This window comes from Bacillus rossius, chromosome 3 (assembly GCF_032445375.1).
Source record: "Bacillus rossius redtenbacheri isolate Brsri chromosome 3, Brsri_v3, whole genome shotgun sequence".
Classification (NCBI taxonomy): Eukaryota; Metazoa; Arthropoda; class Insecta; order Phasmatodea; family Bacillidae; genus Bacillus; species Bacillus rossius.
The window spans coordinates 108,632,950-108,921,307 of NC_086332.1; positions in this window are offsets into that span (position 1 = coordinate 108,632,950).

Below are 288,358 nucleotides of genomic sequence, written 5' to 3' on the forward strand. Positions count from 1 at the left end.
TCTTATCTGGATCCATGACCAAGTTCCCTTCAGAAATTATGAAACCTAAAAATTTAACATGGCCTTTAGCTAAGTCAATTTTGTTTGGATTGACGGTTAAGTGTGCGGTCCTTAAGCGCTCTAAAACCTCCTTGAGGTGCAGTAAGTGCTCCTCAAACGTCGCGCTATAAATAACAATGTCGTCAATATAATTAAAGACGAATTTGAACTTTAGGTCACTGAGCACATGGTCAAGCACACGGCTCAGTGCCTGACTTCCAAACGACACGCCCATAGGCACGCGATTATATTCGAAGTGCCCCCAGGGAGTCGAAAAGGCTGTGTACTTACGAGAGGCAGGATCCATCAAACATTGATGAAAACTGGCATTGAGATCAAGAACTGAGTAAAATTTAGCTTTCCCTAAATGCTGTAGCGCGCTTTCAACAGTAGGGAGAGGGAAAATGTCATCCACTAACTTTTCATTTAGGGGCCTATAATTATGCACCATCCTAAACTCAGAGGTTTTTTTTTTTAAACCAAAAATGTGGGAGTACTGTAATCCGAGGTAGACGGCGATATAACCCCGGCATTCAACAACCTGTTAATAATTTCTCTCATTGCCTGCAACTTAGGAGGCGACACTTTGTGATACTTAGATCTGACAGGCGTTTCGTCCTTCAAGTAAAGGCGATACGGAAGCACATCGCATCTACCTATGGCCTTAGTGATTACGTCTGGATACAACGTTATCAACTCCGCTAAAGCTTTCTCCCTATCACTAACAGTGGGCTCGTGACAAGCCATGACAATCGGCTTTACGTTCTCAGAGGTAAGCAATACCCTTAAGTTGGGGGCAAATCCAAAGCGTAACTCACACGCACACGCGTCGAAGACGCAGCGGGTGCCGCCCAGGAAATCTAAACCCAATATCAAATCATAAGAGAGACCAGGCACCACAGTAAATACCCAATCCCAAGACAAACCCGCGATTTTCAAGTGTAAGACGACCGACTTAGAGGTACTCAAAACTTCCCCGTTGGCGGTGAAAACCTTAGCTTCAAAGTTGTGAGAGACTTTACTCGCTAAATACGGGGACCGGATACACAAACGATCAAACAGGCTATCGCTAATAAGCGAACAAGTAGCCCCGGAGTCCACCAAGGCGGAGAAAGACTGTCCTTGAATCAAAGTTTCCACAAAATGTAAAAAATATTTAGACTTGGATTTGCGAAACTTCCGACGGAGACGACCAAGTTTCCGGCCCGTCAAGGTCAGTTTCCCGGACAATCCCGGCGGTAATGCCCGATTCCCTTGCACCTAAAGCATTTACGCCTATGGAGATCCACACGAGTGCTAGAGCAAGCTGCGGTTAAATGTCCAAACGCGCAGCAGTTGGCACACCTGCCGTGGGAGTGCGTGACGTCAGTGGCATTAGACGGCCCGGCGACCTGGCTGGCGCGCGGTGCATCATCAGGCGCACGTCGCTCGGTGCTACCAGTGTGACCTAGCACTACAAAACAAAATGGTGGACGCTTTGAACTATAAAAAAAGAAGGTGATCTATGAATTTACAAATGACCAATGGGTGGGAATTCCGCATGAAATTTCTGCGTGGTAATGAGCCTACTCTCTACTTCACGGCCCCAATGACGTAATTCCTCTATTGTAGTTGGGGCTTTAAGCATAGCTGAGTGCTGAAGGCACAGAGGTGAGATGTTTTCTAATATAATGTCTACCACTTCAGCCTCAAGCAGAGTCAATTCTAACACTTCAACGTAAGACAAAACTGAGTTTATAAATGTTACAACTGACTCGTTAGGAAACTGAAACCTGTAAACTAAATCTCTTTTACAGGTGTCAAGGACTCGTGGAGGACAAACTAGACGTAGAACTTGTGACTTAAAATCTGAAAAGGTAGACCTATTGCGAATCGCGTTCGTTAACAATTCCTGATAGTGGCTTCCGCACTTACTAAGCAGAGCCTTTAAAAAGTCAGTTTCAGAAACAAGATTAAGCTCGTTGATCCTATGTGCTTCTAACAGAAATGTCAAAGCCGCCTTGGGCTCGGCATCGTCCGAGGAAGGCAGAGATTTCAAAGTTGAAAAAAAAAGTTTCAAATTAAACGGCGAGCTCACGCTAACGGGAGCGGGCAGAGGAGAGTCCGCACTCGCCGCGTCCCATGACGTCCGGACGAACTTTACGAGCCTGGCGCGCAAGTCCGCCACGGTCTCGGAAGGCTCGTAGACAAGGCAGTTGTCCTCAAAGTGCTGCAGCAGCTCGCTCTTAGAACATTTATACACCCAGCCCACGGACGGAGCAGCCATGATGGTAGTGATACTGTAACAGGGAACAACACAGCACAGAAGCTACGCTAGCAGAGTAGCGCAGTTTATTTGCAGCCCCTTGGGATACGGAATTCGCAAGAGACTACAAACTTGGTGTATAACACCTCACGTTAATGCGAAGTTCCTAGCTGGATAGGAAATGAGTAGCTACACTGTGGAGGAAACCCTTACGTGGTATGAGAGAAAAACAAATAAATATAACCAAAATAGCAAAACCATTTATAGTTTAGTAAACTCTATACGTACTCGAACAAGCAATTAACAATAAACTGATTAGATACGTAATACAATAATGATCAATTTACATACGCCAAATATACAACAAAAAAACCCGTTAAGACACATGCAATCCCGGGTCTAGTTCAAAGCAATTCACCACGACCAAGGTAAAAGGACTAAACGCCCCAAAAAACTGCGCACCCGACTAAGCGCGCAAGCCCAACAAATTCAGTTACAAACAATGACTCTCAAAAATTCCAGCATTGACATACAAACCGAGACAAAGTACAAGATACACGATGGATTATTACTCTACCAAACCTGACAGTACTTCATTCGACGCGGCGGACTAGAGATTGCATGGCCGTACACGCGTATTATTCACCGTGGTCGTCGTTGCAGAAGGTTATAAGCTGGCTAGCATAATTCCAAATTATTAAAGGTTATGATCCTTTAGACATGAGTTCTCAACCCCGCTACACCAGCACGTTTATTTCCCAAAGTGAATTTAAGTAAAGTTCTGTCAGACGTGCCCGAACGAAAATTTAACAGATACAAATTTACAAAACATTATGACGACCAAAAGCAATGAAGTGATTAAATCTGACAGAACGGCAACAACAATACTTGTTGTTTCTACTAAAACTCAGTTGAAAAGAAGAGGCTCCAATGAGCTCTGCGAGCCCTTAAATAATAGAGCCTAACACGATTGCGCATGCGCGGAGGGGAAATTAAGGGGAAACGGCGCACCGCACACCAGACACATGAGAATTCAGCTGTAAAAAATTATAGGCGAGAGGGAGGGGGTAGGAGAGGAGTATAATGACGTGAGGAGAGGGGTGGAAGGAAGGCGCATGTACGAACTCTGAAGAAACACCCGCTTCAGCCTTATCTGCAGACAATGCAAACACTATGATAGGATCCAACAAAGGGGTATTCTCATTTTACAATGCCAAACACCCTTCCATAATTCTTCAGCACTTTTCTTGCCATTTAATTCATTTTGCAGCACAGAAGGTTTCTACCTAGCTCAGTATAAACATTGAACAATTTTTGGTTCAGGTGTTCTATTTTTTTGGACAAAAGTAGTAAGAGACAGAACATCTTGGAATTGCAACAAGAACTCGGAGGGAATAGACCACATAAAATTTTAAAATGTGTAAACACCAGGTGGCTTTCACTTCTAGAAAGTGTCATAAGAGTTTTGGAACAGTGGGTGCCTCTCAAACTGTTATTTTGTGAACCAGACAGTATACTTACTGCTGCCACTTCTCTGTTTGAGAGCATCAAGTCACTGATAAAAAATCCTTTAACCAAACTCTACTGTCTGTTTCTTGAAAACAATGTTCCTGTTTTCAATGCTGTTAATGTTTTTTTACAAGAGGCTCCTGCCATTCACATCCAAAGACGTAAATTGCAAGGTCTTCTTAGAGATTTACTGATCAGATTTGTTAAGCCAACAGCTTTGCTGTTAGGCTCCACATCAATCACTGATGTTAACTTTAAGAAGAGGAAATTCCATAAAGATGATACCGATTAAGTTATTGGCACCAAGTGTAGAGCAGAATTAAAAGCTTCAACAAGCCAGTCTGATAGCCAGACATTTTCTTCTTCTGTGCGGGCCTTTTATATTTCATCAAGTAGTTACATTTTGGACAAATTTCCTTTACATGATGAGTCTCTGCAGCATGTTGAAGTGTGTGATATTTCATTCAGAACAACTGCATCAAATTCCTCTGTTCTGTATTTTGTTGAGAGATTTCCAAGACCTATAAATGTTTCAGAATTGGATATTCTGGAACAAGAATTTGTTGAGTATCAATGTGATAGTTTCTCAAGTGATATCCTAGAGGAAAAAAGAATGGATGTTGTCTGGTACAAAATCTCAAATATTAAAAATGAAAGTGGCCAACCAAAGTACAAAACTCTCCCTAAAATTATGTTAGCCCTGTTGACAGTCCCACACAGCAACGCATCAACAGAAAGAATATTCAGTAATGTCCGCCGCAATCAAACTGAATTTAGAGCGTCCCTATCAACTTCTACTTTAGGCGCTCTGATGGTAGAGAAAGTGAAAAGTAAATCGTACAGTGAGGTGTGCTACAAAAAAAAATTCACCAATAAGGAACTCGAAGAAGCTAAGCATGCTACTGGGAACTTTCTTACCAGTCGCAGTGATATGTAGAAAGGTATAGATGTGTCCGATTTCTGTTTTAACATAGCCTTGTGATTATGTATTAAGCTCAAGTTTTATTTTTTCATGTTTATTCCTGAAAATGTATTTTATAATTTTGTGAATGCATTAGTGTATGTGGACAATTTTGAATGTTTGCAATCAACTTGGGGATGAAATTTTGCCGCTTCTGATTTACGCATATTTTATTTGCATTACTGTGATTACTGATGGGTGTGTTCAGAGGTTGGCAGCACTGATATATATATATATATATATATATATATATATATATATATATATATATATATATATATATATATATATATATATATATATATAAAATAACAGAAGAAGAGCAAAACTTATTTAAATTTTTTTTAATGTCTTAACACCAAATAACTTAACATATCTAGCACTATATCAATACACAACAAACATTAAATAACTATAAAAAACTGTTAATTTAAAAAATTAAACTATATATAAGAAAATAATGGTATTTTATAATCTTTCTATTGAATGTGATGCCAGTACTATAAAACATTTTGGCCGACAGCGAAAAGCTGGGTGGCACTCTATTGTAATTTAAATATAACTGTCTTTGGACGTTATGTCATCTTCTAGTACTATAAAAACAACATGGTGGTCTATGAATTAAAAAAAATGTACTGTTACTACATAAAAATGATGGCGGTCTCTCTTTGAACTTAACTGTGACCTAGCACTACAAAACAAAATGGTGGACGCTTTGAACTATAAAAAAAGAAGGTGATCTATGAATTTACACTAGTACTATAAAATAACGGTCTTTGTGCGACCTACTACTGTAGCGGTCTTACAGGTGTTTTTTAATGTATAAAACATTTTATTTTATATATATTTATTATATAAATATATCTAGCATAATGGTATTTTAAGTGATGTCATTAATATAATTATCTCTGAACTAAAATTATATATCAAATATGGTGTAGGGGGTATTATTATTATTGGCGCACTGTGCATGGAGTCCCAGCAGACGACAACTAGATGGCAGTTGACTGTGGCGTGGTCTCTGTGGCGAGAGTTGGTATTAAAGATGGCGGCTTATATCATAGCAAGTACTTGGAAGTGGAGCACTTCTGTGAGTGTATGGCAGCTTATATCATACCTAGTACTGAAGCTTATTTTCCATATTTCTTTCTTTACTCTTCAACTGACGGCCTGGTCTAGCGGCTAAGGTAGCTGCTTTCCGCCCACCCCAAGCAATCACCTGTTGCTAGGAAACAAAATGGCCACCTCTATACTGAGAATAACATAGCCTCCTACCCCCTCCACCCTCTTGGGGGTCCCCTTCCCCCTGGGATAGGAATAGCATAGCCTCTTCCCCTACCCCCCTTTTAAGGGGCCTATCCTTAACACAGTGATCTTACCACCCCTATCCCCCCTCTCCATAGATGTACCTGACCATATTGCTTTCCTGGCACAAGCTCATTATTACTGTAAATGATTGTTTTAAAGAGATTCTCACATCCTGTATGTTGATTTTCTCTTGCTGATGGTTCCGAAATGAGAAGCTGTTAACACTTTTCTTCTCTGTTCTATCCATTCACCACTGTGTCGCTGCATAACCGTAAGACGTTCCAGTGATTTTCTCTCTTCATTGGTCTTTCCCAAGCTCTTAAGGAACTCTAACTTCTTTCTCGTAGTCTTCACCAGAGATATCTGGCCTTTGGGCATTTGATCCATAATCCTGATCATTTGCCTTTTTTTTCTTATTTTAGTAAATAGAGAGCGCGATACTTTAGGGTTTGTGTCTCGTCTTTTCTTTACAGTCTCAAATTTCTTTTCCTTTTCAGTTGGGCTCTATTGCAGAATATGCCAGGATTTCTACGAAGTATGCTTTTATGAAGGGCATAATGTGCCACACCTGTGTTATGTTGCACAATTGCTGCTGTACATCTAACTTTGTAACTATTGGAGAGTGAAAAATTGATCCTTTTTCCGCCAACAAAGTTGGAAACTATGCTGTTATACTGCTCAACAGCATTACTGTCTACATCTTGTAAGCGGCTAGAAGTATTGTGACTTAGATATCTGGCAGCCACTTCAAGTTTTTCCATCAGGCCATATTTGTCTAGTTCAGGAACTTGATTGATCTTATTTTGTTTATTTTCGCTTGTGAAAAAATATTTGTGTTCCTTACATAATGTGTGCTCACCAAAGACATGTCGAGGTCCATTTAAAATATCTTTCCTCAGTTGATCTACTTTTTCATTCCATTGCAAATCTTCAGATTTTCTGTATTGCACCGCCTTCGTAACTGCAGCCCTTAGTCTAATAATACTATCCTCAACGACTTTCCTTAGCCTCCCATCTCGTAGCCCCTATCTGTTATCCTGGCTAGTAGGATTCAGCGAGTACGACAAGCTCTCACGCGAACACCAATAATGCCTTGAGAATTATATCTGTAACTATATCACTTTAATACACACTATGACAGCTGATAGATAAGACTAATTCCGTTTTGTATTTTTATACTATAGCTTAAAAGAAATTACACAGGCAAGATTTAAATATGAGCTTTTTCACAATTTTCACATTTTTTTTCTTTTTATTTAAAAAAAACCCATAGGTAATCCCACATTGTTTACTTCCTCAGATATGTGCATACACATGCAAGCTGATTCTCACTAAAAAGCTCTAAGTCCGCGGGCCTCTTAACAAATAGATGTATGGCAAAGATTTCAGTTTTGTGTATAACCAGTTTTAAGACACAGTAATTTACAATAAAATAATGTAAACATCAACGCAAGTTACTCTCCAAATGAACAAAGTTGTCCGATTAAATGTTAAACGTCAAAGCTAAACTCATCCGCTTAAATGTTGCAACGTGCGCGCCGGCTCCTCCCCTTCCCTCGTTCCCCTTAAATCCCCCTCCTGCCATCCCTTCTGACGTCTGCGTGACGTAGGCACCTCCTTCCAGGCCTACTGAATGCAATACTAGTGCCATCTAGATTTTTTATATATAGGGCTGTTATTCATTTGCCCGTTCTGTTGTGTTCCGGGAGCGATCGCCGTGAGGGGTGCTTCGGCGTTGCGCCATGTTACGCATGGCTAGGATGTGCATTCTGGTCGGTGTCTTATATTTTAGATAGTTTAGTAGTTTGCCTTCTGCGTTCATGTTTGCCATTCTTTTTCTTTTGGACTCGTAAAGTAATGCTTGCTGGACACAGACTCTATTTCATAATTATCTGGTTTGCATTGTCAGTGTGTTTTACCTAAATTGCATTATTTGGCTTTCCTTAGTTATTTTTTTATGTTCTCTTCGAGGCCATGTGTTTTGTTAAGGTTAAATTTTTCCGGCCTTCTTGTTTGCCTTCGAGTTTCTCTTGCTTCTGACCCACCTTGTTTCCGTTGGGGCGTATGCCGTTTTCTCCTCCTGTACCTCTCACGTCTGGACAGACAGCATTCTCTCAGAATTTCTTGTATGGATTTTAAATAATGATAGCTCATAAATTGTATACTGACTATTTGTATTGATCACGTGTATTTACGTAAATTTTTTTGTACTTAACATTTGCTCCCTCTTTATTTGCAGTTTACTTGTCATGTGTTGTCCCTCCATATTCATATGGGGCTTGAGTTAAATAATTATAAAGTTGTGTATTTCTGCCACAATATTTACACCTTTTCTTTAGGTTTTTTTTGGCTTAACTTTTTCACAACACGTCTGGCACTCTACCTGACCCTATTACTAGATCCAATGCCTTTTTTTGTCATTTGTCTATTTGTTAACGTAATTGAGGTAAAGTGAAGTGGACCCCTACCCCTTCACGATACTTCAATGTCATGAAACAGGTGAGCATGAAAATGTTCTGCATTTCATAGTGTAAAGTGGGAGTACAAATTTGATACTATAAATATTTCTTTAAGAAATAAAATCGTACAGTTTTGGTACTTACTACACCAGAAAGTAAATTATAGTTGTTTCCATAAGATCTCTTTCCCGAGGCAGCATCAGCTATAACTGTGAGTAATGAAATGCCATCATCTCCTATGTGACCTTTCTTGGCCTCTTCAATTTCTTCCTTAACAGCTGTTTCATTTCAGCTTGCGCAGCCTTCACCCAATAATCCTCCAAATTGTCATGATATTTTTTTTAATGTGTTTGATGTCATATATGGGATATCCATTGTAGTCATCATTTCTTCTAGCTGAGACTGTCCTCCGCCAGTACTTATTGGTGCTGACACAGCAGCAGTGTTTACATCCATGGACGTAGAGCTCCGTTTTATTTTCGTCCAAACGGTGGATTTAAAATCGCACATTTGGCATTTCAATACTATTCCCGAATTCAGGCCTTCTCTTTTCTCAGAAATGGGAATCATATTTTTCAATGAACAATGAAAGGAAATGTGATCAACTGTTGGAAAAGGAAGCCAATATCACAATACATCTACCTTTGAAGGAATATGCACATTTCTGAATACTCGTGGTTTCAACATCATTTATGTTTCTGGAAAAAAGAAAAGGACACCATATATGGGCAATGATAAATGTGTACTGCGAAGTGCAATAGAAAAAAATATATTTATATGGTTGCTATTAAAAAAAAAAAACAGAATGCTGGTACAATGTGTAATAATTCATATACTTGAAGTAGGTGGGGGCCTACTAGGGGTGGGGGGGGGGGAGGTCAGAACCTGGCATGGACTGGGGTATACGTGAATGGAATAGATCAGGTATGCAAGGTAAATGGTTTCAGGTACACAGACATTTTATTCATAATCAAAATTAATTCAAAATAACATTACGTTAACATCGCTGATAATTTTAAGTTTAAACAATGCAAGGCTGAATACATAAAGTGAGAACAATTTCTGACAAAGCGAGTTAATTGACAATTATATGGGTAAGCCGGCTACACAGTAAGCGATCCAATTAACGATCGTCAAAACGAGACAATGCGCAGTTAACTCGAAACACGAGCATTGCCATGAATGAAGTTATATTACAAAATTAAATTACCAAACTACTGCAAAGTGCAGGTACAAGAAAGAATGACGTTACATTATTCTTTAAAAAACTTTAACAAACAAATACGTGCGACGACGTCTCAGGGGGAGACAGTTACAAACAGAAAAACGGAAGCGAAGGTGAAGTTAAATTTAAAGCAATAATCCAAACAATTTTTGGTGGTGGCTGCCGAAAAGGAATATAGACAGAACAAATTTAAGAATAAATGATTCTACATTAGGGTGAGGGCCACCGCCTCACTGACGACTCAAACCAACTTACATTTCTCCTCTGAGGTCGCACACGCACGAAATTTAACTAAAAGCTCTCGGACTACATGCTAGTAGAATTACAACAGATCAGCTATTGCTGACAAACAAGCCTGACAATGTCAACCAGTAGAAGAAGGCTCTCAACATGGTTGCAGCTTAATTTATAAACTCGCGCCGCAGCGCGCGCATGCGCCTATAATCAAAAGGGTGGGGGAACGAGTACACATTGAAGAAACACTTGGCGGGCTTGTGGGGGGTGGGGGGGGGGGGAAGGGGGAGAAGGAGGAGGGGAGCGGAGTGCTGGAGGCCCGCGATGACGCGCGCCGTTTGAAAGTAGCAGACCTAACCGCTACATACTTCACAAGTTTAAGGACAGTTAACATAACTGAAACCGGAATATAGATATATTTTTTTTACTTTGCGTAAAATGGCAAAGTTCCAGTAAAATAATATTAGATCCAATGAAAAATAAAATTGGAAAGACTTCTGAGAGGCAGTTAAAATACACAATTTTGTTAAGGCATTGCATAAATGCTAGATTGCATGTTATACCAAAGTATGCACAACACAGTGCAACTGGTTTCCCCTTGTCAATACTAACACAACACATTTTATAACTGTCGGCAAGTACGTTTAATTTCAGGAATATACAGAGTCAGGTAGGGACAGTTTTCAAATGTTGATTTCATCAGACCTAAACTTACCGTGAACCGTCTACACTGTATAACAATAAATTTAGTAAAAAAATTTTTTATACTTTTTTGTTTAAAATTTTGAAACTAGCAGGCAAGAATTTTATGGTGACAATACACATTATTTACAACAAATTTTACAAGTAATTTGTGTGTGGTCTACCAGCATCATATATACTGTCAAATTGTCGAATAAAAAAAAAAATATATATTTTTTTTTTAATATTTGGCTATAATTTATTTGTAAAATCGAAAGAATCTGTGTAATTATATACATTTTTTGAAGTAGCTAATACCGCCATAGATCAGTCTAAATTACCTAATTTAAGTTAGTTTGTATTATGAGTACCGTATTGGTCCGAATTTAAGGCAAACATTTTTACCATAGACAACAGAGGTTATTATAGATCAGACACTGTAATGTTAACAGCTGGAACCTTGTTTGCAGCTTTTAGTGGCCGAGCCCAGAACTAACCTCAGTGGCGGGAGTTTTTAAATGTTTAGTGCTAGAGTATGCTATATTACATTTATATCTGTAATAATATTTATTAAATTAAATTTTTTATTTTAAATATAAATTGTTAAGATAAAATTTATTACATATTCCTGTAATATTATTGTTGCAATGTATAATTTATACAGCCACAACATATTACTTCTGACATGAAGATGAATACTTGATTATTAAGAATATTGTAACAGGAGTACATAAATGTGTAAGCAGTAGGTAGCAGACTTTTTAATGTGCCATAACACAAAAATTTAGAAAGCTGTCTTGGTACATGTAATATACTATATGCTTTCACATTAATAGGAATGAAGAGTATATTGTTAAAATCGGTATATATACCTAGATAGTAATGGGCAATAATTTATCAATAGATATTCTTGATAAAATTAATTTATCAATAGATGGTAAGAAGTGCTCTCTTGAACTTCAAACAACTACAAACAAAACAAGTAATTCATACATTATTTTAGAATGAGATCTCTTGGTCACTGGAAAGGATGATTGGTAAGTGGGGGGAGTGTCTGGATTGGTGAAGAAAACCACTTTGGCTTAGCAAGGAGTAAGGTCAAACTGTAGAAAAACAAAGCAAAACAATCCCAAACATACTCATAAAATGAAAAATATGGAGATGTAAGTATTACACAAACAACAATAAAAAAAAAGCACTAATTTGAGCACATCATTTACTGATTATTTTTAATAATGTGCATGCTAATACAATGAAAAGCCTAACTAAGCTTTGTAGGCGAGAAGGGAGGCCAGAACCTGGCATGGACTGGGGTATACGTGAATGGAGCAGATCAGGTATGCAAGGTAAATGGTTTCAGGTACACAGACATTTTATTCAAATTCAAATTCAAATCAAAACATTACGTTAACATTACTGATAATGTTAAGTGAAAACAAGGCAAGGCTAAATACATAAATTGGGAACAATGATTTCGACAAAACGTGCTTGTTAACATCAATAAATTTCAAAGGTAAGCCGGCTACACCGTAAGCGATCCAAACAACAGACCATCAAAAGGGGACAATGCGCAGTTGACTCGAAACAAAACCATTGCCAAGTATGAAGTTAAGTTCACATCAATAAGAATTACAAAACTACTGCAAAGTGCAGGTACGAAAAACAAGAAGCGCTTATTGTAGTTGGGTGTCCCTGTCATCTGATTAATTTGGCAGCGGAGAAGGCAGCTGCTGGCCTCCCTTGTAATGTCCATGACATTTTGATAGATGTCTATTACTGTCTTGAAAAAAGTTCAAGAAGAAAAGAAAAACTGCAGAAATTTCAGACGTTGCATAACAAAGAAGCACGAAAGATTCTTAAACACGTGTGCACTAGGTGGTTGTCTCTTGGAAAAGGTCTTTTTGTTTTGTGGATCAGTGGGATCCTTTATTAAGTGTTTTTAAAGATGAGGTTACTGTTCAGAAGAGTGATTTATCTCTTCAAACATATAAAATTCCTAAACAAAGTACTAGTGTTGCACCCAAAATCCCCACGTCTTCAACACAAGTTTCGCCATTTCTAGTTGCCACTTCCAGCAAAACAGAAGCTCTATGCAGTTCTGATGTAAGGAAGCTTGATAATGAGAAGGAAATTAAGTCCAAATCAACTGAAGCTTCAAGATCAAAATCTGGCCTGTGTGCAAAAAAATGTGAAACACAAGACATTTCGACTTCATTTGGAAAGAAAAGAAAGTTGGATTCAGACAAGGAAAGTTTGACTCATTCTTTACCAGGTAATGCTAAGCAGAGCTTAAAAAACATAAATTCAAATATCACAAGTGAAGAAAAAATATTTATGTTTTTATCCTCACCATTGAACAAAGCCATATGTTATTTTTTGCTTCATGTGACACCTTCTTTTGATAAAGTAAATGTCATTTTGCAGTCAGCGACTCCTCAAATACATGTTGCCAGGAAATTACTTTGTGGACTTCTTCAGGAACTTTTATCCAAATTTGTCAAACCAGTAGCAATCAAGAAAAAACAATTTCATCAAGTGAAGTATCACTTGCCTGAAAACCAGCTAGAAAATTCAGAAATAGTAGTTGGTTGTCAAACTTCAAGGGTTGTTGACATGTTGAGTGAAGCTGACAAAATTGTTTTTTTCACTTCAGTTAAAAAGTATTTGATAATTGCCTGTGACTATATGTTACATAAGTTTCCTCTAAACGAAGAAGTGTTGCAAAAAGCAGAAGTTATAGATGTTGACAGGATTGAAAGGGCTTCATTTTCTGACATAAAATTTTTCCTGGAAAAATTTTCCTTTATATTGCCTGTAAAAGAAAATGAGAGTAATGACTGTGCAATTGATGAGCTACAAAAACAATTTATTTCACTTCAGCTAGAAGATGTATCTTCCATCATAAACAAGGAAGACAGAATTGATGCAAAGTGGGTTAAATTAAGTTCTGTTGTGGGTGCTGATGGACTGCCAAAATATGACAGATTAGCAAAAGTAATGCTCTCAGTATTGAGTGTTCCTCACAGCAATGCTGAGTGTGAGCGGGTATTCAGTCTCGTGACCAAGAACAGAACTAAGTTCAGACCTCAGCTTTCAGACAAATCTCTAGAAAGTTTGCTGGTTATGAAATGCAACAAATCAGGTGTTTGTTATGAACAGAAATTTTCTGATGACTTTTTACAGAAATCGAAGAAAGCTACTGCAGCTTCTCTGAAGTAGCAGTGGTTTTATCCAGTTTTTTAAAGTGGTATTGTGAGTGTGTGCTACTTTTATGGACTCTTAGGAAATTTAAAACTCTAAATATGTGTTTAAAATTGTTTGACTTTAACTAAGAATCCACTTAATATTCAACCAAACACCATTATAAGTTTTAACACTTCTGGGAAATTAAGGTAAGTGTGACTTGAGTTTTATATCTTAGTATGTTTAAGTTTTAACTTGTCACAGTTCCTTTTTCTTTTTTTTTCCAGAATATTTATTTATTTGAATGCACATATTTTGTATGCCATTAAGATGGTGCTCAACAGGTCATGATGCCATAAAAGTTTTGATAACATCTCTATAAGGACATCAGTTTTTACAGATACTTGTTCCAAAACTCCCGCGAGCATTTTATGCACTTTTTAATCATTTTTGCTTATTGTAAAATTTGAGAATTTTAAAAGTTGGCAAGTCTGGTATACAACACCCTATTCCTCAACATATGGCAAGGCTTTACCGGCACTCAAATCCTTCCGGATTTGAACACACAAAGGATCCTCCTGTTGACATTGATCAATACTAAGAAATGATTCCAGAAATACTTTACAAACGGCTGCACACATCGGCTGTGTTTCATCCGCAGACGTAACACGAGTCGCAAATTCATCAGGCGAAAACATTCGCGAAAGCGCATCTGCCACAATGTTGTCACTACCCTTAATATGATGCAGTTTGAATTTGAAGCGGGACAGTCTTAACACCCAGCGCCCTAGTTTACCGAGCTGGTTCGGATGGTTAAACAGCCAACTGAGCGCTTGATTGTCCGTGAACAGATCGAATTCGTGACAATCAAGATAAGACGCGAATTTCTCGACGCCAAACAGACATGCTAAAGCTTCCTTCTCGTAGGTACCCAGACGTCGTTAGTCAGTAAGAGTTCTACTGGCATAGGCAATAGGGCGCAACCTATTGTTTTCAATATGCCCCAATACAGCACCTACCGTGATGCTTGACGCATCTACCTGGAGGGCGAACCTGCGTTGAAAGTCAAGAAGAACCAAGACAGGGGGAGAAGAGATCAAGGCCTTAAGACCGTCAAAGGCCTTCCGTTGAGCGTCGCCCCACTCAAAAACAACATTCTTTTTACGCAACCTATTAAGTGGACCACATACCGTGGCGTAATCGGGGATGAAACGAGCATAATATCCCGTCATGCCGAGAAATCTCTGAACTCCTCTGACATTCCTAGGAGGAGGGAAGTTTACAATGGGGGAAACTTTATTCGGGATCTATTATGAGTTTGCCTTGCGAAATAATGTAACCTAAAAATTTTACATACTCTTTTCCCAGATGAATTTTTTCCGTATTAACTGTCAAGTTTGCGGCTCTATGAGACGATCAAACACCTGACACAAATGTTGCTTGTGCTGTTCCAGGTTATCTCTGTAGACGATAATATTGTCAATGTAATTAAAGACTGATTGAAATTGTAAGTCGCTTAGAATATGATCTAGCACTCGGCTCATCGCCTGGCTACCAAAAAACACACCCATAGGCACACGATTAAACTGAAATTGCCCCCACGGGGTGGAAAATGCAATATATTTAGACAATCCGGATGCAACAAACATTGGTGGAAACTAGCATTTAAATCAATGACGGAAAATATTGCGGCATTCCCTAGATGTTGAAGGGCGCTCTCTACGGTTGGCAACTCGTAGCTGTCCTCCTTAATTTTATCATTCAGTTCCTTGTAATTGTGTACCAGCCGAAATTCCCCCGCTTCCTTTTTAGGGACTAAAAAGGAAGGCGAACTGAAATCGGAAACAGACGGAGCAATAACTCCTGCTTCTAGGAGTCGATCGATAATGTTTTTCAACTTTTGCAATTTGGGAGGAGAAATTTTATGTCCTTTAGCCCTAACAGGAGTCGTCTCCTTTAAATAAAATTTATAGGGCATGACGCCACACCTGCCTATCCGGTTGGAAATTACGTCAGAATACCTGTTCATGACGTCAGCAATGACCGCATCCCTACTTATGATGTCAGCAATGACTGCGTCCCTACTTATGATGTCAGACTTGTCGGCGCACGACATGACGATAGGAGCGGAGTCCTGATGAATAATTTTAATTTTACGTGTAGGATGAAAACCAAAAACCAGTTCCTGGTTAGCGACGTCTAAAAAACATCGCGTCTACCCCAGAAAATCTAAACCTAGAATAAGCGGGTGACATAACCCGGGAATAACATTAAAGTGCCAGTTCCAAAAGAAACCCGCAATCTTAACGTGCATTTCAACTTTTACGTCTGACGTAACAATCACGCCGTTGGCGACACAAATTTTCACGTCATAGCCGGTACATACACGGCTTAACAAATGCGGATGTTTGTTGCAGCATGCATCGAACAATTCGGAACTAATCAAAGAACGAGTAGCGCCGGAATATTATTTCCAAACAGACAAACGTGTAAAAATTTATTGTACAAGTAATGAGCGGCTTTCCTCAAGCGACGACCGTGGCGACCACTCGCTCGCCCGGTCAGGGCCCGTTTCCCGGACATTGATTTCTGTAATGCCCAGTGCGCTTACAAGGAAAACATTTTCGCTGCTCGCGGCTCACAGCGGGCTGTGTGCACTCAGACACCGCGTGGCCGTAAGTACAGCAGTTGGCACACCTGGGACGGTTAGAGGACGGGCCGGCGGCAAAACTCACCCCGACAGAGGGATCACTTACTTTAGCCGCGCACTCAACGTGTCGCGTTGCGCGCACCGCGCGAGCGGGTACGGCGTTGGCTTGAGACGTAAACTGAACATTAGGAGAATTGAATTTAGAATTAGAATTAGAAACAGGAACAAAACTGCCTGGAGTGGGCTTGGAGTGAAAATCCTCGTGATATTTTTGACAGCTAGCAATCTATTCTCCACTTCTGAGCTCCACTTACGGAGAGCACTCAGACTGGAAGGAGGGCTAAGCATGGCGCTATGCTGTAACACCAGCGGAGACATGTTGCTGACAATAGTTTGCGTTAATTCCGCCTCAGGGAGGTTCAACTCCAGTACCTACAAGTATGTAGCAGTGAAAGCGAAAGTAGCGAGACGAATATAGTTGTCTTTCGCACAGGCAATGCTGTTTAGATAGGACGGATATATTCGTCCTTAGCACACACAGGACACAATTTACGTACGAATATATTCGTCCTTAGCACACACAGGACACAATTTACGTACGAATATATTCGTCCTTAGCACACACAGGACACAATTTACGTACGAATATATTCGCCTGTAGCAGTGAAAGGGTTAACAGTACAATTTATAACCTTCTATTAATAACACATAATTACTGAACCATAGTCGTTCCTATCAGGGATACTGTCGTTAATAAATCAACCGTGCTGTCGGCCATTTCCTAGAGCTTATTCTTAACTTCATTTGTCTCGTGATTCATATGTGCCTTTTCCTTGTTACCAGCTGTTTCAGACTAATTTATCCCAAGTTACGTGACGGTTTACTTTAAATTAATACCTGGGACAAATCCCTGTCTATAATTGACGGAGTATTTCTCATTTGAATTCTATTAATTAAATTGACCAGGTTAAGCTTATTAATGATGTCAACTTAGTGATTGTTAAAGTGAGTATGTTTTAGTTTTGAAATGGGAGAGAGAGATACCTACTGTTACATGTTACATGGGCCTAAGGCCGTTATGCTGCTGTCTAGTGTTAAACCATCGTTGCATCGTGGCTGGTCACTCACCAATCGTGTCGTCTCAGCGGCGGAGTAGCGTGGCTTCCAACTGACTCTGTGACTCTCCCTTCTCGAATAAATTCTCCCGGTATAAGAAGCCCCTCCGGACCCTGTTTGCGTCTGTTGTTAATAACATAAACAGTTCCGCTTCGGCACCGCTTCTGACGTCATTACACACACCCCCTCCTTCCCTGTTCTGTGCTTATGACCAAGTTTCGCTGTGACCAAGGTCGCGCCAGCAGCAAACAAACCTGTTTGTTTCTGCGGCCGTGTTATGCTATTGTCGCAAACATTGTTTCCGCAACTCTTGCTTATCCTGTTCTTCAATGTTTCCTGCTGTGTTTGTCATTTCCTCCTCGTGTCCCTCTGGTTCTGATCGTCTGGCTAGTTATTCTTTATTATATAAAAAAAAATAGCTTTCACTTTGTATCTACAGTATTTTAGGCCGTTACAATATATATATATATACACATATACTATCCTCAAAAATCAACACACAATAATTTTTACAAAGTATTAAATTCTATACTCAGAAAAATTGCCTAAAAAAAAATATTTAAATATAACTAATGTGTTACATTTACAATGAATTGAAATAGAACAAATTATGAACACACCAAAAATTAATTCCACTTAAAAAAAAAAAAAAAGGAAATGTAATTTTCATAAAAAATAAATAAAAAAAAACAATCATTTATCCATTTCACCACACACCAAATCCCTGACACGTATCACAAATCCTTAGTAAGGACACTTGAGCATTAGCATATAATGTAGAATGTAGCTTTTTATTTCAATCAAAAACAAATATCTTTATGTACGGCTACAGTCTCTTATCAACATTAATTAAAACCTAAATATTTCTTTACATGACCTTACAAAATTTCAACAGGCTTATTATTATTGTATGCAGCTGAACATGTAACATTACTAACATTACCGTTATAATTACTTCTTTCGTATCTCATTAACAAAAAAATAATGCCATTATTACATTAAAATCACTTACAACTTAAAAGAAAAAATATTTTTTTCTGTATGTGCAATGAACATGGGTAAAAACAAACATGCACAGTCCACAGTCGTCAACATCCGTCCATTACACAATATATGTATTAGCAAAACAATGCATAACTGCCAGTATTGTATCCAACAAAATCATTTTTAAAGTTAATATGCTAGTAAGTAGGCAATTAATTATCAAATTTTAAAAATGAATTAAAGTTGATTAAATGAAAAAAGTTCCCACAAAATGTACTATATCAACAAACCTAAGATACATAACTACCTGCCTACTTCTTTTTTTTTCAGTTTCATAATTTTTTTGAAGGCCCGTTTCTTGATAGGGTCACTGAAATTGCTAACACCAGGGTTACATTTAGCAACATTTTTTCCACCAAGAATTATGTTCACGTTCCTGCACCATACATTCACTAACATGCGCACAGGTTATGACATTTGCTGTTCATGAAATCTAAGTCACTATTGTCCTCAATTATACTTGCTAAACATTTTGTTACCCCATTAACATGCCACAACTTAGGCAAAAACTTTGCAAGTACAAGGCACACTTGACGAAATATGCGAGAGAACCGTGTCCTTGGGTAATACATTGCATTTTTATAATAGGATCTAGTGTAAATGAATACATTATCTTTAGACTCATCAGATGAAGACAAGTTAGCACAGCAAGTCTTGCAGCCATGTGTTTCCTTAATAATTTGTTTAACAAGGTAGCCTGCAATATATGCACGTACACTATTTGAAATGAAACTGTGTTTCGAAGCAGGGACAGATTCCCCAGTCTGAGATGCAATTACGTTGGTATTCATCAGTTCTTCCATCACTGTGGCTGATTGAGGTGTATGCATGTAAGAGTTGTCAGACTGGTTCATATCCGACAAAAGATTCTTCAATGTATACAATACACTCTCTGCAGAATCCTCTTCACAGTTAGCAAGTACAGAGTGAGGGGATGTAAGGTTGTTGACTACAAGGATTTTAAAAGAAGAAATAAAGGCTGAACAGGTTGGGTTGTTATTGAGACATCCATGACTTCTGATGGAACAAAAAAAAATTTCTATCGGATCTTGATTAAAGTTTCTCGGACACAGAAACTTGAATCCAACTTCTCCCACAAATACTTAAATGCCTGAAGAATCCAAATCCAGTTTTTAACTGACGGAGGAACACTTGTGGTGGTTTTTATTACATCGTGGAATCTCATTGACCTGAAAACAGAAACAGTTTCTTCCCAAAACTCCACATGGGGTGAATTACATGTAACAGCACATCTCAATATTTTACCTCCTTGATACTTTACACAACCACCATTTACACTATCAAAAACTTTATCCATAAATAAAATAAAATCAGCAGTATCTTTGGCCTCTTTGTTCAATTGTGTTGGATAGATCTGATCCTGGGCCAGTCTTCTCATCAATGCTGAAAGCCTCTGGCTAAACACCTGAGCACTACATGAAACCTTCATTTTCTTTAATTTGTTTGGAATAACATGTTGATCCGTTAGTTTCAGACACATGCGAATGTCAAGGTTGTAAAACTGGATTATATGCTTCCATGAACCCCTCTGTTCCCCATCTTTCCATTTGAACACTACATCTCTTTGCAGCAAGTTATTCCTAACCCCTTTCAAAAGGTGTGAAGCATCATAGAATTGAACAATTTCTTCACCATCTACCAGAAAGCCAAAATACCTGTTTGCAATAGAATTTTTCACACAGTGTTGTTGAGTTTTCTCCAACAAATAGTTAATTGCAGCCTGATTTGTAGCACCTTGGTCGTATACCTTAGAAACAACATTAAGCCCAATTTCCTGATCACTACGAATTACATCTGTAATCAATGATGCAAGCATGTGTGTTTTTGTCGAACTTTTACTAAAGACAAATGCAACAGGTTGCTTCCATTTCCTATAAATCCCTCTAAGCATGAACACTAATACATGATCAGCAAAGGAAGCTTCTCGAGAACCCTTACTAAAATCTTGAAAACCAGTGATGATATTATTTTCACTTGGTAGTCGAGACATGCTTCAATACTCATCTCATCGAACACAAGGCAACAATATTTCTCAAGCTTTGACAATTTGCGAACAGGGTTCTGCAAATTGTCCATGAAGGCTTGATTCACACCTGGTTGAAATGGAATTGTTCCAAGCAAACGAGTCAATGTTTTTCTGGAAGGCAGAGAACAAATTCTTGAGAGGAGCCTGGGAGCCTTACCACTCTGTTTGAATAATGACAGAGCGAGAACTTTATCATCCAATGAAAATCATTTTGCATGTGGTTTCAACTTCTGAGTTTTTACCTGTGACATAATAAATTTGTAAGTGACCTCATCTACGTGATTTACAAGTTCGGCTAAGTTTTCAGGAGAATAGGTTGCAGCCATTTTGAGTCTTTTACGAAATGAGCAGTTCTTCTTTGTTAGCTTCCTAGCTTGTCTTTTCAACTATAGTGCTGCCATTTATAACAAGCTTGCCTTTGGTGTCAAATCTGCCTGTTTTGTTACTTGAACTGCCTTAAGAAGACCGGTGTGTGAACTCTGCATCCCTGAAATAAATACAAGAAATCCCACAACACACATAAATTAATGTTTAGAATGCAAAAATATGTATCTAACATTGTCATTCAATAGCACATGCACAAGTTTACTATCAGCTGTGTGAACAAAATAGCAATTGTCATTGGTGATCAGGTTTCTTAGCCCCTTCTTGTGTATGCAAGAATTGCAAGTTTTCTGTTTCATGTTTATAATAGTGAACATTAATGACTAGCGAAAAGGCCATATTATATTCCAAGGTGTGATATAAAGACAGCTAGGGTACTAATAACATTAAAATAGTTGTGTATTCTCAGACTGAAAACACACAGGACGACACATTTTTTTAATTATTTAGGATGTTTTTGCCAATCACATAGCTTCTTCAGGCCTTGTGTTATCATTATTTAAATTTTGTTTCCCTGCCATCTTGTGCCCATCCTTTGTGTTTCATCACTACGTATACTTTTCTCCTACCTGCCATTATTTTTTTTTAAATAATATTATTATTATTCACTTCCTCAAACAGTCTATACCAATACTAACCTAACATTCTATTCAAAGTCTATTTAACATTTTCATTTAAAGGAATATGACTTCCTCTTATAAAGCATTGATAATATATATGACCCTAACATGAAACTATACAGGATGAATCAAAATTCTTGTTACAACGCTTGAAGGTGAAAGCTCTTATTATTTGCAACCATTTTTGCCAATAAACATGTTGCCGGAAACGTGTAGTTAAGCCCCTGTAGCCCCAGAAAGAGTCAGCGTAGGCAACCCGTTGTAGAGTGTTATGTTGTGGATGTGCGGTTGTTTGAGTAGAGAAATAACCTTTATAATCGTGGCACAGATTTTAAATTCACTCTGAAATCAATCACAGCTTCAGCTTTGTTTCACAACATTAAAATTGTTGCATACGTTTTAACAACGTGACAACCTAAAGCAACAGCTCAAATACACGCTCACCTTGAGCGACACAGAGAAGGCAACGGCGAATCATTTTTCACTGATAGGCTGGAGCATGTGTGGAGTCGACCTTATTATTTCGAACGCTTCAATGATTCACTGTGTAAGCTCTTCTACCGTTTCTACTGGCGTAGCATAGATAAGCCCTTTTACGTAACCCCACAGAAAGAAATCTAACGGGGTTAGGTCCGGTGACCTTGGCGGCCATGCGACAGGGCCCGCTCGTCCAATCCAGCGGTTTGGAAATGTTTGGTTTAAATACTCTCGCAGTTGCAGGGGAAAAAAAGGTGGTGCCCCATCATGTTGGTACCACATCACACGTCGGACATGCAATGGAACCTCTTCAAAAAGACCTGGTAGTTCGTTCTGAAGGAAGTGAAGGTATCCGGCGCCGGTAAGTCGTGGCGGAAGAAAAAAAAGGCCCGATGAGTATGCCGTCAACAATACCAGCCCACACATTAACTGAAAAACGTTCCTGGCGAGCTGTAACACACGTTGCATGCGGATTGACATCATTCCAAACATGACTGTTGTGCGAATTGAGAATAGCGTCTTGAGTGAACTTTGGCTTCATCGCTGAATAAATCCGCTAACTCTGGGCTCCTCAATACTCTTTGAATGTACCAACGAGAAAAGTTCATGCGAAGAGGATAGTCCACCGGACCCATGTGTTGCACTTTTTGAAGGTGGTACGGGTACAAGAGTTGCTCATGAAGAACTCACCAAACAGCCATTTTGTCAGTGTCCATATCGGAACCTTCTGCCCTTGTGGTTGTATCCGGACTCTCCTCAAATCTCTGAAGTACATCTTCTTCAAAACTGGGAGTACGAACCCTGCGTGGAGCACCAGCATTTGGTCTTGTGACGGCACATGTACTAGTATCACGCATTCGCTGAGTAAGTCTTGCAAACATGGTGTGAGCTGGAATCCTACGACCCGGATATCGTTTTTCGTAGAGACGACGGGTGGCTCGTCCATTTTGTCTTGCTTCCCCGTAAACAAGCAGCATGTCCGTGTACTCACTAAACGTGTACTCCATTGAGCTCCACTAAAACGTCGCCCTTTTCAGAACCACAGCGAAAGAAATGACACCACGAGTTTGCTTGTACGACAGAACAGTCAATGACAGACCACCAGTGATATCAAAACACACTGCGACACTGCGATGTCACGCTGCGCAGTGCTATGGTACGGCACGAACGGAAGAAAAGAGGTGAGGGCGCCACCAACGGAAGTAAAAAGGGGCGGGGATCACCAGTCGACATCGTACAGTCCTCTCGAGCGCTGCCCGGCGTCGTAAACACGTAATTCACCACAGCATCGTCTGTCTCGCACAAAGCCCAACGGGTTACCTATGCTGACTCTTTCTGGGGCTACAGGGTCTTAACTACGCGTTTCCAGCAACATGTTTATTGGCAAAAATGGTTGCAAATAATAAGAGCTTTCTACCCTCAAGCGTTGTAACATGAATTTTGATATACTCTGTATATTTTTTTTGCCCTTATTTGTGGCAAAGTTAAGGCTTTCGCCTTTTCTTACACTAAACTACATTTTTTGTATAATGGTAAAACTTCCAAAATAGTACATCTTTAACTAACACTACAATTACTATGAAAAAAAAAAAACATTGAAGTTACACCTTAGAAATAATTCAGGCATGTGACAAGAATAGTTTTATAACAAAAATTTCCATTGGCTCCCCCATCCTCGGCGAGTAAATTTTTAATAAATACAATCGGTAGATTATCTGGCCCCACTTTTTGAGAGGAAATGCAGTTTATAACCCAAGCTACATCATGCAATGAAACTTCATATAAGAAAACATCTGTCAAAATGCTAATGTTATTCTGGCTGAGTACACTAAAAAATACTAGCTATATCTTTGTTACTTCTTTTTAAGCCAACCCCATTTGATTTCAGATTCTGCAGTTCATGTGTTTTAATTAGCATGAATAACACTTGACATCTTCCCTGTTGGTGACAGTGAACGTACAGGAGTATTCAAGTGGACACTGTTTTTTCCAATTTTCCCATCACCGGTGGTGCTTGAATTTGTGGCAGTTGCTGTAGTGTTGATGGAACTACCATCAATCACAGGCACTCCAACTGTGGTGTCAAGAAGTAATGAAGATGAAGGCTTTGTGTTGTCAACAGATGCGGTGTCACTATGAGCACCTGCATAAGAAATATGAAACAACTTATTTTGACATAGTTCATTCAAAACTCCACTGAAAAATTATAACCATAAATCACACAACATAATTACTTAATAAAAGCTTACACTAAAACTATTATCTTTGAAAGATTTGTGCAATTTGTCTTTTGGTTTTTGTAGTTTTCTTCTACAGAAATACATGTGCTTAGCAATGGCGTATGTCCAAAAGCTTACATCAAGTTATACCAAAACTGTTTATCATGATTGTATTTATCTATTTTTACAAATTGAGCTTTATAAAGAGACTATCTTGTTCTACATTAAGTTAGACCATATTATACTGGTATGTAAAATGAATTAATAAATGGAATGAATAGATACGCTTAATCTGTCAAAATTATGTAAAGGAATTAATGTGGAAATAAGAAATAAAAATTTCCTACATTTTACCCCAATAACAAAAAAAGATATCTATTGCAAAATGAAAAAAATAAAATTTCTTATGGTCTAGATGAAATTCCAACCTTATCATTAAAACAATGTTCTCAATCTTTTAAATGAGTCGTTTATTTCAGAAACCACCTAAGCGACAAAAATTCCAAAAATGTTGTTTTTTGTTGGTACTGTTCACTTTGGAGGTGAATACATTGTTTAGTGCAGAAATAACCTATGTTCCATATCACGGATGCTATTTGGCAGCCTTGAAAAGAATCCGTTTATTTCAGAAATAACCCAAGCGCCGTCGCATAGGTTCTTTCTGCGTTAGATTTCACTCGCGACGGTTGGCGGTCTTCACGACACGTGTTACGTGTTCCGTGGCTCGCTGTTTTGTTTGTAGTTTGTATCGAAGGTTACCGTTTGTAGTTTGTATCGAAGGTTACCGACATCCAAACATTGAGTGGATAATATTATTTTTCGTGCGTTTTCGGTGAAAAATAAGGTGTTATTTTGTGGTTTATCATACATTATTATAGTTCTTAAGCCATGTCTGATAGTTTGGATGATGAACCTTATCCCAAGCGTAGGCGTAGAGTTGTGCACGAAGAAAAATACCAACGGAACATTATTCGGAATGCTAGGCTCAAAGGATTGCAGTACGTCTCGTACAAAGGAAAAGAAGTTCCCAGCAAAGCCCATATGAATGATGTAAACTGTAAGTGCCATTTGAAACTTACGAATGAAATAATACGAGAACAATGGGAAACATTTTACTCTTTGGAAAGTAAAAACACCCAAGACATGTACCTCCAAGCTTTAATGGAGGTTATGCCTGTGAAACGTAGACGCAAAAACCGCAGCCCTAATGAAAATAATGAGCAAGCTTAAGAAAACCCTGACGTGCCTACTGGTGACTTGGCAAACCAAAAATCCCATTCATACAAGTATAACTTGAAAGTAAATGGTGTTCTTACTCAAGTTTGTAGAGGTGTTTTCTTGAAAGTGTTTTAAATTTCTGGCAATAGAGTCAAAAGAATAAATAAATGTTCTGTCCTTCACAAAAGCCCTTTAGATATGAGGGGAAAATCTAGAAGTATAAACGCACTTCCAGGTAACGTTTGTGTGAGAATACAGCAGCACATTGAGAATTTGATGTCAAGGAAACCCATTATGGGGGAAAACCTAAAAAATATCTTGATGCTAGGCTTGATGTCGCAAAAATGCATGCAATGTTTATTTTAGACAACCCTGATCTAAAAAATAAAGTAAAGTATAGTTTCTACAACAAATACTACAAAGAGAACTTTGCCTACTGTTTTGGAAGGCCACAAGTTGATGTGTGTTCAACTTGCGAAAGACTGTCGGCCAAACTGAAAGACAGGGGTTTAAGTGACAATGCTAAAAGAAATGTAGCTACTGAAAAAATGGTACACTCAAGGCGAGCAAAGAAGTTTTACAAAGCTATGGATGAGGCAAGCAAAAACAAAGATGACGACACTGTCGCACTAGCCTTCGACTATATGCAAAACTTACCCTTGCCACACATACCTGTACAGGAGGTTTTTTTTTATGAGGCAGCTCTGGGTAAATGTGTTTTCTTTACACGATTTGAAAACTTATGCTTCCAAACTGTATGTCTATCATGAGGGCGAAGCAAACAAAGTCCCAGACGAAGTATGTTCAATGCTACTGAACTATTTCAATGACAGTCCAGTTAACGTGAAGCATCTCATACTGTTTTGTGATGGCCCATCAGGCCAAAATAAGAATCATACAGTTGTGCATTTTTTACTAAACCTCTGTGACTCAGGACGGTTTGAAACAATAACTCACAACTTCCCTGTACGTGGCCACTCATTTTCCCCATGTGACAGAGATTTTGGAAGCATAAAGCGTCTCTTGAGAAAGACGGACAGGATTTATTCTCCTGATGAATATGCAGAGCTCATGCTAAAAGCTAGTAAGTGTGGCCGATTTACTGTATATCACCTCACATCAGACGATGTTCTCAGTTTCAAAAAGTAGTGGCCCAAATCATATAAGAAAATTACAAATTCGGATGAAACTTCAGGCAGGAACGTACCCAAAAAAAATAAGCAGCCATTCAAAGTATCCAAGTACAAGCAGTTTCTCTACAACAAGGATACTACGGGAAAATTGGTCGCAAGCGAATACATTGGAGGAATAGCAACATCTACCTTCACATTGCTAAAAACTGCCAACTCTTCCGGAACTACCAACAGAGAAAGCTTATCCTTTGGGGAAAGTATGTTTAGTTTTATTTTACTAAGGTCATTTTAAACGTTTATATTTTTACTTTTAGCTAAACATTTTTGTAGGACATACCTAACAAATTTTAAAATTTATCGGATTTTGCACAGTGAGATTTATGTTTTTAGGTCCCAATCAACCAAAAAAAGATTGATGATATTAAAAAGTTGATGGAGTACACTGTTGGATATGAAGCCTTCTACGACACCATAATCCAATGGCCAAACACTGACCACGAGTTGCCAGAAGACATGCCAGAAGCTGAATAGACCAGATCTGTAGCGTGTAGTCTACTAGTACGAGTATTTTCTGTTTAATGCCTAATAAAAACACTCTTGTTTATACTTAAGTGTGTCTGTTACTTACCTTTGATACCAAAACAGGTAAAAATTAATCGTTTGACTTAATTTCAATATTATTTTTTAAAAAATAACTTTGGATTACACTAATTTATTGCAGAAACCACCTAAGTGAAACATTTTCAAAAATTTATGACTCAAAAACTTGAAGGAAAAAAAATTTAACAAAATAGATTATTCCAATAGCATGTCCTTGATTTGGTAAAAAAATTATTTGAAGGAGACTAGATCTATACTTAAGTTGCAAAACAGTTTTTTTTAGTTTTCCGAAAGTTGTAAAAAGCGCACTTAGGTGGTTTCTGAAATAAACTATTCAAATGTCCTTTGACATATATATTTAATTAATGTTTACCTGAAGGTATCTTTCCAGATAGACTTTAATGGACCAAAATTATACCTATATCTAAAATAAGTTTAACTATAGATATGAATAACTATAGCACTTTTATCATCCTTCTCAAAAATATTTGAAAAAATAATCTCTAACCAACTTACATTATTTTTAGATCAGAACATTATATCTGAAAATCAATATGAGTTACATAAATGGAAATATACACAACAAGCAGTTTACAAATTTATATGCAATATTATAAAAGCTATTAATGAAAAAAATATAATGGGAATATTTGTGACTCATCAATAGCTTTGAACGTGTGAATCATTATTACACACTGCTAAAAAGAACTTGAGGGTTATGGTATAAAAGGTATACCTCTAATATTGTGACGAAAAAAGGTACATACACAAACGCCATATCTAAACCATTGGCTATCTCAAGGATCAGTTTTAGGTCCAAAATTATTTATAATTTTTATAAATGATCTTCCACCATTAGTAAATAATGGAGAAGCTATCATGTTTGCTGATATTACTAAAATACATTTAGCAACAGCAGGCAATAAATCTGAACTAATAAATAAAGTAGATTCTAAACTAAAGGAAACTAATAATAGGTTTAAAGAAAATAAACTAGTCTTAAATTTATGGAAATCTATATTATGCTACAACTTACAAGTGTAAGTAGTAGTGCTAGTTGACATGAATTTGCCCTGGTAAATGGTAAAACAAATTAGCATGACTGATTATGTTAAGTTTTTAGGGCTACAGATAGATAAACATCTGAATTGGCATACATATGAATGCAATATACAAACAAATGTGCTCAATGTGTTATGTTTTACACACTATTAAGGAAATCTGTTCTCTAGAAGTTGTAATGGCGTTATACTTTTCCAATGTACAGTCTATATTAAAATATGGGATTTTATTTTGGGGAATTTTTTCATTGTCAATTAAAAACATCTTTACTAGCTAAACTATTTTTTTAATCACTTTGTTGCATTTTCATGTATTATCAATGCTCCTCCCTTCATATGCAAATTGGTTGACAAACATCATTTGTAATAAATTAAATAAGAAATATATGTCATGCTACACATTCTTTGAAGTTACTTACAAAACACCTATAAAAATTTCATCACTTAAAATGTGCAGTGTTAGGCTTCTACAATGTGCCTGGAAACAGGAAAGAATTCGCCTCACTTGGCTAAATCCTGCAACACAGACAAAATCATATTTAAAAAGTGTCATAATTTAGCATCATTAAATTTAAGTTAGGTGTAAATGGTTGACGCTAATGGTAAGAAATGGTTTAGTTTAGCATGAATCACTAAAGCAAGTGCAGATTGCTGGCGAACTCCAACTGGATAGCTATAATTTTTATTATAATTGTATTTAGGACTATGTATGTGTACAGGTTGATAAACTGTGCGGGAGACTGTAGGTTGCCGAGAGATAGGTTAACTAAAGGACTGTACATTACAGGAGCAGAAGGGCCAATAGTGGTAAGATCCAGAGGGTCTAGAGGAACAGTGCGGGGAAGGCACTCCATACTGGTGAGGATGGTGGGGTAGTAGAATATGCTAAAGGAGGAGATAGTTGCAGTTAATGGGGTAGGGTGGTTTAGGAGAGTATTAGAGAGAGAAGAGATATAGTTTGACCAGTGAGCTTGCCACAGGATGGTTACCCAATTGCAGACGTAATACATTATTATATATAATGTGGCCTAAAATGTTTATACATATATTGTGAGTTCTATTCCTTATAACTGCAGTTCATAAAATAAGACCTACAGAAAAACAATAAATTCAAACCTAAGTGACATCACCAAGTATTGGTGTTTGTAGTATGGCTGGTACATCTTTCTAGGCTGGTCTGCAATGAAAATGGCAAAAGTTGTAGCTCGTAGTTTGTAATAGCAGTCACAATGTGGTTCACAGTCGTAAGGGGGCAGTCGGAAAATTTGGATAAAATTTTACTGTCCCGCAAATATATAATATCAACAGCTTTTTTATGTTGTTACGATCGCGGGGTACTACTTATGTCACTTACAATTATCTTCTAAAATGGCAAATAATCAAATGCACTTAAAAATTATGTTGCTTCCCCAGTCACTCGTTTTCACGCACTGCACACCTTGCTGGGCCGCACCTCTGGCGGGACTCCGTCTCCGCACTCCGCCGCCGCCGACGCCGACGCACTTCCCTTCGCCGAGGATCCGCCTCGCTCAGAATTCGTTCGGGCCTCCGTGCCCGCGACACTATCGCCTGGAACTGAACTCTCTGTCCTGAGACCTTCTTCTAAGGTCTTCGCCACTCTGCCGCACCCGTGGCATTATCGGCCCGAAATCTCCGCCGCGGGAAAGCTCCTGCCTGAACTCTCACTCACTTAACTCCACTCCTCCTCGGCTGGCGTCCTGGGCACACATATATATAGGCCCAGACACCTTCCAGAACTCCCGAGCGCGGCTGGGGCCAGTCGTGTTATTCCGCACCATCCCGACAGCAGAAATCTCTGGAAACACGTGTCGGTGGCTCGCGTAACTCCACAGCTGTCAGGTTTCGGATGTCAAACTAACAGCGCCGCACGGGGAGTAGTGAGAAGGAGGGGGGGAAAGCGACAATCCTTGTTATCTTCCAGGCGCGCACGGTGCATCTCATGTTGTGGCAGTCGCCAGCCAGTTCTGCACCTTTACGTGTCCCGGCCTTGCTCACGTTCGTAACAATATTTTACATTTTAAAATTCAGCTATTTCAATACTGGTATGTTGGTGATATATATTCAGGAAATAACTTATGAAACTCATTGTTACTGAATATTACTTTCACTTCTGATTTTTGATGGCGAATACAACTAATCACTATGACATTAACGACTGTTGAGTATCCAAGGAGATCACTTAATCCTCAGGACACGATCATGTAAATATTGATGCTGTGGTACATGATGCTTGCTGTTGTGATTTAGCACGGTTTGTTAGGTTAGTACAGCTGCATTAAATATACTTGAATAACATGCCATCATAATGAAGTTATCTCCTCGGATACGCAATACGGAACTTTTGCCATAAATTCAATTACTTACCTTGTAAAAAAAACAATGGTAAGGAATAGATTTTTAACCGATTTGTCCTCGGACTTTATAAAATGTCTTTCATAAACAACGTATTTTCTGTAAACATCCATCTGTATCTTATTTCTTAGACAGTCATTGCTGATTCTACACAGCCACTCATTAAAAACAAGCTCTTCGTACACCGGGAAACGGTGCCTTGGCAATGTCTTACCAACGCATCCCGGGACACAACATGTCTTTTTACGTTTCATAATTACGATAAACACTTGACTTTACACAACAAATGAACATAAAATAAGTTCGGTTATTTCTCCACGGAACCTCCACTACATTCTGAAAATGAAAAAAATAAATATTTGGGACGGACAATGAACACAATCACACAAACAAAACAAGTTAAGTTTTTACTACATCATGTACCTTACAAAAAAATTCCAATCTTCAACACATTCCCAAATTAAAACATTGGAACATGCAATCTCAATTAAGCCCGATATATAAAATTAAGTTACAATTTACTTAATCATGACGAATGCCATTATTTCCAATTTCATCAACGTTGTTGGTTTGTTTTCTTTTTTTATTGACCCGGCGCTACTCAAACACTTCGGTGGCTGAGCCCACCAACTAAACTGTGTGCCCACCTAGCCCATTTTAACCCCTTGTTGCCTACATGTGTTTATTTACAAAAATGTGTGCCAAATGTGAGTTTATTAGTTTTTACATAGTAAAAATAACAAATACTAAAATATTTAAATACAGTAAACTCCCGGTATACCGCGCCCTGATAGATCGCGGAATCGGGTATATCGCGGGTCAAACCATGTCCCCCAATCAGAAATGAATAATAATAATAATAACAGTAGAACCTCGTTAATTTGTGATGGTCGGGACCGAGATAATCACGAATTACAGAATTTCACGGACTAGCGATTAAAAGCCCGGAAGGTCTTGTCAAGCTTCTCAGACACCGGCGTGCAGCTGGGTTAAGGCCAAGGTCATGTGACGTAACATCTACCGAGGCTTACTGCGCCTTGGCAGCAGATGGATAAAAAATAGTAAACTCTCCATTATTCGTGTTAATTGGGACCCGCCGATGCCTGGATAATTAAAATCCTGTAAAAAAAAAAGTAATAAACCCGGATAAACCATTCACGGTAAGGGCCGTCTTCGAATTAGTCTCGGCTTAAAAAAATACGGCACTGCCTAGCCATTAGTTCACGGTCATTTACAACAGCCGAAAGGAGAAAGATAAGATTGTGCTGGCCTTGCACCCCTTCCCCCCCCCCCCTTCTCTTCCTACAGCCGAATGCCAGCCAGACAGGTCACTCGCCAGGCGCCTGCCGTGCGGTGGCGGGTGGAAACAAACAAAGGGAGACGGGAAGCAGAAGTCAGGACATCCCCCTCAAGTTTAAAGAGTGACAAATGTGACAGCTGAAAAGGGGGGGGGGGGGGGGGGGGGGCGATACAAAGGGTCGGTACAAACAGCGTTGTAGAGTTTGGAGACCCACGCGATGGCTTGTAGTGTTTGCCGGCCGCCGGCCAGCGTGACGTTAATTTTAAGCGCTGACAATTTTTACTTCTCTTTTTTTTCTGCACTTTTAAATCGTCCCGGATTATCCGATTCCCGAATTAGCGCGTCACGGATTAACGAGTTTCTACTGTAATAATAATGGAATAAATGGTTGACAGCCGATTAGGATAATTTTGCGTTGTAACTCACAAACTAAGCATCGGGCAGAAAAAAGCCTAGGCGTAGAAAATGTCCGCAGTGAAATTCTAAACAAGATATCTCCGTACATTATTCCTCTATCTTGTAGTGTTTTCAAATTATGGTCCAATCCAGCCCAGTGTTATTTTCTGAAACACTAGTTCTTAACATTTTTTTTTTAACCCACAAATAAAGCATCGGACAGGGGACCCGATAAAGCCCACCTTCCAGCGACATTATCCAGCGTGACTCGGCTGGCGATTGATTTTGGATAGGTTTGGTTGACGGCAAACGCTGGGAGGGGAGAGGCGAGCCGAGAATAAGCGACCAAGACACCCGGGTAGACGGGAGGAGTGGAATATAAGCGCCAGTGATGAGAGGGGCGATTAAGCCGAAAGGGGGGAAGTCTGGTGACCTTGAGTAGTTCACTCATTTCCGTCGGCACACTTCTCGTGGTCACGTGTGTTGACAAGCAGAGACATATAAATGTTTTGTTATAACTTGAACCTACAGACGTAATATTATTCGTTGTATTATACACGTTCATCTTTTTACTTTGGTATAATGTTTTAACATTAAATAGTAAAGTAAATCAGCTAGCGTATTTTTAATCTTTGCCGAGGAATTCCCAGTGGTCCAATACTTACGTGAACCATACTGTACCACTTTTGCCGTGAGGTAGTAAACAAGCCCTGGAAATGTTTATGTGTAGCGGCCTCCCGACCTTTAACCAGAGGCTGGGGAATATAACACTTGCCGATCCGAGCCACACACACTCAGCAACTCGACACAGCGTTTGATGGAATAAGTAAAGACAACGTTTAACAGACTTTTTAATACGGCGCCACTGATTGCGCTAAAATTATTTTGGCGCAATTTTTGTATCCCACATGTGACCATTTATAATTTACTGTAAGCATGGATAACAAAGTTTAACCACTTTACACGATAGACGATTCTTTATTTTATATTGTACGAATGCTAGAATCGTTTTTCACGTATCTGCTGCATACTTCTGCAAAATACACGCTATCTGTAAGTACGTAAATCTAGAATTTTTATTTTGTCAATCAAACTCGGTACTTTGCGATTCATATTCGGTTTGAAGTATTACTATGGCCTTTCTATTTAGAAGACTTTGACCACAGAATCGTGTGTAACCGCACACACTGCACTTACTTTGTTACGGACACTCAGACGAAGCAGATACTGTGGCTGACATCATAGAGTAAATAAAGTACTGCTGACACCACGAGACTGGCAGCAGCTTGTGTGCCGCACGTGTGTATGGCGGCGTGTGGCGCGCTCGTAGGTCGTGCGACAAACTGTGCGCGGCATGCGGAAAAAAAAAATTAGTGAAAACTGCAGATGCAAAGTCCGCACAAAGGCGGGCCGTCTATACTGTGCGTGCTTGCCGACATATTAGAACACAGGCGGTGTTTTATGCCTTTTGACCTTGGTCACATCGAAACATCGCGGTTATGCAACAACGCGGGTAAAAGTTATGTCCCCCGACAACCGCGTTAAATAGGGAGTGTACTGTATTTCATATACATTTTCATTAAAAAATTTTAATGGTACTTTTGAGTACCATTAGGCTCTTACGAAGTAAATTTAGTAAATGAAAACATAACCTCTGCAAATGTCAATAATAACAAATTATATCAATTTTATAGCAGTACATGACAAGAAAATAAGCAATATAACCAAATAAATTATATAAAACATTTGTGGTAACCATTATTGTGCTCGTAAGTTCAATACAATTACACAAACCAAACAAATAATCAAGTAAGGTGGTACAACAAACAAATAATCAAGTAAAACAAATATGCAGTACACTACAGGCAATAAAAAAAATTAAAATCTGAAATTGTTACGCATACAGTATTACAAATCTTGATCGCAACACAAGGAAGGTACGATAGGCAAAATGTCAAGCACAACTTCTTTTCCTTTTTACACAGCTACAGAATGAAATTCTGCCAAATAGTTCTTGTTTTCATTACAACATAAAAATATATTGCAATAAGAGCATTTTGAATGTGGCCTTCACTGAACTTTTTTGGCACTACAACATGCACAGCGCCCTTGCTCCTTTACAAACTTTGGCCAGTGGATTCCTCTGTTGCCTTCCCAGACGTCCTTTGACTCAGAAAAGCCTTTTGCTCTTCTTTTGGAAGAAGCGTAATCAGATGCTCTTCTTTTCTGTGCACGGACACCGCTGGACGATGCCTTGGGGACAGGTAGAGTCTTGTACGCCATTAGGCCAGACGAGACCGATTGCCTGAACTCGAGCACTGAAAACGTTCTCAAATGTGTCACAGTATATGACGTATGCATTTACAAACATCATATCTAACAGGCCCCAAAATATACGGTGCCACCATTTTTTCGATTTTTTGTCCAATCCGTAAACAACCCGGAGTTGATCTGCATGGTCCACGCCTCCCATAAAGCGGTTGTAGTCCACTATTGCTAGCAGGCATGGCACTTAAACTTTGCTTCCGTTCTTCTGCCTTCTTCAGATGGTTCCTATTTCTGAGCCATGGTAGTTTGATGCCACCAAAACAATTTTCGTGTCTTTCCATTTGTAGACCTCAACACCTGATTGGGAAATAAGGTAATCACTATTACCCCTTTGCATTCCTTTATTCCCTTTCAGAGCAGGCAAATCTTTCCTATTGACTCTTAGTGTGCCACAAGCAAGAGTGTTTTCCACTTTCAACTTTTCCAGCAATGGAAGAGAAGTGAAGTAATTATCATAAAAGATAATTTTGTTCTTCCTCCAATCTTCTTTTGTCAGGTTCAGGACAACTTTTTCTCCAAGGCCCCACACTGCAAATTCTTCTTTGAGGACCTCATCTTTTCCCTGGTAAATACTAAATTTTGAAATGTGGCCATTCTGATCTGCTAGGCACCAATTTTGTACCCCCGCTTGATGGTTTTTTTTGGATTGTACTGCTTCATAGTGTTGTGACCTCTGAATTGTCGTTTACATGAAGGTTGCTAAGAATTTGGTCAAATCTGTTACGGCTCATTGTGTCTTTCACAACCTGTACCCCAAGATCGCTCTTCTCTGACCAATAATGTCGCCAGCTTGGTAGTCAGTGATAACCCATAAAGAAATTTTTGCCAATGAAAGCCAGTAGCTCATTTTCTTTCAAATTTAGAGTTTTGTCTTTCTGAACAGCGTACAAATTACTTTGGTATGTAATTTGCTCGAAAATACCTCCACTAACAGTCAAAAAGATGTCTGTGGCTGTCGCACAATTTTCAATTTTACATTTGACAACACTGGTGTGGATGTTGTTGCTTGTCCTTTCTTCCATCGCCTCTGAAGTTCGGGAGAATTTCTACCATTGTTGCTTGTTGATGTAGTGTCACAATCTTGCTGGTTGTCTGCATCACAGTCGCATGTAGGAACATTTCCGTATTCTGTCGAAAAAGGTATAAGAAAATTTATGCCAATGAAAGCAACGTGATTACAAACACATTATTTTTCGTTAAACACCGAATTTTGATGACGTTGTGACGGTATATACCGTTGTGACGGTATATACCACAACGTTTGAGTACGAGCACACATTTAAGGCGGTATTTATCGCAACGTAGCTTCGTTATATTCCACAAGTATTGCTGTTGGTAAAACGAAACGACAAAGGTATGTGATATCATTATTATTTAAAATAAGTTCCTTTTGGTATCTGAAAACAAAATTATAGTGGCACAATATAATTTTAAACAGAGTCGAGAATGATATAAAGCCGTAAAATTAAACATAAAACACTAATGTAAGGTTATAGTTATTGTGATTATTTTTATCACGTGAACGTTAACGCCATTTCTGTTTATTGGGTTAGCACATGGAGATTATTTTTAATGCATAGTTATTCAGAAATAAAATTGTGTTTATATTTTAAACAAATAAGGTTAAAAACTATAAACAAATTAGAATGCAGTCACATAGTTAACACGCTAATTATAACCTAAAATTAAATACCATTTACAAGCACAATAAAAAGTTAAAATAGGCGGGTAAACTATATTATTTATTATGTATTTTCCCAACCTGCATATTTGTTGATTCTGTGGGCATGTTGATTGAAATTGAAAATTGTTTATTTATATATTTAATTAAAGAAATACCATATCATGTAGCCCAAGTTTATCCCTTGATCATGATGGCATGATTCTGTGTTTCATGATACTTGCTGTTTTAAGTAAGTACAGTAAACTCTCCATTATCCGTGTTAATTGGGACCTTCCAATGCCCGGATAATTGTATGCCCATAAAAAAACCCGGATAATCCGTTTCACCACTTAAAAATGGTGTATTTACTGGCAAAAGAGTGTCTCTTCAGTAGAATTCTATGAGTACAAGCAAAGGCTTTGTATACCGTGTCCCAGCTTATTGGATCGTAAACAATACTGGCACTGTGTTGCCGCCATCCTTCTGTCCCCTTTATTGCTACGGGAGGGAGAGCGGTGACAGTCCCAACTCAGCATCTCCCTCCACCCTTTTAACGACCTATTATCCGGGGTCACTACAAAATAAGTGTCTGAACCACAGCACAATATTATACACCTTTTTTTTCCCCTTCCAGCTATTGCATTTTATTTTTCTACCTTTTTCGTGGCAAGATATTGTTTCTTGTTAATTCCGCCTATTAAAATTAGGATGCACTTTACAGTCATAACTACGAGTATGGGATACTACGAGACCTTCGAAGTTACGACAGTTTTGAAACGCACCGTCAGTTTGACTACGTAAATAGTAATCCTAAACTAATCTGGTTATTACGAGTGCTTCCTTGTTGGCTCTTTCGTAAGAAAGAGTGATTTAAATGGCATCTTCAAACAAGGAAAAAAAAGGTTCACGTAGTAAACAAAGGCTGCAAAGCGAGAGAGGGCCGTGGCTATGCTGGCGCCGGGGCTGTGGACCATGACTCGCAGCTAGCTGTCGAGAAAGAATGAAGGCTGTTGTGGGGTGGGGGTGTGGGGGGAGGAAGGGGTGTCTGGTAGCGAACAACATGCTCCCTTTATCTCTGTCTCTCTCTCTCTCTCTCGCTCATTGGTTTCAAGAAGCCCTCCCCCTCCCATTGTGTTACTGGCTGCTTCGGCCGGTAGAGGGGAAATTCCTAACCCCCCCCCCCCCCCATGTGTGTGTACGTGTGTACGAGAGCCATTTTTTTTGTGCGTGTGTGAGACCTCGTTGCGTGCGTGTGCGTGGCAAAAAAAAAACACAAGCACTCTTCTTGTGTAGCTTCACAGGTTTTAATGATGCAATATTCCAATAGCGTCTGAGCTTTCTCACAAAATTTCATTTGTCTAGTTGTGTGGAGGAACCAGGGATACCGCTGCTATGTTGAGATGCGTCACACAAAGAATTCACTTTTATTAATATAATATCATTAAAGTTGTGAACATTACTGTGATAATTAAAACACATTTGTGTGTCAAATTTACGTATGTGTTTGGTTTGAAGATAAATAAAAATCCCTCACAATAAACTTATATGCGGCATGACCACCAGCAGTTAAGCCAGGTCAGGTGTTATCTTAGCATACAGCGCAGTGCTTAATGCTTTACACGAGTTTCAAGAAATTTTTAATAGGTAACAGATATTAACTTTGCAGGTTTAACTTACCATACTGTAAACTTAACATATTCATGCTGCATACAATTAAAGATGGTGTTAAGTTGCATGCAAACACTGTCCTTTGAACAATTATAATCCAACAAACACGGTTTGTAAACACTGTCAAATGATAAACACACCTTTTTTTTTTAATGAATGAAGTTTTTAATAATGGCACACAATCTTCAATATCTCAAATTTCATCTGATGATATACAAGCACTCATTCCTAACGAAATTGTGAAGTCTACATAACAAGAGACACCTGGAAATCACTTAACCAGTTCAATAAAACAATAACACTCAATACAAAAAATCTTCAAACAAAGCAGTTAACATTTGTTGGCATTAATCATCTATGTGAAAAAGTCATTTATTTTCATCTGTTTGGATGCATGACACATCTTATTCACAGCATTTTTGAGCCTCCTCAGGGTCAAAATATCAACATATTCCAACCCTTTTTGGCTTACGTAGTCCAACAATTTTTCTAAGCAGATTGCAGCTTCATTGTGGCTAATTAGTGAGATCTGGGATTCGGGCTCGTCACATTCCAGGGAATTTTTGTCAATGTTCACTTGCTGTACTATTTCCGAATCATTAAACCGTTGAAAACCTGGCTCATGTGCATCAACAGTTAGCCACTCATCTAAATTATCTTTGCCAACATCTTCGCAGCCTGCAACTCCTTTAATCATATCTGACAGATTTACAGTTATACCGTATTCATCTTCATGGAAGCCCTTGAAGTCTGCAGTGTCTTGGGGAAGGATCTTGTTCCACATATGTTGCAAGGTGGTTATTTTTATCTTACTCCAAGCGCCAGAAATGCCGTGGATAGCGTCCAACACTTTTAACGACTTCCAGAAACTGATAACATTGGGCCCTTCCTCAACAAGTTGTTTTACGATATTAGTCCGGTAGTGTTGTTTAACTGCTGCGATTATGCCTTGGTCAAGAGGTTGAATAAGGGAGGTTACACAAGGGGGTAAATATTTGACAAAAATGCTGCCATCCTCTGAAACGAGTTCAGTAGCACATGGATGGCATGGTGCATTGTCCAAAATTAACACTGCTTTCATAGGTAACCCCTCCTTCTGTAAAAAATTCCGTACCTCAGGAACAAAATTTGTTTCAAAACAATATTTTAAAATCTCTGTTCATCCACGCACCTTTCTGGTTTGTATAGTGCACAGGTAAATGACTCACTCGTTTCAAAGCTCGTGGATGTTTAGATTTACCAATAACAAGAGGCTTTAATTTGTGATTGGCACTTGCATTTGCACAAAAACAGCACAGAAAGTCTGTCTTTGCTAGCTTTATATCCCGGAGCACGAACTTCATCTCGCATTGCGAGAATTCTCGTTGGTAGACCTTTCCAGTACAGACCTGTTTCATTAGCATTGTATATTTTCTAAAGCGAAAATCCCTCGTTGTCTATGAAATTGCAGAACTCTGTACAAAATTGTTGTGCTGCTTCATTGTTGGCACTTAACTTTTCTCCTTGTACTGCAAGCTCCATTATGCCATACAGCTGCTTGAATCTTGTCAGCCACCCTGAAGAACCACAGAATACTCCCTCTATGCCAAGAAGTTCATAAACATTTTTGCTTGTTCGATGCACATGCTACCTGTCATAGGAATACCTTCTGCTCTCTTTTGTCTAAACCTAACATACAAAGCATTGTCAACATCTGTGTGGGTAGATGTTTTCATGCTTTTACATTTAGAAGGCCCTGCCACACTGTCTGATCTCCTAGCAAACTGCAAAAGTTTTTCTTCACTTTTATTAATGTCTCGCATGGCTTGGATTCCAATTTCATATTCCTGTGCTAATTTCGCGGCATTTCTCCTTTTTTTAACCTGTCTACAACTTCTAACTTCTCTGCTATTGTCAGCACTTTACGTTTCCTTTTACTAGAAATGATTACAAAAACAAATGTGCCTGGAAGAACTGATGTAAATAACTGCGTGAAAAATGCCTCTTCCAGCCGTCAGGAGTGTGGGAAGGTAAAAGACGTAGAGGGACCTTTTTTTTTTTCAGCGTGGTGGGGCGCTGTGAAAAGAACGCTTGAAAAGAAAATGAACAGAAGGGGGTGGGGGGTAGTTGAATTGGAAGCAGCAGTCAAGGCATTCCTTTTTGGTTTAAAGTGTGACAAATTGACGGGTGAAGGTGGCGGGGGAACAAGGTTCTGAAGGGTCAGGTAAATAGCTTTCTGACACTGCAGTAAAAAAAAAAAAAAGCGCAGCGCAGTCACGGCATAGCTACACCCGTCATTTTTTTTACAATTTCATAAAAAAATCAAGCACGGATAACCCGAAAACCGGATAATCCAGGCCCGGATAATCCAGGCCCGGATAATCGAGAGTTTACTGTCCATCGAAAGATTCTGCAAAAAGAAATTGTGATGTAACAATGAAATATGATATTAAGTTTAATAAGAAAATAATCAACTTGTGACCATCATTCATTGTTAGGGCTTATATCACAATTTTCGAGTATGTTAAGGATCCTTAGATGTATTAAATTATTACAGCAAGCATCATGTACCACAGGATCAAAATGTACCTATAGGATCACGGTATCAACTTGGATGCTCAATAGAAAACTTTAACATATCAGAAGGAGAAAATTTATTATGCTAGAAACAAATAGCCTACCTTAGATTACTCAGTATTTGTAGCTACCCAATGTTAGATAAGTATTAGAGGTAAAAGTTCCATATTGCGTATCCAAGTTGATCCATTGATCTTGAAGGCATGATCATGTACATTTTGATCCTGTAATATGTTACGCTTGTTATTACACTGAACATAATAAAAAAACTTGTAATACAGTAGAGAACCCTTCAACCGGAATCATTGGGGGGAGGTCTATTCCGGTTATGGGAAAATTCCGGTTAAGGGGAGTTGCGGTAGGGCCGGCCTCCGGGCCGGTTGAATGACCTTCATTCAAGCAAGCTGGCAGGCACGTGTTTCTTATCACTGTGGGTGGGTGCATGCGTGAGCGAAGAGGACGATGAAGAGGGTTCGGGGGAGGAAATAGGACTATAGCTGCAGTGTTGTGTTACTTCTGTTGTATTGACGTGCTAGTGATTCACACTTCCTGGGGAGTGTATAGTCACTGCCACGCACAGTTTACATTTCACATACACAAGAATAACACTTTAAGCATCTCATTTAAAAACACAGAGATAGAGAAATACAAGTAAATTTAGACTGTTTAACTATATATTAAAGTATAAATATGTCCATAATACATATTTGTACACTAAATTATTGTATACAAACTGAAAGCATCACACGTTGGAAGTAAATGTTACTCGCTATCACGTGTGTCAGGGTGTATAGTGGGAGTCGGTGTACATACTCTCGGGCCGGCCGGAATTTTCGTATACTTGACATAGTGAAACAATAAAACTACATATAGCATAAACATCTTTATAGTAATTCACGTACAACGTGAAAACCAGCGGTGTACTTACGCAATGCGCGGGAAAGACTGGCTATAATTAGCTCTCTGACAGACGTGCGCGCGCGCGCCTACAAGACATGTACAGTCAGGCAAAAGCAAAAACGCCTCGTTCCAGTGCGGAGATGTTTTGTAGTTATAAAATTTTTTGGAAAATTAGTTCCGGATATCGGGAGTTCCATTTGTGGGAATTACGGTTGAGGGGTGCTCTACTGTATTGCAAATAATAATGATGGTAAGTTGAATACAAAATATACATTACTTTTTATTCAACTCAGTATAATTATCTGGTATTTCAGAAATTTTTTTTGTCCAGGGTCTTTTGAAATACTAAATTAAAACAGCAATCATCATGTACCACAACGATAAATATGTACAGGATCATGTCGTCAGGATCAACTAGGATACGCGTTGCAGAACTTTTACCGTAATTGATATATTTTATGTAAAACTGTTATAGAGGTGTAACATTAGGTACCTAAATAATTGCAATGCTGTAGTAAGACATTAGTCTAACTTGTGTTCATTCATCTATATGTTAGAACTATAAGTTAAGTGTGTTACTGTAACAAGTTTAATTTTTAACAAGTGGGGTTGATTCATGAAACAAAAAAATTGATGAAAACTTTATTTTTGAAGTCCTCTCCTTAAACATGATGATTAAACTAAATAATACTGCAAGCTATTAAGTATTTGACTTTTATAATAGTTGGGTTAGGTTCACAATGTTAAAAATACTACAAAATAACGCTAATTGTTGGTTATGTTAGATAAGCTACATTTTTAATTGAAGTGAGGTAGTAGTTGACCGCTTAAGAGAAAAATTTCCTTGTAGCTGCTATATATTAATAACTATTAGCTACCGACTGAGACTTATTAGCTTAAATGTATTACTATACTTCCGTCTAGCACACATTTCATCAATATTTTGAAATAAATTAATTTTCTATTTAATGTGGCTTTATTCTGAAATCAATGATTTGTGTTAATAATTGATCATCTGCAAAAGTCTAATCACTAGTAGTTGACCATATTCTCGAAATAAAGTGATGGCAATAATACAACTTAATTAATATTTTAATGCAATAAGATATTCTATAAAATTCTTAAGACACACATCATATTAGCTGTAAGTGTAAGATACATAAACATAAATCATTACATTAAGTAAGTCACTCAAATATTACACACGATGAGCGCACAAGATTTTTTTCTGTTGCCACAAATACATGAATTTAATTTTGTTGTTATATCACATAGAAATTAAATGTCAGAGAGTTAGGTGGATCCCTAAGTAAACACAGTCTTACAATTTAAAAAATACTGAGTAAGTATTCATTTCTGGATTAAGGTACGAACCGCGATGGGTACACAACTTTAGACGTTTAATTTTACGTTTTATCTGTTGGCTCTTATGACTAAGCTTATCTTCCTTGACAGGCCACCGGTAAGTAGAAATACCACTCTGAACCATGGTAGCAATCTCAAAGACATCATCAATGACTTCCATTATTTTCCCTGAGTAATATTTCCCCTCATACTCCACTATTACAAAATCATCCTTTTCAATGGTACTTGGCTCATCTTCATTATAGGAATCTTCATTCCAGTCTGAACCTTCACCATCGCTGTCATCAGGAATAGAAATTGATGACTGTATCAGAATCTTCATAACAGGTTTATTTTTATTTTCTCTTCGTTGTGTTTAATTTTTTCTTCTTCCTTTCTTTCCCTTTCAGCTGCTCTTAATCTTGTTTCAAAGTACTTTTGTTCAAGTTCCCCTGACACTATTGCAGGTAGTATTTCTTTTGGTTTTTTCTTGCCAACAAGAGAACAGAATAAGTATTTCTTAAATGGAGATGGTATGTTTGACAATACCGGTCTTAGTGTTGTGTCAGAATCTTCATTGTCTTCAGATAGAGAAGCCAGTACAATTGATGGCCCTGAGATACTAGGATAATTGTGTTCTTTAACCTCATAAGATTTTACATTTGTTGGTTTTGGTACAGCAGCATCTTGATAATCTTCTACCCTAGGTGTTACATTTGGTTTACTTGTGTTCGCATGATCTTAACGTGTGGTTGACACTACATTTAACGGTGCTAAGATGCTGTGATCATCATTGTGTTCTGCGGCCATTGGCAAATGGACGCTTTTAGAGGGTTGCTGTATCACAGAATCATCAAGACCTGGAATAGAGACATTATCGTTGCTGCCAGTTATGAGTGTGTCTGTTAGAGAAGATTCTTCAAATGTTACACTTGTAGATATATCTATTGATCTGGAGATAGTTTCATTATCAAGCTCAAGCTTCTGAAGTTCTGCTTTCTTCCACAGCAAAAAAGTGAACGGTCAGCAGGATTTCCTTTCCAGTCATCTGCAGACTGTTCAAACAATTCTCTTTTTTCCATACCTATACTGTCATTTATAAATCTAAATCCCTGCTTGACATATTCAAAATGTCCATGAAGTCTGTCATTCTGCACTGTGCTCCTTTTCCTTACGATACAATTATTTCCTGGAACGCTGGGGATAGATGGATCCCATGGAAAGAGTTCACTTTTTTGAAAACCATTAGCCAACACTGAATGAGTAAGTAACATTCTTATCTACCACTTCTTTCAGTAGTTTAGCAAAATCCTTTTTTTTTTTTTCAAGATAGAGTCTTCTAAATGGCTCACACGCCACTTTTGAACATGTTGCTTCCAGTTTTCTTTTAGCATACGGAAAACACCCTCATCCATGGGCTGAAGAATATGTGTTGCATTAGCGTACAGAGCCACTAGAATACAGTCAAACCTCTATCTATCGTTTTTCAGGGGATCAACAAAAAAATTCAGTAGATGCGGACATTCAATAGATGTGGACTTAACTCTAAGAATTTTTAAAAAATAATATTTCAACCTCAAAATTAGTGTCAGAAATATATCAGTTACTTGTTATTAAAGTTAAATCAGTTGAAAATAAATAAAAATGGAAGTATTTTACTTAATTAGATTTACACTTTCAAAAAAAAAACATACGCACAATAAATCTACATGGAAATTAAAGTCTTTTTCAATATCCTGAAGTCTGAAATATGTTTACTCATGTCATCAAATGTAGAGCTGTACTGAAGAAGCCGATTTTGCCAATATTTAGTTGAATTGGCATTATTGCCGACTTCCGATATGCTTGTTAATTTTCGGCCGATATTACTGAAAAACAAAAGAGACTGCCATAACCTAAAAATCCACGAACACCCTTTTCACTTTTCGTAGTAGTACTGCATTCTTTCAGATAGCATTATTTCTTCGCAACATGTGCGAAACGTACATATAAACATTTAACATCCTTTTTTTCAATAATGTTCTTTAATTTTAATATTCCATAAATAAATACATTACCGTCACGGTAAATATACATCTCGGTTTTTACGGTAACTGTAGTGCAAATGTGGTAGCTATCGTGCTTCTGTAGTAATTATGGTATCGACAAAGAATCTTTAGTTCTTTTTATGGTAATTATCTTAGGATAACAATTGGGTTTGTACTGTAGTTATGGTACATCATCCATATTTCTTCGTAAGTTGTTGTTCATTTGTCTTTTCTTCATATTTATGTGCTCCATTACTTGGCTGCAGATTTAAGGTGATTTTTACTACTGTATACTATCATTACTGTTTTTATGACGGTTTCTTTCTAAGAAATGGTTATTTCTGCAAAATCTTTATGGTTAAACGATCATCTATTGTAATTTATAGTGACGGGACCACATATTTTGTACGATCAATGCGGACAAAACGATAATTCGAACATCGGTACAAGCGGACGTTTTTAACCTTAGTTGTATGGCAATTTTGCCGGGACCGTAGAAAGTATACGATAAACACGGACAATCGATACATGCGAGTTCGATAGATAGAGGTTTGACTGTAATTCCATTTTGATCGCAAAACTGACTTGTGTGCAAACTCAAATGTGAAACATGTCCATCTACAAATAATATAACAGGGAGTGTTATATTATTATCTTTTAGCCAAGGGTGGAATAAGTTTGCTAGGTATTCGTAAAACAATTCAGACTGCATCCAACCTGAATCACTTTTCCCAATTGCCCAGTCTGAAGGAAAGTTAAGTGTTATTTCTGGAGGCAAACGTTCATATTTGTACACCACTAAAGGAGTTATACCTCTACCGCTGGCACTGCCCGTAAGAAGCACTGTGAGACACTCTTTGTCATCAGAATTAACTTGTTGATATATGGTCTTATCGCCTTTACGTGCAAGTACTTTATTACCCTTCGAGTTAAGGAAAAATGCACTCTCGTCGCAATTGAAAATTCGTGAAGGCTCGAGTAGTACATACTTGGAAAAGATTGTTTCTTTTCAAGTACTCCTCCACTTCTGCAAACCAGCCTAAAATATTTTCCTGTGTTACTGAAGCACGAGATACTGTTAGGTTCTGACATATGCGTTGAGATATATTATTATTTCTCCGCAAAAAACTCTGGATCCAAGTTCTCCCTGGACGATTTTCAGGAAAAGGGTTGGTTCTTTTTAGGTCAATAATCATACGCTGAACACTATCGTGCAGTTGCTTGACGGTTATGGAGCACCCAGTTAGCTAGAATGGTTTCCTCTTCATGACTTAATATAGTTTTGGGTCACATTTTTCTTCCAATGGGTGATTTACCTTCTACTTTATATTTCAGAGTAATCCTTGGCACACCATACTTCTTAGCTGCTGTGCGGACAGGTGTTTTGTTAATTCTTACATCATTTATGGCTTCCCTCATCGCCTCTTCTGTGAAATGACGAAAACTGCCTTTTATGGGTGGCATTCTAGATTTGTAATGATATATACAAAACATTTGTTTAGAAGTTGACACACCAATGTTCTGGTAGTTGACCACCTGGTAATCTATTGGTAAAACCTAACTCATTGTGTTAATAACAGTATTAAATGTTGTGTAAATATACAAAACAAATGGGACAATATTGATATCTTTAAACAAAAAAAGGAATAACTTAGTAATTGACCACCTTGGTCAATTACTGAAAATTTTCTCATTTGTGTTTTATTATTTGACCACCCCCTAGCAATATTATGGTGAACAATAAACAAACAGCAAACTACATAAATTCAATATAAAACATTACTATGTCAAGTGAGTACTATGAAAAATGTTATTAAAAGGAACTAGCAAATTCCCTAACAAAGTTTCAGAAATAAGATGACATAACCACACACCAACATTGACTGTCCACCATCTTACTTCCAAATGTAAACAAGTAAGAAGCACAATTATTATAGTTCTCCAGGTAGATGGCAAGAGTGTAGTTTTCTGCAATTGTTTTAATATTTACACTAAAGTAAACCTTATTTCAACAATTTTTATCCAAAATGGTCAATTAATGACACATGGTCAACTTCTGTGTTAAAATGAATTCAAATTTAGCGCCATCTATTGTATCGATTTCCCGTTTATGTTTATTAATATTAAATTGATGGTTTTTATTTTGTGTTGATAGAAAGAAACTGTTATCGTTTTGACTATGGAAATAACAAGAGCATGTATGTGTATAAGTATAAAATAAAATTGTGATTTATTACGAAAAGTTATCAGGTTATGGGCCCAGAGTGCTAAAATATAAATTTTTGATCCACTGAATGTAAAAGTTGTGCTTCGTGACAATTTGATCAGACTTAATAAGTTTTTTTTAAGATGTCGTCGAGTTTGATTAAACCTTTCACAAAGGAGAACTACGATACTTGGGCAATTAAAATTGAAGCTGTGATGGTTAAAAATGGAAATGAAATGTACGTAAATGGAAGAAAGCCAAGACCAGAACCAGTTGAAGGTAAGGACGCTTCATTACGAGACGTTGAAAAGTGGAAGGATGATGATGCTAAAATGAAATCAGATCTAATAATTGCAATAGATCCCAGTTTATTACGTATGGTAAAAGGTTCAAAAACTTCAAAACAAGTTTAGGATAAGTTAAAGTCAGAATATTCTTCCACAGGACCAGTAAAAAGGGCAAGTTTATTCAAACATGTAACTTCATACAAAATAATGGAAAATGATGATTTCCACACACAACTGATGGAGTTTTTTGATATAATTGCAAAACTGTCAGCTATGGGTGTTGAGATGCACAATGATTTACAATCAACGTTACTTCTAAACGCACTACCACCAAGTTTTAAAATGTTTAGATGTGCAATGTAGTCTCAAAACGAATTGCCAATACCGGATATTCTTCGAGAAAAATTTATTGAAAGGTATGAAGCTAACAATCAACGAGATACAGACGATTCTGAGGTTATGTGGGTAAGGAAAAATCAGAAAAGTTTCAAGCAATATCGAGGAAGTCCACGTAGATACAATAGTGATTTTAATGGGCCTTTCAAATACAACTGTTTTAAATGTAATAAAATAGGGCATAAGGCAATTTATTGTCCCAGAAAATTAAGTGATGATGGTCAAGAATACTCGTCAAAAGTTGAATCGCAAGTTGAAGATGTGTTCCAAATCAAAGAGAAAATTACTGAGGAATCTTTACATACGAAGATTACATCAAGCGATGATCAATGGTGTCTAGATAGTGGTTGCACGTCTCACATGTGTTATAATGAAGGAGCGTTTCTAAATATGATATCAACAAATGGAAATGTTTTGTTAGCTAGCAGTGCGGAGACTGAAATTTTTTAAAAGGAACTGCGCAAGTTACTACTACGGATGGGAAAGTAAACAGGTCGGTAAAACTAAATGATACACTGTTAGTAAAAGAATTGAGAACAAATCTGTTATCTGTTGCGAGAATCACAGATCACGAAAATACAGTCACTTTTCACAAAACTGGTGCAACTGTTTTGGGGAAAGATGGTAAGGTAAAACTGTTAGCACAAAGAGTTGGATATCTATACTATGTTTGCGGTAGTAGAGAACAAACAAATGTTGCAAGTGATATATCCGCTAGTTTGAAGTTATGGTATCATCGTCTTGGTCATTTGAATGAAGAAGATTTGTTAAAGATTACGCGAAAAGGATTAGCTATTGGTATCAAGCTAAATGGAGAAAAGCAGTTGGGGTCATGCAAGGTATGTTTACGAGGAAAAATGATCGCCTTGCCATTTCCCAAGAAATCTGAGAAATGTATAAAAATATTGAAATTAATACATACTGACGTCTGGGGACCATCAAGAACAGAGTCATTAGGACACGCTAGGTTTTTTGTCACATTCATTGACGACAGTACTCGTTGGTGTGAAGTTCAATTTATTAGAAATAAAAGTGATGTTTTTAGAGTTTTTAAGGAATACATAGTTCGTGTTGAAACAGAAACTGGTCGTAAAATAAAATGTTTGATGTCAGACAACGGTAAAAAATATTGCAATAAGGATTTGATGCTTTCTTAAAGAAAAATGGTATTCGTCGACGTCTGACAGTTTCTTATACACCACAACAAAATGGAATGGCAGAATGAAAAAATAGAACATTAGTTGAAATGGCATGATGTCTTTTGATAAGTTCTGGATTAGGTAATGAATTTTGGGCTGAAGCAGTATCTACTTCAAATTATTTGAGAAACAGTTGCCCAACATCTAGTTTAGTCAGTCATTCTCTATTTGAAGCTTGGAACAAAGAAGTGCCAGACTTGTGTAACTTAAAAGTGTTTGGCGCAAAAACATTTGTTTTGGAAAAAGGATTACGAAAATCAAAATTTGATTCACAATCACAAGAAGGTGTGCTGGTAGGTTATTCTGAAGAATCGAAAGGCTACCGAGTATGGATTCCATTTGAAAGGAAAGTTGTTGTAGCAAGAGATGTACGAATACTGGAAAACCAATTTTTGAATGAAGAAAAGGGAAGTAAACCCATTGAGAGAAATAAAGATGTTTTTGAATGTGTACATATGCAAAATAAAATTCAGGAAGAAAATGAAGAAATACGAAATGAGCTAATAAATAAAAACGAACAGGCACAAAATGAAATTTTGCAGCCAATTTTGCATAAAATGCCCGGAAGACCACGATTGGAGAGATTAGGTAAGCGAGGAAGACCGCATAAAATTTATAACACTTTACCAACAGCAAAAGTAAATGAAGATCAAGAAGAATATAAAAATTATAACCATACTGGAACGCAAGGAGTTCTGAGTGATGATGAAATATTTGTTGACGGTGCAGAAAATGAAATTGTCATAATCAAAGAAGCAAACTTTGTTAACAAAACACTGAAAGAAGCTATGACTGGAAACAAAGCAGCTGAATTGATGAAAGCTATCTCTGAAGAAATTCGAGGTTTGATAAAATATAATACTTGGGAAATAGTTGAACGTCCTAAACATAGAGCAGTTATAACATGTAAAATTGTTCTTAAAAGTAAATTAAAGCCTGATGGAACACTTGAGCGAAGAAAAGCAAGATTTGTAGCTCGTGGTTTTACGCAGCGACAAGGGATTGATTTTACTTATACATTTGCTCCTGTAGCAAGATTAGATTCTGTTAGACTATTGATGGCACTGGCTGCTCGTGAAAAACTGCCAGTTTTTCAATTGGACATTGTCGTAGCTTATTTAAATGGAAGTTTAGAAGAAGAAATATTTATGGAACCCCCAGAATACATTCAAGAAGCTTTACAAGAAATAATTAAAAATGATGGTATAAACAGCAAAATAGGAAAAGAAGCTCAAAAAATGCTCCTGACACTAGCACAAGGACATAAAGTTTGTAAGTTAAGGAAAGCGTTATATGGTCTTCGACAAGCTGGTCGTCAGTGGCATAAAAGATTAAGTGAGTGAGTGAGTGATATTGTGGGGGCGCGTCGGCAGCTAAGGCCATTAGCACCCACAGATTTGTATATCGTAAGCAGAACAAAGAACGACAGTTAAAATTGCCCCACAGGGGAAATGACAACGACCAGGTAAACAAATAAAAACTGGTAAAAAGTCCTCGCAGGGGAATAAACAACATTCAAATAAAAACAGTTAAAAAGTCCCACCAGGGGAAAGACGATCAAATACAAAAGGCTAAAAAGTCCCGTCAGGGGGAGTAACAACGACCAAGTAAAAGGTTAAAAAAAGTCACCACAATGAAATAGCTCGATAAAATAAAACCAGTTAAAAGACCCCACAGGGGAAATGTCAACAAACACGTCAAAACAGAGTAACCTATCCCACAGGAGAAAAGCAACAATCAAGCAGACGCAATTAAAAACAGAGATATAGCTACACAAGCAGTATATTCAGAATAAAAGGTGACTAGAAGTAAAATTACATGGACATCACAACACATTATAAAGGCCCACCGCCCAATGGTGAGCTCCCCTCACCGAGCAATCCTGAAAGCGTAACAGGAAGGTTAAAAGTAGAGCGGACCTGGTGATAATGCGGGCACTCCAGAAGGATGTGGCGTACAGTCAGGGGAATGCCGCAGTGGTCACACTCAGGCGGTGGTTCCCCCTGCAGTAGGTACCGGTGAGCAGTAGCGGCCGGTGATGTTAAATTATGGGTGTTCACACACTTATACATACACACATGCTAACACATATGCACTCATAAAGAAAAAAAAAGACCTCCTACCTTACTGCGTACTAGAAGCTTGTTTTGGTGTCAGATTATCTGTGTTGGTGCGGCACCGTAGCAGTTACTGCTTATCTTGGAGTAGTGAAAGATATATTTCGTTTATTACACAAACTCATGTCTGTAATTGTAGCCCGAATCAACACAACGAAGCTTATTGAGCAGACTAGTTGTTTTTTAAGAGATTTTAAATTGTAATTCAAAATGGTAGATCGCTGATCAAGCCTCACATAAATAATAATAAATTATGTTTGAAGTTCTTGATTTTTCAAATTTGTGGCTGGGCTTAAGCTTATCAAAGTGTTGTGCCTGAAAGAAATGTGAAGCTAAAAAATGTGATTTTACAAACTTTAATGCTACAAAGGTATTGCATCATTATTTATTTGTAAAAAAAAAATCCATTCTTCTGGTTTTCAGCTGAGCAAACTTGTTGGTGACTCTATGATTAAAATCATGCATGCTTTTTATTAGTCTTTTTTCTATTGACAACAGCAGTAAGTCTTTCTTCTGACATAGTGTTCCTAAATTTTTAATTGTTAACTTATCCTTGTAGTAAGTTTTCTGTTCGCTAAAATTGTTTGTACGGAATTCATTATGGCGATTTTTTAAAAATTGTACATGTTTGCTATACGCGCTAAATAACACAGTCACATTTTCACAGTTAAAGTCTTACAACAAAGGGAAACTTTATAAAATAGGTACCTTAGAAAAATGTTGTCCTGCGTAAGGCACAGAAAAATATTTTACAAACGCACAGTCACACTAATTATTTAAAGATATTTACGCTTGCATTGAACCACACGCAACTATTTGTTTCTACTGGACGTAAAAAACTGAAAACGAAAAGTTTGTTTGGTTAGGGGTGATAGTATTGGAGTGGACAATCCTGGCATCTACCGGGCTGATTCATAAGTTATGTCTTACTTCTCTGATCAGTGCTGCTGTGCGTGCTGAAATTTGGAACTACATCAATGAAACGCCAGGACAATCACGAGCACACTAGAGCCGTGCACTCGTCCAGTGTTAAATGTCCCGTAGGAGGTGACGTAATTCCTTCGTGCGCATGCGCAAAAGGACCGAGGCAGGCATGCAGGCAGCGCGTTTCGTGCACAGATCCATTGTGAACACTACAGCGTTGCCGTATCGCCGCAATCGAAAAAATAAAAACAGACGTCCGTGACAGATCCAAACAAAGCTTCGAGTGTTACTCTGGTAGCTGCCACTGGTAAAAGTAGATAAAAAGGAACTTTTAACTCTACAAAATAAATAAACTGGGTGTGCATGTGCACTTGTGCTCTTTAATACCGGCCGCTACTGCCGGTGAGTAAGGCAGGTGTGGCCTATTCGCAGTCTGGTCATGATCGTGTCCTCCCTACGAGTGAGACGATCGGCGAAGCAATGGCGGCGTGGTGTCTGGCAGATGGAGCGGATCTTGTTGTTCAGAGGGAGGGAATGCCACTCCCTCTGCCAGGCAGTCCAAACAAGGTTGCAAGGTATTGGACTTATTTCGGCCGCAAGCGAAACTTGCTTATATTACAACATGAGTGAAGGTCAGTATACGATTTTAGTTGTCTACGTTGACGATATTTTGTACATATCAAAGAATGAAAAATAGCTAAATGAAATTAAAACTGGTCTGGCAAAAGAATTCGAAGTAAAAGATTTAGGATTAGCACGACACTGTTTAGGAGTTGAAATTAATCAAGAAAATGGTGAAATTATATTGAGTCAACAAAAATATATAAACAATCTTTTGAAAAAATTTAACGTGGAAGAATGTAATCCTGTAAACACTCCCTGTGAATATCAAGCAAATTTACCAGATGGAAATTCAAATCGAAAAGGGAGTGAAGAAAAACCATTCAGACAATTAATTGCATCATTGATGTGTTTGGCAATCACTACTCGTCCGGACATTACATTTATTGTATATAGATTATCGCAGTTCAATGAAAAGTACCAAAATATTCATTGGTCAGGAGCTAAACGTGTATTACGTTATTTACGAGGTACCCAAAATTATGGCCTAGCATTTAAGAAGAACTCATATGGGATTCAAGCATATTCTGACGCAGATCATGCAAATGATATCTTCGATAGAATTTCATACACAGGATATGTATTTACATTAAGTGGAGCTGCAATATCATGGCGTTCGAAGAAACAGAAATCAGTTGCATTTTCGTACACTGAAGCTGAATATGTAGCCGTGTCAGAAACATCTCGCGAAGCTTTGTATTTACGAAATTTAATGTTGGAATTGAACTTGATTGATTTATCAAAAATAGATCTCGGAACAGACAACAGAGGTGCGAAATACATTGCAGAAAATGAAAATGCTACTTGTCACTCACGCACTAAACACATTGCTACAAGATACCATTTTGTGGGTCAATTGTTGAAAAATGATGAACTAAGTTTGAAATATATACCAACAGAAAAAATGCCTGCTGATGCTCTCACAAAGCCACTTCCAGGACCTGCACATCATCGTCATGCAGAAGCAATGGGATTAAAAGTCTGTAGAGATGCAAAAATTTGAGAGGGGCGTGTTAAAATGAATTCAAATTTAGCACCATCCATTGTATCGATTTCCCGTTTATGTTTGTTAATGTAAAATTGACGGTTTTTATTTTGTGTTGATAGAAAGAAACTGTTATCGTTTTGTCTATGGAAATAACAAGAACATGTATGTGTATAAGTATAAAATAAAATTGTGATTAATTACGAAAAGTTATCATACTGCCTCACTTACCTTATTTATGTTTGATTAAACCTTTTAAACCATTCTCACTGTTTCACAGTATTTCTAATGCATCTAACTTAATCACATGTTAAAATGGTGAACTAACTGCTGGTAGACTACTGGAAGTAAATTGCATGCCCATTTTGAGAATGCTTGGAAAACATGTCAGGAAGTAAGAAAATGCCCTTTAATTGGTTTTATCTGCTCCCCTAGAATTGCACTGTCTTTACAACAATGTACTTGATGTATGTAAAATATTTCAGGTTCTGTATAATGGCCCTTGCTGCATTCTTGGTTGCTGTTGAATTGGAGGAGGAAGAACGGAATGAGTTAGGAAGGGAGCGGAGATTCTTAAGGGACCATCTAAATCCCTTTGAATTGTCAGAGGATTAGTTCAGAGTCTATTTCAGATTATCGCCTGAGGTGGCATGAGATGTATGCAACATTCTGCATCCATTTCTCCATCAGAGAAACAACACTGGACCGTCAGTTGAGATGCAGGTAAACATTGTTATTTTTCTCATTACTTTACAATGTGGAGGTAATACTTATTTTGTGGTGCAATTTATGTAGACCAACAATATTTCCTTAAAGGTAAAGATATTTTCACTAAACATAAGGGTTTATTATGCCACTAGAAATTTCATAGTTAATATTTTGTATCATTTATACCTGTCTGTTACTATCAGTTACTAATTAAACTATAAAATTGTTTGATTTTTATTCATGAGGCAACAATGTCACAGGAGAATAGAGCAAGACATTGCAGCTGCATTTAACATATTGATAAACATTATGCTATACTTACAAAACTCATATGTTAAAATTAATTGTAATATGAAGGTTTACGATGTAATTGCTGTGGCTCAAATCTCTTCAATATATAAAATAATTTGTTCATAAAATCAGTGTTACATACTTTCCTTTTACAGTTATCTGGCTGTATGATTCTAAAAGCATGAATAATGCACTGTAGAAGTCATTAGGGAACTTATAAACAGCATTATTGAATACTTAAAACAAAAAGATAAGTTACAATTTTGTAATTTCAATGATGTTGATAGTGGTAAAGATAAAAGTAAATTTTTTTCCCCGGTATTTATATTAATTAGGCAATGTGATTAAATTGAAACCCAAACTTTAAATGCTAGTATTGATTTTTTTAAATTTAATTGGAAATTTTTTTTGGACAGGCCATGTAGCATAGGTAACTAATAATAAAACAATTAAAGGGTTTACTATAGTAATAATTTGTTTATAATTTTTCAGGTCCTGACTTCCCTAAGATTCTTCGCCAATGGAAGTGACCAAAGATCCATTGGGCAAGACCTTCCTTTGTCTGTGTCACAATCTTCTGTGACAAACTGCATAAAGAGAGTAGTTAATGCTCTACTGGCCTACTTTCTTCATGATTGGATTAAGTTTCTAGCCAGTGCAAAAGAATGAGAAGCCTTCAAGACTGGGTTTAGAGGGGTGGTCGGCTGCATCGATTGTACCCACATTGCAATCAGAAAGCCTTCACAACATCAAGAAACGTTTGTCAACCACAAGGGTTTCCACTCGTTGAATGTGCAAGTGGTGTGTGACGAGAAGCTCAAAATACTGGCCATTTAATCTCGATATTCTGGCAGTACTAACTATAATTTAATTTTCAGGTACTCTGCTGTCAGAAGAGCAATGCTGGAAAAATACAATGAAGGGGACAGAACGTCGTGGCTTCTAGGTGATTCAGGGTATGGCCTAGAACCATGGTTAATGACACCTATCCTAGGTGCACTTTCTGAATCACCAGAAGCTCAATATACTGACTCACATTGTAGAGCCTGTAATTGTGTGGAGCGACTGTTTGGTGTTATGAAGAACACTTGGTGCTGTCTGCTCAGGTACAGGACTCTGCAATATGAGCCCGTTGAGGCAGCCAAAATAGTAATGGCTTGTGCTATACTGCACAATATCAGGCTGACATGCAATGAACCTGCTCCTCAAGATGATAATGTTGAAGACGTGCTACCAGCTAATGAAATTGCAAATGTGCATTAAAACCTGTTGGGCAGAGCAGATTTTCGCTACCAGGATGCCCAGCACATTAGAAACCTTCTTGTCTGCCAACAGCATGGTCACCACTAACTTGGAACAGGCAAGGGGGCCTGCCATTACAATTAAAACTCCCCATGAGAAACGACGTATGGCCACCTCCACGTGGTGTTTCTTGGGTAATGCTAAGAGCCATGCATTTCATTATATTTTATCATTTTGGGGTGTGTGTGTGTGCGTGTGTGTGTGTGTGTGCGTGTGTGTGTGTGTGTGTGTGTGTAGCTTTATTTCGTTCACTGGCTCCTGCTTTCTTTAAAGCTGTATTATTTATATATATATATATATATATATATATATATATATATATATTTATATATGTGTATATATATATATATATAGACACACACACAAACACCCTTATCATTGAATGGTGTAATTATTCATAATAATTGTCAAATTAAGTTTTACAACCTGTAAAAATTTCCCTTGAATGCTAAATATAACGCAGACTTCTGTATTGATTGAAGTATGGTACATCAGCAAGTGTTTCATATAACATTAATAATACATGACAAACGTTGGAGATGAGGTACTATGTAGAAAATGATTTTATAGGAAATACATTTTAATGTTGCTTTTCTGACAAGTTTAAATCAAATGAAATAAAAAAGATTAAATAGCAAATATTAAGACTTCTGGTATAACAAACAGTAAAAGCTTGATTATTTTAATTCGTAGGTTCAAGTCATGCAATATATTTATTTATATGTTTGATTTTAAAATTACTCTATGAAGATCCTAGATATTTTTAAAACTGTTTCTCATATCACAAACAATAGTAATGCAAGACACAAAATGTAATTTAACATTTGGAACTTGTTAGTGAACAAAAGCAATGATTGTCACATACAGAACATTAACGGACACAACTGTTTCGTAAACTTGTGAAAAAAGGGTATGCAATAATGATTTAGCACAAGACTTTAAGACAAATCATATGAGAATTTAGAAGTGGAAGCACCTATTTTAAAAATGTTGTAAATGCATAAAGTCAAATATTCAAGATAAAAAAAAATAATTTGAGTCTTTTGAAGGAAATATTTTTTGTACTGTTTAAAAAAGTTGATTGTTTTTTGGTCTTTAACATGGTACTAAATCAAAAATGGGTAGATACAATTTTCGATTTTCTTAATCTGAACATTTATTGACTTAAACTAAACATGAAAATGTAAGCAAAGTCATTTTTAAAATTTAAATGTAGAGTATATCTGCATGAATTGTGTGCTGGGGATCTTTAAGGTTTCACGAGGATATGAGGAATGAACAGAAACGAGGTGTGATTCCGTCTGAATATAATTACTGCATACTTAGGAAACTTATAACAGATATTAAAAGATATTAACATACAATATCAATTACGTACTTAAAGAGCTCTCAGGTATATTCAGAAAGAAAAAAAAATATGGGCCGGGCCTAAATTAGATTATAAAAAGGTTTCATTAAAAAAATACATAAACCAATAAAAAAATACAAATATGCATAAACCATCCCAGTATATATTCTTAAAGTCCAGAAGTGATGTTTATATGATTCACTACTTCGAACGTCGTAATATAAAGAATGTTCCAAAAAAAAGGTTTATAAATACTGTAGCACCGGAGGTCGGTGCTTCGCTTCCCGGAGACCAGTAGTCAACATGGTGCCAAGGCGCCTGTTTGTTGAAGAGGAAGAGTGTGAAAATGCCAATTCGGCGTCCAGCTCTTGAACCCTGTCTGTGAACAGTCAGAATCAAACATGATCAAAACAAGTACACAGACAGTTAGCAAACTGGGCAGAAAATGCCCGCAAAAGGTAATGGGAGGTTGGGGAATGTCGCGGATAGTAACTCACCAGACAGGGAAGTTGGCTTCTAGTTTCTGATGCATTGCCAGTCCGGATCTGGAGCTCGCGAATACGCAGCAGGCGTGGACGTTTCCATCATTAAAAAAAAAAAATTATTTTAAAGGAAAAAACTATTATTCATTGTACTATACAGATGGACTAAACCACTTAAAGAAATTTACAGGGATAGCATCCCTTATCTAATCGACTACATCGTCGGTAGCGGCCGGATGGAAGTCTTGTAGTGCGTCTCGTCGATCCGCTGGTAATCTCAAACAGTCCGTCTGCAATCGCGACGCGAAGTGTCTGCGGAAGAGCCGCGTCTGGTAATTAAAAGTAAATGTTCAATCAAAAGTGGATGGGGAGACTGGGGCGTCCGGACCGAAAGGTTCTGAAGTTCCCCGAGTGGGAATCACAAAAAAAAACTCTGACTTCAATGTCTTGAAGATGGTAGCACTGGCCGATTTTAGCGCTACCTGTTGAGGGGTGTCTGAAATAAAAAAGAATTGACTCGCCCAAGACGTCTGCTATAGCCTGGGGCTAATGGCGCAGTCAGGGGCTGCTCTCTAGCGGCCTACAGGGGAAGGTAGCTGGGAGGTTAGCAAAGTTGCCACCAGATATCGCGGGTGTCAGCTCCATGAGCTGGCGACAAGAGAAGAAGTTACTATTTCCGCCGCTAGATGTCATGTGTGGTCCATCTTTGCACATATTTTTTCTGTGGCAAATCGTCCTTGAAGTCGGCCAACGCTTGGCGGGGCTCACGTCAGGCGAATGATCCTGGGCCAAATTCTGAGAACTGAGAGGGAGCTGGGAAGGGTAAGGGGGGACAAAAATGCAACGATGCTGGGAACGAGCGTCCTAGCCGTGACTTTCTAGGAGAGAACCTAAGACGTATGCGTGACGGGAAAGGCTATGGTAAGCTCGTCTCTGAGAAATGGTAACAACTTGTCCAGAGCTGTTGTATGCAGTTTTGGTCATGCAGGGAAATAATTTTACAGGCCCCGGACGTGACTGCTAGCGGGAGAAATGACAAACGGGCTGCCAACGATGTCTTATATTTGCAAAAGATAAGATAGGTCCCTGAGAAAAGGTGCTCAGGCTACCGGCACAAAGTTTAACTACGTAGAGTACACCAGCCTAACAAAGTGTCACCCTTTTGTAACGAAATTATATACAAAATAACATTTCCAGAAATAATTTAAAATTATAATAACAATTAAAAAGAACCTAATACATATTTATGTTATTAATGTTTGTGAACTAAATATTCATAAATATAAATACCTGCAAATAAACCTTTCAGTTTTGATGGAAATAAAAAAAAAATCATGATTACCCCACCAGATCCAGATGTTCCCACCGATGAAGATTCAGGGGATGAAGATGAAGGTGGCATATTAGATAATTTGAATCCAAGACAACTGTCAGCTGATGAAAGAGAGGACGAATCAAATGTGTTTCATCACTTGCCACCCTCTGCAAAAAGAACATGGATTCATGGAAATATGGAATCCTCTCTAAAACCATTTCCTGATGTGAGTAGTAGCAAATACCAAGATTTCTCAATTGTGGAGTTATTTGAGTTATTCTTTGATGACGATCTTGTTGAATACTTAGTTCAAGAATCAAATAAATATGCAATATTTAAAAACAATGAAAATCCACACATTACTAAAGATGAACTGAAGTTTTTTCTAGGTATTTTGATCCTTGGTGGCTATAACAGTGTTCCAAATAAGAGACTCTACTGGGAAAATCGCAAGGACACACGACATGTGTTTATTTGTAATGCCATCAGAAGGAATAGGTTTGAACATATACTCAGGTTCCTTCATTGTGCTGATAGCAATAAAATGAATGTAAATGATAAACTGGAAAATTAGGCCTTTATTGGAAAATATAAGGAAAAAATGTTTACAGCACTACATTTCGCAGCAAGACCTATCATATGATGAATGTATGGTCAAGTATTACGGCAAACATTCTTGTAAACAGTTTATTAGAGGGAAGCCAATACGTTTTGGATATAAGGTATGGTCACTCTGTTCGAATGATGGTTATCTTGTAAATTTCAACATTTATCAAGGTAAATCTCCCAATGCAAACAATTTGTATGAAAATAATTTTGGCAAGTCAGCTGCCCCTCTAATACAAATGATTGATGACTTTAGTGAAGGAGTGAGGTTATTGCCTTACCATTTCTATTTCAATAATTTATTTACAGGACTTGATCTACTAGCATTTCTGAGAGAAAAGGATATGGTGGTACAGGCACAATTAGGGAAAATAGGATCCCTAAATCGTACCCTATAGCATCAAAAAACATTCTTATGAAAGAGAATAGTGGCTACCATGAAGCCTCAATTGTCAAAGAAGATGGTGTTCTAGTTTCAAAATAGGTTGACAACTCAGTTGTAGCTATAGCATCAAATTGTCTTGGTGTCGAACCACAGTCAGGTGTACAGCGGTATTCTCAGAAAGAAAAGCGAATATACAAGTGCACCGGCCTCATTTGATTAGTGAATATAATCGAAAAATGGGTGGTGTAGATCGAATGGACCAAAACATTGCCATGTACAGAGTGAATATTCGGAACAAAAAGTGGTACTGGCCTCTCCTGTCATGGTGTCTTGATGTGTGTGTTCACAATGCCTGGCAACTGGCACGACGGTGTGGAAAAAAAATTTCTCAACTAGAGTTCAGCGTGAGATTGTATTGGTATATTAAACTAAATATGCCAATCCATCAAAAGGTTTTGGAAGACCATCTCTGTGATTCGCTTCATCAGGAAAGTGTAGAACAACTAACGACATCCGTTTTGATGGCATCAACCACCTGGTGAAATAAATTCAGAAGAAAAGAAGATGTGCTGGTGATGGTTGCCTAAAAAAAATCTTCTGCTGTGCATACCCAGTGTAGTAAATGTGGTGTTGGCTTGTGTTTGGACTGCTTCGAATATTACCATACAGCGCGTAAATAAATCTCAAAATGAACAATTTGGGGTTATGGCTTTGTGTTCTTACATGAAACATGTTTTTTTGGAAAATATGAACCTACTTATTAAATTTATTTTTACAAATAATTAATTTAAATTACAGCCAGGAATGGTAAACATAATTTTAAAAAATATATTGTGTATAACATAAAAAAAAGTGTGTTATTAAATAATGAGGTAAAAATGACTATGTAAATGCTAGTGTGTCCATATGGACACAGCATGGTGTAAACAATCTAGGAGAAACCAATTTTAAATATCATTAATTTATAATGGTTGTGTGTATTTATTAAAAGCAATATAATAGAAAAAAAAATATTTAAATGAAACATTTAATCTGGGCAGTTAACAATGAAATAAACTTTAAATTTAGTATAGCAGAATAGTATTTTTATTTATATCATAGTGCATATAAAAAAAAATGGTAACAAAAAGTGGTTACTATTTGCACTGGTGAATGAAATTACGAAGTTTGGTTTCTGTAGCTGTTTGATGCAACATAAAATCTGATATATTTTTTTATTCTGATAATTATTTTTTTATTCTGATAATTATTTTTTTATTGGCTACGTAACTGCTGCAGAGAGCTTACTTGCATGCTGAGAAAAAGTTAAAATCGAAACATGGTAATTTTTTAAGTTGAGCTTATTGGAAACGTATTTCATAGGCTAGTTTTCCAGAAATGTTCTATTGTCATTCAAACTGTTATTTCATAACAATTATTATGACTTTTGTTTGAAAATTAATTAAAAGATTTGGACTGCATCTAACCAAGGTAACAGTGAACACAAACTTATCGCTAGATCTCTGGGCAAATGTCTAGACATTTCCTAATGAATTCTCATTTGATTAATATGATTACAAATAATAAATTAACAGTTTTACTAAGACAACTAAAAGAATATGATCATATTTTGATTTTAAAATTACCTGAATTAAGCAAGAAAATAAACTTTATAAATTGACGTGAATTAAAAAAGAAAGATTACCTATTTTAAATTTAACAGTGGTCCCCTATGAACTCATCAATGCTGGCTTCCATTTACTTGTTACTCCTAAATTATTCACCCATGCTATTGGAGAATGAGGTTCATTCAACTAAAGACATACAGTTTAACATATGCTTCATGAGTTTTACATTGAGTTTAATTTAAATAAAAGTTTTATTCTGAAGAGATGGGAGAGGGGTATTTGAAGCTTATTGTACTGTTTTATCTTAACAGCCTATAAGATTCCTTCAATTTTTGAACATCCAAGGGGAATTTTAAAGTCTTTAATTATATGATGGTTTTTAAGAAGAAGAAAAAGTACAGTAGTATCTCAGTACTAAGTACTTACAGGGACCTCAAGTTTTTGTACTTAGTACTGAAAGTACTTAGTACTGAAACATACATACATGTCATCTTTACAAAGAGAAAAAAAATATATATAAATTAAAAAAATAGCGATATTATAAGATACATTATTTTATGGCCAACATCTGACTTCATTTATTTTTAAAAAAAATCTGTTATTTCAGTTTGTTTTCGAGCTTGAATGATGCTCTGTTGAAAATAATGTTCTATCTCATAGAAAGATTTCCTGATCCCTTCTGGAACTTTTTCGTGTTTAGAGATAAATTTGTTCAGTTTTTCTAAGCTCTGAATACCTTCTTTAGCTGTCACAGGCGGATCCTCAGAGTCAGAATCATCATCTGATTCGACTTTTGATGACTGTGATTGAATAAATTCACTAACGATGTCACTGTCAGTCAACACTGGTGTTGTTTCTGTTTCATTATCCACAGAGACATAGTCTGTGAATGAAACAGCATCATACTGCATGGAGGTTGATTGACATACTTAAGGGGTCAATGTCATTGCTTTCGCATGTTGGTTCTGTAGTATGGCTTGCATCCTGGTCTGATGAAGTTGCAGTGAGCTCATCAGTGTTACAGTTCACAATGCCAGACTTTCTCCTGCAGTTGGCAATAGTTTCTGGCTGAACATTCCCCCATCCACCAGTAATCATCTCAATTGCCTGACGAACATTGTTGTTGGTGTGCACTTTCAACGTAATGTTGATGAGCAACCTCTCAACAACACGTTTTCGAAAATGTACTTTGGCATTCTGAATAATGCCTTGGTCAAGGGGCTGTAACCGAGATGTGCAGTTCGGTGGCAAAAACATCAGTTTAACATTTTCCAGTTGAAGATCAACAGTGTGTGCTGCACAGTTGTCTTCTAACAAAAGAATTATTCTTTCCTCTTTCTTCATGAGCCAGTTTGAGAACAGTTCTCTTGTCATCCATGCACGGGTGTTGCTTGCATAATCAGCAGGAAGACAAGAAACTCCCTTGAAACACCTGGGAGACTTGTGTTTACCAATAATAAATGGCCTCAATTTTTTTTTTCCTGTGGCATTGCAACAAAACAACACAAATATCCTTTCCTTTGCTTTTTTCCCTCCAGTGCATTTTTCACCCCTATATGCCATTGTCCTGTTCGGCAAAAGCTTGTAAAAAAATGCATTTTCATCAGCATTGAAAATATTGTCTACTGAGTATGATTTAAAAATACTCTCCAACTTTTCTTCTTTCCAGTAGTTTGCTGCCTCTGAGTCCTCCCCACAAACATCCTTCCATGATATAGGCCGGTATTACACTATCATAGTTAATATGACATAGAAGTGTAATGAAATATAGATGATCAAACATATTACAGTGTAATGACTGAATATTGATCACAGATAGACTATTATCAGATGTCTATGATAATATGTTCTCTCAGGGAGAACATATTATCATATTTTATACAAATATGGCGTCAGGGAAGTTTACATGGACAGTTCCTGCAACTAAATTTCTGATTTCCGAGTATGAATCAAATGAAATGCTTTACAACTGCAAACACCCTGATTATAAAAACAGTAACAAGCGTGTTGTGTTGCAGGGTCAAATTGCTGAGGCTGTTAGCAGTATTGCATAAGGTTGTACTACTATGGATGTAAGGAAAAAAATTAATGGATTACAATGTCAATACCTAGCAGAAAAAATGAAGGTAAGAAAAACTAATACGATCAATTTAGAATACCTAATGAAAATTTTATATTATGACATGTTAGTATATTGCATGGTCTCACTGACATGTACAGCAACATAACCTCAAATATTGACATAAACAAAAGGCTATCCCACTATAAAGGTTATGGTAACTGTTAAGCTCATAAAATATAGCGGACGAGCGTTCAGACTGAGCGGACGTATTTCGGGCGCGCTCTTCGGTTTCGATGTTTTGAAGCGATTAACTCCGTGTTAAACTTTTTTATTTAGTGCTCAGGATCATTAATCATTAATTCCTCAATACTAGACCAATCGGAATTCGCGGGTTTTGATCTATCAAGTAACGATGTATCTACATCAGTACTAGACAGTGACGTCTGTGCGACCATGTTTCGGTCACCTCCTAAAAAAACACCGGTAAAACCTGTGTTCACTCTGGAACTACCATCGAATGACTCCCTCACTTCTGAAAGTATCAACAGGAACACGGTGAACATGGAAGATCTGCTTAAAATAATGAATACGGTATGTGTAAAAATCGAACAGTTAAAAAATGAGAACTGTATACTGAAAACCCTGCTTATGGATTCCAGAGCGGAAACAGCAGAAATCAGGCAGGAACTAATTAATATTAAGAAAAACTATTCTCCGACATTCATCCTGAATCTTCATACAGCCAGGCCCTCAAGAAGCCTTTCATCGCCAAGCCAGCTGACCGCGCGATTCCACAGAACCGCGCCGGTAATAGCAGCCTGTCCTCTGACATACATTCCACTCAGCGCGACAGCACAAAGGAAAATAACAAATGTGACGACACAGATGGTTTTACGCTGGTACAGCACACACGTAAAGCCAAGTCAACAAGCCATCCGGAAATGAAGCGTGAACTGGTCATGAAAAAAACACCCATGAAAGTGGGCATTAGAAATATATCCTCGTTAAAAATGATTCCCAAACCTATTTATAAAAAAACGAAGGCACTTTTTATATCTAGGTTTGATCCGACCGTGCAAGAACAAGACATCATTGATTACATATCTAATGAACTGAACTTATCCCAAGTTAAAGTAACTAAACTCAAAACTAAATTCAACTCCTACGCATCTTTCCACATCTCCGTGCTGGAAGAGGACTATTCTAGAATAAATAACATTGTATTTTGGCCAAACAGCTGCTTGTTAAGCCCCTTCTACGGCAAACTACATCATGATCAAATTCTAAACAACAACTCTGCATCTGAAGAACCCATCATCAGGCCTAGTGCATCCACTTCCACATCCACCTCTACTTCTATTTCCGCATCCACATCTACTTCAATCTTGGTGCCTGGAGGAGCATCTTAATCTCCACCTGTGAAACAGTTTCTTGAAGAATATTCAGTTGCGTATCAAAATGTGAGAGGTTTACGAACCAAATCTATTGAATTTCAGGAAAACCTAATTAGTTCACATTTTGATATTATTTGTTTAACAGAAACATGGTTTAACAAAAATAATATAAACTCTCACTATTTTACAGACCGTTATTTAGTTTTTAGAGACGATAGAAACTCACAACTGACAATGAAGAATAGAGGCGGAGGTGTCTTATCTGCCATCAATAAGCATAAATTCTTATCAGTGCATCCTTTGTATGATTACGTTTTCCCCGGCATCGAAGCTGTCTGGTTAAAAATAAAACTAACACCTACGAAATCATTAATACTTGGTACTATCTACTTACCTCCAGATATCACACCTAATATTTACCGGAATTATTTTGAAGCCTTGGAAGATAAACTGCTAGTCTGTTGTGATGATATATTGATTCTTGGTGATTTTAATGTGCCTGGCATTGACTAATCTAATTCTAATCCTGATAACATTATACACTCACATGTCAAATCTAAAGCCAGTTACCTACTGAATTTCACATCCAGTCTTGGTTTATCACAATTTAATTGTACCCAACCAGCTATAAATCTCTTAGATCTGTGTCTTTCTAATCTTCCTCATTGTTTGGTATCACATTCTGCTGATATCCTTATCAAAGAAGATATATTCCATCCCACTTTAAATATTGACATCATGTTAGAAACATGTCACAATAATATTAATCCCTCTTCTTTGTTCAGAAATTACAAAAAAAAGAATTATCTTGGTCTTTACAACTCTATTAATGACTGTGACTGGTCATACTTTTATAGTTCTACTGATGTTAATGATCTCGTGGATCAACTAACAACTTGTATTTCTGAAAAAATTGATACTTATATACCTCTTTCTATTAAAATAAAATCTAAATATCCCCTTTGGTTTTCCAACGAATTAATAAGTGCTCTTAAATCTAAAAAACATTTCCACAAGTTGTACAAAAGAAATAATAATCTATTCTACTATGCAAAGTTCTCTCATTTTAGAAAATCTGTGAAATCTCTAATTAAACGCGACAAAATCCACTGGACTCAATCGACAAACAACAATATCAAGAAAAGCCCTAAAAGTTTCTGGAGATATGTTAAATTAATGAAAGATGGTTATTATGAACAACTTTCTCTTAAAGTAAATGGGGATATATCAAATGATCCGAATGTGGTAACGAATGTGTTTGCTCAGTATTTCTCTAGTGTAGGGTAGACCGGGGGAAATCGGGTCAATTTTTTTGAAATTCCTAAATAAGTATAAAACCAATATTAATTTACCATAAAATATTCTAAGGTAATGTCAGTCATACATTTATGTACATATTTACATACAAACATTAGCCAATCTTCCTTACGAATTGACATTAAACTTGATAAAAGGAAAATGAAATGTTTTGACCCGATTTGGACAGAAGTGGGGTAAATCGGATCACAAGTGGGGCAAATCGGGTCAACAGATTTTCTTTACTGTTTTGACAGACACATTCCACATACAAACTGTTTACACTGAAAAGCATTGACACAGCGCTCATGGTACCACATTTTGCAAGACAGGCACTGAATCCAATCTCCAGCAGTGCAGCTTCTGATATCTTTGTATGCAATTTTGCACATGTTGCAGAGAACATCTTCCTCATTATCCTGGCCTTCTTCCGAAATTTCCAACTCGGATGTGTTTTTAGTTTTTGTTCACTTCTTCGTCTTCAGAGGTTCAATTTTGCTTTGCTTTGAACTTAATTTAACACCTGCTTCTTTCTTTTCAATTTCCTGGATTCCAACAATGTGCGATTCTCTTTTAACAGTAGCCTTAGAGAAGCAACAGTTTTTCGTTCACCTATATTCTCTTTGGTGTTAATTTTTCCGGTGTTGGTAACAGGCCTCTCACTTCTTCTGTGGTGCTCCTTCCACTTACACATTTGGCAGTGAACTCGTGATTCTATATTTACATGGATAATATTTTTATTATTTTAACATGTCCTAAACTTCAATATTATTATAAGTACTTACTAATTTTAACTAAAGTTGAAGTCATGTGCCTTAAATTCATTTTTTCCACTTATTTAGAATAGGCCTTAACTTAAAAATTGAGAAAGAAGAATAAAGTGCTTCACAATATATAGCAAATATATGAAGCAACCCGATTTCCCCACTGTATGCAGTGACTCGTTTTACCCCAACGGCAGCGACCCGAGTTACCCCATTTCACACTTTAAAAAAAAAGAAAAATATTATAAATTCTGTCAAACATATAGAGCTTCAGTAATGCAGAAGAATGTTAATTGGGTACATATTTTCGTACTCCATTACTTAAACTACAATACTATTTCGAAATGCGAACGTAAAGGCTTACGTAACACAAAATAAAACTTACATTGTTAAGAATTTTCCACTTCAGGACTGCACAGGTTCGGGTTCATGTCGCACAGACTACCAGAATGTTGTCACAGGCGATATTCGCCTTGTAGTGGACGGTTGTATAGAAAGATAGCAGCACTCTTCGGTAGGTTCCGTAGACTCCAGTTCATTCTTTCGCCGCAAGATAGCAAATCTTGTTATGATGACCCGGTTTACCCCGTGACCCGATTTCCCCCGGTCTACCCTATATGTAACCCCAAATACTTCTCCCCCAATAACTACATCGGTCATGTCTGTTGAGACTATAGCTGTGCCTAAAATTTCTGAAAGTCTAATACTTTGGGCAATTAAGGACTTAAAATCAACTAAATCCACAGGTCCTGATGGCATTCCCAATTTTATTCTTAAAGGCTGTGCCCATCTTTTAGTACCTCTACTTTATCAAATTTTTAACACCAGTCTGAAAACGAATATATTTCCCAATAATTGGAAAATAGCAAAAATGATTCCTATTCATAAAAATGGTTTAAAATTAGACGTCTCAAACTACAGGCCAATATCGTTACTTAATGGGTTCTCCAAAATTTTTGAAAAAATTATAGCTAAATTTTTAAATTTTCAACTTAGTAATACTCTCACCAATAATCAACATGGTTTCAGGTCTGGTATGTCTACTACCACTAATCTTCTTACCTTTCTTAATCCTGTATATACAGTAGAACCCCGATTATCCGTGTTAATGAAGGGGACGAGTGAGTCGGATAATCGAAAATCGCGGTTAACCGAGTCATGCTTGCCTCAAAGGTCATTAGCCCACAGACAGCCATCTGTGGATATTCGGAGATTACATATATACACATGCTTTGTGTGCGTGTGCGTTGTTGACATAGAAGCGGACTGCTTAGTGCTGGGCAGCAGTGGTTTTTAAGTCTTGCGTGTGCGGAGACGTGGGCACGCGAGTCGTTGTTGCACCGAGGTGTGTGGCTAGCCGCCCGCCAGTCCGAGGGCCCAAGACAGCTGATAGCTGCCAAGGTCACGCATTCTTTTCATCGCCCATAAGCGACGCTGCCACACTTCGCTCATTGCTCTGTTGTCAGTAACACCATCGGGCTGGTTATTGTTTTACAGAATGACTGCCTTCAAAATTCTTTTCAAGATAAGATTTTTCATACCAGTGCATTGAGACTTGATTTGATGGTTTTGAAACGGTGTCTCTGTCTCATATAATTCACGGTGTTTTTATCCCCCTTTATTTATATGAATTTAAAATGTTAGATTTTTTATTTTTAGTTTGCTGAACGTGGAATTAGTGCAAAAACGGCCTATTATGACTTAGTGTTGCAGATGGGTCGGAAATCTTATAACGACCACCTCTCTATAACGACCCTAATCTCGGGAACAGTGAGGGGTCGTTATATCTATTCTCCGTTCACTCTTAGCTGAGTTTTGAAATAAACAAACACCGTCGTATCACTGTGCCGCGTCAGCAAGTGATAGGCTGAATTTATCTTGCGTGCCAAGCACTAGTTGCAACACACACGCTTCCGTACAGTCGGTGCTCATAAAATAACGGAGAAGTAATATAACAGGAAAATGGTTCTTCTGTCAAGCCTAGTTTTTTTAAAAAAATTATGTCTGCTGTGATAAAATTACGCCACTTAATGCTACACCCTCCGACCTTTTCTGTTGAAACCATTCAAACAAACAAATGTCCAAGCTGCTAAATGTGGATTCGTTCATTGTCTTGCGTTTATTTAATCCACTTGAAGTGTCAGCCTTTAAAAAAAACTGAAGGATTTTTTCACTATTTTTTATGATGTCACGCACTGTTGTGTTACCGACATTAAACTCAGTCGCAAGTTTGCAATCGTTTCTCCACTCTAAAATCTTTCTATAATTTTTGTTTTGCTGTCGATGGACAGTACCACTCGCTTTCTTATTTGTTCATTTGATGACATGATGAAATGTTGCGCTCAACACTTCCGCACAACACAACGGTATAATACGTCGGAATGCAGATCACTGTTACAATACAAAAAATTATCACCACCTTCACGCTTCAACAACGTACACTAATGGACTGTCTCCATGCGCCGGGTAATCTCTGAGGCACGGCTCCGTGTTGCGCGCGGGAGTGTACAGTCTGGTCATGCGGACGTGGAATCGCGCACCAGTGTATAATCTATTCACGTAACATGGAACACAAAAATATTATGTACATACGTATGTATGTACTAGTTTTTTTTTTTAAACTTTCTGTGTATATAAACATAACTGAGTCAAAGTACTTTGACCAACATACATTTTGCAAAGTAATTTAACATTTACATACATTTTGAATCATTGGTTATATGTAACTAAAAAATTGGACTTGATGGACATAAATCGCGGTTAATCCGCGAATCGGATGATCGAGTCGCGGATAATCGGGGTTCTACTGTAATATAGTTACAAATAGGGGTCAGGCCGATCCCTGTTACTTCGACTTGGCTAAAGCCTTTGATACTGTAAACCATTCCTTACTTCTTATTAAATTATCCCATTTTGGTCTCTGTGGAAACTATATCAATTGGTTCTCAAGCTACCTATCCAACAGAAGTTTTTTTGTATCGATCAACAATCATAGATCTTCTCAGTATAATGCGTGTTCTGGTGTTCCCCAGGGAGGTACTCTTTCACCTCTTCTCTTTAATATATTTATTAATGACATTACACAAGTACTTTGCTACTCTACTGGAATTCTTTTTGCTGATGACCTAAAAATTTATAAAATTATTTATTCCTTAGAGGATTGTGAATTATTACAAGAAGATATTATTAAAGTTAATAATTGGTGTCTAAGAAACGTGGTCAAACTCAACAAAGATAAAACCAAGGTTATATCGTTCACTAGGAAATACCATCCGATTAAATATTCATACAAATTAGCGAATTCTATCATCTCTCAAGCCCACTACACAAAGGATCTCGGTATCATCCTTGATTCAAAACTATATTTCCATAAACATGTAGATTACATATATTCCTATGCACGAAGAACTCTAGCGCTTATAAAATTTATTACTTCTTATGCAACCAACTCAGACTCACTTATCTCTCTTTACATGGTACTTATAAGATCAAAATTAGAATATGGCTCTGTTATCTGGAATGGTATCAACTTAACAGATACTGAAAAAATCGAAAGTATTCAAAATAAAGTTATAGATTTAATTATTACAAGGAACCTCCCACGCCCCAATTGGACACCTCTGGTAGACCGTAGGGCCTATCTTGATGCTCTTTTTGTTCATAATTGTTACATTCATAAATTCAGATGCCCTTATCTTCTTGAAAATACTGCCTTAAGAATTCCTCAATTCAATTCCCGCTTACGCTCTACTCTGTGTACTCTTATTACTAATAATGATATTATTTATAGACTTATAACAAATTACAATAATATATATTTTAATTCCAACAGTGTTTAAATATATATATTCTGATTTATGTCTGTCATAGCTACATTATTTTTCCTTCAATATCTCTTAACATTTAATAATTTGATTTTACCTGTATTAATTATGTTTGTATTTGTTTTTTATTTTTGTTAATGACCTAGTTGTTATTGTTCTTATTTCTATATATCTTTGATTGTCTTGTTTATGTATTTGTGTTTCTGTGTTGTTATAAGCTTTTTTTTTTGTTTTCTGTATTTTGTATTTTTTTTTTTTTTTTTTTGTTTTTTTTCGTGCCCACCATAAAAGTGTTTTAGCTGTCGGTGGGCATGTCACAAATACAAATAAATAAAAAATAAATAAAAAAATAAAAATATAACTATTTATAGTATTACACATGTCTCTCGCTAAATAAATACAACATTAAGTTCAAATACAAGTAAAAACATATTAATAAACAATCCATAAAAACCAAAGCTTGTATTACCACTTAAGTTATTGAACTGTTTGCTGTCTGTTACAGATAACAAAAAGTGTTTCAAGTGGTGCTGATGCAGACACAATATACAAACCGACTGCATATTGGTATCCCATGCTAAAACTTTTAGACACTACGACAACAGCGGATGAATCAAGTTCAAACACAGACGTCCAGGAAAGCGAGTCTTTAATTGACGAAGATGAAGAAAATGTAAGTTTACAAAGCATCTAGCTACTTCTGAAAAAACCACATTATTGATGGTGGAATAATTTATTTATTTATTTATTTATTTAAAATTGTGACATGTCTACCAACAGCTAAGGCCATAGTGGTAGACACCATACATATATACAAAGAGGTTACAAAGACACATGGACAAACAAATACAAACTGGACAACAATAAAAAAATAATAATAAAAAAAACATAAAGAAACATAAATATATAATACAAATATCACGGAAACTAAAATACAATGAAGTCAAAAAATATAATAAAATATTAGAAGTTAGATAAGATGTTCTTGAGGCAAATTTTTTTGTTGGTTTGATCAAAATGATTAACAAGTTTGTTGTAATTAGAAATCAATCTATATAATAGATCATTCCTTTTATTGAAATTACATAAAAAAGGTGGTTTGCGACAATTAAAGGAAGAAATTTTAATACCGGTTGATTCTAGGACATAAGGACAATTAAGGTAATTATAATAACAATTATGAATAAATAGAGCATCAAGAACATTTCTTCTATCCTTAAGTGAACCTAGAAGACTATTTAAGTTGATTGAACTATTGGTTTTTTGTATTATATAGTGGCCGAGTTTCATTTGAATTTTGTCCAGTTTCCCAATGTCAGTTAAATTTAAATTATTCCAAATAATAGAGCCATATTCAAGTTTAGATCTGATTAAAGACATAAATAAGGATAATATTGAATCAATATTAGCAGAATGAAAGGTGATGTACTTGATGAGACCAAGAATTCTATTAGAGTGACAAATAAGTGAATCAGTATGTAAATGAAAGAATAATTTGGAATCCAAAAGTACGCCAAGATCTTTAACATGTTTAGTTTTTAGTATGGGAGAATTGTCAAGGTTGTACCTATAACAGATAGGATAGTATTTTCTAGTAAATGATATAATGGTAGTTTTATCTTTATTAAGCTGTACCAAATTTGTGTTGCACCAATTTGCCACTGCAGAGATATCGGATTGAAGAAGATAGCAATCATGATAAGAAGATATTTTGTGATATATCTTTAAATCATCAGCGAATAGAGTCGCAGTAGAGTAATTAAGTTGATGAATGATGTCATTAATGAAAATATTAAATAATAGGGGAGAAAGGGAACCACCTTGAGGAACACCAGAAGGTGCAGTATATAGAGTTGATTTTATATTCTTTATTGCAACAAAGAAATTTCTGTTTGTTAAATAGCTAATTAGCCAAATTATATATTTGTCACTTAGTCCAAAAGAAGAGCATTTAGAAAGAAGAATTTGATGATTTACAGTATCAAAAGCTTTGGCCAAGTCAAAGTAGCAAGCATCAACTTGACCACGAGTGATAACTTCAGAGTAAATTGGATTTAAGAACGAGACTAAATTCGTTGTGGTGGTTTTTCAAATTCTAAAACCATGTTGAGCCTCAGTGAAACAAGTTTTTAGATTAAAATTAAGATGTTTACATATAATTTTATCGAAAATTTTAGCAAACCCATTCAATAGTGAGATTGGTCTATAGTTAGAAACATCAAGCTTGTTACCCTTCTTATGGATAGGAATAACCTTGGCAGTTTTCCATTTAGTGGGATAAATACCACTAGAGATACTAATATTAAAAATATGTTGAAGAATAGGTGCAAGAATAAATGCACAACCTTTAATTATAAAATTGGGAATATCGTCAGGACCAGTTGAGAGAGAGGACTTTAAGGATTTTATACTCCAAAGAACAAGACTTTCAGAAATGAGTAACATGGGTATGAAATGGTTATTTGAGGAGAAGGTAGATGAATAATTAATTTTGGTAGGAGTTAAATAGACACTAGCAAAATAGTATGCAAAGCAGTTGGCCATCAGCAAAGAATCATTAGTTACAGAGTCATTAATTTTAAGTGATAATTGTTGATCATAGCCTTTCCTCATAATCCTAACATAATTCCAGAATTTTTTTGGGTTATGTTTAATTTTATTATTTATATTTTCTAACCAATATTTTTTGTCTCTAATTGACAGTTTTTTTACCTCTTTCCTAAAATGTGCAAACATTGAATAGTAATGAGGGTTCAAATTTCTTTTATATAATTTATGATAATGTTTTTTTAATTTTAATAATTTTATGAGTTGTTTAGAATACCAAAAGGGAAACCTGGATTTACAATTTACAGAAGTCGGAATATACCTATTCATGAGTTCATGCATAATGGATGTTAAGTGATCCACCATAGTATTTACGTCATAAGTATTATTATAAATAACAGACCAATCATGATTTTTCAATGCAGTGATTAGGCCAAGATAATCACCCTTTTTATAATTTAAAAACAAAGCAGAATCACTTTGAACATTAGATACTATTTCCAATTTGAAGTTTACAGAAAGTGCTGGATGATAAACATCTTCTTTAACAAGATAATCAAGAGCGTTATTTATAGTACATAGATCTAAGTTAGTGAAAGAAAGATCCAGAGACGAGTAGGAGGTTGAGTATAGTTAAACTGATTCAAACCCAAAGTGGTTACAAAACTGATTAACGCAAATGCTTTAGATTTTATAGAATTTTGAGTAATATTTGAAGTGTGAAAGTGAGACCAATCAACTCCAGGTACATTAAAATCTCCTAAGAGTAAAATGTCATCATGGAAATTTTTAAATTTTTCCTCCAGATGTGTAAAATAAAGAGCATAAGTTTCTGGAGTAATTTGAGGTGGTAAATAAATATTACCAAGTGTTAAATATTTTTTACGATTGGTTCTAATTTTAATCCAAATGGCTTCTATTCCCAAATGGTCGTATTCATGAGTAATAAATACATTTTTGAATTTATTTTTATTTACTGCAATTAAAACACCACCTCCTCTATTCATTAGTGTTAAAGAAGGGTCTCTATCGGTTCTAAATACGTGATAAGAATCATTAAAATAGTGCGAGTTTATAGACGTTGCCGTAAACCAGGTTTCGGTGAGACAAATGATATCATAGTTTGTATGTAAAATATTATTTGAAAATTCAATTGCTTTAGTCCTGAGTCCTCTCACATTTTGGTAGAAGATTACCCACTCTTTGGGAGAAACAGCCACAAATAAAGATTTATGGAGCTCCTCCGGGCTCCTGGGAAGGATTAGACGCAGATAAGGTCAACTCAGACATAAGTGTAGGCGTCGAAGCAGACGCCGACGCAGATGTAATCTCAGGATTGCCGTTGGCCCGTCCAGAAGCAGACGTAGATCCATTATTAGTGATTTGTTCAGGATGCAGTTTCCCGTAAAAAGGACTGATCAGGCATCCACTGGGCCAGAAAACAATGTTATTTATTCTCACAAAGTCTTCTTCAAGCACAGAGATATGAAATGATGAGTAAGTGTTAAATTTGGTACGTAGTTTAACGACTTTAACGTGAGAGAGATTCAGTTCATTAGTAATATACTCTACTATCTCATGTTCCTGAACAGAGGGGTCAAATCGTGTCACAAATAATGCTTTTGTTTTCCTTGGAACCAATTTGCTAACTGTCTTTAGAGTAGGGATATTTCTGATGCCTACTTGCATGGGCGGTTTTTTGCGATCATGGTCACGTTTTTCTTCTGAATTCACAATGTTCTTGGCTTTCCGTCCGTATTGCACCGTAGTGAAACCATCTTCACTGGGTTGTTGGTTAATGATATTATTACTGTTCTTGGCGAAGCGCTTTTCATGCTGATTCGTATGTGGGTCACGGGACGGAGTACCGTTACCCGAGACACCAGCTGTTGCGACACTAGCTGTTGCGACACTTTCACTTTCCGTGTTCTTGTTGTTTGAGGACTTAAGCAAAGCTTGACTATACGATTTCACCTTGTCCAAGCACGGTAATAAACTTTTAATATGAAGTAGTTCCTGTTTGATTTCCGCCGTTTCATTACGCGAGTCTATTAGTAAAGTTTTAAGAACTTCATTTTCACTTCGTAGATCGTCAATCCTCTTTACTAAATCATTGAAATTAGGAGCTTCGGTACTATCTAAAATTTTCAGCCTTGTAATTCCAAACGTCGTTTCTTCCAGAGAATCGGTAGAGGCAGATCCAGATCCAGTAGTTACAGATGCCGATTTCCTAATGGGTGACCTAAACATTTTAGAATGGGATTTTACATTTGTTTCACAAAAGGAAGCATCACACACTGATGAGGGAAACCCCAAAAAATCTGATTGATTGCTCACTGACAAATTAATGATGAATAAATCGCGGCGAACATGCAACACACAAAAGGCCGGCGGAGCGTAGAAGTCTATTGGGTAGCACACATATTTTTCAAATAATAGTCTTCCATGTAGGTCTTCTTTAAATATGTTGTTAAAATGCATAGTTAGCAACTACCCTATACAGCAATTATAAAAAAAGGAAAATACACAAACTATCAAGCCCCAAGTAATGGTGGTTTCAAATAAAAGTAAAAAAAAAACATATTTGTACCTAAAGGTACTGCAGGAAAAACTGCAGACTTGTTCCAAATTATGGCTTGATGCTAAAGGCATCGCTATGAAGATATTAGGTTATCTTCACTTTACTTGCTAAGTGCTGAGTATGTGATGTATGCATTTAATATCTTTTTTAATACTTTGTGACTACACGTGTAACAGATCACCTTAAAAACTACTTAAAAATACAAAATCTTTACATATCGATAGTAATGGTTTTTCATGTATTTTAACTGATGTAGTTGTCTTGCCATGGGACCTTCCCTACACTATTGTAAAATGTTTTAAATGCATTATGCACTTCTCGACCATGCCATACATGGCCAACACTTGTTTGTGATTGTACAGGTGGCATGTCTTAATGGTCTTCATGATTAAATAGTTCAGAAAATTTACAGCCATCTACCTGTACAGTGTTAATGTCTGTTCCTGTGTACAACTGCTTTCTCTGTTCACTCAACATGTTATGTAGTGTGCAAGCTGCCAGTACAACAGATGTCACTTTGTCGGGTGAAATATTAATTGTGGTTAAGAATATTTTTAATTGAGTAGCCAAAAAACCAAAACTACTTTCTACCAGCCTTCTTCCACGAGACAATCTGTAATTAAACACCTTTTCCTCTCTTGTGATATTCTTCAATGGGTATGGCTTCATAACATTATGACTTAAGGGAAAGCATCATCGGCAAGTACAACATATGGTAATACAGCATTTTTATTGGGCAGTTTCTTATCTTGTGGAATATTTAAAATAGATCTGTTGTTGAGGCATGGCCTCAATGCACTTTTGGCATAGACTCCAATCACCAACTCTACCATTAGTGCCCACATCAACATATGTGTATTTATAATTAGCATCAGCTAGAGCAAACAGTACTATGCTATTAAAATGTTTATAATTAAAATAAAATAATCCAATAAAGTGAGGGCAGTTAATTTGTATGTGTTTTCCATCCATTGCACCAATTGTGTTGAATACATTCCATTTCACCTCAAACTCCTTTGCAATATTTTCCCACTCATCTGTTGAATCAGGGACCTGAAACAAAATATAAATATGTTTTATCTGTTGCAGATTCCTGAAATAAACATACTGAATCAAGGTCATGATGTATTATCGCCTACACCATCAACATTGTGTATTCATATTCCAAAAAAACCAAAATGTTGAACAGTTGTTTCCATTCTATTGCAGGCATCAGCCACGATGAAGGAGATGTCAAACATTGTAACTAGAAACTGTAACAATACAATTGAAAGCGATGAATGTGTTACATTTGGAAATTTTGTTCTTTGCGAACTGCGAGGTATTCTACGAGCAAGCAATGATTGTTTATTTAGACAAGTGAAACACAAAATTCAGACTGTATTTAATGGAGACTTGGGATACAATTGATGCTCAGCTAATGACACCTGTCGATACTGTACCCAGTGGTCCTTCATCAGAAGTTAGCCAATGGTCTACAACAACGGAACAAAGTGATATACAGCTTGCATTTCATGGAAATTCTGGAACCATTACTCATGCCGCCGCATCTTTACCAGCTGATGCCATTCTTACTGCATTATACAATGCATATATTATTGATGACAGTCATTAAGCTTTTGACAACATCAGATGAACTAGTATTTTCTTTTTAACTTGTTATATGATTCTTTCATTACTTTACATTGTACCTGGTTGCAATAAAGATTGCTTTTACCTTTAAAAAGTCATCCTTCATTGACTGATATATAGCCTCGCATGTTTCTGGAATGATTTTATTAAGAGTGCATTGTGGTATTCGGTTGCTATACTGCAAACTTGAATAACTTTTACCAGTTGCTAAGAATCAAATTGTTACCATCAGTCGCTCTTCCACACTTATACTGTTTTTCATGTGTGTATTTTGTTTCTTGATAAATGGAGACAATTTCATCACCACAAAATTAAATGTTTCCTCATCCATTCTTTAGTAGTTCACGTAATGACACAATGTTCACTTTGAAGTTCTTTCAGTAATTGGGCATGTGTGCCTAATCGGCTACGTCTTGCAATCGAAGGCTTAACCAACAAACGTTTCTTCCTCTTTTTAGTTTGTTGCTTCTTTATCAATAAACATATTGTTATTATTGCAGTAACGCAAAACTGCTGTTCATCCATTTTGTAAACTTTACCGTAAAACGGGGTGAACTGATAAAGTTTCAAAATTTGAAATGCAATGTAGCATGTAATTGAATCGGTCATTTGAGAAATGTCATGAGTCCAAAAAACTAGTATTGAAATAATCAAGAAAAACCTTCTAGTTTCTTAAAGACTCAAATTAAAAATATATACAGCTTGCTTTTTAAGTTGAATAAAAATGTTAGCTGTGTTTTAATACCGTAACTTCCCTAAAAAAGGCAATATATTTATTTAAGAATAAATAAAGTTAATGGACTGATGACGTTTCTCAAATGAATATCTAATTATTAAGCTGAAATAATGATTTGGATGACATTACACCCTGAAAATACTAACTTTAATAACATAAACATAAAAAAGGTCTTGTATTATTATACAGACATCATTTTAAGATGTAAAACACCTTGTATTATTATACTGACATTATTTTAACATGAAAAATACGTTTCCATGTTTTCCTTTTGAAATACATGCGGAGTCATTTTTAGTTCTCTTGTTTTAGCTTGTAAGTTTATCATTTCACGCATCGTCTGTTGCTCCTGTTGCTGTTGGCCATTCCAAAATTTCTTGATAAAAACCTGAATGTTCATTAGGGATTTATTTGATGAGTTTTGTGATATCTTTAGGCTTCTTGATGTGGATTGGATTTTTGACTGGGTCCAAATACTCTTTTACAATAGAAAGAGAGGGAACAGTTTTATGGTGTGGTTTTAACAAACAAAATGTGTATTTTACCAGTCCATTAATAAATTTATAGCAAACCACTTCGCCAGGATATGAATACTGAAAACTCAACCATGTTATATTCTGAAATAGCTAGGAATACTTTACTGAGCACTCCTTTACCTAACGAATCAGTCGAGAGAGGCGTCTTCTTATAATACTCAGGCCAACAGTCTATGAAATTCAGAACTGAATCAGTTGTAAGCATATGCACTGAAAGTCTACCACTCTTACTAGCCTGCAAAATTAGATCACTATTCTCCTGTGGTGATTAAACCCTTTTGGAATGCCTGATTTTGCGCTTGATGACACCAAAGTCCCTGTCACATGGAAGATATGAGTGGCTTTGAACAGGGAAGCAATGCCTGATAAGATCAAATTGTCCCTTTCCAGAAAGTGTTGCCCAAAATTGCATCATTGTATGGTTTCGATTTTGCCCGGCACATCCATCAGAAAAGACGAACTGCTTACGCACACTTTTAGGAACATTATTGAGAATGTAGTCATACAACATGCTGCACACTTCATTGGGACCCTTCTTGGCGATACCTTCGTGGTATACATAACACTTTGCAGTACCATCCTTTAGATTATAGACACAAGATACAATTACCCATAGCTGCCGGTAGTAAAAAACTTCTTGGACAGGTAAGTGTGGAAGCGGCAAGTTTTGCATAAAATCAAAACAGATACCGAACACATCTTCTTGTTCTCGACACTCCTTCTCCACTTCTGGTATTGTAGTGTAGAACTTTTTGGCACGCCGTTTGTGTACCAACAATTCAGCTGCAGCCGCACGCTTAAGCTGGTTTTACACTATGCAATTCTCTTCTCACACAGCTCCTTGCAATTATTGCATGCAATCTCTCATTTACACAGCGCAAATTCCCCATGCAATAAACATGCAATCTGTTTTGTTCCCGCCACATTTCTGTACAAATGGATAATCAAAGGCACAAGGCACTTTGTGCACTGGCAATGATGAAAATGTTATCTGATGAAGATGAAAATGCTTGTGAACCACCTACAAAACGAAGATTGTGGACGAGGAAATGGATTGCAAGAAGAAATCTTGGACGTGTTGCAAGAAGAAATCTTGGACGTGGAGGAATCACAATGCTCCAAAAAGAACTTAGGTATGCTATCTGACCTGGAACAGGTGGGGTATGTGCTACCCATTTAACATAATTAAACAATAGGCATAACATGTACACTGCTTATGACATGTACAACTATTTTCACTGCACTAAACTAACCTAACAAATACTAATAATGTTCTCCACCTGAATTGCGATGTTTCAGAAAATTGAGATCGTTTTGGTTAATATTTACACAGGTTTGAAGACCCAGATGCATTCAAAAATTTCTGTAGGATGGACATGAAAAACTTTCAGTTTCTTTTGGATAAAGTGAGGCCACATATTCAGAAGAAAAATACAGTTATGAGGAAAAGTATCCAGCCAAATGTCAGGTACATTTACAGTCTGTCTACCCACAACCTTCCTCTTGTAAATGCATATGAAATATTTGTTTATGAACTGGCCAAGGAAATGACCATTATTTGCTTTGTAAGAATTTCTTAAGGAGCCATTAAAGTAATGTTTTAATACTTACACCACATTTAAATAATAATGATATGCATTCTTTAAATGCATATTTTCAATATTAAAGTAATTTATGAATATTAAATTCAAGAAATACGCATGAAAAATCACATACAACCAGACATGGTGAAATGTGGATTACAGGGATTGACAGTGACATGTTAAACTTTCCTTTGTACTCTACAGGGATAGCAATAACAAAACGTGTAGAACATGTTACAAACTGTCAAAAGTTAATTTATACTCACAGTCTCTTGAAATTTTTCAATATGTTAAGGAATGTCCACTAAACCATTGTTGTAACAACACTTTGATTATTGCAGGCTAGCGGTTACCCTGAGATACGTCGCAACTGGGTGTACATACACAGAGCTAATGTATTTGTCGAGGATTCCTGTGTGTACATTATCCCTGACTATCCCAGAAACCTTGGAAGCAATATATAACACACTGAGCGGTGACTTTATAAGATTTCCCAAACATGTTGAAGAATGGGAAATAATAGCTAAAGAATTTCTCTCCCTGTGGAACTTCCCACACTGCTTGGGTGCCATGGATGGCAAGCACATTTAATTCCAGCCACCAAGAAACATTGGATCATATTATTTTAATTACAAAGGTTCTCATAGTATAGTACTGCTGGCATTGTGTGATGCCAAATGTAGATTTCTATATGTAGATGTGGGGGTGAATGGGCGTGTTAATGATGCTGGGGTATTTGCAAACAGTTATATTGGTAATGCCCTAAGCAACAATAAATTGAACTCACCTGCAGCAAGACCATTGCCAGGCGGTAGTGCAGATGTACCATATGTAATAGTTGCGGATGATGCTTTCCCACTGTCACCCAACATCATGAAGCCTTTTTCCAAGCGTGGGCTATCTCATGAAAAAAGAGTTTTCAACTACAGACTGAGCCGAGCCAGGAGAATAGTTGAAAATACATTTGGCATTTTGGTACAGCGTTTTAGAATTTTCATGACAAAAATTATTCTTCCCGTGGAAAAAGTTCAACTCATTACCATTGCATGTTGTGCCCTACATAATTTTCTAAGGACAGCAAAGTTGAATGACAACCAAATTGAGAATGGACCAGAGCAGACTGTTGATGTGCCTGTGAATGCTACATTGGGAAATTTAATGGCACAACAAGGAGGAAATCATTCAAGTGCAAGAAGCAGGGAAATCAGAGATGATTTCATGCATTATTTCAATGGCGTGGAAAGAGTGGAGTGGTAGGAAGAAAGGGTGAAAATGGGAAACTTTTAAACAAATATTTTATAAGTCTTTACTATGTTAGGTCATATATGAGAAAATAAAATGTTAAAAATCATCTTTGCTATATTTTACATATTGCCACAGATTTTAATGCTGTAAATAAGTAGCGGCACTGAAACAATTATCTTGGGTGACACCATACATTAAAACCAATGTTAAAAGTCTGTGATAAAATGTGAAACATGATGAGGAAGGTTTTCAAAGCGTTACGTTTATTGTGAACGACCTATTTTTTAGCCTCTTTGTTGAGGTAAAATTAGTATATAATAAAGACTCAAAATATTGTTTATTTATTCGTAATGTAATGTTGGTTTGTAAGAAATGCTTGCTAATATGTGACAAGGCATTAGTCTAAAACTTTATAATCCTGTGGAAAAAAACAACACTTAACATTAATCTATGTATGTTCATGTGTTTTTTAATAATATTACTATACATGTTGTGTATCTGCAATCCCTGCTAGAATTATAAAACTGATATCGCACAATATTGTAAATAATAATAAAATTGACATTTTCAAGTATTTTTATTGTTATATATAAATGGTACGATTCTATTTTGGTTAGCAAAGAGAGAATTAAAGTAGAAACAATTGGAAACAAAGTGTACATATTCACCACATATCATTTGTTAACTATTATAAAACTAACGCAAAGTGCAGTAATGATTTTGACATTGCAACAAACTAGACAAAAAGTTTAATAACAATTAAATGCACTGAAAAACAACACACACATTAACTTAACATCTTTTAAAGTTGCAAATGTTTTCTTCATTGACATCATTGGCCTGGCCTTCCAAGGCAATAGACATTATTTGTTTTTTTAATTGCACCACAATTGCTTTGTTTCTTATTTCGTCTAAAATATCCGCAATCACAAGGCCAAATCATTGATTTGCTGTCTGAGGTGGAGGGCTTTGGGGAGAAGGTGACTGAAGGCTGTCTGCAATCAATTTGTAGACACGCTCTGTGCAGGCGGGATCTGCTGTGGTAGCATCTTGCCGCCTCCTTTTCGCCCTGTCGGTTCCCTTATCATAAGATGAAGGCGAGGGTGTGGAACTCTGATATGCTTGGTGGCCAGTAATTCCCCATTTATTGGTGAAACTGTACATTCTACATGCTGAAATATAGATAACAAATAGGCTAACTAATCATTTGTACATTATGAATATGAATGGTGTCATATGAGAACTTAAGTACAAATTATTGGCTTGTAACGAAATCACTGAAAATTAACTTACTTCACCAACTGTCTCTTCTCCGATAGTGACATCCATATTATTTTAAACAAATTGGGTTGTCTCTGACAACTCTGTTTCGACCACATTTAGAAATGGAAGAGGGCATTGAGTCTGTGACTGGCTTCTTCCCTCAGTGGTCTGACTAGACATAGCATGTGAGGAAATGGATGATGGCTGAAGTAAATCTTGTGAGTTGTGTGCCAAGGCTGAGAAGGCTCTGGGATTCAGCCTGTATTGGTGTTGAGACACTAGCCCTCGTTATGATGTGTGGAGCAAGGAACATCATTTGACTGTAATAGAATAGGGTAGGCTTATATACCTGCAAAAACATACCATATAATTGATCAATTACTATATTATTGTGTGACACATGCTAATTGTATATTTTTATCTTCAATTATGCTATGAACTAAATATATTAACAGACATTTCAATATTTTAAATTAAACTTGTGCAGTACAAAGTTTTTACTTAACAGTAAATGCAAACATTACCTAAATATGTACAGTACAACAATATTATATTATAATCCCTTAGAGCAATTTAGGAATGTTGTTGATAATTTAAAAATTTATATTAACTTTGCAATTTCATAACTTGAAAAAACCTATGAAAAAAATATACCATTGATTCATTGTTTTGAAAATATTATTGGTCTACTTTAAAGGGACTTGCATTAAAAGGTATGCCTTTCAACAGCTCATAATGTTAAATGTATTTTATATAGGCTAAAACAACAAAAACATTACACTCAACAACGAATTAACACTGAATTTGTGTATATATCGATACGATTTACCTCATCTCTTCCAACTCCGCTTTTTTCGGACTTCTTTCTCTTCGTGTGTTCGTTCGTGAAGCACGATCGCAGATTTCTAAACTTGTTTTTAACATCTTCTGTGGTCGTGTTTACACGTAATACTGACACAGACGTGGCCACAGCTTGTATTGCTTTCTCACGCAAATGTTTGTTATGGTAATTTGGCAATTTTGTGTTGTACAGAACTGGATATTTTTGATATTCATCCAAGAGCCACAAATCGGGTGTCCATTCCATGTTTGTAAAGTGCTTGTTTTTGTTTATATTTACAACTACGCACGTAAATTTACTACAGAGAACGACCAATCACAGTGCTTGTTCTGCGCAACTTGCATCAAAATATAGAGCATGATCTATTCTCAGATATTGCGCCGTAGCTTGCATCGCGTGTGAAATTCCGAGAATTTTTTGTGTGAGCTGCAATGCAATACTAGCAGATTGCATGGAAATTGCGTGCATATTGCATAGTGTAAAACCAGCTTTAGCATTGTCATTGAGGCAACTACTCTTCAATTTGGTACTCAGCTCTTCACATTGGGAACAATAGGAGATTTGGCTAGGTATTATGATGTAAGTTTTCAGAATGGATAAATTAGTATATTTTTAGGGGGAGTGGTGTAGAGTGTTTAATGGATGTTTTCATAATTGCTGTATTTTCCCAGTGAATGCTCAGGCAAGATTGGGGTGGATGGCCAGTGGCAATGGAGGTTACTACCATGGGTGCAGTCATTATACAGGATGGCCACTCTCCGGGAAAACCGGGAAAACCGGGATTTATCAGGGAAATCACGTTGATCGGGAATTATCAGGGAAATGTCAGGGAATTTTTTTAATAACCGGGAATTTTTTGTGTCATGTATATTTCCGCAGAGCTGCCAACCATTACGGATTTTCCGTAATTATTACGAATTTAACACAATATTACGGAATTACGGAACATCGCTGGTTTATTACGGAAACGAGGTTTTGTGCTGCTGGGTAACGAAAAAAAATTCTGTTTCTGGTGTGCGTGTTTCGTGAACGCAGTTCGAATACATCACGTGGTTGCGCAGATAACGGAACTGATAAATTTGCGCATGTACTGTCGAAATAAGTAGATTAATTGTTGTGTTTTGTAATAGAAATGGTACGGTATTACGTCCGTTGTACGATACAACTAGTACATATTCTCGGTCTTTTCGTTTGTTAGCTACTTACATCACGATAATTTTTGTACGGTACTTTGGCTAACCTGTCTTGTGTTATTTACTTTCTTGAAAGCCATTTTTTTCATCAAAGTGTGTTTGTCGTGTGTACAGACGTGAAACCTGTTTATGTTGTTCGATAGTGTTGTGTTCTTCAGTGCCGGTTGTAGAAATGAAGCGTGTGACAGAACAGTGTGTATCTGGGGCAAAAAAAAAAAAACGTTATTCTTCAGAACTTTCGACCAAACTATATAAAAGAATGGCCATGCTTGTCATCTTCAAATGTTTTGGAACGCCACGCTTTTTGTAATGTATGCACGTGTGACTTTTCGATTGCGCATGGTGGAAGGGATGACTGAGGACGGCATATTGAATCAAAGAAACATGCAGAACATTTTAAAGCCGTGACGAGCAATAAATCTCTATCGTCGTTTTTCGCTACATCTGAAGAAACGAAAGTAACACGCAGAGTTATTGTTTACAAGATTTTTGGTAGAACACAATTTACCGATAGCAGTAGCCGATCATTCGGGTAATTTTTATAGAGCTATGTTTCCGGACTCAAAAATTGCACAGAAATACAGCTGTGCGAGAGCAAAAACATCTGCCTTAGTGGAGTATATGGCTGGTGAAAATAAATTGAAACTGTTGAATCTTTAGTAAGTGGACCATTTGCTTTAGCTACAGATGGGAGTACTGATTGTAATGCAGTGAAGATTTATCCATTAGTTGTTTCATTTTTAAATCAAACACAAGGTAAAATTTGCACTGTACTGTTATCCCTTGTTGAGAGTACTAAGACTAAGAATATTTCACAACTAGAAATGTTACACTTCAAAAATGAATTAAAGAACAGTTATCAAAAGTTGCGTGAAAAAATGTTTGAGCGCTCGCCACTTAAATACCCCATTACATAAAACAAAACACAGTCTACATGTCATTGAACGGGATGCTATAATGTAAAGTGACATATTTAAAATGTATTTGTTATTTAACGAACTTCTGTATGTATATAATGAAGAAAATACAGCAGGGTGCTAAAATATGAGTAATCTCTTTCTATAATATTATATTTTTTTTCATCAAAAGTATGTTTTTTTTTGTAATTGTAATTTTCAGGGAAATTTGGAATTTTTAATCAGGGAAATCGGGAAAAATCAGGGAATATTTTTGGTGACTGTGAGTGGCCACCATGTTATAAAACACTTTCATGTATTCTGCTATTCATGGTAAAATGACCACTGTTTTCATTCTCTTTTAGCCATCCTTCAGTTTGCTATATACAACATGTATGCGTAACTAAAAACTGGCATTTGTATTTCAAAACAATGAACATCTAAGGTTGCATTTTTTTTTACGAGTGATCACCTTACCATAATGGCCTCATCGAAAAAATACTGTGTACTTACCCACAGTTTACACCAATCTCTCTTGCTGTAACTATATCACCTTTGCTGTTTGTATATTCGACACCCTTCAACCGTGCCTTTTTGATCACTTCACTTTTGTACAAACACTTATTAATAACACCTTTCTTCCGTTTTCTGGTCGACATACCCACACTATCACTTTCATTACCACCAGAGTCTGCCATTTTGTGAATAAAACTGATTTTGTTTCTCTCTATTCTGCTGCTGATATCTTGTGATGGGAAAGACAAACACATTATTTTGCCTATTGGTTTTCAGAGGAGAAACGTCACAAGTCCAGGACTCGTCGTTCAGAAGAGAAATGTCACAAGTCCAGGACTCGTGACGTTTCTCAATTCACTAAAAAATTCTACTGCGCCTAGCACCGAGGATATATCATGGACTAATCCACTTTCTTGCTGGAATGCTCGGCCTTCTCATTCTGTTTACTTTGTTTGCCATAACTCATTTTCCATAAAAATGGACTCATGACGTTTCTCAAATGACCAATTCAATTTTATTCCCTAGTGATTTAGTACTACATAATATTTCAGATGACTCCTTTAAGTAATATCTCATGTAATTAATTTTTAAATTTTATTTCCCATTTTAAGTTTTTTTTAATAAAAACTGCATGTATCAGTTCACCCCAGCAATGTGGCTGAACTGATACAAGGTATAAATTTCAATGCATATCTATTTTTAAGGCTGTTAGGGTGAACTAAGGCACATTTTAAGTTTAAAAAATGTTTAATTTATGCATGGGTAAAATTGTTTGTACATAAAACATGCAACTATGACATCATAAATTTATGCACTGTAACACAAATGGATTTTAAAACATAATTTATTTACAAAATTAACAATCATAATTCATTTGCGTGAATTGAATGTTAATATACGCTAAAATTTTACTTTATATCCTTTCAGTTTTCATTAAATAAACACTGTTAGAATATTGAAGACATCCATAATGGAGAACAACAGACTGTGGAAGATGACGTAGCACATCATGAGGGTAGACTACACTACATTCCTTGATTTCAGGCCAAATGAAAATATCATTGTGGCACCTGTAAGATTTAAAAAAACTCACTTCTACTGTCCTTGAACTCCCATCACTATTTTATACTATATTAGTCACTTGTGCTGCATAGAGTTGCTCCTTTCTTGTAATTTGGTCCTTCAGTTGCACAACCATAAAATCACCCAAGATTAAGGTCTGATAGTTAAATGGAACTTCTGGTTCTGTTTCCATTTCTTCATTTCCCTCCTTGGAATTAGAGACATGGCTGGTATCAGGATCTATGTTTTCATTACTACTTAAATCACAGAAACTGGATGAAATTTCAGACCTCCCTGATGTTGATTCATCCTCACCAACATTCTGGACTGCTTCAACTTACAGTTTGTCTTTTCGACAAGTTCTTGGTCTTGGTTTCTGTTTTCCATATTGTAATTCTCTCAATAAACATAACACACTGTCATTCATGCTCTCTTTTACAGAATTTTCATCGACTCCTTTGGTTTTTGATGCAAATTCTTACATTTTCTATATTCATTTTGTCTATTCCATATTTTTCTGATGCCTCTCGGTATGTAAGATTCCCATTGTGGATCTCATTAACTGCTTTGTTTAAGTCATCTATTCTAATAACTTTCATTGGTTTTGTGCCTTGAGGCCTTTTGTAATATCTAGGCATCTTTTTTGGCCCTGAAAATATAAATGCAATGACATTTTAATCAATTTTAAGTTGACAGGGTGAACTGATACATTTATCACTTCACCCCAGTTCAGACATGAAATGTTAAAATAATTAAATATTATTTAGTATTTTTTAATATAAAAATAACAATAATCAGACATTAACATAAAATATATGGCTTACCTATTTACGTAAGTCCGGATCAATCAATGCACTGGAACCTACTTTGGAAAAGACCTTCAAAATATGTTTACTCAAACCTCAAAAGCCAAGTATCGATATTAAACAATAAAAATGGTGGGAAATGTCAGCTGAATCAGCTGATAGCATGGATGATGAGGATTAAAAAAATATAAGTGTGACCAATATTCAACCTATTTGTATTTATGTAAAGACATATTAAACAAATAAATGTATTTTGTCTCACATCACCCCAGTGTCAGTTCACCCCGTTTTACGGTATCACATATATGATCATATTGTCACGTGCACCTAGCCGGTGCCACCGCCATTTCTGTCACGATCCACTTTCAGAGGGGGGAGAGAATCGTAGCTCTTTACATAGAAACAACTCGCTTGGCATCAACTAGTCTTAACTTCATAAAATACTTTACTGTACCTAGGATCATAGGTTCGTCATCCCGTACAGGATGTCTGGTGAGAGCTGAACTAAGGAGATTTTGCAAAATAACATAATACTTAATTAAAATTATTTTATTCTTAAAGTCAAATACTCAACATCATTTTAAAGAACATTTAAATAGCGGGATTACAATTTAAAACAATAATCTCTTTACTTCCTTAACGATTGAACGACCTTACAAGAGAGAGAATGAGAGAACTTCACTAAACACTTCCCTAGTCCTTCCGAATACCTCAAATCATAATTAATACTTAAAATTAAAACAAAGATAAGTCCATACTCACATTTTCCGAAAAGCCTTTCTTGATTGATTACTTTAAAAAAAATAACGTAGGGGCCTCTCCTGCCCTTGAAATCCCGAACGAACATTACATTTTAAAAACTATGACGCGTGACCCCTGACGAGGGCCATAGCCTCCGCCCGAAAGCTTGACGACTACATTATGACCTAACTTAAATTAAACGACTCGTGGCCTCTGGCGTCGACCATAGCTTCCGCCCGAAAGCTTGAATTCCTACATCACGAACGAACTAACAACTCGTGACCACAGGTGAGACGCATAGCCTCCGCCTGAGTGAGCCTGAATTCCTACATCACGAACGAACTAACAACTCGTGACCACAGGTGAGACGCATAGCCTCCGCCTGAGTGAGCCCCGAGTCACCACTCACTTGCGCTTAAATTCGCGCGCCCTGCCGCGCCTACCATAACAAAAGCTCGTTATTGAAGTCAAATTTACTAAACAACTAACTAGAACATCTGGGAAGACTACCCCCCCTCTACCCCAATGTGCAGGCCACACCGCGCGGCTTGTTACGACAGCGCGCCCCAGTAACTGCGGCCCGTGGCTGCGCCAGCGCGCGGCCAAACAAACAAACCAAATTCTGCAAGCCCGCAGCGCTCCGCGCCGGCCCCGTGCCCCAATTACATGGTCACGCCACTTGCGCTGACGAGTGAACAGAGCAGCCAGCCCAGAGTCCCGTCAGTAAAGTCCCTAAATTTGATTTCAACAACCCTGCAAAATTTCAACCCGCGACATAACCCTCCCCTTACAGAGCTCGAGCCCCATCGAGCTACCTCAAAATTACAAATTGTCTTTTTCCATTAAACCATAACTATAAATTCCTCATTTCACAAAAATAATAATTTTCTTAGTTCCTTGCTGTCTGAACATACATCTAGATTCTGCATAAGATTTATTTTAAAACAACAAGTATTCATAAAATTAAATGTAAAACTTTTATCTGGTTTGTTCTCACAGGAACCTTCAGAGGCTCGAGTTCTCAATTCTAAAAAAATTGTTCTGTTAGTGAAGCTCTCTTTACAAATTAAATTACTGTTCTTAGTTTCTCAGTATTCGTTAAACAATGTGCAAATTCTTGATAATTATTATTATTATTTTTTTTTCGGTTTCCGTTTATTACCATACTTCTTTCGTTCTTCAAAAAAAATTAAGTGTCCTTACAGTGTTTCAATTAATTAAACTCTTATCTCGTGAAGGTTGGTGCAACTCCTCGAAGTCAGTGTTGTCGAGAAGAGTAGCTCCCTGGGCTGGCCATCAGCAAACACCACTCAACTCCAACAGCTACTGGACTGGCTTCCAGGGCAGCTCACAACTTCTCCCCACATCTGCTTCGGAGTTGTGCCATCCTCATCACGAACAGATTACAATTCTGAAACATCATCAACAGGCATTACCATCACGCCTGACAAATACAAAACTAACTACTAAACTGCAATCGATGGGCAAGGATGCAAACACACAAAAAAATAAAATTAATTAATTCAACTGCTAACATAAAGTATCCCACCCTTAGCATAATCTAATCAGGCAAATAATTTGATAGGAAAAACTTAAGGAAGGGAAACATGACCTCCAATGATTTTCCCTAACTCTTGAGTCTTGATCTTCTCTATACAGCAAATAGTCCCCACGAAGTAACTGGGTTGAAGGTCAGTTCACATGACCCACCCATAACCTCTTCTACTCTTCTTTTCTTCTGGGGGCAACCACAATGCCCACCAATCTCTCTCCATGGTGCCGAACCAGCTATCCCATGAGAGTAAACAACGTAGTCAATAGAAGCGCAGAGGGGAAACACCAATCTCTGGCTTGTCGAGTCATAAAACTGCTTTATCTTCTTCTTCTTCTGAGTAAAAATATCTGACTAACCTTGCTTCTATTCTTCCAAACAGTAAAAGTTCATCAGGTATCTTCATGAAAGAAACATTCTAACTAATAATTCTTCATTTTTCTTCTTCTTTATTTCTGTTAGTTGTAATAGAAGGCCATGTTAGGGAGGTTATAGGGAAAAAGAGTGGCCAATTCCCACCCCATCACCCACCTAGATCATGACTAATTAACTTTTAAACTTTCTATTTCAAACAAATAAAAAAAAAACATTTTTTTTTTTATTCAAACTTTTAAACTATAATTACTTTTACTTCATAACCTCAAAAGCTAATCAATAATTCTAAATGAAATTGTGATTTACTGCATCCTTGTTCCATCCGATCTGTTTGTTTATAACCTTTCTTGTAAAGTATAAAATTTTCAAACATTACTAATTCAAAAAAAAATTAAATTCTGGTGTCCTTTGAGTTACAATTAACTTTACTATTTCTTAGCTTGAAATAATTTAAGTTTTCAGAACTATTTCATTGTCTAATTCACAACACTTAAAAATCAACTCAAAACAACAAATCATCAAAATCAATAAGATCATCTGACCTACCTATCAGTACTGTGAACTTGAACTGTTCGTACACATTTATAATAAGCTATTGTATTTAAATTCCAACCTAAATAAGGTTTAAAAAAAACTACTAATCCCTCTGTAAATTAAGAAAATTAACTTTAAAAATTAAACTTAAGGTATTAGTTCTTTTTGACAGCTACCACAACTCACTAGTTCCATTACATTACTATAACCTAAAAAGTTCTGTAAATAATGTTTATAACAAAAAAAAACTCCAGTTACTGTCTTCCATAAAAAAAAATAAAACTTTACATGACCTTATTAATCTCCACTTGTAAGTCCATGGCTGCCAGCTTTCTCTTCTCTTGAATCTTCAGTCTTGGCTCTTGTTTCAGTGATCTTGTATCTTGTCTCTCGAACTCTTGTCATCTTGTAAACTGGACTGCTGCTCAGCTCATCTTAAGGAATCTGTAACAGTTTCAAAAATACATGTTAATTTAAATTACATAATTCCTGTTCTTTGGTCCTAAAAAAAAAATTGTATTATTAGTACACATTACCCTGAAACAACATTATTATTCATTGTTTATTACTTAAAAAAAATGCTTTACCATAAAATCCTTTTTTGTTCTTTTCATTAGGCCTATTTATTTTCCTTCTTCTTAATTAAATTCTGCTTCAAATGTTAATCCTAACTTAAGACCTACCATCTATTTATTATTCATTACCTACATTATTTATGTTACCCTAAAATTCCCATAAGTTTCTAATACTTCCTATCAAAGACATTCTCTCTAAAAAAAATTTACTTGTGACTCTTAACTTAACAAACTTAAAAAAAACTTTTACACTAGACTTAACTTATTATTCATTCTTAGTTACTAAATTTCTATATGTAAACTTTAGTACTTACAAACAAAAACTGCCTATTTCTCTCTACCTCTTAATCTCTTTCAATTATTACAATAATAATGTTACCTTGCATCTTTAAACTTTCTTCTTTTCAATTAAATTAGACATCTCATAACAATAAAAATTCTGCCTATACTCTTCTTATGGGTGTACAAACCAACAACAAAATTTCAAATTCTCAAGTTTCCTTATATTTAAATTATGCAATACAAATAACCTCTGTGGTGCCTGTACCCTTTTAGGCCTACCACCTTCTCCTCTCACAGCATGACAACTCTTATTCCTCGGGGTCTGTATTCACTGTTCCAAATCAAATATCTCAAATAAATTAAAAACAAATTTATTATTTTAAGAAAACAAAAATTTACATTGAATTTACTATGGAGCCTGGAAATCTTAATGTCTCACAGCAGCTAACATGACTAAATCCCATGGAACCCCAGGTTTACATAACCTGTGCCCAAAAATTTAAGCATACCAGGCTTTCTCTGCACTGGTTTTACAGCATCACACACTATTTAGGGCCCCTGATCTGCCATCAGTCCCAAGGAGTTTTCCCACAACCCCTCTCTACACAAGCGCCTACCGCATTCCTCTCAATTGGCTATCGGTTTTACGGCATTCTTTTGAGATCCGACCATCAAGTTAGGGCTAATCGAACACTAAACCTCCATACTTCCAAACTAATGTAAATCAATTAAATTTTCTCTGTAAATTCTAAAAATCAAAAAAAATTATTCCAACATGCCAAAGAAACTTCCAAAAAAAATTCATAATCTTATCTTCAAACCATTAAAATAAAAATAAATAGATTACTCTGTTTTCTCCTTAATAACTGTAAACTGTCAACAAATATCATGTCGTAAATTTTAACTATGCTTACTGACTCTTAATCAAAAAATCTCATTTGTCCTAATTAATAAACAACCGATTTCCTTAAAATCTCACTGTATCTCTCACACTCAAACTTCACTGGCTGAATATCTCAATAAATTCAAAAACAATTATCTAAACTCTTAAAGAAACTCCTCCCCAATTATTCAAACTTACTTCACATTATTTTATTTCATTACTTAAAACACCTTACTCAAAAAAAATTAATTAATTATCTAGCTATCTTCCATTATTATTTATTTACCGAACAAAACTTTCTCCTAAATTAATTTAGTAAAATTCAATTTCACATTAGGCAAGTACACTAACTCTCTACAGCAATGTTTCTCATTTCCCTCCTTCCTAACTGAATCCAATCTTACTTAACCTCCAGGGAATTTACCTCACAAAATAACCAAAAATTTCACTGTAGTGCCTATCTGCTATAGGCCCACTACACAGGGGGCTCTCACCCCACCAACAAACTTCATTGAAATGGTACCCTATCCCATACAGGATAGCCACTTCGGTACTACCATGGGGAACTCCTGCCCCAAACTACTCACAACTCTCAGGATTCTCCTGACCCTTAATTCCGTAGTCAGCCCATCTCCTATGGTCTGCGCTACAATTCCCTTTCTTCCCAGGGACACAACACCTCACCTTAGGGTCCCTCGCCCTAAAGAAAACATTAATTTTGTCTCTCTGTTCTTTTGGAGTAAATTCCCTCTACACACAAAATCTAGCCTTCCCAGTTTTCTTAATGCTTATCGATTTTATAGTGTACCTCCTTAATAATGTTTACAAATCCCAAAAAAATATTTTTAAAACCGAGGTAGGATTTAACTAACAAAACATAAACAACTTACAACGAAACACTTCTAGCCTATACATCATACCATTCTTAAAATAAATTACTTACATACTGAAAGTTCCTCTTCTCCTAAAACACACTTAAATTTAAATTTATTTAACCAATAGTCTATTTTCTTATCGCTAAGTTACCGTACAGCTGATCAAAACAAGGTCACGGCCTGTCCACGTCTCCGTATGAGCCCGTGACGTCACCGAATTCCATCAGGTGCGCCAACCCTCGCTTGCGGTTCCTCCGTTCTCCGCTAGGTCTCAGCACCTCCCCGTCACGTGTTCATTCTGCCACGTCCACTGACGTGTCGTTCTGAAACAACTCTCAACATTTTTCTAATTAAAACAAAACATCACTATAAATTCTATAACTCTCTTTTACATAAACTCTCGTTTTCTCTTTAATTCCTTTCTAACGTTTATCCTTCCCTCGACTGATTTAATTCGTACGTCTCGTCTCCTACGCGCACGACAACAAAACAAACTTCACTTGAAAATAATTCCTATTTACGACAAAAAATTTTTATTTTAAATTATAATTCTCTTAACCTACAATCTTAAAATGAACTTCAATTAAATTAAACCACTTGCATTATCTCTAATAAGCATTTAACTTATAACGTATTCTCCTCACGTAATAATCCCCGATATAAATCTACAATAAATTCAACGACTTAAAACAACTTATCACTATAAACTTTATCCTTACAAGTATACTCAAATAATCATCTGTTACGTCAAAAAAAAAATCTCAAAGACTTCCTCCACTATAGACTAAAATTCCGTAATCCTCTCCTCAAGTAAACTCTTAATAACCTGCTATCAGAAGCTGAAACTAACTTAATAATAAACATAAAAATCTACCTCTCTCTCTCTCCAGAAATAGAACCTACCCGGCGCCTCCACCATTTCTGTCACGTGCACCTAGCCGGTGCCACCGCCATTTCTGTCACGATCCACTTTCAGAGGGGGGAGAGAATCGTAGCTCTTTACATAGAAACAACTCGCTTGGCATCAACTAGTCTTAACTTCATAAAATACTTTACTGTACCTAGGATCATAGGTTCGTCATCCCGTACAGGATGTCTGGTGAGAGCTGAACTAAGGAGATTTTGCAAAATAACATAATACTTAATTAAAATTATTTTATTCTTAAAGTCAAATACTCAACATCATTTTAAAGAACATTTAAATAGCGGGATTACAATTTAAAACAATAATCTCTTTACTTCCTTAACGATTGAACGACCTTACAAGAGAGAGAATGAGAGAACTTCACTAAACACTTCCCTAGTCCTTCCGAATACCTCAAATCATAATTAATACTTAAAATTAAAACAAAGATAAGTCCATACTCACATTTTCCGAAAAGCCTTTCTTGATCGATTACTTTAAAAAAAATAACGTAGGGGCCTCTCCTGCCCTTGAAATCCCGAACGAACATTACATTTTAAAAACTATGACGCGTGACCCCTGACGAGGGCCATAGCCTCCGCCCGAAAGCTTGACGACTACATTATGACCTAACTTAAATTAAACGACTCGTGGCCTCTGGCGTCGACCATAGCTTCCGCCCGAAAGCTTGAATTCCTACATCACGAACGAACTAACAACTCGTGACCACAGGTGAGACGCATAGCCTCCGCCTGAGTGAGCCTGAATTCCTACATCACGAACGAACTAACAACTCGTGACCACAGGTGAGACGCATAGCCTCCGCCTGAGTGAGCCCCGAGTCACCACTCACTTGCGCTTAAATTCGCGCGCCCTGCCGCGCCTACCATAACAAAAGCTCGTTATTGAAGTCAAATTTACTAAACAACTAACTAGAACATCTGGGAAGACTACCCCCCCTCTACCCCAATGTGCAGGCCACACCGCGCGGCTTGTTACGACAGCGCGCCCCAGTAACTGCGGCCCGTGGCTGCGCCAGCGCGCGGCCAAACAAACAAACCAAATTCTGCAAGCCCGCAGCGCTCCGCGCCGGCCCCGTGCCCCAATTACATGGTCACGCCACTTGCGCTGACGAGTGAACAGAGCAGCCAGCCCAGAGTCCCGTCAGTAAAGTCCCTAAATTTGATTTCAACAACCCTGCAAAATTTCAACCCGCGACAATATGTGTGATGTAGTGTAATACTGGCTGGTGGAACCTATTATCATATTTCCTTTCTTCATATATATAATCACATGTCTATGTCACATAACTATGATAGTGTAATACCGGCCATACCATGTCGTTCCCGAAACCGGTGCAACCACCCCGAACTGGTTTGGAAGTCTTGAATGTCCATAAGCAATGCAAACTGTTTTGCTTTAGCTTGCAACATTGGGCCAGTTACTGGAACATTATTTGATCGTACTTCCCCTCAACCATTTGTTCAAGGCATCTTCCAAACCTTGATGATCGCCAGAACGAAGCCTTTTGCCGTCACAACCAAACAAAGATTCTTCATACATCTTTTCAATCTTTGCCCGGTCTTTTACAATGGTACTAACAGTCGTCGCCGCAATGTCATATGTCTTCGCAACTGCGACTTGCTTTTTCCCCTTGTCTAGTTCTCTGAGTATTTCCACTTTTTCCTTAAGCGTGAATTGCTTTTGTTTCTTTCTAGCTCCAGGATCACTCATTTTGTAGCACAAATACAATGCGGTGTCTAAATAACGTAACCTGAAAATAAACTCAACAATAACAATAAACAATCCCGGCACAGACGTCAAACAGTATATTAGCGTAACACTTTTGTCTAAATAATTAATACTTCTCTCAAACTTCTGTGTTTCAATGTATCGAATGGTGTTGTGTTGCACACGTCGCATACTACGTACGGTATAATCTATGGTAGTGCGCGCAACTGTTTGTAACTTTGTTTTGCTGGAAGGGATGGGCAGTACGGTTCATTCCAGTGAGTGTTTTGGAACCAATTCGTTCTTCAAAGTGAACCAGTTCTTTTAAATGGTTCAGTGGTTCATTAAAAAAGTCTCGTACAACTCGAAGGAATCGCTCGTTTTCTCTTGATATTCGGATTCGGCACTCGCCTCACCAAGACGGTTCTTTCTCATGCTCAATGCTCAAGTCTTTCTTTTCTCATCTTCCTCTGTACTGTACTGACTCATCGATTCCGGCTGTTGTTGTTTGAAAATTGAAATGACTGTCGTTATGGTTTGACTTAGTAAAATTAATTTTAATTTTATGCAAAAAACATTGCTTTCAACAGCATGGAGAAAAAGTTCAGTATTTCATAAGAGAAACATTGAGGAAAGGTTTTAGAAAATTTAAAAAACTCCAAAAGGCTTACAACATATCGTAAGCACAGTAATTAAAAAAATATATATTATAACCATTTAAATTTACAATGAAACTCTGGAAAAAAAAATTGTTGATATCAATTCTGCAGTGTTAAAATTTTTGTTATACATCTTAAACTGAAATGCTATCTCTACAGCCTCTAAATAAAAGAAATAACATTATCACACATTATTACTCTGCTATTGGTGACAAATTGTAAACAGAAAACAAAAATCTCTCGACATCAATTCTTACAAGTAACAAAACAAACAAGCTGTATTTACATTGAGTTGCTATTTTAAAGTATCATTATGTACTCAGTAACGCAGTAGTATACAACACACATCACACCAATTCAATGTTGCTGTTAATAAGCAGCATTTGGCTAAGTTTTTTTGGATGTAAGTCTAGAACGCTTTTCCTCGAAAATCTGACCAGCCTTTGAAAATATTTTTTCACAGGGCACAGAAGTAGCAGGAATGCAAAATCTTTTAAGTACCAGTTTGTACAGATTTGGATTAACTGATTTTCTACTTTCCCACCAAGTCAAAGGATCTTGTGTCCTAGCAGCATGGAATTCAGCTAAATATTTATCAGTCTCCACGATTGCTGCAGCAGAGGGGTTTTGAGTCCCTTGTAGTTGACTAATTGATGCAACTAATTCGTCCCAGACAGAGAATGTAGATGATGACTGCACATTAGGTATGGCTGCCCTTGTTTCCAATTGTAGTGCTTGTTCGGTAGCAGAAGGTTTTATTTTCTGTATAATTCCTTGATAAGTTGCTTGATATTTCTTTTCATCTCCAAAGCCTTGTTTCTTAAACCTCGGATACAGAAAAATCGCCTGAGCCATTAACTCATTCTCTTCTATCCCCCCAAACCTTTTGGCCAAATCCACTATTAATCTTTTTCCTAACTGCTTTATCTGGGTGGAGGGGGGGGGGGGGGGGCAGATCTCTTTTTTCTAGAAACTGGCTCAGTTTTCTTGTCATTATTCTGAAAAGAACAGAAGTTTTTGACAAGGAAACATTCTTTTCTGAAGAGATTACTGTCGTAACTTCATTAAATACCCTCAGTACATTTACTGCATTCTTAATTAGGGTCTAGTGCTCTGGTGGCAAGTTGTCTTTATATTCCAGCAAAGCCAAAGCTGAAATGATGGGTTCTTTGTTGCAAAAAACCGATCCAACATGTCGAAGGTGGAGTTCCACCTGGTAGGAACATCCTGCTTCAGTTTTAAGCTATCTTTATTTAGTTTCTGTTGCATCTCTTGAAGTTTTGCCACAGCAAAGCTGCTTTGCTTGAAATATTGTACTAAGGTTTTGGTTTTCTCAACAATGTCTCCAATACTTGAACTTACAGCAGCCTGTACGACCAAGTTTAGAGAATGTGCAAAACAAGGTATCTGCGTCATGTTTAAGTTGTTGACAGCAGCTTTGATGTTGGCTGCATTGTCTGTCACCACAGCACAGATTTTCCATGCCATGTCGAACTTCATCAGCACTGATTCAATCCAACTGGAAATATTGGCTGCAGTATGCCTGTCACTGAATTCTGAACACTCTAACAAATTAGCTTTCAGTTTCGTGTCTTTGTTGATGTAGTGAGCCATTAGGGCATAAAAACTAACATTTCTAATTTTTGTCCACCCATCGCATGTCAAACAGATGGCTGGTGCACAAATTACCGGAGCCTTCACTTTGGTCAAAACTTCACCATGCACAGAAGTTAACAAAGAATTTGATAGTGTTTTGCGACTTGGTAGATTATAGTTCGGGCAGAGAAGCTTGACAAATTTTCTAAATTCACTATCTTGTACAACAGAAAATGGGTAGTATTCTTTACACACCATTTTTAAAAGTTGGATATCAATAGCCCAACTTTTGTTTATTGGCAATGGCCTAACAATGTCAACAAATCTGCTAATTGAATGCTGTGAAACTGATGTGTAAGGATAAGGAGGCCTAGATGTACGGCTGTCTTGGGACGAAAATTCAGATCTAGCAGAATTTGATACTGAATCAGGTACAAGTGAGATATCAAGGACACCTAAAGCATTACTCTAAAAATATCAAGACGCACATAACACTTTCGAAAAGGGGGGGGGGGGGGGAGGGAGGGAGATGTTTGTAGAATTAGCTTCCTCCTTAAAAGGGTTAAAAGGATATTATAGTAAAAAAGATTTCTGGGGTAATGAACAATTAAAATGCTAGGTCCAGATCCCCAGTGCCTCCTCCCCTTCTTCCCAGAAGTCAAAAATTGATCCACCACTGCCTGTAACTAGCAGTTTTGCCAATAATTATTTCAGTAAATTCAGAGTATAATTTTTTTCCAGTCTAAACAAGTAAATTTCTTTTGAAATCATTGTTTTATGGCTTGGGGTTGTGTTGTTTCAAATTAATTGTAAGATGCAGTGCCTCGTTTCTGTTTACGTGATGCATTGTCTTTCCTTAATCTGTGAATTATGCTTTCAATATTGTGGATGCAGCAGTAAAGTGAAAAAATTTGCCTGTGAACAGTGATCGTTTAACATCTATAATTGAAACTTACACAAGCTGTTTTTTTTTTTATTTTGCAGGAGGCAATGCACCTAAAGAGTTCCGTAACAGGAAGAGTTATTTTTCAGTAAATGTCCAAACTGTTAGTGATGCTAAACTAAATGTTAGAGACATCGTTGCAAGATGGCCAGGTTCTGTGCACGACTCAACTATTTTTAACAATTCCACATTGAAGGCACGTTTTATGAGAGGTGACTATGGGAATGGGGTTTTGCTGGGTGATTCTGGCTATGCTCCTACCCAATTTCTTTTGCCACCTTTCCGCAACCCAGTAACAGAAGAGCATAACCTCTTCAATAAATCATTAATTAGGACAAGAAACACAGTTGAAAGGCAATGTGGTTTAATGAAGAGAATATTTCCAGTATTGTCTCTTGGAATACGATTGCATTTAGAAACTGTTGAAGCAGTTATAGTTGCATGTGCCATTGCGCTACAGAAAGGTGAAGAACCACCTCAAGACCCAGAACTGGAAGACAGGGTGAATGCTGCCATCAATGATGGTGTAATTCCTGTGGAAAACCAAGGTGTACAGGGACAAGATGCAATGAGAGAAACGTTTATAAATTATTTCAGAAATGTATGATCACTTACTAAAAATTCAACCTAATAAAACTGTATAGTCTTGTACCTAGTTGACACAAAAACATGAAAATACAATAGAAATTGACCGAAAAATAAATTAAAATAACTTTTTCCAAGAAATGCAACTGGCAAGTGAAAAAGTCATTCTATAGACTTTACACTACAACTAATAGGTAGATAAAAAAATAATAATAATATGGTAGAACATAAGGATTTTTCACACTCAATAACAAAATGTTATATTTATACAGCTGTTTTGGTAATTTCAAGCTCTTCTTTTTTACATTTAAGTTTTAATATCTACAGATTTACATCATTAATTTCCTGCTCTCATTTTTCTCTAGCAGCGAGGATAAACAGTTGCTTCTTGTGAATTTCCTGCTCTCTTGATTCTCTGGCAGCGATGATAGCCAATTGCTTTTCATGAAACTCATCTTCACGGCTGTCTCTGGCAGACATTTCTAGGTGATGGCAAGGTCCTTTCTTTCTGTGGCCCATGAGCTTAATGTTTTGCTATTAATACTTTTCTTCGGGCTGCTTGGATTCAATATTGGTCACCTCTTTTTATAAAACTGTATGCTGCCCTTTCTGTAAAATAAATATTACATACATTGTTATTCCATTGTATGACCTAACCACCATACAAACAGAGTATAATAATCAGTCATAAAAACAGTGTTATAATCAGTAATTAATAAAATATATATTTAAGCTTTGAAAATAATTAAGGACATGAGAGTTAGGAATGCTACATAACGATAGTCTTAATTATTTTTCATCCTCTTAGTGTATGTCTCTTTTGATGTACATGTCATAATGGAAGAAACAAAAAATAGCAAATAAATAATTATGAATTAAAACATTTCCAAAGCCTGTCTGCAACACCACACCAAATTAGTTGAACATAATGTTGACAATCTGAGTAGGAAACTTGGGGTTATTATAAGCAATGTTTTTAAATTTGCTGTTTGTGTTATGCACTAAAAATGATTACGAGAAGCTTAAAACATGAAGTTTTTTTGGTATGTTTACAATATTTTAGATTTTACAGTAACTGTTTACAAAAAAAAAGTATATTTAATAGTGATGTACCCATTGCTTGAGTCTAAGGAATTGTGGAGATGTTTTTGTTTACGGATATCTCTTGATAACATAATTTGGCAGGTATGCTTCTATTTACCCATTACATGTAATGTAATAAATAATTCGAAAAAAAAATTTATTTTCAGCTTTGTTCCCATTTACAAAAAAAAATCATTTTGTTTTAAATGATATAAATGTGGTTATTCTACAAATTTAACTTGATATATTATTTATTTCATTATGTTTCCATGAAAAATGGAAAGGAAAAAAGTAATGACTATACAAAAAAAATTTCTACATTCATGTGATAATTATAATGTTTGCAGTTTTATATTTTTGGTGTTTTTTTGTAAACCATTTAAGCTAACTAGCTGAATATTTACGGGACATGCAATTAAAACAACAAATTATCTATTTACCCTTCCAATGAAATATAACTGGGAGGTAGAAACTTAAAACCTCACTTCCAATTACCTTATTTGGTGTATTAAAATAAATTACTTACACACATAAACCTATTTTTTGTAGGCAGGACAACCAAACTAAAAATGTGTGCCTTAAAATTCATACTGCCCAGATTATAAAAACCATTAAAAACAATTAAAAGTTCGTAATATATATAATTAATATCGACAATTACATTTTTTCCCCCTACAAAAATCACTCCCAATTATTCCTGTTCCCTACTTGTTTTGTGCATTGTTTTGATTGGTTAACTTCCAATTATTCCTGTTCCCTACTTGTTTTGTGCATTGTTTTGATTGGTTAATCCAACACAACTTTGAATATACTGTGATTTGTTGTGTGGTTAATGACTGGTAGAAGATGGTGCTGGTAACTAGAGATGGACAAATCTACTATTTGTCATCAGAGTCGTGTCATGTGAATAAATAATTTATTTATAACTATTAATCATACCTATTTATAATTTCTTTTAAATTTAATATTTTATTCCCACTGGATTTTAGAAAAATCAGTGTATAAGAGAGCATTTGAAGGGAAGGAAAATAAGTAAAATAACTTAAATATGATAAAATATTTATAATAGCTTAAAATGCATTATTATTGTTTAAAAATATTTTCACCCTACAATTTTTCTAGATGGTATTTTTAAAGGAGATCCTTGTTTGAAGTGTTTGCTAGTTTGCTATACTTTAATATACTACGGTACCTGCCAGATGCATACCCTTTGTGCCGAACAGCAATACTATGGCTTGTTGTGTAGTATAAATGTTTTTTTTTTTAATATTAAAATATTTATTTTAAATTATTTGTCAGCTGAGTCACAAATCTCACGGAAGAAGCATTTTATTTTTTTAGGCATTTAATTATATGAAATTAACCGTAGTTAAGGAAAACTGCAAATATTAAATGAGATGGCACTTGGAAAGATTGGCAAAATAAATGGTATGTACGCTTCATCCTGTTTATAAAAACTAACTTTACTTAAAAAATTCTCTGTGTTACACAGTGATGTCTAAAGTGTTTGCTATTGTCACAACTGATACTCTGCACATCCCTGGAATTCATTGTAAAACATTTGTGTTACTAAATATTTACCTTGCAAAGCAGCCATTATTACAGGATGCTTCGGGTGTTTCAGCATTCCTGGGGAATATTTGTCCCAACTAGGTTGGCTGTCTATAAAACAGAGCACAGAACATTTCTTATTAATTGGGTTGTGTGCACAGAGGCATGTCAAAAAATTCCAACAAAAACATGTCAATACACATAAACCAGCATGTTCGTAATTATATTAGATTTTTTTTGTACACTAGCTAAGGGACCTAATGTTTATAGATCATTAAAATACACGTTGATACTCCAACAACATTTTATAAGATTATGTAAAACTATAATGAGTTACAGTCTAGTACAATAGACACATTGTGCAATTGTGTCTGCTGAGTTAATTTATAGTCATGCTGTTAACAGTATCAGCTTGTAATATTGGTACCCTACACATTTTATTACAGTTGCTCTATTCAATTGTTTATTAGATAAAGAACAAATGTTGAAAACACCCAAAAATTAACTCTTCTGTCCTGTTCACATATTTTTTTTTGGTGATTAATACTGATGGAATACATGCCACCTTCATTGTAAGAAATATACTCTTTTGACATCAATTCCAGTGACTTAATATGTTATTAATTGATATTCACATGAAAAATAAACCATGTATTAAACACCATTTAACCACATGTTCAAATGACTGTTGAAGGTAGCCTATATATATATATATACATACACACACACATACATACATAGAGTGATGCAATTAAGTTAACTATAGACATTTAACTATTAAAAAAAAAATGTTATACCGTTAACTAAATCCACATTTCTTAACTTACTTAGAACAAGGTCATCCTCCATGTCTGTTGTCAATGTTTTGTCAGCCACAGAGTAAGCAGCAGACATCAATAGAGTGTAAAGAAAAACCATGATTTCTGATTTACAGCATGTACTCAAGCTTAATAAACCTAATTAAATAAACAATTTTTTTTTACAGCAATTCACACACAGCCTCATGAAAATACAGCCTTTCAGCTTTAATATTAGATATTACTAAACTTTTTTTTAATTGCTTTAAAATTGATATTCTGGTTAAACTAGGCAACAGCTTAAGTGAAAAATTTTTGCATCGAGATAATAAAATCATTATTTTGTACGTTCTCTATGCAGTAAGAAGAATAATTGCATTATTTGAACAAGAATAAAATTTTTCAACTTGACTACATTGACACTATTTCATATTCAGATAAGGAAAATATGTTGTTTTACATCCTATTTGATATGTTCATTACAAGAAGCCAGCTTTAATTAAAGTTACTCAATATTTTGTTTGATAATAATAACTTCTGTGGGTACACAACTTGCAATGATGCTCCACTGAACTATTTAATATTTTGTACAAACTATAATTAGAACAGCTGGACACAAATTTACGTACTCCTTTTAGGTTACAGTACTTTATAAATTTTTTAAATTTGCCTTACTTTAAACAGCTCATAAACACTTTCTGAATAGTCAAATTGTTTAATATAAAATCAGCCTAACTTATCATTTGGCTCTGTCCCATCAAAGGTCTCCACCACTGTTTCACACAATCCTATGCTTCCATCTAGCATGTCTTTTGATGTGTAGGTATGATCTGCCTCTTCGGAATGTATAAATGATGGCAGTGCTAAAACAGCATAAGTATGTAGCATGTTAATCCAAGCTGGATCATAGTTGATCAAAACAAAAAGGCCAACCAATAGACATTCTCATGAATTTGATTCAAGACATGTACACTATATTTGATACTTCCCTTATACACATTACACAATGCTTTATATTATAATAGACCTAATAGTAAAGTGGGTAATCAATTGCAATTATATTGATAGATAGACAGACAGATAATTTACACTCGCAGTTTGGCCTTCACCTGGTGCTAAGGAGTCCTACCCCTTCCATTCCCCCCTTTCGCACATTTTATATCATTGTAGTAAATAAAGTACACTAATCAGCATTTTCATTCGTAATTAATATACAAAAAAATTATGCATGCATCAAATACATTAGTCATCATTAGGAAATAAGGGCTTTAAAATGTAAACAACTTACACAGCTCATCACAAATCATAGGCACTTTTCATGCCAATGCCAGACATCAGCAATAACTGTCGAAGAAGCTCTTCTCTTTCTTTGGCAAGCTCTTTCCTGGCTGATTTTTTTCAGAGACTCAAATTTTTGCCGAAGCTGATCCGTAGTCCTGTGATCAATGGAGCCTGCATTAAATTCTTCCACAATTTGTTCCCATGTTTTGTTCTGAAAAATTATGAAAGCAAAGGATAAATAATTGATATACCTAAATTAACAATTACTTATTTACTTCACACACACAGATGCTCTTTATATAATACCTTTTCACGCCACATGACCGCATCAGTTTTCTTGTTTTCAACGATTTTGCTGTATTTCAGCACAATCTCTGATAGTCTCATATTACCTTCCATTGAAAAATTGCAGCGTCTTCCTTTTTTTGTTGCAGCCGTCATAATTAATACAAAAATGAAACCTACGTCAGTGAAATGAAAATCGACAACTATTTTGCCGAAACAGGGTCTATATTATTTGATTATGAAATAAATTTATGAAAGAAATAAGTGTTCTGTAGCAAAAATGTGTTATCCCTATTTATTTATTTGTATGCAATAACTTCGCTAGTTTTGGCTTAATATATAACCTAACAAAATACACGAGTAAAGTTGAAAACACACTGTTTTGAATCTTAAATTTTAATGTTTTGGTTTAATGTCGAAGTAGTTTTTGTTTAATTTAATTATATATCTGTTACAAGATAAAGTTCACGGCATATTTCTTTTCTGCAGCTGTAAACATTACGATTCACAATACAAAGAAACAGCTGACTAACATTCTACCAGAAAAAAAAGTCTTGCAACAAAAGTTACCAAATTCTGGTTTATTTCATTACAAACACACCCATTATTACACCACACGCTTCGTCAGGTTCCGGTTAGCCAACCGCAGGCTAAGGGCCGTATGCACAGAAAAATCTAGTGGCCGTGACCACTAGATTTGACGAGAAATCCCCTCTAGGCTTAACAATTTGTATGTTCAGTCAAATCGAGTGGCAGTGCCCACTAACTTTCTAGTGAAGGAATCTAGTGGCCGAGAGGCCACACTAGATTGAATCTAGTGGCCGGACTAGTGGAGCGTTTTTGCAAGATGGCGGTAGTCATGCAGGTATTTGATAGAGATTTCAATGAGTTTTTTGTGTATGTGAGGGATAATCCACATGTACCTGCACCTAGGAGGTATTTGAGGGATGTGGATAATCCAACAGAATTTTACACCGACGATGAGTTTTTCAAACATTGTTATACTTTTCTTCAAGTGTGTCCATTTTCATTTAGTGGTAAACTTAGTACAATGTTCTTTTTTTTAGATTGTCTGCTATGATGTCTACCGTAAGCAGAATCGTGAAGGTAAGATAACTTAATTGTGTTCAATGACTAGATCATTTCGTAATTGTGTGTTGCAATATGAAATATGAAGCTGGATGTTGCTTAACAAGTTCCCTTTAATTTTTTAACAATACAGCAGTGAATTATGGCTAGCAGCGAGTGACCTGCAACTACACAAACATTAAAACCAATAATAGTGACAAATATGCTTCTGCTTTTAAAATACAATTTTGCCACATTTTATTATTTGCTCACTCTAGTGTAACTATCTTTACCAGCAATAATCATAATTATTATAATTAGGGATGGATCGGGTCGGTTCTTCGGTTCCCCAGTTCCCCGGTTCTAGGCCCCTGTACCGGAACCGTTTTTGGGTACTGAAAAGACCGGTCTTTTAAGTATTTTCACTACACTTCAAATTTAAAGCACAACCGTTCGGCATAATTATTGTTAAGACGTGTTACAATGATTTATTTAATGGTGTTTTCAATTACGTATAATCGTATAAATAATAAATACAAAATAAAACATTCCGCATACCTAAAACAGACGTTACCGCACGTACATACCTCAGGCGTGACTCGTTGCGCTTAAAAAAAATTGATGCAATCACAGCCATAACTATGTTCTATATTATATTTAGTGCCGGGATAACTTTATTCTGTATGTAAATGTAGCACAATACAGATAAGTGGAAAATTTTCCGAAATTTCCGTCTTGTTCATATTGTTATTTTCATTTATTTACGGTAATATGCCGCGGCTGCGCTGCCATGTTTTTGTGAACATAGTGACCAACTTGCCATGGAATACACAACTTATCATACGATTTAACTTATAAATGGTAAACGTTATTTTACCATTCCAGAACTAAACCATATGGTTTTAAATGTATGTGAAAATTAAACACCCTTTTAGATGTTACTTTAACATGATACTTATTTTACCGTAATTTATAAACACATGTGACCAATAATACCGGGAGGTTGGTACACAGCCAGAACTTCGACGTAGTGATGCGAAGAGTCGGTGTTTTAAAGAATCGAGTATTACGTGTAGTCCAAGTACTCGAGATAATATTATAGAATAAGAAGCGATGGCGAGAGTTCAGATTTTTTCGAATAGTTCCGGACCGTTCCAGTTCCGAAAACTTTCCACTTTGCTAATATTTTAAATTATAAAAATTAGAATATGAAATGTAAATGAAATGGAACGTAGAAAATTATCCTCGAGGACGTAAAATGTTCTGGCTCGAGTGCTATTATTATGCACGACTGCATGAGTCACTTAGAGATTAAGACGTGAAATGTTCTTTACTTTTTTTTTTCTCTAGGCAGGTTAATCTTTCCGATACAACTTTTCATGACGTACGTACGTTGCGATATCATAAAATATGAGTGAGTATAACATTATAATCAAACTTATCTAGACGTAAATTTAGCATCAAAGGATATTTTATTATATTTTTCACTTATCATGATCACAATAATACTCACATTAAACATTTTCGATCGCCTACTCAAATAATTGAAACAAAAATAATTTGTTAATAAGACATTTTCAAAGTAAGGTACAATAAAATCTAAATCAGAAAACCATTTGTCGTATTCAAACAAAAATTAAAATAACTCTAGAATTTTGAAGTCTCAGATAGGTAAAATGTTCATAATCACAAAATGTACAAATACTTTTACAGCAAAAGGTAATTTTAAAACTTGTTATGTAACATTACTGGCTGAACGAAAACAATACATACATTTTACATTACAGGACTGAGGACAGACACCTTTAAGTAGTTTATCTCTATATGGTAAAAGAAATAAAACTATTTTACTTTGGCATGTAAGTAGCTGTTCAAAAATAAAATTTTATCAATTTTCTTTGGGTCCAGTCTATTATGACGTAAGTTGCAAAGTAAACCAGCTTTTGAAAACACTCTTTCGGATGGCACCGAAGTTGCTGGTACACACAGATATTTGAGTACCATCTTGTAAAACCCAGGGTAAATTTGTTTTCTTTCTTCCCAGAACTGAAATGAATTCGATTTCCTGTTCACATAAGGAAGTTCAGTATATTGTTTCACTTTGACAATCGCAGAAGAAGTAGGAGTTGTTGTGCTGACACGGTCATGAACTTTCTTATCAAAGTGATCCCATACGCCTTGACCCTCAGTGTGTGAACCGGTAGTAGAAGCAACCGACTCGCCCACTTTGAGCGAGTTTTCGTTGTTGAATTCTTCATGTGTAATTAATTCTTGTGTAACAAACCGTTGTGCATTATCTGCATTTGTATCATTGCCAAAGGCTGCCTTCATGAACCGTTGGTCAATGAATGTACATTTGCATGCAGTTTTGTTGCTTTCAAAACCGCCTAGTCTTCTGTCTACCATTTCTACCAGTGATTTTTTATAATTTCTTGCAGTCTCAATATGGGGTGAGGTGTTTCTTAGAGACATCAGAAGTCTACTTATAAGAGGTATTACACTTGACAATGTGGGATACTGTGCCCCAGAAATGATCACTGTCAGCTGTTCCAGTGGTTTCAAAATATCTAAAAATTCGTTAAGCTCGTTCCACTGATATGAATTAAAATTATCTGGAGGAGATGGAAGTGCCATTAAGGCTACAGATAATAGAACTTTGTTTTTTTCCAAACCATAAAACACTAAATACAAAGAATTCCATCTCGTCGATACGTCTTGCTTGAGTTTTAGCACTTCCAAATTCATCTGTTCCTGTATTTCACGTAGTTTATACGCAGCTACATTGCTTCGCTTGAAATAAGAAACAATAGCACGGCACTTCTCAATTAAAATGGACAGTAGCTCATTATCTTTTAAACTGTCCATGACTGCTAAATTTACTTTATGGGCTATGCATGGATGATTACGCAACTTCAGACACTACACTACAGCTTTTTTAACATTTGCAGCATTGTCTGTAACTATTGTTACGACTTTCTCAAAAACTCCCCAGTTACTCAAGGCATTTTTAATCGCTGCTGCGATATTTTCCGCAGTATTAATGCTTTCTTCACACTCGCATGTGGTTAAAGTTTCTAATTTTCCTACTTTAATGTAGTGTGCTGTAACTGTCATAAAGCTTTTGCTACTGTCGGACGACCACATGTCAGTAGTACTGCCACATACTCTATTCCTTCAGCTTGTCCAATGTGGCAGCACGAGATACAGAGTATCGCTCAGAAATAAATATTTCTGACAAGGTTTTTCTTGACGGGAGCTCGTAATTATGATTCAGAGCGAACGTAAATTTTCTGAAGCCAATATTCTCAATAATTTGAAGTGGAAGAAAATCAAAACAAATCATGTCCACTAAAGCATTATTAATTACCTCAGAATTTCGCTCAATCACATTTTTTGTTACAAATTTCATTTGTAATTGTCTTTCGAGGAGGTGGTGCAACATCACTTGGATGCAGCGACTGATTACTTACTTCACAGATGTCTCTTGAGGTAGTTGGACAAACAGCCTGCTCCAACAATGGTTCTGTTTCTTCGCCGTAACTTCTAGTCGAAACAGGCGAACAGTTCTTTCTGAATGGCAAGCGATTTTCAATCGAAATCGAAGTAGTATTGAGAGTGTGGACGTTTTTTAAATGTTTGATTAAATTTGTAGTGTTTCCAAAGTCTTTCAATGTCTTTTTACATTGTTTACACTGCACTGTTTTGTCTGTGGTATTTCTTACATAAACCTCCCACGCTGTTGAAGTTTGCTTACCTTTTGCTGTCATCATTAATTTACAACACAAATATAATTAAAATTAAGGCCGCATTACACTACACATTGACCACCAACTCGCACAAAGGTCATTCCATGTCAGTTCATCCAAAAATTTGGTGAAATGAAACCCATCACCTCAGAATTCACCAAAAAAATTTATGTGTAAAGTTTTTGTACTTGTAAGAAATGAAACAAACTCTTAAATAAATATCTGAAATGGTTTAAAAGTTAAGGCCTGTCAAAGTAAGGCATGAATATCATGTGTTCTACTTTGACACTCCAGATATACAAATGTACAAGAATGTTAAAATATCAATATAACTTTTATAAAACATGCTATAAGCATATATTTTTTTTAGCTCAAGAAACATATATTAACATAAATGATAAAAAAAAATAAAATGAGGTTAACCAAAAATATAAAACCTTGGATATAAACCAATGAAATGTCATTTTTCTTTTATGAAAATAACACATTTGAAATTACCTCATATAAGAAGAAGCAGATGTGAAACCCAATCCCAATTTTGTTTACAGGATGTCAAGATAGTACTCTTTGAATATACAAAGTATTATTTGGCTGTCTTATTTCTTCCATAACTATGATGCGCTATTAGTCCAGTAGCATAAATAAAAAATATGGAATTAACATAACCATTAACTTTACTTTAGAATAATCTATCATTAAGCACTTATTATAAACACACGTTTAGTGTTCATGATTAGCATCTTTGAATGAAAGGCATTTAGCTTCACAGATGTCCATGTCACTTCCAGAAAAAACGTAATTTCTGGCAGAACTTGTAGTTGTCGGAGCATCTAATACATGTAATACATGTGGAAGTCGAACATTGCACTCATCGATGCGCAAGGGCCAGAAAAATGAACTTGATAGACCATTTTGAATGAATGAATTGCACTAAAACATCACCTTCTTCTTCACTAATACTTTGTACAGTACCAACATACCACTTTTGATCATAGATGCAAGCGACATAACAATGTATTCGTAGTTGTTGCTGAATTTGTAATTGCTGTTCAAAGTCAAATATCAGAGAAAAGTGGTCTTCTAGACTTGTTCTTTTAGCACTAATTTTATTCTGAGATAAAGGAATAAAGTTATGAAAACTCCTTGTACCAGGTATAGTTTTTCCTCTAGAAAAACGCTGCTCACACCTTGGGCATAAAATTTGCAATTATTAGTTCTGGAAGAAAATGAAAGTTAACATTAGCAATATATTTGCAGCAGAACTCATAAAACACCACATGCTGTGATCAGTTGTTCATTGAGAGGGCGTTGAAGACTAGCTCTTCCTATGATACGCCTAACGGTGCCACCTATTCCATCACATGATGACTTCCCGTGACTGGTTGAGAAAAAAAGACCATGTTGCAGAGAGTCCAAAATCACTTTAATGAAAGCATAAATTTAAAAAGTTTTTAAAATTTTTATATTGACCTGCACAGCCATCAGTGAAATAATGCAGCAGTGTTACATCTGGTATATTCATTTTTATAAAATTAACTATGCCTTCTTGGATTTTTTACACCATACAAACATCATGACAGAGATCATCAGATATAAAACAGTGACTTGAAACACTAATAGTTTGTGAAGCAGAACTTTTGTAGTAAATGACAACAGGGTGAAGTGTACAAGCACAATGAGTTCAATGATAATCTTGTACCTTGTCTTGAATTACGTAAGAATAATTTTCACTGAAGTCCATTAGAAATATTGCTGTTTCAGACTGTAATGTTGATTTAAGTTTTGACAAATATTTAGACTGTGCTTTTGTCACATATGAATGTGGTATCAGCTTCTCTATTTTATTCACTATGAGCTCAGTTAAATCACCTGCACTACAAGACATTTTTTCAGCTCAGTACGGTCTACTGATATCCACTGATAAAACTCTTATCTCATTATCAGGATCATATTCTTCAAATTTTTCTTCCAAGATAACTTTCAAAATACTTGCATCTGGACAGCTTTCACAATGTCTTAACATTCACTTTCCATTTTCTGTACTGCATACCACCATATTGATAAGGTCATGATATGACTCTTCCAGTTGTATAGCGCTGATTAGCAGTTGGACGTTCTGATGTATAGTACAAACACATACCGAATGTGTTCCAGAAGAACCTGCCAAAACACAATATTTGGGCCTTAAAGAACAAAACTTGGAGAACCCAACCTTAATGCATGGATATTTGTGTTTAAATTGCTGATACAATTCTTTCAAATTGCATAGTACAAGTCTTTTTTGTACATGCTCATTTTTTCTCACACTCACTTTGTCTTTCATGCCTGGCAATAACCTGGAATATTCATCATCCTCATAAAATTCAGTAACTAGTTTAACTGTATCAGGGGAGAGTGTTTTTCCATTCCTTGGATCCGGCTGTGCAAATATCCCTCCTTCTTCTCGAAGCTTTCTTGACTGTCGCACTACATATTCAGATACCTTAAATTCTTGGGATACTTTGTATTTTCTTGTTTCTGTTTACTTGTGGTACTTTTTGCTTAATCAAGGTAATTAATTCATCATACTGTACAGCTTTTTGTTTCCATTCCATAGTTGATTGCACATCATCACTATCATTTGAGGAGTCTTGTGATGAAATAGCTAGTATCTTCGATATTTTGCATTTGAGAGCTGAATTAGCAGCTTTTAATTTTCTTTTGGCATATACTGGCTTCCGATGAGATGACAAACTGTGAACTTTTATAGGAGACAAACCTAACTCACTTAAGCTTTTATTTACTTCTTTGCTAGACTTTTCAATATCTACACAATTGCTCACTGATGCAATACCTTCTGACTCGTCAGTTGAATTGTCAGCAATATCCATGACTGTTTTTCTGCACTGAGGGCATAACTTTTGACCTGGACACACATTAACATTTTTCATTTTTAACTGGTGAATATGGTTATAAGTGACTTTACGCAAAGATTTTTTCACACAAATGTTATGTTTTTGAAATGGGTTTTGCAACATGATACTTGATAACCTTCATACTTATTCAAGTAATAATATTTGTGATGAAAACAAAGACTTTGTAGATTTTGCAAAGACACATCTGCTCTCCAACATACCAGTTCCTTGTCATTTTCTGATAGCTCTTCTAAGTTTGAAAATCCCTGTTGTTTGACATAACTTGTTTTATGACATTCCAAATCATGTAATTGGCCTACACTACACTTTTCAATATTTCCATCCATTTCAATGCATGTTACTTAAGCAAATTTATAACAGTAACAAATTGCATGCCAATAATGACTAGCACAAAAATAGACCTACATACAGGTATACTAACTGACTCATGCTTTTATTTACTTGCTGAGAAAACTGCAATTTTCACCCAATCAAATTATCTTATGTCACTGCTTTTAAGAATTTTTAACTATCCTTAAAAAACTAATAAAAAAATACGGAAAACCAAACATTTAATTTCAAAGTTTAAACAATATACTAAGTATGCTGCATTGGTTTCCCTCCAAAAAAAAATTGTAAACATTTCCTCTGTTTAGGATACAAAAAAAAATTGGTTAAAATCATGCTAAAAATTGAAATTATGTGTACAGTATTGAGAAAAAAACATTTATTTGTATGAAAATAAAGAAAAAATATCTGTTATTACCTTACACATTATCACAAAATAGTTTTGCCAGTGTGCTGAGTTGCAGTGTTTGTCAATTTTAGGTTATGTTAACTTTGGAAAAGCCCACCTACTATAAATTATAACAATATAAAACTTAATTTTTTTTGTACTAATCAAGGAATGATTCACCACAATCCCGACCTGACAGTATTCTGAATATGCTGTGTTAAAAAAAATTTCCAAGCCATTTGTGCATATACACTTGTAATGAAAATTTTACACCTTGATTAGTAGCCTATAGTTATCTTATCAGTCAAAAAGCCATTGTTCACCTTTCATAACTTTGTTTGTATACACTTAGTGGTATCTTTTAAACAAAAAACATATTTGATAATATCACTGCCTTTGGGTATTACTGCTTATTTATGCGACTAACGTAAAATTTCGTTCAATGAAATATTGATATTTTTTTTATATAATGAACATAGCATTATACCTTAGAGATAAAAATTTGATGTTCATGGGGCCATTAGTTAAACAGTTGTGAATTTTTTGCTTACGATCTGTTGTCATCAGTATCATCATCTTTGTGACAAATATGGGAATTTTAACAATCTTTAACAATTTTTTTCTCTAAATCTACTTGGCCTAGGGAGAAAATATTTGGCATAAATTAATAACTTAGATTTAGTAGCAAGTACAAAAAATTCCATTAAAATCTGAGATGGTAGGTGCCATGACCTGGATGAACTGACATGGAATGACCCACAAGCAAACAAGTTAAACTACTTTTTAATCGCCAGGAGCGATAACAGATAACATAAGTTCACTGCAACAAAAAAAAATACTATTTTTTGGCGGTGTCATATTGTTGGTGTTCATTGGCCAGAACACATAAACACACCGCCCACCCCCGATGAAACATTGTCAGCCGGTTCGGTTACGTACGTCCTGCAGGATGTGTTTGCTCTCCATCATTTTCTTTGTGTCGCTATCTATCTCTCTCGGTCGCAAACACCCAGACCTGCGTAATTTAATAGTTCTTTTTTATTTTGATCTTCGATGTGTCAATTACGAACTACACAGTGCAGAACAGGAAGCAGACATATCTCATTTGCTCGCTAGTTATTTAGGAAATTCGTGAACTGCATGACAAGCAGGATACAGCGCAAAACAGTTCACACTTACATAGTTTGTTTTCATTTTCATTCTTTCTCGTGACAAACGTAGATAAATAAATGTCCATGTCAATAAGGAAATGTGTTGTTTGTTGGCGTGCGAATAGTTTAAAGTATGTCTGCCAAAATTTTGAAATTAGGAAGTACGAAATTGTGTTACCTGTATTACAATAATATAATAATACTTCAATTCTTAAAATTACACCAAAACTTCAGTTATTGTAAAATATTGGATAATTATATTCTTTTCCATTATTCTAATTTCATGTTTTACACTGTCACAAAAATTGCTTGGTTGTATTCTAAGTATAATAATTTATATATAACATGTAATTATATATATGTACATATATTTATCTGTGATACTGCTTTTATTATGTTAATAATATATACATTTTGTTGGGAAATTATAGATAGTGTCTCAATGAGGATGAGTGCGCAGTTGCTGCTGGCCGGGTGAAACCTTCGTATGTGCTCGTAATCAAGTACTCGGATCGTCGAGTACCTGTATCCTGCAGTCCCAGATAATGCGCGAGTCTGGGTGCGCAGTAGCTAGGCAACTTCTCCGCGTGTACTCTTGGATCGAGTACCTGCAGAATCGAGTCCGCTGCCATCGCTATCCGAGTCACTCGAGTACCATAAAGAATCTAGTCTTCCACCGAGACTACTTCGACATTTTGTTTTGGCTACTGTCATGGTTAAGGCGATAAATAATTAGTGTTATTTGCACGTAAATTAATAAAGGAAGTAATATTTTCAGCTTTGTGCATGAGGAGTTTGTTTTGTTGCAATAATGTCGTCTGTGTGGGAACATTTTGTTCTTGATGCAGATGAGAAGTTGGCTATATGCGAACATTGTATAAAATACTACCGATGAGACAGTAAATTTTTTTTTTCTCTTCTTAAAAATTGATTATCCTCACAACCAATGAGACAGGAACCGGAACCAGAGAAGAACCAAACCGAATTCCAAGAACCGAAATGAAACCGGAACCTAAAAAAATAACAGAACCGACTCATCCCTAATTATAAATATAAACATATTGTTTAACTATGAACTTAATCTCTACTATTGTGTGCTTCTTGGCTGATTGCCTCTAGCTTGTCATGCTCTGAAAGGCTAATTTGTGTAACTTGGGTATTGTACGAGGCAGCAAGCGGAAAAAACAATTTTTGTATGCTCTTACACTTAAGAAGCAGATTAGCACAAATTTGCAGTAGTACAAATTTGCAATAGTAGTTAAGATTTCCTTCAATCCAAGAAGTAAAAATAGTAATGTTACAAAAACATGCAACATTTCACAACGTATTACAAGGCTGAAATTTCAATATAAAATGTATAGACATTGGGAATTAAAATATGACACGTTCGTTTTTGTACCTTTGAGTCAATTTTTGAGAGATCTTACCGTATGTTATATTACATTAGTTACATGTAAAATACTATAAAATAAGGTGAATGGTTTGTTAGGCTAGGTTAATACCAGTACCAACCATTTTCAAGATTGTACAAATTTTCAAAGAATATTCTATAACAGCAATTATTGATTTTATGTACACATTCTTACACAATAACAAATAAGCTTGCATTAAGGCATCATTTAGTAAAGTAAACATCCATTAATAAAATTAAACAGTTTCATGTAAAAAATCTTATTTCATTTCCCACCTTTTCAACTGTTTTCAGCCTGTTTTCGTATTAGCAATTTGTTTTTTATCAATGTATTTTAGTTTCAAAATGCTGACATAAGTAATTTATTAACATTTACTTACAAACTTTGAAGTACGGCATGAAGAAAAAGCTTAAAACTATATACAGAGCTTGTAATTTGGTGTGCCTACGTTTATTCACAACGAATACAAATAATTGTTTGCAAGTTTTGAAATTCAATCAGTTTCATAGCATGTTAACATAAAAGTTGTGATGCACTCGTGCCAAACATGTGCATTATAGGCACCCTTTTTTTTTTTTAATTTTAAAATAATGTGAGTTTTTTTTTTAAATTTTTTTTACTTATATTTTTGCTTCCTGCTATTTTATTCAGCCCAGTGTACAGCCGGGCCAATTATTTTTCAGTGTGTTTTTCTCTCCTCCCCCACCCACCCACCCCCTAACCCAACAACAACAACCGGTTCACAGCTTCCCCAATGCTATGTTGCAACTTGGAGTGCTGCTTGAAGCGCCCTGGTCCCATAACCCCCGCTTGCTGTCATGTACTAAGTCTTGTTACACGAAGCCATTTCGTGACCAAACAAGGCAAGCAGACATTCAGCCCCTGGTGACTTCCCGAAGTTTTGCTATCAGCAAGCTTGGACAACCAGCCTGGTCGAATTCTCGGTGCGACAGACACGTCGCGGTGTTTCGTCGCCTCGGTTCTCACGAACCTTGCAGAATTTCCCCCGCCCTCACCAAGTCCCCTCGTCCAGAACCCAGGCCAGGTCAGTCACCGGTCATAACCTCCCCCCCTCCACTCTGATCCATGGAGGTCATAACCCACAGCCGCTCTCACACTCTCGTCTGCACACCCTGCTGGCGACGAGAGGAATTAAGATGCGCCAGACTGCTAAAAGACGTATCCGCGATCCATCTAGCGGAAGTGAGAGACACTAACCCCTCCCTACCATCCTGGCTGCCCACCTGAGCGCAGCACGGTCGCGCCCATAAGACCTATGTTCAAGCTGAATCGACCCTCGACCTGACCGCTCGCCTGGCGAGTTGAATTCCCCACTTCTCCGTCCACAGCGCGCTGGCCAAGGATGCCAACTTAGAGTGTCTATGGTGACAAGCGCCAATGAATACCGAAGGCTACCCCCTCCCCCCCCTCTTTCAAGGGAGACTTGGCCTTTTAATTTAGCACCCCAACCGCGCACCGAGGTCTCTTTTCTTAGGGCAGCCAACTGCGAACGTCTCCGGTCAGCGACACTCCTGACTTACGCGACAATTAGAAGACCACCATTCCGACTTTCTTCGTAACCATCATGGTTTGCTAAGCCAACCGTGTGCTACCGCGTCGGTCTACGAGGCGGCAGCCAGGCAGCTGAATTCTCCCCGCAGTGGTGAGTTGTTTTTATGCTTTACCCCATTTCCACCCATCCCGGTGGCGAATTCCGCCACCCTACATAACACCTGCATCCTAGGTAATTCGTACCGAATGGCCTTTGTTGCAGTGTGGGTTCGAGAGCACCCCTGGAAACCAGTTCTTTCTAGAACATCCCAAATCAAGATTTTGGCACAGCAGTTTCACAACACCCGGTGAAACGCCTTCCTCATTTTACTATCTCTCTCTTCTCATTGTCTGCGGGTCACTATGCTTGACCGCCAACATATAAATATCAAGTCTACCTAAGAGGCCGGTATTACACTATCATAGTTATATGACATAGAAGTGTGATGAAATATAGATGATCAAACATACTACAGTGTAATGACTGAACATTGATCACAGATTGACTATTATCATATTTTATATTATAATATAATATATATAATATATATAATATAATATATATATGTATTATATTATATATATTATATATCATATATATTATATTTTAAACCAATATGGCATCAGGGAAGTTTAAATGGACAGTTCCTCCACCTAAATTTCTGATTTCAGAGTATGCAGCAAATTAAATGATTTACAACTGCAAACACCCTGATTATAAAAACAGGAACAAGCGTGTTTGTACTACTATGGATGTGAGGAAAAAAATTATTGGATTACGATGTCAATACTTAGCAGAAAAAATGAAGGTAAGAAAAACAAATACGATTAATTTAGAATACCTAATGAAAATTTTATATTATGACATGTTAGTATATTGCATGGTCTCTATGACTTGTACAGCAACATAACCTCAAATATTGACATAAACAAAAGGCTATCCCACTATAAAGGTTATGGTAACTGTTTAGCTCATAAAATATAGCAATATAACTATTTACAGTATTATACATGTCTCTCGCTAAATAAATACAACATTAAGTTCAAATACAAGTAAAAACATATTAATAAACAATCTATAAAAACCAAAGCTTGTATTACCACTTAAGTTATTGAACTGTTTGCTGTCTGTTACAGATAACAAAAAGTGTTTCAAGTGGTGCTGATGCAGACACAATATACAAACCGACTGCATATTGGTATCCCATGCTAAAACTTTTAGACACTACGACAACAGCGGATGAATCAAGTTCAAACACAGACGTCCAGGAAAGCGAGTCTTTAATTGACGAAGATGAAGAAAATGTAAGTTTACAAAACACGGTAATTGTGACATCTAGCTACTTCTGACAAAACCACATTATTGATGGTGGGATAATGTAGAAGCCTATTGGGTAGCACACATATTTTTCAAATAATAGTCTTCCATGTAGGTCTTCTTTAAATATGTTGTTAAAATGCATAGTTAGCAATTACCCTATTCAGCAATTATAAAAAAGGAAAATACACAAACTATCAAGCCCCAAGTAATGGTGGTTTAAAATAAAAGTAAAAAAAACAACATATTTGTACCTAAAGGTACTGCAGGAAAAACTGCAGACTTGTTCCAAATTATGGCTTGATGCTAAAGGCATCGCTATGAAGATATTAGGTTATCTTCACTTTACTTGCTAAGTGCTGATTATGTGATGTATGCATTTAATATCTTTTTTAATACTTTGTGACTACACGTGTAACAGATCACCTTAAAAACTACTTAAAAATACAAAATCTTAACACATCGATAGTAATGGTTTTTCATGTATTTTAACTGATGTAGTTGTCTTGCCATGGGACCTTCCCTACACTATTGTAAAATGTTTTAAATGCATTATGCACTTCTCGACCATGCCGTACATGGCCAACACTTGTTTGTGATTGTACAGATGGCATGTCTTGATGGTCTTCATGATTAAATAGTTCAGAAAATTTACAGCCATCTACCTGTACAGTGTTAATGTCTGTTCCTGTGTACAACTGCATTCTCTGTTCACTCAACATGTTATGTAGTGTGCAAGCTGCCAGTACAACTGATGTCACTTTGTCGGGTGAAATATTAATTGTGGTTAAGAATATTTTGAATTGAGTAGCCAAAATTCCAAAACTACTTTCTACCAGCCTTCTTCCATGAGACAATCTGTAATTAAACACCTTTTCCTCTCTTGTGATATTCTTCAATGGGTATGGCTTCATAACATTATGACTTAAAGGGAAAGCATCATCGGCAAGTACAACATATGGTAATACAGCATTTGTATTGGGCAGTTTCTTATCTTGTGAAATATTTAAAATAGATCTGTCATTGAGGCATTGCCTCAATGCACTTTTAGCATAGACTCCAGCATCACCAACTCTACCATTAGTGCCCACATCAACATATGTGAATTTATAATAAGCATCAGCGAGAGCAAACAGTACTATGCTATTAAAATGTTTATAATTAAAATAAAATAATCCAATAAAGTGAGGGCAGTTAATTTGTATGTGTTTTCCATCCATTGCACCAATTGTGTTGAATACATTCCATTTCACCTCAAACTCCTTTGCAATATTTTCCCACTCATCTGTTGAATCAGGGACCTGAAACAAAATATAAATATGTTTTATCTGTTACAGATTCCTGAAGTAAACATACTGAATCAAGGTCATGATGTATTATCGCCTACACCATCAACATCGTGTTCTCATATTCCCAAAAAACCAAAATGTGGAACAGTTGATTCCATTCTATTGCAAGCATCAGCCAGGTATTTTACGAGCAAGCAATGATTGTGTATTTAGACAAGTGAAACACAAAATTCAGACTGTATTTAATGGAGACTTGGGATACAATTGATGCTCAGCTAATGACACCTGTCTAATGACACCTGTCTATTCTGTACCCAGTGGTCCTTCATCAGAAGCTAGCCAATGGTCTACAACAACGGAACAAAGTGATATACAGCTTGCATTTCATGGAAATTCTGGAACCATTACTCATGCCGCCTCATCTTTACCAGCAGATGCCATTCGTACTGCATTATACAATGCAAATATTATTGATGACAGTCATTAGGCTTTTAACAACATCAGATAAACTAGTATTTTATTTTTAAGTTGTTATATGATTCTTTCATTACTTTACATTGTACCTGGTTGTAATAAAGATTGCTTTTATCTTTATAAAGTCATCCTTTTTTGACTGATGTATAGCCTCGCATGTCTCTGGATTGATTTAAGTAAGAGTGCATTGTGGTATTCGTGTGCTATACTGCAAACTTGAATAACTTTCACCAGTTGCTAAGAATCAAATTGTTACCATCAGTCGCTCTTCCACACTTATACTGCTTCTCATGTGTGTATTTTGTTTCTTGATAAATGGAGACAATGTCACTGGCCAGCACTTATTCTACAGCACGGCTGCGCTCTGCCATTCGCTCTCGCGTCACACAACTACTACCTCCCTACCTAATTCTTTCCTGCCTTTTTAATTAGCAGCACTTTCTAATCCAACATGGCGGACACCATTGGCTCCACCCACAATCACAATTAAATATTACACAGTTCAGCCAAGTTCCTCATACTGGTTGCAAAACACATCTAGATATATTAACCAACTTTGGACTGCTCACCTATGACAATTAAACATTATGATAAACCACAAAGATTAAAGTTACGTGCGGATGAAGAAATAGTCCCGCGGAGGTATCTGTAACCGACAGCAAAATGGAACAGTGTTCATCGCCCATAATGTTCTAGAACGAAAGTGGGCCGCCAATGCAACTTCTGGCAATACATTCACGTGAGAGCAAAAAGGCACCATCTCCACAGTTACATTATTATTAAAATAAGGGAGGTTAACTAGAACAAAAAAAACTTGTTAAATATAAAATGAATCAAAACGGTTATCAGACATTAATCAGCGATCACAATGGTACCTAAATAGTCCGTGATATTTAGTATTTAAAATTATATTAAATTTAATTACAATAGGAATTTGAAATTTAACTGTACCAGCACCATTTTCCATGTTACTGACGGTTACCTCATAGAACCAAACACATGTTACACCAGGTTAACATCCTTTTCCATAATTATTAAATTATTAAGTGACAGACATTGAAGCATATAAAATTATGTTTCTTGTTCACAAATTAAGGGATTACAATATAAAACACATGAGATGCAGGCCTTTCTGTGACCACTTCACATGTGCCCACATATGATGCAGGAATGCTGCTTGAAAAATAGTCATGATCAACAGTGTGACATGACTCTGCCACTGTTTCTGACATTTTACATGTATTCTCTGTGAAGATCATGTCAGAGTCACCAGTGTTGCTAAGGAAATGTTGAACACCAGCGAGTGCCACCTCCAATTCTGGGTCCGTTTCAGTTTCCTGAACAAACGGACCTCCCCCAGTTGACATGCGCTGCCTGGTGTTTGTGGCCACAATTCGTTTTCTTTTGGCTTTCTCATTCTCCCAGCATTTCTTAAGCTGAGGACCAGCTCGCTGAAACAAAACATAATACTACTCGGTAATAATAAGTAGTAAATCCCTTCAGAAGAAAAAGAAACAAGAGTAACCATCTTTAGTTAATAGTAGATACAGATGCACTAAAAACACAAATTATTTTTAAAACATGATGGGAGTTTATAATTAAAAGTATAAAATTGAAGCCGATTGGAGACAAGTCCAGTCGACTACAACTAACATAGACAAAAGCTTTGGGGGGGGGGGGGGGGGGTTACACTAAAACCCAACGACAGTGGGAAGCGGTGCAAAGCAAAAATATAAAGCTTTAGAAAAAATACCAAAAATAGAAATTTATTCATGCAAGTTTATAAAAATTTATAAAAATTTACAGTTTATAAAACAGCTTATAATTCTCATTGGGGCAAATTCTAATGCGCTCCCGCGGGATGCGAAATAAACACAATCATTCACACAAATACAACAAGGTAAGCAGGAGTAAAGCGAACATGGTGGCAAAGCGCTGTAAAGTAGCAGAACAAGTAATATGGGCCGCTAGGCGAAAAAACTGAAGGCAGAATCAAGAGAGAACTTATAATACGGTTTGACAAGAAGTGTCCAATGCCATCGTGGCATGCCCATATACAGCCGCGGAAATGTTACAACATGCTACGGGCAGTACTCGGCGTGAGCAAAACAAACCCAAATCAAATGACCTGAAGGGTCCAACATTGGTGGCGATTACATTTAACAGGGCAGCAATAAAAAAAATGAAGGCGCGGCCACGACGCGCAAGCAAGAACAATACCTAAATACAGACGTTAATTTTTACAGCCGAGTACATACCGGAACGCAGAGCCACCGCTGCAGTGACAGCCTTCCAGTCCAGAGACCGAACGACTGCGAGGAGTACGCTAGGGGCCAGGCAATATATAGGACATGTAAACACTCCAACAGAGAGCGCTGGTGAGGCGGCGGGGAAGAGAGCAAGAGGGGGGGTAGGAAGGGGAAGTTCGTGATGGAGGGGAAAGGAGTAGTGGGGAGGGGAAAGGAGGGGAAGGAATGCTGTACAGTGCCGAAAAACAGAGCAACTGCTTCAAAATTATCCATGCATAATTTTAATGCTCACATGTGTTGTACATTGATAATTGCATAAATCATAGCAAGCCTTATGTACATACTTGCATCAGCTCATAAATTTTATTTTAATGTTAGTGCTTTTCTGGGGGAAAATATTAACAGAAATTGGTGGATTTAAATGTTCTAATGCTTACCCACCCTTTAAAAACAAACTTAAAGCTACTACTTCTCTCAAAGCCACACTTTTCTGAGTTTAAAGTGCCAAAAACTTCTACCCGTCTCTTATAATTACTTAAGAAAAAAAACATTAACTGAGATAAACAACACATAAAAGGTGGTGCTTTGATAACCTTATGAAATAAGCTTTCACAATTCAAACCTGAGCAATAAAGACTTTAGTTAACATGTAAAAGAATAAATTCAAGTCCACTTCAAATGATACTACCTTTAGTAACAAATTAAACATGTTTTAACAAATAAATAAAAAATGTTTAGGTTCGGTTGGTTAGGTTAGCTACATAATAAAAATTAAATTTAAATAATTTTCAATGAAGAGGAAGTATCTTTTTCAATATGCACACGTGATAAACTTTTTTTTTAACATATCTTTGAAACTTCGCCGAACGAATTGAAACACTTAACGATGTCTTCCCACGCCTTCTTCTTTGAGACAATTGTTGAATAATCTGATTTCTTTTTCTCCACAATACTTGAAAATTCCTCAACTAGAGAGAACAAGATTGTTTTCTCACCAGCGGAAAACCTATCACCAAGCCTCTTAACAGCACAAACTGTTTCCATTTCCATCGTAATAATAAAGCTAGGTTATTGAAACATATGAAATCAGAAACAAACAACCAATGCTTCCATACTGGAAATGAGCGACGTCATAGTTTTAGATTATTCCTATTGGTCGAACTTGATGTTTCTTTGATGTCATTGCATTCGTTTAAACTCGGCAAACTTCGTTATCTAGTGGCCTCTCGTACTAGATACAATTAATCCCGACCAGGCTGACACCAGAATGTTTAAAACATACGGAATCTAGTGGTAGTGGTAGTGGCCACTAGATTTCTAGTCGATTCTGTGCATACGGCCAATAGTCAGGAAACTGGATTTTTAAACATTACGGAAGGAAATTTGTTTTATTTTAATTTTGACTACACCGAAATAAATAAGTGGTATTTTAATGGTGTAACAGGGCTTCAACAACTACATTTACATTTTAAAACAAAAATACATATTCACCAAATTTTATGTGGGAGAAAAAACTCCCCAAATATATAAAATTCCTTCTGTTAACGTTCTGCAAAGTATTTATTTATGTGAGGTAGACAAACAGGTTCTATTGAATTAAGTAAAATAATTATCCTATTTTACATTAAAAGTGAACACATTATCATTAACTTATTCATTATTAAAAGATATCTTTTCTGATTTTTAAAAATCTGTTACAGAAGAAAATTTTCTGTTACACAAGGAAAATTTATGTTATGGAAGGACTATTTTCTTTTGTGAAAAAAGAAATTGAAACCAAGAACTTGTTCCAGTTTAGTTGGCAATACTTGAAATGTAATACATTATATCTTTGTTTTCCCGCCAATTTATTTTTCCCTCACTTTTATTCTACAGGAAGCCATTGTTTACATTCTGTAGGTACTTGAGTTTTTAAACTTAATGATATTTAAATTAATGTATAAAATGGTATTCTAAAAAAAAATTGCTAAATCAACTGCTCAGAGAGTATAAGAGTATAGAGAAAGAAGAAAACTGAATCCATTACTTGTTGAAGAAGACAGAAAGAAAGATAGAGAACGCAAGTCCAAATTGAGGTTAGAATTAACACATACTGGAAGAATTGAAAAACTTAGAAAATATGAAAGACTTCAGAAAAAAAAAGCACAAGGTTAGAAGACCAACTGAACAACAACAAAAGGCAGAGGTGAAAAACGAAATCTCTCCTTCAGCATTAGGCAAAGCTACATCACGAGTTAAGAGAGCTTTTCCTCATTCACCAAGCAAAACAGTCTGTAAATTCCAAAAAAATTTTCAGACTTGCTGTTTTTAACTACCTCCTTCTGTTATTATTACATTACGTACCTGCAGTTAGTGTTTTCGTGGCATAACAATTTTTAATACAAAAGTACCAAACTCACTAATAAATAAGACATTCCGTGAAACAAGATAAAAAAAATTATGAAATTTTAAAAAAAAACTTCCAGAGTATATTAACACATTAACAGCCAAGCGTCTGAAATGTGTTTACTTGTACCGTGCATCGCGTTTGCGACGATCGTGCATGACTGCATTCGTCGACTCATCGTTTGCCCAAGGATCGAGTTATCTAAGTTGCTATGTGGTACGGCAATAGCTGATGTTTCGACCTATCGATTCCAGCATTCCGCGTTTCAATTGCTGGCTAACAACAAAAACAAAGGCGTATCGAAAGTGAGTTATTTTTTCTCAGTTGAGTAAGATGGCGTCTGCGAACAAGCGGAGGTTTCGCAGCCGCGTAAAATTGTAAGAAACGAATATTTTTGATAGTTCGGGCGAGGAAAATGACGAGACGGATATTAGTAGTAATATTTCAGACGTTGATTACGTTAGAGAGTCTGAAAGTTCATCGGAATCGTCAAAATGTGAAAGTGATGTTCCCGGTACGTCAAGTACCACGCAAGTCACGAAAAAAAGTAAACAAGTTAAAAAAAATTTTTCAAAAATCAGCTCCACATCAGATAATTGTACTAAAACAGATAAACTTCCCGTGAACCTCCCATTCACAAGCGTGAGTGGTGTAAAAATCACTCCTCCAGAGCCCCTAAATAATGGCAACTTTCCCTCTCCGAGACCTTTTGATTACCTCAAACTGTTTTTCACGGACGAGTTGATTGAGTTGTTTGTCACGCAAAAAATTAATATTATCAACAGCAGTTTCTTGTGAAGGACACCATAACCTCTAATTCTTCTTTCAAAAACTGGACACCAGTGGCAGTTATTGGGCCTCTTGTTGTTGATGGGCCAAGTCAAAAAACCAAAAATAACAGACTACTGGACTACGAGGGAAATTTACCATTCACCATTTTTTGGGAAAATAATGAGTAGGAATAGGTTTCTACAACTTTTGAAATTTCTGCACTTCTGTGACAACAGTAATGCAGATTCATCCAATAAACTCACCAAAATTCAACCTATGATTGATTTGTTTGCAGACAAATTTTTCTCAGTATACACACCCAAGAAAATGCTCTCACTTGATGAGGGCATGATTCCTTGGAGAGGTCGAGCCAAGTTTTGAGTTTTCATGCCAAACAAACCCGACAAGTATGGCATAAAACTCTGTATTTTGTGCGAGGCTGACAGTGGGTATTGTTACTCATTTTCAGTATATTCAGGTGATGGCAAAACTATTCCTGAAATAGTGATTGACCTGTTGGGAGACCTGAAAGGCAAAGTTTATTGTCTCTTCATGGACAATAATTACAGTAGTGTAGGTCTGAGTAAAAATCTTTTGGGTGTCAACACAAACACATGTGGAACACTTTATCCCAAAGATTGTTTTTTGTGGTTTATGAGAAACTGGCGAACTTCAAGACATACAATATTGTTCTTCTAACTTTAACTGTTGTCCCTAACAACAGAAGTTAATGATAGCTTCCATTATTGTATTTTTTACACATAATTTTAAGAGCACATTTTTGTGGTTTCAAAAAAAAATTTTGAAAAACTATTTATATCTTTTTAAATAATTTTTGAATTATTTTGAAAACATTACCATCTTATTGCTCATTCATTATATTTGCTGTTAGAATCATTAAACTTTCTTATGCCTAAAACAAAAAAATTACTTCACACTGCATAAATGGCAAATAATACTCTGGAAATGCTGGTACACAGGAGCAAATGTTTTAAAAAATGATTTGGTAAGTAATGTGTTAATAAGCGTGATTAATACCCATTTTCGGGTTTTATGTTTACATTTTTATCTTTGGCCACTTCAATGAAGTAGGCTTATTACCTATTTTGAAAGTTATTTTATCAATAAAAAATAATAATTTTGTAATGTTCATACTTTTTGTTGCCATTATTCTAATCACAGGAAACTATGACCAACTAGAATCATGCGGCTCCATCCTCTCAACTGCTTTTTCATATTTATGAATATTGGTAAATGATGGCCAGTATGCCGACTTCTTGTCATCAGACAGCCACTTCGTTGCAATCAATTGCAGTCCATCACTGAACTCTACCACTGAATAGTTGTCCATTGCTGCAGAAAATAATATGGTGACAAAATTGTAAAACTGATACAGTCTCTTCTTTTAACAATATTTAGATAATACATTAAGTCTGTCAAGGGTAGGGGCTTTTTTGAAAACTGTAAAATACAATTGTAAAAAAAGTGCATTCAATAATATTGTAAAGGGGCGTTTCAAAATTCGAAAAGAAAAAAAAATCACTCCTATTACGTATCCCCCTTACTTGAGTTTATTATGCATCCTGCCTGTTGGTTTTGTTTTAGGGATGACTTTTTTTTCTTCAAAATAAGTTAAATTATAGATCTTTCAAAACCAATAACAGGCACGAAGCATAAAGATCTAACAGTGGGAGGAATAGGGGTTATGAAAAAAAAATTCTACTTTCAAAACACCACTTTAGGCTATTAAGCATGATGAGTACTAACAAATGCACATATTTTCAAATAATTTTTACATGTATCAAAAAAAGCCCCTACTATTGACATTTACAACACAGGACAAAATGCATAGGCCTAAATGGTAAATGTTAAGTTTAACAGCTTTATATATATATTTTTTTAAATATTTTTTTCTAGGCCTTACAAATATTGCTTGTTATGGCAAAGTTACCCACATTTGCGTGAACATAGTTAGTTGAGGTAAGGCACTTGTGTGCTGTATATTTTATACTAAAGTTGTCAATTAAAGCAAATTATATATTTTTTTATTTTGAAAATTCATTTTTCTCAATTTTGTGACAACTAGTCATATATGCCATTTGTTAATAAAAAAAATACTACAGTGTTGTTTACACTTGAGTGCTAACCTCATAGTGTTGCAATTCATGTGTGATTGAATTGGGCCCAACAAATGATCTTTAAAAATAGTAAATGTGATTTCCCTTCTCCCTCTTACATCTCCATCCAGTGGCAGATTTAGAGGGGGGTACAGTGGCACCTGCTCCCCCCCCCCAGCCCCCTGAAAAGGTTAAAATATGCTCTGGGTAATTCTACTTCTCTTTGCTTGATTAACAGACGTGTGGACGTGTGAATCTCGCTTAATACTATCTCGCCATAGGTTTGGCAACTGTGATCAATAAACAAAACAACCGGAATGGCAACATTCTCAGCGCGGAACTAATTTCTTGTTACTTAAATCACGTCTTTACTCTCTAATAGAAGTTTACTGATTCATGCAAAAGTAAAAGACACTTTATAAATGCATTAAAAGAGTCAAAAGAATAAAATCCCGGTTTCATAAAAAATATAGGTTTTACCGGGAATTCACTACACAAAATAAATTCACGGCTTAATCCCAGTTTCCCTGTATTCCCGGTTGGGTGGCCATGCTCGATCATCGTTTCAGTCTCTGTCATTTAGGAGGTTATTCTCAGTCCCAATGTCATCTGGAGATGATCCATGGATCATTTTCCATTGAGTTAGTCCAAAGTTACTCCTGATTAGCAATGTGACAACTGTAACGTATTCAGAGTTATTTTTAAGCCTGGACTATAGGTGGTACGAGGATCATCCATGTTCCCTGTTGCCACACACACTGCGCATGCGCAATGAGCTTTTTTCCGTTCCAAATGTTTACGATTTTCGCAGCGCGGTAGGAAAACAAACTTACTGGAATGGATACTGTTACCAGAAATAGGTTTGAAAATGTCATGTCTAATTTGTATATATTGTACATAGTTTATTTTTTATGCATTTTCAGTTATTTACTTGTGTGTTTCTATCCAGAAATACAAACCCTTATGTACTGTGACGAGGGTGGCGAGCGACCGGGAAAACCGGGATAGGTCAGGAAATTTTTGTGATGCCTGGAAAAGTCAGGGAATAATATTAAAAAACGTAAATCCATAACTTACTAAACAGACATTTCTACATTTCTGCAGTGGTGTAGTAAGGCGTACCAATTTCTTGTTATACATACCAGTTTTATGTTCCATATTTATTTTTACCAGGATAATTTTGTTGTGTAAAGGTGCCACGGCATACCAGTGTTTTGTCCCAATTAAATGGTTTTTCTGGCACGTACTACGATTTACTTTCAAGCATCCAATGCCAGTGTTGCCAGACCAGTGGTTTCCTTTGTGGATGTGTTGTGATGTTGTTTTAGTTCCCACTGTGATAAAAGCCACTCAGCCGGTGGTTTATCTTGTCTGCTGTTTGTTAAATTCCATAACTTTTTTTAATGAATTTTAGTTAGTCTACTGTAGTGTTTCAAGCCATTTTGGAGGCAAATGTAGTTACATAATGAGAATGTGAGATATGAATGCGCGGGCAGACCTGGCAACACTGGGTTCTTTGCTCATTTGTCTTTGTCCGTTCTTGCGCCACTTTGGGCTGTGTTTGTGTTACGTTGTTTACTTTTATATGTTGCGGTAATAATATTTCCTTGGCTTATGCAAGTGTATCATTCAAGATAAATTCATAGACTTAAATTTTATTATATCTACGGCACCACCTAAAGGACGAACATGGCGTAAACTTTTCTGTTGTGTACTGTGTAGTGACAATTGTGTCATTTGTGTGATCAGAAATTACGGTGAAGCGTGACCTGTGTTTTAGAAAATTGTCAAGAATATAAAAAATGTCTTGATAGTGGGCATTTCCTGTGTGTTTAATTTCTACGGCTCTAGTGCTCTAAAAAAATAATGGCAGGTAGGAAAAAAACTTTATTTAGGTCGGATTGTTTAGCTGATCCTACCTTAAAATGGATCGCTAGAGTTCCAAAAGACAATAATTTAGCAAGGTGCAATTGGTGTAATGTTAATTTTTCTTTAAGCAACATGGGCCGCCATGCTGTTACAAGTCACATGGAAGGAAAAAAAACACTTGAAATGGGCTGAAAGTTAAAACTGTGTGAACGTTAATGCTTTTTTCAAGTCTGTACCTTGTGAAACTAAAGCTGTGTCGTTACTTCCATCGACATCTTCAGTCTCGGAGCATTCAGCTGGTGGGGAAATAGCATATGTACAAACATCTGTGAAGAAAGAGCAGCCATATGGACCTCAGTGTTTGAACCAGTCTGTGGTAAAGTCATTCAGTGTAATTAGACCATTTATGCTAAATGATGAAGTCACGTAAGCTGAAATATTGTGGTGTATTCAGTGTGTGATGACACACAGATCTTTGCGTGCAGCTGGGCGTGATGTACTTCTTTTTCGTACAATGTTTCCAGATAGTACCATAGCAAGGAAACTTCAGTTGCAGAGAGATAAGGTAGGTTATTATATCACATTTGGTCTAGCATCATATTTCAGGGATGAAATCAGTAAAATGCTGAAAGGACAAAAAGTCGTAATAAGTTTTGATGAATCTCTAAACAAAGTTTCGCAAAAGCAACAGATGGACATAACTGTACGATTTTGGGAATTAGAGTGTGATGGTGTAGTGACCAGGTATTACACATCTGTTTTCTTAGGCCAATCAACTGCATTTCACTTACTAAATGCTTTCAAATGTGGTATCAAGTCTTTCTCTCCATGACATTGTTCATATTTCCATGGACGGGCCCAATGTCAACTGGAAGTTCTTGCGAGAACTCAAAAATGACATTAAATCTAGTTGTGAAGAGCATGCCCCAGAAATATTAGAACTAGGCAGTTGTGGTTTGCATACTGTAAACTGTGCATTCAAGGCAGGTATAGTTAGTACAGACTGGAAAATAATAGAATTTCTTCGAGCTTTGTATAATCTTTTCAAAGACGTGCCTGCCAGACGAGCTTTGTATACTTCAGTTACATCATCAGAAGTATTTCCCAAAAAGTTTTGTGCCATCAGATGGGTGGAAAATAGTTCAGTTGCACATCGAGCTCTTGAAATCCTTCCCAACATCATACTGTTTGTGAAAGAGATGCAGAAAGACAAGAAACTTTTGCCACTTTGCAGGAGCACATTGTTAAGAGTGAGATACTGAAAAGTTCTCCTTTCATGCATAAAATTGATTTGAGTAAAGTGGCAAATTTCCATACTGCTAAATCTATGTCTCTTCCATTTAGCGTACTCTATGAACTAAAAAAAGTGAAGACTGCTTCAGAGCTCGATGTTTTGAGATTCCGTGAGTTTGTAGGCAGTGCATATGCAAGTTTGTAACTAAGCTTGTAGAACGTTCGCCATTAGCATACAAGCTTACAAGAGCTGTGTCATGTTTTGACCCAAACATTGCATCTAATGTAGAGCTGGGAAGCAAGAGATTGGCCATACTTCTTACTGTGCTGACTGACAATAAATGGGTGAACATATCTGTGGCAGACAAAGCTTTGCGTGAGTATAAGAGCACATGCTCGCAGCCAAATGTTCAGGATAGCTTAAAAAAATATTCACGGAAATCTCTACGTGTTGACCATTTCTGGAGAAACCTTTTTAAAGAATGCACCGAGTCTGACAATGTTGCCCAAGTGATGAAACTTGTAATGATCATCTCGCATGGCAATGCAAACCCTGAAAGAGGATTCTCTGTAAACTCTGAGAGTTTGTTGCCAAACATGAAAGAAGAAAGTTTAGTGGCCAGAAGGTGTGTGTATGATGCAGTAACTTGTTCAGGTGGTATAGAAAAAAACTTATTCACTGTTCGTAATGCATATTCAATATTCAGAGAAGCAATTGCATTGAGAAAGGAGGAGGAAGCAGGAAAGAAAGAAGAAGCAGCTAGGAAAAGAAGAGCTGAAAGAGAAAAAGTCAAATCATTGAAGATGCACACAGGCAGTCGCAACTATTCATGAAGAAATTAAAACAATGAAGTGATTAATATTGCTGTGGGAATCAAAACTTTTAAAATTCAGAAATTTTATTTTGTGGATTTGTGACACTTTGAAAACTGCATTTTACAAGTGAACAATGGATTGTCACCATTGAAAATTTCTTTGTGTTAAATGCTTAAGACTTTGCTATTCAAATAATTAAGATATGATATGAGTGTGCAACATGAAGCTGTTGGTAGGTAAGCAGTGTTCATATTCACATAAAAAGTTTGTAGAGATTGTAATTTTTTTTTTTTTTTTTAATTCAGGGAGAAGCTGTAGCTTACCTGGAGAAGTCAAGGAAATTTTTGTAGAGGTTTTACTAGCCACCCTGGTGACGCCACTTATCCATTTACATGCTAGATTTATAGCCATGCGGTTTTTTTCCTGCCTATGTTTCACATTGTTAGCTGTAAATAATGGTTATGTTATTTCAGAACTGAGAAAAAAGCTGAGTACAGCTGGCCTTACAGTAGACGAGATTCTGTCAGCTCTAGAATGTGGTGACATATCAGAAATAGAGGACCTGTTGAGCGACGACGAGAATGAAAATAAGGGAATGTTTTCTCTGGCATCTCATGCCTATCGCAGACGAGAAGGGGCAGCTTCTCTAGATGCTGTTGATGAAGACCAGGCTGCTGAGGAAGAAATAAACATAACTAATCATGCGATGCAGGAAGCTAATACAGCACATTCATCTCTAACACATGATAGCTTACCTTTCATTGCGAAGGAGAACATCATTTGGAAACCTAGAGGCATTCTCTTTGTCATTCCCCCAATGAATTTTGATGCGAGCCACACATATGAAGAGTTGCTAACACCCTTAGAGTATGTTCTCTGCTATGTTACAGACAAAATGTTTGAAACTATGGCAAAGTGTACTAATATCTATGCTCATCAAAGTAATTGTACACATTTTCAGTGCTGTGATGCAGCTGAAATAAAAAAATTTGTTGGGCTCCACATTATGATGGGATGTTTAGGTCTTCCAAGAAAAAGATTGTATTGGGATGCAGCTATGGATATTCCATTATTTAGTACCATGACCATCAACAGATTCTTCAAGTTGCGCTCCAATTTACATTGTGTAGTCAACTTAGAAAAGAAAGAGAGCAATATGGACCATTTCTAGAAGATACGGCCACGTGTAAATACAATTCGTAAAAGATGTCTTGAACTTGAACTCGGAACTCCAACATCAGCTTGCTATTGATGAGCAAATGGCTCCTTTTAAAGGAAAACTAAATGTTCTGCAGTATGTCATAGGAAAACCTAACCCATGGGGAGTGAAGATATTTGTGTTATCTGGCAGGAGTGGACTCTGTTATGATTTTTTACTGTATCAAGGATCAACCACAGAAATTGATCCAGTGTTATCTTCTAAATTTGGCCTAGCAGCATCTGTTGTTTTGCATCTAACTCAAATAATAGATACACTAAGCCATCAATTATTCTTTGGTAACTATTTTTCTTCCTACAATCTTCTGAACTGTCTGAAATCTAGAGGCATTTGGGCTGCATGTACCACGAGAGTTAATAGATTTGCAGCTCCCCCTCTAATGTGTGACTTTGAAATGAAGAAGAAAGAAAAAGGATACTCAGAAGAAATGCTAAGTGAAGATGGCGTTGTGATGACCAAATGGCACTCATGGTACTCATGGCTTCTAACTTTGTTGGGAAGGGAGCTATGGATAAAGTGTGCAGATCGGATAAAAAGAATATATGTTTACATACCAAGACCTGAAGTTATCAGACTCTATAATAATTCAATGGGGGGTGTTGATAAACTTGATTTCTTAATTAGCCTCTACAGAATCAGCACTCGTTGCAAGAAATGGACCATGAAGTTGATCTAGCTATGACAAATGCCCAGCTTGAGTATGTCACATCTGCAAAACAGGACCATGTACCTGTCAAAGAAATAATGGACTTTCTGCAATTTAGGCTCAGAGTATCGGAAGCGCTAGTGAAATGTGGAACCAAAAAAAAACTGTCGTAAAAGGGGAAGGCCCAGCAGCAGTTCGCCCTTTTCAGCAAGCTGCAGAGATCAAAAAGAAGCGCATGAGAGAATCACGACCAATCCCAGAAGTTCAACATAATCAATGTGGACATTTTCCTGAATATTCAACAAAAAAAGAAGCAGGTCGCTGCAAGAAGATTGGGTGCATGAAGAAAACATTTTGGAAGTGTTCCAAATGTGACGTGTTCCTGTGCTTACAGAAAGAACGTAACTTTTTTATGTTGTTCCATCAGTAATATTCTATATATGTGTTCTACTTCTTCAAGAAATACTCAATTGGAATTGCAATTTATAACAATAGTATGTTTTTGTAACTTTTTATTTCAGGACCTTAAATCAGAAAATGGGACTTACTGTGATAATGTCCACCCCAATGGACAATACATAATCTATTAGAGTAATTTTTTCCATCATGATGGGCATGCTATAACAGACAAATTATTATTGTGGTATTTTTTGTAAAAATATATTTTATATCTTATTACTTTACTATTAAAAAAATACCCTCACAAATTTTTTGTATGTCTTTTTGTAAAATACTGACTGAAAGGGTTAATAGTCTGCAACCATTTCGCTAGGGTGTCTGGTGTATGATGAAACATACCAGGGAACAGTGTGTTATTTGTTGGACATACCTGTTAGTATGCTACAGATTGTCTGGTGCATTCCAATGTTAATTTTTTTTTTTTTTCAGTAACAAAGAAAGAGTGCATGCCTTCACATACTACATCAGGCCTACTGCACAAATGGTATCATCACATATGGTTGTGCTCATTGCATGGATTTGTTATAATGGGTTGACGTCAGCTGGGGCTTCGCCCCACGAGCCTCATCATCCTCCGTTCCCTGTCCCACACCTTTCCTACACGGCATTTGTACCGTGACGTACGTAGTCGTGTGAGCATTTGAATTGCGCGCCACGAACTACCGCAAGAGGGCGCTTAGCTGCAGTGCGCCGCACCCCTAAATGTATTTAATAATTATTGTAACCTTTTCTTTTCGCCCCTAAAATAGTGCATGACGATTCAGTAAGTGAGTGTCTTTTGTTTTATTAATATACTATTTTTTGGTAATAAAGTACTTGCAAGCAGGGCCACGGCACTCCCTAGCGGGCAACGCCGGAACTAACATATAACTTTATTCAAACTAATTTACCACATCAGTAATTATTACAGACGGTCTGGTCGTGGATGTGTATATGCTAATTTTATAAAGAGTTCATGTTATTTTCTATAATAACCCGGGGCACGCAATAGCTAGGAGGTTAACGGTAATTGTGTTGGGCGTGAAGGGCACCATGTTTCCTGCCGCGAGCCCTTGTCTCACCCTAGTCTCCTTCTTCAGCCGGCCGAGAGCGGACGTCTCTGCAGACACCCCGGGGATATCACCGTTGTCTCACCAATAAGTAGTTCTGTTAATCTAAATAATTAAGTTAATCTAAATAATTTAAATCGTTTTCTTTTCATGGTCGGTGAGGCTGTTTAATTAGTAATTTTGATACTCTCAGGAGTTTTTTTAACCACTTGTGTTTTACGTAAAGATTTGAGGCGACCACGTGTGTGGTCCGCCTTCTCAACTAAACCGTTTCATGCCTCGGGCATTTTTAACAGTGTAAAGGAAGGACTGTATGAGGACGTTTAATGTAGAAGTAAATAAAACCAACTTAATTGAGTCACGTGTCTTTGTGTTCGGGGGGGCCACGTGGATCCTTAACCCAGTCAGCGGCGTGTGGGATGCCCTAAGAGCCCACTGCGGTTATGTAGAAGTGTGCCCGACGCTGAGAGCGGGCTCGGTTAGAGACAGGTGCTGGATTAGATATCAGGAGGGCTAATATCCCGCCGCACACGGGCCACGTAACACCCTGAGTAAGAGCATCAGTCCGGGTCCATGTGCCCACTCACGTGGTGGCGCCCACTATTAACGTAACTAGTCCAAAACACAACACCGGTACGCCCTCAGGGTATTACTTACAGAACATTGAAAAATAAACAAATCCTAATCATTTAAATTCACATGCATTTCAATGTAAAATAGCATGATCATTAATCAATTATTATCTGTATTGTTTACTAATGGCTCATCTTTAATGTTCCAAATTGCACATGAAAGTGGAATTTTTGTTTTCTTCATGATGTATAATTGATATATTTTATATATATAAATATAAATTATATATTATCATGCAGTCCAGTAATGAGCAAGAGTTATAACCTACCTGTATTCATAAATTTAAAACAAGTTACAATTTAAATGGAAGTATGACAATTTCCCCTTTTAAATTGTTACTTAAACTACATGCTTACAACACAAACACCAAGTTATCTACTAAACACTAAAATAAAATGTTTGCTTGCAGAAACAGAAGCGTCAGAAAGTTATGACGCCATTCGAAGAAGAGATGCTGGCTCTTAACAAGAGGAAATATGACTTGGAAATTGAAAATATGATTGAGTTGCATACCCTGGAGGTGGAAAAACAAAGCCTAGAAATTGATAATATTCGCTTAAAAACAAGATAATACTTAAAGATTTACAAGAATAATATAATTACTGTACATTTACAACATCAGTTTGTATATTATGTTTGTTTAATTCTGTTTATTATGATAGTCTGGTGCCTGATATAAATATTAACTGTATTTTATTTTGTTGTCATTGTGTATAATATGTCTTGCATGTTCAATGAGCATAGTGTTTTCACTTCTGTAATCGCCGGGATATATGGGGTGGGCCAATGACGAAAACATTCACAGTGCCGAAAGATTTGTCAGTGTATCATCGGGAACAATAAATAAGACGGAGATTTTTTACCTTAATGTTTCTGATGCTGAAGACAAAATAATGACTTGCAAAAACTACAATGTGTGTGTTGATTAGTTACTTAGACACGTGCTGAACACACATTTAGAACTTAACCAAAGAAAGAAGCAAAAGCACAGTAGACTCTACAGCAAATTCCTTCCACATATAAACAAGTTTCAACTAGCAATTCGATGAAAGAAAATGCCATGTGAGTTGAAAGCATTCAGGTTTTGTGCTATGTTATTCAAGTTGCTAATGTTTTACTGTCGGCCAGGCATCCCATATGAACGAAAAGTCTATTGCCATTATTGTACACTTCTTGCAACAAATAAATAATACCATTTTTATTTGAACATTTTTATTTAGAGTTATTGCCATCTACATTGCTTTCATGATATAGACAACTCCCAATGATGAGCAGTAACATGTAAATTTTTCGGAACTCATGTTTGGTGAATGATCTGTTACTATCAACTTATAACATTATTGTGATACTCGTTAACAAAAATTAAAAAATTCTGATACATCTTCAAAGAAGGTCCCACACAATGTGTAAATATTTTGTCTGTCCATTTTCTCAACTTCACTGAATGCACTGTATTAGCCTGCAAAGTTCAACTCGATGAATTGCCTTCTAAAGACATGTCCACGGACATTTTTTGCTGCATCTGGCTGTTCTGGCTGAGACAGTCCGTGAAAATCATCTCCGCCCTCTGAAAAATGAACATGCATAACACTGAAGAGAGTAGGGATTTAATTATTGATGTTGGGCCCCTAATTCAATGTGTAATGGTTTTCTTCAGAAATAAACAAATGCTTATGATTCACGTTTTCAGTAATTGCTCAATCCAACTTAATACAATCACTTAATCCTGGTTAATTTGCTTCAACTTACCAGACATGTGGGTGTTAAAAAAACATGTGATAATAAGTGTTGTGTGAAACATAAACAAAATATTCAAGTATGAATTTGATTTATCAGATGTATATGTAAAATATTCCAAAGGTTTAGAATTCAATGTTAGGTACTAGTATAACATAGAAATATGTATTCTAATGATTCTCTTACCACAAAGGAACAATAAAAGTTGTAATATTTTATAATCAGAATGTTGTATTCTCAATTATCTCAAGTAAAGAACATTTCAACTGAATTATTAAAATAGATCAATTAATATATGTGCTAGATCAGTGGTATCTTTATAAGTTAACATTTTAAATTAAATTACATAAATTTAATAAAATTAAACTGTAAACAAGGAGATGGTTTACAACACAATAATCAAAATAGTATAACCATAAACATAAAATTAAGTCTCGTACTATACCTTCATCATTCTCATTTCACAACAGTGAAAGGTTGTGGAGAACAGCAGAGGCTACAATGACAGCCTGTCAGTATTCCCGTTTCAAAACGATTCTTCACGGAGCTTTCATTAAAAACCCTGGAGCCATGTGCACTTCCTCTCCAACGTGCAACAATGTCCACGATGTAGCCCCTTGAGTTGCATACAACCTAAGCAACATTGCAAGAATAACATCAATTATGTATTTTTATTTTACACATGTTTAACAAATAACATTCAATATAAACATAAATTAAATACGCTCAAGAATCATCTGTATGAAGTTGTTTAAGCATCACTTCAATCAGTGTCTAAAGTCTTACTTGAACACACACAAACCAAACTGATTTTAGTAAACATAAGGAATATTTCAACAAAAGCACACACTTAACATGCACAACTACATAGAATCGTGTAACTAGAATACTTGTTTCATGCTGAGCACAACGAAATAACAAATAGGTAAGTAGGCCTACTTGAATTTATACTATAACTACTAATGTACTAATTGATGTAAACAATATTATATAAAATCACAATGCTGTGAAAAGTAGAAGACATTAGTTACCAATATAGTAAAATACTGGTACATATATAAATATATTGCTTTATAAATAAGCAGCTGTATGTGCATATTTAACTTATAGCCACATATTTTGTGTTTTACACAGGCCCATTCAAAGTATAGAGCCTTGACAGTGTTTGATATCAGCATCCAAAAGTCCTTTCCTTAATTCTTGTTATGCCTTGACATTTGCATATTTTGACATAAAATTAGTTTTTTGAATCAGACTCACAAGGGTACATGCACCACTTACCTGTTTTGAAGATTACATTGTTTTAAAATGGTATTTCACTACTTGTAATATTTATCTTTTTCATTTTGTTTGCATTTTTTCATGGCCACTGAATATGTTTATTGCAGCTACAAAGACAATTTTGAGATAGAAGTAGACATTCGCATCTGTAATTATCAATTCATAAAGGTTTGTCACTGTCGCATGTGAAGGGCAAGGCCAGGTAATTATGTATTTAAAATAACTCCTCAAAATATTAGTATATTTTCCATACAATTTAAATGGGCTTGGGCCTATTATATTATATCATATAGGCCTACAGAAAGTGTTTCCTAACTCACACTGATAGTCAGCATTTTATATTGCAAACATTGTAATGTAACTAGTAAGTTGTAATTTGGTAGCATATTAATTCTACAAGTTAGAATCTACAATTCTAATATTACAAGGAAAATTACTAATGTTATTAGTACTTGTAATTTGTAAATTGTATAATTATGTGGCATAATAAATATAAAAGTCAAAACATACAAGTTTAATATTACAAGAAGATTTGCTAATATTATTAGCAAATAATATTAGTTAGCATTTCATAATAACACTGATAAATTGTAATATTAGAATAAACTTGTATTTTTTTCTACTGGATAGAGGGAGGCTGTATTTTAAAAGTATTAGTAACACTTTCCTCAATAATTGGGCTAAAATGTTATTAAATGTGCTGTATTCCACAGACGATGATGAGGAAATAATGAACAATGTAGTAGGAATTGTTAAGGAGAAATTTCCATGTTTGAACCATCTGCAGGTTGAACCCCAATTCGCAGCCAACATTGTGAAATGCTGTGCTACATTGTGTAACATAGCACAAAAAGATGAGCAATTTGTGTTTCAGGAAAATTTCATCTGGAATGAAATTATGTAAATAATGATGACTACTATGACAACAATGAGGAAATTGCAGTAGATGCTAGAGCACGATAACAAGAAATCATTCAATCGATGATGTGAAACAGAGTTTGCTTGATACCTTGAGTGTATAAAGAAGTAAATAATAGGTGAACACAGTGAACTATAATTTGTTGTTTCAAAATTTTTATATAATTGACAGTAACCTGAAACCTTGTCATTATGCAATTGCTTTACAGTGTAGATTCATTCCAGTGGTAAAATATGATTAATTTAACATGTCCATTACTTAAATAAAGTTGCAAACCACACGGTTCATGAGTTCATAATTCTCATATCACTGCAGAAACACTACACTATTATTTCCATTATAATTTGCAAGATTGTCAGTCACAGAAGAATCGTCAATAACTACAAACTTTTGCCCCTAAGAAATAGTGCGTAAATGTTCAGTATATTTTGACTTAGGCTATCCATGTTCTACTTTATAGTGCAGTATTTTTAAGTCTTTCAGATAGTTATCCCTTTCTATATTTGCGATCTGCAGCGATTTGAGATTAATTTTCTTCTCCAACTCTTCAACTGTCAGCTCTAACTTCCGTTTCAAAATCTGTGTTCTTGGTTTCTGTCTCTTGAGATACTGACCTTCTGCAGTACTTTAAAATTTGTGTTCTTAAGGAGGACTGCTTCTCTTTACCTGTAAAAAAAAAGTAATAAAATGAGTGCTACACATAAATAAATTATTTTTATTAGTCAATACACTTTTATAGCATAACATTTTTAATGTTATTTTTAAAAAAAAATCATATTTTAATCGATGCTAATAACAAACAAAATAAGGTAGACCTATAAACACTGTGGTTAGTTACCTTGATATTTTTCGTGAGAAGGTGTAACAATCTCAGCTAACAAGTTGTCCTCAATAATAGTGCATTCCGTAACTATCACTTCTGCAACTTGCAATATTTCCTGTCCTACTTGATCACAGAAATATATTTCCTCGCCGGCCATGTTCATACTCTCAGGTAAGCCAATACCTTCGCGTGTTGGAGAATCCTTTCCCAAAATGTCGTAAACCATGTCATTGATTTCAGTTACTTTAGAAAGTGGACCACCTCCAGTTCCTGTTGTCCTGGCATTGTCGTGCTTCTCCTAAACATAAATATCATAAATTATGTAACTTGTAGTAAAGTTTATAATATTTCAGAATTACAAACTTTAGTAATGTTCTTTTAAGGTTAGGCAATGTTACGTTACAATACATGGTGTAATACCACAGTTATACTTATTTATTTCACATCCTTTATTTGGGCAAAGAGGTACAGTACCTAACTGCATAATTATTGAAAATAAATTATTAAACTACTTACCACTGACAGTTTCCTGACATTCCGCCACCAGACATCACGAATATAAGTCAACGGTTTTCCATCCGGAATTACTCCAATCGAATTTGCATACGCCCCAAATTCTTGCCGTGCCTTAACCTTTGATTCTTTTGTAAGCATTGACTAAAATTGACCAAAAAGAGTTTCTTTATTTGTCTTCATTTTTTGTACACACAATTTTAATTTTCTTTGCTCCTCATGTTTTCCTGCCTTTTGAGGTGCCATTGTTACAATAACCAACCACACAATAAACACCACAGAATACAGAGGGAAGTATAGAAGGGTATCTTCCATGTTAGATAGCGAATACACTGTTTGCAGCGCTCCTAGCAGATGTGAACAGAACCAAAGCGCTACGTGCAGGTGGCGGGAAATTAAAATTGAATTGCTTTAGCTTTGGTGGTGGGAAATTCAAATTAAATTACTGGATCATGCATGAACATTAATATTACATAAAAATATATATTTGGAACTGTAACAAGTTTATATTTTTAGTAAACTAAAAAAAATGGAAGACATTAAAAATGTCTTCCCCCCCCCCCCCTCCCTGGGGAAAAGCTGTTAATAGGGTGGAAATTCATTAGTTTTCATGAAACAAATTTTCCTACAATACCTTATTACAGGAAATCAATATATTGTGTTAACGCTAATATGTCACTATAGCGAAGTTGTGCACCTGCACTTTAATAGATGGAGGAATTATTTTACTTTTAGATTTAAAAAAATGTGAAAATGATTACAAAGTTTTCAATTTAAGATTATTTTAAGTAGAAAAAAAAATTCAAATATGTTGTAAATGTAGTGAGTCATCTCATGGACTACATCCCAGAGCAATCTGCACGTCTGTACCCAAGCTAAAAACAGAAATTGAGGAGCACGTTAAGATTTGTTTACATGAGATTGTTTTGATTACAGACTCTCCCATGCTAAATATCAAGCATAAATACTAGGTGTAAAAAAGTTGTTAAAACACAACTTGAGGCTAAATTTATCCTAAAATACACTGATAATGCTAATAAATAAAAACACAAGCACCCTTATGCAATTTAAAACGTTTGCCATTCTTATTAAACGAGGTACTGTATTGTGTTTTTTGTAACTGAAACTGTGAGGATGTCTACTGCATTAAGATATTGCGATATAATAGAAGCATAATAAAAAATAATTACACAAGAGTGAAACAAAAATTACTTCAGCGTATATGATATGTTTTATATACAAATTTGCTCAAAATGTTTTCAGAAGTTCGGTTACGCAGATAAATTAAAAACACTACCATATTTTCAGATGTAGCAATAAATGTAACACTTTTCCATCCAAAACAAATGCATGTAGGTAGTCATTTATTTTCATGAATAAATATTAGGAACTATCTATTCATTTTGAGAGACCAAGTATCTATCATTACGAATACAGAGTTCACATTAAAGTGTGCAGACGAGCATTAAACTTTTCTTTTAATAAAAATGGACATTATATTTGGGGAAATGTTTGCAATGAAATATTAAAAATGTGTATATTGTTTATAAACCAAAATGTACGTAAAAATGTGTATTTTGGCAGATGAAAACTATGCATGCATCCAGAAACAACACTTTCGTCACATTTAGAACAATAAACAAATGTGCCAAAACTTAACCCGCCAATTTTCGGTATGATATTGTATGTGTATTGTCTTGCCAGCTACTGAACGAACTATCTTTCCTGTAAGATGGTAGCTTGTCTGCTATACTATGGGCTGGGTTTCAATATTTTGAAAATAGGAACGAGTACGAGTACAAGTTTCAGTGCTGGTGTCTGTTTTCAACCAATGAGAGGAGGTAGTATCATGTGACCACCTTCTGCTTACGTCACATTACACTCTTCTGTACGTGTATTGAACAAACTTTTGTCGGCTCTGTAGAAGAGAATTATGAATGAAAATTAAAAAAACTTGTAAACATATTAAACAGATGGATAAAAAGTTATATGCAAACTATGGCACCGGAACACAAAAATTGTAAAGGGTTTGTCAAATTTCACCTAAAGAAAATATAGGTATACCGTGGAACCGTGCACCACATCCCTTGATTCGTGTAAATATGCTTACGTTTTATCATCTATTCAAAATAAACAACCACGAAAACGGAAATGGTTTGAAACATACGTTTATTTTTATCCTTATTTTCTGCTGCAATTTCGAATACCAATAAAACCTTCTTGAAATTCTTAGTATAAATTAGGGTGCGTTTCCAAAACATTTAATAAATTTGCACAGTATTTAACAGTCCAACGAGCATAGTTTTGTTGGTTGCAGATAAAAAATATATTCGTGATCTTCGGTAATACGTACTTGAACAAATCAAAATCTCCTATACGAATACTTCTGGATAAAGTTAAATAATAATTGACCAGATTCATATATATTAAATAAAACTGTGGAGTTTTTCCGTGCTCACCGTTCAAAGTTTGCTGTTTGAAAATACAATAGTTATTTAATAGTTCTTTCAAATCTTCATTCTCAATTGTAAAAGATGACATTGGAGTATTTCGCAGACGTGTAATTTCTTCAATAATAACATCCGTAACTTCTACATTATTAATTTCTAAAAATGATTTGAAATGTAATATTTCCAGAGCTAGTGACATCAATGGATGAAGCCTCTTACACCGATTGAAGTGTTTTCCTTCCTGAAATCCAGCAACTGACCCTGAAGCTAACAAATTACTTTCCACCATAATGTTCGATAAGCCACAATCCACTATAAATTTTCCTATAGCTTTAAAGTATGACATCATAATATGGAATGGTCCTAAATGAATAAAAAGATTATCAAACTTCGGTGCTTCCGTTGCTTGAATTTGTAAAGCTACTTTTGCTATTGCAAGATCATAAGTTACTTGAATACAAGATTGTCCAAGCTCATCACGAATTTCTAAACTTTTCTCCATTGTTTGTAAAACAACCGATGTGTTCGTGGGTGATAAATTTATCGGAGTTAAATAGGAAATCACTTGCTTTGGTTTGTTTTCGTTATTAGTGATTAAACAATTGTAACCAACCCACATTGGAAGATTTGGTAACTGATAAGCATGACTTAGCATCCAGATTATATCAATATTCTTGTATAAGTGTAAATTTACAGGCAGTGTTTCTTGAGCTTCGTGAAATTTGTAAATCATCTGTCATCTTGGGTTTTTTAGTGTATGGTCTACCTTCTACCTCAGTCACCTGCATTGTTCTGTCTCGTCTTCTTTTTGAACTTGTAGATTCTTCGCTAGTGGCAGAAGGCAAATTTGAAGTCACAGGTTCAGGTAAAGTATTTAAGTCCACGTTTTGGTAAATTATACCGACAGTGTCGTGTAACGTGTCCTTCCCAGTTTTAGTTTCTACAAACCTATCATAATTATCAAACGCAACTCCAGCACATAGATCTGAATTTCTTTTAATAGCTTCAGGAACTATACTCGATTTTTGCAAGGTGTAACGGGTAGCTTCAGTTTCCAGTTCTTCTACCCCTGGATAGCTAATGCAATGGCCATATCGGTGGATAATATCGATTATTTTTCGACTACTTGTTAAGCTTTTTAAAGCCATTCCAAGCTGAATGTGCTTTGATGTTTTAGATTTACCATTTAAGATAGCATATACAGCATCCTGACTCAAAGATTGAACTTGTCGAATACATTTAACACTCTTTTTCCTTTTGTTGTTACTTCCTGCAATGAGAGTCGAGTAGAAATTAGCTAAATCTTCCGGCACTGAAACTTCTCCGTTCTGAAAGTCCTGTACAGTTATGTTGTTTGGTAATTTATTTTTCCCAGCTTGCAATACTGATTTCCTTAAAAATAAAGCAGCTTTATCGAGAAGATCTTGATCTTTTAAATTTTGTACGAACTCATCAATAACAATAAAATTTTTCGGAACAAGTAACTTTTTATTGTAATGTTTCATAAATCTGGTATCTTTTTTAAATACACCTTCTATTTTGCTCTCCAAGTTGTGAACAGCAAAATCCCCCATTATTTCTTCAGCATTCTCTACTTTTTCTTTAAATAAATCTATGTAGTGTCTGTGCAGATAAGTCAAAAAGTAACTACGACCTTTTTTTACAACATTTTCTTGTATGAAATCACAGATTTCATCAAAAACAACTTGATGGCCTTCACGAACATCATGCCAAGGTGTTTTAGTTGTATTCTTCTTGGATGATATTTTATAAGAGTAATCCAATTGACATTTTTTGTGATAGTATATTTTTGAATTCGTTACATCTTGCACTTTCTCAATCAATTCCTGTAAATCTTCTTCTTTTTCACTCAATTTCTTCAGTTTATGTCTTTTTGTTTTCTGGTCACAATAGATACATACGTTATTTTCGTCTCTATTCACATCACTTTCAAATGAAATATTATGAGAGGAAGAATCAACAACACATTCGGACGACAGAGAAGGTTCGTCAGAAAGAGATGAAACTGGTTCAACTGCGTCTAATTCAACATCTGCTTCAGGTATAACCATCGGTTCAGCTGTATTAGTAGTACTAGCTGGACTTGTGTGAGACACTATATCTGAATTGGGAACTATAGAATTATTTTCTTGACCTGAGGTAGATGGTATACAAGGATCAGTAAGAGTAATAGAATTATTTTCTACGTTAGATGTCGATGCCACTGATGGGTTTTCAACAACACTGGATGAATTTTTTTTTTATCATTTTTTGGTTTAACAGGAGTGGCAGAATAATATTTTTTTGGCAAAGATGTGAAAGATTTATAACACTCCCGATGATAACCACTTTCATACAAATCGTCCGGTATGGGTAAAAGTACGTCTTTATATTTGAGGTTATGTATTAATCGCTGCTTTAGAACAACTTTACTTTTTTTTAATGTATCTTCGGAAAATAATACCAATTTGTCATGAGTTTTTTTACAATACGTACATTTCATTCTTTTATCTTCTTCTCCTTCCATAATTTTCACAATTGTTAATAACTTAATATCACTCACAAATTACACAACGTAAACAACAACCACATGTGCGTCAGTAGACTCAAAGTATACATTAGGCCTCGCGCACACTGGATGCGTATTCGTACGAAATTCAGCCGTCCGAATACGCACGACTACGTACGAACGATCTCAACTGTTGAAAGACAATGAACGCTCTCACACTGCGTACAAGTTAGTCGTGCGTATACGTACGTGTACATCAGACGTCCGACACGATCCCATCTTGTTGGGATTTGAACGTACGACTAGGAAACATGGATGTTGAAATATTTATTAATATGATACATGAAAGAACTTGTTTATGGGATCAAAGCGATTGTAATTATAATTTACGTGATTACCAACGCACTGCATGGAAAGAAGTGGCAGAGCAACTGAAAATACCAGGTAAGTTAACATTACAACATGTACACATAGTTAAACAGTTTCATATGGTGAATACAATATTAGTGAGTTCTGTCGCGAGAAAAATATGTTTTTAAAGTGTCTCTGATTGCATGAGCTCGTACTGCACTTCGGTTTTCACCTAAAGTAGCGAAACTTCTGTTTGCGCCAACAATGTTCGTGGTTACTGCTTGTTGTGTCACCTCTGTAACACCTTCTTTATCAATTATAATATTATGAAGCAAACACGCACACTTCACTATATCATCTGCTCGGTCGGGTTTGACCTCAATCGTTTTCAACAATAACCGCCACTTCCCGCATAGTATACCAAAAGCACATTCCACGACTTGTCTTGCTCGAGTGAGGCGTTGATTGAAAATCTCTTCTTCAGGGCCCAAGTTCCTTTGTGGATAAGGATGCATGAGGTATGTCTTCAAAGGGTATGCCTCATCACCTACTAAGAAGTGAGGCAAGACTATATCACTATCTGGTAACTGTTTCTCAACTGTGACATTAAGCGCTCCGTTATCCAATTGCCTTGAGAGATTGGAATTTGAAAAAATACCCCCATCACTCTCCTTGCCGTAAGCCCCAACATCTATAGCAATAAACTTGTAGTTCGCATCGACAACAGCTTGCAGTACAATGGAAAAGTACTGCTTGTAGTTACGGTACATACTACCTAAACATGCGGGTGCTTTAATTCGTATGTGTTTTCCGTCGAGACTCCCGCAACAATTAGGAAACCGCCATTTTGTCCAAAAATCATTAATGATAGATGTTACATCTCTTCCCGATGGAAACTGCATATGCATGTCGTGAAGACTGTCCCAAAGCACTTTGCATGTCTCATGTACAATGTTACCAACAGTGTTGTTGGAAATTCGGAATGAATATCCAAGTGTCTTGAATGATGAGCCAGTTGCTAGGTACCTGAAACAAAATTCCTCATTTGTTTCAGTTGAAGAGCTCAAAAAGAAGTGGAGAGGAATGAGGGATACATTTGGGCGAGAGCTGAAGAAAGTGACAACGACAAAGTCCGGTCAAGAAGCCAACTCAGACCATTTAAGTAAGTGGCCATATTTTAAGATGCTACTGTTCCTGAAACCCACAATGTCTCGAAGAGATTTAAAAGGTAACATTCCACCAACTCTTGACGACGCAGATAGCGAGGGCGACAGTGCAAATACAGGTACGTTGGCAAAATCTCCAGATTCACCTGTGGCAAGCAATAGCAATATGTCACCTTCATCACTGACTACAGTCAAAACCCCTAACAAATCATTTAAACTACCATTGAAAAAACATAAAAAAAGGAATAGGGCAGATGAAATTGACGAAAAACTTTTGCAGATTGAAGAAAAGAAACTGCATTGTTTTCAAAAAACCTTAAACGATTCCGATTCGCAATTTCTAATGAGTCTTGCACCTTATCTAAAAGAATTACCAAAACATCGTAAATTAATTGCGCGAGCAAAGTTACAACAGGTTTTAATTGACGAACAAAACTTGCTTTTATCCAAAGCCAAGCCATCTGATTATTCGTCCGATTGTAGTGTGCATGTATCAACAGTTTCAAGTGATCAATCTAGTAATTCGTTGCAGTGCAGCGTGCAACAGTTTTCGCCTGCAATGCGTATTGACAATCGTAGCGACGTGTCTACATTAATAAGTGTGGAACAATCAAGCATTTTGCAACAGGACGTACAAGAAGAATATGTGCAACAAACCGCTACACCGCAAGAGCAGTTGTCATCAGGCGGAGTTATGTCACTCACGGATTTTATTCTTCATTATAACCCGCAGAAATGAATGTGTCTTGTATGTGCTCACAGTTGGAAAGTTACGTTTTCACGTACACAAATAGCCAGCCGACAAAAGCCCACTCAATTGTTGTAGTGTATTATTATTATGTAAAATGTTGATTAAAATATGTATAATATAATTAATTAATTATATATATACTCTTATTCACTCACCTCAGTGTTACCACTAATCGTTCTTCAGGTGTTATGGTCTTGCGAAAGTTGTTGTATTTTGTCAATGCAGGTCTCACTTTACTTAACATATATTCAAATGTCTCTTGTGTCATACGTAAATATCCATAGAACCGATTAGGATCACTTTTTAAATCGTCCCAGATGTGATGAAATTCACCTAATTCTTCTCTTCTCATGTGTATTACATTCACCCACTCTTTTCTTTGGCGGTGCCGACGTATTCTACGTCTCACAAGATAATTATCTAAAAGCAATATGTTACTCATGTTTCCTGCCTTCCTACAGCTACAAACTATGCACGTTCGTGTCGTACAAAACCGCAATCAGTGTGCGCGCTCTTTAACGCACGATATGTGTCGTACGTATACGGACGACGTTCATACGCATCCAGTGTGCGCGAAGCCTAATACTAAACGTTGCGCACTGCGCATGAACGAAACATACCCATTGAACTGTGACATTGTGTGAGTTAATAGATGTAAGAGATAGAGAATCGAGTTATTATACGTCTCACTCGCTCTAAAATGCATATAAATAGCATTCATAGTGCTCTCGCGCTAATATTCCCTGCTGATAATTTTTGTGTTTGGGGGTTGTTGGGTCATTAAAATTTGTCTGACCAATGAAATATAACTTAATAACAGTTACCTTAATAACATATTCAAAAGTCAGACATGCAAAAATAAATAAAGTTGATTTATTTTTTTTTTGAACTTTAAAGCGTCTGACCAAAGTTTTGGTCCATGGAAAGTGTCTGACACTTATGATACTACTTTAGAATAATATTCTATAAAACATATACAAAAATCAGCCATACAAATTTAAGTTAAGTTACCCTTATTTTTAGTTACCTGTCTCACCTGGTACCTGGCTAGGTGCACCACGGCGAGCTCCATAAACTCACAGGTATTCAAAGCACATGAGACACTACTGAGAACCTAAGGTTTTATCTATTCGAAAATAAGTTATGTCTGATCGCTCTGGGATCTTGGACTATAAGGGTATCATTACTTCACTAGTACCTAGTTATAGACAAGATGGAGGATATTTAAATTAGTTGTTTTATTAGTGATATTGTCCCTTTATTTTATGTTTTATCTATGAATTACCAGTGATTAATGTTTGTTTATTTTAATTTTATGACAAAATTCTAGTCTTAGTAATGTGTGATAAATAAAAATTCGTAAGTTACTTTATAATACCATGCTGGTATTGATCTAAGATAATCGTTAAAAACAAAATTGTTTTAAAACAGTAGAAAGTCACGTTTGGAATAAAATAAAAAAACTTCCATTTTGAACTGAGCGAAGGATAGTTGTATAAATTTGAGCTGCACTAAAGTTGGATTCCCAATCATCCATTTCATCCGTCAATCACGTGACCTGCAGCCAATCAGATGGCCCGAAAAATTCCATCAATTCCATCCGTCAGTCCGTCAAAACCTTGCCAAGCTTTAGCTTTTGACGGACCAACGGATCGTCCACCGCCTTGTTAAGTCGATCGTCTTCAATACGACTTTCCAAAAACAGTGTTTGATTTTTTTAATTTGCAATATATAGAAGGCTGTGTCATATTGACCGATTATTATTGTCATAATAATGGTAAAGATTACTTATGAGAATGAGCTTTTCGGATGAAATGCTGATAAATTATTTCCGGGAAAGGGAGTATTTGTACAATATATATTGCAAAGACTATCGGGATAAGTAACTGAGGGAAAAAGCCTGGATAGAAATAGCTGCGCTGTTTACAGACAGTAATGGTAAGTACATGGTTATAACTTTAGCATTCAATATTTTCCTGAGCTTTTTTAAAAATGTAATTGCGATACAGGTTTAAGGAGTGGTGTTTATGTATGATTTTCTCACGATTTTACATTATCACAATGTCCTTATTCGGAATGGAAAAAAAAGTGTGAATGAATGGTTAGGTTTGAATTAAAATACTATGAAATAAGTGTTGGATGGTTAGGTTAAGTACATTTAAAATAGGTAATGCCTTTAAATTTAAAAAATAAATAGTGCAGCATTGTGAGAATGGTTAGATTAGGTTAGCTACATCAAAAATATCAAACAGTGAAGGTGCTTGGTTAAGTAAGGTAAATTTTATTTTTATTATTTCTTACTGACCATTTAAACAATTTAACATTTGTAACGAACCTAATCAACTACGTACACTAATTTAAAGTATTTTTAATGTAGTTATTAACCAACTGCCCTCACAATTTAACAATATTTAGAATATAACTAATCTAACCTTTGAACTCTTTTAACAATAGTAGGTAAACTGTTTGAAGTAGCGAATGTTTGGGAAACATGTCAAGAAACAAAAATATGTGCAAAATTTTTCTGATTTTAAGGAAAAGTCAACTTCCTTCGGAATTACCTAAATTCTAATTAATAAAGTAATGCTAGAAATAATTTTACTATGTTGTATTTTGTTAGAGTACACATTGCTTTTAACAGTTTGGGTTCTTTGTTACAGCTTCTTCCTGGGTAAATTGCTGGAATTCTCTAAGAGACACTTTTGTGCGAAAAAGGAATGAGCTGAAGCAGCACACTTCTGGTCAGGCTGCCAAAAAAAGTAAGCCATGGCCATTTTATGATTGCCTGTTGTTCTTGGAACAATACTTGGCCTGAACAACAACCACTAGTTTGCAGTGTGAAGAGTCACAGTCCTGTGAAGATGTGAGTGATCGGGACAGTGTGGACGCTGCAATGTGTAGCCATGGTGACGTTTTGGAGGCAAGCTTTTCAAAACGTCACAAACCACAAGGCACTTCTGTAAAGAAAGTGAAAAAAGTAAAAGGTGATTCTATGTCCCTTTTTGAAACGGAAATACTTAGTAAAATGGACACGGCTGAGGATGAAGACGATTTGTTCGGAAAAAGTATAGGGTGTACTCTGAAGCGAATGAGTCGAATGAAAAAGGCTTATGTAAAATCTCAGATCATGAGGCTTTTGTATGAGGCAGAGTCTGATGACACTACATAAGTAATGAAATTATAGTGTAATATGTATTTTATATGGAATTCATTTGATCCTTTCATTACTGGTTTTACACACACACTTAATAAATTGTAGGTGTTCTGTAACAACAACGGGTTCCTCAGCCCCTTGCTCTGTTTCACCAACTTGTAGCTCCAAAATTTAGGATTCGAAATCGAGATCCTCAGCTTCCCCAGATTATTTAAGAATTCAGTAGCTAGATGCAAACAAATTATCCTTGATAAAACTGGTGCTAGGTACAAGTATTGTTGACATTTTTCTGAGGGGGTGCAATTCAGCCATTCCATAACAAAATGAGCCTAAGTGAAAAAATAAAAAATATATATAAACAATTTTTATTCACATATTACTGCAGCAAAAAGTCTCAAAGTCCATTGTCCCAAATAATTATTTTGATTCATTAATTATTTATTTTGTTTTTTACAGTTTAATTTTTGTTTATCAGTGTGAGGAATCAAGAGTAAAATTGTTAATTAAGTTGGCAATATTGTTTTTAATATTGATAATCAGCTGATACCTTTGATTTTAGTGCAGTGACCTTGTTGAAAGTTTATACTGTCCTGCAGCATTCTCAATAATAGCAAGATAATTAAAATTACTTTAATATAACTCAAGTTTATTTTGATATATTCTGTGTAACACCCATTACCAAAAACATATAAAAGTTTACATAATAACTAAACCATTACACTTATAAAATTAATGTTTGGCAAAAGTGGATTCCATTCCAAAGAAGTGTTGCCATTCTCCATTTGCCTCAGCAGATACTGGACTAGTTGGCGCCTGTAGAACATTTGGTCCATGGGCTGCAGCTTGGATGTACAATTTGGTGGAAAGAAAGCCACTTTGATGTTGCGCAGTTTAAGTCCATCAATTTTGTGTGCTGTACAACAATCCGAGAACAACACAATTTGCCTGTTTTGTGCCCCCATGTGAGCATCAAAACTACAAATCCACTCGCGGAGCAAAGATGATGTAATCCATGCTTTGGAATTGTGTTTACACGTACATGGTAGATGTTTGGTATTTTTAAAACACCGAGGCTTGGCAAATTTTCCTATGACAGTTGGTGTTAATTTCTCTGAACCATCAGAGTTTGCGCACAGCAGAACTGTGAACCGTTCTTTACTTTGCTTCCCCCCATGGCATGCTTCTCCTTTCAGAGCAAGAGTTTTGTCTGGGAGGAGGTTATAAAAAACACCCGCCTCATCCGCATTGAAAATGTCCCGTGATGCATATCCTTTGGTAAGTCTTCGCAACTGTGGCTGCCATTCTTCTTGGACACAAGGATCAACAGCTGCCTCCTCACCAGCAGCTTTCAGAGTACTCAGGTTCCAACGAACATTGAAACTTTGCAGCCAACCATTCGATGCCTGGAAATTGTCTATCCCCATATTTAATGCCTCATATTCGGCCTTCTCTTGAAGGATAGATCCTGAGATAGGTATGCTGGCTGCTCGACATTCCATTACAAAGTCAAATAATTTCCTATCAAGATCATCTTTTTACAGTGTCTCTGTCTTTTTCTCTCGGCACCAAGTACAAGTCCCTTACTTTCAAGATCACTTCGCTGCGAAAGTATTGTTGACAAGATAATTTGAAAATTTTTTTGCAACATCTGTTTTTCTTTCGCCCAGATCTACTGCATGAAGAATTTCCAGCTTCGTTGAAAGAGAAATAGCTTTTCTTGTCCATAGTTTCTAAAAAATTCCATGTATGTACTGGTGATTGCACTTAACCCTCGTATGTGGTTAGAAACCGGACGCAATCAAATGTCCAATTGTTTCTTACGAAGAATTGTGTACTATTGTACAGTAAAAAAATTGATTAGGATGCTAAAACAATAAAATCCAACACACATATACTTATTGCTTGAGAACATGACGGAAATAAACTTGCAGCAATAAACTCAAAACACAAAGCCAAAAATTTCACGACAGAAGATTATTCATACAAGCACGTACTAAACCCATAGACAAAACCAACTGCCGATATCGAATTCACGCACAACTTTCGTGCTTTCGAGAGATCGACACACAGCACTGGCGACTAATTTATCGCGCGCAGTCGACCAACTGTACCATGTCATCTTTGTTTCGGCTGCTTCTTTGGCAACGTACTGCTCTCTTCTGTGTAGTGTGGATAGTTCAATGATGCAGAGCAAGATGGCAGTCTACAGTTGTTGATGTTACGTTAATATTTGAGCAGAACTCAAGTGTTTCACCGCAAAATTGTGTGTATTTTGTACAGTTCCATTAATTTTGTTAATTCGTAATAGAGGAGTTCTGTAAAATCACACCTTATAATTATTTCGTTACAAGAGGGTAAAAACACATGTATTTGTATAGGATTTTGGCGGGACCAAGACGTGATTTCGTTGTAAACAGGATTTCGCTATACAGGTGTTCGTAAAGAACAGGTTTTACTGTAAATTTTATGCTATGAGTTTTAAGTGTAAGTTTACAAACTATTATTTATATTTAGGATAATTTTATTATAAATTTATACACAACATAACTTTAGTCACCAAAATCATATTTTTATCTTGAATTCACTAAAACATTTTGAAACATAACCTCAAAAATTACTCTTGCTGTTGCTTCACTAGAGGTTATTTTACCATTTTGCTTATTTCTTACATTTTATAGTAAATGTTTGTATCCAACATGGGGTAACAAAGACCACTGCACATGAGTGGCTTTTGTTACCCCTTGCTAACAGCATTATATTTTAAAACGTTTATTTTTTATACATATTTTTTTTAGATGAAAAATGCCTCGTAACTACCAAAGGCCTGCTGGAGCTCGAACATATAAAGATTATACGTAAGATCAGGTAAAAGAAGCAGTAGAAGAAGTGAGCAATGGGTTATCATTATGATAGGCTGCCGAAAAGTTTGGGATATCAAGGTGTGCATTTACTGCAGCAGTAAAAGGAAGAAGAAATAAGGTTGGAAGGCCTTTTGTTTTAGATGGTGAAAAGCGAAGAAAATTAGCGGAATGTGTGCGATTGGCTGGAGATATGGGATTCCCGCTAACAGTCTTTGATATTAGGTTAATAGTAAAAGGATATCTTGATCGGAGCGGACGAACTGAACCAAGATTCAAAGGAAATATGCCTGGAGTAGATTTAGTTGAATCATTTATAAAGAGACAGAGTGAGATTCTTTCTAATAGGCTGTGCCAGAATGTTAAAAGGAGTAGAGCTGCTATTAATGAGGAAACTCTAAACAGCTATTTTGATGAGCTTGAATTGACATTTAAGGTCATAGACTCATCTATGATAGTAAACTATGGTGAGACAAACATTACTGACGATCCTGGCAGAAAGAAAGTGTAGTAAGAAGAGGCACACGTCATCCTGAACGCTAATCGATTTTTCCAAGTCGAGCATGTCTGTTATGTTTTTAGGAAGTGCGGATGGGACTCTACTTCCTCCTGACATTACCTATAAGGCAGGAAATCTTTATGATTCGTGGACTGAAAATGGCCCTAAGGGTGCTGTCTACAATAGGTCTAAGAGTGGGTGGTTTACCCTCGAAATTTTTGAGGACTGGTTTGAGAAGATAGCATTGCCATTCTTCAATAAGTTTGACAAAGATGCTAAGACGGTGTTAATTGAGGACAATCCTTTCAAGCCACATTTCGCCACATATCATTGACAAATGTAAGATAACAACATCAAGATTGTGCTACTCCCACCAAATAGTACACACTATACTCAACCTTTAGATGTGGATTTTTCCGACCCTTAAAGATAAAGTGGCGTGCAACACTAAATGACTGGAAAAAGAAGAATCGTGGTGGTGTCCCTAAAGACAGATTTCCTCGACTTTTAAAAAAGCGTATTGATGATCTAGAGGAAGAAAACATTAGAAAAAATTTGAAGAGTGGCTTCAGAGCAGCAGGGATCGTTCCTTTGGATCGACAGCAAGTACTAAAGAGGCTCCCTGATGGCCATAAAGAGAAGGGATCTGAAGACTGTGACTCTAGCAACAACTGGGTTCAATCATTGGAAACCTATCTGCAGGAAAGTAGAAAGAAAGAGACAAACCCCATGAAAAACAGAATAAGAAAATTAAATGTTCCAGCAGGAAAAGGAATTGAAGGACTTGAAGTTTTGGAAGCAAAAGCCTGTGACGTTGAGCCCCAGGCGAGCACTTCCAAAAGCACTGAAGACAACAGTTTTAAAAAGCCCACTTCAAAAAAGCAAAGGAAAAAATATTCACATTCAAGTGAAGATGACAGTGACTTTTCCGTGCAAGATTCAGATTCAGATGTTGTATTAAGCGACTTTACTGATATTGATTTTGACGTAGAATCTGTTGAAAAACACCTGATAAGCCAAACAAATTATCTGTTCAAATAGAGGATCTCAAACCGGATGTTAATGTTATTGTTGAACTTATTTTCAATGAAAATACAAAAAAGAAGTAAAGAAACAGTTCTATGCCATTGTACTTGACACTGAAATGGAGGTAAATAAAGTACGGGTAAAATTTTTTCGGAAGTGCACTAAATTGAGGGGAAATAATTGTGTGTTTCCGATTGTGAATGATGAGATGGATGTGGATGTTGCAGACATTGTCACTACTGTGGAGCCTGTAAAAATCAACAGAGGACGCCATACTTTCCCATTTGTGCTTGTTAACTAAACTGCAATTAGTAAATGTTAAATAAAACATCATGAACCATCTTAGTGTAAATTTAACATCAAAAGTACTAAAAATGTATAAATGTTTACATTTCACACATTTATTTTGTATAAAAAGTGTTTTAAAATAATAGTGTTACATTTATTTTAACCTTTTATGCAAATTTTGTTACCCCACCACCATCTAACTTAAGCCAAACATTACATTATTATAACTTGCTTTAGTAACCCCGTATCAGGGGGTAACTTAAGCCACCATATTTAATTTTGTTTCTATTTAATTTATGTGTTTTAGGTAACTTTTAAATATATTAACATAAATTTTAAATGTAGACCCATATTCTACAACAATAAGTTGATATCTAATGTAATTGGTCTTGAATTAGCAGATGTCCTAAATCGAAAAGTGGTCTAAGTAACCCCGAATTACTGTAAATTCTTAATAACGTTTGTGTTTTTTAATTAATAAATTGGATGTACCTAATACTCTTTTCAACTACATAGATCTCTATTATGTGTATGCATGTTTTAAACCTCCTGGTTACCTAACATAACCTAAAAATGAGAAATCTGTTCATTTTGGTATCATGGGGACTGTGAACCATTTTAACTGGGGAACTATAAACCAGTGATTCACTGTACCACACATTTATTTTCCACCTTTGAAATAATGAATTTTGGTTAATGTTTGTTAATGAATGTTACTTAACAACATATACTGTTCTAGATAATTACTTAAGGATATATTTATGCAAATTATGTTTAATAATGTTGGTTTTGACATGATGTTCATATAAATTTGTAGACAAATTTATAATACAGAATTAATTGAACACATTTGATTGATAATAATTTCTCTGTTTCAGATTCATTTTAATTATATAGAATGGCTCGAAAACCAAAGAAGAAAACAACTCGTCAACCTGATGGAGAGTTGATGAAAAGAGCTCTCGAGGACCATAACAATGGGAAAGACTCAATACGAAAATCTGCTGAGAAGTTTGGTATACCGTATCCCACATTTTGCAGGTATGTTTTAAAGTATATGGATAATCCTGCTTCCATGAGCTTTGAGCCTAATTATTGCAACAGAAAAATTTTCACTACCCAGCAAGAAAATTAGTTAGTAGATAATTTGGTTAGTTGTGCAAATATGTGCTATGGCTTGACTACAACACAATGTCGTCAGCTAGCATATAACTTGACTAAGACTAATGACATTGATGTGCCAGACAACTGGGAAAGAAATAAAGAAGCTGGTATAGATTGGTTCTATAGTTTCAGACAGAGGAATCCCACCTTGACAATTAGAAAACCAGAAGGTTGCTCATTATCACGTGCAACATCTTTTAACAGGCACAATGTAAACATGTTTTATGATAACCTCCAGGAGGTCTTGCAGCGAGAATCCAAGTTTTGTGATGGTACTAGAATCTTCAATTTGGATGAGACCAGCACCAAAACTGTACCAGATAAATTGCAAAATGTGATAGCAGGTAAAGGTATTAAGCAAGTGAACCAAGTCACAAGTGGAGAGAAGGGGATTCTAGTTACTACTTGTTGTATAGTAAATGCAGCTGGAAATTCGTTACCCCCAGGAATGATTTTTCCTCCAACCTCTGGATGTTTCTTGTTACGGGCCATTCAAGACATATTATGCAAGTGCACTACAGTCTGTTATTTTTAGGAAAGCTTTGCCTGTTACCATCTACAATATTGCAGAAGGCGTAAGCACTGCACATGAGAGAGCTCTCATCCCCTCAAACATAAAATCTGGCTTTAAGAAGACTGGCATTTTCCTTGTGGCCGTCATATATTCACAGATGACTTTGCACCAAGTCAGGTTACTGACAGACCTCCACCTGAAGATTCTGATACTGGCATTAACCTAGATTTGCCATCAGGTGAGGTCACATCCCAAGCACCTGCTTGTGATGTTGACAAAGTTACTTCCTTCACGTCTTCACCAGGTGACAGACCTATAGAAAGCAATGCGAGTAAATCACGAACAGATTTAAATATTCCTGTTTCAGCAAACCAATCAAGTGTAGTTCCAAAAATGGACACAGCTTCTTCAACTGTTAAATTTCTGCTGGAGACACCAAATATAGAATTAGAAAAATCTGTGTTTCCTAAGTGCTCCCCAGTTGATATAAGGCCATATCCTAATGCTGAAGAACAGAAAAAAAAGAGAGGAAGGAAACAAGGCAAGAGTATTATAGCAACAAACACACCAGTGAAAAATGAAATTGAAAAAAGGAAAAAATTTAAACAGAAGGGGTAAAAAACAAACAAAGACACAAGTAAAGCAAGAAAAAAATTAAGTTTGATTCAGACTCAGATGATGGAACAGCCATAAAATCTTTTGATGATGGAATGTCATCAACTGATGACATTAGTATTAATGGTAGTGAAGATGAAATATTAGGCGAATTTCCTGACATAAATTTGACATGCATAAAGAAAGATTCTTATGTTCTTGTTGAGCAGAAATATGAGAAACATCTGAAGAAAGACGGACGAAAATGGTGATTTCGAAGTTAAATATTTAAAGAAAAGCACAAAAGTGGAAGGACATTTTTATTTGCCATCTACTGAAGACACCAAAATATATACACTACCTGATGATTGTATAAAGATGCTTCTACAAAACCCTAAACAATATGGCATCACCAAAAGACAGAAATCATACATTAGTTTGGGTATTAATTTTAATAACTTGGATATTCGCTAAAACCTATTTTTCGTCGAAGGAAATTCAACATGACAGTTAGTTTTTGTGATAGTATTTACATTCATTACCCCAGGTATTTAACAAAACCGTTTTTTTGTGTATTTGTAGTGTTTGATCATGCATTTATGTCAATTACAAATATGGTTCATAGTTCCCCAGTGTGTGGCACAGTGAACCACGGTGTACTTTAAAAAAAAATTGAAATTCAAGTAAAAGTAAAAATATATTTTAACCATATTACAAGTGCACGTAAAAGTTAAATATATGTCAAAACCAATTACAAAGTCAAAAATACCAATGTAACATAATTTTTTGCAGAATTGCCAAATTAATAAAAAAAATGGTTCATTGTTCCCCACCCTCCCCTGGTTGTAAATTTGCAAAAAAAAAAAATAGCATGTACCCTACTTATGTAGTATTTTGAAAATGTGTAACTGTTACAAATTTTACATTTCTTAGGGAATGGCACCAATTGATAAAAAATTATTAATGAACGCACATTGTGAAAGGCTTAAAAATGAATTGGATAAATGGCTATGTGTTAATTTAAGTAGGTAGGTACTTGATTAGTAAATAACCAAATCAACCAAATAGTATATGTACACAATGATGTTGAAATTTATAAAGTATTAGTTAAGTTATGTTAAAATAAAGATTAGATGTATATAAATATATATGATTTAAGTTGTGAGAACTAACCATATATATGCTTATTTTGAGTTTAAACATTTAAATATATTTTTTAGCGAATATACAAGTTACACTTTAATTTTTTCATTATTTTGTCATCTTGGATCTATAACTTGGACAATATCCATGGGTACTTAGGACGTGTAACACCCGTTACTTTACTATTTTACTAAAATAGTTTGTCTACAAACAACTTCTTTACATCAGTGCGAAGCCTATGAGGTTGGCTTGGATTCATAATTTTTTCCATTTTTTTTTTTAAAAAATATCAGTTCACAGAGTTTTCAGATTAATCACTCCGAACTAAAGTAAGATGTCAATTTGCTGTAAACACCAGTTACCATATTTTCCCTACTTTATTTTACATTTGATATACTAAGAAACTGCTTCTACAGCAATACTTATATTCTTTTAGCAAAGTGCTATCAACATGTATGTTAAATGATTTCTTAACATTTTTAGTTTATTTAATATTGAATTTTTTTGTTGTCTGGATGCAACACCCGTTACTATGGAATGACTGAATTATTCATTAAGTTTCTAGTTATTTATAAAACAGAATTAATTCCACATGAACTTTTTTTGGAGAATACTAATTAATTTTAGTTCTATAATATCACAGCTTAAGTTCAGAATGAAGTTAGCTGTACTTTACAAATTGATGTACTCTAACTTTACATTCACTTTCAAAATATTTAAAGAAGCCTCTGCTAAGAGTTTTTAGTAAGGCCTGTTGTTATTTCTGAGCTAAATATATTGTACATTAACCAATTAATGCTAGTGGTATCAATATGTACCTTACAAAATTTGTATAAATTACTTTAAGCTAAATAAAATATATTTTTACTTTTTAAATTGTGTTTGTAGGCAGCTGGGGAAAAATGTATATTAAATATAAAGAACTTTAAGCCTGTGATAACAGTTACAGGATTTTTTTTGCAGTTGTAATGGATCTTAGTTAAATTAAAAAGAAAAGATAAACTGAAGAATTATTAATTCTGTAGGCTACTAAATCAAATTTACAACATAATTACACATTGAAGATTCTTGGCTTCTGGGTTGTAACCGCGTCGAAGGTGCGATATCTACACTTTCGACTCGGCTACAACCCAGAAGCCAAGAATCTTCAGAAAATGGTCGCGAAAGCCTGCGATCATTATAATTACACATTCTATTGGCTGATAATCAAATGATTTGACACAATAATTTTCAGCACATGTATTTTAATACATTATGAAATATTTAATTGTAACACATTACAATCATTCAGTGTATGTTGTACAAGAACAAATTTTCATTAGATAAACAGTTTATTTTTCTACCATAAAACCCCATAGCTGGCTTTTACTCTGAAAAGATTCACATAAACTCTGTTATAAAAATAATTTAGACCAAAACAAATATCTGTGTAATAGGGTAACAAATAGGGATGGACGGGAAAGACATTTTACCATCGGGATTGGGATCGACATCGGGATACAAAGGTTTCAAAATTTTAACATAAGCATCTACCAATTTCCACTGTGAAATGTTGAGGTTGTCATGTTTGCCTTCAGATGCTAAATCTATTGAAAGTGCTTCTCTAATATCAAATATTCCGAATTCCAGAGAGTTTCACAGTCCTGAATCACCTGTAGTTCTGCCATCCCCAATTGTTTTTGAATCTTGTGTAGTCTTTCTGTTGCTGTTGTGCTGTGTTTGTAGTATCCAACAACAGATCTACATATTTTTACTAACGTTTGCATTTCAGTAGAGCTTTTTTTGGCATCAGATAGTACTAACTGTAAAGAGATAGTACTAACTGTAAAGTGTGGGCAAAACATGAAAGGTGGCTGACTTCTTTAAACACAAGCAGTGATCCAGCACACTTCTTGTTCTTAGCATTGTCTGTAACAAGAAATACAGGAATGGTGTTGCATGCATCAGTCAGGTTCCATTTCTTAATGCAGTCTGCCAGTTTTTCATAAATTGCGTAACCAGTGTGATCCCCTTCAAAATGGTATGAGCCTAAACAATGTGTTTTGAGACTGAAATCTTGATGCATGTAATGCAGAGTCAAAGAAAGAAAAGCATGATTACTTCTAGATGACCAAATATCTGCTGTGAATGCAAGAGAGGCACAACTAGACACAGCAGTACTGATTTCAGTACTCAGATTCTTGACTGTGTTCTCATACAATTCTGGAATCACCCTCCTGCTGAATGTCTTACTGTATGGCAAACTATACAGTGGTTGAGCCAGTTTGAAAACATTTTTCAGGCCATTCTCTTCCACAAGGCTGTATGGATGAAATCCATTTGGCAAAATCTGCAAGCTTAGGCTGATTTACTTGAGCATCTAGTTTTTTAGATTTAGAGATTTTACTGGTTGATTCTTTCAGAGCTGAATATTTTTCCTGCAAAATTGTTAGCTCAGATTTGGCCTTAGGTGCTGAAATAAATGTCTGTGCATGCCTGTGGTTGAACCATATTCTGTTTTTATGGCAGATGGGCATAAAGAGCATTCTACCTTATTGCCTGGTGGTAGTTTCTTGAAGTAATTCCAAACTGGCGCTGAAGATAGCCCTACTTCACCATCTTTTGTACTGGGAACACACTGCATATTTATTTTGTAGGTTATGGCAACAATTGAACATCTGCATTTAGCCTTTGTCGCACGCCAGAAGGTATTGTCGTTACGCCGTAGCTTCTTTCAACAGTTGCAAGCCTGATACAGCCTGATAGATAAACGTGTTTTTGGATTGATAATGGGCATTTTAATTATTTTTGCGCTGTACATTTACTTCCGTATAATAACGAAGTATTAATGTAATAAAAAACTCTGTTTGAAATGAATACCTTACTTTTAACGGCATCTGACACAAATTCAATATCTTATTATTTGTTTCGTACACAAGACCAGCAGGTTAGCAAAGATGGCTGCTTGATTAAAAATAACAACGAAACTGCTAGTTTGTTCATTAAACCGTTATTATTGTTTCAATATGTGATGCAATTCGCTTAACTATGAGAAGAGACTAAGCAGTAAATAAAATTACTTTCATCTGTTGTCACTGATAAATAAGACCGTAATCATACTCTCAGGATAATCGGAAATTATAGGCCTACCCTAGCCACAAATATGGGAAACCTATTTTATTATTTTCTGTTTACGAAATGTAAAAGTTTTCTGAATACAAACAAAACATAAGACAAGTAAATTATGGGGTCCACAACGTAATTAGCAATTGTGTATATTATTTAAACCTATGTGTCAACATATTTTTGTAAGGCAACAAAACTGATGAAAAATGTGCTTTGGTGCTATCCTAAAACATTTTTGTTTGGGTTAGACTTATCCAACAAAATAATTAGTTCAGGCATCACGTTAATGACAAAGTGAATTTTGTTTCATTGTTATATTTGTATTAACCTCAAAGAGAAAGATATACACTGTGAAATGTAAGTTTCAGCTGTTAATCGTTATCTATATAATTTTCCTGATGGTACTAAAGAGTTGTTTTCCCGAAGTTCGAGAAAGTGTTTTTTCCAGAGTTTCGGGATCCGCCCACCCCTAGTAACAAATCATGCACATACAAACTTATAAAACAATAAAATACGCAACAAATCTAATAATATGTAAATAAAAACATTTTTGCAAAAAATCACCATACTTCAGGGAGTAATTGCCATTGCCAGTCAACTTGACCATGCTCCAAGAAGTAATTAACTAGTCTGTCACGATATTCAGCAGGTGCAGCAGCAAAGTTCCTTGCACCCAATCTCATATTTGATGGCACATTTTGATGGCGCAATTGGTACCAGCCTGTTCACGCCATTGCCCATGGACGGCATATCCTTGAGCATCTTCACCATCAACAAATCTTGGTGGAGCATAACACATTTCTTGTTCCTGCATATTATTGTCTTCTTGCAAGAGCCAGTTGTTGAGGCAGACTGTCGCTTTAACAGCCTTCACTGTGCTATGACTAGCATTTATTGGATGCCCATAAATTCTCCATCGTGCAGCTAAAATGCCAAATGCATTTTCAACAACTCTTCTTGCTCTTGATAGACGATAATTGAAAATTATTTGCTCATCTGGCAGAAATTTTCCACTTAAAGGCTTCATTAAGTAACTCTTCAATGAAAATTCAGAGTCACCCACAAAAAAATAAGGAACATTTCCTACTGCAGCCAAAGGATCTGTTGGTGGTATGAAAAGTATTCCATTATCCAGCTTCATACCAATTAATGATGCCTTTAGGACACCACCATTGCTGCAACGTCCAGGTGCACCCATATCAACTGACACAAACTTGTACTTTGCATCTGCGACAGCAAGTAAAACAACACTGTTTGTGGTTTTGTAGTTCAAATTTTCTGACCCTGAACCACCAAATGCCTGAAACACATAACGTACAAAATCACTGAAAAAACAGTGTCAATCAATCATTCAATCAATCAAATTTATTGTTCCATAAGTTTAGATAAAACATTTGTTGCCACATCTTCTATGGACAGTAACACACTGGGTTTAACTAGTATATTTGTATCATCTGCAAATGCAACAGCAGATACATCATCTAGTTGAAGTACCAGATCATTAATGTAGATAATAAATAATAATGTACTTGTGCAGTGTTTGTATGAAGGAATGCTGGTGTGATTTGTTTTCATAACATTACTAACATGAAACTATGGCTGTTTGGGATATGGCTTAGAGAATAACACTGATTCCATTAAACTTATCCATCAGTGTATTGTCAACCTATTAAAAAAAATTTTGTATTGGCACTGTGGTATGAAATTAATCCAAATGCCAAATTTATGTATCAATATAATACTAAGAAAGTACATGCTGGTTATTACAATGTTTAATTTCAGCCTTAAACGTCAGCTACTACTCATAAGTGCTTACCTGCACAACAACATGCTTCCCATTGATAGCTCCCAAGCAGTGTGGAAAGTTCCATAAATTCTCAAAGTCAGATCCTATCGCTAACCATGTATTAGTGTTGACTGGTGGGAAAACTATTTCTAATAATTCATCCCATAGTACATTTCATGTTTCTGAAATAATTCTCCCCACTGTATTCGGAGACACCAGAAACTGGTATGATATAATACGCATGTCGTTACGAGCTGCAAAGTATCTGAAAAAAAAATTACACAATTTCACAAGTCATGGGACTACTAGAGATTAAGTTTACCACAATTATGTAAGTATGCGGAACATTTACAAAATATGCTATCATTTTAGTGCACCAGTTCAGAGTCCAACAGGTAGGTTGAAAACTCAATTTTATAAGTAATTAATTTGTGATAAGGTCACTAAAGAAGGTCACTGTGGATATATAAATCAGAAATTTTGAGAAAAATAAATCTGCTTTTGGTTATAATATCACATGTATAGGACATTGGAAAAGTAATGTTTAACAAAACATAACTCCACAATGACAAAACAGCATATTACTTACCTCAAAGTTATTGCCAGTCGTTCACCTGGTGAAATACTATCATGACGGGAATACATTTTCAGGCAAGGAGACACTATTGACAAAAGTTTGTCAAATTTGCTAGGGCTCATCCTTAATTAACGAAAAGGTCTGTGTCTGTCTCTCGCAAACCAGGTACTATCAGACAGAACCATGCTCCTTTGAGAATTCTCTCAGTAAATATTAGTCTAACCCAAAACCTTCTTAGACTTCTCTGCTGTTCAGCTTCTCTCTGTTTCCTTTGATGCAGTAATAAAAGAAGCATAAACCTTTTATTTATTGCTGCCATGATGAATGTTATTTTTAAGACGGCTCCCGTTTAAACCACTTTTCAAAGCACGATTCCTGCCTGTAAACTTATTACCACATTCATAAAAACAAAAGTTAACTATCCCAAGTAAATTATTTTCACCAAAAGTTTACCTACAATTGAGAAAGTATGTGGTGGAAAGTTGAAGTACTGATATTTTAGAATAGTGACGGACGCACGGATGGCGGATGGTTGAGAGTCGGTAATAATCGGCGAGAGAAATAACGGACCGAAATTGACGGACGGATGAAACGGATGATTGGGAGCCCAGCACTACTGCGGATGAAGTAAAAAATAAGTTTGCGAAACTACGTTCACACTGCGTTGCCGAATTCAGTAAAAAGAAAATATCAGAAAAGAGTGGGGCTGGTACTGATGAGGTAAGTTACATAGGTATTTCAATTCAGTGGTTCAATCGGGTCTATTTTAAATTATGTAGACCTATACTTTAGAGGTTATGATTTATACTAGGCCTATTTATAATTTCACAGGTTCATTAATTTATAGTATTATGATAAGGTCTCACAGTAAAAGCGTGATTGATAATTTTTTTTACAGTTATTTTAATTTACTTTTAAATTTGGTTGTAAGCAGGCATTTATATTATGTTGTATTTTTTTCATACGCTGCATTGATGTGAATTAGAAATAATGAAGTACCAACTGAAGTAGAGGCACTTTTATGAAACAATATTGAACATTCATTTTTTTACTTCCTAACCTGTTATCAAATTATTATCTAAAAAGCTATGGATTGAGATATTGAAAATAAATTATTAATACCATTTGAATTAATAGTTAGGTCGGTAAGGTTAGATATAAAATATGTTGGTGTTATTCCGAAAATGGTTTAATTACCCCAAAAACAGCATTTATAAATTTCCACCGGTTTCTTGATTACAGTTTTTAATTTATATAAGTAAGTCATTACAGTGATACAGCAGCTGCCATTGTGTTTTATTGTAGCAACTTGATCCTGTAGCCGTCCATTTATAATTACATATATATTTTGTGTGTGTGTGTGTATATATATATATATATAAATAAAAATTAAAAAATAGGTGAGTGGCAACTATACATCCAAACCCAAGTGTCAAGTCAACCCGTGACAGGTATTTATTTTTTTGGTTAAATTCTTGTTTGGGGGCTTTTCCTTAATTAAAATAATCAAATTCTAATAACAAATTTTTTAAACACTAAATGCATTCCTCTACTTACACTGAAAACTGTGTTTATAAATTTCCACTGGTTTCCGAGATAATGCTGTTTGCATGCGACATTAGATAGCCTATACATTGAATTGGCCACTGTTATGTTGTGCTTTAAATTCAGAGCAGATCCTATGGTTTTACTTACATAAAGAACGTGTATATTTTTGATTTAGATATTGTAATGCAATGTAATGTAAAAAAAAATTTAAAAAAATTTATGTGTGTCCTTACTGTGCATCCAAGCCCAAGTGTCAACCCTTGAAAGGGTTATTTTGTGGCAGTTTGGAGGCGCGAAGCACCGATTCTTTGCGTGCGATAGCACGTAACATGACATATAAAAGTGAGTAAGTGGTGATATGAGGGCGCATCGGCAGTGAAGGCCATTAGTACCAACAGGGTGTGTTAAAAACGTAAAGACATAAAAGGGTTTAAAAAGTGAGTGGGACGGAATGACAGAACAACTATGTTACGGACAGACGAGAGATAATGATAAAAAACATCCCACACAGTGGAGAAAGTTACAATACATATAAAAACAGACAAAAGCTGTTCTTCTCGCACCAACCCCTCTTGGGTGAGAGCCCGGTTATCCTGTTTCCGAAGGGGGACAGGAGTGGAGACGGTCGAACTGGTCTTGAGGCAGGATTATGGCTGGGCAGTCTTCTTGGAGGGGCGGCGCAGGGGTTGCGGACGCGTCCGTCTCCGGGCTGGAACTGTATTGGAGAGGGCTGTTTGTAGATCCATAGATGTCCTGGTCTGATTCACCCCTGGATGTCCTGGAGAGCCGGCGATGGGTGACAGGGGAGCCGGGAAGTGCCGATAGAGACGCAGGATACTTCGTATACGTCTCTGGCTGGGTTCCTGGTTTCTCGAAGGAGGTTCGAGGGGGCTGGTGGTCTGTTCAGGAACAGTGGTCCTCGGAGGGCTGGGTATGGGTGAGAGTGGAGGTGGAATGAGGTGATAGGGGCGTAAGAGGTGATGTAGCTGATGCTGGTTGAGCTCTTCCTCTTTCTTCCTCATGATGGTGGTTGTGCTGATGCTTGGAAGGGCGGTCTGCAAGAGTTCGCAAGCAGAGGGAAGCCGTAGCGCAGATCCAGGCAGTTCTCTTGGCGTTGGACGAGCTCCTCCAGGGTTGGTGGTGGTCCGGGTATCTGCACCAGGGCTGGGAATAACCCCGGCAGAGGCTTCACGGAGGTGAGGTGCTGTGCGGCCTGCTGGCGTAGATGAATAGCTAGAGGGGTGAGGGATGGGGCTAGACTATTCATTGAAAATGACGGTATTTTTACAAGAAAAAATTAATTGACCTGGAAGTCAAACGGTTCAATTAGTCGCCTGCGTCGGCTTTCAAAACACACACTGAATTATGCAAAGTACACCCTATCGTCAAGGAAGGGGGGGGGATAAATTCCCTAGGCCGAGATAGGTCCTCGAATGGCCTGGCTCGCGAAGGAGGGGTGCAAGCTGCAGAAAATGGATAGCCAGTTGTTCTGCTGCTCCCCCTATGATCGTCCTATGGTCAGTGGGCGGATTCCAGCCTCACTGGCCGTCGGGCCAATCAACTGCCTTCAGATGGATGACCTCGCCTTTATATAGGGAGAAATGCGCGGGAACGAAGAAAGGAAGGGAGGGGCGAACTAACTCCCCTTTGGAAGGGATGAGATGCGCGCGTATAAATCTCACCGAATTTTCCTTGCCCTGGTGGTGGAAGGATAAACTAGATATTAATAATTAAAAAGAAAAGATAAACGTGGCATAAATAATTATATGTACATACATATATATTCAATCCTATATATTAAAAAGTATTTAAACTTGCTTTCACAACTTAATTATATAATTTTATAAAATATAAATATAGTTGGTAGATCGCCGTTCACAAGATGGTGTCCCAATGTACATGTTTAGCTGTGACAAAAGAAAAATATCCATTTGTGTACATAACTTGTCCATATTTACTATTATATCCCGAAGTAAGTAAATATGTGTAGTTATAGCGACGTGCAAATTAAAGGGTGAAGATGGTTGGTTGCTTTAATGAATTATTCTATTGTTCGTCGCTTTGTTTATAATCTACGATGTCGCACAGATTCCTCGCCACATATTACGTGCGTAGGCCTACTGCCGAAATACCTTTTTCCCTGAATTGATTCTGAGCTTATTAAAACTCGTTTTGGGTTTAATTATAACGTAAAGTAACGTGATATTTAATATAGAGAGGGCGGGCAAGCGTCAAAGCAAAAACACAGTAAAAAAGAGGTCTCCACTGGGAAAAAAAAAAAAACTTTCATTCCGATAAAAACACATTCGTCACAATGCATTAAAAAGGCCCACAGTACGTAAAAAAGGGAGTACAAAACTAGCAGGCAAACTCCCTTCACAGGCCAATTGTCGAAGCATGGCAGGGAAGTTAAAAGTACAGCGAGCCTGGTGATATCGGGCACACTCAAAAAGGATGTGGCGTACAGTCAGGGGAGTGGAGCAGGCATCACACTCAGGCGGAGGCTCCCCACGCAGCAGATGCCGGTGCGTGAGGCTGGTGTGGCCTATTCGGAGCCGAGTCATGGTCGTGTCTTCCCTGTGGGTGAGTCCATCAACCAAGGAAAGGCGTGGCACATCGCAGATGGAACGTAGCTTGTTGGTCAGCGGTAGGGACTGCCATTCCCTCTGCCATGTAGTCCAAGCGAGGGCTCGGGAAGCATGCAAAACATCACACACAGGGACGCGTAGGGCACAAGGCGGGAGTTCGCAGGCCTCCTTTGCCGCTCGATCGGCATCTTCATTGCCAGGTATGCCCACGCGCCCTGGCACCCACAGGAACTCCACTAGAGTACCCCTGTGTTCTAATTCGCGCAGTTTCCGCCGAATCAGGGGAAGGATAGGGTGGGAGGTCGAGCCAGACCGGAGGGCAGATAGGGCACTCATAGAGTCGGAGCACACCAGACACCGACAGTGGGTGCCTCTACCGGTAAAACACAGGGCTTTCAGGATGGCATAAAGCTCTGAGGTGAAAACGCTACAGGTAGGGTGTAGCCCAAAAAGGTACCTCTCCCGATCACAAATAAAGGAGCACCCTACAGATCCCCCCGAGTGGGACCCGTCTGTATACACGCAGCGAAAGCCACGAAAAGAATGACACAGTAAATCAGTAAAAAGCATTTGATAAACAAATGGGGGTGTAGACGACTTCGTCCAACGCGCCAGGTCGAAATGCATCCAAGGCTCCTGTTGCAACCAGGTTTGTTCATGTTGCATGGGTGGTAGCATGTCACGCGGGAACCCTGCAAGTGCCCAAACGGATTGAAATCTCACGCAGACCGACCGGGTAGCCCGAGGTTTCGAAGCATACAGCTGTGCAGAAGGCGGGCGCAGAAACGATATGTATAGAGGGTGAGACGGGTCGGAACGTACGCGTACTCCATACGACAGAAGCAATAGGTCTCTCCGATACTGCAGTGGAGGTTCGCTATCGCACACATACTAACAACCGGGCTGGTAGGAAATGCACCGGTGGCGATGCGGATGCCAGCATGATGGACACTCGACAACTGCTTCAAGGTAGACGGGCGTGCCGAGGAGTACGCCACACAGCCATAATCCAGTTTACTCCGTATTAATGCGTGGTAAAGCCGAAGGAGAGTAACCCTATCTGCACCCCAGTCCCTACTACTCACTAGTTTGAGGAGGTTTAGATCCTTCAGACAATGAGCTTTCAAGTCTTTGATGTAAGGCAACCAGGTCAATCGCTGGTCAAAAATTAGACCCAAAAATTTCACCGTCGTAGGGACCGGTAGCACTGAGCCATACAATTGAATCTCTGGGGCAGGGCATATACAGCGCTTCCGAAAGAAGATAGTACTTGGGTCTTTGATGGAGAAAACCTGTAACCGTGGGAATCTGCCCAGGCCTCCAGCCGCCGAACCGCAAGCTGAACCTGTCGCTCAGCCATGACAAACATAGCGGAGCGACAGAAGATGCCCAGATCATCAACATACGGCACACATTGCACCGGGGGTCGAATGGCTGAGACAACACTGTTGATAGCCACTGCAAAGAGGGTAACGCTAAGAACGCTTCCCTGCGGAACACCGGTCTCCAGTACATATGTCTAAAAGAGAGAGGTACCGTTACAAACCTAAAAATCGATTGCCCATAATATTAAAGATAAAAAGGGGGAGAGAGCCCCGAAAGCCCCACCCATGCAACTGCCGAAGGATACCATACCGCCAATGTCATGTCATAGGCTTTTTCCAGGTCAAAAAACACAGCGATGATGTGTTGTCTGTGGAGGAAGGAGTCCTGCAACACAGATTCCAAGCCGACGAGATGGTCAACGGACGAAAGGTTACGCCGGAAGCCACACTGAAGCGGTGAGAGGAGCCACCATGTCTCAAGGTAGTATACCAGGCGGGAGTTAACCATCCTCTCCATGGTCTTGCAGAGGCAACTGGAAAGGGAAATAGGGCGGTAGCTAGAAGCCTCACCTTTGTCTTTTCCCGGTTTTAAAATAGGCACCAGATTGATCTACCCCAGCTGGAGGGGAAAGTCCCAGATTCCCAGATGTAATTAAATAACCGTAAGACAGCAGCTGTCCCGGCCGCGGGAAGATTTTGTAGCATCGCGTAGTGTATGCCGTCTGGGCCGGCCGAGGACTGCTTTGAATGTGATAGTGCTTTCTCCAGTTCGGTAAGTGTGAAAGGTTGGTTGTAGTCTTCTCCTGCGGAATGACTGAAGTCTACTACAGTACCCTTGGGAATAGCCTTAATTGTTTGAAAAGAAGGGGTGTACAATGCGCTGCTCGATACTTCGGCAAAGAAATGGCCGAGCTGACTAGCGACAGCCTGTTCATCATGCACTAGGGTACCATGTATTCGGAGATAAGGAACGTGGGTGCTACGATCGCGCCCATAGAGCTTCCGAATAGCGGTCCATACTTGTTGACCTGTGGAAGACACAGGAAGCTGGGAAACATATTCCCTCCAGGAGGTGCGTCGGCTGTCGCGGATGGTCCGTCGCGCGCGGGCTCTGCAGATACGGAATTCTTCCAGGTGCTGTTGTGTCGGTCGAGCCGTAAACCGTCGGAATGCTCGTCGCCGTGCACGGATAGCATCACGACACTGGTCGTTCCACCAGGGTGTGCGCCGCCGACCAGTGGGCGCAGATGTAGGGATGGATGCCTCTCCTACCGATACCAACATGGCAGTGAAGTGCTCCACAGCCATGTCCACATCTGGATGGAATGTAGTGGGTACTTGGAGGTTGTCTCGGAATTTCTCCCAATCTGCTCTCTTAATCACCCATCGAGACGGAAGTTGTGGGGAGGGTCTCGCCAAACTACCCAAAAAGACTGGATAGTGGTCACTACCACATAGGTCATCGTGGACAGACCACTCAAAATGGGTGAATAAGGCGGGGCTACAAAAGGAGAGATCAATGCAGGAAGAAGAGCCAGTGTGGGAGGTGAAGTGTTTAGCAGAACCAGTGTTTAACAGGACCAGGTTGGTACTGGTGAAGACCCTCTCGATCATTTGGCCTCTGCTATCCTGACGCGATGAGCCCCACAGTTCATTGTGGGCATGAAAATCACCAACAACAACAAACAGTGGTGGTAGTTGAGAGAGAAGACCTTCGAGATCCGCACGATGGAGTCTTGGAGCGGGGGGTACATATAGGCTGCAGACCGTTATGAAAATGCCAAGGTAGCAGCGAACTGCCACTGCTTGAAGAGGAGTATTGCGGGTAATGGCCTCATGGAAGATAGTGTCCCGGGCAATAATACACACACCACCACATGCGTGGTCCACCTGCACATTGTCAGTGCGATAGAACGTGTGCCCTCTTATAGATGGGGAATCAGTGGGACGTAAGTGGGTCTCTTGCAAGCAAGTAAGCAAGGGTGTGCGAGATATTAAAAGCAGTTGCAGTTCTGTTAAGTTGCAGAAGTACCCCCTGCAATTCCACTGGAGAAGAGACATTGTGTAAAAGTGGGGGGTGGGTGGGAATCTATTTGCCTTTTACTTTTCCCCTTTGTCTGCGCAGCACAGGTTTGTAAACACTCGGATCGTTGTCGGTGTCCTCCTGAGTAGTATCAGCCACCATGGATACTTCAAGGTCAGTATCCAAGGTGGCGGGTTGGCGAGCGTCGAGCTGCCTCCCGTTCGCCTGCACTATTGCGGGGAAGAGTTGAGGAAGGCGAAGTGTGAGCCTTCCCTACAGGTTTTAATACCCCACTTTGTCAGTAGAAAACTTAGACAGTTTGGTAGTGGGACCATACTGTGTGCTGACTGTTGCTGTTCTAGCTTTCGGAGGGCGCTGAAGGGGAGGTGGAGTTGTAGGCACGTCGGTCTGGGTTACCACGTCAAGTCTGCGTACATGCATCTTTCGTTGGAGGGCTGGAGGCCACTACCTTGCTGTAAGGCACGGACGGTTGAGGTACACTGTGAAGTGTCTGATACCGTTTCCTAGCTTCGCCAAAAGAGATCTTCTCTTCAACATGTAACTTCTGGATGCCCTGTTCTTCGTGAAAGACAGGGCACTCCTTTGACCATACTGGGTGTCCGTGATGGCAGTTGGCACACCACAGTGGTTTCGTGCATTGAGGCGAGTCAGGAGGATGCTGCGGATCGGAGCATTTCGGGCATACTGCGGGTTTCTTGCAGTGAGCAGAAGAGTGACCGTATTGCTGGCAGTTGTAACAGCGAAGTGGAGACGGAATAAACAGTTTCACCCGGATATTCAAATAGCCATCCTTTAAGGATGCAGGGAGATCTCGGATACCAAATGTTAAAATCAGTGTTGCTGTCGGAGTCTGAATGCTATTGACATTCTTATGCACTCTGCGCACATTGACAACGTACTGAGATTGCAGTTCCCGAAGAAGCTCACTCTCTGGGACCTCAACCAGGTCGGGACACCAAATGACGCCCTTGCACGTATTCAGGGACGTGTGGGGCTTAACCTCAACAGGGAACCATGTGGTCGCCCCGCAGAACAGTTTCATAGCCAGTAGCCCACGTGACTGGGCGGCATTTGACGTCTCCAACAGGAGGTCCTGACGGTCATTGATCTTCTTGCAATCCCTGACAGGACCACCTGCTGCACCGTCAATCAATCTCTGGAGCTCAAAGGGAGACACCTTTTGGAAGGTGTGCCCCTCAAGACCTCTGACCACAAGAAAACGAGGCGTGGGTAAGGTGACAGTGGTGGTGGACCTGCCCGTATCGTTGTCCGTAGAGTCGCTCGAGTCATATTTTGGTTTGGCTGTTTAGGGTGCCACCCTGAGTGCTTTTAGAAGCCATGGTGAATGTCCCCCCTAATAGGACTGTCGGCGTCAGCCTGCCGCTCGGGGGGTGAGAGAAAAGAAGCCAGCAGTTGGAATACCCCACGATTTGTGCCGTTCGGAGGGGGACCAACCTCCCACAGGCCTAAGCTGTACATAGGAGCAGTTTCCCTTCACCGCTATTCACTGTGAATCACTGGCCCAGTAGCACATTAGCATGTGCACCGGGCCAAACCAGTGACAAGTCGTACATCTGGGGCAAGGCCATTTTTATTCCCCTACCTGGAAAAACCTCCCAGGCTCCCCACTATACAAGTCACCCTAGGTGCCATTTCAGGGGACTTGTGGTTGATTACACCGGCCTCCCCTGCACAGCGGTAACACGTCGCCCCAGCAGGTATGGCTGTGGGGGCAGGTCGGCCCCACAGACCCCCCCGCCAGGGCGGTACCAGTGGTGCTACGTGGGTGTACATGTGCATGGATACGGGCTCCGCACCTAAACTTGCCTGCTGGGACAGTGAGAAGGGTTCACTAAACCGTCACTAGCAAAGGCACCACGTGTGGTCACACAAGTTGGAGGCAGCACTCAATTGCGAGGAAAGGCCCTCATTAGAAAGGAATACATCGCCCTGGCCTGAGACTGCCCTGGCCTGAGACAATGCCGAAGAAAGAAAAGGTACGACGGGACCTGGTGAGGTGAAAAGAGAAAGATGATGAGATAGAGAAGACAAAAAAGGAAACGTGAGAGGTGAAGGTCTGAATACATTGCAGGTCCCGAACGCATCCCGATTAGTCGCCTCGTACGACAAGCACGGGTCGGTTGTGGTGATATTCGAACCCGTACACCACACGGGGCACGTATAAAAGTAATTATTATGTTAGATACACGGAACTCTTTAAAAAAAAAAACATATAAAATCCTGTCAAGGGTTGACGCTTGGGTTTGGATGCTCAGTAGGGACTCACGTAATATTATTTAATTTTTTTTTTTATAATACATTGCGTTACAATATCCACATCAAAAATATACACGTTCTTATGTATGTACAACCACAGGATGTGCACTGCATTTAAAGCACAGCATGAAGGCGGCCGATTCAAGGCATAGGCTATCTAATGTGACCTACAAACTTCAATATCTGGGAAACCAGTAGAAATTTAGAAACGCAGTTTTCAGGGTAAGTAGAGGAATGTGTTTATAAAACGTATGTTCCAAATGTTAAAAAAATTTTGCGGAAAAGCTGCCAAGCGAGAATTTTACCATGTAACCTATACATGGTAATTTCTCAGAAACCAGTAGAAATTTATAAACACTGTTCTCGTGGTAAAACAAGGAACACCTGTAGTACTGAATACACCATTTTCAGGATTTTATTACTTTATTTACAAAATGTCACTATGTTAGAATTTTACCCTTAAAGTATTCCAATGCCCTCTTAGAAAATAACAATTCATAAACCAGTCAGGCTTTGAAAAAAATGCATTTTAGAATTTGTATTTCAACTTTTCAGAACTGCCGAGTTGTGTTTCAGGTAATAATAACTTTAAGATGTTGTGCATTAATAGTTTCCACCAGGCAATTTTAGAATTCATAAATGCTTTTTGTTAACAAATGAATTAGTTTGGGGTAAGATATTACTTGCTCTGCATTAAAAACTGAAAATGCTGTAAACCTTGACGTCGAACCAAGTGCCTACCCAACTCCCAACAGGCCGTTATGACGAGGCAACGCCCTTCCTGCTAGTTATGCGTGTGTGGTGCAGTGTAGCTATGGTTAGGGGGGGGGGAGGTGTTTACGGGCCAGTTAGGCACAGTGGTACCAAGTACAACAGTACTTCCCAGCGACGAGGGCGATGTGTTTTTTTTTTCAGCAGACAATTTATGTATCACAGAAGAAACTGAATTTGTATGTACTTTTATTTTTATTTGAAGGGTCTTGTTCTGATTGTGCACTGGGCAACTTAGAGAGAGACGTTGAGGGGAGGGGTAGCGCCGCACACGAGTCGCGGAAGTGGAGAGGTCGCGGTTTATTTCCCAGCGCGGGTAAGCATAGTCATTCAGCGTCGCTGGTCAGGACGGGGATAGGCCTTTTGCTAGACGCGCGGAACTACGTGGCATCGCCAGTAAAATCTCGGCTGTCATAATTAATTTTCTATACAAATATAGGTTGTGAGAACCGCGATTGGCCCTCGTGGCATGGGCGTCCTAACAGACAGTCACGAGTCAGACGCGAGAGACACGCCTCGCAACCCACAGAGATTTGGAGCATATCCTGAACATCGTGTAGCCAGTAGACTTCGTGTCAGAGCCAGTAGCGCATTGATTTGCAGTGCGGCACAGATCGGCGTGGCACAGCTCACGGAGCCGGGCTTCCCCCTAAGACGTGCACAGGCGGGGACGGGGTCAGCCCCATGTATCAGGGTCGCCCGTTGAACTCTGACGATGTGATTACGAGCACCAGGTTAGCTTCCCCCGGAGGTCACGACGCCTGAACCCCCTCTACCTCGAGCAGTCGGGCAGATGCACACTTCCCGGGGAGTAGCCTGGACGACACAAACGTCCAATAATCTGATACTTCTGGTGCAGCATTACCGCATATCCCAGAAATGGAGTCAAACAATATGTAAAAATAAAATTAATGAATCTCAACATTTTTTTTCTTCAGACATTAAGTCATGCTTTATGGGTACCCTAAAATTTGCAGGGAAATATTGCCTATGCACCATTAACTTAGAAAATCATTTGATTGTTTAATATATTCAATTCACCCTCTCACTGATATGGTATGAACCACCATATGCATGATTACATATGCATTTATAAACAAATTTATACACATTACAGATTTTTCAAGTAGAATAACTATATATTACTTTACAATGTGGGGAAATATAGTGTTATTTGTAGATGTTGAAAAAAATTACTTGGTTAAGTAATTTACTTTCTTTTGAAAATGCTTGTCATCAACTATCCTATTTTTGGGGATGGGTTGCCTTTTCATTACTTCAATGCAAGTGCATTCCAGTGTTTGTTCAGATTATCATCATGTATTTATATGTGGTTATTGATTGCTTGGTGTAATTACATTGGATCAGCAAAATTAAATATGCACAGGTTTAAAACAATGTTAATGCAAGGTTAAGTTCTAAACAATGTGTCGTGGTAGAGATTTTTATATGCTGATTTAATTATTTTTGTTTGGAAAACAGAATCTATTTTTTAATTTTGTTTTACAGGTGTATGAACCAAATTTTTGATACTATAAAAAAAAATGCTGTTTCTTGTCAACCACATCATACCAAGAAAGGGTGTGGAAACAAAGTTGAAACATACACCTGTATCAAGGGTTTGGGACCCGTTAGTCATTTATGTAAGTATGATTTTCAAATGATGTGTTAATTATTAGAGTGTGACCTATTTACAATTTTGCAGATGGAAATGAAATATTTTCATTTTTAGGCTCACACAACAAAAGTTGGTAATTATCGGACATTGTGGCTTTTGAGAGGACTAATTGTGAAAATACTTTCTTGGTTACTATATATGTCCCTCAATTTACCCTGATAAGATTATTTCCTACTAGTTTGTGAGAAATCACAGTTAACAGCTGACATTAGAATACCTGTGCTTTCATGTAGCTGCGGCAATTAATTGTTTACCCATGATTGTCCATCTATTTTTTGTAGAACAACTGTAGTCAAAAATTGTATAATAAAAATACACTACATTTTCTAATGTAGAGAAATAAAAAATGTGCTAATTTTTCCATTTCATGTACCCAAGATTATCCCTGGATCCTGAAGGCTTGATCATGTGGTGCATGATGCTTGCTGTTTTAATTAAGTACTTCGAAAGATTCTGCACATGATGAAAACAAAAAGTCATACTTATGATAATGACTTATGATCAATCATAAGTTGAATCAAAAATATATTTTTTCCAACCTACAATCATAATTATTTCTTATTTCACAATTTATTTTATGTGTAGGATCTTTGGATGTACTGAATTACAACAGAAAGCATCACGTACCACAGGATCATGCTATCAGCATCTTTTAACGTGCTGAATAAAAATATCACAACGTGACTCAAAATAGTACGTACTTTAAATGCAATGTCAGAAAACAAACATTTTGTAATGCATTAAATTATTCTTAAGTACACGAAACATAAAATATTAGTAAAAAAATATTACGATTGTAATAGCATCATAATTTGAATTATTTTCATTATAACACCACCACCTGCAATGACTAACGTTCTCCAAAAGGAAAAAAATGACCCTCTCGGGTAAAAAATGAATTCATAGGTTTTGTACTGTAACCTATTTATTATTATTATTATTATTATTATTATTATTATTCACTACTTCTATAAATTTGTTGCAGTACCTCTCCTGCATTTTACATTTTGTCAACAAATATTTTTTTGAGTGTTATTTAATAGTGGCAAAAGTAATACAATTACGAAAGTTATGATCACTGCTTGACATTTTAAATGTGCAAATAATATCTTGTTAATCTCTTGGTTAGTGAAATAATTGTTTTGTATACATATAACTATAAAACTAAGTTAAAAGCTATTGTTAAACTAACCTAGGTACTATTCATATTAATGATTACTTTATTATGTAGTCACTTGTCATTATTTATCATGAAAGTTTCTTTTGAAGAAGTTAGTAATACATGTCAATAACAAAAAATGATCTGTTGGTTCAAATTATGCGACACAAACCAGAAACTTAACAAATGCAGAAATTATTATTTTTATATATATATATATATATATATATATATATATATATGTGTGTGTGTGTGTGTGTGTGTGTATATTTATTAGTACTATGTGTTTACCAAGGCCTGTGAAACAAAATTGTATGAATTCCAGAGTAAATATGGTATATTATTAACACAGTATGTTATTAGGTTAAGTAAAAGTTCATCAAACAGTGTAAGCAGAAAATCAATGATAATGTATTGAATTTGTATTTTAGCTTGATTAAATTTTGTGAAATGAAAAGAGTCCACATTCCAAGTAGCAACTCTCTTGCGTTATTCAAAAGTACACATGTTTCCGAGTGTGTTTTTTCAGTGTTGTATTAGTGATAGGTCAAATTCCTTTATTTCTAAAATTATTTTGTGATGTATTTTTTCTCTTCAAATTATTTTTTTTATAAAGGATGAAGACCAATCACTGTCGGAAGCTCCCTATGAAAGCCAGCATTCCGAGCTATCAAACCAGGCAACTCCATTCCCAAGTCAGCCGTGTACATTTACAGCTGAAGGGCAACCTGGGACCTCTACAGAACCAAGCAAGAGCCTGGAACAGCCCCCCGCCACAGAACAGCCAGGGAATTCAGCCTCGTTCTACAGTGTCTCATGCACACCAAAGTCACATAAAAAACAGAAAGTGTCTGCATCCACTGAGAATGGATGGATACACAATAGTGCTTAAGAGTGTTGTTGACAAACTAAAAAAGGAACAACCACGCCTCACAGAAAATGAACGCTTTGGCCAGTGGTTAGGTTGCGCATTAGACAACATTTAAGATCGGGGTGTATACATGAGAGCCAAACATGGCATTATGAAAATAATGATGGAAGCTGAAGTGGATGACTTCCATGGTTGAGACTTGTATATATGATGATTGTTTTTCGAGTTTATTTTACTTCCTAGCGAATTGAATCTTTTGTGTTTGTGTATCTTTACAGTAAAACCTCATTAATAAAATAAACCCTGTAAATACAAAACTAATTTATAGAAATTGTTTTCACAGTCCCTATAAATTACATACAGATTTCTAGTACCCAGTAATTTGCTTGATACAAATTTATTTATGTAATTCAAGGTTATTGACATTACCGTAAAATGGGGTGAAGTGATACAATTTTCAAATTAAAGTTTTAATAATTCTTGTATTTCTATCAAAAAAAGAAAACATACCATCCAGTAACACTGATACTAACTTGTACTTCACTGTCTTGTGAAAGAAAGTCATCCAGTTTTTTAATTTATATTTTTTATTTTACAAAAACCACCTGTCTCACTTCACCTCACAGGAAGGGGTGTAGTGATACAACAATTTATACATATGGATATATCACTTCAGAATAATAATGAGGTGATGTAATACAAATATTATTGTTTTAATTTGCTCTACAAAACTTACTAGCACTACGTATTGTCACAAAAAACACACATACTTGGGCAATTTAAATTTTTTCTAGATTGTTCAGATTATTGACATTCAACAAAACATGTTCTGATAGCTAATTTAGCATCTTGCCATGTAAAATTTGACGAGGCAAACACTTACTTACTACCCACAATTGAGTGGAAACATTTACAGAATATTAAACGGAAATTGCATTCGTCCATAACGAATCACTTTAGGTTCTGGCAATTTAGAAACGACTTCATGCGGATAGATAAAACTTGTATCCTCCACATCAGGCCATACAAATGTGTCCTTGTGAGCACGATATTGTTTCATAAACTTAACTTTCACAGTTCTCCTTAAACTATTACTGCTTGATGATTCAACACTGGTCACTTTTGCAGGAAACAGGTGATTCTTCTTTGCATCAGAACTTTTCGCACTAAACTTATTAGTAGCACATTCCAAGTTAATCAACAAGTACTGTCCATCTTCTATTTCTTCATACTTTGCAGGTATTATCTTCATTTTACCTGTAGCATTGTCTTCAGTTTCCATTTCCCATTCATGTTCGTCACTTTCACTGGAAGTGTCAACAAAGTTCTGCTCTTTATCATTAGTGAAGGAGCATCCTGGAGTGTCTGGTTCCGACTCATTTTCACTTGAGTCAAAATTACCTACACTCTTTCCCGGTTCTACATTTATCCTTCTTCTTTTTGGCAAGTTTCTTCTCTCAACACACTTTCCATACCTCATTTCACGCAGCAATCCTATGAAACTTTCATCAATCGAGGAACTAGTACTAGAAGCACTGGTGCCCACTGTGAGAGGATTTGCACCTATGCCTTGGTTGGGGAGCTGCTGCAAAATCTCCTGTCTCTGAAGTGGTACAAGTCCTGTCTTTCGGAATCCATTTCTTATGTTTTGTGCACAATTCTTCTCCACATTTTGCAGGAGCTGCTTGAGAAGAGGAGGAAATTGAACCTTGGATAATGTTCCTTTGTTACCCTTATTTCTCCATTCTGTTAGCAGTTTACGCCATTCAACTTTGAGAGGATGAAAGAAAGACACATCCAAGGGTTGTGCCAAATGGGTAGAACTTTTCGGCAAAGTCAAAAACCTTATATCATTTTCGTTACACAATGATATAACACTGTATGAAAAGTGACTGCCAAGATTGTCTCCGATGAGAACTCTGGGTGCTGGTTGAGTTTTTAGGTAAGGCAAAGCAATCGTCTTGAACCATTCTTCAAAATTAATTTGATTGAACCATCCTGATTTTGAATTGCCATATCTTGTTGACTTTGGGCCTCCAACAGTCCAGGATTCATACAGGTGCTCCGCCTTGTATACAACATATACAGGAAGCAATATTACATTGGCACTGCATGAAAACATTAATGATGTTGAAGACTTTGCAAAGTCTATTATATTTTCAGGATGTTTTTTGCCACGTCTGCAGATGACCTTTTTTTTGCCAGGATCATCAGTGAGATTAGTCTCGTCATAGTTAACTATACTGCAAGCTTGAACACCAGAAAGACTAACCTCCAGGTTATCAAAATACTGGTTCACTGTATCTGCAGATACCTCAGCTCTTGATCTTTTGATGTTCTCTGTGAGTCTGTCAGTTAAATCCTTTTTATGTCGCTGCATAAATGACTTCACCCAATCGAGACCTGGTAGATTATTACTACTAAATTTCTTGACTGAACGCCCAGTGGTATCAAGATAATTTTTGACAACCAGTCTCAAGTCCATTTGGGTCAATGGAAATCCCCATTCACTAATAGTCAGAAGTCTATCTGTAACATACAACAAAAATACATACAATAGTGATAATTACATTAAATGGTATACCTATGTATGTTTTCTGTACAGTTAATCTGGATTTTCTACTAAGCCTCCTGGCATACCTACCTTTCAGTAATGTTTCCTCAATTTCAGTTAGAGTTGTTTGCCCTCCATAAGTTTTTTGCTTAATGCCTTTTAATGTTCTGTAAATTTTCATTTTGTCAACACCGAATTGCTCAGCAGCCTCACGATATGATAGTTCTCCAGTCTGGCACATTTTGACAGCTTTTTCTAGACTTTCTTTATTGGCAGGAACATAGGGACGAGTCCCTGGTAGCCTCTTATAAGTTCTTGGCATTTTAGACCTAAAACAATTCACGTAATTGGCATCAGCTACAAGAATTGTAAATATGTGGGGTGTAGTGATACACTGGGGTGAAGTGATACAGTGTATCACATCACCCCTGAACAGCTGTTATTTTAAACAATGGCATAACCTATAAAACTAAAACCATATTAAAAACTTAACAATGGTAGAACTTCAAGTATGATATTGCTACTTACCAGCAAACTAGTCAACATCCAATATTTCAAATAAATTCTTCATGCAATATGGAAAGTTTTCTGACCTTCAAAAACATTAGTGCTTAAACAACCAAACTGTTGCATCTACAGAGCATAGAGAAATGGCGGGAAGAACACTGGATTCATCTGTAAACTCTGTACACATATCACTGCTGCCACCTGGTGGATGGGGAAGCGAAAATTGTAACTATATTATGTTTTGGGCTAATATTCCAGAGAAATGTCAAAATGTATCACATCACCCCTCTGTATCAAATCACCCCGTTTTACGGTATTGTTCCAAGTAACGGATGGTTCATACAAATGTCCCAGAATAATGTAAAGATCAAAGTTAAAACAACTAGTAAATTATTACTGATGTCAAGTTAGTTCGGTGCTATAATTCTTATATACACTATTACATATTTATTATGCTAGCCCTAAATATTTAAGATTGGGGAACATATAAATTTTCCATGTTTGCATAATACAAATTAATATTTTATGCTATGGTGCTCAATCCTTCAGCCCAAAGTTAAGCTTTTTGATTTATCTGAACGCATGATTAAATATAATGACCAGTCTGTTTGAATAAGTAGATTAGTCTGTTAAATTAGTAATGCTCCTTAAAAGGCTAACACTATTGTAATATATAAATTGCTTTCTTAAAAATTAATATAAATAGTACCATTTTTAATAACATTTCAGTACTAAAATAGATGTGAAAATGCGTTAAAATGTTGTTTGACTGCTATCAATTCAACAAAAACTATAGAATGTAGGATATTGATCCTATATGAAAACACGTGTATAAAATTTAACAATGTGACAGAAGCAATTAAATGTCAGTTGGGAAAATGGATCTCTAGGGAATATCTTAGAGTTTTACTCTAAATAGTTTGTGAGGTTTCTGTTTTCAAACAGAACTGTAATTATCTTGGAAAAAGACAAAGTCAAAAAAAAAATAACTTTTAGTTAATGTTACTTAATTGTGTCACAAAGGCAACCTAAACAATCATTCATATGATTTTACAGCATTTTAAATGTAGCTAACCTAACGTATCCGTCCACACTGTTTCACATAGTTTTAATGATGTAAAATTAACTAGCCACACTATTTTACATTATTTTTAATGTAGCGAACCTGACCTAACCAACCATTCACTTGATTTTACAATCATTTAGATGTAGCTAACCTAACCTAACCTAATCAATAATAAAAACTGTTAATTACAGGGATACTCCTCAAAGTATCACAAACTGGTTTACATAATGATTAGAAATGTTAGGAAGATTGGGCTATTTTTTTGAACCTGTTTTCCCCACATGTAACAATAATTAACAACACAACTGCTACCACTGATTTTGCCTTACCATAGCATCCTGCCATGGAACAGAGCCAACACCACTGAAATACTCTCTGAATTCATCTCGAACACCTGCTGCCTCTCTACTGTGGTGATTTCCACCCTGTTGGCTGAGGCCTTGCAGTACTGGCAGGAACTCGTCGATTTCAACTGTGTCTTCAGCAACACGTGATTTCAAATAGTTGACATTCTTCCGCAAAAGAATGAAGTTATGCAAAATACAGCATACTGCTGTCAGCAACTCCACTTTGTTAACTGGTAACTGAATTGTTGACAACAATATCCTGAATTTATTTGACATCATACCAAACACATTTTCAACTTCACAACGTCCTCTGCACAATCTGTAGTTGAAAATGTGTTTGGCCGGACAAAGATTTCGGTCTGGGTAGGGCTTCATTATATTTGGCATGAGTGGAAAAGCATCGTCAGCCACCATTACAAATGGAACAGGCAAGTCACTTCCGGGTAGGGGGTGGCTTTTAGGCAAATTGAGAGCTCCACAAACTCCTGCATCATTCATGCGGCCGTTGACACCTACATTTATATACAAGAATTTATATTCAGCATCAACAAGTGCCAACAGTACGATGCTATCGTGACCCTTGTAATTTCTGTAGAAGGAACCCATGTTCCGAGGTGGTCTGAAGTTGATGTGCTTTCCATCAAGAGCACCAATACAATGTGGTAGTTGCCACATGCTGTGATAGCCGTTTGCTATCACTTCCCATTCTGCTGGAGTGTCAGGCACCTAGATAAAAAAACAAAAATTATGATAGTTTACAAATGAATGAATGAATTTGTGCATTAGCTGGTGTAAAACACAACACAGAACAAGAAGTTCCAAAAAATAGTTAATACAAAATGTACCTGTGTGATCAAATGTGTAGCATACCTTGTTAAATATATTATTTTAATCATGGCTTTAAGTCAAATGAAATTATTTGTAAATCTTAGTGAAGCAGTTTGTTTGTGGGTTTCAAAAACTTTATAAGCTTACTACAATTGGGCAGTTACCCTAAGCACCTAAACAAAATGTGTCAGCTATGTATTTATAACAACGTAACACAAAACATTTCAATTGCATAGCTCATCAGTTTTAAAATCTACAAGTATAAAGCCATATGTATATAGTGACTCAGGCAAAAAAAAAAAATATGAAACCAAGGGATAAATATTATAATTACTAAATTGCAAACACAAAATATTTCAACTGACATCCTTTTCAAAATATTATATATTTCCTTGGGGCATTATTTAAAATTATGGTTATGAATGAGTCATTAGGTAACAAGGTTGGTATGAAAATAAATAAAATCCACATGAAAAGTAACTTATTTAAGAATGTTCAAGAGCAATGCTGACACTTAAGGTACTCGGATAGCCTAAAAACTAAAAATGTGTTTTCAAGTTCTTGAAAACTTTTCAGAGGAAGGATTCACATCCCTCCTTCCAGGAAAAATGCCTAGCCAAAATAAGTGTTTGTAACTTATGCCTCCCTCTCCCCTTCCACAAATCCTGGCTACACCCATGTACATGTTTTATAACATATTGTAATATGAGTTGCCAAAGTTACCCTTCCTATTTGATTTGAATTTGGTAATCACAACACTTAAAATTTTTGTTTTATCCTTGAATGATATGACTTGACTGCTTAGATTACGACTTGTATGTTCTTTTTGTACACAATTTTGTGACTACATTATGTATGGGGAAATATTAAAAATAATATTTGTTTGCAAACTATGTACTTAGTATTGCATTAATGGCTGAGAGTCTGGGAGCATATTTTCGTATATAAATGTTTATTTTATGGTAGGCTGTACTAACAATATTGGAGCAATGAAGCGTCCTACTACATTTTGGGGGAGTTTTGTATTTTTAGAACCAAGATACTGAATTTTAATAAAGGTTACATAGAGGCCTTTTTTGTATACAAATGTGCTAAAAAAAATTAAGTAAATGTATTGACAACTAAAAACTATTCTATGCTGATTGGTGGGCAGGGGGAGGAAGACACTTTAAATTTGAGTGTGTTTGGTTAATTTCTACATTTACCAAAGATGTAAAATTCTTTGAAATATAGTAAAATCTTGAGAATAGTTGGTTATGTTAATTTACAATATTGTAAATTAAGGTGCTGTTGCATCGTCTCTCCGTAACCGTAATCAAGTACAACTCATTAAACCATAACCCGCAGGCACATGATGTACCTGAGATAGACCAGCCGCACAGCCATCTTGCCCGCTACTGCCCTAGTCACAGATACAACAGGTGCAATGTCTACTATGAATTTCTGTATATGGTTAGTTAGGTTCGTTACAATAAAAATACAGTAAAACAGTTAACCTGATTGTCAGTATGTTTTTATAGAACAAACATAACCTACTGTTCGCTGAATTTTACAATATTTTCATTTTTATTAGATTACTAAGCACTTAAAAATTAAAATGGTCACAGACAGACTTGTTGTCATTTTTCACTTCATGCTTCCAAAAATCAATTTATCAATTTGTAATATTAGCTCATCTGGATAGAAAAAAGGGGCTATATTCAACATTAACTCATCTTAAACCGATTCCCAACATTCGAAAACACATCATTAGTAATGAAAAAAGCCAGCAGCACTAACCTAAATGCATTCATCATTCATTGTGTCACGTATTGCCTGCAATGTTTCTGTTATTATGACACCAAGTGTGCTAGCTGCTATTCTTATTGAGTACTGCAGGTCTTGGTAGGTGCACCCTGTTGCCAAATACCGCAGGGTGACAGCCAGCCTAAAGAAATAAAAATATTTAAAAATAACGTTACATTTCTTTGCCCCGGCCTCTGATGATATTTTAAATAAATCATTGAAGATTTTTACCTGTCATGGGGCTTGATGGCTTCCCTCATAACCGTATCCTGCTTCTTAATGATAGGAGAAACACGTTCCAATAATTATTCACAGAGAGCCTCATCCATCCGTACAAAGTTTCTAAAACTCTCAGTGTCATGAAGCCTATGAATCATGTAAACAAAAAAAATAGACATTTGTGACGGTGATAACGATAAACCATCTAATCTAAGTTGATATGTTATTAATCAAATTTTAACTAACCTCAATTCATTCCGAACTAATGCCAACACACCCTGGCCATTCCCTTCATTTCGTTTTTGTAGCCAAAGTTTTGTCCACCATTTCCTTTAACTACGTTTAATTTTACAACGTGACTTTTCCCTTGCAAGTGTTGTAGTCAATGCCACGATAGCGCACAATTTTCTTCTCTGTATATTATGTAAAGTTTCAATATGATCCATTTTTTCTGTTTACACTAACAAAAGACTGTTCTCTGCGTGATATTCAGTTTGTTTACGTATTTCTGTTACCAGTTCGGGAATGGTGTGAATATGACCTGAATATTTCTGCTTTACAAATTTACCCACTGTTATACCCGTGGGTATAAAAGAGGCTAGCAGAAATCAGGTACCGTGTGGGGAGGGCTTCACTGAGCCGAAGAAATTCTTCAAGGAATCTTGGTTGAAGTTTCTTGGTGCAAGAAACTTGAAGTGTTCTTTCAACTTATCCCAGATATGAAGAAAACCCTTAATCTGTACCCACCCAGTTTTTCACAGAAGGTGGTCTTGTTGAAGTTTAGCCATCGGTGAACTGTATTGATTCCAAGACAGGAATCGCATCTCTCCAAAACTGAATATGTAGAGAACGTGCAGTAACAGCACAACGGATCAACTTCCCTTCAACAGCATGGATACGTGTACCATTGACACTGTCAAAAAGTTTATCCATGAAAAGAAGAAAATCTGCTGTGTCAATGGCACTTTTCTCTAATCTCCCATCAAAATCACCTGCAATAATTCATTATTGAAAAGTATTAACTGTGAAGAAGTAAAAATACACAAATGGACACACAAAAGAAATTAAAACATCTGCCAGAACCTTTTTACTGTCAATAATGTAATCAAGTGAGAGTCTACCATCTCAATCTCACATCAGTATTATTTTATTGTCGCAATTTTTAGATTGAAGGTACTCCCCCTTCTCACCAAATGGGGGTTATTTTCATTGTGGGAAGATTTTGGGAGTAATTACAGCACAGTCAGAAATAAAAAGTTATTTGTTTATGACCACTTTCATTAATATTGTAAATTAATTTTAGAACATACAATTACTGAGGTTAGTTCCAAACAAATTAGTTATCAAGGCATAAGCTTTTTAACAGTGTATAACTTTTAAGTATTAATTGTAGAACCAAATTATGAAAATTAAGGCCTATGTGCAATCAATTAAAATTTTCTCTAGAAATAAAAATTTGGGTTTCTTTGTGTTCTTTATACTGAAGTTTAACTATGTATCTGTAACAATCAACACTACAATATGCTGCAGTTCTTTAAAGAACTTTTATCACACTGTTCTGATTACATAAACAACAAATGAATATTGAGGGGTAAAATGTAAGTACGTACCCCACTCTGCAAGCAGCCGTATTGTAGACGACAATTGTTGACTAATACCTGTGTGCAATTCTTCACTTTCAATTTTCTTGATTTTTGCAAGCACAACATGCTCTTCCTTTAGTTTCAGGCATGCTCTCAAGTCGTCTCGATGATGACGACTGTCTGCTTCGTAAAGTTGGAGAACATGCCTCCACGAAGCTACTTGCTGACCTTTCTCCCAAATGAACTGGACATCTTTGGTGAGCAAATTGTTTCTTATCCCCTTTAAAAGATGTGGAGGATCAAATAAGGGAATTATCTCTTCTCCATTAATTACCATTCCTAAATAACAATTTTCTATGCCTTTCATCTTGCACATCTCATCACTTTAGTATTTTTAGAATGTACTTTATGGCAGCTTGGTTTGACGTACCTTGGTCACAGATGGTGCCAACAACTTTAAGCCCAGTCTGTTGAACAGCTGTGACAACATCTTTAATACAGCGAACTAGGTCAGTGGTCTTGGTTGAACCTTCAATGAATGCAAATGCAATAGGCTGTTTCCAATGTTTTTGAAGGCTACGTACCATAAAAACTAATGCATGGTCTGCAAACACTGGGTTCCGTTCTCCATTGCCAAAATCTTGAAATCCTACAATAAGATCACTATTCTCATCGTAGTGTATATTAGGCTGAAGACTCAGCTCGTCAAATACAGGAGTGCAATATCTGTCCTTCGGAGTAAGTCTTGCCACAGCTTCTTTAATTGCTCTAGGATCAAAATGGAAATTTACCAGAACTTTTGTCAATGTTCTCTTGGATGGCAAAGCAAAGTACTTTGATAACAACCTGTAGCCCTTATAACTCTGCTTTGACAGTGTAAGGGCAAGAAGTTTATCATCTATTGTAAACCTTCTACCTTTGGGAATCACTTTTTGTGATTTCAGCTGCGACAAGAAGAAACTATACGTGACGTCATTAACTCTGTTTGCAATGTAGTCAAACATTTTTGAAGTAGCAAATTTCTCAGCAAGCTTTACTCTTGTTCTATAGTTTTTGACCCTCCTAGCCAATACTGCCTTATTGTGACTTAGTTTTATTGCATCTTGGTATAGCCTTGGAGTCAGTACTTTTTGCCGAGTTACACTGACATTTTTCAACAAAGATTTGCAAAACAATGTGCTCAACATCTGAAACATAAAAGTAAAAAGTACCTTAATCAATAAAATTTGCCTTGGTTAAGTAAATAAAACCCTATGTACAATAAATAATTACCAATTTTTTATTTATTTATTAATTTTTTTTTTAAGTTGGGAGGTGCAATAATTTTTTATATATATCTAATTTAATTACTTTACAATTAAATTTGGTTTAATGCCAGCTGTGCTTTAAACTATCTGTATAAATTACCAAGTTGTGGTTGCAATGAAAATGTTTAGCTTCTTACAATTTTGGTTGTCAGTGCACAGTTAATGTGTTTTGTGTGATTTACAACACTGATTTGCTTATAAGTTCCAAATTGTTTGCATTATGTTTAAAATTTCTATGAATTATGCCATTCATTGAAGATTACGCATCACAATTAGCTTCTCAACTTTGTTAACCTATCACTGTACATATAAATGCAAAAGTACTCATACTGTAAATTTTCAATGCTGTTGTAACATTGTTTGCTGAAAACATTTCACTGATAATGGACATAGGTAAACGACTTATTTTATGATTGCATGCTATAATAATAACTTAGATAAATTGATTAAGACAAAAATGTGTGGCACACCCAAGTAACATAACATTTTATTTTTAATATTTGCTGTAGGTATTGTTTTATAAGACAATAGATTTTTCTGAAATACAGCTTTGAAAACTAAGGAAAGCACATAAAATTATAAAATACCTTGTTTAATATGCCATTTTGAATGGTCCAAACACATATATGGTTATAGTGAGGTTTTTGTAATAAAGGTTTTTTTTTATATATGATTTTACTGTATACGTCTATACCACTGCAAATTTATATTATAACTTACGCATATATATAGTGTGAAAATATTTTAATAAAAACAAGACAACATTTGTTATTAAAATGGTAAAGGCAATAAATTCATTGCCAGTAAACCTGAAATTAAGGAAAACGTGTAAGTAAACATGGAGCAATCTGTTGTGAATATTACTTCACTGGAACAAATGTTATGAAATGCTTTGAGTAATAGTACTTATATATGTGTTCGCTGGGCAGTTTGAAAATGTAATGTACATAACATGGGTTGTAACTGTGTTTACACTATAAAATACTGGGGGGAAAAAGAAGAAAAAAGACAACCTAAGGCAGTTAAGATTACTCATGAGTAGGGCCCCCTGAAAGTGGTAAATAAAATTTTCAGATTTCGTCATTAAAAATGAGCAAAAGCGGTGTTAAAATTCACTTAAAAACACAAAAGTGGTGCTAAAATTTGCTTAAAAACACAAAAGCGGTGCTAAAAACGTGAAAAAAAAATGTGCGTGTTACTGTAAATATATGTGATATTATTTAAGTTAAATAATTTTACTTTAACCTACTCATTACTGAATACCCTAAACAAATAGGTTACATATATTTATATGACAAACTTTTGATTTAGACACTGTGGAAAGTTCTTTACATATTAATTAAGTCTTGTGAATGACAAATATTGTTCACATAATTCACAACAAAGAAATTAAAATATGTATTTTCAACTTCACATTAAAATATTCCAAGTTTCTGTTGAAAACAGCAACGCTTTAAATGTTCGTGCCAAAGTACTTGGCAAGCATCAATTCAATATTGCTGGCTTTTAAACCAGTCCGCAAATCACTAAAAATGTGTCCATACGCAGAGAATGCCCGCTCACTGTCCACATTTGATGCAGGAATCCACAGCACTGAAACTGCTTGTGTCACAAATGTTGGATGTCGCTCACGAAGACCTTGCAAAACTTTCAGGACATCAATGGTATGCCCTTCTGCCAAAATTCCAGCAACTTGCTGCTGAAATGAAAGATAACCTTGCAGAAATTCTGTTTGAGTTAGTGTGTTCATCAGTGGGATATGCTGTGTGCATGCAAACAACTTTTCATTGACAGTGTTAGTGGGAATGTTTTGAACACCAAACAATTTGTCGATGGCACTAAAAAAACATTTAGCAGTATCTTTGTCCTTCAGACTTTGAAGTTTTGTAAGACACTTCAAGCCTAAGCTCTTGAGGTCTTCCTTCACAGTACACTGTTTAACTTGTGTTGGGAGTTTATCAATTGCAGCAGAGGTTTTTTCCCTGAATATGCCTCTGCTAACCAGCAAAACGTTGTTCTCCAAGTCGGCCAACATTGAGTACAATTTGTGACTGAGCAAATAATGGGATCCTTCAAGTTCCACAATGTTCTCAATAAGTGTGGAGCAGTGTTCTACGAGGAACTGTGCAAAGCATATCACAGTGTCACGCATTGTGATACTCATGTTACTGAAGTATTATGCAGCACTACCACCATCATCTATCTGCTTGAAGAACTCAATCAAGTCTTCAAGGTACTCTGCAATGTACTCAACCGAATGGAACCATGAGTTCCACCTCGTCATTACTGGTAATGGGAAGAGTGTAGCTTTCTTTTCACCGCCTGGATACTTATTCTTAAGGAATGATGAGTATCTATGTTTTTTTTTTGCGTGCATTAAGAAATGCATGCTTTGCATTTTGGACACACATATTCAATTCGGGGAGTGATGTGCTCCACAAACTAGCAATGATATTAAGTTTGTGTGCCCAGCACTGAACATGAACCATACCATCTGAGAATATTACCCGTAACGAGTCCATGCACTTAGTCATGTAGCGGGCAGAGTCACTAACAACAGCTACAACATTTTCATACTTAATTTCGTACTGTGCCACTACAGACAAAATTGCTCGTGAACACTCTGTTCCATTTTCATTTTCTAATTCTTTAACTGCTCCTACAAATATACGCTGTGTACTGATGTCCGCAAGAATACGTATCAATACAATGAACACACAACACCCCATTCTGTTTGTTGTTTCATCACTCATAATGACTATCTTCTGATTTGCTACAGCTTGCTTTACCTGTAGCGAGAGCTCCTCACTGATTTTTGGTACATAAGTTTCTCTTAAAACTTGGGCAGATGGTATGTCACCTGAACCTGAAATTAAAGTACTGAATATGGACATTGTTGACATAAATACGTAACTATAAAGTAAACATGTCTTGACATCATCCCTTCATATAATTTTAAATACAACCTAATTTATATTTTCGAAAATATACTACTCCTAACATCAAAATTAACAAACCAATTGACATAGCATTATTTGTAAGTGCAAAATTTAAACATACCTGGAACATATTTATGAAGCCAGTTTTGCAGGCACTTGTTATCAGCCTTTTCAATTGGAATATTGGTTTCCAGCAACATGTTGGTGAAATCAACAATAAATTCCTGTTTATTTTGTTTTAATGTCTGGCCTTTATCAATTGAGCTGACAATGCTCAGCTGTTTAGGAGTAGTATTGTTTTTGAGATGATATTCTTTCTTTTTTTTGTGAGAGTCGCCATGTACATGCTTTTTGCATGTGTCTTTGCGATGCCAATCAACGCGACTGTCGCAATACTTGCACATCATTATTTGGTTTTGTTCATCAAAAATGAAGAAACCATCACTTTTGAATTCCTGTGCTCTTTCATGTAATGAAAGGAATTTCGTCATTTTGTAAAACTTTTCACCATAAAAAACGTCAACATATAACAACTGCACACATTTAAAAAAATGCCAACTTGCGAGATATTACAGTTCGCCCGATAATCTGCTTGATACCACGACGCTGTTCCAGCTATATGCCAGCGCCCCCGGCTGACGTGATATGGCCACTCACGTAAGGCTGTTCCAAACACCGTTCGCCCAATCATCTGCTTGCTTTTGTATTTATCTGGTGACGCTGTTCCAAGCTGACGTCAGTGCCCCGAGCGTTGTGCGTAGGCTTTAAACTTCGACTGTTTGTCTTATCTATCGAAACATTAAGCCGGAAAGGAAAATAAACGCCATAGTTTTGCGTATTTTTACAGTATATTTTTGGGTTTAACATTTTAACGTGAGCGTGTGTAAGCTTTTGTTTGCTTTAGTGCATTTATAACTAATGTTCACTTGCGGCCATGTTGCGGTGTTTGTTTACCAGTGACGAGACAAGTCTTTTTTTTAAACAGTATTTAAATTTCCCGTAAAAACACTGCGATTTCGCGTTTTAATACTAAATTTCGTGTAAAAACGCTGTTTTATGGCGATTTCGCGTAAAAACTGTATTATACTGTGATTTCGCGTTTATCGTCGTTTAATCGCGATCGCGAAAAGTACAGGCCCCTACTCATGAGGTTAGCTATATCACATTTAAATTAAACTCTGGTCGATGACAACTCACTATGGTCCTTTGAAGGCTCCTCGCTGAATCCTGTACTTTTGACATCCTCACGCACAGCTGGTGAACCACACGGCTCCAATAGTTGTATGCCATCCAACATTTTCTCAACTCGAATTTCCGGCATACTGATATTTTCCTCTGCTCTTGTTTCTATTGCAATAAAATGTAACACATAAGTGCAGGCAAGCTTAAACTACAACACTATGTTTTGTAGTAAAGTTTAATTAACTCATCACACCTTGACAATCCTCACGCACAGATAATGAACTGCATGGCCCCAGCAGTTGTATCAGCCATTATGTTCTTCAAAAACACATGAGTTTTGGAGGGAGTTGCACTGTAAGTAAAATTCTCTTAATTATTTTACTGTTTTTATATGTCAAAACTATTTTGTTTTTGTTTTCAATCTTTGCTTTTTATCTGGTACAAATTAAATATTTAACAGTAGATAATTTTTCTATGTATTCATTGTTCTAGTGTCTTTAATTTAAATGCAAGTACATAATGTTAAACCTTTGGAAACAGGAGTAGCAATTTTTTTTTAATGGCTAATGTGATATGGGGTACAGTGTTACAAGTTATAATGGGGAACAGTGTTGAAACACTGTGTTAAAATTAAAATAATCTTGAAGAATAAATCAATTGATTAAATGTAACTGTATCCCTACACACTATTTACAGTATTTTTAACATTGTTGTTATAGGTAAGTCTACTTCAAAATGAGAAACAGACCTAAAGAAAGAAAGAAAGACTGGAACAGTTTCTGGTTATCAAATGAATGCTGCTGTTTTAGAATTAGTTGAGCAGAACAAATCTGTAAGAAGTGTTGCATCGCAATATGGTATTGTGCATATGACTTTGCAAGGGTATGTTAATAATTGTAAGTCCACTCCTGCTGATCAAAAAGGAAGTTTTCGGTTCACTCCCAATTATGTTAATCAGGTATTTTCTAGAGAACTTGAAAATTTGCTGCACGATTATCTGATAATAGCATGCAAAATGCACGATGGGTTAACAAGAAAATCTGTTATGGATTTAGCATATGAGCTTGCATGTAGAAACAAGCTAAAAATCCCTAAATCTTGGAGTCTAAACAACCAAGCAGGTGTTGATTGGTTGTATGGGTACATGCAGAGGTTTCCAGATCTGTCTGTAAGGAAACCAGGGAGGCCCAAAGTCATTGTTAAAAGGGGATGCAAGTATCCAGAGCGAGTGATCAACACATCAAAGTCTGCTACATCCATAATGTTTGCAGGTTCTGCTGATGGGACATTGTTGCCTCCCTATGTAGTTTATCAGGCTAAGCATTTGTATTCAACATAGGTTGAGAATGCACCAAAGGGGACTCGTTTCAACCGAAGTACATCGGGCTGGTTTGATAGCGAGTGCTTTGATGACTGGTTGAAAACAATAGTTGTGCCTTATTTTTCACAACTACAAGGTAAAAAAATTTTGCTTGGAGACAACCTGTCCTCGCATCTTTCGGTTGAATCTGTTAGAGTTTGTCATGATAATGACATTAGGATGATATTCTTGCCTTCTGATTTGACGCACCTCACCCAGCCACTTGACGTAGCATTTTTCAGACCACTGAAAATTTGTTGGAGAAAACGTTTGAACAACTGGAAAATGGGACCAGGAAGGAGAGAGCTCAGTTCCTAAGGATGTTTTCCCGCGATTGTTATCTCGGCTAATGCGTGACATCGGGCACAATGCTAGCTATAACTTGATAGCAGGTTTCAAAGCATGTGGCATTGTGCCCTTTGATCCAGCAAAAGTGTTTGACCGAGTGCCATCTGCTGAAGAAAGGACACAAGGACACAAGCACTTGAAAATGACGTCGATCAATCACTAATTGAACTGCTTCAAGAAATGAGAGGAAAACCAGAAGCCCAGAATAACAGTAGAAGCTGGGAAAAGTGTTTCCTACCACTATGACGAAGACAACTGTGAAATTAGTGATGAAAGTGTTGATGATCCAGATCCTGAACCCGACGAACATTCCGACGAACACATAATTTTGAATCACAATTGTAACAGTGTGACTACTTCTGGTCCTGTCACCATCACAGAGGCTGGAAATAGTAGCCAAGACGTTGAGGATGTAAGCAACCCCACTTCTTCCAGGTGGTTTTGCAATTGTCAAATTTCAAACAAGCAAACGAGTGAGGAGGTTTGTAGCACAAGTTGAAACTGTAAACGAGATGGTGTTGACTGTAAAGTGCCTCCGTAAACGATCCGGGAAAAAGGACACATTCTTCATTTTTCCAGATGTAGATGATATTTGTGAGATCAGCCATCAACAAATTGAAACTCTCCTCGTCTTGAAAATAACACAAAGAGGGCAATATCACTTCCGCTGTGACACAACTTCTTTGGAGTGATTGACTGCACAAGTTTATTTTGTAATTCAAGTTTTTGGTGCCATATTTAGTAAGCAACTATGAGTTCATGGAATTATTTCTGTGCAATGTTATTTGTTAACGGTTTTTCAAGCTAGCTATCTTTGCTAGCTTTGTTTGCTACATTACGTCAGTTTTGTATTTTTAAAGATGTGTGTTTGTAAAGTTGATATAAATAAAAAATTTTAATTAATCATGTTTAAAACAATTATTTATGTTTCCAATTTGTTTCCAATAAAATAATTTATCTTTACTGTGATCCTATTGGTCCCAAAACCAGTAGAATGGGTTAACTCACATAACACTAGTTGGTGATCCTATTCACCCCAACTTTCGGACTAATAGGATCAGAGCACTAAAAAAATATATAAATATATATGCCGTACATAAATGAAATTTGGAACATACATTCGAAACTAGAATACATAGTCATATTTGAATACTACTACGAGGGTTATTTTTTTTTTCAACCTCCGATTGGCTGTAATAAAAAAACGGGAATGCATTGGGAAATTATTTTAATGTCAAAAGAAACTTACATCTTTACTCTATTTTTCCACATAATCACCGTGCAGATTGAGGCATTTGTCGTACCGATGCACCAGCTTTCCAATACCCTCTGCATAAAATGATGCCTCCTGCCTATTCAGCCACGTTTTAACACACAACACTCATTCGGCGATGGATTTCTGCTGCACTGTGCCCTTCTGCTTGTAAGAAACGGATGACTTCACGCAGCTCGCATTTCGCCATACAGTTTATCGTTGCAGCCATGTTGACATTCCCATAACCAAGGTTCAACTGAGGTGTGAATGGGCATGCCATGGAGAAATGAAACTGTAATCACACTGCAGGGCACTGTTAAAACGTGGCTGAATAGGCAGGAGGCATCATTTTATGCAGAGGGTACTGGAAAGCTGGTGCATCGGTATGACAAATGCCTCAATCTGCACGGTGATTATGTGGAAAAATAGAGTAAAGATGTAAGTTTCTTTTGACATTAAAATAATTTCCCAATTCATTCCCGTTTTTTTATTACAGCCAATCGGAGGTTGAAAAAAAAAATAACCCTCGTATTTTTATGAAAAACTACAGCCATTCGAAGTTATAAAATGATCCTATTCACCCCGTTTTACAGTACTATTGACAACCTTTTAGTTGGAGGGAAACTTTTATAAGACAATGATACCTGCTGCTGTTTGAAGAACTTTGTTTTACACCATTAAAAGTAAGTTTTTTTAGTCAGTCTTAGTTTAATTTTGGTAAATTTATTTTTCTTACTAATACTTATAACTAGAGCCCATGAAATATGGTAAATAAAACTGCCTGATTTCGGTAAATAAACTATAGGATTTCGGTGCTATATTTCGGTAAAAAAAAAAAGTATTTCAGTGGTATATTTCAGTAAAAAAAAATAAAAATTTTTTTTGTTAAATGAGTGCATTTGTTCTACTAATTATTTAATTTCATAATACAAACCAAAGCTGTACATGATACTTGATACAGCAATCACTAGATTCCTGCGTAAGCCTTACAGAAGTGGAAATGTTATCTAGTAGATTATATACACATTACTTAAATTTTACATCACAAATAGTGTCTAGAATTTTACAGTCTGTGTTTATGTAGGGTAAAGTCTCCTTATCCCAGCCACCCCCCATTAGTCAGCCATTTCCTAATTAATTTGCTTAAAATAAGTATATCTGTGGTAGTATATACTCCATGCACTGGCCGAATGCTCGGACCAGTTTATTTTGTCTATGGGAGAAGCACCATAACACCACCTGAAAAGATATGTTATCTAGGTATGATTTTTTTTCAAACACAGTTGTCATTGTCTTTGCAAGATGGAATCCATTGAAGTTTTTTGTTAGTGTACTCCTCCAGCTTTTAAAGGTAACTCAGATGATAATATTATGTTAATGTGTTTTGGAAGTAGTTTATTTGCATAGTAATGTTTTTACTAAATTATTAGAAGAGTAAATTTTAACAAATATTTCGTGAATCTTTTAATTATAACGTGGCTGTGTATAGGGCTCGTTTTGCGAAGATATCTCCAGTAGTCAGCCACAGCGACCGACTATTGGTGAATTATACCATACACAATATTTTTGGTATTTTTATGGTCTATGGATGCAGAAAAGTTTCTTATTATTTGGTGCACCGTGATATAAAGTTTTGTTCCAAATCACCAGTAGTCAGCCACCTAATAGTTTGTCAACTTGTTAATGGCTGAGTAATGGTGTTTATGTCTCCTTAGTTCAGCCACCAGAATGATTTTTAATAAATGTGCAGTTAAAGTGTTTTTGTCTATGTAAGAATAAGAAGTTTTGTACTAAATTTATTTGTTATATTATCATAGCCCACTTAAATAATAATGTGCTTCGTTACAATTTAATATGGTAAATATTGGCTACCTGTTGGACTAACTGAATAGGAATAGTAGCCTACATGACAAGAGGCAGAATAGCCTATCACCGTATGCCTGATGTCCTGCTCTTAGCTAATAGCCTATTTACTGTAGGTAGTCCTATCATTTTATTAAAATATATACAAAATAACGTGATTATTTTATACTTTAAAATTCTATTTTGCAGTGGTTTTGCGACTACCCTACTGTTGCAAAACAACAAAGGACAAGATGGCATTAGGAAAAAGAGTCATACACAATTACAGCGAGGATGCCCTGGCAGATGCTTTGCGTGCAATCAGGGAACAGAGCATGGGAATTCGACAAGCAAGTCGTGAATTTGGAGTACCAAGAGGTTCATTACAAGATCATCTTCATGGAAGGGTAAAAGAAGGCCCAAGAAAAATGGGTCCTTCAACTGTGTTGAGTGAAGAAGAAGAAAGAAAATTAGTGCAGTGGTTAGTAAATCTTGCAAAAAGTGGTTTTCCAAGGAAAAAAGAAGAACTGTTAAATTCTGTACAACAAATTATAAAATCAACAAAAAGGGAAACTCCATTTAATGATGACCGCCCTGGGAAGAAATGGTATGCTTCTTTCATAAAGAGACATCCAGAGTTAGTACAGAGAACGCCTGAAAGTTTAACCAAAGGACGTGCAATTATTACAGAGGAATCCATACGAAAGTGGTTTAAAGACTTGGAGCAATACCTAGAAGAGATCAATGCCAAAGACATCTTACAGGATCCAAATAGAATTCTGAATGGTGATGAGACCAGCTTTAGTTTATGTCCTAAGACTGGAAAAGTGATTGCCCCTAAAGGTTGGAAAGATGTCTATGAAGTGAAATTGGCAAATGAAAAAGAGACTATTACTGTCCTTCTAGTTTTTACAGCCAGTGGTAAAACTCTCTTCCCAATGGTGGTGTTCCCTTATGTCAGACCACCACGCGAAGTAATTGACAGTATTCCTGAAAACTGGTGTTTTTGGGGAGGAGTGAAAGTGGTTGGATGAAAAGTGAAATATTTTTTGAGTATGTGGCAAATGGTGTAAATAAGTGGCTTGAAGATGAAGAAGTGCCCAAACCTGTTATATTGTTTGTTGATGGTCACAAGTCGCATTTAACATTAGAACTGAGCGAGTTTTGTAGTAATAATGGAATAATACTTTATGCTTTACCACCAAACACCACACATCTAATGCAACCAGCCGATGTGAGTGTTTTCAAGCATCTTAAATCGGAGTGGAAAAAGACAGTGAGAGAATGGCAGTACAAACCAGAAAATGTGAACACTGTCTTAACCAAGTCAACATTTTGCCCATTGTTGGCCACAGTACTTGATAACCCTTCTTTACAGGAGATCATTCAGAATGGCTTTCGTAAATGTGGACTTTACCCCTTTCAGCCAGATTCAGTGGATTATAGTAAATGTGTTCAAAACAAACTTGAAACTCTTAGCAGCAATAACATGGATGCTCCAGTTTCTTTAAACAGAGAACAAGTACATACTGCAGAAATTGTCATTTCATTTTTAAGACCACAACTTTTACAGAAGGGAATAAACACTGATGACATATTAGAAGAGCTCAAAAAAACCAAAAATCTCATTTGCGCCACACCAACATGTTCAAGGCCTTTCACCGATGTAATTGACGAGTCAGTGACATCTGATAACTCCCTTTATTTACACACCTTAGATATTGCTGACATGGAAATTATGATGGAGTCAGAACTGCCATTAACGATGGGCGAATCAGCCCATATTGATACTGAAAATGGCAGAGCATTGTGTTCAGCTTCTTCTGGGAGGTATTGAGCAGAGGTATACAGAGGAGAATCAAGTGACTCCAGTGAAAACTTGTGAAGATGAGCATATGCTAGTGGGAAATGAAGTCTCTCCAACCGCACCTCTTGAACACAATGAGCAGACTTTGGCAGAAAATTATGTTGTTCCATTAGTAAATACTGAAGATATTGAGCCCATCTCAGAAGAATTTAAAATTCATCAGATTACGTGTGCTGAATATGCTAGGCACATTCCCGAAATACCTGTCGTTATTTCCGTTGAAAAGGATGGTAGGACAACCCCACCACCTTTCAAGAAACACCTGTTTTACCCAAAACCAATAACGAATATTAAGAAGAAAGTGCCCAAAGAAAAAGCACCGAGTGCTATTTCATCCCAGAAATGGCGAGCATTCATGAAAAGTAAGGAACAAGCCAAGCTAGAAGAAACTGAATCTAAAAGGAAAAGGAAGGCCGAGAGAGAACAAAAAAATTCAAACAAAGGAAAAAAGAAGAAAAAAGTTCCACTTTCCATGGAAAATGATGAAGAGATCAATGTTGATGAACCTGAAAGTGAAAACCAGTGTGTCAATGAGGAACCAAGAGTGCCCCGAATATGGAAATTTGGCAAGTTATTTCCCCATGTACGGCCAATTGGAAAGACTGAAGAGGTAAGACAGAAAGTAGGCTATTATATTAAATATTTATGATAGGCCTATATATTAATTATTATATTTTAAAATATTATTTTATTAAATAATATAATACCTATTAACTTTAAAAATTACACTTTTATGTCAGCTTTGGCTTCTTGTTGCTTCCTACTGTAATCTCATGCCATACTACTGATTGATATTAATAATATAATTTAATTTTTGATTTTAATATTCAAATTAATTACAGGTACACATTGATGACTGGTTGCTGATTTCCTTCAATGATGACAAACCTAATGCCAGAAGATTCTTCATTGGAAAAGTGATTCGTGTGAACAGTGAAGGGTATGAAGGGACATTTCTTCGACCGAAGATGACAAGAGATCACTCTGGTTATGTGTATGGCTTCCCAACTGTCATCGATGAATACCCTTTTAAAAAAGGGGACATTGTTGGAAGATTAGAAAACCCTACAGCTTATGGAAGAGGACTGTACAAATTCAACATTAATCACAAAGATATACAAACTGTCACATAGGTTAGCTAGTTTTAGCTTTTGCATTGTTCATAAGCTAATATGTATAATGTTTTACTCATTAAATAGTTTAATTGGCCTATACTGGAACAAGTTATCACAAGAATGGCTTGTTTTAGTCTCTACACCCTGGTGGCTGACCTCAGGATACATGCTGGTTGAATACTGGTGATAAGTGGCTGAGTATTGGTGAAATGGCTAATTTAGAAGTTTTTCTTTTTTATAAAATACTCTATTAAAATTATTTTCAAAAAGAATTTTTTATGTTTTAATATTAACTTAGTAATAAGTAATGCTGTCTACTTAAATGTAAAACTATGTATTTTTGATATTAAAAACATTATCTGAATGCATTACTTCCTCTAACTGGCTGACTACTGGTGCACCTACCCTATTTAAACATTTTGAGTATTCATAGGCCTATGCTATGTACCTGCACAAAACTTTATAGAATTAATTTTTTCCTGTCAGGAGAATTCGCCACTTTGGCCAAATCGTTTGGTAAACATGTAAGAAAGGGTTCCCTAAAAAAATTAGTTAATTACAATAATTATATTAAATGTAAAATTTCAGGCTCAAAAGTTTTTTTTTTAAATTTACTATAATTTAGTTTTACTACACATTTTCCGGCCTCTTTCCCATCAAATTGTGTTTATTAGGACGTTAGAACCGTAACACATTTCCTTGACTAACCTTTCATGTATTCATTAAACCATTCCCTCATAGCTGGGTGATCTAGCTTCTCTAGGGAAATATTTGCAGAAACAAATGCACGCACTGTATCGCTTGCAAATTTGACTTAATTTCCTTTGCTCGTTTATGGAGAACAATATTATCTTCGAGTGTCACTTGCCTTTTGACTCCACAACCTGATGGTGATGTCTGACATTTTTTCTTCTCTAAATGAGATGCTCACTGTTTGCAGTGTTTTTCACAAGTATCTTTCCTTTTCCAATCTACTACCGTATTGCAAAATTTACACATCATTATCCGCTTTTCTTTATTAAAAACAATGAATCCTTTATGCTCGTATTCTTTAGCTCGTTCAAACACTGAAACGACCTTAGGCATTGTGAAGTATCACGTAAACCAAGTAAACTTCAAACAAAACAAACTGTAATTACTTATTTTCATTCACATTTACCTATTTACATGAAATGTAGGAACTTTTCAAACCTCATTTGGTAATTTTACATGACTGGCGTATTGCGACGTTAAAATCCCATAACCTCTCTGTTATTATTTACAAGCAATACAACAACGGAACAGAGACTTTGTAGATATCAACACACAGCCCATGGCCTTCTTCTAAACTATAAAGGTAAAATGGTATTGGTTGAAAAAATCTGTAAGGCAATAAACAAATTTCAAGCTGTAAATCACAAAGATCCAACTTTGTATGTTCCCATATGACTAGAGAATTTTTGCACATCTCAAAGACAACATGTTGAGTCTCAAAATAGCTTTGGGAGTGTTCAACAGGGTATACCTTCAGATTCTCATGATTTTTGTTTTTTTGAATATATTATTACTAAATGTATTATCTATTAGAAATAAAGTAAATGAATTAGAACTTCTTATAAATGAATACTCTGACATATCTTGTCTATGTCTATGTGAACATTGGTGCAGTGAGGATGAACTTTTAACATTGTATATAACTAATTATGGTATTGGCAGTTATTTTTGTAGGTCAACCTTTAAATGTGGTGGTTCCTGTATATATGTTTCAAAAAACTTAAACTTCAAAAGAAGAACAGATCTGGAGTGCTTATCTGTATAAAAAATAATTGAGGTTGCTGCCATTGAAATTACTGATGCATACAATAAGGTTTATATTGTATTGTGCATCTATCGATCTCCTAATAGTGCCATAAACTCCTTTTTTGTTAAGCTTGATGAACTTCTTGTTAAAACTATTAAAATTGATCAATCTGTACTTCTTTGTGGTGATTTTAACATAAATATAAATAGTGCCTCAAATGATGTACAACAATATTTTGCTATTCTTCAACAACATGGAATGTTACTTTTAACTAATTTTGTAACAAGAGAATCTATTAATAGTTCAACCACAATAGATCATGTTATAATTAGTAGAAATATTAAGGGCACCTCTTTAACACGAATAACAAACAGTCTTTCTGACCATTATGGTCAATTATTAAAACTAAATCATTTTAAATTTGTTTCTTAAACGTGTCTTATGTATATTAGAGATTACAGTGCTCTTCCGTGGTTTTATTGTGATCTTCAACTTGAAAGCTGGTATCCTGTTTTTAAAGCCAAAACAGTTGATGATAAATTTGATAATTTAGGATGTTTATGAATATTTTTTGTTTGAAATTTGAGCAGTATTTTACAAAAAAACTAAAACATGTAAATAAGTGTTCTGCTAGACTAAATAATGGTTGGATAACCACAGGTATAAAAATATAAAAAATCTCCATATGAGAAGTAAATACGATAAATCTCCATATTTTGTCAGCTATTACAGAAATTATAAAAAAATATATAAAAGAATTTTAAAAATTGCTAAACAAAATTATGTTGAAACTCTAACAAAAAATTCCAATAATAAATCAAAGACAATCTGGGGTAAAATTAATAAGGTAACCAGTAAATTAAAAACTTTGTACGAAACTCCACAGTTAGTTGACTTAAAGGGTGCTCCAATTAAATCAGCCTCTTTCACAGATAATTACATAAATAGTTTTTTCTGCAATGTTCCAAATATAATTAGATCTAATTAACCTATTCAAAGTGTTTCACCCTCATATTGGCGAACAAAAGTATCTGAATTTACTATGTTTTTATATCCTGTAACATACTCTGAAATTATTGTATGTATAAAAAATATTAAATCTAAGAAATCTTCAGGACTTGATGGAATCCCCATTAAAGTCATTAAAGATTGCTCGGATGTTTTAGCTGCACCTATTGTCCATATTTTAAACGAATATTTTATATATGGTGTTTTTCCAAATGACTTAAAAATTGCTAAAGTTATCCCATTGTTAAAAAAGGTAATTCCACATTAATTGAGAACTATAGACCAATCTCACTTCTTAGTTCCTTTTCTAAAATATTTGAGTCTATCATTAATAACAGATTGGTTAGCTATCTCACAAAATTGAACCTGCTATCTAAATCCCAGCATGGTTTCTTAAAGGGAAAAAATACTGAGTCGGCTATTGGCGAGTTCGTTGATTTTGTCACAGAATGCAAGGACAGATCAGAGGATATCATTGGTATTTTTCTTGATCTGTCTAAAGCTTTCGACACAGTATATCATAAATTACTTATTGATAAATTATATAATTTGGGAATTAGAGGTGTAGTCAATAAATTGGTCTTATCTCACAAACAGAATGCAGATAGTTCAAGTTACTAGAGTCAATAGTAACAATATATTAGTCTTATAATTCCGTACCTAAACTTATGAATTTAGGAGTTCCTCAAGGTAGCGTTTTAGGGCCACTTCTTTTTCTGGTCTATGTAAATGATCTAAGTTATAATTTTACCGATATTCCTATCATTTCTTTTGCAGATGATACTAATGTGCTGGTTAAAGCCAATCCAGCTTATAAACTTGATGCTCTGGTTATGAATACACTACATACATTAAACTCTTGGTTTACAAATAATAAACTGCTACTGAATTATGGTAAAACAAATTTTATTTTTTTTTTCCTCTAAATTAAAATCAAATAAACCAAATACTCGGTTAAAAAATACTAATTTAAATTTTGTGGCACATTCACGATTCCTTGGACTTGAGATTGATAAATTTTTATCATGGGACAAACATACGTTTGGTTTGCTAAATAAATTAAACAGTATGTGTTATATGTTTAAAGTACTTTCTCATGTAACTACCAAACAATGCCTATGGTCTGCCTACTTTGGCTATGTTTATTCTTTAATCAGCTATGGAATTATGTATTGGGGGAGTAATAGACAAAATCTACAATCACTTTTTATTATACAAAAAAAAATAATCAGAATTATACTCCACATGAAACGTTTGGACAGTTGTCGTGATATTTATAAATCCTTAGGTCTTCTTACTGTGCCCTGTATTTATATTTACAAAGTATTATTGTTTATTCATAAAAACAAATTAATTTATATAAAAAATACTAATATTCATGAGAATTTCACGCGAATTAATGCAGATTTTCATCTGCAAAGGGTTCATAAGAAAAAACCTTACAGTCAGTTAGTAATGTTGGTATTAGATTATTCAATAAATTACCATCAGTTCTAAAAAATATGGGCCAATATAATTTATTTAAAAAGGAATTATTTCTTTATTTATCACATAAGGCTTTTTATAATATAGATGATTATAAACAGGAGGTAGCTTCGTAATTTTTTTTATGTATTACTTTTCTTTTATACATAATATTATCTAAATAGGTGCTTATTCATGGAAGTGCAGCTGTTATTTTATATTATTTTAATTTTGAAATGCTTTTAATACTGCCTTTTACCTGTTTATATGTTTGTATTTATTTTTATTTGTAATTTTATTTTGACATATTCTATAACATTATGTATGGTCTATTGAATGAAATAAAAAATCAAATCAGATAAGTATCTTTTAAACAGAAACGAATATGGCCAAACGGCTAACTTCATCCACATCCCGCTAGGAACGCTGATAAATGTTTGCCGCTTTCAGGCCGAGTGTTTGGTATTTATTTTGCTTCAACGTATCTATTACGCATCTCATAGTAAAGATGGCTTACGATGTTTTTGTTTACTAAACAAATACGTTTTGCGGCGAAATTATTATTGTGAAACTTAATATTAATATCGCGTTAAAATTCTGACATTTCGCTGATATTTCGTTAAACAACACGAATATCGCGAATAGTAATGAATTTCGCAGCATCGCCAGTTATTTCATGAAAACTAAATGTTGTAAAATCAAAATAGGCGTTTGGAAACACATTTGTAAGTGCTTAGAATGTAGTTCCAGAATCGTTTGTAAAATTTCTAGATTTCGTCATTAACGAAATTCGAGTACCTCTACTCATAACTAGATAATTAATATTACAATTTCTGAAATGTGCTCTTTTCAGCAATACAATGTATTTAGCTGTTTTCTAACCTCAATTTTGGTTAAGATGCCATTTTATTTAATTAGTGTATGTGTTGTACCTCAGAATGTTGAAACCAGCGATCTTAAAAATAAGTCCTCACAATGCTAGTTTCATACAAGGCAAGCAACTGTGTAACCCTGCATGTTCTGAAAGAAAATCCAAATATTTCTAAACATAATCATTTATTTTACACTTGTGTGGTTTTTATCTCTTTAGCACATTCACTACAAGAACTTGGTTACATATTTTTGCACAAAAAAGTAATAACAAAGTTACATTTTAATACAAAAGTCACAGCTCGCGTGCAACCTAATACTTCTCTGTAAATTTAATTTCAATAAGACGTTACAAAATACATTTGCCGTCTCTTTAGGTTCAAGGTTACGCAGACAGCGTGTATATCGCAGACAACCACGTACACCACACAGAGTTAGCTACGTTCTCGAACAACATTTGCACCTGTTTAACCTTACAATTAATTTTACAAACGTGTCAGTCATGCAACGTGCTCAACAACTTCATGATGTGCTTAACCCGAACGGTATTCATTCGTGAACATGCTTGCGCAGTTTGCCAAATATGGTCCATCCACAAACTCGCTAGCTCAGATTACGGCAGAAATAATGTCTTACAATATAATCGCAAATTCATTATATCATATTAACTCTACTAAACACATCATTAAGTAAATTTCAAAGGGCGAGCCGAAACAAAGTGACTAGATAGAAAAAGTATAAGTATTCCTAACGACCATTACTTACGCTGAGTGCTGCCCACGCACCCGCCTGTACTAGCGACCAGGTTGATCTACAACATATCAATTCGAAAGTACGCCGAAGAAGACCGAGTTAACAAAATTTGCGTCTTTATATAGCCTCGACATGACGTCGGCGCATGCGCAGCGTGGACAGGTCCAACTCAGGAGGGGTAAGGAAGGAAAAATCGGACCTAGAGGAGGGGAAATCATCAGTCCCGCGGCGGGCACTTCAAAATCCAAGTCATTACTTCGTGCTGCCGGCTCAATGTAACGAAACGACGCAGAGTTAGAAGTCAGATTCACACAAACACGCCCATGCTCAGATAAGATCAGAACTCTTGAACAGAAAAAAGAAAAATCAAGGAAACAAATCCATCCCTGCAAAACGAGCAAGAAGAAGCCTTTTTAAATGCTTGGAGATGTCTTCAACAGAAGATGAAGATTCGCCATTGTATATGGAAAGTGAAGATAGTATGACATTTTCAAATGTTGAAGAGGACCCACTGCCAGAAATTTTTTCGGATGGTGCAATTAGGCTGTAATAAAATTAATAAGAGGCATATAGCTTAAAATATAAAAATCATTTTATATAGCCTATTAAGTGTTTGTTCCTTAAAAATAACATACAACTTAAGGCCATACATACATACATAGTGGTTTTACATAGATTTAAAAAAAATAAAAACAATGTAAAAATTTATATTGAAGGATCGCTGTGTTATTTTAAAACTATTGCAACTTAGTACCAATACCTAAATTTTGTAGCAGTAAACCCATAATAAAAACTTATTTTTGCATCCAAAATATCAAATTATGGCATGAAAATAAGGTAAAATAAAGCAAAACACAATTTTTTCATAACATTCCGATATTCTTAAAAGTTATTTGCAACAATGTAAATTACAATTAAGTGTGAATAGTAATGCCTGAAGAAACAGTCTAACCTAAATGGTAAAAATAAAAGTCACAAAAAAATTTAATTTTTGTTCCAGTGCCAAGGAGCAAAACGGGCATTAAGAGAGTGAAGTTTTCAAAAGAAAATTTAGATGCAGCCATCAAAGCTGTGTTGGGTGGAAAGTCTCTCAGAGATGCTGCTATTGAGTTTTCCATCAGTAAATCTACTTTGTGGTATTATTTTACATCCCACAAAGCCTCAGGTAACAAAACTGTTGATGTAACTATAAGGAAAAATAATATACAAAAAGCGTTTTCCACGGAGCAAGAAGCAGAATTAGTGGCCTACTTAGATAAAGCTGCCAGGCTTTGTTATGGACTTTCAAAAGAAGAGGCAAGAATTCTTGCATATGAATATGTTTTGGCAAATAATATAAGATGTCCAGATAAGTCGATGGAAGGAAAAATTGCTGGAAATAATGGCTCAGGGTTTTTTTTTTTGCAAGATGTCCAAGATTATCAATACCTAAGAAAGCCCTAAGCCACTAGTTTGGCAAGGGTAACTTTTTTTAACAGAGCTAATGTGACAACCTTTTTCAAAAATTATAAAAATGTAGTTAGTCGCCACAATTTTTCCCTTAACAATATTTACAACCTTGATGAAATGGGAAACTCAACTGTTCACACCCCACCAAAAATTATTGCACCAAACGGCATCAACAAGTAGGAAGCGTGACTTCTGGCGAGCGTGGTGCAAATGCTGTAGGTAATCATGTACCACCAATGTTTATTTTTCCCAGAGTGCATTTTAAGCAGCACATGTTGATCGGAGCTCCACCAGGATCAATTGGTGGTGCAAATCAGTCTGGGTGGTCAACAGAAGAGCTGTTTGTACAGTATTTGGATCACTTCATTCAGCATGTAAAGCCATCTAAGGATAATCCTGCACTGCTCATACTAGACAACCACGAGACACACATTTCTATTGCGTCCATTAACAAAGCCAAGGAGTCCGGTGTTGTAATGTTAACCTTCCCACTACACCTCACATAAGTTGCAACCTCTAGACAAAACTGTATTTGGACCATACAAAAAGTTTTATAATGTTGCTGTAAATGAATGGATGCTCTCCAATCCTGGCAAACCCCTAACCATCTACGAAGTAGCCCAGATGTGTGGTAAGGCCTACTTGCAAGCATTTTCTGCAAAAAAACATTGTCAGCGGCTTTGAAGTTACTGGGATACACCCACTGAATGAAAATATTTTTGGCGATGAAGAGTATTTACCCTCTAATGTTACGGATAGACCATATGAAAACACTGAAGATGCAAGTTCTGCTGTGCAGCCAGGACCTTCAACAGTGGGAACTTCATTAGCAGCTAATGGCAATCCAGTTGTGGAAGCTGGACAATCCAGAATATCTCCATATGTGATCAGACCATTTCCTAAGGCTTTGTTGCGCAAGAAAACAGGTGGACGGAAAAAGGAAAATCTATGATCATGACAGACACGCCAGAAAAACTGGCCATTGAAGAAGAAAAATCCAAAACAAATAACAAGAATAAAACAAACAACAAGAAAAGAAGGCAGAAGTCATACCCATCAAAAAGAAAGTGAAAAGAAAATTGGCTTATTCAAGTTCGGAAGATGGCTTCGGCGTAACTGACCAAGATACAGATTCAGAGAACGAAACATTCAAAAGTCTACTGCAAGACACAGCAAGAGAAGAAGAAATTACAGAGGAAAAGGTCATTAGAAGAGAACACAGTGAAAGCAGGAGACTTTGTTTTGTTAGATTAATGGGAAAGAAAAAGATTTTTTTATTATTTGGCTAAAATGAGTAATATCGTTAACAATTCAGAATATCAAGTGAAATATCTAAAGAGAGTAGAGAAAACTAATAAGTTTAAGAGAGAAAGTGAAGAAAATTTTGATATTGTTGCAGTTGGAGGTTCTGAAAGACAAATTTCACTCTTGTCATTCAGTGTTGATTTTAGTTCACTTAATGTACATTAAGTTAGTAAGATGTTATTTTATGTTTTGACCTACTAATTGCCTAACATGCGATCTTAGTAAAGATTACGTACGTGTTAATACCATTAAATTAAGTAAAATTAAGTTATTCATTTAAAGTTTTTATTTTGGGAATACTAATTGAAAATCCTATGTCCAAAAGTACAATACAAATGTCCAAAGGTACATGTATATAATGTACCTTTGGACACATTGCACCTTTATTGTTTGTCTTAGAAAAAAGTAGTTGGTCTGCGTCACGCGCTGTGCCAGAGTGTTCGGTGGGGTAGGGGTGTTAGAGCCCCTTTGTTTGCTCGCTTCGTCGCGCCGGCCTGTCTGACCCTAACCCCCTTTTCCTGCGCAAGATGGCCGTCCCGTGTCCATGCTGTGGCTTGGTGTGGACGTAAATGCACGGAGAAATGGAAAGAAAAAAAAAATGTTTCTTTTTACGTGAGAATTTTTTCGAAATGAACATGAAGAAATCCTGGTTTTCCTCTCTTAGCCCCACGCCGTGGGCGCCAAATGCCGTCGTCCGGGTTCTCGTGTTCGAGACCGGGCGTTTATCATAGCGGGAAATTGGCTCTTATTGAAATTACGTTCTGGGAGGGCGCCAGGTTAGCTCAACTGCTAACCAAATGTGGGTCTTGTGGGTGCGTTGCCCCTGCGTGGCCCGCTAGGATCGTCGGCGGAGTTAGTGGTTGGAGGGGGCCCTAGTCAGTGTAGGGAGGCTGAATTCAATAATAGACACGAACTCGAGATTTAGATGGTTGTTGGCACGGAGGGTGCGGAGTGGCCGTTTAATTAGATGAATTATTGCAGTCGCAAATTACACTTACACTACACTTGCATGTCGCACACAGAATTATCCTACAAAGTTACAATTAGTTCAATATGAGTGCTCTGACGCACTGTCACTAGTTATACCCTAACGCCAGTCGTGGTTAAGGGGGAGGTTGATTGGAGGCGGCCAATCCTGAACATTGTTAATTGGGCGCTGTCCGGATTCACTTCTGGGAATCGCGGTCCGCAGTTAAATTAGATACAAAGTTCACTCGTGGTTGTCGTCAGTGTTTATGCACTCGACATTAATGAAAGTTCACTGTTAGCGGGAATCGGCCCATGCCGTAAAGTGGACTACCCCACGTAATGTCTTTTGCAGGGAGTTTAAAAATTAAGCGGCTGGGTTAGGCCCTTAACCGTAAAAGGACCGGGGACGCACTGGGAGTTAACTTAACGAATAAAACTGATTTGGTTTGAATGACTATATTTACCAGAAGTGCTGTTCGGTGTGGACAAAGGATGATGGCTCCCCGTGGAACGCACGTCCACCCTGGTCGGTGAGTCGCTTGGCGTTTGCCCTTGGCGCGAGGGGAGGCCTCAGCGTTCTCTCGCGCCAAAGTTGCTAAAGTTCCGTTATTCGGAAATTATTTTAATAATAAATAGCTGAGAGCAGCTCTAAATTCACACATTAATTTTTAATAGTTAATCAGATTGGCAGATACTATTTAGTATTTATGGTTAGCAAGTTCACGTAAATTAAGTTTAAATATTAAGAGTCACACCAGAGACAGTTCGTCACTTGCTGACTGCTCCAGTGGCTAGTTACACATAAAAAATAGGGAGTTAATATTTACGTCAAAACAACACTATAATTAATTAAGGCTGAAGGCCGCAAAGGAGGCACTCACAAACTTTTTAAGGTAAGTTCACACGTGAGTGACTCTGGCACTCCTGCGTCGCACTATACTTATGCGGGGGTTTTAATTAATAGTGGAGTTGTAATTAATTTAAGTTTGATTATTAGTGAACTGGGGTCGAGGTGTTTAACTAATTAGACACGGCCCTTGATTCTACCCTGGCATCAAAGGCTCGCCTGACTCGGGTGGGCCATGGCTAGGGGTTCGTTCCGTTAGCGGGGTGGGATACTGGCGGTTGCAGGTCGGGCTTTGGGGTGGCCTTCGGCTGGACGACGTCAAACCTATGAAAACCAAAAATTATTTTACTGTATTCAGAATTATATTATTGTAAAAATCCTTGAAGAAAAAATGTTTTTTTTTTTTTAAATTGTCCACAGGTAGAACACTGTCCCCTACTAATATTATTAGTGCATCTACTAACATTATGCAACTCAAATTATTAGTACTTGTAATTTGTACTATTTTTCTATAATATCGATGGTTATTTGCCAAAAGGGCCAATATCACATTTTTTACGAAATTGAGCTTTTAGTCCCAATGGACACTCTGGTTTATTATACAGGTTCTGCCATAAGGGCAAACGAATCATGTTAAAACCATAGATACAAATAAATAAAAACTCAACATCTTATGGGGCCAATGTGCGAAGAATGTTTTTCCAAAAGGGCCAATATCCCATAAGTTTAAATGTATTTACATGTACCATTAATTTGCATCAACTCAGTTTGCAAATTATCTTTGGTCTCGTTATGCTGATTTTAAATATAACATATAGTAGAAAAATAAGATGAACAACATAATTTTAATCCAGAGTATATGTCATGTTTTTAAGTTGGTTTCATCAACTTCTGTAACCTATGCAAGTTCAAACTGCTTGTGGTGAGTGTCGACTATAACAAAACTCTTTTGCGTCGATAAAATGTTTGTTTTTTCTTTGACACTATGAACTGGCAAAAAGGGTAAGTATAACCGATTAACGAATAATAATATCACTAGCATGATTAATTTTACAAACCATATGAGTTGTGTAGGAAGGTTATATATAGGTATATAAATTTATATAACTGAAATTTTTTTTTAGTACCTACTATCTATTGTTAAAATGGCATCGTAGTATTCATTTATGCGATAAAATAAATTTTATAATATTATTAAATGTCAGTTTTTTTAAACAAATCTTATACTCTTTATAATGCAGGGTTCCTGGATGTTCGTCCAGAACAAGGAAAATTATAGAAGCAGCAGCTTTTATGAACCATCCCCAGACATTTCAACCTGTGGCAGCAGAGGCAGATGTGGCTCAGGGGGGAGCCGATTTAGGGGCTGCGAATAACGGTACTTGGCCGCCCGGACCTGTGACGTAGCTCGGAGCAGCAGTCTCTTGCCCATGCTCGAGGAACGCGGCCTACGCTTGCCCGGTAAGCTCGCTATCGCAAAGGCGCGTTGTTTACCACAATCTTTCTACGTATTCTGTACAAACTGTAAGTAGGCTCTAATGTTTGATGATAACATAATTACTTTATAATGTAGAACCTATTGCAAAACCCATCAAATGTAAATAAGTGAAAACAAAAGTACGGTGTAAATACTTCAGTTACAGATAATACTTTGAGCCTTTTTTTTTTTTTTTTTTTTTTTTTTAAATAAATTGTGACATAGTATGGTATGTAAATAGCTGTTTTTCAAGTTATAATTTTCTAAGATGCCTGGATGTGCAGTGCAGAATTGTAGAAACTATAAAGACAAGACAGGCGCAGCTATAAGTTATTTTAGATTTCCAAAACACGATGACTTATTAAAGAAGTGTATTTTTTTGTGTGGTAGGAAGGATACATTTGACCACAAAACAGTACGACTTTGTTCCGAACACTTTACCGATGAAGATTATCAAAGAGACTTGCGTGCCGAATTAATGGGCGAGAAAAGGCGGAGGTTGCTTAAACATAATGCAGTCCCAAACATTAATTTGCCAAACAACAAAAAAGCAGTTGATTCCACGAGGAGCGATAGACTTCAGTCTAGAACCGTTAAATGAAAGCTTGTTGACGAGTTGAACACATCTAAATCAAAACAGCTGCGGTCTATTGTCGATGTATCCGTATCACAGGAAATACTACTTAACAGTTCTCATTGTGAAAACTCTCAAATTGAGAGCTCCAATACAAACACTGAGGCAACTTGCCATCATGATTTTACACAAAATATACATTTACAAAAACAAATAGATTTACTACAATTGCGGATTCTCTCTCTGGAAAAACAAATTGAAAGTAGAAAAAAAGGGGAGAAAAAATTACAAAAGCTAAATGAGCTTCTGAAATCTCAATTACTGTCACTGAAAATTGTTAATAGGCAGTGCAAGAGGTCTGTTAGGGATGAACTAAAAAAGATTTTAGAAAATATTTTTACTCCCAAGCAAATAGAACGGCTTTTAAATAAAAGTAAAAGACAAGTGTGGTGGGAAGATGGGGATATAGCTGCAGCAATAACTTTACATTCAATTTCCCGCAAAGCTTACCTCTACTTGAGGAAAAAAGTCGGTATTCCTTTACCTGGTTTTTCAACTCTCCAGAAATGGACAAGAAACGTGAAATGCTCTCCAGGTATTCTTGAAGAAGTCTTGACTGTTTTGCATGCAAAATCAGGATCAATGATGCTTACTGAACGGCTTACAGTATTATCTTTTGATGAAATGAAAGTAGATGGAAGATACTGTTATGACCAAACAGCAGACCAAATTTTATGTCCTAGCAAAAATGCACAAGTTATAATGGCCAGAGGTCTGGCTTCTAAATGGAAGCAGCTTTTTTTTTTATGATTTTGATGTCAAAATTACTCAAGATTTGCTTTTTAAAGTTATTAATAAACTGGAAGAAAGGGGTTTTATTGTGGTTGCAATAGTGAGTGATATGGGAGGCAGTAACCTAGGCCTCTGGAAAAGTTTAAACATATCACCGGAAAATGTTTCCTTTCCAAACCCTTCGGACGAAAAAAGAAACGTATGGGTTTTCGCCGACATTCCTCATCTCATTAAGCTACTGAGAAATAACTTCCTTGATTTTGGAATACGGCTAGGTAATGGAACAGTAATCCTCAAACAGCACATAAATGACATAATAGAAGACAAGGAATGGAAGTTGTGTCCTAAACTGACAGAGTTGCTTTTAACTGTCAAAGGAAGTACAAGGCAGAAAGTTAAATATGCGGTACAACTTTTTTCACACCATACTGCTAGACGTCTTCTGGAAAACTACAAAGATCACCCAGAAATCGGAAATTTTTTCGAAACTGTTGACAAATTCTTTGATATTTTGAACTCCAGATTTGTCAGAGATTCGAAAAAACCGTGGCACAGTGCATTTGGTCTAAATATTGATAACCAGCTTAACATACTACAAGAAATGGAACATCAAAAATCAAGTTTAAGAATATTGCAACACAAAGGCCTCATGCCGTTTCATAAAGGAATTTTGGTAACAATAAATTCGCTTCGTGAATTATGCAATTTTTTGAACGCTAAGTATTCACTGAAATTAATTCTCACGTCTCGTCTGAATCAAGATGTTTTGGAAAGTTTATTTTCGCGGATTAGGAGTGCTGGACACGCAAATCAAAATCCGACATCTGCAGACTTTAAGTATCGTCTACGTTTGCTGCTTTTAGGATGTGAACTACCTCTACCAGCTGGTGCTTGTGTCACTGATGAAAGTTTGGCTGACAAACCGTATTTGACAAGCCAAATGTTTATTTTATTAAACACTGCAAAAGAAGAAAGTGCCCAAATCCCGACCCCAACACTTCAATCTTCCGACAAGTCCTTTTCTGATACAACAACAGAGGAAAGTGAGGCACTGCGAAACGTTGCTGGCTACTTGGCCCATGGCACCAATGACGGAAATCTTATCGCAGATTCGGCTGTAAACGAAGGTATGTCAAACTTTTGAAAATACCGGAACTTGCTGTTTTATTATCAAGGTGTGAGTGTCCTTTTATTTAACACGAGAGAGGGCATAATGCAAATGTTATAAATGTTATACACAAATAGTAGCTGATATTGTAAATTATTGGTTCTGGTCATATTGTTGTAAATGGATTCATTGGTTTTTACTGACAACTATTTTTTGAAGCAAAAAAATGTTTTTTATAGTTATTGTGTAAACAATAATTATTTTAAATTGTGTTAGTACGGTAATTAGCTAACATAAAACTGTTTATAATGTCTCAAAATATTATTACAGCATCAAAGAGTCTGTTTGAAGAAATATGGACAAAACAACAATTTACAATATTGAGTACTGTTAATGTTAAAAACAATTATTTCCCACACAATTATAGAAATGAAAGACCACGGCCTTGAACATATTGCTATATAAAATTTATGTTAATTTATAAATGTGCTTTGTTTATGCAGATGGATGGATAAAAAAAAATTAGCAGAGGCGGTTTGACGATTCCATCCCAGGCATTCGTAAATGCAGTGAAATCAGCGGAAAAAGTGTTTACGAGTCTTCACGGTAAAGGAATAAACTCTCAGCCAAGAATTATACGAGCATTTTTTTAATAATTTGGTGACGAAGTTTCCTGAAATAAACTCTAACGTTTTAATGAAGCTTGCAAGAACTAGGACATTTTTTCGACTAAGGCATTTGAATAGAAGAGCAGAACAAGACAGCAATGCAAAAAGGGAGCAGAGAAAAAAGAAGCAGTTCACCCAATAACTTACGTAAGTAAGAATAATTGACTTCCTAAACGTGTATGCACACACACACACCAACACACACACACACACACATATATTGCTTATACGTATGTTCGATGTAAACCACTGTTTAACAATTGTTTTGGTTAATGTTAAATAATTTATTTTATTAATCATGCGCGTAATTAATCAATTTCTATACGTCTAATTTAATATGTTGCGTTCTTATAGATCACAGATTTTCATACTTTTCCCATAAAAATAAACAATTATTATTCTCTGTTCTTTATTTTTGAAAATACTCCCATTTTTCTCCAGTTATTATTTTTTTACTACTTTATTTTGTACCAATAACTTCGGTGTGAAATTATGCTACTATGCACTATTGTTGTAAATAATGGGAACACTCTCAAAAACGATTTTTTTTCACTTGATAGATTTACACTTCTTCAATCAGAGCAGCTGTATACGAGTCTATGAAAAGTATTTTTCAGTCATTTTTGATGCGTTACTAGTTATTTTGTGAGTTAGAAATAAAATAAATTTTTCAATAAATACTTACTTTACTTTTCAAGTAAAAAATATATATTTCATAACCTTAAAAAGTCTTTTTAAGATTTAAAAACCTGCACTGCAGTATAAAAATGTGTGCCAATAGAAGAAAAAAATATGTTTTTACTTTAAATGTCGATAATACTACATTAATATTGAAATGTGTGTATTTTGTTATAAAATGAGCCAACAGCGCATAACAGCGATACTAGCTCCCAGTGCAATGTGCATGCGAAGCTACACCCAGCGCTAGCACACAACAGCCGGACTCTGCTCCCAGCTACGTCACAGGGCCAGGTCGCTCCCCATTCCACTTTCTCCCTTCAAATCGGCGCAACCTCCCTCTCTCTAATAACCTTGGATGTGGCTGACGTATTTCAGTCTGTGATGGCAGACAAACATGGAAATGAAGAGTTGATTGCTAGAGAATTTCTAGCTGACACAACTCAACCTGTGGCTACAGATGCAGATATGGGTGACGTAGGCCAGTTTGTTACTACTAAATAATCCGTTTCTGGAGAATTTCTATGCCACTTAGATGAACCTATGACAGCAGAAGATGCTGTTTCAGCCTCATTAAGAGAAATTCCAGATGAGGTTGCTGACTTGACTAAAGAAGCAGACATTTTAGAAGTAGATGTACATGCGACTGCAGAAGTAGTTGTGGACCCTGAGATTACTCCAAAGTGGTTTCACTGCTGAACAATACAATGGAAAATGAAAATTGTATTGCTCTAGAGGTTGAGTTACGCGAAGAAGACATTCAATTGTAGCATCTTATGGTAATAATGACATTATTAGCATTAATTCAGAAGATCCTGCAGTTGATGATGAGAACATTGTTGGTAAAAGTGGAAAAAGACACCAAAAAGGCACGCCCAATAAAGAAAAACGAAAAAGATTGATAGCATTCATTAGGTGACTAACTTTTTATGTGCATCCTTTGATCTACAGAAAGTCCTTAACACACCTCATGGGGAGAATATGTCACTATATTACTCACGAAAGTACAGCATGTACAATTTTACTGTTTATGAGAACATCACAAAGGATGGATTCTGTTTTTTGTGGGGAGAGAGGGATGGAGGAAGAGGAGCAAATGAGATATGTTCACTCCTCCACAAATACTTTACTGAAGTTGACCAAAGAAGGACCATACAGACTCTGCATCTCTACTGTGATTTGTGTCCTGGTCAAAACAAGAATCAGCAAGTTATTGTTCTTATAAGTTTGTTTCTAAAAATATCACAGCATTTATAGAAGATCCGTATTGTATTTTTATTACCGGGGCACACTTACATGCCAATTGATGCCATGCATGCTACCATTGAATCCAACTATAGGAAGAAAACTATATGGCCGACAATCTTAACGAATGCTCGGCACAGCCTACGTCCATACAATGTCAGTGTTGTATCTTTTAAGGAGTTCTACAACTGGAAGGACTTTGAAAAAATAGTTCTTAAAGACAAAGATGGGCATATTATTACTATGAGTAACATCAGATGTGTGACAGTGGACAAAGGAAATCCACAAAATATTTCCATTAAGACTACTATGGAAGGAGAGGATATTGAAGTGAAAATGGTGCCAGTCAAGAAAAGAGAGACCCGTGGAAGGCCAACATTGCATAGCTGCCAACTTGTACGATTTTGCGCCCTATTGTACGATTGTACGATTTCCAAGCTTTTTCCAATTTTTGTCTCATTTGGGTGATTCTTAACAGTAAATCTATACTGATATCATACAATTACGGTATCGAACATGCGGTATCAAGATCGTACACAACAGAAGACGTTTAGTAGATAATAAAGAAAGCTCATAATACTGTATTTTCGGAACTAGCATACTCCATTTGTAGTAGTTATGCCATATTTTCACTACAGCGTACCGTAATATTCACTCATTGAACGAACGTAACCTTGAACGCGATTGGCAGTGGAAAATTACAGTGTTTGCTACAGGGAGAAGCTACACCTACGCGTACGGGAATTGTTTGTTTTCAAGCATGCACGGAAATTCGCGGTAAAAATGGCGAGTAAACAGAAAAAGAAATCTTATAACCAAGTATTTTTAGATTGTTATAGTAAAGAAATTCCGTGGGTTAGGTGTTCAAAAACTGGCGTCAATTATGCTTTCTGTGCTTATTGCTCGTGTGAAATAAATATTTCGCGCGGGGGTAGAAATGACTTGAAAGTTCACGAAGGAACCACAAGGAATGCTTCACTTGGAAGTTCAACCAACATTAGTAATTTTTTTAGTGTTCAAAGTGACGATTTTTGTGTTATTCGAGCAGAATGTTATTTCACATCATTTATTCTGGAACATAACCTGCCGGTGTCAGTAGCAGATCATGCTGGACCTTTGTTGAGAAAAATGTTTCCCAGGAGCGAAGAATCTAAGAAATAGTTGTGGACGCACCAAAACCACTGCAATAATTTCAGAAATGGCAAGTGAGCATCAAAATGTTACAGCAGGTATGTTGAAAAAAGTTCCATTTTCAATTGCTACAGATGGGAGCAACGATGATTCTATGTTTTACCCAGTTGTAGTGACCTATTTTAGTAAGAAAGATTCTCAAATCAAAATGGATTTGCTTGAAATTGTACCGTTAGAGGGTGCTGCAACTGGGAAAAACATCGGGAAAATGTTGCTCAACAGTTTAGAAAAGCATTCCATTCCTGTTAGAAATTGCATTGCCCTAGGTTCCGATAATGCATCGGTCAACACAAAGATGGTGTAGCCGCAGAACTTCAGCAACACCATGAAAATATTATTGTTTTGGGATGTGCATGCCATTTACTGCACTTAGCAGCAGAAAAGGGTTCCACGGGGCTTCATGTTCGTGTAGATGAAATCCTTGTTGATATTTACTACTATTTGCATAAAAGTGCTAAACGTAAAGAGTAGCTCAAGAATTTGCAAATCCTCTGTGCCAAAAAATCAAAGAAATTCTTGAAACATGTCTCCACTAGGTGGCTATCCCTGGGAGAGTGTATCGGTAGGTTAATAGATTTGTGGCAACCCTTAATTTGGTTTTATAAAGAAGAAGTAGATAGCTTGAATGTCCAAAAGGTTCTTTACATTTATACAAAATCCCTAAGAAGTTGCCAGGTCAAGTCGAAGAAAGTTCTTGCAGAGCTTCAGATGAAAACAGAAATGCAGGCTTGCGTTCAGGTGAAAGTTCCTTAAAAATAACTTCAACTTCAGATAACTTCTGTTATGGCAAGAAGATCAAGCAGTCATGTGAACCAGAAGAGCAAAAAACCATTCCAATTTTGTCACGTCAGAGAGAGTTTTCATGTTTCTCACTGATGACCTAAATAAAGCAGTTTGTTATTTTTTGTGGCATGTTATTCCTGTTTTTGATAAGACAAATGTTATCCTGCAATCTCAAACACCTCACATACATCTTCTTAGGGGATTGTTGACAGACGTGTTAAAAGAATTGCTTGTGAAATTTGTAAAACCTCATGTCATCAAGACAACACCAGTACTTGATGTTCTGTACAATAGTGCTACAAACCAGAAGTCCGATGAAGACCTAGTTGTGGGTTGCAATGCATCAAAAGTAGTGGCTACATTGACACAGTCTGACAAATCTAAGTTTTACACATCAGTTAGGAATTTCTTTGAACTCTCATGTGATTACATTATTTTGAAATATCCCTTGAAAAATGAAATTTTAAAGCCTGCTGAAGTGGTTAATGTGAAAAAGATTGAGAACTATTTTGTGGACATGTTTCCTGCTGTTCTACTTGTCAAGGATGGGGAGACACGTAAAGAGGCACTAGACATTCTTCAACAACAATTTTGTTCTTTGCAGGTGGACAACGACATCCCACTGGATTCAGTGGAGAGAATAGACAAGTTGTTGTCTTACATAGGGAAAATAGGTAGTGGTGTTGGTGGTCTTAAGTATGACATAGTTGCTCATGCAATGCTATCAGTGTTGGTTATTCCACATAGCAATGCTGAGTGTGAGAGGGTTTTTAGCAGCATTAAAAAAAATAGGACCACTTTCAGAGCTTCAATGTCAAAGTTTTAAACAGTATATTGTTGGCAAAACGTACTAACAGCATTTGTTATGAACAAGACTTCGATGAAACTTTTCTCAAGAAAGCTAAATCTGCCACACATGTATCCCTGCTGCAGAAAAAATAAATAACTTATTCAAGCACCATGATATGTATCCAGTGACATGCACTTAAAATCATTAAAAAAAAAGGTATGTTTCCAAAACCAAATTATTACCATATTGTTTTTTACGTTTTTTTTCATGAACATTATATGTGCAAAACAAAATAATTTTTGCCGCGCCTGTATTACGTATAAAAATTGCCTTTCAATGATTGTACTATAATTGAGGCGGTCTACGTAAAATGGGCGTATAAGCAAAAATGATGTTTTGAGAAAACACAAAAAGAATATTTCATTGCTTTCTCCTGTTGTCATAGTAATCATTATTCCTGTAATTTAAATTTAATATAGATACTAGATCTATATGAAAACACAGTCAATGAGTTTAAAACAAATCAAACGAATGTGTTTTTTTTAATAAATAAAAAATGTTTGCCATGTTATACGCCCTTTTTAGCCAGAACACCTTTTTTATATAAAAAGGTTAGTAAAAAAGGCATAGTAAAGAGATCAAACCATATTTATTTGTTATAATAATAAAAATTGACATATAAAAAAGGGAAAAATTTAAAAGTTGGAAAATTGTTCATATCTGTCAAGAATAAATCAAAGAAAACAGTTTATATTCTACGTTAACTCAGTTCGTTTGTTTGTCATTATGCTTTCTTACTTTATCCATTTTGAGAAATCATTGTTTCAATAAAGTCCACATCCTCTTCCTGAAAAAAAACGGAATAAACATTTAACATCATTAACTTTAAGTTGGTTTACTTGTGGGTAAGGACACCTTTGAGTCGTAACGTTGCGAAAATCTCCAATCTGATGAATAGGCCGCCAATAACTGAACACTTCAAACTGTCCAGAAAAAGTTTTTGAACACAGCAGAGCACCATTTTGTAATGATTTGATTATGACATATTTCATGAGAGTAAATTTGATTTTATTTCTTGAGACAGGTTTCTTCAGAAATAAATTATTTAAAAAAGGTTCCCAGTCTTGCAGAAGTTCTGGATCAATAAGGACTTCAAAGGGTGAAGGGTTTGTTCTGCACTCTGACATTGCTGTTAAATAAGGCTTCGGATTTCCAATCACTTCATTATTTTTTATTTTGTTCCTGATCAAACCAAAGTTTCTATCGCATTGCGAGAAACTGTGTCCTCTAACAGGGAAAAGTTGCATTACATTTTTTTTAAATGTCCTTGCAAACCAAGAAGTGAACTTACACATTAGAAAATTTCTATTTTGGCCACCTGTGGCATCAGAAAGTAAAACAACTGTAGAAATATCAGGGAACTTTTCAATTTGCTTTTTTAAACAGTCATACAAGAAACAAATAACTGAATTAGGATTTTTAACACCATCACATTCAGTGAATGCGTAACAATAGCTTGAATCATCATTAAACACATGAATATTGAAGCAATAAAGCCAGAACATCCTTTTATAGAACTGGTTGTTAACGTTCAACTTTGGGATTGGATGGTTCTGGGAGTAATCAAACTCAAGAGTGAGTGTTGTTGAGTTTTCTTGCTGGCTTTTAGCAATGTAATCATTACGGATTTCCTTCCTCTTTAATGCCTTCCTTCTATGTAGTTCATACATGGGTTGGCAAGGATCATTTGGATTACTTTTTAACTTGTTTTTGCATTCTTCACAAAAATCGCAAACATCAGTTTTTTGTTTTCGGGCAGCATAGGAAAATTTAGTTTTAAAATATTCATAGTAGGTCTTATACGACATTTTTAGATCCTTATTAGTTTGATTTTTGTAGTAGTCCTTGAACATTTCATATAATGTTTTAATGTTGAGCATACAGTTGTCAAAGTATAACAAGTTTGTTTTAGCTTTACAATAATGACTTTCATCATGTGGAATCGATTTAAGATGATCACCCATTAGCGAAATAACATCATCAGGAGTATTACGTGGTCTATTATCATGAGTACTTCGCTTTTCTTCGAAAGAATCATTGGACAGAAGTTTGCCCTGTGCAATACGCAATCGTTTCTCTGAAATTTGAAATAAATTTAGTATAAACTTTCTACAAACGGATAGCTTACTTCCACCGACATAAATTACATAGTTCCATAAATTTTCTCTTGGTCTTTTTAAGTTTACAGTCTTTTTTTTAGGGCCTTCCGACTTTTCCATACACCGAGCCAAATAAGCATCTTGAAGGCTTTTTGATTGGCCGCAATAAAAAGCATCGAATACTTCAACCTGGTTTTCAAATGACACATTTTGATAGCATTTACTACTACAACAGTTTTCAATGACAGAATGAACTTTAGAATCAACACTTTTACCTTTACTAGTTGTATAGCCTAGGCCAAGAGAGCGTTTACGTTTCACTTCCTCATGAAATTTATTTTTCTGTTTGTTTATTATTTTTCTTGTTCTTTTCTTCTTAACTTGAACTATTTCACTTTCATCACTTTCATTAGAGTCACTCATTTTAACTATTAATAATATAAATAAGCAGCATCACACAGGACTATCAAAACATAACATAACCACAAAACAAGAAAACCTGACTGTGAAAACCAGCTGACATCACCTCACAAAAACAGGTGTACCAACTTCAATTTTCAAGATATTGCGATGAAACTTGCACCACTGAATTCTTCACGAAATGGCGGATCAAATAAAGCGATCTGCGTAAAAAGGGCGTATGGACCCATACGCCCGTTTTACGTAGACCGCCTCAATTGTACTATTTTCTTTTGTAAATTTTACTAATTGCTTTTCTGTAAGGTTGGCAGGTATGACATTGAAGTTTCCACTAAAGGCATATGACGCTCGGCGACCTCTTTCTACACCAAAGTTAAGACATTTGCTGAATTTGTGCAAAAATTTTGTAGTTCCAAAGCGCTAACACCATGAATACATGACACTGCAATCTGAAGCTGGAATTCCTGATATATTGCAAGAACAGTAAAACAAATAATGGTAACTGTTACCTTGACAGTGTCAGTTAGACATATTTCCAGTGGTCATGACTTTTGTAGTATGTATGAGATGATGTGGACATCATAATTGTTGTCATGACATCAAAACCCTACATTTCCTGTATGTGCACTTAATAATAAAAACTGCCTTGATATATTAGTGCTCTTCATTCATATGGCGAGGTTCATGATTTCTGTACGAGCCCCCGGCATGACTAAAATATATGAGCACAGAGTCGGTACTAAATAGTTTGGGACCCACTATCATTATGTCTTAAAAATCGGCGCACAATGGTGGGGCGTAAAAGAGTATCTTTACTTTCGCTTCCGAAAACCATGGGAAGGTTAAAATTCAAGAGAATAGTTTACGTTAATGTTGCCCATTATCTTTCGGTAGGCTTTAAAAATGAATCTCAATACTTTAATAAAATTTTAATGCTACCGACTTGGTTTCACAAATGTGGTAAATGCAACGAATTTTAAATGGAGATGTCATGACACAAAGTTGAAGCACAATTTTGACTATAGAATTCGACCTCTGTGTTTTCAGTGATAAGTGTTGGAAGTAATGTATTTCTGAGCACTAAAAGTATTATTTTTGTTAGTACATATTAAATAAAATAAAAAATACCTTTTTCAATACTTTCATTATTCTTCAATTTCCAAAATAATCCAGTTTATTTACCTCTCGAATAAATGTGGTTGTAAAAGTTTTCCATAAATTTTTGTTACGAAAAGCAACATTTTTTAAGCAGAAATATTTTATTTTTTTATTTTTTCAAAGTTATAAGTACACAAGCCGATAAAACAACATAATATGTAGCCTGCATTTCTTAGTTCTTTGAGTATAGTAGCTACTTCGTTGATGTGCAAGTAGTTTCCTTCACTAACTTTAGGCAATAACAGTCTCAATCGGTCGACCAATATGTTAGGTTCTCTCCATGATGTATAATCAATCTCTTCGACTGCTGTCAACTTCCTCATTTGATTATTAGACAAAGTTTTAGGAGCTCCGCAATCTCCAGTTTCAACATCAGTCTCAAAGTCACCATCATCCCATCGATCTTCGTAAGCTGGATCAGAATGATTTATTTTATCGTACTGATTCTGACGTTTCGGTCTCAAGACTTCATCACCGTCTTCAATCTTGCATGCTCCAGGTAGGGAACCACACATAACTTAGAAACACACAACTTAGAACAGTCATAATTTAGAAACCTCGAAAAAATCCACATAACTTAGAACTGTCATAAGTTATAACTATCATAACTTAGAAACACATAACTAAGAAACACGCAACGTATAACCACACAACTTAGAAACGTCATAACTTAGAAAGTCGTAACTTATATCTGGCATAACTTAGAAAATTCTATCTTGTGTGTTTCTAAGTTGTGTGTTTCTAAGTTATGACAGCAACCCTGTTAGGTAAACCATAGCAGTTTTTGGTCATGCCACTAGCTTTAGAGCCACTGAGATCATTATCGTAGAGGTAATCATCTTCAGCAGTATTACTGTAAGAATTCGACGTTTTTTCGTCTTCAAACTTTCTTTTAAAGTGTCCATAATGTGAACAAAGTACGGACGGACAATCTACCTGAATTCGGCCTGAGTGAATTCTCAGTTCTCATGCTACTTCCATAGTCTTCAGTCTTCCTTAAACAACCAGCATCCTTCAATTTAAGTTCTTTGACAAGGTCCGGAGAGCTATGAACATAATCACGTTCAAGACTAGGATAATTATTCACACTATGCTGCACACTATTCTTTAGTGTAGTTGCTCCAGCACTGTCCTCTACATCGTAAGGAAGTAGGGCTTTACAAGTTCTTATGTGCCTTTTTAAGCCTTCTTTACATGTAAATGACTTGCTACACCGAGCATAACTTATCATTATACGTAGTGGATTTTTAACACAGTCATTCTTCTCATGTCATATAGCATTCTTTCTCAGGACAAATTCCTTGCTGCAGTATCTGGATCGATGTCCTTGCGATTCAACGCCAGACATAGAAACAGGATCCATGTAAGCTTCTTAAACGAGTACCAGACACAAGCTATTTATGATTGTAACATTTATTTAAATAGAATTTTCAATATTTGATCAGCGGGAAATTAAATTATCTCATGCAAGATAAAATGTTGCAAGCAGTTCTAATTATTATCAACAGATGTCCTAACTTGTTGAGCAGTATTTTTTTTATGTGGGATGCGGGATGCTCACTCCCGATCGCAAGAGAAGGTAGGCTTCGCTAGACATCAAGGAAAAGGACGGAAGTTCATCTCTTATGTAAGTGTTCTCAGTTGTTTTTAAGATAAATTAATCATATATGTACGGATTGCTTTATTCTATATTCCACATGTGAACAGGAGTTCATCAGTTAAACATCACTCTAGATAAAATTCAAATTCTCATCTAGAAATATAATCATGTGTGGATTGTATACTCAGAAGTAATCTGAAGCCCTTGGAAAAACTCGATAAAAAATTAACAAGAATAATCAGGATCACACTGAGAAAACCAATGTTCGTTTTGTTCAAACAACACCAAAAAAATCAGAAAAAAATTAAAAACACAAAATCTGGCTTGTGCTGGAACTCTATCCAGTCTAAAGAAAGGAGAAGTTCACAAGCAAACAGTCTTAAATTCTGTTTAAAATGTATATTTTTATTTTTTTAAATTATTGTTCTACAAAACTAAGAGATTTACTTTCATTACAAAAAAAAAATGCAGTCACCAAAAATCTATGAATTAGCTTTTGGTTTCAGCATAAAATTAATAAAATTGATCTAATCACAAAAAATATCTCCAACATTTTAACTTTCAAGATAACTGTGCGATGAAAGGTTTTGCAAGTACAGTTACGCTTTCATTTATAAAAATCTTTCGCACAGTGACGACAAATCATGTCTTACTAGGAGAGAGTAAAAAATCTAGAATTAAAATGATAAAAACTAATATTAAATATTTTACTCTTAGACATAAATAGTTATAGTGTACTCATGTCGTTCAATACTTAGGACTATATGGTCACATTCCTTTATTTAACCCTAGAAGGATTCATCCTTACTTTTTGTAATTAAAATTTATACTAGCCCTTGAAAATAATTATTGAAATAACATAAAATTTTGAGATATTTTCATTATATGTAACAAATAAAAAGCGATTATTATAATTATCAAACCAAAGAACGCCTTCCATTACATTTTAAATAAATAACCATTTTAGACAGATAAGTTATTGCTCAATATTTTAAACTACTACTAGAAATGTGATGTGTTTTAATATCAGTCTTATGTGTGTGGACCAACAGTATTTCACACCAGTAACAGGTAAGTGACTTCAATAATCATACACCATCTATAATCTTTTTAACGAAATACGACTATCACAATAAAAAAGAAGATATTAATTTCACTATTTATAAAAGTAATAATAAAGATTTTAATACTTAAGTACACTAGAGATAAAATAACTGATCCAATATCTTGCGAATTTCTGAGAATTGTGATGCCAGTACATTTTTTCTTACTGACTGACGTAATATACTTAGTTAATAACTACCATATATTTCTATAAAAAAAAAGCCTGATTTTTGTCTAGAGACGTACATGACTGTAAAATCCATATAAAATGAAACAATTAATAACGATTCACTCGCGAACAACTCGATTGGCAGCAAGCGTGCACGATAGCACAACTTACCGCCATGATGGTTCAACAACAACTGTTGCTTCGTTGCCGGAAGCTGCAGGGCTACCCACCTTGGCAGGCAGCCAACTTGAAAAACTTGGCGCTGCTAGCAAGCAGCGCGGGAAGTTCAAAATTCAAATGTTTCCAAACACTATATACTAAATTACACACAATATTTACAAGTCCAAACACCTGAAGAAACATGTAACTATCCACAAATTAAAGGCTTGTAGGTATCCTAGCAGCCACGGTTACTGGCCAGGTTATACTAACCTCAAAAACACTAGCTAAAAGACAGACATTCGTTGCAGTGTCTGAGAACGATATAAAGTAACATTTCACCCATACCTCGTTTAGTTTGAGGTTGTAATTCGTAACAAAAATGTATGGAATACTTTTACAACCACATTTATTCGAGAGGTAAATAAACTGGATTATTTTGGAAATTGGAGTATAATGAAAGTATTGAAAAATGTATTTTTTATTTTATTTAATATGTACTAACAGAAATAATACTTTTAGTGCTCAGAAATACATTACTTCCAAAACTTATCACTGAAAACACAAAGGCCGAATTCTATAGTCAAAATTGCGCTTCAACTTTGTGTCATGACATCTCCATTTAAAATTCGTTGCATTTACCACATTTGTGAAACCAAGTCGGTTAAGTATTGAGATTCATTTTAAAAGCCTACCGAAAGATAATGGGCAACATTAATGTAAACTATTCTCTTGAATTTTAACCTTCCCATGGTTTTCGGAAGCGAAAGTAAAGATACTCTTTTATGCCACACCATTGTGCGCCGATTTTTAAGACATAATGATAGTAGGTCCCAAACTATTTGGTACCGACTCTGGGCTCATATATTTTAGTCATGCCGGGGGCTCGTACAGAAATCATGAACCTCGCCATATGAATGAAGAGCACTAATATATCAAGGCAGTTTTTATTATTAAGTGCACATACAGGAAATGTAGGGTTTAGTCGAAGGGAGAAGGGTCATTCCCCATACCCCCAGAATTGTCTTACATGTATAGTTTCCTATCTATTTTAAACATTTTAAGAGAAATAAATTATTTCATTGTTTATTATTTAATAAATATTATCCTTATTAATTAGATAAAAAAACGGCCACATAATATGCATAATTATTGAGTAGCCACTTTTTTAAACACATATTAAGACAATTATAAGCCGTGTTAGAGAAAGAGTTAACATTCATACATGGCAATTTCAACCTAAAACACGTAAAATAACATAATAATAACTGTCCACGGATAGACGTAAAAAATTGTTTTGACCCAATATTTGTGAGAAAAAAAAAATTTCCGTGTGCGACCACACTTCCCCTCAGAAACATTTCTATAAAAATCTTAAATTTTATATCTTACTCTGCCTCCAAATATTTTCTCTTAAAAGCCAGACTACCTACGGTTATAGTTACAATTGTTGGGTTGTAAGCCCAGTTTACTACAAAACATTTATTACCAACAGCGATATGTTTAATTTCATTATAATTAAATACCAACACTTAGATTAAAAAAAGGGGGGAAAATGGAACCCAATTACATAGCTACACTTCTGGTATAAGTATTTAGCTTGCTTTATAAATTTCACACTAAACACTTCCTAATAAAATAATATTTCTGGTTTTACTATAATGAGAAATCGAGATAGCTAGAAAATTAGAAATTTGACTATTAATTTTAAATATACATAATTATAAATAATTATGTATATAATTGTACATATAACTGTATTAAAAATTATATATATTGAATTAACAGATGAATACTGTAGTTAATCAGAATTTTTTAGTTTTTCCTCGGCCTCCACGGAACAAGGGGTAAAAATGCCTTAATGGAAAACTACCATAATGGCTGTTTTCCCCCTGGCAACCTTTGAAGCAAGGGGAAAAATGCCATAATGGAAAACTACCATAATGGCAGTTTTCCCCCTGGCAACCTTTGAAGCAAGGGGAAAAATGCCATAATGGAAAACTACCATAATGGAAGTTTTCCCCTCGGCCTCCAAGAAACAGGAGGGAAAAAATGCCATAATGGAAAACTACCATAATGGCAGAATTCCCCCTGGTCTCCGCGGAACAGGGGGGAAAAATGCCATGATGGAAAACTACCATATTTATTTTACACGTTGGGTTCCTTAAATTCGCCATCAGAAGTGCTATCTGTAGTCTTTTAAGTGAACCAAATAAACTGCTGGTGTTGCCAGCGCTACCTAGCGACGTATTCTATACACTACTCTGAGAGCAAAGCCGTGGTACTCATTCCATGGAGTGTATACGAAACTATGGCAGTTTTCCCCCTCGCCCTTTTAACTTATGGTAGTTTTCCAATATGGTACTTTTCCCCCCTGTTTCGAAAAGGCCAAGGGGAAAACTGCCATTATGGTAGATTTCCATTATGGTACTTTTCCCTCGCCCCATCTTATCATCACAATGTTTTGCTTTCAATTATATTATTTTAGAAAAATAATGTACCGCAAGATACCTGATAGTTATTTTATAAATCATTTTAATAGTCTCCTGAAAATTGTAGTAAATGTGATATTGGCCCTTTTGGCAAATAACCATCTATATTATTAGTAAGATTATGCGACACAATATTAGCACTTTTAGTTTGTCCTCTTGTAGTTTGTACTTTTTTACTAATATTAATAGTTCATTTATGCAATAGGGCCCTGGACATTCAAGGAATACCATCCTTTTCTGTTTATGTACATTTGAGCGAAAGGTCTACCTGGAATTTTTTATAGGATTATGTGTTCCATCGATAGCACCAACTACCTGGTAAGCACAAACCAAAACACTTACATAACATAAATTATAATGTATTTTTATCTAGGGCTTATCTAGGGCTTATCTATGATTATAAGTATTGTTTTAATAATATGTTTAATACAAAACCATGTCTAACAAAGTTTTAGAAGCAGCTTAACTTAAGATTAACAGTAAATAATGCAGTGAACCGTGCTTGGTGCTGGGTCACCCGCGCCCCCCATATGAATCTGCCACTGATTACACCACTCTATCCTCCTTCTTAATCTCTAACTTTTGGCTATTGTTTACTCTCCCTCTGTATAACCCTTTCCTTATAAGGTAACCTAATGTAGGGAGGGTATCATTACCCACAAATATTCATATATCCTATGATTACACCTATAAGGCATGCACAAAAATGCCATATAAAAACAAATTAACTTATCTCTACCTGTGGAAACCCTGCAATGTCAAAGAATCCTCTCTGGGAGGCAACAATGACTTCCTGGGTTTCGGGGAATTTTATAAAACGAGGTGCCAGACGAGCGATGGCTACCGAAACAATCTTTACAGTTATACTCACACTTGGCTGGCTTATAGAATGTAAGTCGGCCACTTCATCTTCGTAGCTTCCCCTTGCATAACAACGCATAGCAGTTAACACATGTGTTTCTGGAGGAATAGGCAATCCCCTGTTATTGTGTACAACTGTTAGATTTCCTTGCACCAAACCTATCAAACGGTTCACATTTTCTTTTGTAAACCTGTATTGAAACTTAAAAATTGTGTCATCGTACAACTCAAACGGATTTTTCCGCTGTAGATGTATTCTTGGTCTCCTATTTATATTTATCACGCCCCTAACCTCTCTGATAACATTAACTGCCTCCATTTTTAATCTTTCCCATCTATTAGTACGGCTTTAATCCTACCCTTAGTATGGATTAAAATTTAGTCCGTACTAAATAAAGATGATCCCCCGACCAGCGATATTATGTCTCTGAATACGCAAAAAGTTAGTCGGAGGATGATCTTGCCTTGATCCGGACCAAAAACGACTGAGAATAAGGCTCTTAAATTCCATTTTAGTGTGAGAAGGGGGTGATCACTGGATAGGGAGAAGTCGGTCGCTTATTTTTTTGAGCCCTCTCCAGTGGTACCAGTATATTTATAAGAATGTTTGTAGTAATGAAAGCAACTATAATATTTTAAAATTCTATCAAAGTTTTTATTGTCTTATTAAATGTTTAATAATAAAATATTTCTCCATTTTAGTTTTACCAGAAATGTTTTGAATATATCTGTAGTGCCAGGCTCTAGGAGTATATGTAAAAATTTTTAATTTTGTGTTTTTGTTCTCTTTAGCAAGTGTACTCTATGGTTGTTGTTTCACCTTAACATTATACATTAATCTTTGCTCGTTCATGTTGTTTCTTCTTTGGTGCTCAACAGAATACTTCAGAGAAAGTACTTTAGCATCTGAGAGTAAGGGCGGGATTCATAGTCGAAAGCTTGTTTGGCGAATAAGTAATACTTTATAAAGTAGTGCTTATTCTTCAAGTAGTACTTATTCCAGCAATGAATTCATAAACCTATACTTGACGAAGTATTACTTGAACAAGCACTACTTATATTGGCCATGCTGTACTTGATGAAGTATCTCAAAAAGTAAAGGACAAAATTTGTGTCAACGTAACGCAAGCAAGTATACCACTGTAAATACATAGTTTACCTGTTTTAAAATAAAAATGCCCACGTTTCAAACCATATATGCGATTAAAATATTTAAATTAATACGTAAGATGATATTTATACTTTATTTGATAGTGAACTTGAATAACATAAATAAAAACATGTATTAAAAACGAATTTACAACTACATAAATAAGTTTTTGAATGTTTGTGTTGTTAAATTATGTTGGCCATCTTGTGTCTGTGACCTATAAGCGGGTGAAGTTAACCACGTGGTAGCGAAAAAACTTTCGTGATTTGTGATGGCTAGTGAAAAAGAAAAGAGGAAAACATTATACTGATTCGGAAAGAATTTTGTTTAAGCAGTTGGTCTTAAAATACAAAGCAGTAGTTGAAAATAAAACCACGGATGCGATGAGTACACAAGCAAAGAATGCGGCATGGATTAACATCGCATGTGAATATAATAGTTTGCTGTGTATATCTCCCTAGTCCAGTAATTATACTGCTATCTACCAAATATAGATTAGGCCTAAGCATTATGTACTTAAATTACACAAACATTGACACGTTTAGCATAATATCGCAGAGCAATCAAAACTTGGCAGACGGGCGTAATAGGAAGGCCCCGATTGGTTTATTTCCTCAGTGCAGGTTCAATTAACGGCATGATAATTTGGATGACTGTGTTCTTGCTGAATCTGAAACATCGCTTGAACTCAGAATCACTATACCATTCGAAAGGGTTTAATGCATCTCGTATGTAGCGCTTTGGTGTCCGTACATTGACATGGTCCTTGTAAACTTCATCTGCAAGTTGTTCAAAATCATCCCACTCAACCCAAATCCATCACGCTAGCTGCAGAAGAGATTATGTACATAGCCTGTATTGTGTACAAAATTAAGCGGCAAAGATTTGTTTCGTTCTGTTTCTTTTCCCCAAATTGAATTTGTGTTACTCTCTCAATTGTAATTGAATATATGGAAAAGTAACTGGAATTAATACCTTATATAACCTATTTCTTACAACAAGCAAATCCGTACCGGTACTTGAGCCACCTAGATAGCCGACTTCATGAAGTATTACTTATATCAATGAATAAACATGGCTTATTTGATTATGAATACTTGCGAAACAAGGCAAACTTATTTCATGACTGTGAATTCGTATTGAGCAGTACTTATTTGACGCAGTGCTTCGTGAAGTATTACTTGAAGTAGTCCTAATAAGCAGTACTCTTTTTGTTCGCTATGGATTTAATGCCATACTTAAGCTTGCATATAAGCAGTACTTTTTCCAAGTATTGCTTATATCACCACTATGAATTCCACCCTAAGAGTACAAGTCAAATTATACTGTTGAGACCAAGTGGATTTAGCTACATCGTAGGAGCAAAATAATAATGAAAATTTGATTGAATTATTATTATTTTATGTGTACAGTTACACTTACTGTTGAAATGGTGTTTCGGTGTATGTGTGCATATGAAGATAAAAATAGCTACCTACATGTTTACATGAAAGCAGAAGAGTAAGTTAGAAAGAATAGAATGGAACGACAGGTTAGGTCCTATTTGGAAACAGATGACAAAGGTAAATACAAAGATGTTTTGAATTATAATTTAATTTAATGTTTATTTTTTTTAGTTGGATGTCTTGTGTATAATTTAGTGATGCTAATAATGCAATAATAAATTATTCATTTTTTACATATTTTTTCTAGGTGAAAAAATACCAGAAACACAAACTTGCCAGACAGATGATTTGATTCCTAATTCAGGAAGAGTTGCTACAGCTGAAGTTATCAAAACTGAAGTTATTTTGGTGGAAAATGAGTTCTATGGCATGCAAACTCAAGACACCAGTTTGGAAAATTTGGAAGAACTCCTGTCACACAATTTCTCCAGTAAGAATTTCAGTATAAGAGTAATGATTAATGTTGTTGAACATAAATTTGTCTACAATATTTTTCGTGATTTCAAATGTTGCATAGCTTTCTCACTGTTAATAAGAGTTTTTGTACCTCTGTGCTATTTCAGGTACCAGCGATGCTTTGCCATGTGATTCAAGTAACATTTTTCATAGCATAAACATTGAGACTTCCGGTTATGAAGCTGGAAATGGTGAATTGAGTGATACCATTCCAAACACTAATTTGTCAAACCTAAATGATGAAATTATAAACAGATTTACTGGCGTGTATTTAAGATGACAAACACAAATATTATTCCACATTATTTTAAAGTTAGTAATTGAATTAATCTCATTTTATTTTCCAGATTCCGCAGGGGGAGCTGGAGACGGAAACTATTGTAATGCAACTCAGCTGCCACAAGATAATGACATCTTTGAAGATTGCCACTATATGGATACTGATTTTGGACTCACCGAAACAAGTCAAAGAGACAATGGAAGCTTTGAAATACCTTTAGAAGATTTTCATATTGCAAAGAAAAGAAAATTAGTTTCCACTGAGGAAAATTTTAGTAATGAAGCTCTGAAGGAATGCCAGGATCATAACTATTGTGAACCAAGTTGCCCAGAAAATTCATTGGACCATGAAAGTGACAGCAGTTGTGATGTGTATCATCAGGTATCACGAACAGGTACAACAAGAGAAAGAGGTAGATCCCTTTTACGTAAAGATCGTACAACACAAAGAAGAAAGAAGGGAACCCTCTGCTCAAAGAAAAATAGAAAAGATAAATTTGAAAGGCGTAATGCTGGTCAGTGGTACACGGCTCTAAAGGGAAAAGAAATCGGAGCTAGAATGTTATAGCAGCTCAATCCATGTCGTCGTAAATGCAATGAAAAACTCTCAGATGCTAATAGGCAGTCAATTTTTAATGAGTACTGGTCACTCGGAAGTTGAGACCAAAGAGCAAGTTTTTTATGTGGCCTTGTGGATTCTGGTGAGCCAGTACAATTTAGAAAACGAACTGATAATCCTGAAAAACAAAAGCATCGCTCCGTCACCAACAGTTTCCATTTTATGGAAAATGAAGAAAGAATTCAAGTATGCAAGAATTGCTTCATAAAAACTCTTGATGAAACAAATATGTTCATTACTGTGGCACTTCTGGGCAGAAAATCTTCAGTCTCAGGAATAAGAGCTTCAGATCAGCGAAGTAAAAAAGAGCCTAGTAATAAACATTCACTGAGAACGCTGAAGAAAGTTCAAAGGCATATTTAGTCATTCCCAGCATATGAGTCACATTACAGTAGAAGAAAGACTGACAAAAAATTCCTACCTCCTTTCTTAGATTTGACTACTATGTACCAAACTCACAATCTTAGCTTCTTTCTTTTGGTGCCATTGCCTGGATTCACAAGAAAACATTGATATAAGCAATATCTACATATATTTCTAAAATTGTCTTCTACAAATAACATTACACATTTAAAACACTGAATTAGGTCATTTCAACTGCTTTTTTCTCTTTCCAGTTACAGTTACATTACACATTTTCCTCTTCTCCACTGTCACTATGATGATCATCGGTTTCACTGTCCAAATCCTCTGTATCATTCCACAAGAACTCATCTTCTGTGCCATCCATAGCATTGGTTAGGCAACATTTCTTGAAGCCATTCACAATAACTTCAGGCCTGATCCAATTGCACAGTTGCGCAACAGTTGGCTTCTTAATTTTACCCGTGGGTGTTTTTTCATGGTTACCTGCTTCCAGCCATTGACAGTATAGCTGTTTCAAATTGTCCTTAAAAGGTTTGTTAACCACAACATCTAGTACCTGTAGTTGAGAAGTCATTCCACCAGGAATAACTACCAGATCTGTGTTCAAGTCTTGTATTTTTTTTTTTTTTTTTTTTTTCACGTCTGATGTCAGATGTCCTTGAAAGGCATCTAGTACAAGCATGCCTCTCTGCTTCAACAAAGCACCAGGTCTTCTGCCCCAAATTATTCTTAACCAATCCAACATCAAATCGTTGGTCATCCACCCTTTTGGTTGACACCTCACTACAATACCCTTAAGCAATTGCTCTTTAGGCATTGTTTTTCTCTTCAAAATTAAAAATGGTAGCAGTTTCCTGCCATCTGCCAACAATGTCACTCTTAATTTTTCGTTTCCAGAAGTTTCAATTGTGATGAATTTTGCCCCACGATCATCAATTGTGTCATTTGATGGCATATCGAAATAAACAGGGGTTTCATCTGCATTCCCGATTTGCCCCATGAGATAGTTGTGCGATTTTCATAATTTAATAACATGTCTTTGATAGGCTGCCAACTTCTCTTCAAAATCTGCTGGCAGCTTTTGACACAACGACGTTCTTCTTCGAAGGGAAAACCCACTTCTCCTCATTAGTCTTGTGCACCAGCCCCTACTAGCTTTGAAATCTCTTCCAGCAATGTTCAAAGTTATTGCGATTTCGCGTGCCTTTTGTTGGACAGAAATATAAGAAACTGGCATCCCATTTCTTCTCTGTGCTCGTACGAATTCCGTTACTTGTTTGTCAATCTCAGGGAAGTGTCCACGTCTTGGTCCACGGAAAGATTTTCGTGTTGAGCATGCATTCTGTATTCGAGGCTTTTGTTTTCTCCAGCGCCGAACATTTGCCTTGGTAACACCATACTTTCTAGCTGCCGCACAGTTATTGGTGTCTTCTGCATATTTCACAGCCATCATTTTAAAATTTTTGTCATAACTACGCCTTTCACCTTTATTACAATTTGCTTTAACACTTGAACCTCGTTTTTCCACGTGGTCAGCCATAACGATTAACGAATGTAAAAACGACTTCGACACAAATAAACAATGCGATTTCCGTTCAACATAGATAAATATGTATCGTTAACATATGCCACTTCAAAGATAAAAGTACACAAAGTATGTTCCATATTGACGTGAATACTGATCTTTCGCTTTGCGATGTTGGCAGCCTGGAACATGGCTATGGCATGCAGCAGAGAAAGTGTCATATACATGTCCATATTGTGTTATCTATGAGCAAGGCTATTGTTTGTTTACTTAGCTGCTTATATAAGCTCGTTGCTTAGCTGGAGTAACATTGCGGCATTTTTAATGAGGAAGTTATGGAAAACATTAAGTGCTGCAATATTTGGCGTATGGGAAACCCATTGTTAGGGTTATATTGGAGGCTATGAATAAACAAATAAATAAATAAACAGCCTTTGTTATTATAGGTTGGTTATACAACAAAACAATCTTTAAAAAAAGTTTGATCTCGGTTGTTAGACGACCCCCAATTTTTTTAATCCTCTAGAAGGAAAAAACTATCATCTTATTTTCGGGTGAATATGGTACATCCTTTACAAGGATAGTACCAGCAAACCTATCAGCAGGCAAATTTATGAAAGAGAATCCCACAAAATGAATATTTCATTTAAAAAGCCGAAGACCGATACATGTCATAAATGTGACACATTACATTTGTCTTTGCAAGTTGCACAAAATGAAGAGATTAAAGCAAAAATAAAGAAAGATATAGCTGTTTATCATACAGAAGCAGATATTGCTCATACAAAAAAGGATAAGGACAAGAAAATGGCCAAGACTGACCGTTCAAAGCTGTGCTACACATTCGATCTTCAACAGTGTCTTCCAACTCCTCTAGTTGCAACATCAGTCTCTTTCTATAAGAGACAATTCTGGACATACCACTTAACCATGCATGAGACTGGTTCTGGTGATTTATGCTGTTACATGTGGCATGAGGCCTGTGGAGCTCGGGGAGTAATCAGATTGCCACATATGTCTTGAAAGAATTTTCAAATGTTTACGAATGTGTGAAACATGTGACCCTGTATTCAGATTCTTGTGGTGGTCAGAACAGAAATTCACATTTGGCTGTCATGTTTCTCTATCTTATGCAGGTGAAAAATAGTTTGGAAGTTGTAGACCACAAATTCATGCTGAGCGGTCATAGCCACATGGGATGTGATATTGATCATGGCTTAATAGAGAATCAAAAGGGAAAAAAAAATTGGTTGTCTGTAAAGTCGGTTTATGGACGATAGTTTAACGTGACGTCATAACAAAACATTGCATACTTTTATGAATAAAATTGAATCATTTTTATTGAATTATCTTAATTTTGTATGGATACAAAGAAGGAGTGAAATTAAATCTACAATTTAATTGATAAATTTACTTTTATTTGCACTCATTAATTCAAATATGTTTATTACTTTAACGAAGAGATTATTTTAACTATATCTTTTATACAAGTTTGCTATTTAACTTCTTCCAATCTGTGTTATTCTGTTAAGGATAAGATGATGATAGGAAAAGTAGGAAACGAATGGGAGTGTTTCAAGAATGATGTGAAGGAAAATGGCTTACCCAACACCAAGATGCAGTCAAAATTAATATATTTGCGCCACAGACTCTACAGCAATGCTAGAAGGAACGGGTTAGCAAAGAGCAATGAAAATGTTACATTGAAATGCATGAAAACAGAATTATGCCACGGACTCGGTCGCAATGCTAGGAGGTTCAGGTTAGCAAAGAGCAATATAAAATTAACGTAATGGGACAATGCACGTAACGGGACACTTTTTCGTGCGTGCAGCCGGCATTAATCGATTTATTAGACGTCACGTCAAAAAGCACAACATTTGACCATTTCTCACCCATACCAGTTGGTGCAAAGTGTCGGGAAGAAACGAAAGTTGAACGTTGTTGAGTTGAGCTACGCCGACTTCCTGAACTTCGCAGATCTCTTCAAAACCAATGTAGATGGCAATCTTTTTAAGTGGACTGATATACGATGGCTTCATTACACCCAGACAAAGCAGGAATTGTTCAAATGCACTCTTGATGAGGATGTCCCGTTCAGACACCTAGATTTGCAGCGTAGAAATGCTGGTGGGATCCTTGCTCCAAAAAAATGTTACACCTCACCACTCCCAATTGCAAAAGAGAAAAAGGCTGATTTACTAAGTCTGTTGAATGTAATTAATCCACAGTTTCATGATTTTTATAAAAACTTGAAAACTTCATCTCAAGTTAAATCAGGGTGAGTTACAAAAACAAAAATTAGTGACTTTTTCATGACAATTTCTACTGAATTGTGACCACGAAACTTGTCAAAATGGTATAATTTTTAAATGTTATAAAATTAAGTGTAGCCTATACCTTACATAAAAAAAACTGAACGTTTGCTTTTCTTTATCAAAATGTATAGGCCTAAGTGCTGGAAAAAAAGACATAAGTTAAGCCTACATACATACAAAACTAATTGCATACACTTACGTTACTTGCAAAACACTCTTCTTGACTGATTTCTCTGTATTCCATGAAGAACAAGTATTTACACTAACAAACTGTAAAGTATCAAACTAAATTTCTAATTAGTTGACATGTTTTTCAGCTTCTTCTTCTCAATGTCAATTTCCTTCTGGAGTGCAGAAGCTTCTTCCTCAGCCTCCAAGAAAAGTTTTCTCTTCCTGACTTCTAATTTTGCAAGTGTTTCCATGGCAGTTTTTACCTTGTTAGCCTCTTGCTTTCCTTTTGAATTCTTTTTTTCAAGGGCTTCCTTCCTCTTGAAGCTTGCACGCCTAGCTGCTTGGATCATTCCATTGCATATTTCAATATTATTTATTCCACCCACTGCCTGCACAGCTTAATAAATGCTACGTTGAGAAATAAGAGAGAGTTAGTTCATTCATATTCTCAACCAAACACTCTTTATTGATCAAGTCTTCAACTTTTCTTGAACAGCAGATTGCTCACAGATGCCAAGATAATTTCTTTTAACCAGGTCTGCCTCAATGTTGGAGACATGATTTTTTGAAGTTAGTTCATCAAGGGCAATTGTGACATATTGTACCCTTAATGTGTCATTCAACATTACTGTTGGTGAAAGGCAAGCAGCTCCTTTTACCATACTTTTACGTAATGGAGACTTTGGTCCAGTCAATTTCATGTACATTTCAAGTAAAAAGCTTCTACAATCTCTTCTAAATAGTTGCACATCGAGTTCTTTTACATTCTTACAACTGTTTTTCGCACCAAATCCTATGTCCACATTTTGTTTAGATGACAAGTTATTTTTCACATCAATTGCAAGTAGCTGTTTTGTGTTTTCACAGAACTCATTACATCCCTTTTCAGAAACTGGCTTGCAATGCTGCGTGCCACTGAATACAGTTCTACATACAGAAATGGCAACATTGGATTGTCACTCTGGAAGCTTATCAAGTATGGCTCAAATTCTTTTACCACTAATTGCAAGAAAAAAAGTTTCACTTCAAGAAAACTATCTTTAAGAAAATCTTCAACAACACTGAAGTTCTTTGTTTCTGGTCGTTTGGGCTGAACAAAAGCTACATATTTTTTCAAATGTGGGATCATCTTTAAAGCCCTTTCAATGACTTTCGAGTTTTCCACCCATCTGATGGAACACATTTTCAGAGGGAACTCGGTGGACCCACTTGACTTAGTGTAGTCTGCTCTTCTGGATGGAAAATCTTTAAAAAGGTAGTAAAGTGCACGCAGGAAATTATTTATTTGCCACTCACATTTATTGTGGCCTGTCTTGTAAGCCCCATGAACTGTGTGAAGAGAGCACGTTCCAACATCAATCAGTTTCTTATCTTCTTCGTTGTCTGCAGATTTTTCCATCATGTAGTTGAAGTCCTTCAGAAACTTGAGGTTCACATTTGACCCATCAAAGGCTATCTGCAAAACATTTTTCAGAGGCAATCCCAAATCATGCATTCCTGAAGTGAAAGACTCAAGAAGATCAGCTGCAGTGGCATGCCCTAGAAACATGGAGTTCAGGTAGCGAGTTGAAACCATGTTTAAACTAGGGTCCCAGTAACGAACAATTATATCCATCTGTCCTTTTTGCGCAATACGATTCAGACTCTCGTCCAGCGAAACTGCAAAAAATGTACACTTCTGTAAAGTATTGGCAAGTTTTTCTTGAAAAAAAGGGCCAAGGGCCAAGGCCAAAGGTTGTCACATATCAAATTTTATCCTTCTGCATTTTGAATTTTTGTGCTATAACACTGTCGGGGAACATTATGGGGAACAAATCACTAGTAGCGCATGAACCTCTGTCAGATGTGTGTGTCATTACCTTATTAAGTGACCACAATATTTCTGCTTTCCACACATTCTCATTAACACAATATTTATTTAAAGAACCTGGGAAATGTTGTGACTTTGAATTTGAAGGAGTTGCACATTCAGTAAATGATTTATCAATAGAAGTCACGGTTCTTGAACTACTTGAAGTGGAAGGTGTAGTATCTTTTTCCTGACCCAAATGTGTGAGCTTGTCAACCTTCAAAAAACTTAGTGTTGATTGTTTGCTTTGTAGTATGGCAGAAGACAGCTCCAGATGTTTTTTTCCTGCTTCAAGAACCTTCACAGATGACAAACCACTGTGACTTACATCAAACTTTGATTTACAGAGTGTGCAAAATGCCTTGTACTTGTCATCTTTAACAGGACGCAACCACTTTGAAAACCTATCATTTTCATCTGAGAGCCAATATTCTTTAAAAGAACATTTGCCAGGCATTTTCTTTTTCTTAGTTACTTTTCATTCAATTAACACTGGAAATAAAATTATTAGCATGTATTTGCAGTAAAAGCATGCAAAAATATACAAAGTTAACAAATGAAGGTTAGTTTGAAACTTAATTGAATAAAATTAATTAGATCTGCTTTCCTGCATGCCAATTTTTCGTCTTACTTTAAGCGCTAAAACACGTTAACATTTGTTGGCAAACATTTTCAGCACATTATGTATATCATAGAAAATATTACAATTCCATTCCGTAGCACTTTAACCTCTTCGGCAATGATTTCAGTTGGAAAATAAAATGTGGCGGCAATTAAGCGATTTTGTGTTTTGTAAATTGTAAACATAGTCGTTAACAAAACCAAAACACGAAAATACATCACACATTATGTGCACAAACTTTTGGCTTTCTTTTGTCCTAGCCAAACATAAATTTACGTTTCGTACACACAAGCAAACAGTAAACAAACGAACTCAGCGCTATAAGTTTGATTATGAACGCTCGCCATTTGGCTAACAACTTATCGATATGGACGCGGGTCGCACGTATTGACGCCTTGACAGCTACAATCGATTATGTGCGATCGTTGTGCGCTCTGTAGAGTAAGAATGAAACTGACTACGCCGTGGCCGCCATGGAATTGAATAAATTACGTTTTCACAGCATTCTAATGGACTTTTTTTTAAAAATAATGAAGAGCAAATCGCTATTATTAAAATTTTCTCTGCAGTCTATGTGAAAATTATGACGTTGCACGTAGGAGAATAGAAGCTGCAAGCAACATTTTGAACGGGAATTTAAAAAAAACGTCTTATGGGGAAAATGGCGGGACTGACCTAGTTAAATACGGGAAAATGTATTGTGTGGGAACATTTTAACCGATGATTTTCCTGAAAATGCAAGCTGCCAAAAGCACAAAAAATATGGTAAATACAAGATCAGTGAACAAGAAATACACATTAGCCTTATAATTAATTTTTTCGTGACTTTTACCAAAATATACTTAAAAATTGTGACTTTTTCATGACTTTCGTGACTTTCGTGACCTAGTAGACACCCTGTAAATGTGTCAACTTGTCAGATGATGATGATGTGTAAAAGACTGAATTGCCAACTTTTCAGAGCTCGATGCAAAAAAAGACTGAATTGTGTGTATTGTTACTAATGTCATAAACATTATATCAGTGCTATGCTTTTTGTAAGTCTGTAAGAACTTGTTAACCACTCTGTCAACTTGTCAGACTGTGATGTGAAAAAGACTGAACTGTGCGAACTACTGGTATTTCATAAATATTTAGAAAAAATTTTATATTGCTGTAGTAAATAATATGAACTTGTTTAATATTATGGAATTTTTTTTTTTATATGACTGAAGCTTGTTGTGTTATAGAGTCCCATGTAATACAGTGTTTTTTTCCATTAAATCCATACTATGTTTAGGCTTAATAAAGCACGTTATGGACCATACTATACGAATCATTTTTATTTTAGTTTTAAATAATGTCTTAGCATCTTCATTTCCAGTAAAAACTATTAAAAAGTAAATAAACCTAATAATAATTGACTTTAATATCTCAGTTGTTTATTTAGAATAAGTCATCGCTAAGTAAGGGCCAAACAATACAAGTCTTGATCCTAACAGTACAAGTAATGGAACATATAGTATAAGTCATTAATTTATTTATTTTTCTGTCAAAACACTATGAAATCTCATTTTCTGTGAAAACATTATAATTGGAATGGGTTTTTAAAAGCTAGCAATATTTAAACCAATAGAAAAATATTAATAGCAATGTTCAAGTTTCAGAAGGCTCTACTGAAAAATGGCCAATTTTGTCTTATACTCCTAAGCCCTGGCACTGCAGATATTGTACCGGTGCATTCGGTACAGAGCTGTTAGCGCAGGCTATTCTGGCTGTTTACATTCAGCCGAGGCCATGGCTAAGCAACAGTTCGTTAAGGCCCTGTCACACTGTCAAGTTTTCACATCCAACACCTTCCAATATGTTGGTTTCAATATCTTTGAGGGTTGTGACGTCACTATCACAGCCATGTTTATTTGAGAGATTGAATGTCTAGAGCAGGGGGGTGAAACTGGAATTGACCATAAGGTTGCTTTTTTTCTCCCAGTAGTTGACGTTACCTCCGCAACGAGATTGGGTGCGCTAGTTGCCAATTTTTTTTTTTTTTTTTTCGTTGCAACAAGAAGCATTTCATTTTTTTTTCACTACTCGTGTTCAAGTTATGTGTTGACAAACGTGACAAACGTTCTGGGGTACTGATTAATACGATTAGTCGCAGTAAATAATATTATAATGTAAAAATTGAATACGTCTCTGCCATATTTGTGGGGGACCAAATGTGCCGCAAAGGGTTGTAATTATAATCCTAGAAAGCGGCGGTTTTTCCATTTTCCAAACACCAAGACTGCTTCTTCTTTGATAAGGTCAGTAAATTTTATTTATTTATTTAGGTACTTAAATAAAATCGCAAATACATAAGGTTTGCAGTGATTTGAGGTGTTGAGTGCCAATCCTTCAATTAGGGCCAATCTCAATTAAAATGTATAAAATATCCGCACCATGAGCTTTGCAGAAGGGTTTTAATTTATTCTCATGTCATTATTTCATTGATGTATGTTATTGTCAATTAATAAAAAAAAAGGTATGTTAAATCGCAGCAGTTACTGTTTTTACTGTTTCAGGTGTCAAAAATGGATTGAATGTGCCAAGACTGACAACTTCAGTGCAACAAACTTATTTTTGTGCAAATTTCATTTCGATGGCAGACAGTTTCGGGATGCTGAAAGAACGTTGTTGATATATGGTGCAGTACCTACTATTCCTTCACTTGATAGCCGACACAATACATGTGTGACATCATATACTGAGTGTCAAACTGCTGATGCTAGTGTAGGCCTACATGTTTGTGTCGACAGCGAGTTGTGTAGTGAAGATGCTTTTGCACAAGTTCTAGTTAATCGTACACCGTACAAAGACTCGTGTGTAGAAGCTTTTCCTAATTGTAGTGTTGAACATGATGATGTTTCTGTGCATCCTGCTAAAGATTCATTTACCATTAGAGTAGTTTCAGAAGGTGAGCAATGTGAAGAAAATTTAACAAACATGCGAGGTTTGGTGTGATCACCCGTATGCAAAGCAGACATCAATAATTAGTGCCCAAACTGAGTGTGATGTATCAAATACCAAAGGAAACAATGACATTCGACCTACCAATTGTGTAAATTCAATTTCGCCAGTTTTATATATGAATGATTTGCCGGTTGCATCATCCACTCCAAAGTTGAAATCAGTGAGGCTGTTCGCTAGCAAATGTAATGAAAAATTTGAAGGAAGTGGCACAAAATTCTGTCAGAGTCCTTCATGTAATGTGACATCAAAAACTTTCAAGGAAAGAAAGAAATATTTAAATATTCTTGGTTGCAATTCCTATAAGGAAATAACATCTACCAAGAAGAAATTGATTAAACTTGTTGCCAAAAAACCACGCTCATTGTTAAATATAAAAAAAATTCAGAAACAAAACATCACTTTGAAAGAATTATTAAATAAAGATTGTGATGCTGTTAGAATGATAGAGTGGTTGTCAAAGTCAATGTCACTTGCATCTGCAAATTTCTTGGCTTCACAAATGCGGTGCGGCAAGAAAAAGCCTAAAGGAAGAAGATGGACACTAACAGATAAGGTGATGGCATTGTCTGTATACAAGAAGTCACCAAAGAGCTACACACTTTTGTCGACAATGTTTGCTCTTCCCAGTAAAAAAAACACTGGTGGTGATAGTGAGAAAGATTATCATGGTACCAGGAATTAATGAACACATTTTCATCTCTCTGGAAAAAACTGTATCGAAAATGGATGAAATTGACCGCACCTGTGTAGTTATGTTTGACGAAATGTCACTTTACCAGCACATGGAATATAATATCCGTGGTGATACTATTGTAGGGTTTGAAGATCTGGGTCATTTGGGAATAAGTGCAAAAATTGCAAATCATGCACTGGTTTTTCTGGTGAAAGGACTTCATAAAAAGTGGAAGCAACCTGTTGCTTTTTATTTCACCACAGGAAATTTGGCATTTGACAATTTAGTAAAGCTTTTGCTATCAGCAGCATATAACATTGATCGCAGCATATAACATTGATCGCTCCCAAGTCACCTACAGAATGCTTCACAAACTGACCGACTGTCACCTGGACTCCAAAGGCAGAACTGCAATGAAGATGGCATTAGCAGCCCAGGTTCTCAGCCACTCTACTGCTGCTGCAATTGATTCTCTTGTAGCATCTGGTGAGTTCTTTCATTTTACAACTGTATAAATCTTTCTTGGCCAGGTAAAAGTTTCGTATTGCGTATCCACTTTTATTCCTTTATCCTAATGGCATGATTGTCTGGTACATGATGCTTGCTGTTTTAATTTACTTAGTACATTAAAAGATCACGAATAAAACCTATTTATCATTGTAGGGCATAGAATGCTTTGTGGTAAACAAAAAGTGTTTCATTTGAAAGTTTTTCTGTTAGTTACATAGGTAATATGGTGCTCTAAATGAACAATTTCTCTCAAATACATGGCCTTGCCCTCTATTGTTCATATAAAAAATAGGCCATATTACTTCCACATAATTTATCGGTATTTACAATTTAAAAAGGGCGTCTTGTTATATAAGAAGTGTAGGTTGTGTTTAATGTTGCACAATGCAACCTAATCCTGTCATAGTTGAATGTTAAGTGACAGCCAGCAATAAGCCCTCGCTGACTGAGATACATACCGTGCCGCCATAATGTTATACTGTTATGGGAACATTTTACCTTTATAAAAAAATAGGGAAAAAAGGGAGAGGCCTCTATTATGTTTGAAAGTTAACTGAACTTAGTGCAGAGATTATTATTGTTATTTTTGTGGGGTTTTTAGCCTTCTTTTTTATTAGAATATTTATTTATTTGTTTTAGTGAACTCCAGAAAATCACAAAATTGATATATTCAGCAAGTCAAGGTTATATATGTACATAAAATGTTTACATATTATAGAATATAATACAGTACAATAAGTACAGACTATACACACTTGGACAGTAACTGCTTACTGTATACAATAGAGACAGAAACATAAATTACAGACAATAGATTCCTGATAGACTCTTATGCAAAAAAACAAAACCAATTTTTAAATATGTATTTTTAATGGAATATAAATACACTTACATCATAACACTTATACAAATTTTAGACAGAGTACCATATACATTAATTTAAAAAAAAAGTAAAATTATACAATACAAATGTTTAGTTATCCTGTTCGAGAGCTTACAATGCTTCACAATATTACTTTCATTTCACTGCAACAAATAAATATTAATTTTAATAGATGACTATAATAATCTGTGTTATTCAGCCTACCTAATCAGTTCCAACAAAAGTGCAGGCCTCTAAGTCGTCACTTTTTCCACCAAGTGACTTTCTTTCCAGTGCAAGGTCACTTTTTGTCACTTTTTTCAGCAAATAGTCATTTTTGGTGTCACTGTTTACATATATATTGCAGTTATATTTTTAAAAAAACAGTTTAAACAAGCAACTACCCCAAAAATAATATCTTATTTGAAGATAAATGGTGCCTCTAAATGACATCACTTATCGTCTCGTTAGAAATGTGTGCTTCATGCTTGACAGTTGTGACCCTGGTGTAAATAGGAAATGTGCCATGAGCTTATTGCAGTTTGTCATCAATTATTATATTGCTGTTGGAAACAATACTCTTGTTGACAATGGCATACTGTGCAATACATCTCATTGCGGCCTAAGATTATCATAAAATTAATCTGTTTTTATGAATTTCAATTGCAATTATTTTTTTCATTAGTTGGCCATCTCATTGGTACCTGAACTTTCATTTCCTATCACAGTTGTGTATTTTTAAGTTTTCTTACAGCAGGAGCAATTAAATTACTTTGTGTGAAAGACCTCCTTAAATTAGAAAACCTTTTTCGTCCAAGTAAAGTTCACGTATCTTAATAATTTTATAGTTGAAGAACTTCTTACATTTACAGTGATGTGTATATATGGTTTTTATGTTTGCTTTCCACTGTTGCAAAGAATAAATGCTGAATTTATGTTATCAACTGTTAATTTCAGTTACGTGTTATCAACTGTAAATTTCAGTTACATACACGGCAGTTTTGAAATTAAGTTTACTGTAAATTTGCTGTTCTAGAAAATAACTGCAGTATTGATGTCATCAACTGTAAAAAAATTTACAACTACAGCATTGTTTTAATCAAAAAGGTGTTCAACGTGACTTTCTCAGGGAATGTGGCTATGGAGAGATTTTCCAAATTCTTTGTTTTGTTAGTATTTATGTAAGTATTTATGTAATTTGCATTAAATACTGGCCGAGTAACATTAACCTCGTTTACCATTCATGCCACATTTGAAATGCTTGGATCTGTTGGAAAGGGTACTAAGGGTGGTTTTGAGATATATTGTTTTTTTTTTGGTACTAGAGTCTTAAGTGATCATTATTTTTTAAAGTTTGTTTTGTTTGTTTGCAGGCAAACTTGATGCCAGTGCTCTTGGGACAGCACATTTTGTTGCTTTTTGCAACAATTTATTTGACAGTGTCAACGATGCAGCAGCTAGGCCAGAAGGAGCTGGCGGGCTTAGCTGTCAGCTGCGCAAAATAAGAGAGAAGTCCCATTTGATGTTTTGGGAAGAAAGTATTGACCTCATTAAGCAGTGGAAGGTGGAGAAGTGTATGGCTACCCAGGAGAATATAAGTACTTCCAGGTGTACTAAGTATTTTTCCCCACCATGTTTGAGTGGCTGGGTAATTACTCTTAGGGGAATGAATCTGCTATGAGGAAAGTTAAAGGAGTTAGGTTTCACATACTTGCAACCTCGAAGTGTGAATCAAGACCCAATCGAACATGTGTTTGGGTGCATTCAAGCCAACTGTGGCAGCTCCAATGTTAATCCTACCGTGCCACAGTTTGTTTCTGCTTTGAAAGCATCCATGATAAATGGTTTGGCGATGGTCGTCGTGAGATCCAACTGTGAAGCCGAACTGGAACCCTGTGAGCTTCTTAGCAATTTACGAGAATTTGTTACATGTTCTTCTGGTATTGCCAGTAAACAAGGCAATAGCTCACAAGAAACCTCTACAACCACCAGCTGTACTGTGGAACTTGGGAACACAGATTATTCAGTTGCGTAAGAAGCTGGAAGTATTGCAAAAAGGATTTTAATGAAAAGTCAATGTAAAAATTGCAAGCAAGCTCTGGTAACTTCAATGCCTAATGACTATCTTCATAGCTGCATAATTTTCAAAGAATATTCATCCCATAACCAAAGTCTAACCTACCCTTCTGAAGAACTCATTGTGTGCGTTGGGAGTGCAGCAACAGTTCTTGAAACTACCATTCCGGAGATTGCCCAAGGAAGTGCTGTCCAAACTTTTATCAATAATGAAGACACATGTTGACTTTGAATGGCTGAAAGTGGGTTGTCCATTGCATGTAGAAACATTCAAGGACAACATATAGCCCAGGAAAAGAAGGTTTTATGTCGGGAAAAATTAGAGACAAGCTGATATTTTCACAAGTGTTAGGACCTAACTAGAGGTATATTTTCCCAAAAGTCCCCACCCCTCCCCTCTGTGCTTCCCCCCCTACCCCCCTTAAACATCCGATTTGCAAGCATTTGGATTACCCTTCATATCTCCGTTGTTATTTATCGCAGTAAAATTTTCTTTATATCGTGTTATTCCTTATATTATTATCTACATTAAAGTTATATATAGTTTTGTTCTAATATTAGCAGTTAACTAGATATTAGCTGAAGAATGTCAAGTTTTACAATTTTATGTTAAGTTTGTTAAGAGTATTTAAGTTTAAAATTTTAATTTGGGTCAATTTCACAAAACACTTAAGATAAAAAGTGTAGAATGACTCTTTAGCTTTCCAACAGTATAAATGTTTCATAGTTTGGATGACGATAACATGTGTATAACACTAGATTATGCGAGGAAGGCGCTGAATTTTGTTTTACCCTTGGTGCGTGATGCAGTGGGTGGCCTCAGGTGGCTAAACAACAGGCTTACTATCAAGAGCGAGGGAGCTGGCGTGTGAGTCATGGAAATGTCCCTAACCACCCACGACCATCAATTTCTTAAAACATGTTTACTGCCTTGAGTAGCCCGTCTTCCAGAGACTAGTTCTTGGAGTGGTTTTGAAGCGTGCGGTAACGTTCTAGCGTGTATGTGCGTGATTTTCTAAAACTTCCGCTTTCTCTACGTCACATAATAACGTGAAGTACTAGAAAGTACGGTGTTAATTTTTGATAACTGAAGAAATTTTGCAACAGCTTCTCGCAAATCTAAGAAAGTAAGAATGTTTTCAATAACAAAAGCTAAGTATTATTGTAATAATAAAAAACCACTTCTTCCCTGTCGCCTGTTGCTATTCAGTGGTTATATTGCTGTTCTACTACCAAGACGATTTGGGTTTGGTTCCCGGATAGGACCACTCCTTTTTTTTTTCATTTGTACCACTGCCTGGTCGGCTGTCAATTATTTTTCCTTTTTCGCAGCCTTGTGCTATCCCCTACCCTAGCACTCCAACCCTGCTTCATTCGCATATTAGCATCGATTGTAGATGCTTCACGTCTTAAGCTCCACCAGGACATCTTATAAAATATTTTTACACAGAAGACTATATGTCAGCTTTATTGCAGTTTTCTTACTTTTTAAATTTGTATCACGTAAAATGTGATTTATATTGCAACACAAATATCAAACACCGTTATGCCTATTTATGTGTGTGTCAATACACTGTTTTTGAAGTTCAGGAAATTAATAGATCATATAACTTAGATATTTTTACATATTTGTGTGAGATTTGTAGTAAAATTGTTTTAAAAATGTAATTATAAACTGATTCAATTCAACATCGTGACTATTTATTGTAATGTTTTTATGGTTCTTCAGAATACCAAACTTTCATTTTAAGTAAATAAGTATACTATTTAAATTCACATTTGTCAGTCTATTGTAACTTTTTAATATTCGATAATTGCAAATCAACAACTTTCTAAGTGATGAGTAATTACGTCTTCGTATGTTTCAGGATTGAATCTACCTGCCATGTTATAACAAGAATTCATACTCACCAAAATTGAAATGGAACGTTTAAGTTTACTTTGTATTCTATGCGGTAAAGATACGGAAGGAGATACTGCTGTTGTTACAAATGGGTTGAAGACAGTAACAGAAGCAAACATTCTACGAAAGGATGGGCTCCACGAGAGCTTGAAAGGAAAATCAAGTGTTCGAGTACACAAATCGTGTAGGCATAACTATACGAGACCATCAAGTATTAAAGCTGCAACTACATCATCACTAAGTCCTGCTGTATGTATTCCTTCAACATTATCGCCTGTTTTGCGAAGTGTAGGCGATAATTTTGACTACAAAAAAAATTGCATTTTTTGTGGGGAGAGGCAAAAGTCGATTCTAAGATTGCTTTGTATCGTAGGAAAAAAGTTTGTATGGTAGCAACATTAGAAATTAAAGATAGTTTGTTGCAGAGATGTGAAGATCGGAGCGATGAATGGGGAGATAAAGTGAAAGCACGCATTTTAAATGTAAGTGACCTTGTAGCCCCAGAAGCACGATACCATAAAAACTGTCATGACACTTTTTCAAAGACAAACCCAAGTGAAGGATTTGTAGGCAGACCAATGACGGATAAAGAATATTTTTTAATGTTGTGCAGTTACATTGAACAAAGCGATGAATGCCAATATTCAATTCAAGAGTTGCAAGATATAATGGCACGCATTTCAGGGAAAAAGATACATATTCCGACAAACACCTGAAAAAACTTCTTCTAGAACACTTTAAAGAATCATTATGGTATCTAATGTTTCAGGTAGAAAGAACATAGTGTGTTTGTCTGAAACTATCCATAAAATTATTGAGACCTGGTACAAAGAAAGAGATAGGAATCTAGAAACGGAAAAACTTAGGATTGTATTGGCTGCAGCTGACATCATTAAAGAAGATATTCAAAAGAAGGCATATGATCATGAAACATATCCAGGTACCAATGACATTACATGTGGAGGAGAACATTAAATACCAAATACATTAGCAGCTTTCACACAAAGAGTTACGAAAAAGAAAAACGTTTCAGAGTTTGAAATGGTAGACAGAAAATGTGTAGTCATAAACCATGCTATTATATCAGCTGTAAGACCCAGATCATTTTTGTCACCACTTCACATTGGCTTAGCTCTGACACTATACCGTTTATATGGATCTAAGCATCTTATCAACATGCTATCTTCTATGGGTATTTGTGCATCCTATTACGAAGCTTCCGTGTACATGAATGCTCTCATAAATTCAGAATCACCAAATGTCAATGAAGATGCTTTCATACAGCATGTTTTTGATAATGCTGATGTCAATGTTCGAACACTGGATGGCGTGAACACGTTTCATGCAATGGGCGGGGTCCAAACTATTACCCCAGATTCTAGTGTTCAAACTCAAGTAAAGGTTGCAAGGAAATCTTCTGGAACATTTAATCCAGAATGCATTAGGATACGATCTTACCCAAAGAAAAAAGCCCACAACGGACTTAGTAGCATTACTGTGAAAAAATATAACGAATTAAAAGCTGAGCTGAAAAATTCAGACTTCACAGTAGAAACCATGTTTCCTCTAAACTTTATTTGGCTTTCTGGAATGAATGTCCAACCAGGATGGAATGGTTTCATGAACCTCATTAACAGCAGAAGGGGAAAATGTGACTCAACATATGACATGGCTCTTCCATTTATTAATTTGGATAAGTGTGTAAGAGAAGATGGAGGTGAGAGAAATGTACTTAAGCCAATTACCACATCAAAGAGCCTTTTGCACCAAACAATATGTTGCACTTAGTGTCATGTTCATGTAAATCTGCATGTGGGAACTATTGTGGATGTCGAAAGATAAGGTTTACATTGCTCAGCTATGTGTGAACACTGGAATGGTCTTTCGTATAACAATGCAACAGCCATAGATGAAGATGAAGATGCAATTGATGATGAATAATTATTATGTATGTAGGCGTTGAGTCGAAAACATTATGAATAGATCTGTTTGTAAAATACATTGAAGTACTTTTGTTGTAAGTATTAATAGTCTATACAAATTAAATAGCATGTTGTGTAAATAATAGCAAAGTTTGGAAATGAAAAATGCACATAAAGAAGTACATAATTCAGTAAATGTCACAACAGCTTGAAGTGGGTGGGTGGGTGGTCCGTGATGCTGTGGATGATACTGATTGCTCTTTATCACATACTGTGAATAAGCAGTCATGTATTTTAGTTCATAGCTGCCGGTTGTTGCCAGTCCGGGACTCGGTGGGTCCATAGTTGGTGGATAATGGAACGATCCTATGTGGGTTAGGGTTGAAGCCCCCCCGAACCAAAACTGGCTAAAATAATATAAAAATTAAACCTTTATTTTGTATTCTGAACTAAAATTGTATATATAATTTATTTAGAATAATTAGGAAGAATTACAAGTAATGTTTAAGGCCAGCGGAGTGAGCTTGAATAGAGTGCGGCAGATTGCTTTTAAGTCCGGGTTGAGAGAGGTGAGTTCTTAGTTTACTTACGGCCCTCTACTTCATGTTATCGTCATCCAAACTATGAAACATTTATATCGTTGGAAAGCTAAAAAATCGTTCTACACTTTTTATCTTAAGTATTTCGTGAAATTTTCCCAAATTAAAATTTTAAACTTAAATATTCTTAACAAACTTAACATAAAATTGTAAAAATTGACATTTCTCAGCTAATATCTAGTTAACTGCTAGTCTTAGAACAAAACTATATATAACTTTATTGTAGATAATAATATAAGGAATAAAACGATATATAGAAAATTTGACTGCGATAAATAACAACGGAGTTATGAAGGGTAATCCAAATGCTTGCAAATCGGATTTTTAAGGGGGGTAGGGGGGGAAGCACAAGGGGGAGAGGTGGGGACTTTTGGGATAATACACCTCTTTTTGGGTCCTAACACCTGCCAAAAGTTCAGCTTGTCTCTAATTTTTCCCGACATTCATACATTTTTTCCTTTCATTTCCTGGGCTAATATTGTCATCAGTGTGCCACATATCCATACCGTGGTGGGGTACGAAAAGAAATCGTGATTTATCGAATTCTATCAAGAAAAGGCTTGAATCCCGTAAAATAAAAATTTTAAAACATAAATAACTTTAAAAAGAAGGTAATTAATATGCAAGAAAAATTAATTTTTATTTGTTTCTTACAGTAACGTACTTGCCAGTTCCTCCATCCATATTTCTATGGGTAATCTTCTTAGCACCATGACATAATGTAATATTAAGTTCAGATGAATTGAAATATTGCTAAGGGAACATTTATTTTGTTTATCGTCGTTGATGAAATTTTAGATGTGACAAATTACTATTATGAATTAATTGAATATAAGTAATTTAAATAATTGGAGAATACATATGTCTCAGGGTGTATAACATGAAATAGGTTGAAATAAGTCTTATAAAGCAAATAATAAAACATCCTTATCTATGAATCCCATGATCTGCGTAACTCTTCTTCAGCAGCATAATGTCAGTGTCCATTAAATAAAACCTTTGAAAATAGCAATCCAAATACTTTTAATAAATTATTCTTGAATAAAAACTTAAACAATGCAGAGAGAAAATGAACTCTTTGCATAGCACACTATTACAATTAAATTGACAAACATATGTAATTGTATTATGCATTAGTAATGTCTTTAATTTAAGTTTGTTTTTTTGTAAACTTGGATTTCACTGCGTACATACAAAGGTTAACTTTTATAAAATATTTGGGTAAAATTTTTTAAGTTCTTGATTCTTGTGAATTTATTTTTAAATTATTGGAAGCTTTGCATTACATTTACCCCTGACATTCTAATTTGAAGTGTGCATAATTATTGATGATGATATTTACATACAGTACTTAAATGTTTTTTTGAAAGCATTAGTACTTAATATGATCTGTTGATATTCATACTGTTGGTGCTGCAGCATTGCACTTAGGAGAATATAGCTTCAGTCACTGTTCTAGGTAATATAAATTTGTGCTTACCAAATAATTCATCTTAACTTTTGTTACCTAACAATGTATCTAAAGATACATACCCTGCAATTGTCAGCATCACCTGTGTTGAGTGATGTAACAGTTTGTGACATGTTACTAATGTGCCTTCAGAGTTAATAACAGTAGCAGTGTTTTAGTCAGTACTGAGGAGCTGTTTATGTAATGATGCACTGTAAACATATATCAGTTTTTTCACCTTCACCGATTTGACAAATTGAATGTTGACATATCGTGAATTTCAGTTATATGTACTCCCATTAGCGATATATCATACAAAAGTATGCTAATGTTCTCTTTACCTTTGCTTCACCATCAAATTTTTGCATAAATACTATAATTTCTGGCCTGTATCTTTCTATTACCAAATGATCTGAAGCAAGCATTATAATTTTGCCGACACATAAATGTATTTTTGTTCAACTTACAGTAGTATGTAATGACATAGCTGAGATGTGGATAGTGCACTGATGTTACTGAATTTGCTGTTTTTGCTAGTCAGGATTTTCAATTTTATGCAGTAGGTATAAGTATGATATAGGTATAAGTTGTCATTTATGTATTCCGGCAGGTAATTTATGGTTTTTCAAGTGGTATGTATATAGTTTAGCAATGGGAAGAATGGTTTTAATGTGTCGAATCAAGTATACCTATTTCAAGTTTTATAGAAGCGCAAGTAATAAGAACAAGTTTAACTTTGGTTTCTGCACAATTCTATAGTTCTAGCTTTTTTAATTCAATGAAACATTAAAAAAACACTGTGAAAAAATTATGTATTTTAATTGGATAACAAATAATTTAAAAATACTTCTTAAATTCTGAATCAAACTTGCAACTCTATTTTAGAGTGTCGGAAAAATGTTAGAGATGTGCTGCCACCTGAGACACAGAGTAATACAGTAAGAAGTTGTGCTGCTCATGATTGGATACACATGCCTAGCACAACAGTAAAGTTACAAGTTGCCAATGCAACAGCAATATATTTTGTTATTTTTGTGTATAATTGTAAAAAGCACATATATATTCATGATGTTATTGATCTTGTACTGTTATTAGTAATATTTTTTTTTAATTGTAATGTGGAATTAAAATTGTTGGATATTCTTAAGCTTAGACTACAATCGACACAAGCATATCAGATATCACTAATTAAACGTATATATTCAACTCTACATTATTCAGTTTTACCATCTACAATGCACATAGCATAGTTTTTGTAATGAGAAAAGTTCATCAAATAATAACTTTCCTTATTATGTACCTGGTGTTCAGCCGATCAGAGGCAGTTAATGTTGTACTACGCTGTCAAATTAAAAACAGTTTAATGGAAGGTGAAAGTGAGTGTATTTACTCGTGAAAAATAAGGTCATTTGTTTTGGTTTTTTCTTTGTTGGTTTTATAAGCACGTGTGTTGCAAAATTCAATATATTTTTAATGGCCTTCATGTAAGCAAAAATGAACTCTCTTTCCAATTAATAAAAATGGTACTTATGTATTAACGCCACCGCAGAAGAAGTTGCGCTATGTTCGCACACGCATGCAATTTGCTTTTGGATTCATTGTTGCCTTGTTGTCTGCTGATTTTTGATTACCAAAAAAATATATTTTAAATATATTTTTACCATAATATTGTGGTAAGCTATTGTACAGGCAGATGCCCACGTAGTTACAGTTTTTGGCATATTAACTGGGGGAGTGAGAGGTTTTTCAAAGGTCTTGTTACACTCCAAAGACCGTCGGACTAGCTCAGATATTTCAAGTTTTGGTCATTGAAGGGTAACTCACAGGATACACAGTGAGGTTATGTTTCCCTCAGAATATTAGTCATGGGTGATTGTTGAATTTCAATGATGTCTCTCGTACACAAAATGTTTTTTTACTGTTTATTTACTTATACCTTACAAATTCATGAGACATTTGCCGCCATCTTGAGACCACAACATTTACAAGTTGAAACAGTATTTTCCTTTCTCACAACAAATAAGCTTCATTAGTTTGAATCACACGCTGACTGGCCGAAAATTGAATATTAAAACATGCCGAAGGACAATGTCCTCGGAAACAGTGACGAATTTTAGTAAGTCCTGTTTTGGGCGATTACCAACCACTGCAGTCACTAAATTATAATTGTGTACAAAAAAACTAATATAAGGTTGATTATAAACCGGTGATGCCCGGACCACAGCAGCGAAATTTACTCTTTAATACTTCATAATAATAATGTTTTGAGCCACCTACTCAACTAGCCACCTCCTCAGTTGCTGTTCAGTAGATGACTGAAAAACCAAAATGACACACTGGTCTCAGAAGAGACCAAGGATTGCACCATGACGTAACTATCGGCCAATCACAGCACAGTATCAAACACTCCCTCCAACACCAGCCAATCACAGAACAAATTAAAATACATGAAAAAACCCTGTTCACACATAACCCGGGGTTTTCCTTGATCTGTCTCTTTTCAAATCCACCTCAAAATCGGGGACTTCCAGAATATTTTCTCACGCTAGTTGCTCTGTCTCTGTCTTACACCGGATGCATCATTATTGTTTTATCACCTCGGTGTCACTGTGTGGACGCACACCTTTCTTTCTCACTCTAACTGCCACACAAAATTACAAAAGAAAAATATGTTACAGTGCATTTGCACATATAAACAAAATATTTAAAACTTAAAAACCATTTTAAAACACATAAATATGTAATTATTTAGGTAGAATTCAGTAAATTTACAGTTACATGGCTGTTTCATAATAAAGCAAATAGGCTTAAACAATACACAAATATTAGAAACGGTAATTAATTGAGAGATTACATTAATAAAACGTAAGCAAACATAAATTATAACATGGAAAACAATTATAAACTGTAAAATATTATCATTAAAGTTATTTGAAAAGATTCATTGTAAGTTTATAACGGTTCGTTATGACACAAAAATAAAAAGATGTTAGCGCCAATTGTAGTTTTTGTTTTATTTTTCAATATAGAATGCTGCATCGACAAATCCAATCACTTTCAAAACTACATATTTTGTGAGAAGCCATCGAACACGCCCTCGTTGTGCGGCGATCGACGGACGACTGGTGAGATCATGGCACTGTGTCCTTCACGCAGGGAGGGCAGTCACATGACCTCACCGACCAATCACACACATGCTTCATTCACACTACAAATCACAAGCCAACAGGAATACGCGACATACATTGAAAACAGTTTTCTATACACAGAGCCAGGGACTTTACATTCTCGTTCTCTCTCCAACACCGTGAGACAGCAGTTATCCCTCAGTTCCCACGCAGTGACAAGATATTGTTAGTCTCTCTCTTACTGGGGAATCACTGTTTCGTTCTCACTCGCACTTACAGGCCTCTTATGCCTCTCTCTTTCTACATATCAGTCTTCGAATTTTGCCCTTGAAATGTGTTTTATTTTATTACAGGTTCGGCCTAACACCTCAGTAGAAGAAGTAAAAGCAAAAGTAAATGGGCTCAGGACACAATTTCTTTCCGAAAGGAATAAAATTAAATAATGCGAAAAAAGCGGATGCAGTCCTGATGATGTATATACTTCAAAATTGTGGTGCTATAAGCTGCTGATGTTTATGGAACCACACAGCATGTCTAGACGCAGCATGTCAAACTTGACACCAGGGTTTCAGGCAGCAACTGTTTTGGTAAACTGTTAACTCTGAAGAGTGAGTTCTTGAAGAAGAAAAAATGGCGAAAGTTCTGTATCACATATCCAAGTTGATCCCGTGATCCATGATGCTTGCTGTTTTTATTAAGTACATCAAAGCATCCTGAACTTAGTGAAAACACTTGTAGTTTAACAATGAATAATGATCATAAGTAGAATACAGTATACTTCTTAGTATCTTAATTTGTTTTTGTATCGCAAGTTTTATTTTAGCCGGTTCTTTCGACATTAAATTCAAACAGCAAGTGTCATGTCTCCAGAATCAGTATTTACAGGATCAGGATCGAGTGATATACTTGGATATGTGACATGGAACAGTTGAAATTACAAAAAGCTTGTTTTACTTAGGGTGATGAGATTTAAGTACCTTACAGTTTTATTAAGTGTGGTTAGAATTGTAATTTGGGTTATATCAGTTAAATTTAAAATACTGTTGTGTTATATGAATGGTTGTTTAGGTTAGCAACATTTAAATTATTTGACAGCATTTTTTTTAGGATGAGTTGTTAAAAATATTTTTTGCAAATTTTTTTTTACAATGAGCACCTATTTAATAAATTACCATTCCCTGAGACAGGATTATTGGGATTAGTCTAGATGCAGATACCTTAACAATATTGAAGACATTGCAAACATGGTGGTCCTGACATTACCTCCTTTACTATCTTACAGGACCTTTGGTAATGTTTTATTGTTTATATAGTCTTTCCTGTTCTAGTATACCTACAACAAAGAGATATTATCCATGGTATTGTATAATAGACTACATTTCCACTTGTTTTAGTATATTTTGTGATACATTTATATATTTAATTGTTCATTATTTTACTATGATTTAAACTTCTTGGGTTTTGTAAAGTATATATTTCATCCCTACCTATTCAAGAATAGAACATGATACTTAAAACATATAACTTTCCATTCCCTAACGTTATTTCCCCAAAATTTCTTGCAAAATAAGCATGTGAATATTTCCCATCCAAAAACACTATTTTTGTGCTTATTCATTGAGAACGTACAGGTTGTAATTACTCCAGCTCCGCCTTATGGAAGACTTAATTTCCCTATCATATTGTGATTAAATGTATAAAAATTTAATTACCTGATTTACACTCGTCAAACCTGACACAAAAAAAAGTTACCAAGTTATCACTTACTGACTACAAAACTTACCTATCCTAGAAAAAAAGCAGTTTGTGCATTATGTAATAAATTTAATGATTCTCCTAACCAAAGAAAATAAATATTTCATTCAACATTGAAAAAGAAAAGCACAAGACACCTGTGGCCTCACACTACAAATAAAGTAAAAACTACTAATCGCAAACATCTTGTGACTACTACACCCATTATAACACAGTTTCAATTAATTTCTTACTGCCTACTATATATACTCATTTTGTACTTGTTTATTCACTTTATAAACACATTCCATTTATTACTTCATGCATACTCATACCAGAATCACTATCGCTCCAAAACTCAAACTAGCAATTTTCACTGCGCATTTAGCCATGCACTGTTACCAAAATTATAACATTTGTGTTTGTTCCTCAGTTCAAGTTTATCACTTGCTAACTTCCATGAAGTAATAGATTTTCACTCCTTTCTTTCCACCAAATAGAATTTATCTATAATCCATGGTATCATGTAGTAAAACTGGCCCAAATTATTTACCAAAAGCATGTATGTGGAAGGATATGTGTGCCATGTTGATTACTTGGAGCAAGATATGTATTTGCATGTTGGAAATATGGTTTTTATGAGCAGGTTAAATTTATTATGATTTCGTTATTATATGTTTTAGAGGTCAGATGTTATCATGTTTGGTGTGTTAGGTTAGTTACATTATAGCTAAATTATCTTAATTTTTATGATTTTTCATACAAGGTGGCTTTTGGAAATTGAGGTATTTTCTATTCTTTCCACAGAAACTTTTCACAACAATGTGTCATGTTAATGTTGCATTAAAATTTGGCCTTAAAATTTTACTCATTGCACCCAAGAAGTTCACTTCAAATCATATGTTTCCATTAAAAGTTATAAAATTTACTTAAACGCAACATGCATGTATCTACAATTTTTTCTATAGGAACCAGAAGACGATGCATATTCAAGCAGACTGTCTCAGCATTCAACTGTACTGCTTGATGACCATAATTATGTTTCATCGCAGTCACAATGTGACTTTCCCATTTTGCACAGTGAAGCGGTTGTACCCTGCAGTACACCAGGAAGCAACAACCTCGGGCACAGCAGCATTTGTACAGTTGCCTGTTCCTGCATCTACACCTACAGCACCCCAGAAAAGACGAAGAAATGAAAATGAGAATTTTGATTTGAACAAAGTTTTAAAAAGTGCGAGTGAGGCACTGGATAAAGCAAACAGTACTTCTGAGCCGACACACTACGAACACTTTAGGCATTATGTAGGTCAGCAACTAAACAAAATTAACAACACAGCAATTGCTCGAAGAGTTGCTTTTGAAATTCACAGAAAATTATTGGAGGGATTGGAGGCAGATAGTAAATAAAAATCGTAACTAATATTTGTAACTCTTATATAACATTTGAACTATGCTAAAAGTTTTTTAAAAATAAATTCTTGATAAATTATGAAAGAAAAATACACGAATTGTTAGAATGTTTTTCTCTATTAGTTAGTAAATTAATAAAAGTTGAAATTCGGCTATCACTGACTTCTCAACTGGAAAGGGAGGGAAAAATATTTTATGTATTTAGTTAGGGCTGGGCAGATGCCGATTCTGATTCTTAAGTATCGGCCGATATTCAGAGTATCGGCATCGGCAGCATCTGTAAAATATTTGCCGATACTTCGCGCCGATACCTCAGTCCAAATTCTTAAACTGTGTTATATTGTTTTTGTTAGAAAAAATTCACTAAGGAATAGTACTTCACGCAACTGTTTTTTTTTTGTAACCATAGAGATGTATAAATGTCCTCAACTTGAATTTATACCATTTCTTATGTACCAATGTACTCTATAATGTTTAATAATTGTACTTATGCACTATGTATGTACATATGTATTATCTGTATAAAATTGACTTGACTTGTTCTATATCCCGGAACCCTTAACTCCGTATGGGATCCACTGAACAAAAACTGAATAAATAAATAAAAAAATATATTCATTGCCAACTGTGGAGCAAAGACAGCCTCACGTTACATTTACCAGTGCTCGCGATAAAGTAAATTGCACTCATGATCACGTTTACAGCACTCGCGATCATAGAAACAGTTGCTGAAGAACGTCTGAGTAGCTTGCCCCATCTCCATGTTATTTATATATCTATGGCTTTGCTGATGTTATGTTGTTGTGTTTGTTTACAATTTAGTATTTATGTTAGCTTGAAATGTTAAAATCTAAACCTAAAGTGACATTTTAAAGATTTTTCTGAGTGTGATGATATGGCTGGGAAGAAAAGTGAAGTTTGGAAATACTTCACTCTTTAATCAAATGAAGATACCAAGGCTACATGCACTTTCTGCCATGTTAAAATATCACGAGGTAGGGTTAAGTCAAGAGGATTCACCACATCAAACATGAAAAAACACTTGGACTCAATTCATAGCAGGGAAATGAAAATTATGGCTTTAAAGGAAACAAAGCAACCACCTTCGCCTGAATATTTTCAGACTCCAGAACCAGAACCTAGCAGCAGTGGTATCCAAAAAATTATTGTTACTAGTGAAAATGAACTTTTTCTTGGCTGTGATTCTTCTCTACTTTCTGATACTGGAAATAAATTGCTAGTTTTTTAATTCCATCACCACTATCCACCACAACAATACCAATTTACAACCAGCTTAAAAATAAGTTCCAAAAAATCAGTGACATGTTTGTGAAAAAAATGCCTTTATTAACTTGCAGTTCAAAGCATATAAAAATCACAGAGTTGATCGGCAGAATGATTTGCATTAAAATGCTTATCTTTAGTATTGTAGAAAGTGAGGGGTTTCGTGACCTAATATCATACCTAGAACCCAGGTATAAAATACCATGCAGAACAACTTTCTCAAGAACTGTAATTCCCGACCTGTACGAACAAGTACAGAATAAAGTAAAGGCTAACTTTACAAGTGTGGAGCACATTAGTTTGACATCAGATTTGTGGTCTACTCACACATGTGAAGATTATATTTCCTTGACTGCCCATTTTATTGATACCAGTTTTGTGTAACAGACATTCTGCTTAGAAGTTATGCCATTTTTACTTGCAAAGCATACTGCAGGCAGTATTGTAACAATGCAAAATGAAGCTTTTGAACAGTGGGACATAAATGGCAAAGTTCATATTGTTGTCACAGACAATGCAAATAACATGGTAAATGGTGTTGCTCAGGCAAGTTGTAGTCACATTCCCTGCACTGCTCATACACTACAGCTAGTTATTAAAGAAACGTTTATGAACCAGAGAAATGTGTCCGATGCCTGTGCAAAAGCCAGGCGAATTGTTACACATTTGAAACACTCAATCAGTGCATCAAAACTGCTGAAAAATTTCCAGAGAAACCATAACAAGCCCACCCATTGTCTGATTCAAGATGAACCAGGACATTGGAACAGCAACTATCTTATGCTGGAGCGATTGATTGAGCAGCGGCGTGCAATTACATGGCCTATCCCAGAACTAAATTTATACACTGAGTTGACATCTAGTGAATGGTTTCTTTTGGAACAAGCACTGAGCCTTATCAAGTGTTTTTATATGGCTACTCTTAATATCAGCAATGAAAATGTAACAATTGCAGAAGTGATCGCAACAGTAAATGGTATCAAGTCAGAATTAACCTGTCTGACAGAACAGAATTCAGGGCAGAAAGGGATTCAAAAAGACATAATTAATTCAATGTGCACTCGTTTTAAAAGCATTGAAACCAACAGTAAGTTCGCCATTGCAACACTTTTAGACCCCAGGTTCAAAAAAACTGTATTTACAGTAGCTGATGCATGTGCTGCTGCAACTCATGATTTGATAGCAGAGATCAGAGGATATGAATGTCAACCACCCTCAAGCACTCCATGTACTGTATCTATAGTTGAACATGAATATAAAAAATTGAAAGGTATGCATTCAATATACACTATTATAATAAATAAAACCAAAACACCAGCAGCAACAACTTACCTGTGTCCAGAAACTGAGGTTGAAATGTATTTGGCAGAGCCACTTGTACCAATAAATTCAGACCCTTTACAATATTGGAAGACATCACCACATTCTAAGTTATGCAAAGCTGCACAGAAATATTTGTCTTCACCAGCTGGTTCTGTGGCATCAGAGCGACTTTTTAGTGCTGCTGGCTTAATCTCTACCAAGAAACGAAGTACGCTTAATCCAGAGAAACTATGACAGCTAGTGTTTCTGAATAAAAACTTCAGTGTCTTGAAACCTGGCAAGTGATAGTAGTGCTTGAAGTGTATGCAACACATTTTTTTACCTAGCCTAATAGTATGAAGCATTCAGAACGGTTTACATTGTAATTATTTTGTCATATTTATAACATTTAAAATAATAAGGATTTTATTTTTAATATTTTTATACCCTTGTGAACAAAACTGGGCAATGCTTAAACATGTGGGCTGAAAATAAAGTATTTGTGTGTGTTTTATTATTATTGTAAGACGCATGTTATGCCAGAAATTAGCTATTTTGGCACGGCTATTTTTATCTTTTATTATAGTTTTTAATTTATTTTTGGAAATTTTATTTTTCAAATTGGTTGGTTACAAAAGGGTGATTTACACTTTGTTATGCTGGTAAACTCTACTGAGTTAAACTTTGCGGCGGTGGTTCAAGGCACCTTTTGTCTCAGGGGCCAATCTGATCTTTTGCAAGACGTTAGCAGCCTGGATGACATTTCTCCCGCTTGGGGTCCGTAATTTTATTTCGCTACATGACTAAATCTGCAGAGAGCAGCTTCTGGCCGGCAAGCTATAGTTCTTAGAGGGCCGCTTAGATCAGCGAGCCTCAGGCACGACTGAGTATCCAGTGGACGCTCGTCCCCAGCCATCTCTGCGCTTTTCTGTCCACCCTCCCCTCTCCACTCCCCCTGGTTCGCAGAATTTACCCAGGATCATTGCCCTGACGTGAACTCGGCAAGGCAGTGGCCTACTCCAAGGACATTCGCCCTTGCCCTACAGAACCCTCCAAGGCACCTAGGGACAGAAAAGGAACTTCAGCCCGAATCGCCAGCGAGCAGAGCCCACCCTGGTGGCGATTCAGCTCATCTCCTCCGTTAGTTCCCCTTTACGCCGCTAGAAAGAAGCACCGCGGCGCCATAAGCCTTAATGCTTTCAAGTCGCGTCCAGTTAAAGTCGATTCTTTGTAGCTTCCTGTTACCGCCGGGAGAGAGCGCGCATGTTGTGTTGTTGTCATGCCCGCCTCGGACTCCTTCGGAAATTTTCGGCCTAGAACCGAACCGTCCCCCTCCTTTTCCCTAGGGCCTTAGCGCCCGTTTTAATTAGGAGCGTTGTCCACCATCAAGGGACTTTGATATTGGCTACTAACCGCGCTGCAGGTCGGGCAGACCTTCTCGCCGTCTCTTGTCGCGGCTACAACAGAATCGCCCTTCAATTAAAGATGTAGTCAGCTGTCTTAGGGGATGTGATCCCAGTTGAACAGTAGCCAGTTAGATATTAGTTAAACTATAACTTCTTCGAATTTTCCTAAGTTATTGGTTTCTTCCGCGGCCTCCACGCGGTTTTCAGTCCGCGCCTCCTGGTCTTCTGCGCGAGGATCTCGTGAGTCCTTGAGCCACACCCTGTTAGGTGAGTACTCCAGTCCCCTTCTCCCCAAATTCCCGTTGGCTGGCCTCTTACACCAGCTACGTTTGACTGTCTGGAAGCTGGTCTAATTCGTCTGAATTGACTTGTGTTTCAGACAGCATCCAAGTGCTGGGGGACGAAATTGCTCCCAGCATGTTATTCGGGACCTCGAGCTCCGAGTCTCTTTAAGAAGAGAATTTTTCCCGGCCCAACGCCATACTTTGAAGACCCGGGTGATATAAGAAATATATCTCTCCCTTACATTTAACCTTAATTAATTAAAATGCATACCAAAAAACAGTGACTTAATAACTTAATCCACGAGAATATGTACGATAATTAGAAACGATAATCAATGTAATCAGTGAAAGAATCTAATATGGTGGAATATTTTAATTATTTTGTTCTGTGATGATGTGTAATTAACGTAGTATAATATAAACTGTTTTAATAATATCGGGCCGGCCCACCGTTAAGTAAGCTTGAAATCTCGTCTATACCTTTCTTTGTGAAACTTAATTAATGCGAAACTATTGACAAACACATTAAACTAAATTAGGCTGAATAAACCGGGAAACCTATAGACCAAGCTACCCATATGGTGATTTATTTATTTTCATTTTCACCTATTTCCTTTAAAATATCCACTAGCTCCCAAGTTGCCTGTGTACAGGAAGTTACAAATTGTCTTGTTCAACACCTCGTGCCACCTCTGGTAAATAACTTTATTTTTCTTATTATTTTTGCTCAGGTTTCCAAGTTTTTTTAAATTAATATAAAATAATGTAATTTTGAGCCACAAGGGGCGTTACAATTGGTAGCAGAGCATGGTTTGGTCTATAGGTATACCTAATTCGTGTAGGCATAACTAAAATAAAATATAAAAAATATATTTAAAAAAATTGATTTTTTTGGATAGCAATTTGGTATTTATAACATTGTGAACTGATCGCTGGTACTACCTGTAGTTATATTGCTCTTTCTATTTTAAAAAATTTATATTGAGTTTTAAAGTCTCATGGGGACTTAGTTTGCGCGCAGCGCAAAAAGTCGCTGCGTCCGGCCTTGCAGCGGACCGGCTGGACTACGTGTCTTATCTTGAGTCTCAGCTGGAGTCTCCCCCCCTTTCCCTGTCGCACCTGTGTTTCTGTACCATGTGCGTCTCTGCCTGAGGACGGGAGCAGATAGCAGTTCCCGAAATGTTGCTTGTTTCTGTTTTGGTAAAACTATTGTGTTCGTTTGTCTTTTCGTTTTGTCATGTTTTTGTCTCGTTTCAACTGTTGTGCTGAATTATTTTGGGTTCAATATTTTTGTGTTATCATTTGTAGGTTTTTTTTTCGTTCTCTTAGTACATTTTTCTTTGTTTTTCTTTGTTTGTTGACCATATTCCTGTTACGGAATATTTTGTGGTGTTCATATCCTTGTTGACAACAGCAATGTTTGCTTAATTTTGTGTGTTTTTTGTCTTTTTTTGGTATTTTCATTTATTTCTTTATTTTATTTTCTAGTTTTTCTTCAACAGAAAAAGTTCTTAGCAATGGCGTATGTCCAAAATCTTACATCAAGTCAATATATTTGACAGTGTGACAGGGCCTTTAATGCTGTGCTGCAGTTTTGAAAACAACACAATATAATATGTAAACGTGTTCCAGTGTTTGTTTTAGTTTTCTCAGCATTTGAGAGTAATAGCACGGTAAATTACCGTTAAATAACATTGTTAAAGTCTGTTAATGAGCTAAAAATGTAATTTATGAAATGATTGTAGAAATTTAGAAGATTCTTATAAATTGATGGGTTTGCAATTTAGTGTACAATTTTACTGTATTCAAACATATATATGTGCTAACATTAAAAATTAAGTTTTGGAAATATACAAATATATTTCCTTTGTAGCTGGCTAGTAGTGTAGAGGCTTGAAATTAATCCCTTCCGTAATGTTTTGTTGTCTCTATTTCACGCTACTATTACAAAACACATGTACATCCCACGCTTACAGTATCCATTGTTCCACCATTCCCCATGATGACGTATGGTCCAATCCGTTCCATCGTTAGCACACTACACTAGTCAGTTCACCCGTTACTACACTCCCCCTTCCATTCCTTTATAAATCTAGTCTCCTTGGAACTTTGACGCATCTACCAGAGCGGCTACTGGCGTTGAAAGCGGAAATCCCCGAAAACCTTCATCTTCGAGACTGCCATCCCCTCCACAAGCCACTCGGAGTCTGACCTGAGGCCTCTTCCACGTGTGACTCCTCGGGCACTGATGTAAGTGTCTCTGCTTCTGGTTCTGTCACCCTTCCTTCTTCACCCAGCTGCCCGCCTGCGTATTTCCCCATCAAGTGCTTCCCTGGACGTAGAGTTCCATTGGTTCTTGTCTCTCTCGGCTTCAAGTGGTCCGCATGAACATATCGGACATGCCAACCCTCTTGCACTCAGTAAGTGACCGCACTCACTACCTCCTTCACTGATCCTGGCACCCAGTTGAACTCCTCTCCCCGCACCGTTTTTATCCAGACCAAATCTCCTAGGGCAAAAACTCTCGGAGGCCCTCGTTTGTGATCCAGCCTACGTTTCACTTGTTCCTGGTGTGCTGACATGTCATGTGAAAATGACGGCTTTAGCAGCGACAACCGAGTGCGAGGCTGTCGCTGTAAAAACAATTCCGCTGGGGTTTTCTTAGTCAAGGAATGTGGAGTATTCCTATAAGCAAACAAAAATATGTTGACCATATGTTGTAGTGTGCGGGTGTGTGCCTTGCTGCGGCTCTCTTGCAATTGACACCTCAGAGCTATCTTGACAGTCTGTACTTGTCCTTCCGCCACACCATTTTATTGCGGATGATAAGGCGGAGTTCGGACATGTTTCACACAATTTGCGGACAAAAATTGCCAAAACTCGTCCGACTGAAAAGGCGAACAATGTACGTCACCACCACCTCTGGCAACCCGAACGCTGCAAAAAGAGTTCTAAGCTTCCCCACCATGTGCAACGCCGTGATAGCCGTCATTGGAATGACGTCTAACCACTTAGAGTACGCGTCTACCACTATTTGGAACTTTTGATGGTGTTCTTCTGCGAAGTCCAGGTGCACTCGTTGCCACCTCCGAACTGGCCAACTCCGCGGGTGTAAGGGTACGGCTTGCTCCGTCGTTTGAGATTGCTGACAAAGGCTGCATTGATGGACCACACCTTCTATCTGCATGTCCATGCCAGGCCACCACACATAGCTTCTGGCCAACATTTTCATTCTTGTAACTCCCGGGTGCTCTTCGTGCAACAACTTCAATACCTCCTGTATGACCACCCTGGACCCCCACAGTACACAGTCTTGTTCCAATGACAGCTCTAACTTCCGGGATGCAAAACACTTCAATTCTGCTGGAACTGTGGCCAACCACCCTCGTAACACCATGTCAGACACCCTTGACAGAACCTTGTCCTTCCGAGTAGCTTCTGCGATGTCTGAAGCCTCCAATGGCCCAATCTGAAACGGTGCGAAGAAAAACACTCCCAGCTCCTCCTCCTGTGAATGTTGTTCGCACCCCACTGCTGTAGGTGCAAGTATTTCCAGTAGGCGTCATAGCGCATCTGCATGGCAGATCTCTGAACCAGCTTTGTACTTAACCTCGTACATGTAAGCTCCCAATGCTATTGCCCAATGCAATATTCTGGCCGCCACCGGCCGCCACCATAACTGGAACACCCCGCTTTGTTCCAAACAACGCTGTGAGTGCCATGTGATCTATTACTAAAACAAACTTCCGCCCGTACAAGTAGCGGTGGAACCTTTGTACTGCATGCACTAAACTGAGAGCTTCCCGTTCTACTTGACTGTAGCCCCTTTCCACCTTTGACAAGGTCCTGGATGCAAAAGCTATAGGACATTATTCACGGACGGCATTTGGTGTGCTAACACTGCCCCTACTCCGTAGGCACTTGCGTCTGCCGTCACTATGAGGGGCAACGCTGGGTCATATGGTACTAGTACGGGACTGCCCAACAACATCCTCTTAGAGTCTTCAAAGGCCTTACTACACTCTGTAGTCCACTGCCATGACTCTCCTTTTTGCAACAATTGATATAGCGGGTGTAACACCGATGCCACGTCTGGCAGGAACTTGCTATAAAATTGTAGTAACCCTAAGTATGATCGGAGTTCAGTAATGTCCTTGGGAACTGGTGCCTCCCGAATAGCCTTCATCTTGTCCTCCGTTGGCTGAATGCCCTCGCTCGACAACCGGTGTCCCAGATATACCACGCTCTTGCATAACAGTTTGCACTTTTCCTCTCTAGCCCTTATGCCATAGGTTGTCAACCGTCTCAGCTCCTCGTCTAGCCGACTTTGGGCCTCCTCTAAACTTGCACCAACTACTAAAATGTCATCTAAGTACACGTGAACTCCCTTAACACTAGGACTCCCAGAGTTTGTTACACCCTAGAACTCCCATGAAGGGTCAATTTGACCGAATTTTAAAAATACTGTTTATGATATATATTTTTGGATTGATTTTAACACAGAATATAACATTTACTTTAAGATCATTTTATGAGAGATAAAATAAATAAAATTTTATTTATAAAATATTTTATTTAGATAATATAGACATTCGTACACACTTTTGTAACATATATTTTGTAATATTTCAAAAATATTTTATTTCAAAATATTATTTAAAAATAGAATATAATTATCATATTTTTTAAAATTGAAAATGAATGTGACCCTTCCTTTTTTTGCATACTTCAAAACACATAAAATTGTACATTTGATATAATGTATACAATTCAACTTTCTATTTTTCATACATTTACTTTTACATTACATACTAAGCACACAGTTTTTTTGACGACTTTCCCTGTGCATTTGCCACAAACATATTTAGCACATACAGTACAAACTTCGGTAGTCTTGTTTCCATTGCACTTGGAAATCTGGCATTGACGGCGCTTACGATTTTCATGTGGAACTGTGTCAAGATTGTTGTCCTCTAAGTTTTCCCTTCGATTTCTCACATGGCCCTCTCGAAGTTGCTCTGCTAGTTTCATGATGAAATCTCTTCGGCTGATACTAGAACCTGTAGCTTCTTTGTACAGTACCCATGAATTAATTCCAGCAAAATCAAGTATGTTGTAAAATACTTGGAGTGGCCAGCGCCGGGATGCGGCTTTAGTTAAGTATTGTCGAGCCATTTGATCTGCTATATCGAACCCATATTTAGTAGCATTGTAATAACTGACAGTTTCTGGAAGTCTTTTCTTATCTACGCCAATAGAAACAGATGTATGCATGGTACTAAGTACAAGTACATTTTTGTTTACTTTTCCTTGGTACACAGTAAGAGTGCAGTCATTCTGCTTTAGTATGAATGAATCCTGCAATGGAAGATTTGCATTCTTGAGTTCTGCTGGAATGTCTCTTCTAGCCCTGTTCACTGTACCAACAACACTTGTACCCCTAGCCATCAATTTTTCTGCCAAAGCGACTGAAGTGAAGAAGTTGTCCATGGTAATATTACGGCCAGTGTCGAGATAAGGACTAACCAAACGAAGAACTACATTTTCAGAGAGAGACTGGTCAGCAGGCCGTTTATCATCTTTGCCTAAGTAAGGGAATCCATTTAGAATGTATTTACTCGCAACATCAACAGCCAGCCAAAATTTTATTCCAAATTTATCAGGTTTATTAGACATGTATTGAGTGAAACGGCATTTGGCTTTGGTTGGGAAACGTTGCTCATCAACAGTAATATCAGCACCTGGTTTGTAGCTGGAAATGCAATTGCTGGTAAATTGATTCCAAATATCCGATATAAGAGCAAACTTGTCCTGCTCCAAACGTTCTGGTCTTGATGATTTTATGTCAAAGTGAATAAATCTCAATATTTCCTGGAATCTATTGCGTGACATTGTGTCTCCATAAAAACGAATACTCCATTTGGCTGACCAGAGACTAGCGAGTGGAAGTCCTTTGGCTCCACTCACACCGCGCAGGTACAATAGACCAATAAAAGCTTCTAGCTCTTCCAAACTTAAACACCATGTTTCGTCTTGCAGCCTGTACCGAGCCTCTGTTTCAGTGCATTTTACTATTTTCTGCAGTATAGTTTCATCAATAAAAAGTCTGAATGCACTTGTAACGTTTGCCTCATCAATACTACGTTTTGCAGTAGGCGAAAGTCCTGGCCTTTCACGTAGCACATTCTGCAAACCCACCCTGCCTACAGCACTATCACCTGCATTCACAACATTCCATTGCTTTCCATTCGCACTGATCATTGTAACACCAACAACTGGAATAAATTGCTGAGGTCCACATCTAACGCGCTTTTTAGTGCAATGTGCGACAGATCTTTGAGCTTGAATTGGTCCAGAATGATCTTGCATTTCATTACCACTTGGTTCTGGTTCTTTTTCTCCTCTGCCTTGCCCTCGTCCTCTGCCTCGCCCTCGTCCTCTGCCTCGCCTACTTCCTTGCCGTACTGCACGCCCTGACACATTCGCTGAATACGGAACTGGTGCAGATAATGCAGCAATGCCATCTGATGTGCCTTGAGTAGTGCCTGGAAAAAAAATTATTTTTTATTTAGAAAGTCCTTCATTCATACACATACGCAATAACAATTATGATGCAGCAAATATATCGTGGAACTCAGAATCGTAATAGCTGAGATAGGTAGTGAGTGGAGTATATTACAAAAATCTTATATTATTGCTATATGTTTTGTGCACATAAAAAACTAACCTAAGACGTTTCATTGAATATTTCATATAATATAAAAAAAAGTATGTTACAATAGAACGTCCAAATATTAGTAAATTAGTAAATATTAGTAAGTAAAAATATTTGTCTAACCATACAGGCCTAGATCAAAAACCCTTGAGATCAGAAGTCTCAGCCCTAAACATCCATTTATACCGGGATACTCTTGAGAAAAAATATTACTTAGACACTTGTTACGGAACTAAATTTTTATACTTTATTCAATAAAATTATTTTACTTACCAGTGATACATCTAGATGAATTAGCTGCGACTATGGAAGTTTTCTCAAACACAAGGTCATCTGGTTCATCGATTTCTTCACTTCCAGTTGAGTCACTATTATTCGGAATGTAATCCTCATCACTCTCAAGCAAGTCACTGCATTCAGATTGATCTTCAGGAAGGTCTTGCAAATACTGCAAAGCTTGTTCTAGTGTGAGTTTATGTCGGTTCATTATAAATGTTCAGTAAAACACACACAGCAACAGCGCCAATGGAATTCACACCCAAGACCTACTTCATTGCGAAACTATACTGTTACCCAGACTACTGATATGCGTGTTCTCTCTTTACAGAGATGATTCACTCTGCAGTGGTGAACAACAATGATGACTCATGCACAAGGCAGCTAACATTTTCACTGAAGGGGAGTAAGAATGCGAACAAAAGAAATGCATTCATACCAACCCATACCAAAGTACAAAACCAGCTTCTACCGAACAAGAAATACGATATAGGTAGAAGTCAAGGACTTGGCATTATTTTGTTACGACATGCGCAAATGTAGAGCACATGCGTGATGATAAGAAAACAATTGATATGCACACAGCTGCACACACAAAATATAAAGGAAATTATTTATGTGGGCCTATATAAACCCACATTAAATAATATTTATTCTAGCAAAATATTGTTAAATAACGTGTATGTGCACATAATATACTTGTGTAGAAGATGAGAAAAAGGTTTATTCAATTGCATAACTCAAAGCAGCTATTTTTGAATTTTTTTTTCGGAAGGTCAAAATGACCGCTGTGGGAGTTCGAGGTATAACATAAAATATCTTAGTTGCAAGTGAACCAATTATTGATAAATTATGGATTTTTAGAACAAAACTATGATTTAGGAAAAGTCATAAAAGCGCATCACTCAGATGCGAAATCTTTAGAAATTAAAATAAAAACAAAATCGCTAGAGGTCAAAATGACCGCCTTGGGAGTTCTAGTGTTAATGCTCTTCAAAACCTGCCCCATAGTTTTTTGGAATATACACGGGGCACTACAGAACCCGAACGGGAGACGGGTATAACAAAATAGCCCCTTGTGTGTATTTATTGTGAGCAAGGGTTGGCTTTGTTTACTAACAGGCAACTGGGTATATGCTGAGTGCAAGTTGAGTGCAGAAAAAACCTTGGCCCCTGCCAACTCACTAAAAATCTCCTTCGCCTTGGGCAGGGGGTAGTGATCCAACTCAACTACAGGGTTCAATGTTATTTTATAATCCCCACACAGACGTCCCCCAACCCCCCCCCCCCCCATCTTTTTTTTTGATACAAACAAGTGGCGTTGCCCACTGCGACTTGCTGACAGGGTAAATTGCTCCCGCTTGCACTAACCTGTCCAGCTCTGCTTCCATGGCTGCCTTCATCGCAAAAGGCACACTCCTGGCCTTGCAGAATACAGGAACATCGCCTTCCTTCAGTATCACCTCTGCTTCCGCACCGGAGATGACTCTCCCATGTTGCGTCCAAAAACCGATTTGTGTTCGCACATCATCTCACTGACGAAGGCTTCCCGCTTGCTTGTGACTTGTCGATCGCGTACTTGGTGAATGACTCGTTGAGGTGTTTCACCCCTTTCCCCGACGATTCCTTTCCAGTCCAATTGCAACGATGATAGCCAATTACGCCCCAACAAGGTGGGTAAAGTCTTCCCACGGCTATCCACCACCACCATTGGCAGCGTTGCTCTTTGCCCCTGATACTCCACCGGAACACTACACTCTCCGATGATGTGCAAAGGTTGCCCTGAGTATGTTCTTAAGTTTAGACGGGTGTTACGCAATGTACACGATTTCAACTTTTTCTGATAAGTGCTATCCGAACACACAGATACCACTGCCCCAGTGTCAACTATCATACACTCCAGGGAACCGTTTAACCCTTTGGTTGGTGAGGTAAAAATTAATTTTTGTGTATCCTCTAGAGGGAAGTTTTCAAAAAAAAATTATTTTACTAAATTTTTATTTCTTACAGAAATCTTAAGATTCTTTAGAAAACTACAAAATCTTATTTTATTTTTTTGCAAAAACAATTATTGACATTAGTTTTAAGTTCCTTCAAAACATTTTAAAACTGACATTTTTAATTACATTTTTTTTTTAAATACATATAATAATAACATATACACATTGTACACACCGATCAGATATTTAAAAAAAATCTATGTTTCGGTGATTAAATGTACTTTTAATATTTGAATAAATATTTTAATATTTTAATAAAAATTTAAAATATTTACATACACAGTTTCTTTCAGTGCAATCCATTTTGTCTCGAAAAAAGAATGTCTATGAAAGATTTTTATTTCAAGTTTCAGGATGAAATTATTTCGGTACTTACAATATTATACAAATATAATAAACAAAATCTGTTAACAAATTTAAAAGTTTTTTATTGTGTGGAATGTGGTGAAGCATGGATGTACGCAGAGTCCTACATCACATTCTGCACACATCCACCTTGTTTCTTTTCGCCTTGGTTTTGTCTTTGTGCTGTGCTTGCACACGTAACACTGCCTTTGTGGTTTGGCCTTCGCTGCTGTTGATGGCACTGGAGTTGGGAAGTGTCGAGCAGTTAGCCGCAATGGTGTTGGGGTGATGACAGCTGAGCGCCGCCCACCTTTTGAAGGCTTGCGCATAGGACAAAACTCCTGCAGTAGTTGTCGAACCAAATTGAGTCTGAACTGCACCAGCCTAATTTTCTTGTTATGTCTGATATTGTACATAATACAGGCATTCAAAATTATTATGTCCAATATATGGAAAAACAATTTTTTGTACAATTTTATTGTCTTCCTAGTACTATCAACAAAACTTATCTGCATGTCAGCCTTATCCACTAACCCCATGTTTCGATTGTAGTCAACCACGGACCGAGGCTTCATTATGCTTTCACCCGATGTTCGGTCTTTTTTGTCGGTTTCGACAAACACGTGGTTATGAACAGTAGTAAGCATGCAAACCTCCCTTTTGTCATGCCACTTTTCAGCTAGAATGTTTTCTGTGTGTGAGACTGCACACTGACCTTTTTTTACTTTTTGTGGAAATCTCGGCATTTCTTTCCTGTTTGGGCGCACTGTTCCGCATGCACCTGTCTGATGTTCAAAAAGAAATCCGAACAGTTTTGGGCTTGTGTACCAATTATCTGTAAACAAAATGTGACCTTTGTCTAGGTAGGGCTCCAAAAGTGTAATGACGATAGAACCTGAAATGCCGAGATCGCTGATTTTGACAATGTTGGTTTCACTGCCAGTGTAAACAATAAAATCAACAATATATCCTGTCTCACAGTCACACAAGACGAACAACTTAACACCAAATCTGTGCCGCTTGGATGGAATGTATTGCTTGAAGACCAAACGACCCTTCCACACCATAATGCTCTCGTCAATACATAAATTTTGATGCGGCTTGAACAATGTCTTGAATTTCATTTTGGTAGTTTCCAAAATAGTACTTATTTTGTACAGACGATCTCCGTGTGGCTGACTGTTGCTATCAGAAAAATGTAATAGACGAAGTAAGAGCAAAAAACGATCCTGTGAAAATATTTTTCCAAAAATAGGAGTAGACAGGATTGGGTCAGTGGACCAATAATCATTTATACGGTTTTTAGCTGTGTGGGGCATGAGTATAACTACAGCTAAAAATGTATAAAATTCTGAAACATTAGATTTCACCCATTGTTTGAGTTTTGATTTTTCTTTGACTTCAAATCTTTCTTTTATGTATGAATGGTACTTATCCGATTCATCAACTATGTGCTGGACCAAATCTTGATCAAACAATATTTTGAATACATCCAATTCACTGAAATTTTCCGGCAAATTGAATTCATCTGTGAGCCCCGAAAAAGAATTGTCAAAATTAAATGTCCTTGGTTGGAAATTTTCATTGTTTTCCCAATGGAAAGAGTTTTCTGTATTAGTTGGAACATCTATGCTCACCTCTGTTCCTGTAGTTGCATTCATGGCACCTAGACTGGAAACTGCATCACTGTCAGTGTCTATGTCACTTACACTTTCATCACTTCCTGATTCCCAGTTAGCGATAATTTCTTGTAATTCTTTTTCAGAAAGTATTTTTCTTTTGTGAGATGTGGTCATTATTACAAAAATTTTTAAAAAAATCACATACGAATAACAGTCATAAAAACATTCGGTAAAACAGGAGCACTATATTTCTACTTCTATGAATTTATGGCCAATAGATAAACCCCGGGACTGAACATCGTTTGCACGAACAAGCCACTTGTATATCTTAGTAATTCAAATTCAATGACACAAGCATAGCGATGGAGTACATATCAGTCTGAAAAATAATTGCAATATAAAAGTGGTCTATACCTCCGCGAAAATATTGTGTTGTAAAGTTCTGAAAATGATAGCTATAGGCTATCCATCTTAGTAAGCTCCCAGTGGAAAAAATTTTGTAGTTGCTGCTAAAACAATTCCTTCATCAATACGATTACTAGAATAGTATATTGTATAGAAAACATACATGTGATTCATAATATTTACAAACTTTATTTTAAATCCCTTTCTTTTTTCGCACAGATTTCTGGCTATTATGAAGAGCCTATAGTTCAGTATCTGTGACCGCGAAAATAAAAGCACTCTCAAATAAATACACCCCTGTTCACGTTACCGGGAGATAAGAGCAGATAAAAGATGGACTCTGCAATTCTATAGGTGTGCGACTGTTGCTATCGTTCAAAAACCCCACATATAAGGACTTGACTACGCCGCTATCTGACGCATTGTGTTTCACCACCTTGTAAAATACGCAAGAACTTCAAAAATCACTGGGAATCATTTTGTAAACTGTACAAGAGAATGTAGGACATTACAAAACATTATACTGCTGCCAAAACGTAAAATTATGGTCATACTATTAAATTAAAGTTAAAAACGTACATTTACGTTCATACTCTCTAATACCATTAAAAATATGCCCGTACATGTACGTTCATACTAGCCAAAGGGTTAACCACACTTTGACCTTAAAAGCGTTAACCTCACCCTTCACCTCATTAAAATCAATGTTCAGCCAGTCCCAGTTCCCTTCGTCCTTGCTTGACTCACTCACGTATTGCACTCTGCTTCCATACATGCCCTTTTTAGGTGACCCCATTTTTTACACCTATTACACACATAACCTTCAAATGGACAATGGGCGTCCACATGTGTGGTACCATTACACCGGTAACACTTTGTCTGCTGGCGCTGCATTTACCCTGGTCTCTCGCCGATAGTCCTTCGGTCCCCAGCTGCCATTCCACTCATTTTCTTAGCCCGGATAACAAATGCACTATCCCCATCGCGGTCCAATTCCTCTTGCTTGCACTGTTCCTTTTCCAGCCGTAACTCTTTGGACTTTTTCAACGCTGCCTCCATTATTAATGCTTTTTCCAGCGCTGACTGAAAAGTTAGTTTATCTTCCACCAACAGTTTCTGCACTATTTCTTCATTACCTAACCCACTTACAAACACATCTCTGAGTGCTTCCTCCAGAAACTGACCGTACTCACACGACATGGATAACTTTTGCTGGGTTACCGCGTACTCCGCTATACTTTCTGTCACCTCCATAAAAGCTTTACACGCTCCGGAATTATAATCTTCCTGGGCGCATAATGTGTGGAGAGTATTTCAACTAGTTCTTCGAATGACTTTGTTCCCGGCTTTGCTGGCACACACAAGTTTTTCAACACCGCATATGATTTAGGACCTAACAGTGTCAAAAACACACTGCGTTTTTCTTCGTCCTTAATTTTATTCGCCTTAAAATATTGTTCTAGCCGCTCGATGTAGCACTCGAAATTCCCCTTCCACTCCATTAAATTCTTCAATTTTTCCTAACGCCATCTTGGTTTAGACACTTCCCAAGTTCCGCACTGTGTACTGTAATGCCGACTACATCCAGTATGTAATCGCTACCACTATAAGCGAAACACCGCTCGAATACGCCACTCTTGATCCCATCCTCGTCGCCAGTGTTGTGTCTCTTTATTTCACACTACTATTACAAAACACATGTACGTCCCACGCTTACAGTATCCATTGTTCCACCGTTCCTTCGTTACCACACTACACTAGTCAGTTCACCTGTTACTACAATTCAAGTACTCCATATGGGCAAATTTAGTACGTGAGGACACAATTACACTACTGCCTACTTGAATTTGGATATGGCCTTAAATGGAATGGATGACAATGAATCTACAAATTTAACTAAAAAAGCAAATTTACATGTATCAAAAAATAAATCATAGTTGTGCATACACCTACTGAAATCGTAATGATTGGCAATTTTTCAGATATTGCCTATTGGTAAAATAAACCTTATCGTTTAAACATTTCTTTACAAACTGGCCTGCTTTTGACATGGCGTCACGTCAGGCTGCTATAAGGACAAAAGCAGCAGAAAAGCTGTTCTTTCGTACATGGGAGAAAGATTTGGGAAGTAAGTTTATGGTACTCAATATTGTTAACTGGCCGTTCTTAATTTACAGCGATTTTACGGCAAAAGCCTCTCTCATATACCCGGCTTGCTCCAAAAACACAGTCCTTGCAATTCTAAGCTGGCAGTTCATACTATTAAGTTTAATTAAGTATAATCATAGTTTTAAGTGACTCATACAACGCCCAACACCGACGCAGCCCTCGAAAAATACTGTCGTGCTTTTGCCCAGTGGGGCTCTAAATATAGTCTGATATTTTTCCCTTTTTGGTCTCCCGAGACCCTAATTGGCGAAGCGCCAAAGAATAATCCCCTACACATTTACACATTCTTACTGATATTTCTAGTTTAAGTATGTGTGCTGGCTGGCAGCATGGCGGGAAACAGCGCAAGCCGCCCCCTAAAAATCAGTGCCATCCAAAATAAATACGGATCAAAGAGTCCAAGCTCCTCACCTTTGCTTAGTAAAGCTTTTCTACTCTGTCCAACTCTTCTTCCAGAACCATCCTTCTGTTCCTGTAACCAACCTGCACCTCAAAGCAAAAGTAGTAGTAGTAGTAGTATATATATATGTATATACATACACACACACAAATCGTTTTGTAGCATTTTAGTGGAAAAAAATGTAATTCCTGACGCCACCACGCGTACAGATATCGCAACTTGACCTATCAATTACGTGTATACTATAAATATAAATGTGTTGAGTACAAACTTAAATCTGTCTTAAATAATAGCAAGATAGAAAAACTCAAATAATTTTTATGGAATGTATTTTTTTTTATTAATGACCAAAAAAAAAATTTAATTTGTGTTTAGTCATAATATTAACAGGAATAAGGTTTTTTGTATCTTAATACAATTTGATGAACAATATTTTTAGTAAATCTCTGAAGAACGAACAAACCTGATGGTTGCCAACCCTTGAAAATGCAACATTTCCAAATTCGCCACTAATTCTCGCTCGTCCATTTGCTCGATGTGGTTGTATTGGCAGCGTGTGTTTATTTGTTCCTCCTCATCGTCCATGAAGTAGATTTGCAAAACCTTTGGATGGCCATCAGGCATTGAGAACAAATAGGTAACCAAATTTATGATACACTTAGTCCTTAATCTTAAATGTTGATTCAAAATTACAACCATCCTCTTTCTGAACGATTTATTTTGCTCTAAATGATGTCATTTGGAATCAAGAATTGAATTAACGAATTTTACGCGAAAACAATTTTCATTGAGATGTGGCTCCAGCCAATAGCATTATCGATGGTTCTAGTGGCGAATGGTGGTGCGCAGCAACGACTAGCCGATTCACCTTTGTATTTAAATGCCTGACAGTGTTGGCATTATTTGTCTATATTGTCGATGACAATTAGTGCATGTGACGAATAGCCTATTTCCAGCACATATTCGAACGCAAGGCGGTGAAGTGGCTCAGATCAATTGCTTAATAAACACACAAATTATAAATATAAGGTTCTTATATTTGAATTTTTTGGATGTTATAATTTGTTGAACTAACTCACATGTTGTTTATTTTCAATGCGCTTTTTAACACTCCGTAAATTTTATAGGATCATTGACACAAATAAGCACTGAAAATAAAAAGTTGCACGTTTGATTGATTGTCATTAAATGCACAAATGTATAAAATTTTAATTCTTGGATTATCGTGTAAGATATTCACTTAAAAACATACATTGTGCAAATGTGTAAGGTTCCGCTTTAAAGTACACTTCATTTATGATTTAAAATGTAATTTTAATGTGTTTTGTCCATGAATAATACACTCCAATATGCACGCAATTGTAATACATGGAACATGAAAACAAAGAGGACAGAAATTGAAATGTCTAAACAACGCCAAGCTACGACGCAAGTGACACAAACAAAACTATGTAGGGAAAAGGTGGCTAAGAGTACGCACTTAAAGGAAACACGAAAATATCTTGACACATTTAATTTAAAACAGTAAACATAATATGCATAGTTACTATAATGGTTCAGTTTCACAAAAATATGCACAAATATGTTTCATAATTGCTTACAAAGACAGTACAAATCGTTCAGTGTAAAAGTACACTATGCGTACTCTTGGAAGACATGGAGGGCAAGAGTCCATGAAACTCATCATCAACAATGATCGCATACATATGGTCCACTGCCTTCGTAGTCGGAGCATGCCTCATGCCACCATGCACTACAGCTATTACACTGTACCCAGTTGTCATCAAAATCACATCCACAGCCTGGGCATTCATATTTCCCCCCTTGATTATCTTCTAGCACATTATCTGATCTTCGTTTTGCTGCCACAACAATTCCCTTCCTCTTCTCATCCAGTTTTCTTTTTCTTGCATTTTTCATTCGTTCCTTTTCTTCACTCTCTCGCTTTTTCAGTTCCATATTATATTTCACTGGTGTTGACGTCAGTAATATATTCAACGATCCACCAGATTTGAATATTTTGCTTCCAAAAATTAATCCGGTAGGTATTTCTAAAACCCCTAACTTGGGCTCTTAAAAGACTGAATTAAACCACAGCATTGCTAACTGGGCACTTGAAAATAATATAAGTCATGTTGCATTATCGGCTTTGCTAAAAATTTTGAAAACTCATCCAGGGTTCGTACGCCTCCTTAAAATCCTTAAAAAGCCCTTAATATTTCATTTATGTAATAAGGGCCCTTAAAAGTCCTTAAATTTTACCAAGAGTCCTTAAGAACTCATAAAACATCTGCGAACGTAATGACTACTGGATACTGGTATTTTCGTTTCTTTTCCGGTAACGACTTCGGCAAAAAACAACGCTCGGCGCATGCGCCGTGCACGTTTACAGCGCTGGGTGTGTGACGAATAAATTAGTACTATCCAGAATTCAGTGCGGCCTGTCCGTGTTTGTTTTGGTAATGGCGGACCATACAGTGTTCAGCTTGACGTAGTTTAAGATACGAATTCTAATGCCTGGAGGAAAGTGTGTTTTTAAAGCCACATGGCTTTTGAAAAAGGAGTACAAGGAGTGGTTGCATGAATACGAAAAGTGTAAACACAAAGCCATGTGTGCACGGTGTAACAAACTGTTGGATGTTGGTGTAATGGGTGAAAGTGCTTTGAGAGTACATATGCAAGGTACGTAATTTTTTTGTAGCTAGCTTTTTATAGACTTTATATTTGTTCTATGTCTGAGAAATGCTATATTTAAATTTGAATTATGGTCTTTGTAGATTATTCAATTAGTGGGTTTAAATGATGCTACGTTTTCCAATATCTACATGGAACAGTATTGTTTAGTTTTATTGTTATCACACGTGATTTTTAAAATTTCTCTGAACTTCCTTCATGGGTATTTTCTACCAAGGTATACGACTTAGTTAAGCTTGCTAGGCCCGTTTATGTAGGTTACCTAGATATTGGTCACGAAACACTCATTTTTGTTATGCCATGTAGGAATTGACTAATTTCGAGCCACATGACCAAATTTTGTTTATAAAAACGTATTTAATATTTTTCATACTTTGCATTTCACATTTAAACTTAAAATGCTTGTTTCACCATTTTACTTTTAACTGTTAAATTAGCGGTTGTTAGGTATCAAATTATATTTTAGGATTATAAATATTTTTATGGACAATATACTTAGCTATAAGATGGTGAATCACTCAACCAAAAAATTTATTTTTGAGCATATACATACTATATTAATGTTATTTTCTTGTAGGATTTTGAGATATTACTCATAGTTTTCTACCCCTCAGTATTGGTGAAGGCAAAGTTTGGGGAGAGTGTTGAGTGAAATTCATTAAAAACGAAGCAATATAACTTCAAAAATTCATTAATTCTGAAGTAGAAAGGCATTTTCCAAACTTTGTTGTTAAAGAATTGAAAAATAATTTAGCTTACCAATACAACCTTTCACCTTAGTTATGATCAAACTTTTGTGAGAAATAAAATGTTTACCTAAAATATTTCACCATATATTTTTTAATGTAGCTAACCTAACTTCACCCAATTCACATTACTTTAACTTGGAACTTTGTAGGCTATCATTTATTTGTCTTATAGGCTAGGTGTAGTCTGTAGTGGTTGTAAGTTAAGTTAATTATAGTGTGGATTGTGTAAGATATTTCTAAAATAGGCTCTTAAGTTTAGCTGTATTATATACCTTTTTTATTGTCATTATTGATGATCATTCATAAAAATAATATTCTTTAGAGCTTCAAATTATTTAGGAAAAAAATACAGATTAGCTACATATACTTTTATAATTTGTACCTTTTTCTTTCAGGTAAAAAGCATTTATCATGTGTTACTGAAAATAACTTTACAATGAACCATTTTTTGACAATAGCTTCTAACAAAAACACAATGAACATGGTGCACCACCTGCTGCAACAAGAGAATTGCTTCTACCAGCAACAACATCAGCAGCATTGGTTAAAACAAGTGGTGCTTCTCAAAGTAACACACTTCTACCATTTGTAGCAAGCAAGGGAGCCATTCAAGCAGAAATATTGTGGGCTTTGAAATGTATTGATTCAAACTACTCATATAATTCTTGTAGTGATATCAACAGTATATTTGTGAACATGTTTCCCGATAGCGAGATTGCTAAGAACTTTTCATGCGGTGAGAAAAAATGTGCTTATCTCAGTTGTTTTGTAATTGCACCACACTTCAAGCAAATTATGTTTGACTGTCTGAAGTATACAAGCCATTATGTTGTGATGTTTGATGAATCATTAAATTCTTCTACACATTCTAAGCAAATGGATATCTGGGTGAGATTTTGGCATCCAGAGTTAGCACAAGATATCTTACATCCGTTTTCATTGGTCACTCGACAGCAGCTGATATTATTGTAAGTTTCAAAAGTGCAGTTGAAAATCTAAATTTGTTGAAGATTTTACAAACTAATGCAAGAAGAATTGAAGAATGATTATAACTATCAACCTTTAAATTTGGGTACATGTGGCTTACATGTTTTGAACAATGCTTTCAAACATGGAGTTGCTGCATCTGGTTGGATTGTAGACTCTTTTTTGACCAGTTTGTATTGCCTCTTCAAGGACTGTCCTGCTAGGCTGGAAGATTTTGCAACCACAACGAAGACAGATAAAGTAGGCAAGAAGTTTTGCAATCACAGGTGGTTGGATAATGTTCCAGCTGCTGAAAGAGCTCTAGAATTATGGGATAGTTTGAAACTGTTTGCTTTGAATGTTTCTAAGAAGAAAATTGCAAAACCAAATTGTAGTTCATATAAAATTGTGTGTTCTGCTCTTGAAGACCATTTGATGCCAGTGAAATTGAATTTTTTTCTTTGTGTTGCAAAAATCATGCAGCCTTTTTCGACTTTTTATCAGTCTGATAAACCATTAGTGCCTTTCATTGCAACAGATCTGACACGATTGGTTCGAAATGTTCTGTCAACTATCAATGCCTTAAAGGAAGAAAAAATGAGTTGTATCAGCATTGCAGTAAAGTTAGCAGGATTTAAATTTGGCAATGAAGTCAAGAATGATCTTTCCAAATCTAGTTTAGGTTTTGCTGCAGACAGAATGCTTAAATAATTGGTGAAAACCAAAGCCATTCAAAAAAAAAGAATTACTTCAAGTGAAGTATGAAGCCATGTCTTTCATTTTTGCCCTTGTAAATAAAATTTTGGAGAAATCACCACTGAAATATTCAATTGTACGGAATCTCTCATGCTTGGATCTGAAGAAAATAACATCTGACAAAAATGCTTGCGTAAGAAAAATGAAGAGTGTACTTTCTCACATGGCTGATTGCAACCTTGCAAAAGTAGAGGACTGCGATACACTTTTGCTGCAATTCAAGGAGTTCACTGATAGTTGTCCAAGTACTACTTTCCAGAACTTTTGTGTTGAAGATAATAGCAGTAGGCTTGATGAATTTTACTACAGACACTTGTCAAAGCCTTGTTATGCAGGTATTTGGAATGTAGTCAAAATGCTGCTGATATTATCTCATGGGCAGGCTACCGTAGAAAGAGGATTTTCTGTTAATAAAAATATGGAAGTGGAGCATCTCAAAGAGCGTTCATATGTTTCATTAAGGATTGTTAAGGACCATATTAAGTTTTGTGGAGGCCTATCGAAGGTTTTAATTTCAAATGAATTGATTGCATCTACAAGTAGTGCTAGACAAAAGTACATGGCTCATCTTGCGAGCGAGAAGGAAATGAAAAAAAAATAATTCATTTGTGAACGAAAGAGAAAATTACAAGATGAATTGGAAGGTCTCAAAAGAAAGAAGATTTGTTTAGAAGCAGACATTAATGAACTTATCAAGTCAGCTGATGAGTTGAGTGAAGCAGCAGAGCTTACAAGATCAATCACACTGTGCTGCAAGTCTAATAGTTTAAGAAAAACTTCAAAAGATAAAAAATTGTCAGTTGAATCTCTGGTGCAACAAATAGAAGAGAAAGTGAAAGAATTGAAAAACTAATACCTTTGTCAAATATCTAGGCAACATAAGATATTTGTGGGGGAAAAAGTTTTATTTTTCGCATATTATTTTCCTTGCTTTCTATCAGAAAAATTTGTGCAATTTGTGTTGAAAATGAACATCATAATGAGATTTTAGTTACTATTTCATTTACATGTGAAGATAAGGTCAATGTACCTATTGGTGTTCCCAAAATTGTTATTCGTAATATCACGTGTATGGTATGTACTAGAGACTTCAAAAATAATGCCTTATTTTACTTAAATATTTGTAGGTATTCATGTATATCTTAAATCCTTAAAATCCTTTAAGAGTCCTTAAAAACTCCTTAATTTTTGATTGCCCAAGAGGGTACGAACCCTGTCATCCATGTCATGCTGAATTGCCATCGCGCAAAGCTTTTTGGGAACACCTAGGCATAATAAAATTAAACAAATCAATCCAGGATGCTACTTTCATTTTGAACTGAAAAAATAATTGGAGCATTTTGTAGAAATTTTTTCGTATGATGAACCAGTTTTAGAACTTTCAATATTTGTGGATGGATTGCCATTATCCAGATCATCAAGTAGTTGTTTCTGACCTATACTTGCTTCAGTGGTCCCTTATAAACATATATTAATTATAGGAATTTATCATGGTTATGAAAATCCAAAAAGTGCCAATGATTTTTTACATGATTTTGTTGTAGAAGCTGTTTTTTTATGTAAGGAGGGGTTGTGTATTAATGGTAAAAATTTCTCAGTTTTAATTGGACAATTAATATGTGATGCACCAGCAAAGTCATTTGTCCTGAATGTTAAAGGTCATTCAGGTTACTCAAGTTGCACAAAGTGCTATGTTCAGGGTGATTACAGAAAGCATCGAATTTGTTTTCCTGTAAATGAGGCAAACAAGAGGACAGATGATGCTTTCTTACATTTACAGGATGAAGATTACCACCTTGGCATCAGTATTTAGGTTCAGATTCCTAATTTTGGCCCTGTTTCAAATGTTCCACTGGATTATATCCATCTTGTATGCCTAGGTATGACAAGAAAAATGATACATTTATGGTTGAAAGGCAATGCATGTGTAAGATTGCGGAGTTCAAATGTTGCAGTCTTATCAGATTGTTTAGAGTCGATACAGGTTTACACTCCATCCGAATTTGCAAGGAAGCCTAGGTCTTTGACATTACTGATTTTGTGGAAAGCGACTGAATTCCGCCAGTTTCTGCTGTACACAGGTCCAGTTGCAACTCAATCAGTTTTGGAAAATAATGTGTATCTTAACTTTCTTGGACTACATATTGCAATCAGATATCTTTGTACTGACCAGATTTCGGTTGTGCTGCTTGAATATGTGCGATTACTACTTGAACATTTTGTAACGTCTTTTGGGATTTTATATGGTACAGAATATATGTCACATAATGTTCATGGAATTCATTTGACTGATGATGTCAAAAACCTTGGTCCTCTTGATAAATTCAGTGCTTTCAAATTTCAAAATTATTTCTAAGTATTGAAAAAACGTATCAGGAAATAGAAAAGCCACTCCAGCAGTTAATATGTCATTATAGCGAAATAAAAATGGGAGTCATCTTCTATTGAAACAGAGAGGCCTAGGCTTACATGTATGAAAGTTAATGAAAAAACTACACATTTGGATGGCCCACTTACACAGCATTGTGTTGGACCTCAGTATAAAAATATTAAATACCAAAATTTTGAATTTTTCACTTATAAAGAAGCAGACAAATGTTGTGGTTTTGAAGATGGCACTATCATACTTATTGAAA